The sequence below is a fragment of the Hyperolius riggenbachi genome, chromosome 11 (genome assembly GCF_040937935.1).
Source record: "Hyperolius riggenbachi isolate aHypRig1 chromosome 11, aHypRig1.pri, whole genome shotgun sequence".
In the NCBI taxonomy this organism is placed as follows: domain Eukaryota; kingdom Metazoa; phylum Chordata; class Amphibia; order Anura; family Hyperoliidae; genus Hyperolius; species Hyperolius riggenbachi.
The window spans coordinates 122,444,913-122,733,270 of record NC_090656.1 but is presented as its reverse complement, the minus strand read 5'-3'; the positions used below and the strand labels follow the sequence as shown (position 1 = coordinate 122,733,270).

Below are 288,358 nucleotides of genomic sequence, written 5' to 3'. Positions count from 1 at the left end.
AGGCAGGGACGTGATTGGCTGTCATAGGCTGAAGCTTATGACAGCTAATCACACTGATAGGCTAGCAGGAAGGGGGCTGAGGGAGGGGGATCTAAAAAAAAAATAAAAAAAATAGATAAAAATATTTGAAAATTAACCACTTCACCACTGATGTTTTACCCCTGAAACACCACAGCAATTTTCACCTTTCAGCGCTCTTTCCGTTCATTCATCTATAACTGTATTATTACTTATCGCAATGAAATGAACTATATCTTGGTTTTTTTGCCACCAATTAGGCTTTCTTTAGGTGGGACATTATGCCAAGAATTATTTTATTCTAAATGTGTTTTAATGGGAAAATAAGAAAAATATGGGGAAAAAATTATTATTTTTCAGTTTTCGGCCATTATAGTTTTTAAATAATGCATGCTACTGTAATTGAAACCCATGAAATGTATTTGCCCACTTGTCCCGGTTATAAAACCATTTAAATTATATCACAATGTTTGGCGTCAATATTTTATTTGGAAATAAAGGTGCATTTTTTTCAGTTTTGCATCCATCCCTAATTACAAGCCCATAGTTTATAAAGTAACAGTGTTATACCCTCTTGAAATAAATATTTAAAAAGTTCAGTCCCTAAGGTAACTATTTATGTTTTTTTATTGTATTTTTTTTTTTTAATTACAAAAAAAAAAATGGGGAGTGTGGGAGGAGTTAATTTATTGTGTAAAACTAATGTATTTGTATATGTAAAATGCTTTAGGGTGTAGTTTTACTATTTGGCCACAAGATGGCCACAGTGAGATTGTGTTCTTGCGACCTGTAAGCGTCCAGAAGGACACTTACAGGAAGCACTACGAAAAACAAAAGTTTGCTTTCTTAAAATAGAAAGAATTTGCGATAATTCAGGTTGGAGTGAGCTTGAGATGTCTCCCAGAGCATCACTGCTGAATATATGCAAATTAACCACTGTACCCTTAGAAGCTAAACACACCTCCAGAACCGCTGGAATGCAATGATGTGTCAGCTTGTTAAGCACTACGAGGCTGGGAAAATCACAATGATCGCGCTGTTTCTCATAGAAGCAGCAGATCATTGCTGGGGCTTAGATCAATGAACGGAAATGGATTTTCCCGTTCATTAATCTCCGGGTGAGCGGGTGGCGGCGTGCACGAGCGGCGGTAGTGCGAGAGGTACGGATTTCTCCATCCCTTGGTTTTTTAGGGGGGGGGGGGGGGAGGGATGGAGGAATTCGTACTGCGGGGGTAAAGGGGTTAAACATATCTATATATATATATATATATATATATATATATATATATATATATATATACATACATATACATATACATATACATTAATATATATATATATATATATATATATATATATATATACAGAACTGGGGAGCCATCAAACCCTACCAACAGAAAGCTCTGTTGGTGGGGAAAAAACTTGTGTGCTATGTTGTGCGGCCCTGCAGCTTAGCCTTAAGCTGCAGTGGCCTATTTTACAAAAAATGGCCTGGTCTTACACTTTGGTCCTCAAGAGGTTAAAGCGGACCCAAACCAAACATTTTTATTTATTAAAAATATTTAGTTGCACCACTCTGACACATACAAAGATAAATAAACCCTCCTTCATACCTATGAGCATTTCAGTGCATGCTTTTCACCCTTCTCTTTTCATAACTAGGGTTATACTGGGGGCAGCCATTAGCAATTCCTCCATTGCCGGACACCATCTACTCCACCAGTTTGCCGGATTTTGTCCCGGCAATTTGAAAGGAAGGGAGGGGTTCCTCCAATAAATGTGAAATATTTTATATTTGTCATCATGCAGCTGAAAAAAGGCTGCTATTTATTATTATAATTTAGAAAATAGATTTTATTTCTGAAATCTTGTATTTTTTATTTGGGTCCACTTTAAATTCATTTTTTCCCTCAGAACTCTACAAACAGCACTCCATAATAACAATGTGAACAAAAGTTGACAAATGTATATATAAAAAAAAATAAGAAAACAATTAGCCTCTTGCACACTGCAAGCAAATCAGATTCAGATTCAGATTTTTAATCTGTTTTTACATCCGATTCCGATTCAGATTTTTAATCTTTACTGCATGCTGCGTTTTTTGATCCGTTTTTCTGTTGAATGTATTCAGGGAAAATCGGAAACGGAATCGGAAACGGAATCGGAAACGGAATCGGAATCGGAAAACGGATTTGCAGTGTGCAGGGAGCCTATTACACATGTACAAAAATGTGCCACAGTTGAGAGTTCATATCAGAGCATAATCCAAGCATGGGGGCAAAGGAATTATCTGTAGACCTCTGACATAGGACTGTCTCGAGGCACAAATCTGGGGAAGGTTAAAGTGTTGGGGATCCAGGAGAAGCATGGACGACAGAGGGGTAGACAGTGCTACTGGGCCCGGCCGTAGCAGAGTGTAATTTTAGAGTGGGGAACCAGCAAAGCTGGTGAATGCAAAGACTGAAGGAGGTTGCTAGATAGTGACCCTGGAGATAACCCAGGGTGGGGGTTGGCAGACAAGCGCAGTGCAATGTTTAGCGTGTGATCTTTGTTTCTGTTTATATATGGTGTGTGGAATAGTCTTTGTCTGTTCTGGACATTTGGCTGAAATAAAGAGCTTTAATTTATATTTTAACCCTAAAAGACTTGCTGGCAGGAATGTTGTAAACCTTCTATGGTATGTTTCCTACTATCAATCAAGCTAAATCATCACACGTTCCCTCCACTAGTAATATCTATCTATCTATCTATCTATCTATCTATCTATCTATCTATCTATCTATCTATCTATCTATCTATACATCTATTTATGTATCATTCATAAGTGATGATAGCTTATTTTTATTGCATTAATAAATTATATAGGTACATGGCTGAAATAAGAGCTTTAATTTATATTTTAACCCTAAAAGACTCGCTGGCAGGAATGTTGTAAACCTTCTATGGTATGTTTCCTACGACCAATCAAGCTAAACCATCACACTTTTCCACCAGTAATACAGTATCTATCTATCTATCTATCTATCTATCTATCGATACATCTATCTATACATCTATTTCTGTATCATAAGTGATGATAGCTTATTCTTATTGCAATAATAAATTATATAGGTACATGGCTGAAATACCTAAGTTGCCCCGATTCATGAAGTCTGTTTTTTCCCTTGCAGCACAAGTGTTGAGAGATCATCATGTAGATAATCCTGAGATCCACAATGAGATGTTTGAGCATTCAGGTGACAAGCGCACGTTAAAAAAGGAGAAACAAACCAGTAAGCCTGATTTATTTATAATACATAATGGTTAATTTGTTTTTCAATCTAACGTTTACTGACTCTTTTTTTTCCAGTGGTGTCCACTCAGTGTAACTTATAATAAAAAAAAAATCATGAAAATAAAAAATTATCAAATCATAACTCACGCATTATAATTACTGTGAACTTCAACAGAGACTAGACATAGTCTTTAATACAAATCCTGCATGCAGCAAGTTAGAATAGAGCAATCCATTACTGTGAACAGGCCCATAGAATTGTATGGGCAAATAGTTGACATGTTGAATTATTCTGAAATGCAACTGACCACTGTAAACAGGGCCTCACTGTGTGTGTGCGCGTGCGTGCGTGCGTGCGTGCGTGCGTGCGTGCGTGCCATATGTAATTACTGTATTTTTTTAACCATAAGGCTCACCTAGGTTTAGAGAACAAAAATCAGAAAAAATATACTGGCATGTCCATGGTGCAGGGGCGTTTTGTGGATCTTCTCCCCCCAATTATTCTGTCCCTTTGTACCTCATGTCCTCCTAGTACCTCTTGTGCCTCCCTGTGCTCTCCACTTAGTTACTAAGCATGTTCAGTGATTAGCCCAGTGACAGTGCCGTGGGAATCCTTTGTGTACTGTGTTGTGTGGCCCTGCAGCTTGGCCTTAAAGATGCAGTGACCTATTTTACAAAAAATGGCCTGGTCTTTAGGGGGATCTAACACTGTGGTCCTCAAGAAGTTAAATTATTTTTTTCCCTCAAAAGTTCTAAAGACAACACTCCATAATAACAATGTGAAGAAAAGTTGGCAAACGTATTAAAAAAAGAAAACACATGTACAAAAGTCTCCCTCAGTTCATATCAGAGCATAATCCAAGCACGAGGGCAAGGGAATTATCTGTAGACCTCTGACATAGGACTGTCTCGAGGCACAAATCTGGGAAAGGTTAAAGTGTTCGGGGTTCCAGGAGAAGCGTGGACGACAGAGTGGTAGACAGTGCTACTGGACCCGGCCGTGGCAGAGTGTAATTTCAGAGTGGGGAACCAGCAAAGCTGGTGAATGCATAGACTGAAGGAGGTTGCTAGATAGTGACCCTGGAGATAACCCAGGGTGGGGGGGCAGACAAGCGCAGTGCAATGTTTAGCGTGTGATCATTGTTTCTGTTTATATATGGTGTGAGGAATAGTCTTTGTCTGTTCTGGACATTTGGCTGAAATAAAAGCTTTAATTTATATTTTAACCCTAAAAGACTCGCTGGCAGGAATGTTGTAAACCTTCTATGGTATGTTTAGCGTGTGATTGAAGTTTCTGTTTATATATGTAATACATATGTTTATACCAGTAATACAGTATCAGTAATACAGTATCTATCTATCCATACATTTATCTATCTCTCTATGTATCATAAGTGATGATAGCTTATTTTTAGTGCATTCATAAATTATATAGTTACATGGCTAAAATACCTACATTTATTTCTTTATTGTATTTATAAAGTGCCAACATATTACGCAGCGCTGTAAATTGCCCTGGTCCACGAAGTCTGTTTTTTTCCTGCAGCACAAGTGTTGAGAGATCATCATGTAGATAAGCCTGAGATCCACAATGAGGTTTTTGAGCATTCAGGTGACAAGCACACGTTAAAAAAGGAGAAACAAACCAGTAAGCCTGACTTATTTATATTATAAAATACTATTTATGTTTATAGTTAATTTTTTCAATCTAACTTTTACTGACTTTTTTCCAGTGGTGTCTATTCACTGTAACTTATAATTATATTAAAAAAAATCATGAAAATAAAGATTTAGCAAATCATCACCATAAAAAAAAATGCAAAAAAACTAAATAATGAGGCTAGGTTCACAGTGGTCAGTTACATAACTCACGCATTATAATTACTGTGAACTTCAATGGAGACTGGGCATAGACTTTAAAGAGGAACTTCAGCCTAAACAAACATACTGTCATCAAGTTACATTAGGTATGTTAATTAGAATAGATAGGTAATATAATTTCTTACCCACCCTGTTTTAAAAGAACAAGCAAATGTTTGTGATTTATGGGGGCTGCCATCTTTGTCATGGGGGCAGTCATCTTTTTGGTTGAATGGAGGTGACAAGGAGCAGGAGACACAGTTCCAACTGTCCTGTGTCCTGATTACCCCTCCCAGCTACACACGCTAGGCTTCAAATGTCAAATTCAAAATGTAAAAAAAAAAAAGTTACACCAAAACAGCAGAATGAGAACAGCAAAATCAGAAGTCCCATCATGCTTTGCACAGCATCAGGGAAAAAAGCCTGGGCTGCTTTTTTCTGTGCAGCTAAAAAGTCTATTGCGGTTCGCGAACTTTTCCGCAAATTGAATCTTCCGCGAAGGTTCGCGAACCTAAAATTGGAGGTTCGGCCCATCTCTATGCATGACTAATAGTGGTCCTATGGACAGAGTCTCCCACCTGAGCTGTAGATCTCTGCAGCTCGTCCAGAGTCACCATGGGCCTTGTCTTGGTAGGTTTACAGTTGTGCCATACTCCTTCCATTTCTGAATGATCGCTTGAACAGTGCTCCGTGGGATGTTCAAGGCTTTGGAAATCTTTTTGTAGCCTAAGACTGCTTTAAATTTCTCAATAACTTGATCCCTGACCTGTCTTGTGTGTTCTTTGGACTTCACGGTGTTGTTGCTCTCAATATTCTCTTAGACAACCTCTGAGGCCGTCACAGAGCAACTGTATTTGTACTGACATTAGATTACACACAGGTGCACTCTATGTAGTCATTAGCACTCATCAGGCTATCTCTATAGGCAACTGACTGCACTCAGATCAAAGGGGGCCGAATAATTATGCACACACCACTTTGCAGTTATTTATTTGTAAAAAATGTTTGGAATCATGTATGATTTTCGTTCCACTTCTCATGTGTATACCACTTTGTGTTGGTCTTTCATGTGGAATTCCAATAAAATTGTTTCATGTTTGTGGCAGTAATATGGCAAAATGTGGAAAACTTCAAGGGGGCCGAATACTTTTGCAACTCACTGTACATCTGGGGAGCCATCAGACCCCACCAACAGAAAGCTCTGTTGGTGGGGAAAAAAGGGGGGGAATCACTTGTGTGCTGTGTTGTGCGGCCCTGCAGCTTGGCCTTGAAGCTGCAGTGGCCAGTTTAACAAAAATGGCCTGGTCTTTAGGGGGGTTTAACACTGTGGCCCTCAAGAGGTTAAATTCACTTTTTCCCTCAGAATTCTAAAGACAACACTCCATAATAACAATGTGAACAAAAGTTGACAAATGTATTAAAAAAAGAAAAAAAATAAGAAAACACATGTACAAAAGTGTCACACAGCTGAGAGTTCACATCAGAGCATAATCCAAGCATGAGGGCAAAGAAATTATCTGTAGACCTCTGACATAGGGCTGTCTCGAGGCACAAATCTAGGGAAGGTTAAAGTGTTGGGGATCCAGGAGAAGCGTGGACAACAGAGTGGTAGACAGTGCTACTGGACCCGGCCGTAGCAGAGTGTAATTTCAGAGTGGGGAACCAACAAAGCTGGTGAATGCAAAGACTGAAGGAGGTTGCTAGATAGTGACCCTGGAGATAACCCAGGGTGGGGGTTGGCAGACAAGCGCAGTGCAATGTTTAGCGTGTGATCATTGTTCTGTTTATATATGGTGTGAGGAATAGTCTTTGTCTGTTCTGGACATTTGGCTGAAATAAGAGCTTTAATTTATATTTTAACCCTAAAAGACTCGCTGGCAGGAATGTTGTAAACCTTCTATGGTATGTTTCCTACGACCAATCAAGCGAAACCATCACACGTTCCGACCAGTAATACAGTATCTATCTATCTATCTATCTATCTATCTATCTATCTATCTATCTATCTATCTATCTATCTATCTATCTATTTCTGTATCATAAGTGATGATAGCTTATTCTTATTGCAATAATAAATTATATAGGTACACGGCTGAAATACCTAAATTGCCCCGGTCCATGAAGTCTGTTTTTTTCCTTGCAGCACAAGTGTGGAGAGATCATCATGTAGATAATCCTGAGATCCACAATGAGATGTTTGAGCATTCAGGTGACAAGCACACGTTAAAAAAGGAGAAACAAACCAGTAAGACTGATTTATTTATAATATATAATAATATTTGTTTATGGTTAATTTTTTTTCAATCTAACTTTTTCCAGTGGTGTCTACTCAGTGTAACTTATAATTACATAAAATAAATAAATCATGAAAATAAAAAATTATCAAATCATAACTCACGCATTATAATTACTGTGAACTTCAACAGAAACTAGACATAGTCTTTAATACAAATCCTGCATGCAGCAAGTTAGATAAAGAAATCCATTATGGTGAACAGGCCCATAGAATTGTATGGGCAAATAGTTGACATGTTGAATTATTCTGAAATGCAACTGACCACTGTGAACAGGGCCTCACTTGTGTGTGTGTGTGTGTGTGTGTGTGTGTGTGTGTGTATATATATGTGTGTGTGTGTGTGTGTGTGTGTGCGTGTGCGTGTGCGTGCGCGTGCGTGTTTGTGTGTGTGTGTGTGTGTGTGTGTGTGTGTGTGTGTGTGTGTGTGCGTGTGCGTGTGCGTGCGTGTGCGTGCGTGCGTGTGTGTTTGTGTGTGTGTGTGTGTGTGAATCTTCTCCCCCCAATTATTCTGTCCCTTTGTACCTCATGTCCCCCTAGTACCTCTTGTGTCTCCCTGTGCTCTCCACTTAGTTACTAAGCATGTTCAGTGATTAGCCCAGTGACAGTGCCGTGGGAATCCCTTGTGTGCTGTGTTGTGCGGCCCTGCAGCTTAGCCTTAAAGCTGCAGTGACCTATTTTACAAAAAATGGCCTGGTCTTTAGGGGGATCTAACACTGTGGTCCTCAAGAAGTTAAATTAATTTTTTCCCTCAAAATTTCTAAAGACAACACTCCATAATAACAATGTGAAGAAAAGTTGGCAAATGTATTAAAAAAAGAAAACACATGTACAAAAGTCTCCCTCAGTTCATATCAGAGCATAATCCAAGCATGGGGGCAAAGGAATTATCTGTAGACCTCTGACATAGGACTGTCTCGAGGCACAAATCTGGGGAAGGTTAAAGTGTTCGGGGTTCCAGGAGAAGCGTGGACGACAGAGTGGTAGACAGTGCTACTGGGCCTGGCCGTGGCAGAGTGTAATTTCAGAGTGGGGAACCAGCAAAGCTGGTGAATGCAAAGAATGAAGGAGGTTGCTAGATAGTGACCCTGGAGATAACTCAGGGTGGGGGTTGGCAGACAAGCGCAGTGCATTGTTTAGCGTGTGATCGTTGTTTCTGTTTATATATGGTGTGAGGAACAGTCTTTGTCTGTTCTGGACATTTGGCTGAAATAAAAGCTTTAACCCATTCGCGTTCCGTCGTTTTCACTTGATAAATGTTCACCTCCCATTCATTAGCCTATAACTTTATCACTACTTATCACAATTAACTGATCTATATCTTGTTTTTTCCGCCACCAATTAGGCTTTCTTTGGGGGGTACATTTTGCTAAGAGCCACTTTACTGTAAATGCATTTTAACAGGAAGAATAAGAAAAATACGGAAAAAATCATTATTTCTCAGTTTTCAGCCATTATAGTTTTAAAATAATACATGCCTCCATAATTAAAACTCACGTATTGTATTTGCCCATATGTCCCGGTTATTACACCATTAAAATTATGTCCCTATCACAATGTATGGCGACAATATTTTATTTGGAAATAAAGGTGCATTTTTTCCGTTTTGCATCTATCACTATTTACAAGTTTAAAATAAAAAAAATATAGAAATATATCATCTTTACATTGATATTTAAAAAGTTTAGACCCTTAGGTAAATATTTACATGTTTTTTTTTATTGTAATGTTTTTTTTTATATTAAACATTTTATTTGGGTAGTTTTGGGAGGGTGGGATGTAAACAATAGGTTTATAATGTAAATGTGTGTTAAACTTTTTTTTTTTTCCTTTTAGTTGTAGTATTAGTTTTTGGCCACAAGATGGTGGCCATGAGTTTGTTTACATGACGTCACTCTAAGCGTAACATACGCTTAGAGCGACACATGGGGGAGGTAACAGCCAGAAAAGGCGCAGCGTCCGAGATAAGCTGTCGCTTTTTCAGCGGGGGAGAGGAATCAGTGATCAGGCACCATAGCCCGATTCACTGATTGCCTGGCTAACGAACCGCAGGCCGGGAGCACGCATGGTTCCTGGACGTAGTTTCTACGTCCAGGAACCAAAATAGGTTAATTGATATTTTAACCCTAAAAGACTCGCTGGCAGGAATGTTGTAAACCTTCTATGGTATGTTTAGCGTGTGATTGAAGCTTCTGTTTATATATGTAATACATATGTTTATACCAGTAATACAGTATCTATCTATCTATACATTTATCTATACATCTCTCTATGTATCATAAGTGATAATAGCTTATTTTTAGTGCATTAATAAATTATATAGTTACATGGCTAAAATACCTACATTTATTTCATCATTGTATTTATAAAGCGCCAACATATTACGCAGCGCTGTAAGTTGCCCCGGTCCATGAAGCCTGTTTTTTTCCTTGCAGCACAAGTGTTGAGGGATCATCATGTACATAAGCCTGAGATCCACAATGAGGTTTTTGAGCATTCAGGTGACAAGCACACGTTAAAAAAGGAGAAACAAAACAGTAAGCCTGACTTATTTATATTATAAAATACTATTTATGTTTATAGTTAATCTTTTCAATCTAACTTTTACTGACTTTTTTTCCAGTGGTGTCTATTCACTGTAACTTATAATTATATTAAAAAAAATCATGAAAATACAGAATTATCAAATCATCACCATAAAAAAAATGCAGAAAAACTAAATAAAAAGGCTAGGTTCACAGTGGTCAGTTACATAACTCATGCATTATAATGACTGTGAACTTCAATGGAGACGGGACATAGACTTTAATACAAATCATGCATGCAGGAAGTTAGAATAAAGTGATCCATTACTGTGAACAGGCCCATAGAATTGTATGGACAAAGAGTTGACTTTTTTGGACCATAAGGCTTACCTAGGTTTAGAGGACAAAAATCAGAAAAAAATGTACTGGCGTGTCCATGGTGCAGGGGCATCTTGTGGATCTTCTCCCCCCAATTATTCTGTCCCTTTGTGCCTCATGTCCCCCTAGTACCTCTTGTGTCCCCCTGTGCCCTCCTCTTAGTTACTAAGCAAGCTCAGTGATTAGCCTAAAGACAGTGCCGTCCCGCCCAGGAGACCATTAGTGTCAGCTATGACTGACAGGGCTACACACCTATCACCAGCAACCATGTCAGGAGCCTCTCTTCTCTGGCTCTCTGTGGGATCCTCTTGCTCAAGCCACACCCTGCCTGATGCTGCCCTCAGCCTGGTCAGTTACCAAGTCACAATAGCAGTGACTGGTGGCATAAGACCTCTGCAGGAATGTGGCTTGTACTAGTCTGGGGACCCAGACACAGGAGGAGCAGGTAACCCCAACCACAATGTGGGAGGACAGTGCTGTGAGTTGTTGTATTCGGACCATAAGATGCACTGCCCCCTGTCTTATGGTATAACTTCTTATACTGAATTAATTTAGTAAATAGGTACATAGCTGAAGTAATAAAATTGCTCTAGTCCAAAAGTTTTTTTTTTCTTGTAGCTCAAGTGTCAGAAGATAAACCTAAAGATAAGCCTGAAATCCACAATGAGATTTATTATCACCACTCACTACATAGCACAGCAGCACTTTTCCCATATTTTGTTATGTTACAACCGTATTCCAAAATTGATTAAATTCATTTTTTCCCTCACAATTCTGCAGACAACACTACATAATAACAATGTGAACAAAACTTGACAAATGTATTTAACCTTTTGGGGACCGACGTAGGTGTAATCTACGTCTTGCGGGTGGTGCTGCCACCCTGACTGGATGTTGATTTAACGTCTGCGCTAACGAACCATTCTGACGCAGTCGTGCGCACCGGAGAGGGGAGATTAAGCTGTCATATGACAGCTGACATCTCCCCTCAGTGATCAGCAGCCATCGCGTATGGCTGCTGATCATGTGATCACTACGATCTACAGTGGATTGTAGTGATCAATTTGACAGCTGCAGCAGTAGGGGGGAAAGAAGAGGATCCACTCACCTCCTTGCCGTTCCTACGACGAATGGCGCTCCCTACCGCTCTTGCCAGCATCTCTGCACCTTCTGACGTCAGCGACGGGTCCCGACTTGATGACATCATGAATCCGTGACCCGGAAGGAGGTTACTAGATAGTGACCCTGGAGATAACCCAAAGTGGGGGTTGGCAGACAAGCTCAGTGCAATGTTTAGCGTGTGATCGTTGTTTCGGTTTATATATGGTGTGAGGAATAGACTTTGTCTGTTCTGGACATTTGGCTGAAATAAGAGCTTTAACCACTTCCCGACCGCCGCATGTACAAATGGCGGCCGGGAAGTGGACCCCGCAAGGGGGGCAGAACCAGTCCCCGGCGGAGGATCGCGTCATGAATGACACGATCGCTCCGCCCATGCCCGTACAAGGACCGCCGCCATTTGTACATGCGGCGGTCCTTGTACGGGCATGGGCGGAGCGATCGCGTCATTCGTGACGCGATCCTCCGCCGGGGACTGGCTCCGCCCCCCTCGCGCTGTAACCCCCCGGCCGTTCAGAAGCGCCGGCGGGTTACTAGCACCCAGATCGCCGCATACAAAGTGTATAATACACTTTGTAATGTATACAAAGTGTATTATACAGGCTGCCTCCTGCCCTGGTGGTCCCAGTGTCCGAGGGACCACCAGGGCAGGCTGTAGCCAGCCTAGTCTGCACCCAAACACACTGATTTCCCCCCCCCTGCCCCCTGATCACCCACAGCACCGCTCAGCCCCCCCCCTGCCCACCCCTCAGACCACTGTTTGCACCCAATCATCCCCCTAATCACCCATCAATCACTCCCTGTCACTATCTGTCAACGCTATTTTTTTATGCCCTAAACTGCCCCCTGCTCCCTCCTGATCACCCCCTCACCCCTCAGATACTCCCCAGACCCCCCCCAGAACCCCCCCCCCCCCTGTGTACTGTATGCATCTATCCCCCTGATCACCTGTCAATCACCTGTCAATCACCCATCAATCACCCCCTGTCACTGCCACCCATCAATCAACCCCTGTCACTGCCACCCATCAATCAGCCCCTAACCTGCCCCTTGCGGGCAATCTGATCACACACCCACACCAATAGATCGCCCGCAGATCCGACGTCAGATCACCTCCCAAGTGCAGTGTTTACATCTGTTCTCTACCCTAAACACCCACTAATTACCCATCAATCACCCCCTATCACCACCTGTCACTGTTACCCATCGGATCAGACCCTAATCTGCCCCTTGCAGGCACCCAATCACCCGCCTAAATGCTCAGATTGCCCTCAGACCCCCCCACCTTATCAATTCGCCAGTGCAATATTTACATCTGTTCTTCCCTGTAATAACCCACTGATCACCTGTCAATCACCTGTCAATCACCCATCAATCACCCCCTGTCACTGCCACCCATCAATCACCCCCTGTCACTGCCACCCATCAATAAGCCGCAAACCTGCCCCTTGCGGGCAATCTGATCACCCACCCACACCAATAGATCGCCCGCAGATCCGACGTCAGATCACCTTCCAAGTGCATTGTTTACATCTGTTCTCTACCCTGAACACCCACTAATTACCCATCAATCACCCCCTGTCACTGCTACCTATCAGATTAGACCCCTATCTGCCCCTAGGGCACTCAATCACCCGCCCACACCCTCAGAACGCCCTCAGACCCCAGCCATGATCACCTCGCCAGTGCATTGCTTGCATCTATTCCCCCCTCTAATCACACCTTGAGAAACCCATCAATCACCTCCTGTCACCCCCTAGCACACCTACCCATCAGATCAGGCCCTAATTTGCCCCGTGTGGGCTCCTGATCACTCGGCCAAACCCTCAGATCCTCCTCAGACCCCTTCCGATCACCTCCCCAGTGCATTGATTGCATCTATTTTCCCCTCTAACCACCCCCTGAGACACCCATCAATCACCTCCTGTCACCCCCCTAGCACTCCTATCCATCAGATCAGGCCCAATACAACCTGTCATCTAAAAGGCCACCCTGCTTATGACCGGTTCCACAAAATTCGCCCCCTCATAGACCACCTGTCATCAAAATTTGCAGATGCTTATACCCCTGAACAGTAATTTTGAGACTGTAACGATTGTGGAACTTTCTCCGTGATCAGCGCACAACGCGTGCGCTGACACGGCGGAAATCCTCCACAAGCGTGTAATTGCAGGCACCCAGCAAAAGGTGCTACGCACCTGTGGAGGGAAATTCCTGTCGGCAGATGGCGCTGGGGAGTGCAGAGGAACCAATCCTCTGTACCTCCACAAATGCCAGACAGGAATTGTACGAAGCGCAGAACGCAATCGCAAGAGAGGCGATTGCGAATGAGAACGAGCAAAGGGACAGGTTGTATGTGTGTGCGCCAATCCAGTCGCCACCCCGCGACCGCGCACACACAACAGCAGATATGAAATAGGAACACGATCGCGAGAGGTGCGATCACCAGACGTGACACAAGGCAGATCAGAATAGAATACGAGGGTAGCAAAGGCACAGCAAATAATACAATAAGAAGATGCAGAAAATAACAAACGCTAGCTAACTGCGAACACCGCACTCATTCGCAACAGTGCACGCGGTTATGCGCGGTCTCCACGTGATAAGCACAATAGAGACAAGCACGCCTAACTAACCATCGACAGACAAACATGAAACAGAGGACGCGAACGCTTGCTTAACGGTTACCTCACCGAGCCTCCAGCAAGCGGTCGTAGCAGACAAGACAGACACACAAAAACAGGGACAAGCAAGAGATAGGATCCACAGCACTAGCGAAAAGTGGCTAGCGCGATCCCAGGAGACAGAACAGAAGGATCCACAGTGCTAGCGAAAAGTGGCTAGCGCGATCCCAGGAGACAGAACAGAAGGATCCACAGCGCTAGCGAAAAGTGGCTAGCGCAATCCCAGGAGACAGAACAGAAGGATCCACAGGGCTAGCGAAAAGTGGCTAGCGCGATCCAGAGAGGCAGAACAGAAGAGATAGCTGGTAGCAACCGCTGCACCAGCTATGCTCCAAGAACAGAGATCAGAACGACTTCCTATCGACCACCGCTGGGACAGGACAATCGCAACAGACAAACAAAACAGATAAACAATCCTAACTGCACTAGGGAAATCTGCCTAGCACAGTTTCCAGGAATTACTCTAAGCTGATCTTCAAACAGAGAGTAAGGCTGACACCCCACCAGGAGTGTTACATAGGACGAAATCCTTATGACCAGCGAAGCATTGTGGGAAAGACATAGTACTTATAGTACATACCTCCAATGAATGTGGCCAGGCAATTTGCATGACAACGTATGCAAATTCCTCTGCAAGCACAAGCTGCAAAACTGATAGAAGCTCTTCTTTCCAGAGTCCTGCAGCATGCAAACCTACACAAAGGTCAAAAGGCTGCCTGCCTGCACAGGCAGCTGAGCAAATCATCACAGAGACATTTGGTTTCCAGATTACTCACGGTTTTGGGCCCGTAAAATGCCAGGGTGGTATAGGAACCCCACAAGTGACCCCATTTTAGAAAAAAGACACCCCAAGGTATTCTGTTAGGTGTATGATGAGTTCATAGAAGATTTTATTTTTTGTCAAAACCGTGAGGAGTAGTCTAGAAAACAAATGCCTCAAAATGACCTGTGAATAGGACGTCGGGCCCCTTAGCGCACCTAGGCTGCAAAAAAGTGTCACACATGTGGTACCGCCGTACTCAGGAAAAGTAGTATAATGTGTTTTGGGGTGTATTTTTACACATACCCATGCTGGGTGGGAGAAATCTCTCTGTAAATGGACAATTGTGTGTAAAAAAGCAAACAATTGTCATTTACAGAGATATTTCTCCCACCCAGCATGGGTATGTGTAAAAATACACCCCAAAACACATTAAACTACTTCTCCTGAGTACGTCGGTACCACATGTGTGGCACTTTTTTACACCCTAAGTACGCTAAGGGGCCCAAAGTCCAATGAGTACCTTTAGGATTTCACAGGTCATTTTGCGACATTTGGTTTCAAGACTACTCCTCACGGTTTAGGGCCCCTAAAATGCCAGGGCAGTATAGGAACCCCACAAATGACCCCATTCTAGAAAGAAGACACCCAAAGGTATTCTGTTAGGAGTATGGTGAGTTCATAGAAGATTTTATTTTTTGTCACAAGTTAGCGGAAAATGACACTTTGTGAAAAAAAAACCAATTAAAATCAATTTCCGCTAACTTGTGACAAAAAAATAAAATCTTCTATGAACTCACCATACTCCTAACGGAATACCTTGGGGTATCTTCTTTCTAAAATGGGGTCATTAGTGGGGTTCCTATACTGCCCTGGCATTTTAGGGGCCCTAAACCGTAAGGAGTAGTCTTGAAACAAAAATGACCTGTGAAATCCTAAAGGTACTCATTGGACTTTGGGCCCTTTAGTGCAGTTAGGGTGCTAAAAAGTGCCACACATGTGGTATCGCTGTACTCAGGAGAAGTAGTATAATGTGTTTTGGGGTGTATTTTTACACATACCCATGCTGAGTGGGAGAAATCTCTCTGTAAATGGACAATTGTGTGTAAAAAAGCAAACAATTGTCATTTACAGAGATATTTCTCCCACCCAGCATGGGTATGTGTAAAAATACACCCCAAAACACATTAAACTACTTCTCCTGAGTACGTCGGTACCACATGTGTGGCACTTTTTTACACCCTAAGTACGCTAAGGGGCCCAAAGTCCAATGAGTACCTTTAGGATTTCACAGGTCATTTTGCGACATTTGGTTTCAAGACTACTCCTCACGGTTTAGGGCCCCTAAAATGCCAGGGCAGTATAGGAACCCCACAAATGACCCCATTCTAGAAAGAAGACACCCAAAGGTATTCTGTTAGGAGTATGGTGAGTTCATAGAAGATTTTATTTTTTGTCACAAGTTAGCGGAAAATGACACTTTGTGAAAAAAAAAACAATTAAAATCAATTTCCGCTAACTTGTGACAAAAAAATAAAATCTTCTATGAACTCACCATACTCCTAACGGAATACCTTGGGGTATCTTCTTTCTAAAATGGGGTCATTAGTGGGGTTCCTATACTGCCCTGGCATTTTAGGGGCCCTAAACCGTAAGGAGTAGTCTTGAAACAAAAATGACCTGTGAAATCCTAAAGGTACTCATTGGACTTTGGGCCCTTTAGTGCAGTTAGGGTGCTAAAAAGTGCCACACATGTGGTATCGCTGTACTCAGGAGAAGTAGTATAATGTGTTTTGGGGTGTATTTTTACACATACCCATGCTGAGTGGGAGAAATCTCTCTGTAAATGGACAATTGTGTGTAAAAAAATCAAACAATTGTCATTTACAGAGATATTTCTCCCACCCAGCATGGGTATGTGTAAAAATGCACCCCAAAACACATTATACTGCTTCTCTTGAGTACGGCGGTACCACATGTATGGCACTTTTTTACACCCTAAGTGCACTAAGGGGCCCAAATTCCAATGAGTACCTTTAGGATTTCACAGGTCATTTTGCGACATTTGGTTTCAAGACTCCTCCTCACGGTTTAGGGCCCCTAAAATGCCAGGGCAGTATAGGAACCCCACAAATGACCCCATTCTAGAAAGAAGACACCCAAAGGTATTCTGTTAGGAGTATGGTGAGTTCGTAGAAGATTTTATTTTTTGTCACAAGTTAGCGGAAAATGACACTTTGTGAAAAAAAAAAACAGTTTAAATCAATTTCCGCTAACTTGTGATAAAAAATAAAATCTTCTATGAACTCACCATACTCCTAACGGAATACCTTGGGGTGTCTTCTTTCTAAAATGGGGTCATTAGTGGGGTTCCTATACTGCCCTGGCATTTTAGGGGCCCTAAACCGTGAGGAGTAGTCTTGAAACAAAAATGACCTGTGAAATCCTAAAGGTACTCATTGGACTTTGGGCCCCTTAGCGCAGTTAGGGTGCAAAAAAGTGCCACACATGTGGTATAGCCGTACTCAGGAGAAGTAGTATAATGTGTTTTGGGGTGTATTTTTACACATACCCATGCTGAGTGGGAGAAATATCTCTGTAAATGGACAATTGTGTGTAAAAAAAATCAAACAATTGTCATTTACAGAGATATTTCTCCCACCCAGCATGGGTATGTGTAAAAATACACCCCAAAGCACATTATAATACTTCTCCTGAGTACGGCAATACCACATGTGTGGCACTTTTTTGCAGCCTAACTGCGCTAAGATGCCCAAAGTCCAATGAGCACCTTTAGGCTTTACAGGGGTGCTTACAATTAGGCACCCCCCAAAATGCCAGGACAGTAAACACACCCCACAAATGACCCCATTTTTGGAAAGTAGACACTTCAAGGTATTCAGAGAGGAGCATAGTGAGTCCGTGGCAGATTTCATTTTTTTTTTTGTCGCAAGTTAGCAGAAATGGAAACTTTTTTTTTTCTTTTTTGTCACAAAGTGTCATTTTCCGCTAACTTGTGACAAAAAAATAAAATCGTCTATGAACTCACCATGCCTCTCAGTGAATACTTTGGGATGTCTTCTTTCCAAAATGGGGTAATTTGGGGGGTATTTATACTATCCTGGAATTCTAGCCCCTCATGAAACATGACAGGTGGTCAGAAAAGTCATAGATGCTTCAAAATGGGAAAAATCACTTTTTGCACCATAGATTGTAAACGCTATAACTTTTACCCAAACCAATCAATATAGGCTGAATGGTTTTTTTTTATTAAAAACATGTTTGTCCACATTTTTCGTGCTGCATGTATACAGAAATCTTACTTTATTTAAAAAATGTCAGCACAGAAAGTTAAAAAAATAATTTTTTTGACAAAATTCATGTCTTTTTTGATGAATATAATAAAAAGTAAAAATCGCAGCAGCAATCAAATAGCACCAAAAGAAAGCTTTATTAGTGACAAGAAAAGGAGCCAAAATTCATTTAGGTGGTAGGTTGTATGAGCGAGCAATAAACCGTGAAAGCTGCAGTGGTCTGAATGGAAAAAAAGGGTCTGGTCCTTGAGTGGGGTAAAGCCCACGGTCCTCAAGTGGTTAATTTATATTTTAACCCTAAAAGACTCGCTGGCAAGAATGTTGTAAACCTTCTATGGTATGTTTCCTACGACCAATCAAGCTAAACCATCACACTTTTCCACCAGTAATACAGTATGTATCTATCTATCTATCTATCTATCTATTTTTCTATACATCTATTTCTGTATCATAAGTGATGATAGCTTATTCTTATTGCAATAATAAATTATATAGGTACATGGCTGAAATACCTAAGTTGCCCCGATTCATGAAGTCTGTTTTTTTCCTTGCAGCACAAGTGTTGAGAGATCATCATGTAGATAATCCTGAGATCCACAATGAGATGTTTGAGCATTCAGGTGACAAGCGCACGTTAAAAAAGGAGAAACAAACCAGTAAGCCTGATTTATTTATATTATATAATATTTATGTTTATAGTTAATTTTTTTCAATCTAACTTTTACTGACTTTTTTTCCAGTGGTGTCCACTCAGTGTAACTTATAGTTATTAAAAAAAGTCATCAAAATAAGAAATTATCAAATCATCACCATAAAAAAAGCAAAAAAAAACTAAATAATGAGGCTAGGTTCACAGTGGTCAGTTACATAACTCACGCAGTATAATGACTGTGAACTTTAATGGAGACTGGACATAGACTTTAATACAAATCCTGCATGCAGCAAGTTAGAAGAAAGCAATCCATTACTGTGAACAGGCCCATAGAATTGTATGGGCAAAGAGTTGACATGTTGAATTATTCTAAAAATGCAACTGAACACTGTGAACAGGGCCTCACTGATGGGTGTGTGTGTGTGTGTGTGTGTGTGTGTGTGTGTGTGTGTGTGTGTGTGTGTGTGTGTGTGTGTGTATGTGTGTGTGTGTGCCATAAGTAATTACTGTATTTTTCGGACCATAAGGCTCACCTAGATTTAGAGGACAAAAATCTGAAAATATATACTGGCGTGCCCATGGTGCAGGGGAGTCTTGTGGATTTTCTCCCCCCGGTAACTATGTTCCCTAGTACCTCTTGTGTCCCCCTGTGACCTCCTCTTAGTTACTAAGCAAGTTCAGTGATTAGCCCAAAGACAGTGCTGTGGTCTCGCCCACCAGACCATCGGCGCCAGCCACTTAGTGACAGCCATGACTGACAGGGCTGCACTCCAATCACCAGCAAGTCGCAAAGCAAATTACAACGCAATGCCCCCCAGAAAAATCGCAATGCCACTTAATGCCCCATTATGGTTGCATACAGTAGAGCATACATGCAATAAAAAGTATTTTTCCAAGTCATTACTGAGCATGTGCAAACAGTCTAACTCAGCTAATTACGTGTATAACACACTGCATGCAGTACTTTCACTTAACGTGCAGCTTTACTCACCAACGCAACGTGTGCACTGTGAATGGGGCATAGAGATGGCTCGAACCTATGATTTTCGGTTTGTGAACCTCGAACTTCTGAAAAAGTGTGCGAACCAGCAAACTTTTCAAACCGCAATAGACTTCAATGGGGAGGCGAACTTGAAAATCTACAAACACTGTTTCTGGCCACAAAAGTAATGGAAAAGATGTTTCAAGGGGTCTAACACTTGGAGAGGGGTATGGCGGAGTGGGATACATGCCAAAAATCCCTGGGAACATTTTGGGTTTGATGCAGAGCAGGGTTATAATCCCTAAAGGGCAGAAATCACATTGCATTCCTAAATTGGGGGCCTAAAGTTCTAGAAAACATCTTGTGGATCAGGTAGTGTAAGTAGTATACTGCTTCACACTGACAGACCAAACTCACTGTGTAATGCACCGCAAACAGATGGCCGTGCTGGTGCGCACGTTGGCGAGAGTGCAGATGATTGCGATTTCCTGCCCATATGGCCGGGCAGAGGTAGCTCAATGCCAGAACAACAGTGACTGTCCAGCTGATCGAATTTGGTCTGTCCACAATGAAGCAATGACCTTATTTTCTTGGGTGTTCCCCCAACACACTCATATAGGTCATTGCTTCATTGTGATACGCAAGCCCCTTCACTGCGGCAAGGTAACGATCACAAAGTGGAATTGACACATGTACATGCCTTTTTGTTTTGTTTTGTTGCAGCCGCAGTGCAGCCAGAAAAATTAGGCAGGCATGTACACGCATCAGAAAATTTATTATAGTGGCCGCAGCTAGCAGCGGCCTTAAAAGTTCAGGAATCCACCTGGAGTCCTGGACCCTGTTAGTGGTGGTTGAGAAGGCAGTCAAGCGGCCTGCAGGCAGAGATGCTGTGTGGGGACTGACTTAGTCTTGGCGCAGGAAGCAGCGGCCGGTAGGCAGACAGAGATGCTGTATGGGGACTGACTTAGTCTTGGGGCAGGCAGTCACATGGCGTGCAGGCAGAGATGCTGTGTGTAGGGACTGACTTAGTCTTCGGGCAGGCAGTAGCCATCCTGGATCCATGCCTCATTCATTTTGTTACAGGTGAGATACTGAACACTTTTTTGACCTAGGTGACTTCTCACTGACAATGCCTCCAGCTGCGCTGAAGGTCCTTTCTGACAGGATGCTTGAGGCAGGGCAAGCCAGAAGTTGAATAGTAAATTGTGACAGCTCTGGCCACAGGTCAAGCCTGCGCACCCAGTAGTCCAGGGGTTCATCGCTGCTCAGAGTGTCTACATCCACACTTAAGGCCAGGTAATCAGCTACCTGCCGGTCGAGGCATTGGTGGAAGGTGGATCCGGAAGGGCTAAGGTGAGGCGTTGTACTAAAGAATGTCTGCATGTCCAACATCACCATAAGATTGCTAGAGCGACCTGTCCTTGCCTGCGTGGACATGGGAGGAGGAGGAAGATTACTGGCAGTGGCACCTTTATTCCGTTGTGCTGTGACATCACCCTTAAATGCACTGTAAAGCATACTTGCCAGTTTGTTGTGCAAGTGCTGCATCCTTTCTGCCTTCTGGTAATTTGGTAACATCTCCGCCACTTTGTGCCTATACCGAGGTCATTCCCCTTGAGTTTTTTATACGGGGGTCCCTCAACAGGCTGGACAGCATGAAAGACCCCATCTGCACAAAGTCGGATGCCGACCTACTAGCCATCTCCTCTTGCTCTTCCTCAGTGATGTAAGGTAAGTTCTCCTCCTCCCCCCAGCCACAAACAATACAACGGGAAAGGTGAGCAGCACAAGCCCCCTGCGATGCCTGCTGCAGTTGTTCTTTAGCCTCCTCCTCAAAACCACCTTTCTCCTCTGACTCATCTTCCCCAGATGACTCCTCCTCCTCCCCCCTCCTCTGTTATGCCGCAGGTGTTGATGATGCCGCAGGTGATGTTTCCAACAACTCTTCCTCCTCATCCTGTTCACGCTCCTCTACAGCTTGATCCACCACTCTATGCACAGCACGCTCCAGGAAGAAAGCATATGGGATCAAGTTACTGATGGTGCCTTCACTGCAACTCACCAGGTTTGTCACCTCCTCAAACGGATGCATGAGCCTGTAGGCATTACGCATGAGTGTCCAGTACTTCGGCCAGAAAATGCCCAGCTCCCCAGAGCATGACCTTTCACTGTAGCTGTACAGATACTCGTTGACGGCTTTCTCCTGTTGTAGCAGGCAGTCAAACATAAGGAGCATTGAATTCCAGCAGTCGGGCTATCGCAAATCAAACGCCTCACCGGCAAGTTGTTTCTCCGCTAAATATCGTCTAAGTGCGCCATGGTCGTGTAGGAATGCCTGAAATGCCCACACAACTTCCTGGACTGCTTCAGGACCTCCTGCAAACCTGGGTACTTAGACACAAATCTTTGAATTATAAGGTTGAGCACATGTGCCATGCAGGGTACATGTGTCAACTTTCCAAAACTCAAAGCCGAGAAGAGATTGCTGCCATTGTCACACACCACGTTGCCGTCCGATCTCCAGTTGGTGCAGGGTCAGCCACTGATCCACCTGTTGTTCAGAAAAGCCAGGAGAGCTGCTCCAGTGTGACTCTGAGCTTTGAGGCAAGACATGTCCAAGATGGCGTGACATCGTCATACCTGGCATGCAGCAAAGGCCCTGGGGAGCTGGGGGTGTGTAGTTGGAGAGGAGATCACAGCACCAGTAGAGTGGCATTGCCTCTCAGCCGAGGAGGAGAAGGACAACAGCGAAGTGGAGGTAGCAGGAGGAGTAGGAGGAGGAGGAGGAGAGGAGGTGGCAGCAGGCCGGCCTGCAAGCTGAGGAGGTGTCACAACTAGGTCTGCTGCACAGCCACGTACTCCCTGCTTGCCAGCGGTCACCAGGTTGACCTAATGTGCTGTATAAGTAATGTACCTGCCCTGACCGTGCTTTGCAGACCAGGCATCCATCATCAGATGGACCCTTGACCCAACCGTGTGTGCCAGAAATGACACCACTTGCCTTTTAACATCATGGAACAGTTTTGGTATCGCCTTTTTTCAAAAATAATTGCGGCCTGGTATCTTCCACTGCAGTGTCCCAATCGCCAAAAATGTTTGGAAGGCCTCAGAGTCCACCAGCTGGTATGGTAACAGCTGGCGAGCTAACAGTTCCGCCAAGCCAGCTGTCAGGTGCCGGGAAAGGAGTGACTGCCAGACATTGGCTTCTTCCGCTCAAAGATTTCCTTAATGGATACCTGGCTACTGTGGGCAGAGGGGCAGGAACCACTCAAGGTGAGAGGCGGCATGGAGGAGGGTGGCTGGGAAGGTGCAAGGGATAAAGTGGCTGAAGATGCTGCACCTCAAAGAGGAAGATGAGGTGGAGGGTGGCTTTGTGTTTGTGTGCTGCTTTTCCTCAGGTGGTCATCCCATTGCAGTTTGCGCTTTCTCACCATGTGCCTTCGTATGGCAGTTGTCCCTACATGGGTCTAGGTCTTTCCACCACTCATTTTTGGTGGCAGAGAGAACAGATGGCATTGCTCTCATCTGAGGCAGACACACAAAAAATGTCCACACCGCTGAGCCCTGGGATGATGGCACTTTGGTGGTGGCATCAGCAGCTGGCTGTCCATAGGTGGTGATACATGCCACCAGATACTGCCATGAGCTGTTTCTGACGACGAGCTCCCCCTGCTTCTTTCAGCAACTCGTCTCCTCCTACTCCTCACTGACTCCCCCTTTGAAGTGTCCCCCTGTTCATCTTGTCTATTGGGATCGCACGTGACATTCATGGTAGGATCATCATCATCATCATCATCATCATAATCATCCTCCATCTTCACTTGTATCAGACACCTCTAAAACTGCACCAACAAAAGGTACTTCATCATCCTCACACCTTACATCCATACTGATGCCTAACTCAGACATATGAGGTGGTGGTGTAACATGCTTAGCGCCGTCATCTTGTAACAATAATGGCTGAGAATCAGTTCATTCCCCACCAAATAATTCCTGTGAACTGTCATATGGAGCGGATGCGGTGCTAGTAGTAGCAGTGGTGGTTGCCAGCTGAGAGTTAAGTGAGGTGCCAGAATCAGAGCAGGAGGAGGAAGATATGTCACGGTTCCATGCGGAAGCTAAGGAAGATGAGGTGTTCTGTGTTAAATAGTCAAATACGTCCTGACAATCTTGGGAGTTGATGGCACGTGCCTTCTGAGCACTGTACATTGGTCCAGGGCCACACGAAATCACGTCAGCACGACCTTGAACAGACCTGCTGGGTGGCCTGCCTCTGGCTCTGCCTCTGCCTTTTTTTGTCCATATTGGGGGGGGGGGGGGGGGGTGAAGTGAAAGGTATGCACTTACTTGACTAATACAATATGCAGTCACACAGATGCAGTGAAAGGTATACACTGACTGCTGGTATAATACAATTTGCAGTCACACAGATGCAGTGAAAGGTATGCAGTGACTGGTATAATACAGTGTGCAGTCACACAGGTGCAGTGAAAGATATACACTGACTGCTGGTATAATACAATTTGCAGTCACACAGGTGCAGTGAAAGGTATGCACTGACTGCTGGTATAATACAATGTTCAGTCAGTCACACAGGTGCAGTAAAAGCTATGCAGTGACTGCTGGTATAATACAATGTGCAGTCACACAGGTGCAGTGAAAGGTATGCACTGACTGCTGGTATAATACAATGTGCAGTCACACAGGTGCAGTGAAAGCTATGCAGTGACTGCTGGTATAATACAATGTGCAGTCACACAGGTGCAGTGAAAGGTATGCACTGGCTGCTGGTATAACACAATGTGCAGTACTGAAGCCACACAGGAGCAGTGAAAGGTATGCACTGACTGCTGGTATAATACAATGTGCAGTCACACAGGTGCAGTGAAAGGTATGCAGTGACTGCTGGTGGTATGATACAATGTGACACAGGTGCACTGAAAAGGTATGCAGTGACTGCTAGTGGTATGATACAATGTGCAGTCACACAGGTGCACTGAAAAGATATGCAGTGACTGCTGCTGGCATGATACAATGTGATACAGGTGCAGTGTAAAGGTCTGCAGTGACTGCTGGTGGTATGATACAATGTACAGTCACACAGGTGCACTGAAAAGGTATGCAGTGACTGCTGGTGGTATGATACAATGTGCAGTCACACATGCGGAAGCTAAGGAAGATGAGGTGTTCTGTGTTAAATAGTCAAATACGTCCTGACAATCTTGGGAGTTGATGGCACGTGCCTTCTGAGCACTGTACATTGGTCCAGGGCCACACGAAATCACGTCAGCACGACCTTGAACAGACCTGCTGGGTGGCCTGCCTCTGGCTCTGCCTCTGCCTTTTTTTGTCCATATTGGGGGGGGGGGGGGGGGATGAAGTGAAAGGTATGCACTTTCTTGACTAATACAATATGCAGTGACACAGATGCAGTGAAAGGTATACACTGACTGCTGGTATAATACAATTTGCAGTCACACAGATGCAGTGAAAGGTATGCAGTGACTGGTATAATACAGTGTGCAGTCACACAGGTGCAGTGAAAGGTATACACTGACTGCTGGTATAATACAATTTGCAGTCACACAGGTGCAGTGAAAGGTATGCACTGACTGCTGGTATAATACAATGTTCAGTCAGTCACACAGGTGCAGTAAAAGCTATGCAGTGACTGCTGGTATAATACAATGTGCAGTCACACAGGTGCAGTGAAAGGTATGCACTGACTGCTGGTATAATACAATGTGCAGTCACACAGGTGCAGTGAAAGCTATGCAGTGACTGCTGGTATAATACAATGTGCAGTCACACAGTTGCAGTGAAAGGTATGCACTGGCTGCTGGTATAACACAATGTGCAGTACTGAAGCCACACAGGAGCAGTAAAAGGTATGCACTGACTGCTGGCATAATACAATGTGCAGTCACACAGGTGCAGTGAAAGGTATGCAATGACTGCTGGTGGTATGATACAATGTGACACAGGTGCACTGAAAAGGTATGCAGTGACTGCTAGTGGTATGATACAATGTGCAGTCACACAGGTGCAGTGAAAGGTATACACTGACTGCTGGTATAATACAATTTGCAGTCACACAGGTGCAGTGAAAGGTATGCACTGACTGCTGGTATAATACAATGTTCAGTCAGTCACACAGGTGCAGTAAAAGCTATGCAGTGACTGCTGGTATAATACAATGTGCAGTCACACAGGTGCAGTGAAAGGTATGCACTGACTGCTGGTATAATACAATGTGCAGTCACACAGGTGCAGTGAAAGCTATGCAGTGACTGCTGGTATAATACAATGTGCAGTCACACAGGTGCAGTGAAAGGTATGCACTGTCTGCTGGTATAACACAATGTGCAGTACTGAAGCCACACAGGAGCAGTAAAAGGTATGCACTGACTGCTGGCATAATACAATGTGCAGTCACACAGGTGCAGTGAAAGGTATGCAATGACTGCTGGTGGTATGATACAATGTGACACAGGTGCACTGAAAAGATATGCAGTGACTGCTGCTGGCATGATACAATGTGATATAGGTGCAGTGTAAAGGTCTGCAGTGACTGCTGGTGGTATGATACAATGTACAGTCACACGGGTGCACTGAAAAGGTATGCAGTGACTGCTGGTGGTATGATACAATGTGCAGTCACACAGGTGCACCGAAAAGGTATGCAGTGACTGGGTGTGGTATGATTCAATGTGACACAGGTGCACTGAAAAGGTATGCAGTGACTGCTAGAGGTATGATACAATGTGCAGTCACACAGGTGCACTGAAAAGGTATGCAGTGACTGCTGGTGGTATGATACAATGTGATACAGGTGCAGTGTAAGGGTCTGCAGTGACTGCTGGTGGTATGATACAATGTACAGTCACACAGGTGCACTGAAAAGGTATGCAGTTGTTATGAGGTAGGGATCTGTTGACCTCACCACTGAGATAGAACTACTCCAGCACAGAGTTTAAGTGACCACGGGTCTTCACCAACACCCCCCTAGTGGAGATGCTGGAACACCCCCCTAGTGGGGATGCCGGACTTTGCTGCTTAGTGCTCACCAGGTTGCACTGGAAGTAGCTCCAGAGTGATTTGGAGAACAGGAGGACACTACAGGATGTAGAACTAATAAGGCTGAAGAAGCGTATTCAAGCCAAAGGGCAGGCGGAGATCAAGGATGGTCGGAGTCACAAGCCAAGGGTCAGGGCAGGCGGAGATCAAGGATGGTCAGAGTCACAAGCCAAGGGTCAGGGCAGGTGGACATCAAGGATGGTCGAGGTCACAAACTGGGGTCACAACAGGAGATCAGGTAAAATAAAGATAAGCACACTAGGAACCCTAGCCAAACTGCCAGAACAAGCAGCACTGCAGTGGAGGGCAGTGCTGCTTAAATACTGGCGGTAATAAAATCTGGCACCAGAATCAACGCCCGCGCATGCGCAGTGTGCAATGCTCTGCGCACTCACACATCTGCGCAAGCGCCATGCGTAGTGCTGTACACGCGCACTAACCCACGCATGCACGCGCCGCTCCCAGCGCGCACCGCACAACGCTGTACGCCATGATGCCCTGAGAGGCACTACAAGACTCAGCATTTCCCCGCGTGCACACATAGAGACACCTGCTGGAATGCTGAGAGCCACAGACACGGTGAGTATGACATTGCCCCCTCCCGAAAGGCAACCTCCGGGTGCCCCCAGGTCTTGGTTTTTCTGGAAATCTTTGATGGAATTGCCTAATTAATCTAGGAGCATGAACATTTTGAGCTGGTTCCCAAGAGTTTTCTTCCATACCAAATCCTTTCCATTTAACTAGGTATTGGATAGAACTTCTGACTTTTCTGCTATCCAGGATCTTTTCTACTTTGTATTCCTCAAAACCCTTGACCAGGACTGAAGAAGGAGGACACGAAAAATGTCCAGGAAATTTACTAGGTTCCACTTTCTTAAGACAGGAGATGTGGAAAACTGGATGGACCCGTAAGGATCTTGGCAGAGATAACTTAAAGGCTACAGGATTGATCTGCTTAAGAACCGGAAAAAGCCCGATGAATTTTGGCCCCAGCTTCTTAGATGGGCAATGAAGCTTTAAGTTAATGTAGAGAGCCAAACCTTATCTCCGGGTACAAGACTTGGCCCATCTCTTCTGAGTCTGTCCGCAAATTTCTTCCCCTTCTCCTGGGACTGTTTCAAAATTTCTTGAATCTTATTGAAATTTTCAGTAATTAAAGAAATTCTTTCCTGGACTCTTGGGACAGTGGATTCTGACCTGACCCCAAGTAGAAACGAAGGATGGAATCCATAGTTTATGTAAAATGCAGATTGATTAGTGGAAGCATGGACCGTGTTGTTAAAAGCAAACTCTGCAGTGGCCAAGAGTGAGGACCAGTCATCTTGGGATGCGGAAGTAAAACATCTGAGGTATTGTTCAAGGGTTTGGTTCGTTCTTTCCGTCTGGCCATTGGTCTGAGGATGATAACCAGATGACAATGAAGTATGAATATTAAGACTCTTGCATAATTCTTGCCAGAATTTTGAGGTGAACTGGACTCCCCGATCAGATACAATATCAACTGGTAATTCATAGAGTGTAACCACCTCTTTAAGGAAAATCTCAACAGTCTCTGCAGCCGTAGGCTACTCTTTAAGTGGGAAGAAGTGAGCCATCTTGGAGAATCGGTCCACCACCACCACCAAGATGGTCGTAAAACCCTTAGCGGGCGGTAACTCTACAATAAAGTCCATGACAATGTTCTCCCAGGGCCGACCAGGAATGGCTAAAGGGTTTAAAAGACCCCAAGGTTTAGTTTGGGAACTTTTGGATCGAACACAGGTCACACAAGAGTTCACAAAATGGTTACAATCTTTTGTCAACTCAGGCCACCAAAAGGTTCTCTGTAATAAATCAAGGGTCTGAGCAATTCCAAAATGTCCTGCTAACTTGTCATCATGGCAGGCCTGAAGGACAGGAAGTCAAGACTCGGGAGGAACGAAGATCTTATCTTGGTAATAGTAGAGACCATCTTTGAGGAGCAGATCAGGGGAAGCATTGTGATGTGAGGAAGCTTGCCGGATTGAGGTAAGTAGACTTGACCGAAGGAGAAGAAAGTGTTGAGATGAAAGGATATTTTCCGGGAACGAGTTGGGAACAGCTTCAGAATGGAACATACGTGAAAAGGCATCTGGCTTAGTATTCTTGGAACCAGGACGGTAGGTTAATTGGAAATTGAACCTTGAAAAGAAAAGAGACCATCTGGCCTGTCGGGGTTTTAATCTTTTAGCTGAGCAAAGGTATTCAAGATTCTTGTGGTCTGTGAAGATGAGGATAGGATGTTCGGCTCCTTCTAAAAGTTAGCGCCATTCTTCCAGAGCTGCCTTGATCGCAAGGAGTTCTCGATCAGCCACATTGTAGTTCTTTTCGGTGGTACTAAGTTTCCGGGAGAAGAAGGCGATAGGATGAAGAGTGGCATTAGCATCAAATCGTTGTGACAGGATGGCACCAATGGTGATTTCAGATGCATCTACCTCCGGTATGAAAGGTTTAGAAGGGTCTGCATGTCTCAAAATGGGTGCTGAAGTAAAACAAGTCTTAAGTCTTTCAAAGGCACTTTGGGCTTCAGGAGTCCAGTGAAAAGTTTGTCGAGTACTGGTTAGCTGAGTGATTGGAGCAACAACAAGAGAAAAATTCTTAATAAATCTTCTGTAAAAATTAGCGATCCGATGAACCTTTGTACGACCTTTCTATCAAAAGGTACTGGCCAGTCCAGAATGGCAGAGACTTTCTGTGGATCCATCTCTAGTCCTCCTTGTGATATTTTCAGCCCCAGGAACTGAACAGTCTTCTTTTCAAACTCACACTTTTCGGGTTTGGCGTAGAGTCCGTGAGTTCGAAGATGGGACAGCACTTTTTTGACATTGATTCGAAGTTCATCCAGAGAAGGGGAGAATGCAAGTATGTCGTCCAAGTAAACTACCATGAAATCATTGATGAAGTCACGAAATATATCATTAACGAAGTGCTAGAACGTGGCTGGGGCATTACATAACCCGAAGGGTATTACTAGGTACTCAAAATGCCCGAATCTGGAGCGAAAAGCCGTCTTCCACTCATCTCCCTCTCTAATTCGGACCAGATTGTAGGCTCCACGAAGGTCTAACTTGGAAAATATCTTAGCAGTATGGAGTCTTTGAAACAGGTCTGGCATAAGAGGCAGAGGGTACCGGTTCTTGATCATGATTTTGTTTATTTCTCGATAATCTATGCAGGGATGAAGAGAACCGTTTTTCTTTTCAACAAAAAATATTCCTGCCCCGGCTGGAGAAGTGGATGGCTGGATATAACCCTTCTTAGGGTTCTCATCAATGTAGTCCTTTAGCACTTGGGATTCAGGCTCAGACAGTTGGTAGGTCCTCCCAAAAGGAATGGAGGCACCAGGCTGGAGATCAATAGGACAATCATAAATATGATGAGGAGGTAGAACATCGGCTCCTGTCTTGTCAAATACATCCAGGGCATGCCCAGAATAATCAGGAAAAGAGGAGAAGGGAGCAGATCAAAACAAAGGTATTCATGATGCTCTTCTTGGATAGTTATCAACAGTGGAAGAGTCTCTGACGTGATTGGACCAGAATCAATGGCAGAACCATCAGCCAACTGAATGGTCAATGGTACACGTTTACAACGGGTTGGAAGTTGAAGTTGTAGAGCAAGTTTTATATTGAAGAAACAGGAACAGGCTCCGGAATCGATCATAGCCTTGACTTTAACGATCTCTCCTCTGGGTCCCTGAAATGAGAGGGTAAGAGGAATGTGAGAGTTGTTCAGTAGTTGGGCAGCACTGTCCTTGCAGAATGGAGACTCAGGCTTACCCAAAGGTCTTCACAAGAACCTGATTACTTTAACTAACAACACAATTTTCACCTCTTTGACGGGATATTAAAACGTAACTTTTAATGTATAAACATATAAAATACACCGAAAGCTGTCTGTCTAGTATACAAACTCAAAACTAATGAACTAGGGGTCTATAGTAAGCATCACTGGAAAGATTTCTCCCCCCCCCCCCCTTACAGTTCATATAGTCATTAATGAATTACATAAACCCCCCACCAAAATAACCCAACATGTTTCACTTCCTGATGGAAGCTTTTTCAAGGGAACAAAGTGACGTGCAAAGGTGCATAGGTGCTAAGGTGCAATTTCATTAAAACAAGAAAAATAACATGAGTCAAACCGCGTGTCCGCTCATGACAGCAGCCAGCTTTCGGTGTATTTTATATGTTTATACATTAAAAGTTACGTTTTAATATCCCGTCAAAGAGGTAAAAATTGTGTTGTTACCCAAAGGTCTAACTGGGCAATTCAGACGGAAGTGGCCTGGGACTCCACAATAGAGACAAAGATTGGAAGATCTTCTGCGCTGTCTCTCTTCTTGGGAAATAGCAAGTCGAGCAAGCCCCAGCTGCATAGGCTCGGGAACATCAGAAGCAGTGGAAAAAGCTGGGAAACTCGGGGTAGCAGTGGCTTCAGACATAGAAGGAACCCATATGGAAGTAGCAGGACCCGATCTCTCTAACCGCCTTTCTGTTAGTCGTCGATCAATTTGGAGAAACAAACGTATTAAGTCCTTCAGGGTCTCTGGCTAATTCGTCCTTCAAAAGATCAGATAACCCCTGTCGGAACTGGAACTTGAGAGCTGATTCGTTCCAGGAAGTGTCTCCCAACCAGCGATGGAAATCTGTAACATACTCTCCAACTGGTCTTTTCCCCTGACATGGGGCTTGAAGAGCAGTTTCTGCAGAGGCCCCTCTCCCTGGATGGTCATAGAGCTCAGCCATGGCCTCAAAAAAGGTAGTGACATTGAGGAGAGTTGGATCATTCTGTTCAACAAGCCGGAGGGCCCAGGCTTGTGGTTTGCCCTGCAGAAGAGAGATGATGTCTCCGACCTTGATCTCCTCATTGGAGAAAGTTCTAGGGAGCAGGGAGAAGTGGAGACGACAAGCACTCTGGAATAGTCTAAACTTGGATCGGTCCCCTGAAAACCAATCAGGTAACGGTAACTTGGACTCTGGTACAGCATTAGCAGCTCCTTCCACTGGAATGGGCACAATATTAACTGCAGGAACCTTAACAGCGGCGGGACTGGAGCACGAGCGGAAACAGGAGTAGAAGCAGGAGCCGGAGTAACTGGCTGATTTCTGAGATATTCCAGGATCTCGGAATTTTACTGCTGGATTCTGCAACAGAAAGTCTTAACTGGGAGACCATTTCACATAGTAGATACATCTGCAATCGTCCTCCGTCAGTGTCCATGATGGCTGCTTGTTACTGTTATGAGGTAGGGATCTGTTGACATCACCACTAAGATAGAACCACTCCAGCACAGAGTCTAAGTGATGACGGGTCTTCATCAACACCCCCCTAGTGGAGATGCTGGAACACCCCCCTAGTGGGGATGCCGGACTTTGCTGCCTAGTGCTCACCAGGTTGCGCTGGAAGTAGCTCCACAGTGATTTGGAGAACAGGAGGACACTACAGGATGTAGAACTAATAAGGCTGAAGAAGCGTATTCCAGAAGACAAGCCGAAGGTCAGGGCAGGTGGAGATCAAGGATGGTCGGAGTCACAAGCCAAGGGTCATGGCAGGCAGAGACCAAGGATGGTCAGAGTCACAACCCAAGGGTCAGGGCAGGCGGAGATCAAGGATGGTCGAGGTCACAAGCCGGGGTCACAACAGGAGATCAGGTAATATAAAGATAAGGACACTAGGAGAACACTAGCTAAACTGCCAGAACAAGCAGCAGTGCTGCTTAAATACTGGTGGTAATCAAATCTGGCGCCAGAATCAACATCCACACATGCGCAGTGCGCAACGCTCTGCGCGCTCACACATCTGCACAAGCGTCATGCGTAGCGCCGTACGCGTGCACTAACCCACGCACGCGCGCACCATGCAACACTGTACGCACTGTACGCCCTGAGAGCAACTACAAGACTCAGCGTTCCCCCGCACGCAGAGATACCTGCCCGGGAATGCTGAGAGCCTCAGACACGGTGAGTATGACAGCAGTGACTGCTGGTGGTATGATACAATGTGCAGTCACACAGGTGCACTGAAAAGGTATGCAGTGACCTCGGGTGGTATGATACAATGTGGCACAGGTGCACTGAAAAGATATGCAGTGACTGCTGGCGGTATGATACAATGTGCAGTCACACAGGTTCACTGAAAAGGTATGCAGTGACTGTTGGTGTATGATACAATGTGACACAGATGCAGTAAAAGGTATGCATTGAATGTGGTGGGCCTGGCACAGTATAGCAATTAGGAAGGACCAGCTGTGACAGACAGGGCTGTATATGCCGTTTCAGTGGGCCACAAAAAAAAAAACACATCACAAGAACATTAGCTCTCAAAAGAGCTGGTTTGGTGGTGCTTTTCAGCAACAAATATCAGCAAGGAGCAAGCTAATAAGAGCCTAACTAAGCTTTACCTATCTCTACAGCAACCTCTCTCCCTTCTCTCAGTAATACAGCAGCACACAGAGTGAGAAAATGGCAGACGCTGCTTCCTTATATAAGGGGGGAGGTGCGGTGGCTCCACGAGGGAGGGCAGCCTGATTGGCTGCCATGTGTCTACTGACTGTGATGTAGAGGGTCAAAGTTTAGCCCAATGAAAAACTCGTGTTATTCACGCGAACAAGTTTGCATTCAAACCGTTCGGGCCATCTCTAATGAGGCATTGATTTTTCATTGCAGTGAGTTATTCTGCATTAAATGTTGTTCTAATGTGCGACTTTAACAGTGCACTGTGAAAGATGCCTTAAAGACTCGCTGGCAGGAATGTTGTGAACCTTCTATAGTATGTTTCCTACTACCAATCAAGCTAAACCATCGCACGTTCCCACCAGTAATACAGTATCTATCTATCTATCTATCTATCTATCTATCTATCTATCTATCTATCTATCTATCTATCTATCTATCTATCTATCTATCTATCTATCTATACATTTACAGTATCTATACATCATAAGTGATGATAGCTTATTCGTATTGCAATAATGAATTATATAGGTACATGGCTGAAATACCTAAGTTGCCCGGTCCATGAAGTCTGTTTTTTTCCTTGCAGCACAAGTGTTGAGAGATCATTATGTACATAAGCCTGAGATCCACAATGAGATTTTCGAGCATTCAGGAGACGGGACCATGTTGAAAAAGGAGAAACAAAACAGTAAGCCTGACTTATTTATATTATATAATAATATTTATGTTTATAGTTAATTTTTTTCAATCTAACTTTTACTGACTTTTTTCCAGTGGTGTCTACTCAGTGTAACTTATAATTATATTTAAAAAAATCATGAAAATAAAAAAATATTAAATCATCACCATAGATTCACAGTGGTCAGTTACATAACTCACGCATTATAATGACTGTGAACTTCAATGGAGACTGGACATAGACTTTAATGCAAATCCTGCATGCAGGAAGTTAGAATAACGCAATCCATTACTGTGAACAGGCCCATAGAATAGTATGGACAAAAAGTTGACATGTTGAATTATTCTGAAATGCAACTGGCCACTGTGAACAGGGCCTCACTGATGAGTGTGTTTGTGCGTGCGTGCGTGTGTGTGTGTGCCATAAGAAATTACTGTATTTTTTGGACCATAAGGCTCACCTAGATTTAGAGGACAAAAATCAGAAAAAAAAACCTGGCGTGTCCATGGTGCAGGGGCGTCTTGTGGATCTTCTCCCCCCAATTATTATGTCCCCTTGCACCTCATGTCCCCCTAGTAGGTCTTGTGTCCCCCTGTGCCCTCCTCTTAGTTATAAGCAAGTTCAGTGATTAGCCCAAGGACAGTGCTGTGGTCTCGCCCACGAGACCATCAGGGCTAGTCACTTAGTGGCAGCCATGATTGACAGGGTTTGCACACCAATCACCAGCAACCATGTCAGGAGCCTCTCATCTCTTTTCTTTCTGTGGGATCCTCTTGTTTAAGCCACAGCTTGCCCGATGCTGCCCTCAGCATGGCCAGCTACCAGGACACAATAGCAGTGACTGGTGGCACCAGACCACCACTACAGGAATGTGGCTTGCACTAGTCTGGGGACCCAGACTCAGGAGGAGCAGGTAACCCCAACCATGATGTGGAAGGACAGTGCTGTAAATTGTTGTATTCGGACCATAAAACGCGCTGCCCCCCCCCCCCCCCCCTCCCCTCATCTCATGCTATAACTTATTGTAACGATTGGTGTCAGCACGGAGAGAGAATCTGATTATTGGTGATCTGCAGTATCACCAAGAATGCAGATATATACCTGATTATTGATGATCTGCAGAATCACCGATAATACAGATATATTGCTAACCTCTGGACACCTATATAGTGTGAGTGTTTGGTGCAACAGTAATAACTTTGAGTGAGGACCACCCGAGGAGCAGGTGGTCCTTGGCAGTATGAGAAATACCTCCCTTTGGAAGTGTAGAGATCTTGCAGCAGCCTGAGACATCAAAGGGGACGGAGTCCCAGGCTGAGTAGCCAGAAGACCTGGTGGCTAGTGACCTATGGAAGATGGGCGTCACAAGCAGGTCTGGAGAATAACACAAATGATAATACAGTTCCCTAGTCTTGGGTGCGAGGTCCGTGGTCTCAGCACCCTGGAACTAGTCTGGAGAATAACACAAATGATAATACAGTTCACTAGTCTTGGGTGCGAGGTCCGTGGTCTCAGCACCCTGGAACTAGTCTGGAGTATAACACAAATGATAATACAGTTCCCTAGTCTTGGGTGCGAGGTCCGTGGTCTCAGCACCCTGGAACTAGTCTGGAGTATAACACAAATGATAATACAGTTCCCTAGTCTTGGGTGCGAGGTCCGTGGTCTCAGCACCCTGGAACTAGTCTGGAGTATAACACAAATGATAATACAGTTCCCTAGTCTTGGGTGCGAGGTCCGTGGTCTCAGTACCCTGGAACTAGTCTGGAGTATAACACAAATGATAATACAGTTCCCTAGTCTTGGGTGCGAGGTCCGTGGTCTCAGCACCCTGGAACTAGTCTTGAGTATAACACAAAGATAAACAGAAGTAAACTGGCTCAGTGTGAATTCCCAGGTCCTCCTGGTTCAAACACACTGTAGGATCTGACTATGGTCCGAATGCTTCCACGTAAGTGTTTGCAATGGCAGACAACCAGCAACTGACAAGCAAGCTGTATATATAGTTGCAGGACTCTGCCGCCCCGCACGAGCCACTCAGCCAATCAGGAGTCCAGCAGGAATCAGTTGATCGCCCGGATCAGCTGATACCTCTGCTGCTGGTATAAAGGTCCAGACTTCTGGCGCGCGCGCGCGCGTAGCTCTCCGTCCATCTGTGTGAACTAACAGACCTAGCCACACCAGACACATGGTGCCGCGTGCAAACCACCGCGTTGGACGCGGAAACAGCCGCCTTACTGCCAGTACATGCGGCGGCTTTTCCGCGATCTCTCACAGTACCCCCCCCCCCCCCCCGAGGAGTGGACTCCGGACACCTCTCAACCGGGTTCCCCGAATGTGGGTCTAGAATCTTCTTGGTCCCACATTCCGATTGATCTTTTACCATCACAGGGAGGGAGGGAGGGGAATTCATGTGCACTGCCGGCTTCAATAGAGACACATGGGGTGATTTTACACCTCCCATACTGGCTGAGAGATCGACAGCATAGGTGACAAAATTAACTCTCCTGGTCACTGGGAATGGTCCTATGAATGTAGGACCCAATTTGATTGACAATCGCTTCAGGGCCCCATGCCGAGAGGATACGTACACCATGTCCCCTGGGGAAAACTCCCACTCTACAGACTTTCTCCTACTAGTCTGACCTTTCTGAGTCCGGGGTTTCCCTGGCCCTGGTAAATGTTGCAATGTACCCGGTGAGGTCAGATGAGAAGTTTTACCCTCTAGAATGTCTCGCTGGCAAGGGCCCAGATTAGGTATCCAGTCCTTCACCATCTCCGCAGGTGCCCTGACTACCTTTCGAGGTAGGCCGGTCTCAGGCTCGGAACTAAAGTTTCTGCTTTGACCTGCTCTGCCACCCCTCCCACCTGTATCTTGGTAGCAAAAACTTCAACTCTCTCCAATCAATTCTGATGGCAATAGGCTGACCATTCCAGTAAGTGACCTGAAGCCCAGTCAATCTGTGGGGAGTAGAGTTGCAACCAAGGCATACCAAGAACAATGGTGGAGGTTGTCATGGGCATAACCAGGAACTGTAATCTCTCTTCATGCAACGCCCCTAAACAACATGACAACAAAGGGGTTTGAAGAAGAGATTGACTACTCTGCAACGCAGAGTCATCCACTGCAGTGACCAGAATCTGTCGGTCAAGTGGGGACAAAGGTCTCCCAAATTTTTTAACAAAATCATAATCAATGAGGTTTGCCGCAGAACCGGAGTCCACAATGGCTTCTGCGGAACTAGTCTGACCCTCCCATGTAATAGAACAGGGAAGGAGCAGACGATCATTGTTTAAAGGAAACGACTGCTCGCCTATGGTGTTGACCAACCCCAGACGGCAGCATTCTCCTGGCCCCTTAGCACCATAAAGATTGCGTTTTCTTGGCCCTCTGTGACTCTTTTTCACCTGACTCAACCCTGAATACCCGATTTGCTTCGGTTCGTCTGCGGGTGATGGAGATTGAGAAGAGTCAGTCGTGTAGGACAGACCTTCTAGCATTCCTACCATGAACCTGTCTCTGGTAGCGCAAACGGCGATCTATCTGTATGGCCAACGAAATTGCCTCGTCTACAGATTTGGGCTCAGGATGTCCAATCATCACATCATAAACTGCATCCGACAAACCTGCCAAAAAACAGTCCAACAGTGCAAATGAGCCCCATCTCGCAGAAACTGCCCACTTCCTGAACTCTGCTGCGTAATTTTCAACCGGATCCTTGCCTTGCCGCAACATCTTGAGCTTCCACTCAGCGGTAGAGGCAATGTCCGGATCATCATAAATTATAGCCATGGCTTTAAAAAATGCTTTAACCGAGGCCAAAGCCCCATCTCCTGGCTGGAGATTATATGCCCAGGTCTGGGAATCCCCTGACAACAGAGTCTTAATAAACGTAATTCTCTGTGCCACGGTTCCAGATGAATTAGGCCTCAACTCAAAGTATGATAACACTCTATTCCTAAAGTTCTGAAAGTCAGATCTGTGACCAGAAAACCTTTCGGGTACAGGCATACGTATGTCTGTGCTAGGAGGAGATCGCACTGAGTTTATAGCTGATTGAAGTTCCTGAATAGCCCCAAATAGCTGGCTGATCTGGGTCTGTTGGTTCAAAGTTACCCCGGAAAGATTGTTTACCGCGGTAGTCAGGACTTCAGCATGCCTATACAGTGCGTACATTTGGTTTGGGTCTGCCATTCTGTAACGATTGGTGTCAGCACGGAGAGAGAATCTGATTATTGGTGATCTGCAGTATCACCAAGAATGCAGATATATACCTGATTATTGATGATCTGCAGAATCACCGATAATACAGATATATTGCTAACCTCTGGACACCTATAGGTATGTGAGTGTTTGGTGTAACAGTAGTACTTTGAGTAATGCACCTGCAGAGCAGGTGATCATAGGCAGTAAATGAATACTGCTCTTGAGGGAACAGGAACCTTCCAGCAGCCTGAGACTCTCCAAGGGGGCGGAGTCCCAGGCTGAGTAGCAAGAAAACCCGGTGGTTAGTGACCCCTGGAAGATGGGCGTCACAAGCAGGTCTGGAGAATAACACAAATGATAATACAGTTCACTAGTCTTGGGTGCGAGGTCCGTGGTCTCAGCACCCTGGAACTAGTCTGGAGAATAACACAAATGATAATACAGTTCCCTAGTCTTGGGTGCGAGGTCCGTGGTCTCAGCACCCTGGAACTAGTCTGGAGTATAACACAAATGATAATACAGTTCCCTAGTCTTGGATGCGAGGTCCGTGGTCTCAGCACCCTGGAACTAGTCTGGAGTATAATACAAATGATAATACAGTTCCCTAGTCTTGGATGCGAGGTCCGTGGTCTCAGCACCCTGGAACTAGTCTGGAGTATAACACAAAGATAAACAGAAGTAAACTGGCTCAGTGTGAATTCCCAGGTCCTCCTGGTTCAAACACACTGTAGGATCTGACTATGGTCTGAATGCTTCCACGTAAGTGTTCGCAATGGCAGACAACCAGCAACTGACAAGCAAGCTGTATATATAGTTGCAGGACTCTGCCGCCCCGCCCGAGCCACTCAGCAAATCAGGAGTCCAGCAGGAATCAGCTGATCGTCCGGATCAGCTGATACCTCTGCTGCTGGTATAAAGGTCGTGACTTCTGGTGCGTGCGCGCGTAGCTCTCCATCCATCTGTGTGAACTAACAGACCCAGCCACACCAGACGCATGCTGCCGCGTGCAAACCGCCGCGTTGGACGCAGAAAAAGCCGCCTTACTGCCCGTACATGCGGCGGCTTTTCCGCGATCTCTCACACTTATACTGAATTAATTTAATAAATAGGTACATAGCTGAAATGATTAAATTGCTCTAGTCCGAAATATTCGTTTTTTTCCTTGTAGTTTAAAGGGATACTGTAGGGGGGTCGGGGAAAAATGAGCTGAACTTACCCGGGGCTTCTAATGGTCCCCCGCAGACATCCTGTGTTGGCGCAGCCACTCACCGATGCTCCGGCCCCGCCTCCAGTTCACTTCTGGAATTTCTGACTTTAAAGTCAGAAAACTACTGCGCCTGCACGCCCGTGTCCTCGCTCCTGCTGATGTCACCAGGAGTGTACTGCGCAGACACAGACCATACTGGGCCTGCGCTGTGCGCTCTTGATGACATCAGCGGGATCGAGGACACGGCAACGCAGGCGCAGTGGTTTTCAGACTTTAAAGTCTGAAATTCCAGAAGTGAACCGGAGGCGGGGCCGGAGCATCGGTGAGTGGCTGTGCCAACACAGGATGTCTGCGGGGGACCGTTAGAAGCCCCGGGTAAGTTCAACTCATTTTTCCCTGACCCCCCTACAGTATCCCTTTAAGTGTGAGAGGGAAAACCTAAAGATAAGCCTGAAATCCACAATGAAATTTTTTATCAACACTCACTACATAGTGCAGCATCACTTTTTCCCATATTTTGTTATTTTACAACCTTATTCCAAAATTGATGAAACTCATTTTTCCCTCAGAATTCTACAGACAACACTCCATAATGACAATGTGAATACAAGTTGACAAATGTATTAAAAATGAAATAAAAAAAAATAAGAAAACACATGCACAAAAGTGTCCCACAGTTGAGAGTTCATATCAGAGCATAATCCAAGCATGGGGCAAATAAATTATCTGTAGACTTCTGACATAGGACTGTCGCGAGGCACAAATCTGGGAAAGGTTAAAGTGTTGGGGATCTAGTAGAAGCATGGACGACAGAGGGGTAGACAGTGCTACTGGGCCCGGCCGTGGCAGAGTGTAATTTCAGAGTGGGGAACCAGCAAAGCTGGTGAACGCAAAGACTGAAGGAGGTTGCTAGATAGTGACCCTGGAGATAACCCAGGGTGGGGGGGCAGACAAGCGCGGTGCAATGTATAGCGTGTGATCGTTGTTTCTGTTTATATACAGTGGGATGCAAAAGTTTGGGCAACTTTGTTAATCATCATGATTTTCCTGTATAAATCGTTGGCTGTTACGATAAAAAATGTCAGTTAAATATATCATATAGGGGACACACACAGTGATATTTGAGAAGTGAAATTAAGTTTATTGGATTTACAGAAAGTGTGCAATAATTGTTTAAACAAAATTAGGCACAGGTGCATAAATTTGGGCATTAGAAAAAAAGAGATGAAATCAATATTTAGTAGATTTTCCTTTTGCAGAAATTACAGCCTCTAAACGCTTCCTGTAGGTTCCAATGAGAGTCTGGATTCTGGTTGAAGGTATTTTGGACCATTTCTATTACAAAACATCTCTAGTTCATTCAGGTTTGATGGCTTCCGAGCATGGACAGCTTAACCACTTGCCGACCGCCCACTACCAATTGGCGGTGGCAAGGTGGCACCCCCAGGACCGCGTAACGCAGATTGGCGGCGGCACCTGGGGGAATAATTAGCCGAGGATCGCGCATAGATGCGCACGCATCTGCCGGCATTAGGCTCCGCCCACCCACTACGTCAACCCGCCAGTCAATTAGCAGCGACGACGGGTTGTTAACCCCTGATCTGCCGCATAGAAAGTGTATAATACACTTTGTAATGTATACAAAGTGTATTATACAAGCTACCTTCTCCCCTGGTGGTCCCAGTGATCGAGGGACCACCAGGGGAGGAGGCAGCTGTGTATGTAAACACACACACACTGATCCTGTCCCCCTGCCCCCCTGATCGCCCACAGCACCCCTCAGACCCCCCCCCCCTGATCACCCCCTCAGACCACTGTTTGCACCCAATCACACGCCTAATCACTCATCAATCACCCCCTGTCACTATCTGTCAACGCTATATTTTAGATTAGTTCCTAAACTGCCCCTAGGGGCTCCTGATCACCCCCCCCCCGCACACACACACACACACATCCTCAAATCCTCCCCAGAGCCCCCCAGACCGCCCCTGGGTATTGTATACATCTATTCTCCCCTGTAATCACCCACTGATCACCTGTCAATCACCCATCAATCACCCCCTGTCACCACCTGTCACTGCCACCCATCAGATCAGAACCTAACCTGCCCCTTGCTGGCACCTGATCACCCGCCCACACCCTCAGATCACCCGCAGACCCGCCCTCAGATCACCTCCCAAGTGCATTGTTTACATCTGTTCTCCCCTCTAATCACCCACTGATCACCCATCAATCACCCATCAGTCACCCCCTGTCACCACCTGTCACTTCTACCCATCAGATCAGACCCTAATCTGCCCCTTTCGGGCACCCAATTACCCGCCCACACCCTCAGATCACCCTCAGACCCCCCTGATCACCTGGCCAGTGCATTGCTTGCATCTATTCTCCCCTCTAATCACACCCTGGTCACCTATCAATCACCCCGTCACCCCCTGTCATTACCTGTCACTGCTAACCATCAGATCAGACCTTTATCTGCCCCTTACGGGCACCCAAACACCCGCCCACACCCTCAGATCGCCCTCAGACCCCCCCCCCCCTGATCACCTCCCCAGTGCATTATTTACATCTGTTCTACCCTTTAATCACACACTGATCACCCATCAATCACCCATCAATCACCCCCTGTCACCACCTGTCACTGCTACCCATCATACCCATCAGATCAGACCCTCGTCTGCCCCTTGCGGGCACCCAATCACTCACCCACACCCTCAGATTGCCGTCAGACCCCCCCTGATTACATTGCCAGTGCATTGCTTGCACTTATTCTCCCATCTAAACACACCCTGATCACCTATCAATCACCCCGTCACCCCCCGTCACCACCTGTCACTGCTACCCATCAGATCAGACCCTAATCAGCCCCTTGCGGGCACCCAAACACCCGCCCACACCCTCAGATCACCCTCAGACCCCACTAATCACCTCCCCAGTGCATTGATTGCATCTATTCCCCTCTTTAATCACACCCTGAGACACCAATCAATCACCTCCTGTCACCACCTGTCACCCCCTAGCACTCCTACCCATCAGATCAGGCCCTAATTTGCCCCGTGTGGGCTCCTGATCACTCGGCCAAACCCTCAGATCCCTCTCAGACCCCCTTCCTATCACCTCCCCAGTGCATTGATTGCATCTATTCTCCCCTCTAATCACCCCCTGAGACACCCATTAATCACCTCCTGTCACCACCTGTCACCCCCTAGCACTCCTACCCATCAGATCAGGCCCTAATCTGCCCCCTGTGGGCTTCTGATTACCCAGCCAAACCCTCACATTTTTTTTTCTGATCACTGCAAAAACCACTGTACAATAACTGTGGCGCTGTAAAGATCAGTTTTGATTTTTTTTAAAATCAAAACTCAGTGACCACAGCTTTCTACATCACAAGTACTCCCTTTTGCTAGGTAGGTGCTCTTTTTCCTGGGTAGTCTCAGAGGAATACCCCCTAAATTTAGCAGTCCACCATGGCAAAAAAGGGGTATTCCGCTGAAGAGGCCACGAGATTCTGGCCCAGTGGGGTGAGTGCGATTGGGAAGCCTCATCCGACGAATCATCCGGGTCAGAATACGAGCCGGTGAACAGCAGTGGCTCTCTGACTGATAGCAATGACGAGGTTGAGGTCCCGGCTAGAGCCAGGCGTACCACACCCCATGTCACTGGACCACAGCGTCAGACTCAAGGGCAGCAGAGTGGTGCTAGCGCTGATCCGGGTTTTCTTGGTGAGGCATGCACCAGCAGCGTAGCATCTCCTGGAGCTAGCACCAGTACTACCGTAGACCCTGGTGAAGTGGCGCGCACCAGCATGGTAGTAGAAACTGGTTCGGTGGCACGTGCATTAAGACCCAAGTCGCAGCCACCAGCAAAATGAGCCCGTACTACCCATAGTCTCCCAAAGGTGCTGAAAAATCCCAATTGGCAATCCCCGAGTTCCGCCGCACCCGTAATGCCCCCTTTCACCACCCAGTCTGGAGTCAGGGCCGGCACTACCATAGAGGCAATGGAGGCAGCTGCCACAGGGCCCCAGGGCTTGTAGGGGCCCCCAGTGGCTACAAGAGGAAAATCATTTTTTAAATCGGCCTTATAGTTTTTGAGAAAATCGATTTTAAAGTTTCAAAGGGAAAAAAATACACATTTAAAAACCCGCCGACTTTAATGGTTGATAGCAAATCCACCTTAAATGCTAGAAACCCTAAATTTGCAGGACATGTTTATTAAGGAGATAATTAGGAATAAGAGGAAATAACAATTTTTCAAAAAGACCTTATAGTTTTTGAGAAAATCGATTTTAAAGTTTCGAAGGAAAAAAGTATACTTTTAAATGCGCTAAATGTCACTTTTAGTTGCAAACCTAACGGTAGTGTAATTTTACATGCATCAAACGAAAGCACAATAAATTTCTTGACGGGGTTTCCAGGGGGTCTATACGCAGCTGCAGCGCTTTGGCCAGGGATCGCTATACAGCCGCAATATGGCTGTATGAAGATCCCTGGCATTTTTTCCTATTATCCCAATTTTTTTTTTATGTTTAGAGTGTGGGAATTTTTTTTTTTTAATTATGTGGGGTCCCCCCTCCTGAAACTTTTTAACCCCTTGTCCCCCATGCAGGCTGGGATAGCCAGAATGTGGAGCTCCGACCGATTGGGACTTCACACCCTGACTATACCAGCTGCAAAAAAGGTCCCCAAATGCCAATTTTTGTTCTGGGGTATATGTTGTGGGGGCCCCCCAGGTTTATTTTGCCCTGGGGCCCCATTGTTGCTTAAACCGGCCCTGTCTGGAGTCCAGGTGGAGACAGATAATCTAGGATTGGTTCTAGACTTTTTTCATCTGTTCTGCACCGTGGATCTCTACGACTTAATTGTGGCTGAGACTAACCGTTATGCCACACAATACGCAACCGCCAATCCGAGAAGCTACCATGCCCAGCCTTTTTGGTGGAAACCACTCCAAGTTTCCAAATTTTAAAAATTTTTTGGGCCTTCTTAACATGGGTCAAAAAGAATGTATTGCGGTCTTATTGGTCTACACACTCAATACATCAAATGCCCATGTTCTCTGCTGCCATGTCCAGGTCACGATTTGAGAACATTGTGCGTTTCCCGCACTTCAGTGCCAATACAACCTGTCATCTAAGAGGCCACCCTGCTTATGACCGGTTCCACAAAATTCAGCCCCTCATAGACCACCTGTTATCAAAATTTGCAGATGCTTATACCCCTGAACAGTCATTTTGAGGCATTTGGTTTCCAGACTACTCCTCACGGTTTAGGGCCCCTAAAATGCCAGGGCAGTATAGGAAATCCCACAAGTGACCCCATTTTACAAAGAAGACACCCCAAGGTATTCCATTAGGTATATGATGAGTTCATAGAAGATTTTAATTTTTGTCACAAGTTAGGCCTCTTTTCCACGAACTGTTTCTAGGCAGTGAAATGCCTTTAAAACTCTCACAACTGCTCACTGCTGCCTGGTAGCTGCTTGTCACTGCCTGGTAACTGCTCACTGCTGCCTGGCAACTGCTTGCTGAGCACACAGCTCAACAGTCCGTGGAAAAGAGACACTTTGTGAAAAAAACAATAAAAATCAATTTCCGCTAACTTGTGACAAAAAATAAAATCTTCTATGAACTCACCATACTCCTAATGGAATACCTTGGGGTGTTGTCTTTCTAAAATGGGGTCACTTGTGGGGTTGCCCTGGCATTTTAGGGGCCCTACACCGTGAGGAGTAGTCTGGAAATCAAATGCCTCAAAATAACCTGTGAAATCCTAAAGGTACTCATAGGACTTTGGGCCCCTTTGCACACCTAGGCTGCAAAAAAGTGTCACACATGTGGTATCACCGTACTCAGGAGAAGTAGTATAATTTGTTTTGGGGTCTATTTGTACACATACCCATGCTGGGTGGGAGAAATATCTCTCTAAATGGACAATTGTGTGTAAAAAAAATAAAAACATTCCCATTTACAGAGATTTCTCCCACCCAGCATTGGTATGTGTAAAAATACACCCCAAAAACACATTATACTACTTCTCCTGAGTACGGTGATACCACATGTGTGACACTTTTTTGCAGCCTAGGTGCACTAAGGGGCCCAAAGTCCTATGAGCACCTTTAGGCTTTATAGGGGTGCTTACAATTTAGTACCCTCCAAAATGCCAGGACAGTAAATACACCCCACAAATGACCTCATTTTGGAAAGTATACACCTTAAAGTATTCAGAGAGTGGCATGGTGAGTCTGTGGCAGATTTTATTTTTTTTTGTCACAAGTTAGCAGAAATGGAAACTTTTTTTTTTGTCACAATGTGTCATTTTCCGCTAACTTGTGACAAAAAAATAAAATCTTCTATGAACTCACCATGCCTCTTAGTGAATACTTTTGGATGTTTTCTTTCCAAAATGGGGTCATTTGGGGGGTATTTATATTATCCTGGAATTTTAGCACCTCATGAAACATGACAGGTGTTTAGAAAAGTCAGAGATGCTTCAAACTGGGGAAATTCACATTTTGCACCATAGTTTGTAAACGCTATAACTTTTACCCAAACAAGAAAAAAATCCAATAAGTGTTTATTTATTGATCAAATAAGTGTTTATTTATTGATCAAAGACATGTAGCACAATACATTTAGACAAAAATGTATATAGAAATTTTACTTTATTTGAAAAATGTCAGCACAGGTTAAAAAAAAATAAAAATATTTTTTGATGAATATAATAAAAACTAAAAATCACAGCAGCAATCAAATAGAGCCAAAAGAAAGCTGTATTAGTGACAAGAAAAGGAGGTAAAGTTCATTTAGATAGTCAGTTTTATGACCGAGCAATAAACCGTTAAAGCTGCAGTGGTCTGAATGAAAAAAAAGTGTCTGGTCCTTAAAGTGAATGGGAACCGCTTTTTTTTTAAAATGAAGCAATTACTTGCCTAAGGAGAGGGAAGGCTCTGGGTCATATAGAGCCTTCCGTCTCCTCTCTCAGTGCTCTCTATCCTGTGCTGGCTCCCCCCAGTTTCAATCCCCCACCGAAAGGGTATTTGGAAGTCTTCGGGAGCCGTGTCCTCTCCATACTGCACACACGTGAGCGTGCAAGAAAGCATGCTTGCGCAGGTGCAGTATAGGGCTTCTTCAGGAGCACTCGGGCTCCCTGAAGACTTCTGAAGCCTCCTTCGGCCGGGTAAAGCAGTATTTGACTAAATTAGTCAAATACTGCTACCAGGCAAGCCAGCACTGGAACGAGGGGACCAGGAGAGGAGCGGGAAGGCTCTATAGGACCCAGAGCCTTCCCTCTCCTTGGGTCTGTCTAATTTTTTTAAATGTGGTTCCCATTCACTTTAAGGGGTTTTAAGACTGCAGTCCTTAAGTGGACAGATGTTTAATTACATTCAGGTCTGGGGACTGAGATGGCCATTCCAGAACTTTGTACTTGTTCCTCTGCATGAATGCTTTTGTGAATTTTGAGCAGTGTTTAGGGTTGTTGTCTTGTTGAAAGATCCAGCCCCGGCGCAGCTTCAGCTTTGTCACAGATTGTTGGACATTGGTATCCAGATTCTGCTGATACCGAGTGGAAACCATGCGTCCCTCAACTTTGACAAGATTCCCAGTCCCTGCACTGGCCACACAGCCCCACAGCATGATGGAACCACCACCATATCTTACTGTAGGTAGCAAGTGTTTTTCTTGGAATGCTGTGTTTTTCTTGGAATGCTGTGTTCTTTTTCCTCCATGCATAATGCCCCATATAATGCCCAAATACCTCAATTTTAGTTTCAGCAGTCCACAGCACCTTATTCCAAAATGAAGTTGGCTTGTCCAAATGTGCTTTAGCATACTTCAAGCGGCTCTGTTTGTGCAGTGGGCGGAGAAAAGGCTTCCTCTGCATAGAGCATCTCCCTTGTGTAAAGTGTGCCAAATGGTTCAACAATGCACAGTGGCTCCATCTGCAGCAAGATGATGTTGTAGGTCTTTGGTGCTGGTCTGTGGGTTGACTCTGACTGTTCTCACCATTTGTTGCTTCTGTTTATCCGAGATTTTTCTTGGTCTGCCACTTCGAGCCTTAACTTGAACTGAGCCTGTGGTCTTCCATTTCCTCAATATGTTCCTGTAACGCTGGGGGGGGGGGGGGGGGGGGGGGTCATAGTTTCTGACCAGCCAGCACAACAAGGCTGAGAGCTGAATTATGGAAGAGGCTACACTGGCTGCCCAGAGCAACTGCAGCTCTGGGCTTCTGATAAGACGCAATGACAGCGCAGTGTGATGTTGTGCTGCTCTTGCAATAGAAAACATTCAGACAGATACAAGACAGACTGGAGTGAGGTAGCCAATAGCAACCACAGCAATGGCTACCTGCAAGGACAGGACTAGGAGGACAGAGGCTGACAGAATGAATGCTTGCTAAACTAATCACTATCTCAATGACAGCAAGCATCCACAAAGACAAGAGTGAGGTAGCCAATAGCAACCACAGCAATGGCTACCTCCCAAGGACAAGACAGAATAGTCAGGAAATAGCAGAATCAAAAGGTAGGCAAATGTAATACATAGACAAATATACAATAGATATGATTTCCTAGCGTATTACAATTTACAGCTATCAATGAAACTACAACAACTGACTAACATATGTATATATCGGCGATGAACCAATATATAACATAAGCAAGGAACACTGGCTAGGATCAGGAGCAATACAGCGAACAAGGCTAGGTAATACAAAATCTCTATTCTAGAAGGAGTACGTATATATGTCCCCATGGGAAATATGTAACATAGCTCCACAGGAATAACTGAACTAAGACAAGGAATATATTTTACAATATCAAGGGACCCATCGACTGTTCTGGCTAGGTCTGCTACATGATTAAAGTGTTTTCTGGTCAGGTCGGCCACATAATTGCATGTATTTTCTGGTCAAATCTTCCACATGATTGCATGTATTTTCTGGTCAGGTCTGCCACATGATTGCACGTATTCACGTATTTTCTGATCAAATCTTCTACATGATTACATGTATTTTCAGGTCAAATCTGCCACATGATTGCATGTATTTTCTGGTCAAATTTTCCACGATTGCATGTATTTTCAGGTCAAAATCTGCCGACATAATTGCATGTATTTTCTGGCCAGGTCTGCTACATGATTGCATGTATTTTCTGGGCAAATCTGCCGACATGATTGCATGTATTTTCTGAGCAAATCTGCCGACTTGATTGAACGTGTTTTTTGGTCAAATCTGCCGACGTGATTGAACATGTTTTCTGGTCAAATCTGCCGACATGATTGAACGTAATTTCTGGGCAAATTTGCTCACATTACGTGTATTTTCTTGAGAAAACCTGCACAATTATGTGAATTTTCTGGGGAAAGGGTCACCAAGACTTGGGCCCACTGTCTTAGCATTGCACTTTTAAAGGGAACCCGAGGTGAGAATAATATTGAGGCTGCCATATTTATCTCCTTTTAAGCAATACCAGTTGCCTGGCTGCCGTGCTGGTCCTCTGCCTCTAATTCTTTCAACCATAGACCCTGAACAAGCATGCAGCAGGTCAGAGGTTTCTGACAATATTGTCAGAACTGACAAGATTAGCTGCATGCTTGTTTCTGGTGTAATTCAGTTCACTACTGCAGCCAAATAGATCAGCAGGGCTGCCTATTGTTTAAAAGGAAATAAATATGGCAGCCTCCATATCACTCTCATCCCGGGTTCACTTTAAATTACAGTTAGCTCCGCCCTCATCTGGTCATGGTCACATTCATTTTTCGCCACGGCGCAGCAGGTTATAGCCGCGCCCATTTTTTATCAGCTACCTATACTGAGGCCAATGTGTGTGTGTGTGTGGGGGGGGCTACACAGTCACTTTTTTATGGTGGGGGTGTCTTGTAATACCCAGCACCGGGTGTCAAATGCCCTAGGTACGCCACTAGTTTCCTACTACCAATCAAGCTAAACTATTGCACGTTCCCACCAGTGATACAGTCTCTATCTATCTATCTATCGATTTATCTGTCTATGTCAGGAATATAGCAGCTAGTTATGATGCTGATGATGTGAAGGATAATACAGGAACATATTCTATCATTTTTCTATCTGCTGTGTATTATGTCAGCCAGTCTTGCTTTGACGGTATTGGCAGCTAGCTTCATGGACTGTGAATGTGATTGTGTGTGTGGGTCAATAGACCGACATTAGCATACAATTCCTCTGGACAGCCAGGTAATTAGGTTCCTTTTTGTCTGGCATCCTGCAAATGTGGGGCATTGCTTTGATCTTTTGTATTAATGTAGACGGATGCCTGTTGGTCAAAACAATATCCGACTAAGTGAGTCTGCCAAGTTCAAAGTGGACAGGAATGTTTGACATTTACATATGACAGGCCTGCTGGAATGTTGAGGAAGCCTTAATCAATTGTCACCTGGCGTGGGGGAAGTCCTTTTTGATGATCTGAAAACTGAGACAGGAAAGCTTTGAAGTTGCATATCACAGGGGAGGATAAGACGCGCGTTATGTAGGAAATTGGATTATTCCTGGATATGGACATGTGAGTGGCCTCAGGCCATCCAGCAGACTATATAACCCCAGCCTGGGACTAGAGATGGGCCGAACGGTTCGCCGGCGAACGGTTCCCGGCGAACTTCGGTGGTTCGCGTTCGCCTCCCGCAGGCGAACGTTTCCGGAAGTTCGGTTCGCCCCACAATGCACTATTCGCCCTCTACATCACAGTCAGCAGGCCCAGTGTAGCCAATTAGGCTACACTAGCCCCTGGAGCCCCACCTTCCTTATATAAGGCAGGCAGCGGCGGCCATTACGGCCACTCGTGTGCCTGCATTAGAGAGAGTAGGGCGAGCTGCTGTCTGTCTCTCATAGGGAAACATTAGTTAGGCTTAGCTTTTCCTGGCTGCATACCTGTTCAGTGATCCTGCCACTGCATACCTGTTCTGTGAACCCACCCACCACTGCATACCTGTTCAGTGATCCTGCCACTGCATTCCTGTTCTGTGAACCCACCCACCACTGCATACCTGTTCAGTGATCCTGCCACTGCATACCTGTTCTGTGAACCCACCACTGCATACCTGTTCTGTGATCCTGCCACTGCATACCTGTTCTGTGAACCCACCCACCACTGCATACCTGTTCAGTGATCCTGCCACTGCATTCCTGTTCTGTGAACCCACCCACCACTGCATACGTGTTCAGTGATCCTGCCACTGCATACCTGTTCTGTGAACCCACCACTGCATACCTGTTCTGTGATCCTGCCACTGCATACCTGTTCTGTGAACCCACCCACCACTGCATACCTGTTCAGTGATCCTGCCACTGCATACCTGTTCTGTTAACCCACCACTGCATACCTGTTCTGTGAACCCACCCACCACTGCATACCTGTTCAGTGATCCTGCCACTGCATACCTGTTCTGTGAACCCACCCACCACTGCATACCTGTTCAGTGATCCTGCCACTGCATACCTGTTCTGTGAACCCACCCACCACTGCATACCTGTTCAGTGATCCTGCCACTGCATACCTGTTCTGTGAACCCACCACTGCATACCTGTTCAGTGATCCTGCCACTGCATACCTGTTCTGTGAACCCACCCACCACTTCATACCTGTTCAGTGATCCTGCCACTGCATACCTGTTATGTGAACCCACCCACCACTGCATACCTGTTCAGTGATCCTGCCACTGCATACCTGTTCTGTGAACCCACCACTGCATACCTGTTCTGTGAACCCACCCACCACTGCATACCTGTTCAGTGATCCTGCCACTGCATACCTGTTCTGTGAACCCACCCACCACTGCATACCTGTTCAGTGATCCTGCCACTGCATACCTGTTCTGTGAACCCACCACTGCATACCTGTTCTGTGAACCCACCACTGCATACCTGTTCTGTTCAGTGGACCCGCCACTGCATACCTGTTCTGTTCAGTGGACCCGCCACTGTATACCTGTTTAGTGAACCCGCCACTGCATACCTGTTCTGTTCAGTGAACAGTTTGGTGTGTCAGTGTGAAGCAGTACCTTAATTACACTACCTGATTGATGTATACACATGCAAGATCTTTTAAAGCACTTTAGGCCTGTCATTTAGCATTCAATATGATTTCTGTCCTTAAAACGCTGCTTTGCGTCAAATCCAGATTTTTCCTGGGGACTTTTGGCGTATATCCCACTCCGCCATGCCCCCCTCCAGGTGTTAGACCCCTTGAAACATCTTTTCCACCACTTTTGTGGCCAGCATAATTATTTTTTTTTTCAAAGTTCGCATCCCCATTGAAGTCTATTGCGGTTCGCGAACTTTAACGCGAACCGAACCTTCCGCGGAAGTTCGCGAACCCGGTTCGCGAACCTAAAATCGGAGGTTCGGCCCAACTCTACCTGGGACAGTCACAAATTGTAGTCTTTGGAGATAGCACACCACTAGGACTAACCTGGTTCCTGACCAGAAAGTGCGTTCTCCCGCAAACAACGCCCAGATCGATACGCTGGTACGTTTATTTCCCTGTTACTTTTGCAATTTGTCGTGTGTGTTTCTTTGTAACTTTTATCCTCACAACTTTTATATTGTAATTTTTACGTTGTTTTTGTAAATCTTTAGTATATATTATTTTCTGCATTGTTCCACTTTTTTTTCCTGGAATATTAAATCGTTATTTAATAAGTTTGACTTCTGCTGTACTAAACTAAAACTCATAGCCTAGAAGAGACTGAAGTGTAACTGTGTATAAGTCCATGCCTGATTGTATGACTGAGCAACACTACCGTATAAAATTGTAATTGCATTGTGGGTATGGGGCACTTCTGCGCTCGACAGCCGAGTGGGACGTCTAACAGTATCATTCGGAACGACTGTTAGTGGTTTTGCTTCACTACAGTGTAAGATTGCAACTGTGTGTGTGGGTGTGGGTGGCGTTCCCGTATTCGGCCTAAAGCGCAAAGCTGACCCGAATACGAAAACGCGGATTGCGCGCTGAGCACTCGACAGCCGAGTGGACGTGTCTAGCAACAGCTAGTGGTGGCAGTGAGAAGTGTTCTGAGGGGTCACAACCTTGTTTTAGCTTGACTAAGGCTGCTTCCCCTCTTGATCTGGTCAAACGCGCAGTCGGGAACCATATACGCAGGTGTGCCGCGGACCGGTTCCTGACAGTCTATACCTTTATCTATTCATCTATCTATGTATCATAAGTGATGATAACTTATTTTTATTGCATTAATAAATTATATAGGTACACGGCTGAAATACCTAAGTTGCCCCAGTCCATGAAGTCTTTTATTTCCTTGCAGCACAAGTGTTGAGAGATCATCATGTAGATAAGGCTGAGATCCACAATGAGATTTTTGAGCATTCAGGTGATGGGCCCTCGTTAAAAAAGGAGAAACAAACCAGTAAGCCTGACTTATTTATAGGGATGGGACGAATCCACAATTTCTTCGAATCCGAATCCGGGTCCGAATCTAAAAAGGTTCTCGAATATCTCGAACCTTTCGAATCCCGAATCTAACGAATCCTGCACATAAGAATTGTGTGATCCGTGGTATAGTTGCCCGCAGTATAGGTACCCAGGCATAGGTGCCCGCAGTATAGGTACCCAGGCATAGGTGCCCGCAGTATAGGTAGCTAGGTATGGGTGCCTTCAATATTGGTAGCTTTCAGTATAGGTAGCAAGGTATAGGGGCCTGCAGTATAGGTAGCAAGGTATATGGGCCTTCAGTATAGGTAGCAGGGTATATGGGCCTTCAGTATAGGTAGCAGGGTATATGGGCCTTCAGTATAGGTAGGTAGCTAGGTATAGGGGCCTTCAGTATAGGTAGTAAGGTACATGTGGCTTCAGTATAGGTAGGTAGGTAGGTAGGTAAAGGGACCTTCAGTATAGGTAGCAGGGTATAGTGCCTTAAGTATAGATAGGTATGTAGGTAGGTAGGTAGGTATAGGGGCCTTTAGGTAGGTATAGGGGCCTTTAGGTAGGTAGATAAAGGGACCTTCAGTATAGGTAGCAGGGTATAGGGCCTTAAGTATAGGTAGGTATGTAGGTAGGTATAGGGGCATTTAGGTAGGTAGGTAAAGGGACCTTCAGTATAGGTAGCAGGGTATAGGGCCTTAGGTATAGGTAGGTATGTAGGTAGGTATAGGGGCATTTAGGTAGGTAGGTAAAGGGACCTTCAGTATAGGTAGCAGGGTATAGGGCCTTAAGTATAGGTAGGTATGTAGGTAGGTATGTAGGTAGGTATAGGGGCCTTTAGGTAGGTATAGGGGCCTTTAGGTAGGTAGATAAAGGGACCTTCAGTATAGGTAGCAGGGTATAGGGCCTTAAGTATAGGTAGGTATGTAGGTAGGTATAGGGGCATTTAGGTAGGTAGGTAAAGGGACCTTCAGTATAGGTAGCAGGGTATAGGGCCTTAAGTATAGGTAGGTATGTAGGTAGGTAGGTATAGGGGCCTTTAGGTAGGTAGGTACGTATAGGGGGGCCTTTAGGTAGGTGGGTAGGTAGGTAGAGGGACCTTCAGTATAGGTAGCAGGGTATAGGGCCTTATGTATAGGTAGGTATGTAGGTAGGTAGAGGGGCCTTTAGGTAGGTAGTCTAGTGCCCCCCAGCATAGGTAGGTAGTCTAGTGCCCCCCAGCAGCATAGGTAGGTAGTCTAGTGCCCCCCAGCATAGGTAGGTAGTCTAGTGCCCCCCAGCATAGGTAGGTAATCTAGTGCCCCCCAGCATAGGCAGGTAATCTAATGCCCCCCAGCATAGGTAGGTAATCTAGTGCCCCCCAGCATAGGTAGGTAATCTAGTGCCCCCCAGCATAGGTAGGTAATGTAGTGCCCCCCAGCATAGGTAGGTAATCTAGTGCCCCCCAGGATAGTTAGTTTAGTGCCCCCCCCACCTGCATAGGTAGTTTAGTGCCCCCCAGCAGCATAGGTAGTTTAGTGCCCCCCAGCATAGGTAGTTTAGTGGCGCATAGGTAGTTCAGTGCCCGAGCCCCCCCCTGCCCCCATACTGTACCTGTCTGTTGTTCTCTCTCCCTCAGTCCGTCCGTCCGTCCGTCTTCAGTCTCAGCCAGGTCTTCTACGCGAGAGCGACGTCCACACCGTCCACACCTCGGGCCTTCACTGAACTATAGGCGGAGCGGCGTCAACGTCATCACGCGGCGACGGAACGCGAGGTCTTCAATGGTCGCGATGACGTGGCGGCGCATCACACTGCGATGGAACGCGAGGTCGGCGGAGGTCGCAATGACGTCACAAGCGGCGCAGGTAATGTATACACAGCGATCGCGGCGGCGAAACGCTGCGGCGGATGCGGCGGATTCGTCGGATTCGTATGCCCTAAAATGGCATGGGGATTTGAATCCACGAATCTCGAATCTTTCTTAAGATTCGAGGGATTCGTGGATTCGCCAGATTCGAGGTCCCATCCCTACTTATTTATATTATATAATACTATTTATATTTAATTTTTTTTTTCAATCTAACTTTTACTGACTTTTTTTTCCAGTGGCGTCTACTCATTGTAACTTATAATTATATAAAAAAAATAATGGAAAAAAAAATTATCAAATCATCGCCATTAAAAACAATGCAAAAAAACAAAACAAAACTAAATAATGAGGCTCGGTTGTAATGACTGTCATTGTAATGACTGTGAACTTCAATGAAGACTAGACATAAACAGCAACACAGCCGGCACCACCATAGAAGTAAACGATAAGCTCTTTTATTGCATCACCTCAATGGCTCCAACAATGACAAACGTTGTTTTGGGCATAGCCCTTTCTCAAATTGCAATCGCCATATACAGACAAACAAAGTGCAGTATCTTAAATACCCCACACCCACTAAATGCACCAATCAGTGCCCTACTGGGCGGAATCAAGTGGTGGACCTGATCAGGAACTGACACATCTAATATGCAAAACACATCAATAACCATTTACCTGCCAGATCAAACGTTGTGTGTATGTATCAGGCCACACTGTAGCAAACAGGACAATGCACGCCATTCAAAATGTGCTCCCAGACGCCTGGTACACTTCCTGGACTGGCACTAGCCAATCCAGGTACGCCACGTCATGCCCGAGCCGCCGTCCGTTCAGTCGCCTACCGACGTCCGCACTGAGCAACACGTATGGGGCACTTCTGCGCTCGACAGCCGAGTGGGACGTCTAACAGTATCGTTCGGAACGACTGTTAGTGGTTTTGCTTCACTACAGTGTAAGATTGCAACTGTGTGTGTGGGTGTGCGTGGCGTTCCCGTATTCGGCCTAAAGCGCAAAGCTGACCCGAATACGAAAACGCGGATTGCGCGCTGAGCACTCGACAGCCGAGTGGACTTGTCTAGCAACAGCTAGTGGTGGCAGTGAGAAGTGTTCTGAGGGGTCACAGCCTTGTTTTAGCTTGACTAAGGCTGCTTCCCCTGTCGATCTGGTCAAACGCGCAGTCGGGAACCGTATACGCAGGTGTGCCGAGGGCAGGTTCCTGACAGTCTATACCTTTATCTATTCATCTATCTATGTATCATAAGTGATGATAACTTATTTTTATTGCATTAATAAATTATATAGGTGCATGGCTGAAATACCTAAGTTGCCCCAGTCCATGAAGTCTTTTATTTCCTTGCAGCACAAGTGTTGAGAGATCATCATGTAGATAAGGCTGAGATCCACAATGAGATTTTTGAGCATTCAGGTGATGGGCCCTCGTTAAAAAAGGAGAAACAAACCAGTAAGCCTGACTTATTTATATTATATAATACTATTTATATTTAATTTTTTTTTCAATCTAACTTTTACTGACTTTTTTTTCCAGTGGCTTCTACTCATTGTAACTTATAATTATATAAAAAAATAATGAATATAAAAAATTATCAAATCATCATCAGTAAAAAAAATGCAAAAAAACAAAACAAAACTAAATAATGAGGCTCGGTTGTAATGACTGTTATTGTAATGACTGTGAACTTCAATGAAGACTAGACATAAACAGCAACACAGCCGGCACCACCATAGAAGTAAACGATAAGCTCTTTTATTGCATCACCTCAATGGCTCCAACAATGACAAACGTTGTTTTGGGCATAGCCCTTTCTCAAATTGCAATCGCCATATACAGACAAACAAAGTGCAGTATCTTAAATACCCCACACCCACTAAATGCACCAATCAGTGCCCTACTGGGCGGAATCAAGTGGTGGACCTGATGGGGAACTGACACATCTTAATATGCCCGAGCGGCCGTCCGTTCAGCCGCCTGCCGACGTCCCCACTCAGCCAATCATGATGCGCCACGTCACAACACGAAAGGATGCGTACAATAGTACGCATGCGGACATGTCAAGCGTATCAAAATATTACTACTCTAACGTATTAACATACAGCCGTACGCAAAAAACGCAACAAAACCGCCGCTAACGTCCGCACCAACCAATGATGGCGCATGACGGCATAAAAACATACGCGTCCATTTGCACACATGCAAGTGCCCTATGCGTATATTAACATCAAACAGCATCCGCAACAACTTGACGTTGGGCGTAACGTCCCTCCGCTTAGATACACGTAAATTGCCACGCATGAAGAATACCCCATGCGTACCAACATATCCATATCCATGCATCTGATAAGAATGACATGACAAAAAGCGAACACCAATGTCCCCCATAAATAAAAGCGTATTGCCTTATATCCAATGAGCTATGTCTGCCAAGCTCCAGCAAAAGACAGAGCAATGCAGAAACAGCCTTACACAGAAAAAACATTTCTAACAGGCAAGTGGCTCAATACATCACCCAAACCAGGTCCACCACGTCACGACCCAGGGATATCTAAAAACAAAGCAAAAGATGCAAACATTAATATCATCATATAAATTCCTACAAAATGCTAAAAAATGAAACGTTAGAAAAAGCTACAGGTACACAAAGAAGACCCAATCCCGAGGACAACCTAACTTCCTTGATTGAACACAAAATTCCAAGTCATATTCCCGATTGAGACCCCCCGGTTCCATCGTACCTAACTGTCTTATCCAAAATGCCTCCTTTTTAACCCCCCTGGCGGTATAAAAAATTCCACCAGGAGGGAGCGCATCAGTTTATTTTTAATTTATTTTTTCTTATATCATGTAGCGAGCCCAGGGCTCGCTACATGATAGCCGCTGCTCAGCGGCATCCCCCGCCCACTTCGATCAGGAAATCCCGTTCAAAGAACGGGATTTCCTGGAGGACTTCCCCCGTCGCCATGGCGACGGGGCGGGATGACGTGTCGGGACGTCATTGGGAGTCCTGAACCACCCCTCAGCGCTGCCGGGGTCTGGGGGGGGGCACGCGACACGACGGATAGCGGCGATCGAGCACGGGGCGGCGGCGATCGGTGTGCTGACGCAGCTAGCAAAGTGCTAGCTGCGTCCAGCAAAAAAAAATTTAAACAAATCGGCCCAGCAGGGCTGGAGAAAACCTCCAGCGCGGTTTACCCCGAACTACATTCGGGGTTACCGCCAAGGAGGTTAAGTAATGCTGTATCCCTACTGCCTCCCCTCAAATCTAGAAGCACAGAATCAATCACCATGACCTTTAATTGACTTAACTTGAGTCGCAAATATAAAAACCTTTGAGACGAAACTGGGTGCCCTGTGAGGGGTGTGTGAAGGTGTTCCCTCTCAAAACCATGCCACACATGTGACACCCCAAACAGGGATACATCCCACTTCGTCTCCTCTCCACAGGTATCCTCCTATTAACGGTCAGTTTATCCCGTATCGTAGGGGCCCTTTTAAAAGACATAATCGGAGGAAAGCGAAACTCAGGGACATGTGAAAAACCATCAGACAGAATCCGCCAATGCTTGCGTATTATCCGCGAATTAACATCGCTCCCGGCAGTAAAAGTGGACACGAACGGTATATGAGGGCCAGTCGGCTTCTTCCTACCCCCTGCACGAGGAACTAGTGACTTGGACGGATAACCCCTTTTACGGAATTTATCCGTCATCTCCTTTCTACGTACGCTACGTTGTAACTCGTCACTAACAATCCTATCCGCCCTGTCAAGCTGACTGCAAGGGATGCTATTCTTGGTTGCTAGATAGTGACCCTGGAGATAACCCAGGGTGGAGGTTGGCAGACAAGCGCAGTGCAATGTTTAGCATGTGATCATTGTTTCTGTTTCTATATGGTATGAGGAATAGTCTTTGTCTGTTCTGGACAATTTGGCTGAAATAAAGAGCTTTAAAGAGGAACTGTAACGAAAAAACGGCCCCTGGGGGGTACTCACCTCGGGTGGGGGAAGCCTCAGGATCCTAATGAGGCTTCCCACGCCGTCCTGCGTCCCTCGGGGGTCTCGCTGTAGCCCTCCGTACAGCGGTGACATAATATTTACCTTTGCAGGCTCCTGCGCAGGCGCTCTGGCTGCTTTCGCTCCGAAGGAGGCGGAAATACCCGATCGCCGTCGGGTCCGCTCTACTGCGCAGGCGCAAGTCTCCGGCGCCTGCGCAGTAGAGCGGACCCGACTGAGATCGGGTATTTCCACCTCCTTCGGAGCGAAAGCAGCCACAGCGCCCCTGCTGGAGCCTGCAAAGGTAAATATTGAATTGAACAGTCGGCACAGTCGCCGGCTGTTCGGAGGGCTGCAGCGAGACCTCCGTGGGACAGAGGACGGCGTGGGAAGCCTCATTAGGATCCTGAGGCTTCCCCCACCCGAGGTGAGTACCCCCCAGGGGATCTTTTTGTTGTTACAGAGTCTCTTTAAATTATATTTTAACACAAAAAGACTTGCTGGCAGGAATGTTGTAAACCTTCTATGATATGTTTCCTACGACCAATCAAGCTAAACCATCACACGTTCCCACCAGTAATACAGTGTCTATCTCTCTCTCTCTCTCTCTCTCTCTCTCTCTCTCTCTCTCTCTCTGTCTATCTATATATTTATCTATACACTTATCTATGTGTCATAAGTAATGATAGCTTTTTCTTATTGCAATAACAAATTATATAGGTACATGGCTGAAATACCTATATTGCCCCGGTCCATGAAGTCTGTTTTTTCCCTTGCAGCACAAGTGTGGAGAGATCATCATGTAGATAATCCTGAGACCCACAATGAGATTTTTGAGCATTCGGGTGATGGGCCCACGTTAAAAGAGGAGAAACAAAACAGTAAGCCTGACTTATTTATATTATATAATAATATTTATGTTTATAGTTACATTTTTTCAATCTAAATTTTACCGACTTTTTCTTCCAGTGGTGTCTACTCAGTGTAACTTATAATTATAAAAAAAATCCTGAAAATAAAAAATTATCAAATCTGTAACGATCGGTGTCAGCACGCAGAGAGAATCTGATTATTGGTGATCTGCAGTATCACCAAGAATGCAGATATATACCTGATTATGGATGATCTGCAGAATCACCAATAATACAGATATAATACTAACCTCTGGACACCTTATAGTCTCAAGCTCACTCCAACCTGAATTATCGCAAATTCTTTCTGTTTTAGGAAAGCAAACTTTTGTTTTTCTTAATATCTTAGTAAGGGGGCTTTTAGGACCATTGTAGTCCCTTACACACTCCAATGAGTTCTGGGTCACCAGGAGCTTGCTGGTTAGTCGACACCTTATAGTGTGAGTGTTTGGTGTAACAGTAAGACTATGAGTAACGCACCTGCTGAGCAGGTGATATTAGGCAGTATGGGCAATACTGCTCTTAGAGAGTACAGAAACCTCCCAGCAGCCTGAGACTCTCCAAGGGGTGGAGTCAGGCTGAAGGTAGGAAGGACCAGAGAGTGAGTGACACCTGAAGGTGGATGTCACTGACAGATCTGGAGACTATCTCTTAAGGGGAGAGATAGCTCTCGAGGTCGGGCAAGCCAGGTCGGCAACACACGGACAGACAAAGTACAAAGACAGAAGGCTGATTCGGTATCCAAAGGCAGGCAATGTTTGGCAACAGATAATTAGATATGCGAAGGTACCGAATCAGAAAGCAGAGGGATAGTCAGAAAAGCAGAATGTCATAACAGATATCAAACAATGCCTAGTCTTGGGTGTGAGGACCGTGGTCTCTACACCCTGGAACTAGTCTGGAGTATAATATGATGGTAAACAATGTCCCTAGTCTTGGGTGTGAGGTCCATGGTCTCGACACCCTGGAACTAGTCTGAAGTATAACAGAATGATAATACAAGTTCCCTAGTCTTGGGTGTGAGCTCCGTGGTCTCTACACCCTGGAACTAGTCTGAAGTATAACAGAATGACAATACAAGTTTTTGAACCAGGTGGGAGACCATTCACAAGATTCCCACCTAGAAAGAAGACATATAAATACCCTAACTATAGAGAAAGAATGACTCTCCCAAAAAATTCTGGCCATCCTAACCAGGGTCCAGATGGTCACTCTGGAGTGATGCATGACCCAAGACATAGCTTACCACAACTACCAAGCCTAACCAATCCTAGGATCCCTCTAGAGGTCTCCGGACTGTTACCTAACGAGAACCAGGAACCCAGTGGGGTGTTGGACCTTGGTGGGGGTGGGCTTTCGTCCGGCGGCGCTATAAACTTGGTTGCGCCGGCGGACGATAGCCTTGACACATCATTGGACAACTCCTACGTGGACCTGCCAACTACAGCCCCATGTAGCCCCCTAGTCAGTGTATTACAACTAGCCACTGAAACCCAATTCCAGACTCCGCTGCTGGCAAGTGGCCAAACATTGGATAAAGATAGAAATATGTTAACAACTGAGGCCCAGATACATGCTCCCCTCACCCCTAATGGATTGATACAAACAAGATCCATTAATAGTATATCCAGCCCACCAGCAATAGATACTCCATGTAAGGTTTTTTTAGGGGGAGACAGGACGCCCATTCCACAACGAATAACCAGGAGTCGCATACCCATTCCCACATACCCATGCATCACGGAGTTCTTCAAAAAAGAGGGCCTAAAAAGACCCCGTTCAGAACTAGACCTCACAGAAGAGGCAAACGAGGAAATAAAGGAACCAAAGGAAAAGTGCCAACCGATAATGATGGAACCACTACAATAAGTTCTATTATTCCCATCTTTAATTTGTCCTCTCATAGTCTATCCACTAGTGAAACCTCTGTTCTCAATAAAGGGCTATCCTTTTGCCCTAATAGTAAGGCTAATATATACCAACTCTTGACTGATGTACACTCCTACATTCGCAAATTGTCCTTACAAAGATTTTTTGCATTAAAGAACAACAAAAGAGTTCCTGCTGATGGGGGTGGGACAGATATGGAGGTGGTGGGCACAATTAGACCTACGGACTCCTTGACAGCCTCACCTGACAATCTAATGGAATCGATTCTTATGAAACCCATCGCTACTAGTCTAAAGGGAAAATCCAAGTTTAACCCTACACAGTACAAAGGACCCCAAGTTGAGACGTTTTGTCAATTAGTGACCAACGATCTACTTAAACTCCCTAATAAATCCATACGCCAGCAGAACCTTACTCTGAAAGAAAAAAGAGCACTCAAACTGCTAAAGGATAATGATACTATCGTGATTAGAGAAACGGATAAGGGGGGCGGGGTGGTCATTCAGGATAGGGAGACATATATACAAGAAGCTCTTCGACTCTTGGGGGACACACAATACTACAAAAAACTTATGAGTGACCCCACTGAACCTTTTTTGAGAAAATACCGAGACCTTATAAGCCAGGCCCTATCCAATGGTGTCCTGAACATGGAAGAATATAACTATCTAAATATTGAAGCACCCAAAACTCCCTTCTTCTATCACCTGCCAAAAGTGCATAAGTGCCCAAAAAATCCCCCTGGTAGACCTATAATCGCGGGGATAGACTCGATCACTAGTGGCCTCTCCCACTATATAGACCTACATCTCCAGAAGTTTGTCTGTCAGCTCCCTGCTTATTTGAAAGATACGACACACACATTACAGGTAATAAAAGAGATCAAATGGTCCACCTCCACCTATAGATGGGCCACATTTGATGTAAATGCCCTTTACACGAATATACCCCATGATTTGGGACTTAAAGCCATTGGGTATTACCTAGAAGGGGATCCCTTGATGCCAGATGTACAAAAACAGTTTATATTGGACTCTATAGAGTTCATTTTGAAAACCAACTACTTCACTTTTTTGGACTCATTTTACCTGCAGCTACGGGGAACGGCGATGGGGACGAGGTTCGCTCCGGCCTTCGCTAATCTATACATGGGTTGGCTAGAGGAACAAATCATCTGGTCCCCAGACAATCCCTTTCGTGGGAGCCTCGTGCTCCATCGCCGTTTCATTGATGACATAATATGTGTGTGGGAGGGTACCACAGAGGACTTGTATGGTTATAGGGACTATCTCAACGGGAACAACTTGGGTTTATCCTTTACAATGGAGACAGATAATCTACAGGTACACTTCTTGGATCTAGACATCAAAGTCGATCCCAGAGATGCCAGTATTAGCACTACGAATTACTTCAAGCCCACAGATCGAAATGGCTATCTTGATTATCATAGCGCACACCACAAACCCTGGTTAAAAAATGTACCATTTGGCCAATTCAAGCGGCTTCGCCGAAACTGCACTAATAAGGAGGACTATATAAAACAATCTGAAATATTGAGAACAAGGTTTCAGGAGAAACACTACCCCACTCCCTTGATAGAATCGGCCTTTGAGAGGGCTTCTACTCTCACACAACAAGACTGCCTACTGCCCAAGAAACAGGCTAATAGCGACCAAAATTCCATCAATAAACGTATGCCTATAGTTGTAAATTTTTCAGGACAGGCCAAAGAGTGCAAAAACATCTTTAATAAATATTGGCCAGTCCTGTTGAGCGATCCCATTCTTAAGCAGGCCCTTCCGTCTGTACCCCAGGTAGTTTTTAGAAGGAGCAAGAATATTAGGGGACACATAGCCCCTAGTAGATTGAGCTCCAGGAATCCATCTAGCAAACCTGAGACGCATTTTCTGACACAAGCCAAGCCTGGATCCTATCCATGCAGGTCTAAGCGCTGTCTTTGTTGTAAAACGATTGGCAGGGGTACAACGACCTTTAGGACAGGCACTTCAGTAGAGTACAGTATAAAAAGCCATCTCACATGTCAGAGTACACACGTTATATATATGCTCAGTTGCCCATGTAACCTCTTTTATGTAGGCCGTACTACCCAAGAGTTCCACACTAGACTTAACAAACATAGATCCAATATCATGAAAGGGGAACCCAAACATGGGGTATCGAGCCACTTTAATGCAGTTCATAAGAGAGATTTTAACATGTTGGGGGCCACTATCATAGAACAAGTCTGCCATCCAAATAAATATGAGCGATATAGGGTCCTATGCAGACGGGAGTCCTTTTGGATCCTTAAGCTGGGTACCCTCGAACCTGGTGGTCTTAATAAATGTCTAGAAGAAATGGGCCATCTCCAGCCCATAGTACATTGATCCTTATATACTATTTTCTAATCTGCACCCTTGGACTTTTTCTGTTCCTTCCCCCCCCCCTTGGCTAGTTGTGCGCTATCCGTGACACCTAGGGCTGGGATTAGATAGACGCACATCTTAGTTGTGTAGATGTGGTTAGAGCCATATGAAGTGTTGGGTATGATTGAAATGGATTAATTTTTAGGTAGAAATGTGTGTGTTTTGTATACATGTGTATCTCTTTAAACATGATGTTACGGCTAGTGGGTCTTGTGTGAGGGCATGGAAGGCCCTCTACGTTTCTTGCTCCCCTATTTATCTATATAGGAGGAATATGTCTAATATAATACTGTATTTGTCCAGTGTGTCCCCTTAGGAGATATACTGCATAACCTTATTTCCCCAGACCCTCTATTAGGAAGACTACGTCCTTCCCCACTATTATACACACTAGGGTCCCAATCCCCGCCCCACACAGAACCGATTGGCTGATTCTCTATGAGGTCTCTGTATAAAATGAAACTGTCCTGTTAAACATATAAGACTTGAAAAAGCGGAGGCTGATCCTCCGTGAAACGCGTTGTCTGTTTTAAATAAAAACTTTTAGTCCTAATTACCCTCCGGTGGTGGTTTTCTTGCGCCAGACTACCGCAACTTCCAACCCATAGACGCCGCTCGCAGTAGCACTGTGACGCGAGCGTGCGTCCCCGTATCCATAGCTACCACCAGAAAGTGCGCGGGAGAGTGACGCCATATCCGCCCCATCCGCCCCATCCGACTAGGAGAGCTTGGTCCCCGGCTCGGCAGAGAGGGACAAACGCTGACCGCGGCCTAGTACGCTGTGCTGGCCAAACTGGAACTAGGTGAGACCTGTCCTAGAAGTGTGCTTAACTGTTGTTACTCGAAGGCTTAGAGCGCCCCTCTTTTCTTTCTCTTCAATACAAGTTTCCTGGCTCAGTGTGAATTCCCAGGTCCTCCTGGTTCAAACACACTGTTGGATCTGACTAAGGTCTGAGTGCTTCCACGTAAGTGTTCGCAACGGCAGACAACCTGAGACTGGCAAGCAGCAAGAATATATAGCGAGTGGCTCAGCAGCGCCACCCACCGCTGATCAACCAATCACCGCTCGCACCGATATCAGCTGACCAGCCTGGTCAGCTGATTCTTCCTCATTTGCCATAAAGGTTCTGCCTCTCAGCGCGCGCGTATTTCTCAAACTGTGTGCACTACTAGGCCCAGCCACACCGACCACACGCTGCCGCATGCAAACCGCCGCGCTGGACGCGGAATCCGCCGTTCTGCCGCCAGTCTGCGCGGCGGCTTATCCGTGGTTTCTCACAAAATCATCACCATTTAAAAAAATGCAAAAAAACTAAATAATGAGGCTAGGTTAACAGTGGTCAGTTAAATAACTCACACATTATAATGATTGTAAACTGCAATGGAGACGGGACATAGACTTTAATACAAATCCTGCATGCAACAAGTTAGAATAAAGTGATCCATTGCTGTGAACAGGCCCATAGAATTGTATAGGTAAAGAGTTGACACGCGGAATTATTCTGAAATGCAACTGACCACTGTGAACTTTTTCGGACCATAAGGCTCACCTAGATTTAGAGTACAAAAATCCCCAAAAAATACTGGCATGTCCATGGTGCAGGGGGTGTCTTGTGGATCTTCTCCCCCCAATTATTCTGTCCCTTTGTACCTCATGTCCCCTAGTACCTATTGTGTCCCATGTGCCCTCCTCTTAGTTACTAAGCATGTTCAGTGATTAGCCCAAAGACAGTGCCGTGTTCCCGCCCACGAGGCCATCGGCGCCAGTCACTTAGTGGCAGCCATGACTGACAGGGATGCACACCAATCACCAGCAACCATGTCAGGAGCCTCTCTTCTCTGGCTCTCTGTGGGATCCTCTTGTTTAAGCCACAGCCTGCCTGATGCTGTCCTCAGCCTACCAAGTCACAATAACAGTGACTGGTGGCACAAGACCCAACCACAATGTGGGAGGACAGTGCTGTAAATTGTTGTATTTGGATCATAAGATGCACTGCCTAGACCCCCCCCCCCCCCCCCCCCGGTCTTATGGTATAACTCCTTATACTGAATTAGGTACATGGCTGAAAAAATAAAAATGTTCTAGTCCAAAAGATTTGTTCATTCCTTGTAGCTCAAGTGTGGGAGGATAAACCTCAAGATAAGCCTGAAATCCACAATGAAATGTATTACCAACACTCACTATAAGGCGCAGCATCACTTTTCCCATATTTTGTTAGGCTACAACCTTATTCCAAAATTAATTAAATTCATTTTTCCCTCAGAATGCTACAGACAACACTCCATAATGACAATGTGAATACAAGTTGACAAATGTATTAAAAAAAAAAGAAAAAAAAAAAGAAAACACAGTTGAGAATACATATCAGAGCATAATCCAAGCATGAGGGCAAAGCAATTGTCTGTCTTCTGACATATGACTGTCTTGAGGCACAAATCTGGGGAAGGTTAAAGTGGCTGAAATAAGGTTAACATGGTTGAAATAATAAAATTGCTCTAGTCCAAAAGATTTGTTTTTTCCTTGTAGCTCAAGTGTCAGACGATAAACCTAAAGATAAGCCTGAAATCCACAGTGAGATTTATTATCAACACTCACTACATAGCGCAGCATCACTTTTTCCCATATTTTATTGTTTTACAACCTTATTCCAAAATTGATGAAATTCTTTTTTCCCTCAGAATTCTACAGACAACAATGTGAACAAATGTATAAAAAAAAGAAAAAAAGAAAAGAAAACACATGCACAAAAGTGTCCCACAGTTGAGAATTCATATTAGAGCATAATCCAAGCATGAGGGCAAAGCAATTATCTGTCCTCTGACATAGGACTGTCTCGAGGCACAAATCTGGGGAAGGTTAAAGTGTTTGGGGATCTAGTAGAAGTGTGGAGGACAGAGTGGTAAAGTGTAATTTCAGAGTGGGGATACAGCAAAGCTGGTGAGTGCAAAGACTGAAGGAGGTTGCTAGATAGTGACCCTGGAGATACCCCAAGGTGTGGGTTGGCAGACAAGCGCAGTGCAATGTTTAGCATGTGATCGTTGTTTCTGTTTACATATGGTGTGAGGAATAGTCTTTGACTGTTCTGAATGTTATAATTTAAGTAGGCCTCAGTTATTTGGACTGAGTTTTAGGTAAAAGGCTTGTTCGCAGAGTATACCTTTAAATAGAGGTTTTCGTGATGCAGGCAGAAGCATCTCAGTGTCTGCTTGAAGCACATGATACAAGCAGATACTGAGAACCTGTTAATGAAGGAAGGCCACAGGCCTACACTGCCCCAGACAAAGGGACTACGAGAACAATCAACATAGGCCATATTTACAAAATATCACATTCTTGTATATAAGTGAAAGGCATCATGGAATATTAATTGAGTAGGTGGGTATTATGACATCACAAGGGGTCTAAGCCAATAGTCGGTTCTGGGGGATGGCTAAGATGAGGTCACATTTAACTCTTTCCTAGTCAGTATTAAAGGGCCCGATGGGCCAACGGAGCGCATTCTTATTCCTGCTTTCATGCTCTCTATCTGCTGACTGGAACCCCTAATTATTTCCTTTCTTTATGTAATCTGATATAATGTATGCTGTACATAGTTAGTCTAGATGTAACGTAGGATAGACATAAGAGGACCTGATTATCTTCAGCAGAAAGGTAATCACGCAGCTGTAACGCAAGGCAAGAATCTGCTTGGCTAAGATATGACAAACTGTATCTGTATATCTGTTTCCTGAATAAATAACTTGTACTTTGAAGAAGCCTGAGAACGGTCTATCTCCAATAATGCTTGCTGTGTGAGCGTCAAGTTATCTCACAGTCTGTGAGGTGCAACTCTACGAAGTTGCTGGTGTCGAAGCAAATAGGTGATTTATAACAGTGGTGCCGTTAAACCCTTCACTGTCTAGCGAAACAGGCAGACAGGGGCCAGGGGCCGAAGTTTTCAAGACATTCCACAGCGAAACAAGCGGAGTAGACGCGGACTGGAAAGCTTATCAAGCTGATAAGTGGTGTGCGTGAGCCAGCACACGGGCTGCAGTTCGAGGAAATCAGCGTCGAAACTCTTGGACGTTAAAATTAAGCTGCAAGTGCACATGCAGTTAACAGACTAAACAGGATCGCAGGTGGCTGGAGCGCTCGAGGCCGGCTAGCAACTGCCACGGGAAAAAACGATACACTGAGCGGAGAGGGGGGGGGGGGGGCACGCTCAGGAGCTCCAGGTGTGTCCTATCAGAAGTTTCGTGGGGAAGTTGCTACGACTGATCGATTTGGCAATTGAATAGAAGTCTGGAACAAGGCAAGTATGGTTTACGTTGTTATATTGCATTGTCTTTATTGTATTTGGAGTTGTACAAAGAGTTGATAATGCATTCTGTGTTATGTGCAGCTGCTATGTTAGGTTGGAGGCTGCGTACTTCTTCCCCCTCCCGTGCGTGGTGGGAAGGGGGGGTCGGTTGTAGCTCCGGTGTAAAGCGTACATAGTGCTGTCTTCAGAGTTCAGGTGCTTTAATGTGCGGGTGAGGATTTCTTATGATTTAATGTTCCTGTGTTGCATGTTACGGCTTACATAGTGGTTATATCCACATTTGTCACAGGCATGTTTTCTTTCGCTGGTCAGATTTTGATTGGGTTTTTTTTTTCTTTTTTTTTGTCTCTCTCTCTCTCACTTCACAGAGAAGGTCTGGGAAGTATGCCAGATGTGTGTGAAGTGTCCCCCGCAGCAGAGATAAGTCGGCAGGTGGACAGGAGGGAGTGTAGCGAAGTGTAGCGGTAGTTGTTGAGAGAGAGCCTAGAGAAAAGCAAGTTGGTTCCAGTTAGTGCTAAATGTTAAAATGTTTTTTTTTTAATGTCTGCATAAGTTTATGTTGTTTTCACGGATCGTGGAGCGTGTTGGGCCAGCTACGGCTGATGGATGTCCATCTCAGAATAAGTTTGTAACTGGGATGGTAACAGTTAAGGTGTTGTTTAGAGTTATACAGCATTGGTTTTTGTGTGAGAAGAGGACACAGCACGCTCTAGTAGTTCTGAGTTATGTCTGAGATAAGCGGAATGCTGATTTTCTGCAATGTGTAATTATACTATATGTAACTAGGCATAAAATGTTTGTTCTGTTAGATTTTTTTCTTCCTAATGTGCATAGGATTAAGAGGTTGCTATGGGAAATTGCATAGCAGCCATCTTAGCTGGCAGTCCAGGACTCAAAATGGCGGCATTGGGGAGGGCCCGCCCCCCCCCACGAGTCATGGCCCCCACACGTCATGGCAGGGGGGGAGGAGGGGCTGGGGGATCCACGTCACGTCAGGCTGTGTGCTCACAGCATCGGGCAGAGCAGCTGAGAGGAAGGGATGGTAGAGATAATGAGACACTCTACTGAGTATCTCGGATCCCGGAGTATTTCCCCAGAGCCTGGGTCCAGGGAAAGGAATGCCAGAATATGTGCACCAAGCAGTTGCTGTGAGACTAGCATGGTCACGGATAGGAAGTGTTTCCCAGCTAGGGGCATGGAGACACGTAGAAGTCAGATATTTCCCAGGGAGTGATTTGCAAGCGCAGAGCAGATCAGGGAAGTATCTGTACTGGGTTGCTTATGGGATTATTCCTTTAAGTGAGGCACCTTAACGGGTGGTGCAGCATGAGTTCCCAAGAGAATAAAAGGTGGGGGCAGTGCATCAGGGGGTGCCGGAGTTGGAAAAAAAGGGAGTTGACCAATCCAGGTATCCGTCACCGTGGCTGCAGAGCGGTAACGTTTTTTTCCGGTTTTTGTCGTGGACAGGGCCAGAGCTTGACTAAGAGGTTAATGCTGGGCTGGGGCTGTTTGTGCGTTTTCTCGTCCACTGATTGGTCAAATATTATTTTTCCCAGCTCCTACCAAGTGTAGCACAAAGAACAAGAACTGGCAGCAGTTCATGGGGCAATTATAAAGATGAAGGAATTGCCATTAACAGAGTGACAGTGTATCAGTACAGTGTTTGCCATATGACTACCTACCAAGTGGGCATTCAGGGATCTACATACAGGCATTTGACGCTGGAATGCTTAGTCCTGCACCCTGTGTAGTTTAAGTGCAAAGTGCTCCTTCCTACAGGGAGGCCGACATTTTTTTTGTAGTCTGGGGGTAGTAGCATGGCAAACAATGGTCAGAGGGTACAACACACAGGACTTCTAGTAGAGCTGGTATCGCAATTGTGTTCTAGGTAAGTAAAGGCGAAAATGAGCAAGAGCATTGCAGGCTCACCTGCAAAGCAGCAACAGGGGTGTGGCATCCGTACTCTGTGCATACGACGGCCGCGTATGTACAGAAGGGGGGGATGTGGAGAGAGCTTGCAATGAGGTGAGAGCTTCCAAAGGTGAAGTCAGCGGGAGCATATTTTAAACAGGTAAATACTTAGGATAGTACTTAGGTAGGGGAGAGAAGTTTAAAGGATACCACAACTGAAATGTGACATAATGAGATAGACATGTGTATGTACAGTGCCTAGCACACAGATAACTATGCTGTGTTCCTTTTTTTCTTTCTCTGCCTGAAAGAGTTAAATATCAGGTATGTAAGTGGCTGACTCAGTCCTGACTCAGACAGGAAGTGACTACAGTGTGACCCTCACTGATAAGAAATTCCCCTTTTTTACCTCTTTCTTGCTCTCAGAAGCCATTTTCTACTAGGAAAGTGTTTTATAGTTGGAATTTCTTATCAGTGAGGGTCACACTGTAGTCACTTCCTGTCTGAGACAGGACTGAGTCAGCCACTTACATACCTGATATTTAACTCTTTCAGGCAGAGAAAGAAAAAAAGGAACACAGCATAGTTATCTGTGTGCTAGGCACTGTACATACACATGTCTATCTCATTATGTCACATTTCATTTGTGGTATCCTTTAACTCCAATCTACCAAAAAGAGTTCATGAGAACCATAAAGCAACGAGATCAATTACGGTATATATTGATCAATTTAAAGTATACAGAGTACAAGCCGCAGGGCGAAACACAAATCATTAATAAGAATTGATTTGTTTGTATTTTGATTTCAGGAGTTTGGCAATATGGAAGCAAGAGAGCTGAGGTGCTGGCAGCCGAGACAGAGATGTCAGTCGGATAAGCGAAAGGTTCCAGATGCCAATCCGAGTTTGGAGAACAGCGAGATTCCTGAGATCGGAAAGAGACTAAAAAAACTGACTGAGCAAAGCATAATGCAAATTGCTAATGTTTTTCTTTCCCAAGGAGGTGCTTTTATAATGAAGAGTACCGTGCTGATGGTGATCCTAGGCTGCCATTTCGTCCTAGAACGAAGAGAGGACATTCTCATGAACAATAAGGGGTTAATGAGAACACAAGGCCCAAGCATGTTCATGTTTGGAGACAAAAGTACTGATCCTCTTCCACTTCCTTCTGATTGGCACGTGGGGTCCAAGCAGAGAAGGAGGAATAGATCACAAGTGCCAGGTGCAAACAAATTTCATGGCACAATGTGGGTGAAAGGTCTGAAGGGTCAGGTGTGCTGGAAGTTTGAATTGAATGGCAGTGTAAATCTGCTATTGAATGTCACACTCCCAGAATCAATGCACCAATCCAAAGTTTTGTTAAAAGGTACATTGCAGTACAGTGGGTACATGCAACAGGTGGAGTGTGTGATTCAGGGGTACCTTGTCTTGGTTATCCAGAGTGAGATGGTTCCAGATTGGAGAGGAACGAGCAGGAGGGGTCAGTTCTCCTACAGAAGAGACGCAGGGGACAACATCACACTCTGGGGTTACCAACAGAGGGTGTCTCTGAAACAACTATACACACGTAAAGGCTGGAAAGCCGAGGGTGTGTGGTTCTCGAAACAAGAAGTAAAAATCGAGATCAAGCCACATTTCCAGGTGACAAAGAGGGTGGGGAAAGCAATCCCGAGGGAGGGAAAGCCAACACAGGGAGCCCCATTCACACTACATGGGTCACAACAGGGGACAATATTACACAGTCCATATGAAGCCACTTATCCTCATGCTAGTTGGGTAAGTGAAGAGGTACTCTTAATTGAAAGATTGCAGAGAGTACAGTCTCCCCGACCTCAGGTATGCATTTTGCCTCAGGACATAAAGGGGGAAGAGGTCCAATCAGGACAGTTGGGGACATATTTTGGTCAGGGAGAGGCTAAAAGATCCTGTACAACTGAGATTGGACAAGGAGAGGTTTATCGATTTTTCTGGAGAAGGATCTTTTGCATGGAAGCTTCGAGATGTTTGGGTGAACAAATGGAAAGGGTGCAACACTTCTTTAGGCACCGCCACTTCCTTAGTTCCCACCTAAACACATGTCTTACACCGTGACCTGAGAGGTCAACATTTTTTGGTGCTAGACGGGGAGGTGAAACAAGGAGAGTTGTCCTCATACAGGCAATTCTCACAGAGGTACCTGTGTTTGCCGGCGCAAGTCAAATTTAGTGAAGAAGCCTGCTGGCTCAATAACACAGAATGCGAGGCTACCATTCAAAAGATCCGCTCTGAAGCCAAACCAATAGTTCCGGTGGCTGAAGGAAAGGTTTGTTTTTTTAACATAATGTCTAATTACACATTCAAGGTACATTTTCATAATTGTTCCGATAAGGTGGATCTTTCAAGGGGAACATATTGTGTGAGCGGAGATCCCATATGGATCAAGTCATCCAAGTTTGATGACGTTATTCCTCAAATTGTTAAGAGAACTCTAAAGTTCAAAGTTTTACGGGAAGTTCCCATCCTGAAAGATAACACGACATGGGACAAATGGGAACAGGTTTTGACCCAAGACGACCACACTTTGTTACAACGGTTAAACAAACAGGACACTAAGTTAGAGGTAAGATTTCACCATGATACAGATGATCTTAACGGGGTAGAACACAAATATAAGCAGGTGAGTTCCAGTCTGACCTGGTGGAAAAGGTTTCCGGCAATATTCCAGGGACACTCGGACGAGGCCTCTGCAGTTCAAAATTTCTTCCTACACCCACTGGTCGTTGTGACGGGGATGACAACTTTGGGCATCAATATCCAGGTGAGGTTGGGTGTTAAATTAGGCAAAACAAATGAACCTGGTCAAGAGATTGGTGCCTCATAAACAATCTCATGAATCAATATTTCCAAATTAAGAGATATACAGGGTTACGGGTATAGGTGTAGCAGTACCTATGATGGAGCTGATTGTATAAAGGTGTTCTTTTAGAAGGCACCTGGCACTGCTCCGTCGTGATTATTATTGTTACAGGACTTGTTGAGGCCAAGTCCTCAGTTTTCCACCACAGATGTCTACTGTGGAACTGAACTCGCTCACAGAAGAAACCAACATTAACATCTCTACTTTTTTTGTAACTCTTGGATGATGTACAACGCTTCTTACGTAAAGTTAAAGGACATTGTCAATTTTTTGCAGACGTTAATGAATGTGATTTTCAGGAACTTAAAAATTGAGAGATAAATTAAAAATTGAGAGATATGTTATCAAGTTAGAATTGCATGGTCTATGGCTTATCTTTTGGTGAAGGTCCATCCTTTTGGTGCTTTATTTTCATTTCAATGTCTTGGGTAGCAAGTAATATACACCTTCTTTTCCCACTCTTTCCATGCTATATATGATGCTTGTTGTCTATTGGAGGGGCAAGTATTGTTCACCCTTTTCTATTATATATTTATGCATTTGCATGATGTGAGATGGGCTTTGGGGAAGTAGATTAGCTAGCCCTGCGATATGCATTGTGACCATTAGTGGCGTTGCGGTTCTGGGGGGGTCGGATACATCAGGGATTCACAAACATGTTTTTCCTTAAGAGTTAATTTTTCAGCATGGGCGCATAGGTTCTGCTGTATGTTGCTAGTTTATTATCCATGCGTATGTTTGTATGCATTCATGCATACTTTTTGATGCGTCCCTTGCGTATCTATATTCGGTCCATGTGTACTTTTGTATGCATCACTACACATGATGTAACTTCCGCCCAGCATGCTTTGTGGCTGGATTTCTGGTGGTCTGACCCTCCCTGATCCGGTTTTCCCTTATTTGGTCATATTTTACATTGATTGGCTCTTGAGTTCTTGAGTCAAGCCCCTATGGGTGGAGTTAGGGATATCTGTGTTGTCCATCTTAGTTGCCATTCTCCTCCAGCTCCTGCCATGTGCGGTTCCTGTATTTGAATATTGGATGAGTAAGTAGTTTGTGGTCTTTAATTTATCAATTGCTTAGATAGTGATTGTATTATGATATATCTATGAGACTGTATTGAGCCCGTGATTTTTATAGAGTAGTTTATTCGCTGTGGCCATTATATTTCATCTTATCTATTTTATTTTTGATGCCTGCTCTATCCATTTTTTCAGAGCATTTAATTAACGCCTGCTATTTTCCATAGTTACTGATTGGTCACTTTAAGTGTTTTACTTGCTGGTTTTTTAATTAGCTTAGTGATAGAGTGTATATATACTTATCATTTTATAGGTGGTCATACCTGGCTTCATATTGTCCAGATTTTTTTTTAAGAACAAGTGTTAACTATACAGGTACCCCTTTTTCAGTCTTGAGTTTGCCATTTTTGTTGGTGGCATCTGTTGCTTATTACTTTCTTAAGGGTTCCTAGTATCCTTTTTTCTTTCCTTGTTTCTTTCTTTACTTTAACAACCTTGTCACAACAGCGGTACTGTATATTATTACTCTCTATTTTTGCACATTTTATTTTCTTTGCACCAGCTCATATTATGCTTCACTCTTTGGTTGCATCTTATCACCACATGGTCCTATTGGCTTTATATTTTTTGGTTTTAGATTTATCTTTACATGTGGAGGCCTGATGAAGGGTCTATCCCGAAACAAGTCGACGTTGTCGCCTCAATATTTACATTTGCACTAATCTTGATGTTAATCACTGCTGTATGTTTGCCAACTTTTCCTATAGAAAATGTTCCTTGAAGGATACTTTTTATGAATATTTTTGCACAAGTGTTGTCTTCAATAAAGATTTATTGTATTTTTATATATATATTTTTCAAGTTTCTTCAATGTTCTTGATATACATATGCTTGTATTGGAATAAACTGCTCCGTCGTGTAACAGACAAACAAGTTTCACTTTTCTGTGAGTGATCATGCAAGTTTGTGAGTGATACACAAGTGACGCAAATGCTGAGAATGTGGTGTAGAGGGACTTAGAAGTAGGGCATTCCCAGATAGCCTGGTAACAGGAAGACCAAGAGGGATTATCCCCGGGATAACCGCCTAGAGCAGAGAAGTTGTGTGAGCACGAGCATCGAAAAGTGAAACATACAGAAAAGAAACCAGGTACTGTTGGGTTCAGAAGCTGGGTTCAGAAGCTGGGATCTGCGGATCAAGCCATTTTAGGGAGGATTGTTATAATTTAAGTAGACCTCAGTTATTTGGACTGAGTTTTAGGTAAAAGGCTTGTTCGTAGAGTATACCTTTAAATAGAGGTTTCGTGATGCAGGCAGAAGCATCTCAGTGTCTGCTTGAAGCACATGATACAAGCAGATACTGAGAACCTGTTCCTGAAGGAAGGCCACAGGCCTACACTGCCCCCAGACAAAGGGACTACGAGAACAATCAACATAGGCCATATTTACAAAATATCACATTCTTGTATATAAGTGAAAGAAATCATGGAATATTAATCGAGTAGGTGGGTATTTTGACATCACGAGGGGTCTAAGCCAATAGTCGGTTCTGGGGAATGCTAAGATGAGGTCACATTTAACTCTTTCCTAGTCAGTATTAAAGGGCCGGATGGGCCAACGGAGCGCATTCTTATTTCTACTTTCGCTCTCTCCCTCTGCTGACTGGAACCCCTAATTATTTCCTTTATTTATGTAATCTGATATACTGTATGCTGTACATAGTTAGTCTAGATGTAACCTTCAGCAGGAAGGTAATCACGCAGCTGTAACACAAGGCAAGAATCTGCTTGGCTAAGATATGACGAACTGTATCTGTATATCTGTTTCCTGAATAAATAACTTGTACTTTGAAGAAGCCTGAGAACGGTCTATCTCCAATAATGCTTGCTGTGTGAGAGTCAAGTTATCTTACAGTCTGTGAGGTGCAACTCTACGAAGTTGCTGGTGTCGAAGCAAATAGGTGATTTATAACACTGGACATTTGGCTGAAATAAAGAGCTTTCATTTATATTTTAACACTAAAAGACTTGCTGGCAGGAATGTTGTAAACCTTCTATGGTATGTTTCCTACTATCAATCAAGCTAAACCATCACACGTTCCCACCAGTAATACAGTATCTATCTATCTATCTGTCTATCTATACATTTATCTATACATTTATCTATGTGTCATAAGTAATGATAGCTTATTCGTATTGCAATAATAAATTATATAGGTACATGGCTGAAATACCTAAGTTGCCCGGTCCATGAAGTCTGTTTTTTCCCTTGCAGCACAAGTGTTGAGAGATCATCATGTAGATAAGCCAGAGAACCACAGTGAGATTTTTGAGCATTCGGGTGATGGGCCCACGTTTAAAGAAGAGAAACAAAACAGTAATCCTGACTTATTTATATTATATAATAATATTTATGTTTATAGTTACATTTTTTCAATCTAAATTTTACTGACTTTTTCTTCCAGTGGTGTCTACTCAGTGAAATGTTTATGGTTAAGGGCTCTGCCTCTGACATGGGAGACCAGGGTTCGAATCTCGGCTCTGCCTGTTCAGTAAGCCAGCACCTATTCAGTAGGAGACCTTAGGCAAGTCTCCCTAACACTGCTACTGCCTATATAGCGCGTCCTAGTGGCTGCAGCTCTGGCGCTTTGAGTCCGCAAGGAGAAAAGCGCGATATAAATGTTCTGTGTTTGTTTGTTTGTTTGTTTGAAACTTATAATTATAAAAAAATCCTGAAAATAAAAAATTATCAAATCATCACCATTTAAAAAAATGCAAAAAAACTAAATAATGAGGCTAGGTTAACAGTGGTCAGTTAAATAACTCACGCATTATAATGATTGTAAATTGCAATGGAGACTGGACATAGACTTTAATACAAATCCTGCATGCAACAGGTTAGAATAAAGTGATCCATTGCTGTGAACAGGCCCATAGAATTGTATGGGTAAAGAGTTGACACGCTGAATTATTCTGAAATGCAACTGGATGGCTTTTTCTTTAAATTTTGAAGTTTGATACAAATCATCCATGGCACTATATAGTATCACTGTTTGGCTCAGTTTTGTTTTTTTGATGCAACTGACCACTGTGAACTTTTTCGGACCATAAGGCTCACCTAGATTTAGAGTACAAAAATCCCAAAAATAAACTGGCATGTCCATGGTGCAGGGGCGTCTTGTGGATCTTCTCCCCCCAATTATTCTGTCCCTTTGTACCTCATGTCCCCCTAGTACTTCTTGTGTCCCATGTGCCCTCCTCTTAGTTAGAGGTGGGGAACCAGCAAAGCTGGTGAATGCAAAGACTGAAGGAGGTTGCTAGATAGTGACCCTGGAGATAACCCAGGGTGGGGGTTGGCAGACAAGCGCAGTGCAATGTTTAGCTTGTGAGCGTTGTTTCTGTGTATATATGGTAAGAGGAATATCTGGCTATCTATCTATCTACAGTGGGTTGCAAAAGTATTTGGCCCCCTTGAAGTTTTCCACATTTTGTCACATTACTGCCACAAACATGCATCAATTTTATTGGAATTCCACGTGAAAGACCAATACAAAGTGGTGTACATGTGAGAAGTGGATCGAAAATCATACATCATTCCAAACATTTTTTACAAATAAATAACTGCAAAGTGGGGTGTGCGTAATTATTCGGCCCTTTGAGTCAATACTTTGTAGAACCACCTTTTGCTGCAATTACAGCTGCCAGTCTTTTAGGGTGTGTCTCTACCAGCTTTGCACATCTAGAGACTGAAATCCTTGCCCATTCTTCTTTGCAAAACAGCTCCAGCTCAGTCAGATTACATGGACAGCGTTTGTGAACAGCAGTTTTCAGATCTTGCCACATATTCTCGATTGGATTTAGATCTGGACTTTAACTGGGCCATTCTAACACATAGATATGTTTTGTTTTAAACCATTCCATTGTTGCCCTGGCTTTATGTTTAGGGTCATTGTCCTGCTGGAAGGTGAACATCCGCCTCAGTCTCAAGTCTTTTGCAGTCTCCAAGAGGTTTTCTTCCAAGTTTGTCCTGTATTTGGCTATAATCCATCTTCCCATCAACTCTGACCAGCTTCCCTGTCCCTGCTGAAGAGATGAACCCCCCGAGCATGATACTGCCACCACCATATTTGACAGTGGGGATGGTGTGTTCAGAGTGATGTTCAGTGTTAGTTTTCCGCCACACATAACGTTTTGCATTTTGCCCAAAAAGTTCCATTTTGGTCTCATCTGACCAGAGCACCGTCTTCCACATGGTTGCTGTGTCCCCCACATGGCTTGTGGCAAACTGCAAACGGGACTTCTTATGCTTTCTGTTAACAATGCCTTTCTTCTTGCCACTCTTCCATAGAGGCCAACTTTGTACAGTGCATGACTAATAGTTGTCCTATGGACAGAGTCTCCCACCTGAGCTGAAGATCTCTGCAGCTCGTACAGAGTCACCATGGGACTCTTGACTGCATTTCTGATCAGCGCTCTCCTTGTTTGGCCTGTGAGTTTAGGTGGACGGCCTTGTCTTGGTAGGTTTACAGTTGTGCCATTCTCCTTCCATTTCTGAATGATCGCTTGAACAGTGCTCCGTGGGATGTTCAAGGCTTTTTGTAGCCTAAGCCTGCTTTAAATTTCTCAATAAATTGATCCCTGACCTGTCTTGTGTGTTCTTTGGACTTCACGGTGTTGTTGCACCCAATATTCTCTTAGACAACCTCTGAGGCCCTCACAGAGCAGCATTTGTACTGACATTAGATTACACACAGGTGCACTCTATTTAGTCATTAGCACTCATCAGGCAATGTCTATAAGCAACTGACTGCACTCAGATCAAAGGGGGCCGAATAATTATGCACACACCACTTTGCAGTTATTTAATTTGTAAAAAATGTTTGGAATCATGTATGATTTTCGTTCCACTTCTCATGTGTACACCACTTTGTGTTGGTCTTTCATGCGGAATTCCAATAAAATTGATTCCTGTTTCTGGCAGTAATGTGACAAAATGTGGAAAACTTCAAGGGGGCCGAATAATTTTGCAACCCACTGTATACATTTATCTATACATTTATCTAAGTGTCATAAGTAATGATAGCTTATTCTTATTGCAATTATAAATTATATAGGTATGGCTGAAATACCTAAATTGCCCCGGTCCACGAAGTCTGTTTTTTCCTTGCAGCACAAGTGTTGAGAGATCATCATGTAGATAATCCTGAGATCCACAATGAGATTTTTGAGCATTCAGGTGACGGGACCATGTTAAAAGAGGAGAAACAAAACAGTAAGCCTGACTTATTTATATTATATAATAATGTTTATGTTTATAGTTAATTTTTTTCAATCTACAGTATATTTTACTGGCTTTTTCTTCCAGTGGTGTCTACTCAGTGTAACTTATAATTATAAAAAAAAAAAATCATGAAAAAAAATTATCAAATCATCACCACTTAAAAAAATGCAAAAAACTAAATAATGAGGCTAGGTTAACAGTGATCAGTTAAATAACACATGCATTATAATGATTGTAAACTGCAAGACAGGACAACGGCAGCAATCTCATTTCTGCTTTGAATTTGGGAAAGCTGACACGTACCCTGCATGGCGCATGTGCTGAATCTAGTCATTTAAAGATTTGTGTCAAAGTACTCCGGCTTAGAGGACATCTTGAAGCAGGCCAGGAAGTTGTGTGGGCATTTCAGGCGGTCTTACACAGCCATGGCACCCTTTGCCGAGATTCAGCGGAGAAACAAGTTGCCGGTGAGACGCCTCATTTGCGATAGCACAACTCGCTGGAATTCGACCCTCCTTATGTTCTTTCGCCTGCTAGAACAGGAGAAAGCCGTCACCCAGTACCTCTACAATATCAGTAGAAGGACACAATCTGGGGAGATGGTGATGTTCTGGCCCAACAACTGGACACTCATGCGAAATGCATGCAGGCTCATGTGGCCGTTTGAGGAGGTGACCAACCTGGTGAGTTGCAGTCAAAGGCACCATCAGTGACTTGATCCTATACGCTTACTTCCTGGAGTGTGCCGTGCATAGAGTGGTGGATCAAGCCGTGGAGGAGCGTGAAGAGGAAAAGTTATGGAAGGAACAGTTGTGGGAGCAATTTTCATCAAAACCAGATGGTTCCTCAACACCTGCGGCAGCACAGAAGGGGGAGGAGGAGGAAGAGTTGTGTGGGGCAAAGGAGTCAGATTCGGATGATGAAGAAGGTGTTTCTTTGGAGGAGAAGGAGGAGGCGGTGGCAGAAGAACAACCGCAGCAGGCGTCGCAGGAGGTTTGTGCTGCTCAACGTTCCCATGGTATTGTTCGTGGCTGGGGGGAGGAGAAGGACTTACTTGACGTCACTGAGGAAGAGCAAGAGGAGATGGATAGTACGTCTGCATTCAACTTTGTTGGTGTCTTTCATGGTGTCCAGCCTGTTGAGGGACCCCCGTATATAAAAACTCAAGGGGAATGAGCTGTACTGGGTGACCACGCTACTAGACCCTCGGTTTAGGCACAAAGTGGCGGACACATTACCAACTCACCAGAAGGCAGAAAGGATGCAGCACTTGCAGAACAAGCTGGCAACTATGCTTTACAGTGCGTTTAAGGGTGCTGTCACAGCACAACGGAAGAAAGGTGTACCACTGCCAGTAATCCTTCTCCCATGTCCATGCAGGCAAGGACAGGACGCTTCAGTGATCTCATGGTGATGTCAGACATGCGGACATTCTTTAGTCCAACCTTAGCTGAAGCCTTAGCGCTTTCAGATCCACCCTCCAGCAACGCCTGGACCGGCATGTAGCCGACTACCTGGCCTTAAGTGTGGATGTAGACACTGTGAACAGCGATGAACCCTTGGACTACTGGGTGTGCATGCTTGACCTGTGGCCAGAGCTGTCCCAATTTGCCATCCAACTTCTGTCTTGCCCTGCCTCAAGCGTCCTATCAGAAAGGACCTTCAGCGCAGCTGGAGGCATTGTCACTGAGAAGAGAAGTCGCCTAACTCACAAAAGTGTTCAGTACCTGAGCTTTATCAAAATTAATGAGGCATGGATCCCGGAGGCCTACTGCCCGCCTGAAGACTAAGTCAGTCCCCAGACTCCCCACACACAGCATCTCTGCCTACACACCGTGTGACCGCCTGCCCCAAGACTAAGTCGCTCCCCACACAGCAAAAATTCCAGAATAACCGGTGAACAGGCCCTTTAATATAGCAGAGATCACCTCAAGAAAATATTTCCAGAGGGAAGGCTGGTTGAAAACTACCAACTAGCAAAAATTAAATACAACCGCCACTCAAACGATCTGTATGCAAAAATTCTGTTTATTTGTCGAAAAAAGACGTGACCCCCATCCAACTATAAAACATTATCCCCCTAAAAACAAGATGTGGGCATCAATACCTAGGAGTACTCCTGGAATCACACACACCACCCCAACACCTCATACACACTCAGATTGGTCGGCCGACCTAATGACTGATGTACAGTATATGACTAATGCTATCAGGCACTGTAATGCTACTTCATATAGGACTAACACAGTCTGAATTTATTCAGGCTCTCTATGCAGGAGCTTTCTTGACTGTAGTGATCAAAGTCTCTATGGTTGCAATGCTGTATCACTTTAGTGTGACCAATAGCTGCCAGGCTGAAACTTGATGTAGCAGACCTATCAACAGCAGCAATATACACGGTTTCTTGCGAAGTTCCACATACTTTACCGCCCTGGGATCAGCTTCCCTGTATAACTCGTATCCCTATGGCGGTCTCCGCGGCATCCCGCGGGTAGCAGGTACCTGCTGTGTGGTCTGGCTCGCTCAATGCCTCGGGGCTCACCATGCACGCGTAGGGCGTGAGTCTTGCCTTTACTCCAGGCTAAACCTCCAGCCCATCATCCCCAAGCCTCGCCCACATGTGTTATGCCCACTATCACGTGGGCTTCCTCAGTGTGATGCTGTGATGGTGGCTTGCTGGGACTTTTCAATGCAGTGTCAAGCCTGGTTCTGGTACTTCTTCCTAGTTGTGTGTTCCAGCAGTCTTTCCATGATACCGCTCTGCATATACTTTGCATCTATGTATTTATTCTCCAGCGATCTCATGGTGATGTCGGACATGCGAATATTCTTTAGTCCAATGCCTCGCGTTAGCGATTCCGGATCCACCCTCCACCAACGCCTGGACCAGCAGGTAGCCGACTACCTGGCCTTAAGTGTGGATGTAGACACTGTGAGCAGCGATGAACCCTTGGACTACAGGGTGCGCAGGCTTGACCTGTGGCCAGAGCTGTCCCAATTTGCCATCCAACTGCTGTCTTGCCCTGTCTCAAGCGTCCTGTCAGAAAGGACCTTCAGCGCAGCTGGAGGCATTGCCACTGAGAAGAGAAGTCGCCTAAGTCACAAAAGTGTTCAGTACCTCATCTTTATCAAAATGAATGAGGCATTAATCCCGGAGGGCTACTGCCCGTCCGAAGACTAAGCCAGTCCCCACACACAGCATCTCTGCCTGCATGCCGTGTGACTGCCTGCCCCAAGACTAAGTCGTTCCCCACACAGCACCGCTGCCCGCAGGCCGCTTGACTGCCTTCTCCACCACCACCAACAGGGTCCAGGACTCCAGGTGGATTCCTGAATTCTTAAGGCTGCTATACTAATTTTCTGGTACGTGTATATGCCTGCCTAATTTTTTTGGCTGCACTGAAGCTGCAACAACAAAAAAAACGGCATGTACATGTGCCAATTCCCCTTCGTGATCATTACCTTGCCACGGTGAAGGGGCTTGCTTATCACAATGAAGCAATGACCGCTGGCTATATGAGTGTCTCTTGGGGGGGGGGGGGGTTGGGCACACCCAAGATAATATGGTTGTTGCTTCATTTTGGATAGAACAAATTTGATCAGCTGAACAGTCACTGTTCTGTCATTCAGCTATCTCAGCCCGGTGACCATATGGGCTTGAAAACCGCCTTGGCCTGCACTCTCGCCATGGTGCGCACCAGTCCAGCACGGCTATCACTACACAAAAAGCTGTTTGCGGTGCATTACACAGAGAGTTTGGTGTGTCAGTGTGAAGCAGTACTCTAATTACACTCCCTGATTGAGGTATACATGTGCAAGATGTTTTAACCCTCCTGGCGGTGTTTAAAAAAAAAAATTGTTTCATGTAAAGCTACCAGAGTGGTAGCTACATGACACACCACTAGAGGGTGCATGTGTCCGCCTCCGATCCAGCCCATAGCGCTGCCTGGAACTCATTGGTTCGGGCAGCGCAGGGCTCTGGCGGGGGAGGGCCCTCTTCCGCCGCTGCATGCGGGCAATCGCCGCTGAGCGGCAGCGATCAAGCTGCACGCGCGGCTAGCAAAGTGCTAGATGCGCGTACAGCACTTTAAATGTGGCAAATCGCCCCACCGGGGGCTGAGATATCTTCCTGCGCGGCATAGCCCGAGCTCAGCTCGGGCTTACCGCCAGGAAGGTTGAAGCACTGGGCTTGAAAGCCGGCATGGCCTGCACTCTGGCCATGGTGCGCACCAGTCCAGCACGGCCGTCACTATACAAACAGCTGTTTGTAATGCGTTACACAGTGAGTTTGGTGTGTCAGTGTGAAGCAGTACTCTAATTACACTCCCTGATTGATGTATACACATGTAAGATGTTTTAAAGCACTTTAGGTCTGCAATTTAGCATTCAATGTGATTTTGGCCCTTAAAACACTGCTTTGCATCAAATCCAGGTTTTTCCCCTGGACTTTTGGTGTGTATCTCACTCCGCCATGCCCGCCTCCAGGTGTTAGACCTCTTGAAACATCTTTTCCATCACTTTTGTGGCCAGAATAAATTTTTCTAGTTTTCAAAGTTCACCTCCCCATTGAAGTCTATTGCGGTTTACGAAAGTTAGCATTAACCGAACTTTTGCCGAAAATCGGAGGCTCGGGCCATCTCCGCTGGCCAGCCATCCGCCGAGCGAATCTGTCAAAACCAGCCTTATTAGCCTGCCGACAGACTGTACACACAGGCAAACTGTCGGCAGAACGGCTGCCCCGAGGGCGGGTCTGGCGACCCGTCGTTTGTAGGAATCCGGCATGTGTACGCGCCTTTAAAGGACAACTGAAGTGAGAGGGATAGGGAGGCCCCCATATTTATTTCCTTTTAAGCAATACAGGTTGCCTGGCTTATCCTGCTTATCCTTTGCATCCAATACTCATAGCCATCGACCCTAAACAAGCATGCAGCAGATCAGCGGTTTCTAACATTATTGTCAGATCTGACAAGATTAGCTGTACGTTTGTTTCAGGTGTGATTTAGACACTTCTGCAGCCAAATAGATCAGCAGGGCTGCCAGGCAACTGGTGTTGTTTAAAAATTAATACATATGGCAGCCTCCATATTCTTCTCACTTCAGGTTTAAAGCACACCTGCAGCAAAAAAAAAAAAAAACTTATCATGAATTGTATGTGTAGTAAGGGAAATGATTAAGAACATTAGTAGCACAAAAGTGTCCCACAGTTGAGAATATTTTTATTTTCAGTTACATAGCTTTTTTTTTTCTTTTAATTACATTGTATCATTCTGTCATATTTGCAGTTTAGAAACCACACTCTGGCTCATATGCAATTCACTTTTTCTCCGGAGTTTTCTCCTAGGAGATAATTTATCATCTCCTACTTAGCATAACTTTTCAGCACTCTGCAATTGAAATGGTACCAAAAAAGAAGTGAAAAAATACTGTCGAAATGATTTTGAGTATTGCCTAGGAGAAAGCCCAGGAGAAAAAGTTAATTGCATATGAACCTTTATCTTTTAAGCTATAAAACAAAGCAGAAATAAAGACTGTTTGAACTCTCCTGCAGCAAAACCTTATCTCAAGGTGTCTCTCCTAAGTGCCTCAGAAAACAGAACTGTATTCGACCCAGTGGGTCGAAGAGCCCGAAGCTCTTTTGCATTGATAACTGAAGTTTTTTTTAACTCTTTTTGAACTGGAAATCAACACAAGACTTTTTTTCTTTGTAACTAATGTTCTATTACTTAGCTGTACTACACATACAAGTCATTATCTCAAAAGTTTATTTTCGTTTCAGGTTTGTTTTTAAATACTGTTCTGTTGACACTATTTAAGCCTGGCTGGGTTGATGATAACTTGCAGCATATAATAGAAGCAGGGGTGTTTCTAGGTTCCTGGGAGATCCGGGGCACCCCTGGGCACCAGGAGAGAATGATTGTGCGTCGTGCATAGCAAAAAATGGGCGTGGTGATGCCAGGGAAAGTGGGCATGGTCATAGGTGGGGCCAAGTGTACATGAACATTGCAGTGGCGTAACTTAAATATATTCAATAGGCAGTATTTCACATAAATAAGCCCCTCATCTGGCTTCTGTCTTGTCTTTGGCTGGCTAGCCTGTGTGCTGTACTCAGCTGGCGGTCATGCTGGGCTGTCTGGCTAGCGGTTATGCTATGCTGTGCTGGCCTGGCTGGTGGTGATGCTGTGTTGGCTTTGCTAGCAAGTGATGCTGTGCCGGCCTGGCTGACGGCGATGCTGTGCCAGCTTCGCTGGCAGTGATATTGAGCCAACCTGGCTTTGCTAGGTGATTTTCAGGGGGCTTTACTGGGCTGGGCAATTTGCTGGGGGGCATTTTGGGGGGCTTTGCTGAGCTGGGGGCTTTACGAGGCTTTGCTTGGCTGTACGCTTTGCTGGGCTGTGGGGTTTGCTTTGCTGGGGGCTGTGCTTTGCTGGGCATAGGCCCTGGGGCTTTGCTTGGCTGTAAATAGGTAGGTGCCCCCAGTATAGGTTAGATAGGTAGGTGCCTCCAGTATACATTAGATAGGTATATTCCCCCAGTATAGGTTAGATAGGTAGGTTCCCCAGTATAGGTTAGATAGGCAGTTTCTCCCAGTATAGGTTAGATAGGTAGGTGCCCCCAGTATAGGTTAGATAGGTAGGTGCCCCAGTATAGGTTAGATAGGTAGGTTCCCCCAGTATAGGTTAAATACTGTAGGTAGGTTCCCCCAGGACAGGTTAGATAGGTGGTTCCTCCAGTATAGGTTAGATAGGTAGGTGACTCCAGTGTAAGTTAGATAGATAGATGCCCCCAGTAAAGGTTAGATAGGTAGGTACCCTCTCAGTATAGGTTAGATAGATAGATGTCCCCAGTATAGGTTAGATAGGTAGGTGCACCCTGTATAGGTTAGATAGACAGATAGATAGATGCCCCCTGTATAGGTTAGGTAGGTAGCTTCCCCCAGTGTAGGTTAGATAGATAGATGCCCCTAGTATAGGTTAGATAGGAAGGTTCCCCCTGAGTAAGCAGGCGGGGCGCTGGGCAGAGCGGAGGGGGATTGGGCATGGCGTAGTTAAACTCACCTTCTGATCTCCGCAGGCAGCCTCCATCTCCTTCCGACTTCCTCCCCCGGCGTCCCTCACATTGGTAACAGCACCCCCTGTGATGTCATCACAGGGGGCGCTGTAACTAAGGCGACGGACGCCGGGGGAGGAAGTCGGAAGAAGATGGAAGCTGTGCCTGCCGAGATCGGAAGGTGAGTTTTTAACTACGCTCGGCCCGCTCCCTCTCTGCTCTGCCCAGTGCCTTTCTTCAGCTCAGTGTGATCCGGGGCACCATGGCAACAGGTTCGTGGGCAGTGCCCCGGATCAAAGGCCCTAGCGATGCTGCTGAATAGAACATTGTTTGCTGTAGGCTTAAAATCCACAGGCAGATTTTTTTTTTAACTGCAACTAAAAAAATGCAGTTTGTTTCAGTTTTCTGTTGCATGTTAGACACATATTCATATTATTCTAATTTAAATGAGTGATATTTAAGTATTTTGTGCCAATGGTGCAACCCAGCAACTCACAACATTGTATCAACTTTCATTTCAACTTCACCTGGAAACTAGGAGGATACAGACAGTAAACCATGTCACCTTCCATTTTTTCACCTTCATACTTCAATCCACTTCAGCACATACCAATAAGCAAGAATCAAAATGGGTCTTTGCTCATTCCTTTGCATACCATACTACCCCATCACAACTTTTATTTGTATATCCTCCAGTAACCACAAATATTGATCTGCCAATCCTTTGTGGCATCACATAATGTAAAGGTCATTATTTAATAATAGAAGTATCTTTCAATCTGTTAATAACTAATATCTAACAAGAGCATTTTCCTAATTTTTTTTACAAGCACCTGCAATAGCGGCTGGAATACAGTCACCTGTTAAACTTCCATTGAGCGGTGAGTTTTAATAAATAATAAGCTGCACAATTTTTCAAAAAAATTTTTTTTATAAAATGTTGTAGTACATTCATATTATGCAGAATGTACAGAGCATAATATTATGGCAAATATACTTAACAAACAGGATACATATATACTAAGTTGGACCAAGGGCTTGCAGAACCCAGTACAGGTTAAATTTATATATTCACTGCTGATTCTTTCATGCCACTTTACCCATTGTGATCGCAGGGGAGATAATAGATGGTTTCTCCATTAAAATGAATGACGCATGCAGTACTCGCCAGTAAGTAGGGGCTGCAGTTATTTTGGATAGTTTCTTTGGAGGGCTCAGACTCAATTTTTTTCATAAGTAGACTGTCAGGATCTCTCCTGTAGCATGTTCTGTCGGTTGCAGTGGAACTGCAACCGGGCAGTTCTGACTTATCTGCTTGCATTTGGGTGCGCATTCGCAATAAGTCTCATTGTCATTTGCAATCACTCTGCAGTTCAGAGCAGTTCAGGATGCTGTCCCGATTACTCCTATTGCTTGCTGCAGTTCAACTGCAGCCAGATAGCCCTGGATTTCCTACATGCATATTGTTGCATAATATTGCATGAATTTGTTATGAGAGTCCTTTTTCACAGTCGGCTGGAAGTTTGTGGTCAAGCTAGCTCAGGATTGAGTGATTACCTTTCAGCTGTGTGGGAATTTGCATGCCTGCATCCATTGGCTGATGTCCACATAAAAGTCTGCCCTGCATTTCAGACTCCACCCGACATAGCGTACAGCTCCCTGAGTTGTTTCTGGGTCTATGCTGTGATAGTATTGTGTATTGCCTTGTTTTGTATTTCCATGCCTGCTGGATGTTTGCTGAACCCACAGGGGGTCAGTGAAGTCCACTATCCTGCTAATTGGAGACTGCCTTCACCACGCTGGTGACTGGTAGTTATCCTTCTTGCCTTGTTCCTGAGGACGTAACTAAAGCAGCGGTTGCCATTAGTTACATTTCTACCTGTCTTGTCTATGTCAGTGTGAATGTTTACCGTCACTGGGGCAGCGACTAGATAGGCAAAGCATTCTGTCTGGCTGACTGTTGTTTGTCTTGTTACTCAGCCTGAGGATTAGTGTGGCCGCGGCGTCGCACTAAACAGCCATTGTATATTAATGTGACTTACATTACTCAATTAATGTATTTCAATGCCACTGCCAGACTGACTTAGATACGGCCTTAGCTTTACTGACCATTCTCTCGCCTAGTCCTTTGTACCGCAGCCATCTGATCTAACGTGTATGACCTTACCCTGTTACCGACTCTGATTCTGTCTAGTCCACTGTACCACTGCCATCTGATCTAACGTGTATGACCCTAGCCTGTTACCGACTACATCTGTTGTGTATTGTATCACATAGCATCTAGCATGATAGGTGGTATCGGAAGCCCAGAGCTGCAGTTGCTCTGGGCAATCTTGCTCCCTTGTTCATTACTCCTGTGGCCACCTGTGTAGCTTCTTCCATTACCCAGCTACTTAGTCTTGGGCACACGCGCTGACTTATAAAGTATAGCCCCCAAGCATTACATAGACGTAGTCTACAATACACATTCCCAGGGCCGGTTTAAGGGGCAAGCTTAATCTGTGGGGCCCTCCTACCTTCCCCCATGCCCCCCTTCCCCCAACCACTACAGGAGCCCAGCCAAGTTGTTCCCCCCCACTGCTCACAGGGGCCAGTGCAAATGTAGCTGCAGATGAATCACTCACCTGTCCTAGGGCTGCTCAGTGTCTGGGCTGTCTTCAGCCACCCTCCCTGCCTCTTTTTCATAGGCACGTGTTATGTTAAAACGTGCTGGATGGTTTAGAGTGCCTTATGCTGAACATCCTAACGCTGCTCGTGGTCCTCAGGGTGCCTCTTTTCCTCTAAGTATTCAACAGAATCCTCCAGTCAAATACTTAATCAGGCAGTTACCTCATGCAGTGACGCATGATTAAGAACTGCGGTTCTAAACCAGACGGCGAAAAGTGGGGAGGACTGAGGAGCACGCAGCGACGAAGGCTGGGTGGAGGGGGGTGCGCCGCGGTGAAAATGGGCGTGGCCTTGACATTGTAGGGGCGGAGCTAACGTAATGATGTAACAGCGAGGCATAAGAAAGCAGTGTTTACGCCATGATGTGGACAAACGAGACTTTGCATCATGGGTGTGCAGAAACTGTGTGATGCTAATAGTATACCGTAACCACAAAGCAGCAAACATAGCCATCTATGACCATTAAATAATAAATGCAGTAACAGTTACCCCGGACACCAGAAAATAAGCGCAATTGGCAACATGTCAGCCCAAAATAACCGCAATGCGGGCAACATGTCAGTATAAAATAAATGCAATGCGGGCAAACATGTCAGTATAAAATAAATGCAATGCGGGCAAACATGTCAGTACAAAATAAACGCAATGCGGGCAAACATGTCAGTAAAAAATAAACGCAATACGGGCAACATGTCAGTACAAAATAAACGCAATGCGAGCAAACATGTCAGTACAAAATAAACGCAATGCGGGCAACATGTCAGTACAAAATAAATGCAATGCGGGCAACATGTCAGTACAAAATAAATGCAATGCGGGCAAACATGTCAGTACAAATTAATAAACGCAATGCGGGCAACATGTCAGTACAAAATAAACGCAATGCGGGCAAACATTTCACCAGACAATAAACGCAATGCGGGCAAACATGTCAGTACAAAATAAACGCAATGCGGGCAAACATGTCAGTACAAAATAAATGCAATGCGGGCAACATGTCAGTACAAAATAAACGCAATGCGGCCAAACATTTCACCAGACAATAAACGCAATGCGGGCAAACATTTCACCAGAAAATTAAAGCAATGCAGGCAAACATTTCACCAGAAAAGAAACGCAATGCGGGCAAACATTTCACCAGAAAAGAAACGCAATGCGGGCAAACATTTCACCAGAAAAGAAACGCAATGCGGGCAAACATTTCACCAGAAAAGAAACGCAATGTGGGCAAACATTTCACCAGAAAAGAAACGCAATGCGGGCAAACATTTCACCAGAAAAGAAACGCAATGCGGGCAAACATTTCACCAGAAAAGAAACGCAACGCGGGCAAACATTTCATCAGAAAAGAAACGCAATGCTGGCAAACATTTCACCAGAACAGAAACGCAATGCGTGCAAACATTTCACTAGAAAAGAAACGCAATGCGGGCAAACATTTCACCTGGAAAAGAAACGCAATGCGGGCAAACATTTCACCTGGAAAAGAAACGCAATGCGGGCAAACATTTCACTAGAAAAGAAACGCAATGCGGGCAAACATTTCCCCAGAAAAGAAACGTAATGTGGGCAAACATTTCCCCAGAAAAGAAACGCAATGCGGGCAAACATTTCACCAGAAAAGAAACGTAATGTGGGCAAACATTTCACCAGACAAGAAACGCAATGCGGGCAAAGTTCACCTGGAAAAAAAGCATTTACTCACCTGGCAGAAGTCTCCGGCCTCTGGCGCGCTCCTCCCGGGACCACCTTCCCCCTGCATATCTCCCGCGCTGACAGGGCTACGGCAAGATGGCGCCCGAAGCTCTGTACTGGAGACACAAATAGTCTCCAGTACAGGGCTTCGGCAGCCATCTTGCCGTAGCCCTGCTCACCTGCCGGTGTCGGAACAGACATCGGAAGAGGAGGCTGGAGCGGGGCTGCGGGCAATGAACTGGCACGGCGTCCATAGACGCCGCTGCCAGTTCATGAGGAGAGAGTGGCCAGAGTCCCGAGGCCGGAACGTCCCGCTGCTGAAAGCGGGACGTTTCCCGGGACCTCATGCAGCCTGGGACAGCGGACCCCGAATCCGGGACGCGTCCCGGGCAATCCGGGACGTCTGGTCACTCTACCTTCCCTCCATTTTTGTTATTATTAAAACAGTTTAAGCATTTCTCCCACCTCCCCATTCACCTTTTTAATGCATGCACAGACACAGACAGCACGTCTCTCTTCCTCAGTACACTCTCCCAGGTGATCAGGGGACATCTGCAGGCTGAGCTGGCTGGTAGATAATATGCAGTGCACTGTGAGTTACACAGACTCACTGAGATGTGTCCATGCTCCTGCTGCTTCGTTGCCCCCCTGCTTGCACACATAGACATTGACAACTCACAGATCAGCTGCCGCAGGGACTTCTTACAACTTCACCTGACTGCTTAATGCCTGAGGGTGGGCAGACGAACTTTCTGAAGTATGTGTGTGTAGGTAGGCGGGGCAGCCTGCATACACTCACTGGGCTGGCTTGGGCTTCGTAGTATCTTTAGTTTAAAAAAAAAGAAAGAAACATCAGTGGGAAAAACAACTTTGCAGCACTTGGTTCAGGAGTACTTTAACCTCTCCACTTAACCCTCTGGGCGATACAATTGCATCGCCCAGGAGGGGGCGCAGCACTTTTTTTTAAATTTTTTATTTTTTAAATCATGTAACGAGCCCTGGGCTCGCTACATGATAGCCGCTGTGCAGCGGCATCCCCCCACCCACCCTTCGGCGATCAGAGTAAGCAGGAAATCCCGTTCAGAACGGGATTTCCTGCTGGGCTTCCCCAGTCGCCATGGCGACGGGGCGGGATGATGTCACCGACGTCATGGACGTCGTGACGTCAGAGGGAGTCCCGATCCACCCCTCAGCGCTGCCTGGCACTGATTGGCCAGGCTGCGCAAGGGGTCTGGGGGGGGGGCTGCGCGGCACGGCGGGTAGCGGCAGATCGGCGGCGAGCGGCGGCGATCTGAAGTTACCTGCAGCTAGCAAAGTGCTAGCTGCGTGTAACAAAAAAAAATTATGCAAATCGGCCCACCGGGGCCTGAGAAATCCTCCTGCGCGATATACCCCGAGCTCGGGATTATCGCCAGGAGGTTAACCACACCAGTAACAACATATAAAAACCCCTTAAGAACCAGAGTTGTTCTGGTGTTCCTACTTTGTCTCTATTCAATCAGCAATAACTGTACAACTACTAAAGACTATTAAGTGATAATATATCATTATATTATCACTAATTTTTTTTTATGTATATATATATATATATATATATATATATATATATATATATATATATATATATATATATAAATCTGTATTCGCCACTGTATAAGATGTACTGGAATATAAGACGCATGTAGGTTTAGGCCCGATTCACACTGGCAATTTAGTGGCAAATGGATCCGTAAAAACGGATCTGATTACCGGTGATTGGGTTCCGTTTTCTCTCCATTGCCGTTCAGCTGCTCGCGTTCCGTTTCTTCACATTCCCCCCAGACCCCCATCACCAAAGTGGATTTTGCTGTCTAGAACTAAGTGTGAAGAAACGTTCCATTTTCTCATTGCCTCCAATGCAGTGCTTCAGCTTCCGTTTCCATTCTGCTGGGCTCAGAGGTCTGGAAAAATAGCTTCAGAACCAAATTTGCAGTCTGTTCAGCAGATCATGCAGAACAAAACCATTGTAGCAGACTAATGTGAAGGGATCCATAGGGTCAACATTGGATCCGTTTTCATCCGATAGGATCTGTTCTGTTAGGATCCATTAGCAGACCTTTTTTTTCCACCAGTGTGAACCGGGACTTAGAGGGCAAAATCCAGGGAAAAAAATATATACTAAACTTGGTGTGTCCATATTCCAGGAGCATCTTTTAGATGTTCTTCCCCAATGCTTGTATCCTCCTCTGCCCCTCTTCTGTCTCCAGTGTGTCCCCTTCTGTCCCCAGTGTCCCCCTACTGTCTCCAGTGTGTCCTGTGTGTGTTCCCTTCTGTCTCCAGTGTGCCCCCTTCTGTCCCCAGTTTGCCTCCTTCTGTCCCCCATGTGTCTCCATCTGTCTCCAGTGTGTCCCTTTCCCTTAGTTCTATGATTACCAATTTGTATTATCCCCCTCACCACTCTTTCACTTTCGATCTGCTTTATATGTTTTTTTCCCACACCCCTATCCAAACCCCTCACCACTGTTGAAATCACTGCTATTAACTCCTTTTAAAAGCTACTTTTCGCTTTAAGCACCTAGTGTACAGGCCTCATTGGCTGCATATCTGCCGTAAAGCTAACCTGAACTGAAAATTAAAGTAAAAATAAACCTACACAGGTCATACTCCCCCCCCCCCCCCTCCTTGCCCCATGTAGTCTGCTTATCGATCTCTTTCTCCTCACCAGTGTCCTGTTTGTCCACTGTGATCAATGGTATTCTCCCTCCTCATTTTCAAAATGGACGTTACCCAGTAACAGCTGCCTGGTCAGCACACTGTTACATAGTTATTTGGGTTGAAGAAAGACACACGTCCATCGAGTTCAACCAGAAAACAAAGTACAACACCAGCCTGCTCCCTCATATATCCTGTTGATCCAGAGGAAGGCGAAAAACCCTTACAAGGCATGGTCCAATTGGCCCCGATAGAGAAAAAAAATCCTTCCCGACTCCAGATGGCAGTCAGATAAAATCCCTGGATCAACACCACTGGGCATTACCTAGTAATTATAGCCATATATGTGTTTCAATGCAAGGAAAGGATTTAAGTCCTCTTTAAATGCAGATATAGGATTTGCCACAACTACTTCCTGTGGCAATGCATTCCACACCTTAATCACTCTTACTATAAAGAACCCTTTCCTAAATAAATGGCTAAAATGTTTTTCCTCCATGTGCAGAATATGTCCTTTAGTCCTTTGTGAAGGCCTAGGAACAAAACGCTTATCCGCTAAGCTTTTATATTGCCCTCTGATGTATTTATACATGTTCATTAGATCCCCTCAAAGGCGTCTTATCTCTAGACTAAATAAACCCAGTTTATCTAACCTTTCTTGATAAGTGAGACCTTCCATCCCACGTATCAATTTTGTTCCTCGTCTCTGCACCTGCTCTAAAACTGCAATATCTTTCCTGTAATGTGGTGCCCAGAACTGAATTCCATATTCCAGATGTGGCCTTACTAGAGAGTTAAACAGGGGCAATATTATGCTAGCATCTTGAGTTTTTATTTCCCTTTAAATGCATCCCAAAATGCTATTAGCTTTAGCTGCAGTGGCTTGGCATTGAATACGATTATTTAACTTGTTGTCGATGAGTACTCCTAAGTCCTTCTCCAAGTTTGATGTCCCAATCTGTATCCCGTTTATTTTGTATGGTGCTAGGCCATTGGTACGACCAAAATGTATGACTTTACATTTTTCAACATTGAATTTCATCTGCCATGTATGTGCCCATATAGCCATCCTATCCAGATCCTGTTGCAATATGACACTATCTTCCTGAGAGTTGATGATTCTGCACAATTTTGTATCATTCCTCTGCAAAAATAGCAACATTGCTTACTACTGCATCTACTAGATCATTAATAAATAAATCAAAGAGCACTGGACCCAGTAATGACCCCTGTGAAACCCCACTGCTAACAGACACCTATTTTGAATATGATCCATTGACCACAACTCTTTGTCCATTAGCCAATTCCCTGTCCTTGCACACAGATTCTTCTCCTGTTTGTTAAACTGTGATATTACCCATTTAAAGAAACTTTAAATTCTCTTTTTTTCCCTTTTTTTTTCATACCAGCTTGTTAACCTCCTTGGCGGTAACCCCGTGTGTGACACGGGGTAAGCCGTCAGAGGGTGCCGCTCAGGCCCTGCTGGGCCGATTTACATAATTTTTTTTTTGCTGGACGCAGCTAGCACTTTGCTAGCTGCGCCAGCACACCGATCGCCGCCGCCCCGCTCCCGATCGCCGCTATCCGTTGCGGCGCGCGCCCCCCCCCAGACCCCGTGCGCTGCCTGGCCAATCAGTGCCAGGCAGCGCCGAGGGGTGGATCGGGACTCCCAATGACGTCACGACGGGGGAAGCCCTCCAGGAAATCCCGTTCTTTGAACGGGATTTCCTGATCGGAGATCGCCGAAGGCGATCGAAGCGGGTGGCTATCATGTAGCGAGCCCTGGGCTCGCTACATGATTTAAAAAAAAAAAAAAAAAAAAACTGCTGTGCTGCCTCCTGGCGGAATGTTTCATACCGCCAGGAGGGTTAAGAGTTAATGCCTAAGTGAAATCGCCGCATCCCCTTGGCAGATGACTGATTTATAGCTGAGGATTAGCCCTGCAAGGCTCGCAGGGATTTACTTTCTCAATGAGGCAGAGCTTTAGGCTGTAGCTCTGCCTCCTCCGCAGTCAATCTCTGCAGATTGCCGCCTCTCCCCGCCCCTCTCAGTCTTCTTTCACTGAGAGGGGCGGGAACGAGGTGGAGACCCGCGGAGATTGATTGCGGAGAGGCAGAGCTACAGCTCCAAAGCTAAGCCTCTCCAGGAAGAAAAGCCCTGCAAGCCAGGGCAGCATGATCTGCGACCTGCAAAGCCGTGGAACTTTGCAGGTCGCTTTCTAGGTAATAAATCAACCATCTGCCGCGGGGATGTAGCGATTTTAACTCTAGCATTAACTGGCTGATATGAGAAAATCAGTGAAAAAAAGAAACTTCAGAGTCTCATAGGGAAACATGGACATTAACTTGCTAATCAGTTGGAGCACCACCTTCCCTTATAAAAGGCAGGCAGCATCAGGCATTTCACTCACTCCTGTGCCTGCAGTAATTAGAGAAGGGAGAGGTGCTGCAGAAACATTAGGGAAAGCTTAGTTAGGCTTGTTAGGTTGCTCTTTCTTGCTGTTCCTTATTGCTAAAAAGCACTCCTCCTCATCCTCAACAGCTCTTTTGAGAGCTAATGTTGTTCTTGTGATTTATTTTTTTGTGTGTGTGTGTGTGTCCCACAGACACTTGTGTTGCATATACAGCCCTGTCAGTCAGTCTTAGCTGCTGGACCTTGGCCCCTTGGTAATTCCTACCGTGCCACTGCCAGGCCCAGCACATTCAGTGACTACCTGTGTGTGTGACAGCTGTACATTTGTAATACCCATCACTACATATAACTACCTGTTGTTCAGTGCACCCACCTACCTACGTGAGCGCACGCAGTGTCACTGTACCTGTTCAGTACCTGTGTGTGTGTGATAGGTGCACATTTGTAATACCCATCACTCCATATACCTACCTGTTGTTCACAGTGCACCCACCTACCTACGTGAGCACACACAGTGTCACTGTAACTGATTGGTACCTGTGTGTGTGTGACAGTTGCACATTTGTAATACCCAACACTGCATATACCAACCTGTTGTATATTTTCAGTGCACCCACCTACCTACGTGAGCGCACGCAGTGTCACTGTATCTGTCTAGTTCCTGTGCATGCGTGATAGGTGCACATTTGTAATACCCATCACTGCATATACCTACCTGTTGTTCACAGTGCACCCACCTACTTATGTGAGTGCACGCAGTGCCACTTTACCTGTTCGGTAATGTGTGTGTGTGACAGGTGCACATTTGTAATACCCATCACTGCATATACCTACCTGTTGTTCAGTGCACTCGCCTACCTACATGAGTGCACGCAGTGTCACTGTACCTGTCCAGTACCTGTGTGTGTGTGACAGGTGCACATTTGTAATACCCATCACTGCATTTACCTACCTGTTGTTCAGTGCACCCACCTACCCACGTGAGCGCACACAGTGTCACTGCACCTGTTCACGGTACCTGTGTGTGTGACAGCAGCAAATTTGTAATACCAGTCATTGCATAATTGTTCACAGTACCTGTGTAACCGCACACTGTGTAATATACCAGTCCATGCATACCTAACCTGTGTGACAGCTGCACATTGTATTGTAATACCAGTTACTGCATACTTTTCATTGCACCTGTGTGACTGCACATTGTATTAGTCACGTCAGTGCATATCTTTCACTTCATCCCCCCCGATATGGACAAAACAGGCCCTTAAACGTCAGCTGCTGAGGCCACCATAGTGCCCACACCCCAGGGGGGCTCAGCGGTTTGGAAATGTTTGTGTGTGTCTGCCTTAGATCAGAGCAATGCCATCTGTTCTCTCTGCCACCAAAAATTGAGCCGTGGAAAGGCCAACAGCCACGTAGGGACAACTGCTTTACGAAGGCACATGGAGAAAAGGCACAAACTGCAATGGGAAGACCACCTGAGGAAACGCAGCACACAAAATAAAAGCCACCCTCCTTCTCCTCTTCCTCCTTCAGGTGCATCATCTTCAGTCACTTTCTCCCTTGCACCTTCACAATCACAGCCACCCTCCTCCACTCCGCCTCTCACCTTGAGCGGCTCCTGCTCCTCTGCCCACAGCAGCAGCCAGGTGTCCGTGAGGGAAATCTTTGAGCAGAAGAAGCCAATGTCATGCCATCACGGGAGGGTAGGAGGTGCCCTTGGAGGTACTTTAGGTCTAGCTTCGAACTTAATGGATGTATTTATGCATATACCATTAGCCAATTAATCGGCATAGGTGGAAGTAGATATATACTCCAAATTTGGAGGTGCCGATTTTGTTTAATTATTAATTTAGATATATGGAAAGATCCTACCTTAGTAAGTAGTCACTCTCGTGTAGTTGAGTATAAAACAAGAGTTTATTGTAGCACTTTAAAATGACAACGCGTTTCGTGGTTACAACCGCTTCATCAGGTCGTGTTTCGTGCCTTTAAAATAGAAAAGAAATAGCAGGGCACTGAGACATAGAAACACCTCTTATTTGTACTTAACAAATATATCTAAAAAGATGTTTACATTGCAAACAATAATATATTAGTCATAGAAACATGTTAAAGACCATAGCAATAATTTACATATTGTCGTATTAAAAATAATAATAAAGAACCATATTAGTAGTCCAAGGTTCCTATAATAGGACGCATGCATAGACATATAGAGATAAAACAATAAAACAATAAAACATATTAGTAATAATATAAAATATATATATTCTATATGTTCATTCTATGGCATTACGCAGGTTCCATGTATGAGCCCCATACTGATGCTTAAGGGGCCTTGCATTATAATGGCATGACTATTAATCCACATACAGTGTCTGTCATCTTTGTTGCGTAATACCTAGCGTTATGGGTGGACGGAATGTGAATGGCTACATTATGTGTAGAGTAATGGGAGGGGTAATACGAAAGGACGTATATATTATACAGCCTGACCCAGGTGCTATCCTCACTGTAGGAGACGGCGGGTCTACCTACCCTAGAAGGAAGAAGATGTACACCTATGTGGGGCCGCTTACCTAATCGGAGGGTTCTCCAGTCTCGGGCGCCTCATAAGCGCTGCTTCTGCCGCTGAATGTATTTAAAAAGTGGAGAATCCACGTACTTCCGCATACGTCAGGCGGGAGGGGGCGTGGCAGACGCCGTCACCGCGCCTCCCCCGTAGTGATTGTATATGGGGCAGGGGGTGCGTTAGCCTCATAGCGTGGTGGCGGGGGGCGTGGCTGTTAGCGTCATCTCGCTCCTACGCGTGATGACGCTTGGCTATGGGGGACGTAGGACCAGTGTGAGGATGGGGGCATGGCAGAATGCGTCACCTCGCTACTATGCGTGGTGGCGTTTTGCTGATAAAAGGTTAGCCCCTAAAGCATCTAGTCTCCTAGGAGACGTGGGAGGGGTTGAACATCTCCCATGGCTTTTCAGTGTCGTCGGCCATTTTGTTGTAGTCCGACATAAGTGTATAATGCTTTGCTTTCAAGAAATATTTTCTCATTACGCCAATGCACAAAAATAAATGAATGATACTGGATCATATATGGCAATTTGTCTACAGTGATGTGAGTTGGCAAGGGAAATATCTAGTTACAAAGGCCACACAAATCTTTTTGTGGGTATAGGTGCAAATACATAATTACAGCAATATTGGACACTCGTAGTTACAAAAAATGTCACAATTCTTTGAGGTGTAGAGAAAATGGGAACACCCTCAATGAGAATAGCCTTGGTGACACAACCTCTTCCCTGAAGAGGCGTAGCCTTATGTGTATGTACAGGTTTCTCATAATTTCTCTTACATCCACATTTACACTCGGTTGTATTTTTTATCAGATATACAGAACAAAGGCTAATAAGCAATTATACCATGCATCCAGAATACACTGTGATATGATGAATACACTGTGATATGAGAGGATATTGGAGAAGAGCTGTATCATATATTGTGTATTATATTATATTATGTATTATATAGTATAAATTAAGAGAGCAGATGTATCTGTACCTATAAAAAGAATTGTGACATTTTTTTGTAACTACGAGTGTCCAATATTGCTGTAATTATGTATTTGCACTTATACCCACAAAAAGATTTGTGTGGCCATTGTAACTCGTGTTTATATCATCTATATTAGATATTACCCTTGCCAACTCACATCACTGTAGACAAATTGCCATATATGATCCAGTATCATTCATTTATTTTTGTGTATAGGCGTAATGAGAAAATATTTCTTGAAAGCAAAGCATTATACACTTATGTCGGACTACAACAAAATGGCCGACGACACTGAAAAGCCATGGGAGATGTTCAACCCCTTCCACGTCTCCTAGGAGACTAGATGCTTTAGGGGCTAACCTTTTATCAGCAAAACGCCACCACGCATAGTAGCGAGATGACGCATTCTGCCACGCCCCCATCCTCACACTGGTCCTACGTCCCCCATAGCCAAGCGTCATCACGCGTAGGAGCGAGATGACGCTAACAGCCACGCCCCCCGCCACCACGCTATGAGGCTAACGCGCCCCCTGCCCCATATGCAATCACTACGGGGGAGGCGCGGTGACGGCGTCTGCCACGCCCCCTCCCGCCTGACGTATGTATGCGGAAGTACGTGGATTCTCCACTTTTGAAATACATTCAGCGGCAGAAGCGGCGCTTATGAGGCGCCCGAGACTGGAGAACCCTCCGATTAGGTAAGCGGCCCCACATAGGTGTACATCTTCTTCCTCCTAGGGTAGGTAGACCCGCCGTCTCCTACAGTGAGGATAGCACCTGGGTCAGGCTGTATAATATATACGTCCTTTCGTATTACCCCTCCCATTACTCTACACATAATGTAGCCATTCACATTCCGTCCATCCATAACGCTAGGTATTACGCAACAAAGATGACAGACACTGTATGTGGATTAATAGTCGTGCCATTATAATGCAAGGCCCCTTAAGCATCAGTATGGGGCTCATACATGGAACCTGCTTAATGCCATAGAATGAACATATAGAATATATATATTTTATATTATTACTAATATGTTTTATTGTTTTATTGTTTTATCTCTATATGTCTATGCATGCATCCTATTATAGGAACCTTGGACTACTAATATGGTTCTTTATTATTATTTTTAATACGACAATATGTAAATTATTGCTATGGTCTTTAACATGTTTCTATGACTAATATATTATTGTTTGCAATGTAAACATCTTTTTAGATATATTTGTTAAGTACAAATAAGAGGTGTTTCTATGTCTCAGTGCCCTGCTATTTCTTTTCTATTTTAAAGGCACGAAACACGACCTGATGAAGCGGTTGTAACCGCGAAACGCGTTGTCATTTTAAAGTGCTACAATAAACTCTTGTTTTATACTCAACTACACGAGAGTGACTACTTACTAAGGTAGGATCTTTCCATATATCTAAATTAATAATTAAACAAAATCGGCACCTCCAAATTTGGAGTATATATCTACTTCCACCTATGCCGATTAATTGGCTAATGGTATATGCATAAATACATCCATTAAGTTCGAAGCTAGACCTAAAGTACCTCCAAGGGCGCCTCCTACCCTCCCGTGTTGTCTACTTCCCCTGGGACCAGGGGCCGCCACCTTGGCAGGTGGTATCTTTTTGAAGGAGCTGCGACCAATGACACTTCCTCACAAGGTCGAGTGGGGACGGTACTTCCCCACATGCGTGATACAGTGGTTGCCTCATGTGCAACCTAGTTTTGTGAGTATTTATAATCTTTTACTTACTAACAAAGAAAACCTACTCGTGAGATACTACACCAGATTGGGCTCCCGGTGTCTTCCCGTCCCCTCCTTTTCTCTATTCCCTTCAGCACACAATGTCATGCCATCTTAGACATGTCTTGTCTCAAAGCGGAGAGTCACACTGGAGCAGCTCCCCTGGCTGCTCTTAACAAACAGGTGGATCAGTGACTGACCCCACACTAACTGGAGATCGGCAACGTGGTGTTTGAAAACGGCTGTAATCTCATTTCGGCTTTGAATTTGGGAAAGCTGACACATGTACCCTGCATGGCACATGTGCTGAATCTCATAATTCAGAGATTTGTGTCTAAGTACCCAGGCTTAGTGGACATCCTAAAGCAGTCCAGGAAGGTGTGTGGGCATTTCAGGCAGTCTAACATGGTAACAGTAAAAAAGGGCGCAGGAGGCTAGTGGACAAATCGGGTGCCGCCATTCACTCCTATAATAATTATTGTTTAATGGGCGCCGAACAGGAAAAAAGGGCGCCCGAGAATAATAACGTTTTCCAACGGCGCCCAAAGATTTTTCATGTTTTATAGCTGCTTGTGATGATTTACGTTTCTTATTTCAATAAAACATTATTTTAAATGTTATCCCTTACTGTTTGTAAAACATTATTATTCACAAAACAAAGCGATCAGTACGTAATGTAAATTGTAATATATTTTATCCCTTACTGTTTTTAAAACATTATTCTACACACAATACAGTGAGCACTAAAGAGGGTCTTAGGTTTAGGCACCAACAGGGTGGTCTTAGGTTTAGGCACCAACAGGGTGGTCTTAGGTTTAGGCACCAACAGGGTGGTCTTAGGTTTAGGCACCAACAGGGGGGTCTTAGGTTTAGGCACCAACAGGGGGGTCTTAGGTTTAGGCACCAACAGGGGGTCTTAGGTTTAGGCACCAACAGGGGGGTCTTAGGTTTAGGTACCAACAGGGGGTCTTAGGTTTAGGCACCAACAGGGGGGTCTTAGGTTTAGGCACCAACAGGGGGGGTCTTAGGTTTAGGCACTAACAGGGGGGTCTTAGGTTTAGGCACCAACAGGGGGGTCTTAGGTTTAGGCACTAACAGGGGGGTCTAGGGGTTAGGGGTAGGTACAGGGAGGGTTACTTAGTAATTTTTTTTAAAACATTATTATACGTTTCACTATTTAAACGGAAGATTAACGTTTTACAATTGCCGATTTAATGCACATTATTTAATGATTTATAACTTTATAAAACATTAATTTTAAACGAAATACAGTACAATACATTTTTAAACGTTATCCATGCTTATCGTTTAAAACACCGCGCCCTTTTTTCCCAGCGCCCCTTTTTAACGTACGCGTCTAACATGGCCATGGCACGCTTTGCTGATATTCAGCAGAGAAACAACTTGCCGGGGAGATGCTTAATTTGCTATAGCCCGACTCACTGGAATTCGACCCTCCTGATGTTCGACCGCCTGCTACAACAGGAGAAAGCCATCAAACAGTATCTCTACAACTACAGTCAAAGGACACAGTCTGGGGAGATGGGGATGTTCTGGCCGAAGTACTGGACACTCATGTAAAATTCCTGCAGGCTCATGTGGCCGTTTGAGGAGGTAACAAACCTGGTGAGTCGCAGTGAAGGTGCCATCAGTGACTTGATCCCATATGCTTTCTTCCTGGAGCATGGCGTGCGTAGAGTGGTGGATCAAGCTGTGGAGGAGCGTGAACAGGAACAGGAACAGGAGGAAGAGTTGTGGGATACATTTTTAGCAGAAGCAGATGTTTCCTCACCACCTGCTGCAGTACAGAGGGGGGAGGAGGAGGAGGAAAAGTCGTGTAAGGAAGAGGAATCAGATGATGAAGAAGGTGTTGTTCTGGAGGAGGAGGAGGCGGAAGAACAACCGCAGCAGGTGTCACAAGGGGCTTGTGCTGCTCAACGTTCCCGTGGTATTGTTCGTGGCTGGGGGGAGGAGGAGAACTTAGCTGACGTCACTAAGGAAGAGCAAGAGGAGATGAATAGTACGTCTGCATCCAACTTTGTGCAGATGGTGTCTTTCATGCTGTCCAGCCTGTTGAGGGACCCCCATATAAAAAATCTCAAGGGTAATGAGCTGTACTGGGTGGCCACGCTACTAGACCCTCGGTATAGGCACACAGTGGCGGAGATGTTTCCAAATCACCAGAAGGCAGAAAGGATGCAGCACATGCAAAACAAGCTGGCAACTATGTTTACAATGCATTTAAGGGTAATGTCACAGCACAATGAAATAAAGGTACCACTGCCAGTAATCCTTCTCTCATGTCCACCAAGGCAAGGTTAGGATGCTCTAGCGATCTTATGGTGATGTCGGACATGCGGACATTCTTTAGCCCAACGCCTCGCCTTAGCCCTTCCGGATCCACCCTCCACCAGCGCCTTGACCGGCAGGTAGCCGACTACCTGGCCTTAAAGAGAACCTGTACTGAGTAAAAATATTTAAAATAAACCCATGAGGTAACTTCAAATGAACATTACATTGTTACCTTGCCATCAGTTCCTCTCAGAAGCTCACCATTTTCTTCTGACAATAATCTCTTCCAGTTCTGACAATATTTTGTCAGATCTGAAATATATCAGTTGCTGTCAGTAAAATATCAGTTGCTGTCAGTTATAGCTGAGAGGAAAACTGATGTACCAGGTAATGTCCATGTTTCCCTATGGCTCAAGTGGGCGATGTTACAGTTTAACTGTGTGCTGACCAGAAAGCTGTTATGGGTAATGGCCATTTTCAAAATGGAGGACGGAAAATTCCCTTGATCACAGTGAACAAACAGGACGTGGGACAGGAGAAAGACACCGAGGAGTAGACAACATGGAAGGTAAGTATGACTTGTGTATTCTTATTTTGACTTTTAATTTTCAGTTCAGGTTTTCTTTAAGTGTGGATGTAGACACTGTGAGCAGCGATGAACCCTTGGACTACTGGGTGCGCAAGCTTGACCTGTGGCCAGAGCTGTCACAATTTGCCCTCACCTTTATCAAAATGAATGAGGCATGGATCCCGGAGGGCTACTGCCCGCCCAAAGACTAAGTCAGTCCCCACACACAGCATCTCTGCCTGCACGTCGTGTGACTGCCTGCCCCAAGACTAAGTCGCTCCCCACACAGCATCTCTGCCTGCAGGCCGCTTGACTGCCTTTTCCGCCACCACCAACAGGGTCCAGGGCTCCAGCCAGATTCCTGAATTTTTAAGGCCACTGCTAGCAGCGGCCGCTATAATAATTTGCTGGTGCGTGTACATGCCTGCCTAATTTTTCTGGCTGCATTGCAGCTGCAACAACAAAACAAAAGACATGTACATGTGCCAATTCCCCTTCGTGATCGTTACCTTGCTGCGGTGAAGGGGCTTGCGTATCACAATGAAAGCAATGACCGCTGGCTATATCCGTGTCATGGGGAGGGGCACACCCAAGATAATAAGGTTGTTGTTTCGTTGTGGACAGACCAAATTCGATCAGCTGGACAGTCACTGTTGTTCTGTCATTGAGCTACCTCAGCCCCGCAACCATATGGGCTTGAAAACCGCCATGGCCTGCACTCTCGCCATGGTGCGCACCAGTCCAGCACAGCCGTCACTACACAAACAGCTGTGTGCGGTGCGTTACACAGTGAGTTTGGTCTGTCAGTGTGAAGCAGTACTCTAATTACACTCCCTGATTGATGTATACACATGCAAGATGTTTTAAAGCACTTTAGGCCTCCAATTTAGCATGCAATGTGATCTCTGCCCTTAAAACACTGCTTTGCATCAAATCCAGATTTTTCCCTGGGACTTTTGGCATGTATCCCACTCCGCCATGCAAAAACTCAGATGTTAGGACATCTTGAAACATCTTTTCCATCACTTTTGTGGCCAGCATAAATGTTTCTAATTTTCGAAGTTCGCCTCCCCATTGAAATCTATTGAGGTTTGCAGAAGTTCGCGCAAACCTGACTTTTTGCGGAGGTTTGAGGTTTGCGAACCTCAAATCGGAGGTTCGAGCCATCTCTAAACAGCAACTGATATATTTCAGTTCTAAAATCTTGTTAGAACTGGAAGGAATTGTTGTAAAAAGAAAATGGTGAGCTTCTGAGAGGAACTGACCTCGTGGTAAGTATGTACAGTAATATTCATTCGCAGGTACATCATGTGTTTATTTTAAAGAGAATCTGTATTGTTAAAATCGCACCAAAGTAAACATACCAGTGCGTTAGGGGACATCTCCTATTCCCCTCTGTCACAATTTCGCCGCTCCCCGCCGCATTAAAAGTAGTCAAAAACAGTTTTAAAAAGTGTGTTTATAAACAAACAAAATGGCCACCAAAACAGGAAGTAGGTTGATGTAAGGTATGTCCACACAAAGAAAATACATCCATACACAAGCAGGCTGTATACAGCCTTCCTTTTATATCTCAAGAGATCATTTGTGTGTTTACGTTCTGTCCCCTGCAGCTCTCATGCACTGAATAGTGACAGCCAGGCTGATCGTTTCTTCCTGCAGAAAGCTCTGCCCTGTCTGTAATTCCTCAGTATGTGTCAGCCCAGCTCCTTTCACAGCCTACAGAGGAGGATTTTTATCCAGCTCTCTTTTCACTGATAAGAGAGCAGAGACGCTGCTGGCTTATGTAAATAACACACACACAGGATTGTGCATAGAGCGGTCTGGAGAGGGGTGTGCATAACAGATCAGCACGGAAGAGTTGGCAGCCTTCCAGACACAGGGGGACAAGTCTGACAGGGGAAAGATACATTGATTTATTACAGAGACGGTAATAGTAGAAAGTGCTGCAGTAAGCCAGAGCACATTAGAATAGGTTTAGGAACTTGTAGGATGGTAGAAAAAAGGATGACATTTTTGTTACAGAGTCTCTTTAAATAATTTTACTTGTTTTAGGTTCACTTAAAACAATTTTACTAGTTATTACGTAAAGAGAATTTTAAAGTGTTTTACTTTACTGTAAAAAAAATAATGATACCTTGTTGTGTATACTATTTTAGCTTTAAACCTTAATCACACCAACAGCGTGTGCAGCACCTGGGGTAACTTCCACTTCAAGACTTTTGATGGGGACGTCTTCTACTTCCCTGGTACCTGCAACTACAACTTTTTAACTCACTGCAAGAGCAGCTATGAAGATTTTAACATCCAGATGCAACGCTCTGTTATAAACAATGTTCCAGTCATTGAGAAGATCACCATGAAACTGGATGGCTTAGTTGTGAATATAATTAATAAAACAGTGTCTGTCAATGGTAACAGGTAAGCTGCTGCTGAGCATATCTACCTACACGAAATTAACCACTTTGCATTCCTGGGTTTTTATCCCTTAAGATTCCTGACTATTTTGGCATATCATTTGCGTCACTATTGATACAGCAATAACTTTTTATAATTTATGCCATCAAAGTGAAACATATATTTTTTTTTCAGGACAATCTAGGCTTTCTTTGGGTAATTTCTTTCCAAGTATTGTTTCATTTTATTAGAGAAAATTAGGTGTAAACACCACAATTTCACATGTTTTAGGCTGGTTTCACAGTGGGACGTTACAGGCGCACGTTAGAGCAGCCTGTAACACACCCCCACCGCACAGCAATGAAAAATCAATGGGCTGTTCACAGTGCCCACGTTGCGTTACACAGTAACGCTGCGCCATAAGTCAACGTACTGCATGCAGTACTTTGTAAGCGGCAGAGCCGCGTTAGACTGCTTGCACATGCTCAGTAACATTGGGGAGGAGCGGAGAGCGGCCAGGCACATGGCTAATTAATATTCACTGCACTCAGTGACGTGCAGTATTTACTTCTTGGAACGGCCGCTCTGTGCGGCGATTGGCTGGCGGGACCACGTGATGCCGCATGCGTCCAAGAGTGCGCATCACGGCATCACGGACGCCAGAGTGAGCTGCACAATGCGGCTCACTCTGACGTCCAAAGCAGGGAGCACCAGGCGTTGTGTTAGGGGCACGTTATGCGACCATAATGTCCCCTAAAACTCAACGTCCTGGTGTGAAACCAGCCTTAATGTTTCACCCTTCCTGATTTCCACATGAAAAGTGCCACAGTTTTAAAACACATCCAAATATATTGTTTGGCTTGTTCCGGTTAAAACAACACCATATATGTCATAATTTATTCCTAGCTGGGCTTGTAGCAGACAATTATCGCCAGTCTGTGCATCTGTAATGACTGTATGAAATCGCTGGGACACACAGTTTTGGGACCCAAGTGCTGTACAGATGCATTGCTAGGCTGCAACATAGCAATACATCTATACATCATTGGGTCATCAAGCTGTCACCTTATTGATCACTTTTGAAATCTATGGGCGGCAGGTGTCCATGAATCTTAAAAAGTAACTGTCTCGAAAATCTTAAAATTTAAAGCACATACAAATAAGAAGTACATTTCTTCCAAAGTAAAATCAGCCATACATTACTTTTCCCCCTATGCTGCTGTCATTACAGTAAGTGGTAGAAATCTGACATTACCAACAGGTTTTGGATTAGTCCATCTCTTCATGGGGGATTCTCAGCACGGCCTTTATTCTTTATAAAGACATTCCCTGAAAAAGATTTATACAAAGATGCTGGCACACTTTTTTGGCAGTTAGACAGAGCAACTGCCATTCACTAAGTGCTTTTAAAAATAAAGAAAACCCTAAGAACCCCCCATGAGAAGACGGGCTAATCCAATATCTGTCGGTAATGTCAGATTTCTACCATTTACTGTAAGTGACAGCAACATAGGAAAAAAAGTAATTTATGGCTCATTTTACTCTGGGAAAAAAAACGTACTTCTTATTTGTAAATGTTTACACGCATTTTAAGATTTCAGTAACATAGGTCTTTTAAGGACAAGTAGGGATGAGATGACATAAGGCGTTAGTCTGGTAGAGCTAACACTTCACAAAAGAAGAAAATTTTGCGATGAGTTGGCCAATCCTTGCTTACTACATTTTTTCACAGTATAGCAGTGTATTTCGCTGTAAAATTCTCCTTTCACATTTTTGCATTGGCAGATTTCAGGACAAAATAGTCAATACCACCGACTTTAGTGGTTGATAACAAATACATGCTATAAATACCAATTTTGCTAGGTATGTTTAGGAGTGGGGACAATGGTGACAGTGGGGACAATGGGAAAATTACCTTGAGATTTTGAGAAAATTGATTTTAAAGTTATAACAGACAGAATGGATTTTGATTGAATGTGGTTAACCACCCTGGCGTTCTGATAAGATCGCCAGGGAGGCTGCGGGAGGGTTTTTTTTTAATAAAAAAAAACTATTTCATGCAGCCAACTGAAAGTTGGCTGCATGAAAGCCCACTAGATGGCGCTCCGGAGGCGTTCTTCCGATCGCCTCCGGCGCCCAGAATAAACAAGGAAGGCCGCAATGAGCGGCCTTCCTTGTTTTGCTTAGATCGTCGCCATAGCGACGAGCGGAGTGACGTCATCGACGTCAGCCGACGTCCTGACGTCTGCCGCCTCCGATCCAGCCCTTAGCGCTGGCCGGAACTATTTGTTCTGGCTGCGCAGGGCTCGGGCGGCTGGGGGGACCCTCTTTCGCCGCTGCTCGCGGCGGATCGCCGCAGAGCGGCGGCGATCAGGCAGCACACGCGGCTGGCAAAGTGCCGGCTGCGTGTGCTGCACTTTATTTCATGCAAATCGGCCCAGCAGGGCCTGAGCGGCAGCCTCTGGCGGTGATGGACGAGCTGAGCTCGTCCATACCGCCAGGCTGGTTAAATGACAGATAATGGACCATATGCAATTACAGGAATACTATCGATGTATGCATTTATTTTTAAATGCTGTATGTTGTAGCACACATTAGGGCAAGTACTAGGAGCAATTTGATTCCTCACACAGCTGTTGCTCTCAGCTGTAAAATCCTCCGTCAGTTTTGGCATCAGTGTTGGATACAAATGTATCTAAAAACTGAGGACTCCCAGAGGGCTAAGACCATGTCTGCACAGGGAAGTTGCTCTCAACTCCTCAGTTTATAGTTTAATTATCACCTTGCTGAAAGAATCTTATTGATATGGTGGTAAGGGGTTAAAGATTCTAGCAATGTGTGTTTATTATCTTTGCTTCTCTTTACTGATAAAGATACTAATAATGCTAATTGTAGACAGTGGTCTGCCCCTCTCAGCAGCTTGTAAAGTGGATGCAGCCTGGAGTGAATCACCTCAAGCAGGCAGCCAGTCTGAGTGTAAACACAGGCTATTGTTATAGCTAGTTATATTCCAGCAATATTACAGCTCATTTAGTTACCTGTTACTACCTCAGATCAGCCTATTTCTCCTCATGTCTGCTGCATGCTGTGAATGACACAGTGAAATATATTTGTGAGCTGTGTGACAGAGTAACCAAGCAGCTCAGGGTGACCCAAACTACTATGAGCTGTGTGAGAAATGAATTTTTAAGCAGGGATAGTGAGAGAGAGACCTGGGTGAATAAATAAAGTGCCCCTAGCGCTAGTGGTAATATGTACACTAATATAGAGTATTAAAAAAAAAGTCGTTTCAATCGATAGTATTCCTTTAACTTTCTCTGCTGAGTTTTCTCCTAGGAGATATGTTTTCATCTTCTATCTAGAATAACTTTTCAGCACTTTGCAATTGAAAAAGTACCAAAAAGTAGGTGAAAAAGTACTATCAGAACTATTTAAGTATTTTCTTGCTTGCCAGTGATTTAAAATGCGCTGTATTCAAAAGTTTGAAACAAACACTTGGGAGAAATAGTTAATTGCGTATGGGATAGTTTATCAATCCATTGGTATCGAAAATGTACATATATTCCCAGAAACTGCAGCAAAATGACTGCTGGTGTTTCCTGTTGATCAGTGATGGATCATCAGGTGCACTGGCAGACAGTTCTCTTGTCGTCCACATTTATGCGTAATACGCAAACATTCCTTGCCCAAATGTTTGCGTTTGCGTCCTTTAACATTGAAGTCATTGGTGCTAACTTTAGGAGTTACAGGGAACATGAAGTGGGAAGGGTATGGAGACTGCCATATTTATTTCCTTTTGAACAATACCAGTTGCCTGGCAGCCTTGTCTGGTCTACTTGGCTGCAGTAGTGTCTGAATCACACCAGAAACAAGCAAGCAGGTAATCTTGTCAGAATTGACAGAAACACCTCATCTGTTGCATGCTTGTTAACTGTTCACTTGATGACCCAGCCTTTACCCCCCCTTAAGGACCAGCGCTAATTTTGCTGATCTGTGCTGGGTGGGCTCTACAGCCCCCAGCACAGATCAAACACCAGGCAGAGCGACCAGATGGCCCCCCTTTTTCCCCACTAGGGGGATGATGTGCTGGGGGGGTCTGATCGCTCCTGCCTGCGTGTGGCTGGCGGGGGGCACCTCAAAGCCCCCTTCACCGCAGGATTCCCCCTCTCCCTCTCCTCCCTCCCTTCCCCGGAGATCGGAGGCTGCACAGGAACGGATCTGTCCTGTGCAGCCTCTAACAGGCTCCTGCCTGTCATGTGACAGCGATCCCCGGCCGCTGATTGGCCGGGGATCACTGATCTAGTACAACTCTGCTACTGTTAGCAGCGTTGTACAAATGTAAACAAAGCGGATTATTTCCACGATCGGCGGCCCGCAGGCTATTCACTGAGCCCCCCGCCGTGAATTGACAGGAAGCAACCGCTCACGCGAGCGGCTGTTTCCTGATTAATTAGCCTGCAGCCGGCGACGCAGATGTGCGTCGCTGGTCCTGCAGCTGCCACTTTGCCGACGCACGTTATGAGTGCGCGGTCGGCAAGTGGTTAAAGGTCTATGGCTAAAAGTATTAGAGGCTGAACATCAGCAGGTCTGACATGTAACTGGTATTGCATGTAAGGAAATAAACATTGCACCCTCCATATACCTCTCACTTTAGTTTCCCTTTAATAGCAAAGTTTCCATTCATGCTAGCATCATCCAATTCGCAGGGTATGTTAAAGTAAACGCGAGATGGACATTTATTTTTGTAAAAAAAAAAAAACTGAAAAAAAAAACATGCTCGCTGGATCAGGTAGCGTCAATTATTGCAACCCACAATTGCCAAATTAAAGTAAAAAAGAAAACAAACAAACATGGCCATGACCCCTGGGGTCACGATGCTTCAACTCTGGCTGTGTGGGTCTCAACACAAAGCTCAGAGCAGGGAGGCGGCGGAGAGGCAGAGCTGACCATTCGAGCTGGGGTAGGGGCGTTCCTAACACCCAAGTGGGCATTTTGCAGGAGTTCTTTTCCTGCAAGGGACGCCCCTTCCCCTTGAGATTGCCGACAAGCAGCTAGCCACCTATTTCAGGGGGTCACATTGTGGCACAAGGGAGACTGAGAGCGGCGCATAGGGGACGAAGAGGCATTGCATGGAGCAGGGGATATTCCTCTGTGTCCCATCTGCTCCTCCCCTGCACAGCCTTGGGTATACTTCAAGGACAACAGTGGGAACATGGGGAAAATTTTTTTTCAAAATCTTTCAAAAAGAACTAGTAGTTTTTAAAGAATAGAATTTAAAGTTACGAATAGGAAAAAATGTTTTTTTTCTTTAACCACTTTCCTACAGGGTTGTTTTTTTTACAGATCAGCGCAGCTCTGATTTCTTTTTCAATAACTCAATCACTAATTATCAGAACTAAATTATCTATATATTGTTTTTTCAGGACATTTTAGGCTTTTTGTGGTTTATTGTTTTTAGTAATTACCTTATTTGCTATGTGTTTTAAATAAAATGGAAGAAAAGGAAAATAAGGAAAAATGGAAAAAATACACAATTTATCCACTTTCATACATTATAGCTTTAATGTTAACAGTTCTATTGTACATTTTAGTTGTCTATCTCTTTTGTTTATTTAAATTTAAATTTAAGTTTAAACTGTTCATTTGTTATCCTCATGTATAAGATAGAACACATTCTACACCCTACTCACTCATTGCATCTGTCTTCCCTTGCATTGTTTATTTTACACTTGTTTACTAATTAGTCCTGCCATTGAATACCTTTTTTATCAGCTCAGAGATAAATAAACAGTGTTATCTAGATCTTTGTAGAAAGGAGAGTGCAGTAACTTCTTTTCATGTCCTTGTGATTAAATAATCTATCTATCTATGAAATGTGATTAAATAATCTATCTATCTATCTATCTATCTATCTATCTATCTATCTATCTATCGATCGATCGATCGATCGATCGATCGATCGATCGATCGATCTATCTATCTATCTATCTGTCTATCTATTGTGTAAATTTACATATATCTAGAGAAAAAGCAGTGAATTTCATGCCAGGGTTTCTAGGGGGTCAGTATGCAGTAGAACTGACCACCTAAAAACTCAGTGGACCTGGCAACAATTTGGCCGGGGATCGCTGTAAAGCTTTAATATTGCTGTATAAGGATCCCTGGCAAATATACCTATTGTTTGCACTGTTAAAACTTGTTTGATAAAAAATATGATGTGGGATACTCCTTCCCAAGCCTCTTTAACCACCTAATCACTTATACAGGCTCGTATAGCCAGAATGCAGAGCCCAGATCGTGTGGGGATCTGCTGCCTGAGCTATACCAGACCATGTGGACTATGCTATTGGAGGCTCTGGAAAGCCTCCTCCTCTCTCCCAGAGCCTTTGCCCAATCCATGGACAAGGGGCTCAGGAGAATCATGGGGAGACTACCCCCATGCCTGTGGGTGTAGGCCCTGGGAAATTTCATGGTGGCATCTGGGAGTCCCCTTTAACAAGGGGACCCTCAGATGCCAGCTATTTCCTCCCCAAGTGAAATGAGAATGAGGTACTGATGGACCCCTTATCCATTCCCACAAAGGGTTGAAGGACAACTGAAGTGTGAGGTTTATGGAGGCTGCCATATTTATTTCCTTTTAAACAATACTAGTTGCCTTGCAGCTCTGCTGATCTATTTGGCTGCAGTAGTGTATGAATCACACCAGAAACAAGCATGCTGCTAATCTTGTCAGATCTGACAATATTGTCAGACACACCTGATCTGCATGCTTGTTCAGGTTCCAAGTATTAGAGGCAAAAGATCAGCAGAGTAACCAGGGAACTGGTATTGCTTAAAAGGAAATAAATACGGCAGCCTGTATATACCTCTCGCTTCAGTTGCCCTTTAAAGGTGGAATAAAACCCAACCACTTAAACAGTCTTTTATCATTCTAACTTAACCATAAACACTATGCTATATCCCTGGATCTACCAAGATATTGGCCTTCTTTGTCCACAAATGTGTTCCTAAGTGTGAAAGGCAATCTCTTATGTAAAAGAATAGCGACACCATTTTTTTTATTCTAACAATTACATAAGAACTAAGTTTGGTATTATTTCAGGAAAAAAATGGGATTAGAGAATTTGGAGAAGCGTGTCTCCTGTAACATTATTATATCAGGGGATTTAGATTTGTAGTACTAAATACATTTAGCTCTTTTTATTTGGCTGTTATGCCCCTGCACACTATGGGCTTGATTCACTATGCGGTGCTAACCTACTTAGCACGTCTAAAGTCTTTAGGCGCGCTAACCAGGGTGCTAAGTAGGTTAGCACCGGTTTTCTCAATCAGATCGCGCGCTAAGTGCCGCGTGCAAAACTTTGCTATGCGCGCGCTAAGTTCCATAGGCTTTAATGGGCACTTCGCGCGGAGTGCACTGCGCTCTGTGCAGTGCACGCGTAAAGTTTTACGCGCATAAAGTTTTGCGCGCGAAAAGTTCGTTTAGACGTGCTAAGGGGGTTTTCACAGGCGTGCTAACAGTTAGCACTGCTTTGTGAATCAAGCCCTATGAGATACTACCTTTATGTTGGTAGAATAATATAATTATGAATACAGCGATATAAAGAACCCTAACTCCTAAAATATGCTTTTTTTTGTAAAAGGACATCATCACCATATACAGTATACTTATTATTATGTTGGCTTGGAAAAAGCCAATGTTTTGTTCTTTGAGAAATTAATCTTATTAGATGTTCCCTATTGACTTCAATGGAAAAATTTCAAAAGCAGTCATTTTCACAGTATAAAAGCCAGAAACCCCAAACTTCGTACATCCAGTCACTGGGAGACTGGGGTTAGCGTTTTGAGAAGTAGGCGAAGCCACATACAGCCAATTAGATATCAAGCCACTATTATATGGTTTCTTCAGAAAGGAAAGCATCTAGTTTCCCTTGTGGCTATTGTCTTTGTCAATTTAACGTAATAAGCCAATGCAACTAGAGTATATAACATTTTCAACTATAGCAATAACAGACCACTATCCACAATCCTAAATGACATGTCTCACGCCCTCCTACAATCCTCGGTTCCCTGCCATCGGTCCCGGTCTAATATTCGTCTAACTAGATGAATAGTGCTCACTCTTGCTTGTGTCATCGGGAGCTTACTGCGCAGGTGCAGTACAAAGTCATAGCCGGCCTTTGATATGAGCGACCGGAGCGGTCGCTCAGGGCGCCAGCTTCCAAGGGGGCGCCTATAGCTGGTTGCCTTTACTGAGGGCTCCAACACCTGGCTACCTATACTGGAGGCACCTATGTCTGGCTACCTATGGGGGGATGGAGACCTTCAACTGACTTCCTATACTGGAGGCACCTAAGCTTGGCTACCTATGGGGGGATGGAGACCTTCAACTGACTTCCTATACTGGATGCACCAATGCTTGGCAACCTATATTGAGGGCACCTACACATGAGATCCTATACTGGGGGCACCTATACCTGGCTGCCTATCTATACTGAGCCTGAGGGCGTTTTTTTTTGGGGGGGGGCGCACTGCTGCTATAACGCGTGGTGCAAATTATCAGTGCTGTGCTATCATTCTAAATGGGGGGGAGGTGGCTAACTGTCCCACTGATTGTTTTTATTAATATTCCTGAAAGGTTCTAGCCTTCAATTTTAAGTGTATTCAGAATAATGCACTCTTTCCATCAATTCGTGGTTATTAATAGTATTTTTTCTATTATACATACGTGACGTGTCACAGAGATCTGGGCATTTGGCATGATGTGTCACAACGTCAAAAAGTTTGGGAACCTCTGTCCTAGGAGATATCTCAGGAGAAAAGGGAAATTGCATATGGCCCTGTGTGTGTGTATACATGCGTGCGTGTGTGTATATGCACGTGGGTAGGGGGGGGGCACAAAATCAGGTTTCGCTCAGGGCGCTGTAAAACCTAAGGCCGGCCCTGTACAAAGTTTTCTTGTACTCTGCCTGCGCAGTTAGCTCCTGATGACGTGCACGGGATAGAGTACACGCGCAGCAGTCAGTAGTAAGACGCATATTTAGACTGGGACCGGTAGTGGGGAACGGAGGATCGTAGAAGGAGGGCGTGGGACATGAGCTGCAGGGGGCCGATAGAAGCCCAGGTAAGTGTCGGTTTTTGTTTATTTAACCCCTCCACAGAACCTCTTTAAAAAATATTTTTGCTTTGCATTTTTATGGCGACAGGGGTATGGGGGCTTTGTTATTAACCGCTAAATTTTGTGCAAAATTACCCAAAATTTTACAAATTACGATTTCACATCCTAATTGCAAATAATTTACGATGGGAAATTAGGATTATGCGACATCAGTAGTGATGAGCATGTAATATATATATATGTGCACACAAGAGTCATTGTGCTATCCATAGTATACAGTATGTGCTTTATCGCCCAGAGGAGAAATCACCACTTCTTTTAACCTCATTTTAATGTAGCTCCTGCTGAAGGAGAAGGATGCTGAGCCCGTGGTATTTTGGAGAATTGGAGGGAGTTATTTTCCTGTCTCTAGACTTTTTGTTGCATATTTGTGAGATCTCTGTCCAATCTCTATGCAGCCTTTTGCTCGAGTCCATCTGAAGGGTTCATCTGAAGGTTCTCCTTCTGAGCAGGCAGCCCACTGTCCCTCATGGCTTTCAGCCTTTCTTGTAGTGAATGCACTTGGTACTTTTTGGGCCCAATTGCAAATTGTAGCATGAATGGATCTCCCAACTTATACTGGATAGCTCTTTTCTGGAGAGCCAGGGTGACTGGCTTCAAGGCTCTTCTCTTTGTTAGCTTAACCAGTGATATATCCAGATATATTTGAACTTTAAAGTCACTACCAATTCCATTATGGCCTAAAGCTCTTGCAGCTCTCAAAATGCGTTCCTTGGATTCTATATAATGCATTTTAAGGGTTATATCCCTGGGAGTGTTGGCTCTCCTCGAGGGACCCAGTGATCTCTGTATTCTGTCAAATCTCAACAACTCCTCCTGACAATCTGGAAGCATGGCTTTGAATACAGTTAGTGTAAAGCTCCTTATGTCAGTGACAGACTCTGGAAAAATCACAGCCTCAAATTATCTCTCCTGCTCCTGTTGTCAATGTCCTCCACTTTGGTCTCTAGTGCCAGGATCCTATCCTCCTGTTTTTTATTCTTGCCCTGCACCACATCTATAGCGTCTGCCATACTGTCTTCCCACACCTCCATTCTGTTAGTTCTAGCCCACAGGTCTTCTATTTGTGCCGATAACGAGGAGACTGCAGATCTTATGTCTGTGTGGAGGGCAGGGGCAGCTCCAGTAATTTTTCATTGAGGGTGCTATGCAGGTGCTGGATCCCCTACCGGGGTAGCTGTGAACTTGCAGTGCATGAAGCGTGTCATGGCAAAAAAGGGCGTGTCCATGCACTGGAAAGTGGGTGTGATAATAAGGGGTCATGGGGAAGGCTAAATGTGCATGAACTTAGCAGTGGTGTAAATCACAGACAGTGGACTTCAACAGCTAAACTTTGAGTAATAACTCCTTTCCTAATAAACAAAATAATGCACTTCTTGCCAGGAGCGTATCTAGAAATGACTGGGCCCGTAGTAATTTTTTCTTATGCCCCCCCCCCCCCCCCCACACACACACACACACACTTTAATTAGCTACACACACACACAGACACACACACACAGACACACACACACACAATAATTATGTGAATATTATTGTCGCCAGTTACTTACCTGGGGACTCTTCCTGCACTGCTCGATACCTCCACTGTCCCCCTCTGCCTGCTGCATGCCCAGCCCCGTGTCTTCTTCTCTATCGTGCTGAGTCACCCAGCTTTCAGAGGGGGACAGCGGAGGAATGGAGCAGAGTGGAATGATGGTGAGGGAGCAGGAGGACTTCAGAGCTGAAAGAAGCCCCAGGATAGTAACTGGCCATATTAATGTTCACTTTAAGGAAACCTAAACTAGGCAGGGTTGTTTCTAGCCGTTTTGTCCCTCCAGGCAAGGAACCTGTATCACTGAATCATCCCCCCCCCCCCCCCATACAAATACACATACATACTCCCACATCCTCTATACTAATAGGCAACTGTCCCTGCGTAGCTTTTAGTCCAGGTGGTTAAAGAGAACCCGAGGTGTGTTTAAAGAATGTTATCTGCATACAGAGGCTGGATCTGCCTATACAGCCCAGCCTCTGTTGCTATCCCAAACCCCCCTAAGGTCCCCCTGCACTCTGCAATCCCTCATAAATCACAGCCGTGCTGTGAGGCTGTGTTTACATCTGTAGTGTCAGTCTCAGCTGCTCCCCCGCCTCCTGCATAGCTCCGGTCCCTGCCCCCGTCCCTTCCCTCCAATCAGCAGGGAGGAAAGGGATGCAGGCGGGGACTGGAGTTCTGCAGGAGGCGAGGAGAGCAGCAGACTGACACTATAGAGATAAACACAGCCAGCTCTGACAAGCTGTTTGTCAGCAGCGTGGCTGTGATTTATGAGGGATTGCAGAGTGCAGGGGGACCTTAGGGGGGTTTGGGACAGCAACAGAGGCTGGGCTGTATAGGCAGATCCAGCCTCTGTATGCAGATAATATTCTTCAAACCCACCTCGGGTTCTCTTTAAGGGGTTAAATACTGCTAGGAAGTGGTGGGGGAGGGTTTGTCTCAAACAAAAGACACATTTTTTTTATTTCACATCATTAAAATTAAGCTAATAAAGGCAGAGCTTTAACCACTCTGCACACAAATCCCCAGAATCAGACCTCTAAGTACTGCATGCAGTAGCTGTACAGCAGGGTGCCAGTGATTCACATACTGTGCACTCTCTGATGTCCAGTGCATGGGGTGTGAATCACTGTCATCCTGCTCTACAGCGATTGCTCCTGCCCCCACTGGCTTCCCTGCAGCTCACTTACTTTGATGCCTCCTCTTGCTGCTCAGTGACAGGACACCTTCCAGAACTCCAGGCAGCTCTCTCATCTGGCCTCCAAGCACTCGTGCAGGGGGCAGGGCAGGGGCGGGCAGGGCACAGCTGCACACACACAGATACCATGTGCTCTGAAAATGCTGGCTGTGAGTAAGGCAAGTGTGCATGGAGAGCAGGGAGGGGGGGCTATGGGGGAGGAGCAGAGCAGCTTCTACAGTCTACACATTTTCTACTGTTCGAACAGCCAAACAGGGATGGAGGGGGCAGACCTCTGTACTGTTTTTGGCTAAAATGCCTCTACAGACAGGAGAGCCCCCCCCCCCTTGGTTAGGGCAGCTAAGGGCCCCATAGCAACTGCTGTGGTTGCTATGGTGATCCCTACGCCCCTGCTACTTACTTTACGTACAGCAGAGATTAGATTGTGCATTTCTCTGAGGACAGTCAGAGTGACATGACTATGTACTCTGTAAAGTGCTGCAGAAGATGTCAGTCCTATATAAATCCATAATACCAATATGGTAGGGATATTAGACTATGACAAGTTCACATTCAGACTTAGAACAGAAAAAGCATAGGACTAGCCCCTTCAGTATCAGTCAAAAGAGCTCTGCTGCAGAGGTTGATCGGTAAGGGACAGAGTGAAAACAAAAAGCACCTGTTGTAAAATAGTTATTCCTTCTCACACTTTAAAGGGAACCTAAATTGAGAAGGATATGGATTTTTTTCTTTTAAAATAATTCCAGTTGTCTAACTCTCATGTAGTGTTGGGCGAACAGTGTTCGCCACTGTTCGGGTTCTGCAGAACATCACCCTGTTCGGGTGATGTTCGAGTTCGGCCGAACACCTGATGGTGTTCGGCCAAACCGTTCGGCCGCATGGCCGAACTAAGAGCGCATGGCCGAACGTTCCCCGAACGTTCGGCTAGCGCTGTGATTGTTCGAACAGGTCACGTGGTTCGGACCCGAACGCGCTCTGATTGGCCGAACTGTCATGTGGTTCGGGTAAATAAATACCCGAACCACGTCATATTTCCGCCATTTGTCTGTGGGTTTAGCTTTGGGTAGGCAGGCAGGGTAGTTCGCGCTCCAGCCACGCTAGCCAGGGTCCCCCCAGTCATTGTGTCACTGCTGGGACACACTATATAGCATTCTGTTTACTGCCACTCTGTGTACCTCGCTCAGCCACACTATAAAGCATTCTGTTTACTGTTCTGTGTCTGCTGGGAATAGTAGTACACCGCTCGCTCAGCCACACTATATAGCATTCTGTTTACTGCCACTCTGTGTCTTCTGGGAATAGTGGTACACCGCTCACCCGCCACTGTATAGCATTGTGCTCTGTGTCGCTGCTGGGAATAGTGGTACACCGCTCACCCGCCACTGTATAGCATTGTGCTCTGTGTCGCTGCTGGGAATAGTGGTACACCGCTCACCCGCCACTGTATAGCATTGTGCTCTGTGTCGCTGCTGGGAATAGTGGTACACCGCTCAGCCACACTATATAGCATTCTGTTTACTGTTCTGTGTCTGCTGGGAATAGTAGTACACCGCTCGCTCAGCCACACTATATAGCATTCTGTTTACTGCCACTCTGTGTACCTCGCTCAGCCACACTATATAGCATTCTGTTTACTGCCACTCTGTGTCTTCTGGGAATAGTAGTACACCGCTCACCCGCCACTGTATAGCATTGTGCTCTGTGTCGCTGCTGGGAATAGTGGTACACCGCTCACCCGCCACTGTATAGCATTGTGCTGTGTGTCGCTGCTGGGAATAGTGGTACACCGCTCAGCCACACTATATAGCATTCTGTTTACTGTTCTGTGTCTGCTGGGAATAGTAGTACACCGCTCGCTCAGCCACACTATATAGCATTCTGTTTACTGCCACTCTGTGTACCTCGCTCAGCCACACTATATAGCATTCTGTTTACTGTTCTGTGTCTGCTGGGAATAGTAGTACACCGCTCGCTCAGCCACACTATATAGCATTCTGTTTACTGCCACTCTGTGTCTTCTGGGAATAGTGGTACACCGCTCACCCGCTACTGTATAGCATTGTGCTCTGTGTCGCTGCTGGGAATAGTGGTACACCGCTCACCCGCCACTGTATAGCATTGTGCTCTGTGTCGCTGCTGGGAATAGTGGTACACCGCTCACCCGCCACTGTATAGCATTGTGCTCTGTGTCGCTGCTGGGAATAGTGGTACACCGCTCAGCCACACTATATAGCATTCTGTTTACTGTTCTGTGTCTGCTGGGAATAGTAGTACACCGCTCGCTCAGCCACACTATATAGCATTCTGTTTACTGCCACTCTGTGTACCTCGCTCAGCCACACTATATAGCATTCTGTTTACTGCCACTCTGTGTCTTCTGGGAATAGTAGTACACAGCTCACCCGCCACTGTATAGCATTGTGCTCTGTGTCGCTGCTGGGAATAGTGGTACACCGCTCACCCGCCACTGTATAGCATTGTGCTGTGTGTCTCTGCTGGGAATAGTGGTACACCGCTCAGCCACACTATATAGCATTCTGTTTACTGTTCTGTGTCTGCTGGGAATAGTAGTACACCGCTCGCTCAGCCACACTATATAGCATTCTGTTTACTGCCACTCTGTGTACCTCGCTCAGCCACACTATATAGCATTCTGTTTACTGTTCTGTGTCTGCTGGGAATAGTAGTACACCGCTCGCTCAGCCACACTATATAGCATTCTGTTTACTGCCACTCTGTGTACCTCGCTCAGCCACACTATATAGCATTCTGTTTACTGTTCTGTGTCTGCTGGGAATAGTAGTACACCGCTCGCTCAGCCACACTATATAGCATTCTGTTTACTGCCACTCTGTGTCTTCTGGGAATAGTGGTACACCGCTCACCCGCCACTGTATAGCATTGTGCTCTGTGTCGCTGCTGGGAATAGTGGTACACCACTCACCCGCCACTGTATAGCATTGTGCTCTGTGTCGCTGCTGGGAATAGTGGTACACCGCTCACCCGCCACTGTATAGCATTGTGCTGTGTGTCGCTGCTGGGAATAGTGGTACACCGCTCAGCCACACTATATAGCATTCTGTTTACTGTTCTGTGTCTGCTGGGAATAGTAGTACACCGCTCGCTCAGCCACACTATATAGCATTCTGTTTACTGACACTCTGTGTACCTCGCTCAGCCACACTATATAGCATTCTGTTTACTGCCACTCTGTGTCTTCTGGGAATAGTAGTACACCGCTCACCCGCCACTGTATAGCATTGTGCTCTGTGTCGCTGCTGGGAATAGTGGTACACCGCTCACCCGCCACTGTATAGCATTGTGCTGTGTGTCGCTGCTGGGAATAGTGGTACACCGCTCAGCCACACTATATAGCATTCTGTTTACTGTTCTGTGTCTGCTGGGAATAGTAGTACTCCGCTCGCTCAGCCACACTATATAGCATTCTGTTTACTGCCACTCTGTGTACCTCGCTCAGCCACACTATATAGCATTCTGTTTACTGCCACTCTGTGTCTGCTGGGAATAGTAGTACACCGCTCACCCGCCACTGTATAGCATTGTGCTCTGTGTCGCTGCTGGGAATAGTGGTACTGTATAGCATTTCTGTACTGCCACTGTACTGCTGCCAGTCAGCGTGTACTGTAAGGATAAGTGAAATGAGGAAGAAATCCGGTGAAAGAGGGAGGGGCAAGGGAAGAGGTGTTTCCCCTGACGGTTCACGTACAGGCCACAGGGGAGCACCCAAGAAAACCCACTCAATACCGCCCATGTTGTCCAGGACAACAACCCTCACAAATCCAAAAGAACAGGACCAGATAATTACTTGGATGACCTCTCAAGCGTCCAGCAGTGGGTTAAGCAGCACCAGCACATCACGCACGAGGTCCGAGTCCTCAGCCAGTTACAAGGAGCCAGTGGGCACAAAGCTGACACAACCGGCAGCGACACCACGCACACAACTGCCAGATAACCAGTCCGATGAATTACCTCAGGACACAATGGGGTATTCGCAGGAGCTATTCCCAGCCCAACAAACTTCCACCTTTCAAAGGTCAATGGAGGAACAGCCAGAAATGTTGTGCCCGGATTCACAACCATTAACTGTGGGAAATGCACCGCGCACTGAAATACAAGGCGAGTCCGAGGAGGACTCGGAAACCCAAATCCCAGAGCAAGTTGGGCAGGAGGGGTTGCAATTGCAGGAGGTCGGCCGACAAGATCTGGAAGACGATGTTGGAGTGAGCTGCGCAGAGGTTGTTCTGGGGAGCTCTACTCCACGGCGGCGGCCCCCCACAATGACATATGACGAGTTTGAGGAGATGGAAGAGGAGGGTATGGACAATGTGGACAGAGACCCAGATTTTGTTTGTGAACGAGAACATCGCCGTCGTAGCAGCAGCACAGATGATTCTGTTGAAGAACCCACTGCTGCACGAGTTCGCCTTGTGCCACAAGGTAGGCGGCGCGCAATTTCAGGCACCACAAGAGTGGAAGTTCAAGTGAGAGGCAAAAGAGGAGCAAACAGAAATCGCCAGCAAGGCAGGTGCTCCAAAGTCTGGGCTTTCTTTGAAGACTGCACTGAGGATGTTACCATGGCGATTTGCAAGGTGTGCAAGACCCGCCTGAGCAGGGGGAAAAGTATTAACAACCTCTCCACCACCAGCATGAGCCGCCACATGCTATCCAAACATCCCACTCTGTGGGCAAACGCGGCAGGACAGGGTACCAGCAACACTGCCTCCCTTGGGTTCACCAGACTCACCACCAGACCCGCCTCAGCAGCAGCAGTAGCCCAGCCATTGCGTGGTTCACAACATTCACAAACATCAGACGACGCTGACACTGTCACTTTCCGGAGTGGTGCTCTTGAGGTCTCCCAGTGTTCATCAAACACAACAACCAACAGCCCTTCCGTGTGCAGCGCTACGGTTCAGTTGTCTGTGTCGGAGATGTTTGAGCACAAGAGGAAATTGCCAGCAAATGACCCCCGGGCCGTGGCAGTAACAGCCAGCATAGCCAAGCTTCTGGCCTGCGAAATGCTGCCATATCGAGTGGTGGAGACAAACAGCTTCAAGGGCATGATGTCAGTGGCCATCCCACGTTACGTGGTTCCCAGCCGCTACCACTTTGCGCGCTCTGCAGTGCCTGAGTTGCATGAGCACGTGGTCAGCAAAATAACCCGAAGCTTGAAGAATGCCGTTGCCTGCAAGGTTCACCTCACCACTGACACCTGGACGAGTGCGTTTGGCCAGGGTCGATACATCTCCCTTACCGCGCACTGGGTGAACCTTGTGGAGCCTGGCAGCGATTCCTCACCTGCTACGGCGCGGGTGTTGCCCACGCCGCAAACAGCTGCACCGCCGTCCCTCCCACTGGATAACAACAGCAGCACCTACCTCTCTGACTCCTTCTCCTCCAACGCATCTCAAAGCTGTACCTCATCCGGAAACGCTAACCCAGCAGCAGTAGGATCGTGGAAGCAGTGCAGCACAGCTGTTGGAATGCGTCAGCAAGCGTTGCTGAAGCTGATCTGCCTTGGGGATAAGCAGCACAGGGGAGGATATTTGGAAGGGAATAAAGGAACAGACGGATTTGTGGCTGGCACCGCTGGACCTGAAACCGGGCATGGTTGTGTGTGATAATGGGAGTAATCTCATTCGCGCTTTAAGGTTGGCTAAGCTGACACACATCCCTTGCCTGGCGCACGTGATGAACCTAGTAGTTCAGCGGTTCCTGAGGACATACCCAGGCGTGGCCGATCTTCTGTTGAAGGTGCGTCGAGTGGCCAAACATTGTAGAAATTCCAGTACTGCTTCGGGGGCACTCGCCAAGATGCAGGAGCGCTTCAATCTCCCCCACCCTCGCTTGCTGTGTGATGTCCCTACGCGCTGGAATTCTACGCTGCACATGCTAGCCCGCTTTTGTGAGCAGAAGAGTGCAGTGGTCCAGTACATGACGGTGCAGTACTGAGGCGCATCCGGACAGCTGCCAAGCTTCTGTGGATCCGATTGGGCCAACATGTTGGACCTCTCCCAAGTCCTCCAAAATTTTGAGCAATCCACGTTGCTTGTGAGCAGTGACAACTCTTCAGTCAGCATTACCATACCACTGCTGTGTTTACTGAAGAGGTCATAGTTGAAAATCAAGGAAACAGCTGTCATGATGCAACTGGGGGAATCTGAAGGAGAAAACGATCAGCGTGATGGTACCAACATCAGGCCATCCGCCTCAGGGAACGCTGGCCCCAGCAGCTATGACGAAGAAGAGGAGGAGGAACAGCTGGAGTTGGAGCAGGAATTTCATGCCACCACTGACGAGGGCCAGAGCGGTGCACGTTGGACTTCCACAATTCAGCGCGAATGGTCAGCAGAAGCAGACCAGGAGGAAGGTGACGACTATGATGCATCACAACAACTATCACAACGCTCACAAGAGGATGATGAGGATTCTGGTAGTACTCTGGCACACATGGCTCAATTCATGCTAGACTGCATTGAACGTGACCCACGCATTGTGCGCATTCTGGACAACACCAATTACTGGGTTTATACCCTTCTGGATCCACGGTACAAACACAATGTTCCAAAACTGCTTGAAGAAAGAGTCAGACAGGTCAAAATGGAAGAATACCAGCAGGCCCTTGTAGAGACTTTAGAGAGGAGATTGACATCCTCCCCCTCCTCTAGCCAGTTGTACGCCGACAGACTGACTTCCGCAAACCCAGGACGACCAGGAGGGCAGCAAACAACGCAAGCCGCAGCTAGTGCCCAAAAGGGAATGGTATCGGCAGTGTCCTTGGAGTGGGAACATTTTCTGACACCCATGCAGCAGCAGCCCACTAAACAGCAAGCGTGCAGATCCACCTCCAACACCGATCGCCTGGAGAAGATGGTCAAGGACTACATGTCAGATGACGTAGCTGTGTCGAACAATCCATCTGCACCCTTCAACTATTGGGTATCGAAGCTAGACACCTGGCACGAACTGGCAATGTACGCAATAGAGGTGCTGGCTTGCCCGGCAGCCAGCGTTATGTCGGAACGCTGTTTCAGTGCTGCCGGAGGCATCGTCACAGATCGGCGTATCCGCCTCTCCACAGAAAATGCAGACCGTCTGACTCAAATTAAAATGAATCAATCCTGGATTGGAAATGACTACGCAACACTCCAGGACCCCAACCAAGTAACATGACCAATGAACATCTGGGATGGTGTAGCGTTTCCGGTCCGTGTTTATTGAACCTCTCATCTGTATTACATTTATGACTGCATGGCGGCAAAAAGCATTGCTGCTATATCCGCACGCTTTTTGTCCTCATGCAAGGCCTGGGTTGTTGTGTCTCACAAAGCGTGGCCTTCTCCTCCTGCGCCTCCTCCTGTTCCATCACGTCTGCTGCTGCTGGGTTAGCGTTGCCGCGTGGTCCCTGTTTATTGAACCACTTATCTTTATTACATTTATGACTGCATGGCGGTACAAAGCATGCTATCCACATGCTTCTTGTCCTCATGCAAGGCCTGGGTTGTTGTGTCTCACAAAGCGTGGCCTTCTCCTCCTGCGCCTCCTCCTGTTCCATCACGTCTGCTGCTGCTGGGTTAGCGTTGCCGCGTGGTCCCTGTTTATTGAACCACTTATCTTTATTACATTTATGACTGCATGGCGGTACAAAGCATGCTATCCGCACGCTTCTTGTCCTCATGCAAGGCCTGGGTTGTTGTGTCTCACAAAGCGTGGCCTTCTCCTCCTGCGCCTCCTCCTGTTCCATCACGTCTGCTGCTGCTGGGTTAGCGTTGCCGCGTGGTCCCTGTTTATTGAACCACTTATCTTTATTACATTTATGACTGCATGGCGGTAAAAAGCATGCTATCCGCACGCTTCTTGTCCTCATGCAAGGCCTGGGTTGTTGTGTCTCACAAAGCGTGGCCTTCTCCTCCTGCGCCTCCTCCTGTTCCATCACGTCTGCTGCTGCTGGGTTAGCGTTGCCGCATGGTCCCTGTTTATTGAACCACTTATCTTTATTACATTTATGACTGCATGGCGGTACAAAGCATGCTATCCGCACGCTTCTTGTCCTCATGCAAGGCCTGGGTTGTTGTGTCTCACAAAGCGTGGCCTTCTCCTCCTGCGCCTCCTCCTGTTCCATCACGTCTGCTGCTGCTGGTGCTGGGTTAGCGTTACCGGTCCCTTTTCCTGGAACCTCTTCTCTGTATTACATTTATGACTGCATGGCGAAAAAAAGCATGTTACCTGTGCAAAGAAACATGAAATTTTCCACATTTAAAAGACAGTTTTTCCTTTGAAACTTTACAATCAATTTTCTCAAAAACTATAAGCTCTTTTTCAAATATTTTTTTCCCTCTTGTACCCACTCCCAAGGTGCACATACCCTGCTAATTTGGGGTATGTAGCATGTAAGGAAGCTTTACAAAGCACGAAAGTTCGGGTCCCCATTGACTTCTAGGTGTTCGCCCAACACTACTCTCATGCTGATCCTGTGTCTCTAATACTTTTAGCCTCAGCCCCTGAACAAGCATGCAGATTAGGTGCTCTGACTGAAGTCAGACTTGATTAGCTGCATGCTTGTTTCAGGTCTGAGATTCAGACACCACTTCAGCCAAATAGGTCATCAGAATTGACAAACAACTGGTATAGTTTAAAAGGAAACATCCATATCCCTCTCAGTTTAGGTTCCCTTTAAATTCAATGGTTCAATGCGACAATCAAGCCAAGTTAGTATGTGTTCATATACGCCTGTGGGGTTTCCGCAGCCTCAGCATAGTCAGTTTTTTAAGCCTGGGCCTCAATTTGTGGTTATGGCTGGCATGGTTCTCTGAACGCTTGCCTGGAAGCCTCTTCTGAGGGCTCAGCAGGTGAGGGCAGCTAGGGTAACTGTGGGGGGAGGGTAACTGTGCGGGTGCAGGAGGGAAGAGCAACTTAAAAGGGAGAGTGGGAGCCAGTCCTTGCAGCTGTGAAACTGGATGAAGCTGGTGTGGTGCATGGTCCATGGCCAGCATGTGTAGTTCTGGATCCGCCCGTATTTTAATATTCTTAATTAACAATACATACTTACCTTTAGTTAATGGTACCATGCTAATATCGTTCCGTATTGTCTCATGGCAATGCCACTTATGACGCTCCTCATCACCAGCACTCAATATACTTAAGTATAGCAAGCCCAAGCTTCCATAAAAACATCTTTAAATGTGCCATGGGGGCTCCCCATCTGTACTTTTATGGACCCTGAGGAGGTTTCATATTGGTCAGTTAAGGGACCAATGGGGACCACTGGCAGTACATGTAAAGATGCTTTGCTGCTTGCCCACCATCGGCACCGGCTCCCCCCCTGGGCTGAAGAGCAGCACGCCTGCAACCACCCATAGCACCCTGACACCCACCAACCCCTCCCCCAAACACACACACACTGCAACACCATTCCTCACCTCTCACCACCGACACTCCACCAGTCCACCACTGATCCACTGGGGAACCTCAGCAAGAGCATTTCTGAAGTTGCTGCCAAGGGACAACACATCCCTTCATTTTAAGGGAACTTATTGGGTTACTGTAATAATTAGTGAGATTGCTTACAATGGAGGGACATTTTCTCTTATTTTAGTGCTTAATAAATTCACATTTCACTGATCTCATTCTTCGGGAGAGGTAAGACAAACACTACCTCTCCTTCTTAAACAATTTTTACATTTTTTTATTTTACCAGGCACCTCCGAAATTCTCTTGTAAAGTGACATGGCTATGTACTTGGTAGAGCGCTGCGGAAGATGCCAGCACTAAGTAAATACTAAATAATAATGTGATCAATGGCTTCTGTGATCAACAAAAAGCTTAGCTTTCACTTTGGCTTTACTTGAATACAGCTGATAAATTATCTGGAATGACTAATACTTACATACCTTTACATTATATGCTATTGTTATTACCTGGGTTTGCCTCTAGGTTGCATTAATCCTATTCTACAGGCATGCTGCAGAAGTTGTATCATGAAGAGATGTACTAGGAAGACATGGATCCTGCTCAGTGCAGTAGTAGTGTTGGGTACACAATATCGTACATTTTCCTCATGGCAGCACATCTATTGCATTTCAATGGCACTATTCGCATCAACGGTAACGCATGTGATGCGCTATTGAAACACCTTGCTGGAGTGATTTTGGTGTAAAACTAAGACATACCACCATTCATTGTAGTGAATAGGGAGTGCATTTTATCACACACAGTGGCTGTGCATTGCGATACCACATGAGCATGGGATTGCCCTGGTGATGGAGTCCAAAATGATCCAGTTCTTTACAAATTTTGGATTGTTAAGTTAGGAATTTGTAACAGCTGACGCCCCCTTACAATGATTCATACAAGATATCATATAATATTAGATTGGTCCTAGAAGCAATGATGACATATTTATTTTTACATTTCTCCATTTAGTGTCCAGCTGCCATACAGTGGGTCTGGAGTTCAAATTAAGAATCCTAGAGAATATCTGACTGTGACGTCTAAGCTCGGTCTGGTCTTAACAATGAAAGATGAGGACAGTCTGCTGGTAAGAAAGTAGGACAAGTTCTTTTTGCTGTGTATTTCAAACATAATAGGGGAATAATAGCTGAATGAGTTGTGCGGCCCCCTCCTACACTGCACCCTGAGCAGGGTTGCCAACCCAATTTCTTAATTTTCCTGGACAAAATGTTCAAAAAATCTGGACATCCCAAGGTTTGGACGGACAGGGGACGTAGTCAGTAGCAGGCTTTTTAGAAAACTTCTTGTGAATATCGGAGGAGGGAAACATAGATGAAGCTATGTGGGACATTTCACCAGTAAATACACTAAGGCATCAATTCATAAAGAATTACTGCATGCGATAATGCTGAAAACAGCAGACTTTCCCAACCACTTAGCAATGTGTCAATTCATAAAGGCTGTTACCGCATGAAAAGCTGACATTACCGACCAGGGAGATAAATTACCGACTTGGCTGTAGTTACCTCCAACACATGTCAGTCAATTGTAAGCAAATATCAATTCATAAAGCCTTCAACAAGCGGTAAGCCTCACGACAGTTACCGACACCTCTGGTGAGGTCTTAACAAGTTACCTGCACCTCTGGTGAGGTGTTAACAATGCAAAGTGTAGGGAGCCAAAGTCTGTGTGAGTTATCTGTGCGAGTCATCTGTGCAGGCAGGGAAAGTCTGTGTGAGTCGTCTGTATGAGTCGTCTGTATGAGTCATCTGTGCAGGCAGGGAAAGTCTGTGTGAGTCGTCTGTATGAGTCATCTGTGCAGGACAAAAGAGAGATCTCGCCACACTGCTCTACTCCACCGCTCAATGGGCTGCGGTAATTTACCGACCTTCAACAGCAGCTGGGGAAATCTCTATGAATTAGCACACAGACCGGTAATATACAGAGTGTGGTATTTTCCCCTACATGATTTTTTTTATCGCGCTGCTTTTTATGAATCAAGGCCTTTGTGGGCAGCACATTTCACCAGTAAATACATGTGGGCATGGGCAGCACATTTCACTAGTAAATACATGTGGGCTTGGGCAGCACATTTCACCAGTAATACATGTGGGTATGGACAGCACATTTCACCAGTACTTACACGTGGGCATGGGATGAACATTTCACCAGTAAATGCACTATGTGGGCAGCACATTTCACCAGTAAATGCACTTTGTGGGCAGCACCTGTCACCAGTAAATACATGTGGGCATGGGCAGCACCTGTCACCAGTAAATACATGTGGGCATGGGCAGCACCTGTCACCAGTAAATACATGTGGGCATGGGCAGCACCTGTCACCAGTAAATACGTGTGGGCATGGGCAGCACACTTCACCAGTAAATAAATGTGGGCAGCACATTTTACCAGTAAATACATGTGGGCAGCACATTTTACCAGTAAATACATGCGGGCAGCACTTGTCACCAGTAATGTGGGCATGGGCATCCATACTTGTCACCAGTAATATGGGCATGGGCAGCACCTGTCAACAGTAATACATGTGGGCATGGGCAGCACCTGTCACCAGTAATGTGGGCATGACCAGCTCCTGTCACCAGAAATGTGGGCATGTGCAGCACCTGTCACCAGTAATGTGTGCATGGGCAGCACCTGTCACCAGTAATGTGGGCATGGGCAGCACCTGTCACCAGTAATGTGGGCATGGACAGCACCTGTCACTAATAAATACATGTGGGCAGCACCTGTAAAAAAACAAAAACAAACATTTACTTACCTGCAGGCTGCAGACAACTCCTCTCCTTAGTCCTGGCCTCCCACCAGCGCAGCTCCCCCGGTCTGACTCTTCGCAGCCAGCAGCTGCAAAATTCCCGCGATCAGCCTCAGCCTCTCACTCACAGGCGGAGCAGGGCTACGGGAAGATGGCACCCGAAGCCCAGTACTGGAGAAATAAATAGTCTCCAGTGCAGGGCTTCAGCAGCCATCTTCCCGTAGCCCTGCTCTGCTGCTGGTGAACTGATGCGGCGTCTATTAGACGCCACAGTCAGTTCACGTCCCGCCTGCCAACCCTCCATGGACGGATGCCTTTCCCTAAGTACGGGCAGGTAAGGACACTGCCTTTTTGGGGTTAAAAAGGTGGACCGCTCGTACTTTCATGGATGGTTGGCAACATTGGCCCTGAGGCTGGAGCCTCTCTCGTCTCTGCCTCGGCCCGGCCCTGTGTTGAACTTCAGTCCTGAAGTGCTGTGTTTCTCACACATTTTTGACACAGCTCACTTTATTTGATGGGGCTTCATCAGGAAAGGTGTCATTCATTAAGTAGAACACATTTCTCCATTTCTCAGTTCATCCTAAACACTGGCATGAATCTGGCCCTTGAGGACTGGAGTTTGACACCTGTACACTAAACAACTGTTCAGGACCAAAATCTGAAGCGAAAATAAAGTTATGAGATAATGAATTGTATGAGTAGTATGGATAATACATAGAACATTCATATCAAATAAAAGTCTCATGTTTTTATTTTTTCATTTTTATAGCTTTATTTATAACATTGCATAATTCTGTGACATTTGCAGTTTAGAAACCACACCCTGTATTTTAAGCTATAAAACAGAGCAGAGATAATGACCCCTTGAACTTTCCAGCAGTAAAACCTTATCATAATCTGTCTCACTGTTTCTTGGCTGTTTAAGCTCATTATAAAACAGGATCGAGTTTAACCAAGTTGGTCAAATAGCTCAGAGAAGCTTTTTTTTGCATAGATAACAATAACAAGACTTTTTTGCTACTAATGTCCTAGTTGTTATCCGTACTACACATACAATTCATTATCTCATAAGTTTATTTTAGATTCAACAATCAAAGGACATAGGAAAAGTCTGGCACTATAGTGTTTATTGTGCAAAAAGGTGACACATCAAATGGATTAAAGTGCATCAACAAAACATGATGTGCATTCATTAATCATGCAGTAAAAACATACCAACATGGTGTCTTCATGCTCGACTGGGTATGAATGGGAATGGTTGCACATTTCACCTTTGACAAAGCTTGGCGCAAGCCATGCGAAACGGTCGTTAGGCCGTGCACCTTGTGGCACTCACCACCGCTGCCTCCCATTCGTACCCAGTCGAGCACGAAGACACCATGTTGCTATGTTTTTACTGCATGATTAATGAATGCACATCATGCCTTGTTGATGCACTTTAATCCATTTGATGTGTCACCTTTTTGCACAATAAACACTATAGTGCCAGACTTTTCCTATGTCCTTTGATTGTTGAAGAACTCTCTCCTTTACTAGTCTTGAGCACATAGTGTACTGGCTACCATTTCTGACTTTTGGCTCTATTACCCCGAGTGCCTGCCTGCTCTCCCATACATTTATTTTAGCTTCAGATTTGCTTTAAGGGCCCCTAAGGCAATGATTATGGAGGTCACAACCAACGTAGAGCCAGTACAGTATACAAATCTAAGGGGGCAATGTTTATTTTTGACCAGGACCCCATTTTACCCAAACTATCCATGATTCTGGTATGTTTTGTTGTAAACATAACTCTACTTTTTCCATTTGCTTTCTATAGCTGGAATTAGATTCTAAATATGCCAGCACAACCTGTGGACTGTGTGGTGATTTCAATGGCAAGTCCATCCAGAATGAGTTCATTCTAAATGGTAAGCTTTATTGGCTTGGTAGCAGGAAAAAAGGGTGCAGGATGAGGGTGGACGAAAAGGGCGCCGCCATAGACTTTAATGCAATTATCATTAATACGGAGAAAAAAAGGAGATAAATGGGTGCTATGAAAAATATCGTTAACAACATTAGAACATTATAGTTTTTGAAGTAGTTATCATTTTAGAAGCTTGCACAGTTATAGTTGTTGTCATATTATTTTGTTTATATGTACAGATTTTACGTTATCAAAGATATTATCATTTCTCTGTGTAAAAGGGTGTTTCTGCAGATGGAGTGGTTAGGGTTAGGCACCACCACAGCGGCAGTTAGTTTTAGGCAACACCAGGGGGGGGTGGTTAGGGCTAAGCACCACCAGGGGGTTGGTTAGGGTTAGGCACCACCGGGGGGGTTAAGGTTAGGCACCACCGGGGGGAGGGGCAATTAGGGTTAGATGCCACCAGGGGAGTGGTTAGTTTTAGGCACCACCAGGGGAGGGTTCTGTTAAGCTGTATTGTTGAATTACGTACCGATTTTTAACGTTAATATCTTTATCATTATTATTTCCCCAATTTTTATTGTTTTTTAACAAAAGTAACCCCTCCTTCACTCCCAATCCCTCCCTAGTAGTCTCCCAAAGTCAGGGGCTTAGCCCAACATGCATCAACAATACTTGATTAAATGGAATACGGTTCAAACACGATACAACATGGCAGAATTACAGAGCAATGTGGTAAGTATAAGTACATATCAATTTTAAATGTAGATAAGCAACAGGTCCAAGCTATTGTTAACCAAGTTTGACAACAATATTTATAGTTATCAGATTTTGTTATCCACCCGCGCCATTTCGTTATCAAGCCAAGCCCTTTTTCAATGGCCCTTTTTTCATGCACGCATTGGCTTTCTGTAAAGGTACTGTGGATATAAAAAATTGGAATTACTAGTAATCCTCTGTAAAGCATAAAAGACTGTGTAATAAAAGGCAAGTGCAAAAATTTTTTGATCAAAAGTAGAGCAGTTTTCTAGTACTTATTGGGCTTAGGCTGAAAAATTAAACATGGACTGGAAAACTACATTTTATTTACTCCAGTTTTCTTTACTGCCTTGCTTCAATCATCAATGCTGGTTTAAAAGTCAATACATAAATACCTGAAACCTATTTTTACCATGTTAGAAACTAGTATTAAATGTCAGACAAGGGGTCAAAATTATTTTGCCTCACCACTAGGAATGCATTTTTTTTGCAGGTGTTCAGATGACAGAAACTGAGTTTGGAAACCAGCAGAGATTTAATGGACCGACAGAACAGTGCCCTGATGTACCACCAACTCATGAGAGCAACTGTACAGACCACGTATGTGATAATCATCATATTGAATACGTTATTAATGATTAACAAAAAACAGCAAAAAAGTGAGGACTCTGCATAGAAAGTACAACAACAACAACAAATAACATTTGTAAAGCGCTTTTCTCCCGTAGGACTCAAAGCGCATAAGCATGGCTCAGACCATCGTGGTACAGAGGAAGAGAAAGTAGGATCAATTGAAATGCATACAGGATAAAAACAAGGAAAACAATGGACCACTTTAGGTTATTTCCTTGCAATACCACAGGCTGCTAGGGAGAGACTATGGGTGGCTTTTAGAAGGGAATTACTGGAAATATACAGACAAAAGAGCATAATATTAATATTTCATAGAACTCTTTTGTCTAATGTTGCAGATGCTTTGGGTATTTTTAATTGATTTCACCTTGCAGCATACATTTCTGTTTTTTTTTTCATGTGTTGTGGTTTGCAACATTCATATTTTAGTGTTTAGGCTCCTGTTTGAAGAACTTCTGCGAAACAGCCTGGATTGCACAGTAGCTATTTATTACTATCGTGTTTTATGTAGTGCTGACATCTTCCAACACTTTACTGACAGTGGCGTAACTAAAAAACACTGGCCCCCCCTGTGAAAATTTGGATGCCCTCCCCCCCATAGGTGCCAAATAATCGTAATGGGGCAGTGTTTTACCATACAATAATCATAACACAGCAATGTTTCACTATAAAATAATCATAATGCAGCATTGTTCCACCATAAAATAATTGTAAAGTGGGCAGCATTTCACTAGAAAATAATCATAAAGTGAGCAGCATTTCACCAGAAATAAATCGTAAAGTGGACCGCATAAGCATTTCACCGGAAAATAATCGTAAAGTGGGCAGCATTTCACCAGGAAAAAATTGTTAAAGTGGACAGCATTTCACTAGAAAATAATTTAAAGTGGCCAGCATTTCACCAGAAATTAATTGTAAAGTGAGCAGCATTTCACCAGAAAACAGTTGTAAAGTGGGTAGCATTGCACCAGAAAATAATCATGAAGTGGGCAGCATGTCACCAGAAAAAAATTGTAACGTGGGCAGCATTTAACCAGAAAATAATGTACCTGCAAGAAAAATAATTTACTCACCTTGTCTGAAAAATATGGTAATTAGGACATCTAGCAATACAAATACAGATATTATTAATGAGTGGTTTGAGGCATCACTAATATTGATGCATGTTCATATTATAAATTACATCAGAATCAGAAACAATAGAAGGAGGTCCCTGCCTGTGCAAGCTCACAATCTAGAGGGTAGTGGGTTGCAGACGTTAGGGAAGGTGACACAGGGGTTAGCGGATGAGGCAATAAACTGCCAATGCTACCTATAGCAAATTATAGGCTTGTCTGAAAAGATGTGTTGTGAGAGAACGTTTGAAGGTTTCTTGGCTCATGATGGACAGGCTGTCCTGGATGCAAGAGTGAGAAGAAGTGACAAGAGGGTCTACTAAAAGGAGCAAAGGTTCCTGGTGGGATGGTATTTGCAGATTAGTGAGGAAAAATAAGGAGGTGACAACTTATGTAGAGCTTTATATGATAGATGAGGAGTTTATATTGGATCCTTTAGGTCAGTGTTTCTCAACATTTTATTGGTATGTACCCTTTCTAAAACCCTGTACTCACCAAGTACCCCCTAGCATAGTAAACCGTATCACAAGTACCCCTTAACAAATATATATTTAATCATAGTACATGATAATTGGTTGTAAACAATTTCCAAGCATTTACTGTTGCTTTTAATTAGATGAATTTGTTGCGGTTTGTATAGGATATATAATTTGTCACAACTCTACATTGGTTATTCTTGGTTAAGTTTATCAAGCCTGAGTACCCCCTGGAACCATCAGAAGTACCCCCTGGGGTACGCGTACCGCATGTTGAGAACCTAAGCTTTAGGTAACAGGCAGCCAATGGAGGGATTGGCAGTGAGGGGATGCATCAGATGAGGGGGAGGAGCAATGGATGAGGCAGGCAGCAGAATTAAATAGGGACTGGGGAGATGCTGCAGAGTAGGTTGTTTCAGTAATCAAGATAGGATATAACTAGAGCATGTACAAGCTTGTTAGTAGCCTCCTATGAAAGGAAGGGACAAATTCTGGAAATGTTTTATCTATTTATTTCACAGTTTTAAATGCAAAAATGTGTAAAATAAATGTATTTTCTTATGCCCTATGGATTGCAATGCATTTTAGCGAAAAAGTGTTCTCTCAAATTTGGAAAATGGTTTTCTTGTGCTCTTTATACTTGAATGCATTTATGTGAAAATGTGTTTTCTCATTTGGAAAAAAACAATTCTTATAACTCATAGACTTCAATGCATTTATGTGATAGTTATGCAAAATTACATGAAATCAAAATTGTAATTACAATAAGAATCGTAATTATGAAAATGAAAAAAAAAGGACATTTCTCATTACATTCAACACTACATATGCGTAGGTTCATTTTGACAGTGGGGGACGTCATGTTAATGCTGTTCATTGAGCAGTCACGTGACAAGTGATGCAGGGAGAGAAGAAGTGTATCCAACAGATGCAAGTTAAATTATACAAAAAAGAATACCATGTGATAAAAGTGAGGAACTGATAGAGGGGTTTCATGTTAATGCTGCTGAACAAACAGTTACTAGTGTTCTGCAGTCATGTGACAAGCAGTACAGGGACGGAAGAGGTTAACCTGACAAGCAAGTTAAATTACACCGAAAGCATTCCTTCTGAGGCAGATAAAAGCAAACAGCTGTTACTTTTTGGATGACACTAGTACTAACTCCATGCACACAGTGTACTGACCCAGATTTTGAAACCAGGGACCCTAGTGCTGCAACGTAAGAGTAATATCCACTATGCCACCTTTCTTTTACATTACTGATTATTAATGATATATGCAGTGGTACAGAGGCGCCAGGAGAGTAAAATCAATTCTTAAAACGTTTAAAATTAAGTAGGTCATGGTGGATTAACCCCTTCAATGCAGGCACAAATAGTTGCTGATTTAGACAACAAAATGGTTTATATACATACTCCAAAAGCTGCAATGCGTTTTGTGGGTATATCCCACTTCCTCAGGCTCCCTTGTATTGCCTGAGGAAGTGGGATATACCTACGAAACGCGTTGCACCTTTTGGAGTATGTAAATAAAACATTTTTGTTGTCTTCAGCAACTATTTGTGCCTGCATTGAAGGGGTAAGTCCACCACGACCTACTTCATTTTAAACGTTTTAAGAATTGATTTTACTCTCCTGGTGCCTTTTACCACTGCATTACTATTAATTCCACCCCTAGTGGAGGGGATTTGGAACCTCCTTTCTCCAATCCTACAGAGAGCGACTTCTTAATCCCGAGTGGGGGCAGGTTTAATCTCCCCATCTGCCTACTTAGCGGTTGCCTGAACGGTAATCCTTGTTTGTGAGTATATAAAAATTATACTTACAGTGGGATGCAAAAGTATTTGGCCCGCTTAAAGTTTTCCACATTTTGTCATATTACTGTCACAAACATGAATCAATTTTATTGGAATTCCACATGAAAGACTAACACAAAGTGGTGTACACATAAGAAGTGGAACGAAAATCATACATGATTCCAAACATTTTTTACAAACAAATAACTGCAAAGTGGTGTGTGCATAATTAGGATTTCAAGTCTCTAGATGTGCAAAGCTGGTAGAGACATACCCTAAAAGACTGGCAGTTGTAATTGCAGCAAATGTGGTTCTACAAAGTATTGACTCAGGGGGCCGAATAATTACGCACATCCCACTTTGCAGTTATTTATTTGTAAAAAATGTTTGGAATTATGTATGAGTTTCGTTCCACTTCTCACGTGTACACCACTTTGTATTGGTCTTTCATGTGGAATTCCAATAAAATTGATGCATGTTTGTGGCAGTAATGTGACAAAATGTGGAAAACTTCAAGGGGGCCGAATACTTTTGCAACCCACTGTATTTGTTCATATCCACACTCCAGTACATACTACACTTTATTTGGCTCTCCCCTTATAGCTTTATTAATGATATATGTTCTACATCACCTGCTATTAGTGTTACTGCATTCCTCTGTGCTTTTCAGGAAAACATCTGTGAGTCAGTCCTTTTGGATTCTGCCTTCTCAAGCTGCCATCCCGTGGTTGCTGTAAAACCATTTATTGCAGCTTGCGTTGAAGACTTGTGTCAATGTGCTGGTCAATTTTCCTCTGACTGCATGTGTAAAACATTTGCTGAATACTCAAGGCAGTGCATTCATGCTGGAGGCCACCCACAGAACTGGAGGAAGCAATATCTGTGTCGTAAGTATCTTCATTTATTTTTTCACACTTTTTAAAACAAATCCGTAGTGACATTAAAAAATAAAAGTCAGTACTTACCTAAGAAGAGGTAAGGCTCTGGATCCATTAGAGCCTTCCCTGTCTACAAGGCCGGATTTTAGGCAAGGCCACATAGGCCATGGCCTAGGGCACCACAGGATCAAAGGCAGGTGGGCAGCAAGCTATACTGGGGTGGGGGCAGGAAGCATCACCTGGCTACCTATATTGGAGGGAGAGGGGTCATCAGGTTATCGGGCTTCTTATACTAAAGGGAAGGGGGGAAGGTTCATCAGTCTACCTATACTGGGTGGAGGGGGGGGGGGGAGAGTCAAACTGGCTGCCTATACTAGAGGGATGGGTCAAAGGGCTACCTATACTAGAGGGGGGCTGCTGACAGTGGCCTTCGATGGTGAACAGTACAAATCCGGCCCTGCCTGTCTCTTCTTGGTCCCCTCGTTTCAGCACTGTCCCCCATTTTAATTTGCCACCTCCACGAGCCCTAAGAAGGCATCGGGAGCTTGAGTGTTGCTGAAGATGGGCAGCTCTATACAATATGGAGCTGCCACTTTTAGAGACCACTCCGAAACACAAGCACTCCTGAAGCCTTCCTAGGATCCTTAAAGTAGTTTTGGACCAGTTGGTCAAGAAAGAACGATGGGGGTGACAGAGCTGGAACGCAGGGACCGAGAGGGGACAGGAAAGGCTCTATAGGATCCAGAGCCTTCCTTCTCAATATTTTTTTTTAAATCTCACTTCAGTCAATTTAATGGTGGTGGAAACTAGATGAAGCAACATCATTTACATGTAATCAAAAACGATAGGTACAATATTTAATTACTTTTAGCAGTGAAAAGTTGCCCAGTCAACATGAACTACCAGGAATGTGGATCCCCTTGTCAAGACACTTGCACCAACCATGGGCAGAGTGTCCTCTGCGACAACCACTGCACGGATGGCTGTTTCTGTCCTCCAGGTATGTACTTACTTACATATTTACCGGTAAAGTGCAAACAACAATAAATTCTCCAGTATGATCAGGCAATTCAAATAACTTTAATTTTCTTTACAGGAACTGTATCTGATGACATTGACAACCGTGGCTGTATTCCTCTGTCAAATTGCTCCTGTACCTTCAATGGCATTTCATATGCTTCTGGTGCATCTTATGCTACACCTTGCAGTACTTGGTAAGCGCATAAAACTTTTACCTTTTAAATTGGCCTCGGAATCCTGATATATCTTTTGTGTGCAGGCCAGGGGGGCCTGGGGTGGGGACATTAGGATCTGTTTAGGATCTGTGGCAGGCCTCCTCTCTACCCCCAGAGTGTAGACTAGAAGCAGCAGGCATGCATAGGTAAGTAATTCACCTCTCCGCTCCACAGATGATCTATTCTGTCCAGGTGTCTCTGTCTCCATGACTACAGCGCTCTCTAGACTACCTATGCTGGGGTTGTACCTACACTGGGGAAGGGGGAGGGGGGAGTAGCTGAGTATTTCTAGCTAAATATACTGGGGACCCTGTGGATATCTATAGTGAGGGGGGATACTTCTAGTTAGCTAGAAAGTGGACCCAGTGGCTACCTATTCTGAAGCGGCTACTTATGGCTACTTATATGTGGGTCAACTCTTGCTACCTATACTATGGGGGAAGCACTATTTTTGGCTACCTACACTGGTGACGGAGCCTTTTTTTTTTTACCTATAATGGGGTCAAACGGGGGGGTCGGTCCTCTGGCTATTATAATGAAGGGTGTCCTCTGTCTATTGCTATTGAAGCATTAATGATGGGGGGATCTAGCTCCCTAAAATTGATGTGGAGGGGGTGGGGCACTACTTTTTGGGGGAAGGGCAATGGGCCCCATGATTTCTAGCTACACTGTAAAAGCCAATTAAAAAGCATTTGAAAAAAAAGGACTTTAACCACTAGCCACATCAGCAGCAGTATATCTATGCCCTACTGTTTGCCTCTAACCGCTCCAGGGGCATAGATATTTGTCTTCTTATTCTTATGGGTGGCATGCGGCACCCCTAAACCCCCTTCCGAAACAGTATACTACTACACCTATCAGTGAATGGGAACGCATTTCCCATTCACCAATCCATGTACCGGCATCAATGATTTCCGGCATCAATGAAATGCCTGTGGTCATTGCAATACAGAAATTAACACATCCACACGTTTCTTCCTGTTAAAGTACTTATAGGATGCACAGGAAGTTAACGTGGGGAGACATATTGTGTCCAAAAATGGTCCCTAAAGGGAGCATCAATATTGGTCTGCCAAGGAAACCAAGGGGAGCCCCAGTGGCCCTTTGAAAGACGGTGGAGGTAAGTGCTGGTAGTGACATGCGCGGTTGTTGTTCATCAGGGAACTTTAGTCTAGCAAGCCTCGACTGATTGCCGTACGTACACCCACCCAACAATATGAATTGCACCCAACTTCCCCCCTGGCACCCAGGGCACCAACAGCACCCTGCCCTGACATATCTGGCACCCCCTACATGCTTCACTGTCACCCCCAACACTCTGCCTCTGAATTAATGGGGAGCTCGGGAAAAAGCATCTTTAACCACTGCACCCCCAAGTACTCTAACGGACCAGAGCAATTTTCACCTGTCAGTGCTCTTCCCTTTCATTTACCAATAACTTTATTACTACTTATCAAAAATGCTTTTTTTTTGCCACCAATTAGGCTTTCTTTGGATAGTACATTTTGCTAAGAATTATTTTGTTCTAAATGTATTTTAATTGGAATTATTTGCAAAAAAAATGAAAACAAAAGCATTATTTCTCAGTTTTCAGCCATTATAGTTTTGAAATAAAACATGCTGCCATAATTAAAACCAACATATTTTATTTGCCCATTTGTCCTGGTTATTACACCATTTAAATTTTATCCCAGTCACAATGTATGGCAACAATTTATTATTTGGAAATATAGATGTAATGCTTTTGGTTTTGTTTTTTTGTGTCCAGTCTATAATAACAAGCCCTTATGTAGTAAAATAACAGTAATATACCCTCATAAAATACTTATAAAAAAAAGAAAAAAGAAAAACTCAATGCAACTATTTATGTATTTTATTTTATTTTTTTTACTTTTTTTTAAAGTGTGTGTGTGTGTGTGTGTGTGTGTGTGTGTGGGGGGGGGGGGGGGGTGGAAGTGAAAGGGATTCCATTTTTTTATTTTTAATTATAAATGTATGGTGTGTATGTGCAATTTTACTATCCTGGTTTACTAAGAAGTGTTCACTTTTTTTTACATTTTACAATCCTCTTACTACTTTTTTATTATGAATGGACATGGCCCCTGATTGGGGTCATGTCCATTCATTCCAGGCATTGCGATTGGTTAGGGGAAAACTTGTTTTCCTTTACTAATCACGGATCTCCATGTCCCAATGGGTACGAGCAGCTCTTGCGCGCGTGCATGCACGGTAGTGGCAGGGCGAGTGACGCATTAAAACTTCCAGGAGCAATTAAAAGGCTACAGGATGTTTTAATGTGGCGACTTGCCGCTAAGAGGTTATTGCCACCTTTCATTTTAAGGGATCTCATTGGTTAGTGTAAAAAACAATGAAAAACTCTGGTGGCAAATTCCCAGGGTTCCCCATTAGTTCAGTGTAAAGAGTCATGGGTGAGCATATGTGTCGGCGCTTATGCCTCATTGAATCGGAGTGTAGCCTAGCCTTTTAAAAGGGATTTGGTCCTGAGAGCTATACCAGAGAATGAATAACATATTTAACTAACTGTTTTAAGGGCATGTATAAAGCACTGTTGCCTGGAAGCCATGATGACCAATTCCAGATATACTGCATCCACCAGGTACATAGAATCTAAAGTTGCAGACACATGCAATCGGATCTGGATTTGACTCCTCTGAGAAAGAGTGTGGAAAGTATAGCTGTGCTCAAGATGAGACAGAAACAACATTTGGAATAGAAAAAAAAATGTACATCTGTTGTCTTTGTTAACCAGTTCGGCCTATCTGGACGAACTTACTCGTCCAGATAGTCTCTGCTGCTGCCACCACGTGGTGCGCGCGATCGGGCGGGCTCCTGCACACGATCCTGCCGCCCGCAGCTAGCCCCCGATCAGTGAATGGGAATATGATTCCCATTCACCGATCTAACTTCCCTGCAGAAAAAACGACGCTTTCTATTGAGAGAGCGCAGTATTTCTGCCCCCAGGAAACTTCTCCGTCTTCTTTTAGTTCCTGGATGCGAAATCGTTCGCATCCAGGACTTTTTTTGACAAATAGTAAACTGCACCCACATACATTTTTCATTAAACAATTATCTTATTTTACATTTAAAATTAGCAGTTTCCCTCCCACACCAAAAATTACCCACATACATTTTTTATTAAGACAAAAAAATACAATAAAAAAAACCCAAAACAACATAAATAGTTACCCAAGGGTCTGAACTTTTTAAATATGCATGTCAAGAGAGTATGTTATTATAATATTTTAAATTATAAGCTTATAAGTAGTGATGGACGCAAATTGAAAAAATGCACCTTTACTTCTAAATAAAATATTGGCGCCATAAATTATGATAGGGACATCATGTAAACAGTGTAATAACCGGGACAGATGGGCAAATAAAATACATGCTTTTTCATTACGGTAGCGTATATTAATTTCAAACTACAATGGTCAAAAACTGAGAAATAATTAATTTTTTTCATTTCTTTCTTAATCTTCCTGTTAAAATGGATTCAGAAAAAAATAATCCTTAGCAAAATGTACTACCCAAAAAAAGCCTAATTAGTGGCGGAAAAAACAAGATGTAGATCAATTAATTGTGATTAGTAGCAATAAAGTTATTGGCGAATGAATGGGAGGTGAACGTTGCTCGGATGCATGAGGTTTTCGACACTGCAGTGCTGAACCGGTTAAGTGTCTAATTGTTTGTTTGTTTGAATAATGGCTCAACTGTTACCTGTTACCAGATCCGAACCTTCATAATTCTGACACCAGTAAGGTATCTGGAAATTCCAAACTGTCCTTTATTTCTATATTATGTTTTAGAGCACATAGCTGCAGATCTCTGTCTTATATTAGCTGTGATTTCTCACAAGTAACCGACTTTGTTGTACATATCACTTACTGTAAAGCAGAAGTATATCGGCATGCAATTCAAGTCAGCTGGTGTTGTCAATTTTGATTGCATAATGTTTACTTTAGACTTTTGATTGTGAACAAATTATTTAGACATTTGATTGTGAATAGATTATTCATTGTGTAATTGACTGGCTGGCTTATTTTTTTTCACAGCACATGCACAGGAGGAAAGTGGGATTGTAAGAACACACCTTGTCCAGCAACTTGTTCTGTTGAAGGAGGATCTCACATTACTACTTACGATCAAACTCATTACAGATTTCATGGCAATTGCTACTATGTTCTGTCCAAGGTAAGTCTTTGATTAGGTTTGCATATCATTTTATTTTTTTATCAACTTTTTTTTTAATCTGTTTTTGGAAAGAGTAAGACACAATCGCCAATATGCATTTACTTTTTCAGCTGAGTTTTCTCCTAGGTGAAATTTTCAAACTTATCAATAAAATGCATTTTAAACCACCAACAATCATACAAATACTCAAAATAATCTTTTTAGTACTTTTTCACCTACTTTTTGGTACTTTTTCCATTGCAAAATCCTAAAAACTTGTTATAAATTGAAGATGAAAAATGATCTCCTAGGAGAAAACTCAGGGGAAAAAGTGAATTGCATATGGCCCAATGAGTTGAATATCAGTTCTATAAATGCATAATACAAACTATCACAGTAGGAAACAACTTATTTTTATTATTTGTTTCCAATATAAGTGTAAATTATATGAGTACCTCATAAAAAATGTGTAGCTTAAATGGTGATGGTGCTTCTGATGTAGACCTCATTTCCACCAAGACTGGAAAAAGTGTGGAGTCCTCTGTTTTTGTGTTGTATTGAGGATGTTTCACTAGTTCTAAATAACCACTTGAGGACCGCAGTGTTAAACCCCCTAAAGACCAGGGCATTTTTCCTGAAATTGGCCACTGCAGCTTTAAGGCCAAGCTACAGGGCCGCACAACTCAGCGCACAAGTGATTTCTCCCCCCCCCCCCTTTTCTCCCCACCAACAGAGCTCTCTGTTGGTGGGGTCTGATCCCCTCCACAGTGTTTATTTTTTTAACAAATATTTACATTCTTTTCTTATTGATATATTTTGCTTTTTTCCTTTTTTTTTCTAAAACCCCTCCCTTGTCATAGGCTTCTTGTTCCCCAGGGGGACAGCCGTGTCACATGGCTGTCCCCAGTACAGCGCAGCTGCAGATTGCAGTGCTGTACTTAGTCAGTCTCCTGAGCGGCGATCGGAGACTGAAGGCGGGGCGGAGCTCCGCCCACCAAGCAGAAAATGCACACGCAGCCTGTGCGTGATCTCCTGCAGTAGCTGGCACCAGGACTTGACACCAATTGGCGTTAGGCGGTCCTGGGGCTGCCACCGCGGTCACGCCCTTTGGCATGACACAGTCGTTAGGTAGTTAAATGGTACAATACAATACTGATTCCCATTTACTGTGTATGACATTATTCAAGTTAATCAAATAAATCAGCAGAATTAATATTCAATATTTATACATTTAACTTTTTTTCTCCCTACAGTTCTCCTTGATGGAGACCAACACAGTGGTAAAGATACAGTAGATCTTTCCACTGAAGTGTCAGATTTTGGCTCCAGAGGCTCTAGGGAATTTTGAGCGCTGTCATACGTGCCCATGTTAAAAGATGCAATTAACAGCAACAGTAGGAAATGTGGGTGCCAGAGATACTTGAAAAAATAGTGGGCACCAAATAAGTACTATTACAAATAGCTTCCATATACCCACTGTAAAAAATAGAAGGAACACTTAGGTGATATAAAAAAATAAAAACAAGGATACAATGCTGGATTGAAGTAACAAGGATGCCTGAAAAAAAAATACTATACAAATTGCCACTAGCCGGCTGGGAGCAGTAGTGCACTGGAGGTTGGCTACAATGTAGCTGAACTCTGGGCTTTTTAATGGCCCATCTGGCTTGGACGGTTAAATTGTTGGTTTAGTGATAGGGGTAGATAGGGGGAGGTTAGTGTTAGTAGTCATATATAGTGGAGAGTTAGTGTGAAAATTAGGGTACAAAGGGTAAGTAGTATATGGGTATTTTTTACTACTGGGGATTGTAGGATATTGATATGATTACCGATATTCTACTGACAAGGATAGTAGAATATTGGTACAATTACCGATATTCTACTACCGGTACTACCATGCCCATTTTTCTGAGCGCCTTTTTTGCATGTATGCCTTTCCACTGGGGTACATGTCATCTTGACCCACCAGGCAGTTTGGTGCAGGCGAGCTCTCCTTGCTGCCACTCAACTCCTTGTCAGCATTAAATACTATTCCCCCTCTGAGTTATAGCAGCTCAGAGGGAGATGTAATTCAGATTCTGGCGATCTGCTGCTATAACGGCGCCCATATGAAATGCTTCATTTCCACTGCCCTATATATAAAAAGTCTTTTACAGCTTCCTGTGTAACAACTGAATGGACCTCTCTTCAATTCTTCTTCTAAAAACAACATCTGAATAGAAATCTCACCAATTGTTAACTGTGACAAGAGAAATACAATGTGATACAAATACTATAAACATTATAATGGATATAAACTCCCTTTTAGTATTTACTGTTATAGTTTGCCATGGCAACACTGCGTTACCGATACTGTAAATTCTCAAGTTAAGTCACTGCTCTTTTGCATCCTCATCTGTGTTACTCAGTGTGGGCCTGATGCCCTTATTTTTACTGTGTGTTGACAGTTCATGTAAGGATTACAGGAGAAACTCATTATAGTAAACCTTTGGATATAGTAAACTCAGTCCTCAGGTCCCAGCAACTACGTCTGTATAAATATACAATGTATGACCAATTCTGACATAGTAAACTTCTGATATACAGTAGTGAACTACTTTTCCTGATCCATTGAAGTTTACTGTAAAGGGATAGTAGTGGGTGTCATGCAAAGTGTGTAAGCCACATTACACAAATAGCGTAACTCATGTAATGCACAGCGCTGCGTAAGATGTTGGCGCTTTATAAATACCATAAATAAATAATGCACACAACGCATACATTGCAGGTGTAACATGCATTACTGGCTGCTATTGTATATTGGCATTATCTGTATTTTTTAGACTAATGAACAATTGTACACTTATGTATCACATATGAATTAGTAGGTAACAGTAGTGGACATTGTTTCCTTTGATATAGGCATGTGATGGTGATTCCTTCACCGTGCTGGCGGAGCTGCGCAAATGTGGCAAGACGGAAAGTGAAACTTGCCTAAAGAGCACTACTGTCATCCTAAATGGTGGAAAAACTGTAAGTGACAATTCGTGCAAAAGTAAATATAAACCCATGTTAAAATATTCCAAATTGTGCATCACAAACATATATAAGCTGGGGCTGCAAAGAAACATTTAACTGTTCTTTTTTTTGTACAGTATTTTTATGATCTTCTTCATGTTATCGTATTATTGATGTTTATTTTTAGAAATCAGTAAGAAAGCATTACTATAGCATGCATAAAGATACATATCAAATCTGTTATTGCCCACCTGCCATCTATGTTTTTAAACAGATCATTGTGGTTAAGACGGATTTCAGCGTACATGTGAACAGCATGCACGTTCAATTGCCTTATTCTGTAGGTAAGATATAACAATGATGTTTTATTCTTGGACAAGTACCATGTGAGTCGGTGATGCTCATTAACTGCAATGTTTTCTATCATAGCCAATGTCACCATCTTCAGGCCATCTTCTTTCTACACCATTATCCAGACTAGTTTGGGAGTACAGATAGTCACACAGCTGACTCCAGTCATGCAGGTTTTCATTGTCATAGATCCTTCATATAAAAGCTTGACATGCGGTAAGTCAGGCGGTAAGTCAGGCACGATTTTTTTGGGAAACTGATGCTATTGGTAGATCACTTTTAACTTGGCAATCATTTTAGGTCTTTGTGGGAACTTCAATGGAGTGCAGTCGGATGACTTCACAACCAACAGTGGAGTTACTGAAGGCACTGCAGCCTCTTTTGCCAACACTTGGAAGACCCAGGGAGACTGTTATAATGTTCAGAACATTTATGAAGACCCGTGCTCTCTAAGTGTAGAAAATGGTAAGGTCTGTTTGAACTGTGAGTATTCCTTTGCCTTATTTATAATTTTCTCTAGAATAGTTTTTCAGTTTTCATCTCTGAATGACTTCGAGACTTTAACCGTCTCAGCCTTTGTCTCCATTACCTCCTTTTCAGTAGGCTCACATTATTTTGTGTTTTGATAGATAAGATGTTAGACACAATACAAGCATGAAACCTAAGTGAAATCTATTAGAACAAGGCTCTTTGAAGCAATATTTGATCATTTTGTGTGTGTGCGTGGGTGGGGGGATAGGGGAGTAGTAAAACTCCATAGCTTTGGATAGCAGGGAGCTTGTACCTGTGGTTGAAAGAGGGATAGATCTCTAGGTAGATGCCATACCATATCTACTATATATGCCCAGCCTTTGCCCACACAGGACTATTTCAACAACATATTGTACTTAGAGAGAAGTCGTCTAACACTGACACTACAGTTCCTAACAAGAGGCGAACGCTCTTTAACCACTTGAGGACCTAGGGCTTTCTACCCCTTAAGGACCGGCCACTTTTTTTCCATTCAGACCACTGCAGCTTTCACGGTTTATTGCTCGCTCATACAACCTACCACCTAAATGAATTTTGGCTCCTTTTCTTGTCACTAATAAAGCTTTCTTTTGGTGCTATTTGATTGCTCCTGCGATTTTTACTTTTTATTATATTCATCAAAAAAGACATGAATTTTGGCAAAAAAATGATTTTTTTAACTTTCTGTGCTGACATTTTTCAAATAAAGTAAAATTTCTGTATACATGCAGCGCGAAAAATGTGGACAAACATGTTTTTGATTAAAAAAAACCCATTCAGTGTATATTTATTGGTTTGGGTAAAAGTTATAGCGTTTACAAACTATGGTGCAAAAAGTGAATTTTCTCATTTTCAAGCATCTATGACTTTTCTGACCCCCTGTCATGTTTCATGAGGGGCTAGAATTCCAGGATAGTATAAATACCCCCCAAATTACCCCATTTTGGAAAGAAGACATCCCAAAGTATTCACTGAGAGGCATAGTGAGTTCATAGAAGATATTATTTTTTGTCACAAGTAAGCGGAAAATGACACTTTGTGAGAAAAAAAAAAAAAAAAAAAGTTTCCATTTCTTCTAACTTGCGACAAAAAAAAAATGAAATCTGCCACGGACTCACCATGCCCCTCTATGAATACCTTGAAGGGTCTACTTTCCAAAATGGGGTCATTTGTGGGGTGTGTTTACTGTTCTGACATTTTGGGGGGTGCTAAATTGTAAGCACCCCTGTAAAGCCTAAAGGGGCTCATTGGACTTTGGACCCCTTAGCACAGTTAGGCTGCAAAAAAGTGCCACACATGTGGTATTGCCGTACTCAGGAGAAGTAGTATAATGTGTTTTGGGGTGTATTTTTACACATACCCATGCTGGGTGGGAGAAATATCTCTGTAAATGACAATTTGTTAATTTTTTTTACACACAATTGTCCATTTACAGAGATCTTTCTCCCACTCAGCATGGGTATGTGTAAGAATACACCACAAAACACATTATACTACTTCTCCTGAGTACGGCAATACCACATGTGTGGCACTTTTTTGCACCCTAACTGCGCTAAAGGGCCCAAAGTCCAATGAGTACCTTTAGGATTTCACAGGTCATTTTGAGAAATTTCGTTTCAAGACTACTCCTCACGGTTTAGGGCCCCTAAAATGCCAGGGCAGTATAGGAACCCCACAAATGACCCCATTTTAGAAAGAAGACACCCCAAGGTATTCCGTTAGGAGTATGGTGAGTTCATAGAAGATTTTATTTTTTGTCAAAAGTTAGCGGAAAATGACACTTTGTGAAAAAACACAATTAAAATCAATTTCCGCTAACTTGTGACAAAAAATAAAATCTTCTATGAACTCGCCATACTACTAACGAAATACCTTGGGGTGTCTTCTTTCTAAAATGGGGTCATTTGTGGGGTTCCTATACTGCCCTGGCATTTTAGGGGCCCTAAACCGTGAGGAGTAGTCTTGAAACGAAATTTCTCAAAATGACCTGTGAAATCCTAAAGGTACTCATTGGACTTTGGGCCCTTTAGCGCAGTTAGGGTGCAAAAAAGTGCCACACATGTGGTATCGCCATACTCGGGAGAAGTAGTACAATGTGTTTTGGGGTGTATTTTTACACATACCCATGCTGGGGGGGAGAAATACCTCTGTAAATGGACAATTGTGTGTAAAAAAATCAAAAGATTGTCATTTACAGAAGTATTTCTCCCACCCAGCATGGGTATGTGTAAAAATACACCCCAAAACACATTATACTACTTCTCCCGAGTACGGCGATACCACATGTGTGGCACTTTTTTGCACCCTAACTGCACTAAGGGGCCCAAAGTCCAATGAGTACCTTTAGGATTTCACAGGTCATTTTTGTTTCAAGACTACTCCTCACGGTTTAGGGCCCCTAAAATGCCAGGGCAGTATAGGAACCCCACAAATGACCCCATTTTAGAAAGAAGACACCCCAAGGTATTCCGTTAGGAGTATGGTGAGTTCATAGAAGTTTTTATTTTTTTGTCACAAGTTAGCGGAAATTGATTTTAATTGTTTTTTTTTCACAAAGTGTCATTTTCCGCTAACTTGTGACAAAAAATAAAATCTTCTATGAACTCACCATACTCCGTACGGAATACCTTTGGGTGTCTTCTTTCTAGAATGGGGTCATTTGTGGGGTTCCTATACTGCCCTGGCATTTTAGGGGCCCTAAACCGTGAGGAGTAGTCTTGAAACCAAATGTCGCAAAATGACCTGCGAAATCCTAAAGGTACTCATTGGACTTTGGGCCCCTTAGCGTACTTAGGGTGTAAAAAAAAGTGCCACACATGTGGTACCGCCGTACTCAGGAGAAGTAGTATAATGCGTTTTGGGGTGTATTTTTACACATACCCATGCTAAGTGGGAGAAATATCTCTGTAAATGACAATTGTTTGATTTTTTTACACACAATTGTCCATTTACATAGAAATTTCTCCCACCCAGCATGGGTATGTGTAAAAATACACCCCAAAACACATTATACTACTTTTCCTGAGTACGGCGGTACCACATGTGTGACACTTTTTTGCAGCCTAGGTGCGCTAAGGGGCCCAACGTCCTATTCACAGGTCATTTTGAGGCATTTGTTTTCTAGACTACTCCTCGTGGTTTAGGGCCCCTAAAATGCAAGGGCAGTATAGGAACCCCACAAGTGACCCCATTTTAGAAAGAAGACACCCCAAGGTATTCCGTTAGGTGTATGGCGAGTTCATAGAAGATTTTATTTTTTGTCACAAGTTAGTGAAAAATGACACTTTGTGAAAAAAAACCAATAAAAATCAATTTCCGCTAACTTTTGACAAAAAATAAAATCTTCTATGAACTCGTCATACACCTAACAGAATACCTTGGGGTGTCTTTTTTTCTAAAATGGGGTCACTTGTGGGGTTCCTATACCGCCCTGGCATTTTACAGGCCCAAAACCGTGAGTAGTCTGGAAACCAAATGTCTCAAAATGACTGTTCAGGGGTATAAGCATCTGCAAATTTTGATGACAGGTGGTCTATGAGGGGGCGAATTTTGTGGAACCGGTCATAAGCAGGGTGGCCTTTTAGATAACAGGTTGTATTGGGCCTGATCTGATGGATAGGAGTGCTAGGGGGGTGACAGGAGGTGATTGATGGGTGTCTCAGGGGGTGGTTAGAGGGGAAATTAGATGCAATCAATGCACTGGGGAGGTGATCGGAAGGGGGTCTGAGGGGGATCTGAGGGTTTGGCCGAGTGATCAGGAGCCCACACGGGGCAAATTGGGGCCTGATCTGATGGGTAGGTGTGCTAGGGGGTGACAGGAGGTGATTGATGGGTGTCTCAAGGTGTGATTAGAGGGGGGAATAGATGCAAGCAATGCACTGGCGAGGTGATCAGGGCTGGGGTCTGAGGGCATTCTGAGGGTGTGGGCGGGTGATTGAGTGCCCTAGGGGCAGATAGGGGTCTAATCTGATAGGTAGCAGTGACAGGGGGTGATTGATGGGTAATTAGTGGGTGTTTAGGGTAGAGAACAGATGTAAACACTGCACTTGGGAGGTGATCGGACGTCGGATCTGCGGGCGATCTATTGGTGTGGGTGGGTGATCAGATTGCCCACAAGGGGCAGGTTAGGGGCTTATTGATGGGTGGCAGTGACAGCGGGTGATTGATGGGCGGCAGTGACAGGGGGTGATTGATGGGTGGCAGTGACAGGGGGTGATTGATGGGTGATTGATAGGTGATTGACAGGTAATCAGTGGGTTATTACAGGGGAGAACAGATGTAAATATTGCACTGGCGAATTGATAAGGGGGGGTCTGAGGGCAATCTGAGCGTGTAGGCGGGCGATTGGGTGCCCGCAAGGGGCAGATTAGGGTCTGATCTGATGGGTAACAGTGACAGGTGGTGATAGGGGGTGATTGATGGGTGATTGATGGGTGATTGATGGGTAATTAGTGGGTGTTTAGAGGAGAGAATAGATGGAAACACTGCGCTTGGGTGGTGATCTGATGTCGGATCTGCGGGCGATCTATTGGTGTGGGTGGGTGATCAGTTTGCCCGCAAGGGGCAGGTTAGGGGCTGATTGTTGGGTGGCAGTGACAGGGTGTGATTGATGGGTGATAGGTGATTGGCAGGTGATTGACAGGTGATCAGTGGGTTATTACAGGGAAGGCCAGATGTAATTAATGCACTGGCGAATTTATAAGGGGGGGGGGGGGGTCTGAGGGCAATCTGAGCGTGTGGGCGGGTGATTGGGTGCCCGCAAGGGGCAGATTAGGGTCTGATCTGATAGGTAACAGTGACGGTTGGTGATAGGGGGTGATTGATGGGTAATTAGTGGGTGTTTAGAGAAGATAACAGATGTAAACAATACATTTGGGAGGTAATCTGACGGCGGGTTTGCGGGCAATCTAATGGTGTGGGTGGGTGATCAGATTGCCCGCAAGGGGCAGGTTAGGGGCTGATTGATGGGTGGCAGTGACAGGGGGTGACAGGTGGTGATTGATGGGTGATAGGTGATTGGCAGGTGATTGACAGGTGATCAGTGGGTTATTACAGGGAAGAACAGATGTAATTAATGCACTGGTGAATTGATAAGGGGGGGGGTCAGAGGGCAATCTGAGCGTGTGGGCGGGTGATTGGGTGCCCGCAAGGGGCAGATTAGGGTCTGATCTGATAGGTAAAAGTGACAGGTGGTGATAGGGGGTGATTGATGGGTGATTGATGGGTAATTAGTGGGTGTTTAGAGGAGAGAATAGATGTAAACAATGGATTTTGGAGGTGATCTGATGTCGGATCTGCGGGCGATCTATTGGTGTGGGGGGGTGATCAGATTGCCCGCAAGGGGCAGGTTAGGGGCTGATTGATGGGTGGCAGTGACAGGGGGTGATTGACGGGTGATTGACGGGTGATTGACAGGTGATGGACAGGTGATTGACAGGTGATTGACAGGTGATCAGGGGGGATAGATGCATACAGTACATGGGGGGGGTCTGGGGAGAATCTGAGGGGTGGGGGGTGATCAGGAGGGAGCGGGGGGCAGGGGGGGATACAAAAAAAAAATAGCATTGACAGATAGTGACAGGGAGTGATTGATGGGTGATTAGGGGGGTGATAGGGTGCAAACAGGGGTCTGGGGGGTGGGCAGGGGGGGGTCTGATGGGTGCTGTGGGCGATCTGGGGCAGGGGGGGGGGGGAAATCAGTGTGCTTGGTGCAGACTAGGGTGGCTGCAGCCTGCCCTGGTGGTCCCTCGGACATTGGGACCACCAGGGCAGGAGGCAGCCTGTATAATACACTTTGTAAACATTACAAAGTGTATTATACACTTTGTATGCGGCGATCGTCGGGTTAACATCCCGCCGGCGCTTCCGTATGGCCGGCGGGATGTTGCGGCGGGTGAGCGGCGCCAGGCGGAGGCGGAGGATCGCGTCACTGATGACGCGATCGCTCCGCCCATGCCCCTACAAGGACCGCCGCCAATTGTCAATACGGCGGTCCTTGCGGGGTGCACTTCCCGGCCGCCAATTGTACATACGGCGGTCGGGAAGTGGTTAAAATACCAAAAACCAGTATATCTTTGAATTCTCAGTAACAGGGCCGGGCCGAGGTATAGGCTGGAGAGGCACACAATTCATTCAGCTGTCATTCCTAATTGTGTTTGAAGCAGAAAGAAATAAGAAAAGGGGATACATAGCAGTGACTGCAAGCCAGATAACTAGATATTAAGGTGTTGGGTAGGTTGTGGGCCCTGTGGCACCTCTTAGTCTAATAGCAATCAGTTTGTGACGGCTGGGGTGGCAGGGATGGAGGGGCGCACTTTGGTGTCTCAGCCTTGGGTGCTGGAGGACCTTGTCCCGCCTCTGCTCAGTAACACACTGTAAGGTCAAAGAAACATATTTGCATATTACCAGTTATGTCCATGTGCCATCATCCTCATTACACCTGCAGAACTTATTTATTTTAAAAACTCATGTGAATCATACACTTTACTGCTCTTGGATGACAGCCCTCTTGGCTTTGATGTGAGCTGTGTCCACATATTGCTGATCAGTATTTACTAGAAACAATCTTATCTATTAATAAAGGAGCTAATAAATCCACTATGAAATCTCCAAATTCACTTTACTAGGAAACATGCAGGTATATATAAAAAATATATTTGTATTTGCTTTGTTTATTACAGAAAGGTATGCCGAACATTGGTGTGGTCTTCTTTCTGATCCAAATGGGCCATTTGCTGCTTGCCATTCTGCAGTTAATCCTGATATTTACAAACAAGTAAGAAGGCAAAAACATTATCAAAATACTTTTCGGTTCATATTGTTTTGGTATATTTTTTATTCAACAAGTATTTGAAAGTTGAGGATATACTTTAATTATTTACTCTTTTTTATTTTGTAATTGATATTACAACCTATCTTACAATTAAAAATATCTATCCTAATTCTGATCAAAAACAGTCACCCCCCCCCCCCCCTTTGGGAAAGCTTGGGGCTGTCGGAGCTCCAAAATCTACAGTGTGCTAGCCTGTGGATTACCAAAGGTGTACTGTTTCTATACATGAAAATTGAAACAGGCTCAATAAAATAGTTTGAGCTTGGTAGCTGAGAATGCTCTTCCTCTGCATCTGTCTTCATTCGCCTGCTATGCCTCCCGTTGTCCTTGGAGTGGTCGGCAACCTTTGCCCTGGACATACTGTGCTGCGCATGCGCAGTATGTCCTCTTGGGGCAGCTTGTGATCCAGCTCGCTGGGAACTCAGTGTGCTGCACACATGCATGCCAGTGCGATTATGTACCTGGCACACACAAGCCGCCCCAAGAGGACATACTGCGCATGTGCAGCACAGTATGTCTGGGGCAAAGGTTGCCGACCACTTAGAGAACAATGGGAGGCATAGTGGGTGAACGGAGACAGACGCCGGGTGATGGGAGGTGCAGTAAACCTATGTGCACCTACCCACACACAGACACACAGGGCATCATTTTTAGATTTTAATAAGGACTAAGGTATCCTTTAACACAGAGGTCAAGAACCTTTTTGGCTGAGCGAGCCATAAACGCCACATATTTTAAAATGTAATTCTGTGAGAGCCATATAATATGTTTCAAACTGGCACAGTGCGCATGCGCAGCAGAGAGCAATGTTGCCATGGTGATGTGTATACAGTTGACCTGCTGGGCAGCGGAAGTGTCAGACATGTCTTCAGTTTCTCTTGGGTTTCAGCAACATCAGCAATATCCCAGAGAGTCAGACAGGTGAAATACTGACTAACAGCTTGTATAATTAGCTAGCTGATTGGGGGTTGATTCACTTTGTAGAACAAGATCCCCACACTTTGGCCCAATAGGCTGCCTGTCAAGTGACAGGTAGCCTATTGGGCCATTCAAAGTGTGGCGATGTCATCCTACAAAGTCACTGGACCTGACAGGGTTCAGAGTGGGACAATTGGAGCGGCTGTTAGTTTTGAGGAAGCACGAGTAAGTTAGTAGTGCATGCTACAGCAGTCGCGTGCCATTTGAAAATGTTATTTGCGCTGCCACACTAAGCTGCGCTGCTTGAGCTTGAGTGAATCAAGTGATTTGACCCCTACTGATTTGTCTGTTCGCCAGATGCAGCCATCAAAAGAGCCACATCTGTCTTCCGAGCCATAGGTTCCCTACTCCTGCTTTAACACATGCCCTGAAATCCTAGCTCCCAATACTACCTCCTGAGATTTTGGACATTCTCAGTATCTTTACTGGTACTTCCCCTTTTCTGTTTTTTCTGTATTATACTCCATAGAGCCTACTTTACGCCTGTAGTATTGGCCAAATATAGACACGGTTACTTTGACTTTTGTCCCAAATGTGGATTGGAGAGGGGCACTTTTCACATGATGTGGTTGTGTCCTGAAACCAATACCTACTGCACCAATATAATCCATTTTTTTACATGACTGAATGGGATGCCCAGTTACAGTAGATCCTAAATTATGTCTTCTAAATATCCCCCCCCCCCCCCCCGGACGATATTACCAGTAAATCAACTTAAGTGTTTCTCCTTGTGTGCCTGAACCGTGCTCGCAAGCTATATACTACATTTTTTATTCAACCTATAGTCCCAACTGCGGAAGACTGGGTTAGGCTCAACACACACCATACAATCTTGGTTGTTCAATCTTACCACTTTCATGTAGTATAAGAGCTTATCCAATTAATCATTCAAGTTATTTTCAATCTGTTGGCTCTTATACTACATAGATTTGGTAAATCTGTACAACCAAGATTGTATGGTGTGTGTTGAGCTTTAGATTGGTAAATAATACCCTCCCATATCACAAGGCAATATATCAATCGAGAGGTGCCCAAAATAGGTTTGATAAGAACAGGTCAGAATGGAAGCATTCTTCGCATACTGAAATTTAGATTGTATACTCTTTTTTAGTATTTCCCATTGCTTAGGCACTCACTGTCCTGATTACCATAGGTACTGTTCTGGAGACTTAATAGTTATGTCGGGGTGTTAGTTATGCACTTACCCTTGTTATTCCTCCTTTTGTTTAATAATGTTTTGATTAGTAAGCTAACATGTCAGATTTGATTTGCGCAGTTAAAAGACTACTGGACTTTTCTGCGTACTTGGTGAAGACTTTGCATTGCTCTATGCTACTTATTATTATTATTATTATTATTTATTAGATTTATATAGCGCCAACATATTACGCAGCGCTGTACAATAAATAAGGTTACAGACAATGATAACAGGGGTGACAGAACAATACAGGTAATAGACAATAGATACAACAATACAGGTAATAGCAAAAAGATACACAACACAATGCAGACAGTAGTACAATGTAGTGTTGGGCGAACATCTAGATGTTCGGGTTCGGGCCGAACAGGCCGAACATGTCCGCGATGTTCGGGTGTTCGACCCGAACTCCGAACATAATGGAAGTCAATGGGGACCCGAACTTTTGTGCTTTGTAAAGCCTCCTTACATGCTACATACCCCAAATTTACAGGGTATGTGCACCTTGGGAGTGGGTACAAGAGGAAAAAAAAATTTAGCAAAAAGAGCTTATAGTTTTTGAGAAAATCGATTTTAAAGTTTCAAAGGGAAAACTGTCTTTTAAATGCGGGAAATGTCTGTTTTCTTTGCACAGGTAACATGCTTTTTGTCGGCATGCAGTCATAAATGTAATACATATAAGAGGTTCCAGGAAAAGGGACCGGTAATGCTAACCCAGCAGCAGCACACGTGATGGAACAGGAGGAGGGTGGCGCAGGAGGAGAAGGCCACGCTTTGAGACACAACAACCCAGGCCTTGCATGAGGACAAGAAGCGTGCGGATAGCATGCTTTGTACCACCATGCAGTCATAAATGTAATAAAGATAAGTGGTTCAATAAACAGGGACCACGCGGCAACGCTAACCCAGCAGCAGCACACGTGATGGAACAGGAGGAGGCGCAGGAGGAGAAGGCCACGCTTTGTGAGACACAACAACCCAGGCCTTGCATGAGGACAAAAAGCGTGCGGAGAGCATGCTTTGTACCGCCATGTAGTCATAAATGTAATAAAGATAAGAGGTTCAATAAACAGGGACCACGCGGCAACGCTAACCCAGCAGCAGCAGCAGCAGCAGCAGCACACGTGATGGAACAGGAGGAGGCGCAGGAGGAGAAGGCCACGCTTTGTGAGACACAACAACCCAGGCCTTGCATGAGGACAAAAAGCGTGCGGATAGCATGCTTTGTACCGCCATGTAGTCATAAATGTAATAAAGATAAGAGGTTCCATAAACAGGGACCACGCGGCAACGGTAACCCAGCAGCAGCAGCAGCAGCAGCAGCACACGTGATGGAACAGGAGGAGGCGCAGGAGGAGAAGGCCACGCTTTGTGAGACACAACAACCCAGGCCTTGCATGAGGACAAAAAGCGTGCGGATAGCATGCTTTGTACCGCCATGTAGTCATAAATGTAATAAAGATAAGAGGTTCCATAAACAGGGACCACGCGGCAACGGTAACCCAGCAGCAGCAGCAGCAGCAGCAGCACACGTGATGGAACAGGAGGAGGCGCAGGAGGAGAAGGCCACGCTTTGTGAGACACAACAACCCAGGCCTTGCATGAGGACAAAAAGCGTGCGGATATAGCAGCAATGCTTTTTGCCGCCATGCAGTCATAAATGTAATACAGATGAGAGGTTCAATAAACAGGGACCGGAAACGCTAAACCATCCCAGATGTTCATCGGTCATGTTACTTGGTTGGGGTCCAGGAGTGTTGCGTAGTCGTTTCCAATCCAGGATTGATTCATTTTAATTTGAGTCAGACGGTCTGCATTTTCTGTGGAGAGGCGGATACGCCGATCTGTGATGATGCCTCCGGCAGCACTGAAACAGCGTTCCGACATAACGCTGGCTGCCGGGCAAGCCAGCACCTCTATTGCGTACATTGCCAGTTCGTGCCAGGTGTCTAGCTTCATGCCCGGTTTCAGGTCCAGCGGTGCCAGCCACAAATCCGTCTGTTCCTTTATTCCCCTCCAAATTTCCTCCCCTGTGTGCTGCTTATCCCCAAGGCAGATCAGCTTCAGCAACGCTTGCTGACGCATGCCAACAGCTGTGCTGCACTGCTTCCACGATCCTACTGCTGCTGGTGCTGGGTTAGCATTTCCGGATGAGGTACAGCTTTGAGATGCGTTGGAGGAGAAGGAGTCAGAGAGGTAGGTGCTGCTGTTGTTATCCAGCTGTTTGCGGCGTGGGCAACACCCGCGCCGTAGCAGGTGAGGAATCGCTGCCAGGCTCCACAAGGTTCACCCAGTGCGCGGTAAGGGAGATGTATCGACCCTGGCCGAACGCACTCGTCCAGGTGTCAGTGGTGAGGTGAACCTTGCAGGCAACGGCATTCTTCAAGCTTCGGGTTATTTAGCTGACCACGTGCTCATGCAACTCAGGCACTGCAGAGCGCGCAAAGTGGTAGCGGCTGGGAACAACGTAACGTGGGATGGCCACTGACATCATGCCCTTGAAGCTGTTTGTCTCCACCACTCGATATGGCAGCATTTCGCAGGCCAGAAGCTTGGCTATGCTGGCTGGCTGTTACTGCCACGGCCCGGGGGTCATTTGCTGGCAATTTCCTCTTGTGCTCAAACATCTCAGAGACAGACAACTCAACCGTAGCGCTGCACACCGAAGGGCTGTTGGTTGTTGTGTTTGATGAACACTGGGAGACCTCAAGAGCACTAGTCCGGAAAGTGACAGTGTCAGCATCGTCTGATGTTTGTGAATGTTGTGAACCACGCAATGGCTGGGCTACTGCTGCTGCTGAGGCGGGTCTGGTGGTGAGTCTGGTGAACCCAAGGGAGGCAGTGTTGCTGGTGGTACCCTGTCCTGCCGCGTTTGCCCACAGAGTGGGATGTTTGGATAGAATGTGGCGGCTCATGCTGGTGGTGGAGAGGTTGTTAATACTTTTCCCCCTGCTCAGGCGGGTCTTGCACACCTTGCAAATCGCCATGGTAACATCCTCAGTGCAGTCTTCAAAGAAAGCCCAGACTTTAACTGGCTGAGGACTCGGACCTCGTGCGTGATGTGCTGGTGCTGCTTAACCCACTGCTGGACGCTTGAGAGGTCATCCAAGTAATTATCTGGTCCTGTTCTTTTGGATCTGTGAGGGTTGTTGTCCTGGACAACATGGGCAGTATTGAGTGGGTTTTCTTGGGTGCTCCCCTGTGGCCTGTACGTGAACCGTCAGGGGAAACACCTCTTCCCTTGCCCCTCCCTCTTTCACCGGATTTCTTCCTCATTTCACTTATCCTTAAAGTACACGCTGACTGGCAGCAGTACAGTGGCAGTACAGAAATGCTATACAGTGGTGGGTGAGCGGTGTACCACTATTGTCAGCAGTGACACAGAGCACAATGCTATACAGTGGCGGGTGAGCGGTGTACTACTGTTCCCAGCAGACACAGAGTGGAAGTAAACACAATGCTATATAGTGTGGCTGAGCCGTGTACACAGAGTGGCATTAAACACAATGCTATATAGTCTGCTATATAGTCACCCCGAACAGGGTGATGTTCTGCAGAACCCGAACAGTGGCAAACACTGTTCGCCCAACACTACTGGGAGGGAACGCAGATTTTAGTACCTAAACACACGATACAACATGTTTTCCGGGGTCGGACTCTGAGGCACATACAGATGGTCCCGATCATCATCCTCATCATACAACTCTTCTCCTGAGTCTGACCCACCCACCACCTCTGCCACCCCAACATCCCCAGACACAGACCCCTCATCGTCCTCAACATTAACTTGGGATGCTGGCCTGAGCCAGACCTCCTCCTCCACATCAGGCCCCATCATCTCCTCAATGGCAGCCCTCATTAATCGCTCTGGCGACGGACTGATGGACACAACGTTCTCCTCCGGGGAGGGCTGCTGCTGACCACTGGCTGCTGGGGTGGATGTTATAGCTTGCGTGGGGCGTTGGCTGTTGCTGTTGTTGGGAGTGCTGCTCACAGCGGAGGTCTCTGGGGAACTCATGTTGAGCTCATATAGTGGTTGACGGTGAGTGGAGTATTACTGATCCCAGCAATATACACACTGACTGGCAGAGTACGCAATGCTATATAGTGTGGCTGAGCGGTGTACACAGAGTGGCAGTAAACACAATGCTATATAGTCTGGCTGAGCGAGCGGTGTACTACTGTTCCCAGCAGAATCAGAGTGGCAGTAAACAATGGTATATAGTCTGGCTGAGCGGTGTACACAGAGTGTCAGTAAACAATGGTATATAGTCTGGCTGAGCGAGCGGTGTACTACTGTTCCCAGCAGAATCAGAGTGGCAGTAAACAATGGTATATAGTCTGGCTGAGCGGTGTACACAGAGTGTCAGTAAACAATGGTATATAGTCTGGCTGAGCGAGCGGTGTACTACTGTTCCCAGCAGAATCAGAGTGGCAGTAAACAATGGTATATAGTCTGGCTGAGCGGTGTACACAGAGTGTCAGTAAACAATGGTATATAGTCTGGCTGAGCGGTGTACACACAATGCTATATAGTCTGCTATATAGTGTCAGTAAACAATGGTATATAGTCTGGCTGAGCGAGCGGTGTACTACTGTTCCCAGCAGAATCAGAGTGGCAGTAAACAATGGTATATAGTCTGGCTGAGCGGTGTACACAGAGTGTCAGTAAACAATGGTATATAGTCTGGCTGAGCGAGCGGTGTACTACTGTTCCCAGCAGAATCAGAGTGGCAGTAAACAATGGTATATAGTCTGGCTGAGCGGTGTACACAGAGTGTCAGTAAACAATGGTATATAGTCTGGCTGAGCGGTGTACACACAATGCTATATAGTCTGCTATATAGTGTCAGTAAACAATGGTATATAGTCTGGCTGAGCGAGCGGTGTACTACTGTTCCCAGCAGAATCAGAGTGGCAGTAAACAATGGTATATAGTCTGGCTGAGCGGTGTACACAGAGTTTCAGTAAACAATGGTATATAGTCTGGCTGAGCGGTGTACACAGAGTGTCAGTAAACAATGGTATATAGTCTGGCTGAGCGGTGTACACAGAGTGGCAGTAAACACAATGCTATATAGTCTGGCTGAGCGAGCGGTGTACTACTGTTCCCAGCAGAATCAGAGTGGCAGTAAACAATGGTATATAGTCTGGCTGAGCGGTGTACACAGAGTGTCAGTAAACAATGGTATATAGTCTGGCTGAGCGGTGTACACAGAGTGTCAGTAAACAATGGTATATAGTCTGGCTGAGCGGTGTACACAGAGTGGCAGTAAACACAATGCTATATACTCTGGCTGAGCGAGCGGTGTACTACTGTTCCCAGCAGACACAGAACAGTGAACAGAATGCTATATAGTGTGGCTGAGCGAGCGGTGTACCACTATTCCCAGCAGACACAGAACAGTGAACAGAATGCTATATAGTGTGGCTGAGCGGGCGGTGTACCACTATTCCCAGCAGACACAGAACAGTGAACAGAATGCTATATAGTGTGGATGAGCGAGCGGTGTACCACTATTCCCAGCAGACACAGAACAGTAAACAGAATGCTATATAGTGTGGCTGAGCGAGCGGTGTACCACTATTCCCAGCAGACACAGAACAGTGAACAGAATGCTATATAGTGTGGCTGAGCGAGCGGTGTACCACTATTCCCAGCAGACACAGAACAGTGCACAGAATGCTATATAGTGTGGCTGAGCGAGCGGTGTACCACTATTCCCAGCAGACACAGAACAGTAAACAGAATGCTATATAGTGTGGCTGAGCGAGCGGTGTACCACTATTCCCAGCAGACACAGAACAGTAAACAGAATGCTATATAGTGTGGCTGAGCGAGCGGTGTACCACTATTCCAAGCAGACACAGAACAGTGAACAGAATGCTATATAGTGTGGCTGAGCGAGCGGTGTACCACTATTCCCAGCAGACACAGAGTGGCAGTAAACAGAATGCTATATAGTGTGGCTGAGCGAGGTACACAGAGTGGCAGTAAACAGAATGCTATATAGTGTGGCTGAGCAAGCGGTGTACTACTATTCCCAGCAGACACAGAGTGGCAGTAAACAGAATGCTATATAGTGTGGCTGAGCGAGGTACACAGAGTGGCAGTAAACAGAATGCTATATAGTGTGGCTGAGCAAGCGGTGTACTACTGTTCCCAGCAGTGACACAATGACAGGGGGGACCCTGGCTAGCGTGGCTGGAGCGCGAACTACCCTGCCTGCCTACCCAAAGCTAAACCCACAGACAAATGGCGGAGATATGACGTGGTTCGGGTATTTATTTACCCGAACCACGTGACCGTTCGGCCAATCAGAGCGCGTTCGGGTCCGAACCACGTGACCCGTTCGGCCAATCACAGCGCTAGCCGAACGTTCGGGGAACGTTCGGCCATGCGCTCTTAGTTCGGCCATATGGCCGAACGGTTTGGCCGAGCACCGTCAGGTGTTCGGCCGAACTCGAACATCACCCGAACAGGGTGATGTTCTGCAGAACCCGAACAGTGGCGAACACTGTTCGCCCAACACTAGTACAATGCCAGATCATAAACTGGAGTGGTAGTAGTAACAAGTTCCAAATTCTGGGTAAAGTGCACACAGTCAAGTATGATACACAAGGGGAGAGGGCCCTGCCAAAGGCTTACAATCTTGTTACAATGTTATTACATCTACAATCTTATCACTTATTGTACTATCAGTCTGCGTTTCCTATGCGCTGTGTTATAATAATATGTCCATTTTACTCTTTTCTCAATAAACTTGATGTGTTAAGCAAAAAAAAACAAAAAACCACAAAACAAAATTGAGTGATAAATGAATAGTATATAGCCAGATTAACACCATCTCATAATTTTACTTCTAAAGAGTGTAACATTTAAAACCAGTGCTCACATTCCACTTCATGCTTTTTAAATGTGCCCATATTTTTAAAAAAGTCACTTAACTTTGAACCTTTGCCAGTCTTTTATTTAGACTTGCCCTGATAACATCTTGTCATTTTCCTGGCATGCAGAATTACATTAAAATACATGTGTTGTGTCCACAGAACTGCATGTTTGACACCTGTAATTGTGCGAACAGTGAGGACTGCATGTGCGCCTCCCTGTCATCCTATGTTCGTGCTTGTGCTACAAAAGGAATCGTACTAACTGGATGGAGAAACACTACTTGCTGTGAGTGCATCATTTTTTTCTGCTCTTTGAGATAATCAGCCTGTAAGCTTTTCAACTAATCTTTCGTAGTCTTAATGTTTCAATACATCTTGACTATACAGGGGCGTACGTTAAAAAAGGGCGCCGGGAAAAAAGGGCGCACGGGTTTAAACGATAAGCATGAATAACGTTTTTTAAAAAATGGTGCTATATTTCGTTTAAAAATAATGTTTTATAAAGTTTTAAATCATTAAATAATGTGTATGAAATCGGCAATTGTATAAACGTTAATCTTCCCTGTTTAAAAAGTGAAATGTATAATAGCGTTTTATAAAACATTAATAAGAATGTTACTAAAGCTATACCTAACCCTACTCTCACACAGAACCCTCCCTGTACCTATCCTTAACCCCTAGATTCCCCTGGTGGTGCCTAAACCTAAGACCCCCCTGGTAGTGCCTAAAACTAAGACCCCCCTGGTGGTGCCTAAACCTAAGTCCCCCTGGTGGTGCCTAAACCTAAGACCCCCTGGTAGTGCCTAAACCTAAGACCCCCCTGGTGGTGCCTAAACCTAAGACCCCCTGGTGGTGCCTAAACCTAAGACCCCCTTGGTGGTGCCTAAACCTAAGACCCCCCTGGTGGTGCCTAAACCTAAGACCCCCCTGGTAGTGCCTAAACCTAAGTCCCCCTGGTGGTGCCTAAACCTAAGACCCCCCTGGTGGTGCCTAAACCTAAGACCCCCCTGGTGGTGCCTAAACCTAAGACCCCCCTGGTGGTGCCTAAACCTAAGACCCCCCTGTGATAAGCATTAATAACGTTTTAAAAAATATTGTGCGGTTTTTCGTTTAAAAATAATGTTTTAAAAAAAAATTGTACAATTTTTCATTTAAAAATAATGTTTTAAAAAAGATTGTACTGTTTTTCGTTTAAAAATAATGTATAAAAAATTATAAATCATTAAATAATGTGTAATCATGAGAAGCAGTTATAAAACATTAAAAGTCTCCGGGCGCCGCTTTTAAAACGTTATTTTTCTCCTGCGCCCTTTTTTCCTGTTGGGCGCCGATTAAACGATATTTATTATGGGAGTGAATGGCGGCGCCCTTTTTGTCCACCTGCCACATGCGCCCAAATTTCCTGCTTCCATACAGGGTAGGTTTGAATTTCTTTTTTGATCTATTTTCTGTACAGCTAAGTATATGAATGATTGCCCCGGTACACTGGAGTACTCCTACTCTATCAAAACCTGCCAGCCAACCTGCCGTTCCCTCAGTGAGCCTGATGCCACCTGCAGCATCAAATTTGTCCCTGTGGATGGCTGCACCTGTGCCAAAGGCTTCTACATGGGTGACAGTGGAAAATGTGTGCCTGAAGCAGCATGCCCATGTTATTACAGAGGATCAGTTGTGACTTCTGGAGAAGTAGTTAACGATAATGGAATTACATGGTCAGTGTAATAATAAGTCATATATTATACAAATGCCATTATATACCTTATTTTCTGCTGTATAAGACACATTTGTTCTCCTCCAAAAATGGAGAGAAAAGGTCCCTGCGTCTTATTCGGCGAATGCAGGGAATCCCCAACTTACGAACGCCCACTGATATGAACCCTCGACCCGCTGCAACATTGGGAATTCTCTGCATGTGTCTGCTGCCCAGGGGCGTCTCTAGCCATTTTGTCTCTCCAGGCGAGAAATCCTGTGGCACCCCCCACCCCCCCGTGATTGCCCCCAGTCCCATACCCCGCACCCCTCATGGTGAACACCACTCCTGTGGTGAACCCCACCCCCAAGACCCCCGAAAATCATAATGCAGCAGCGTTTCACCAGAAAATGTACTTATTGCGGCATGGGTTCACCAGAAAATAGTTGTTATGCAGCAGAGCGTTTCACCATAAAATATACTTATTGCGGCATGCACTCACACACACCACACACAGTACACACACACACACTATACACACACACACACAGTGTACACACACACACACACAGTACACACACTGCACACAACATACACACTATACACAGTACACACACACACACACACACACACACACACACACACACACACACTAGACATGCACAGCACAGTACACACACTATACACACACACACACACACACACAGTACACACACTGCACACAACATACACACACACACACACACACAGTACACACACTGCACACAACATACACACTATACACAGTACACACACACACACACACACACACACACACACTAGACATGCACAGCACAGTACACACACTATACACACACACACACACACACACACACACACACACAGTACACACACTGCACACAACATACACACACACACAGTACACACACTGCACACAACATACACACTATACACAGTACACACACACACACACACACACACACACTTTAGACACGCACAGCACAGTACACACACACACACACAGTACACACACTGCACACAACATACACACACACACAGTACACACACTGCACACAACACACACACACACACACACACACACACAGAGCACACTGTACACAGCACACAGTAGACATACACTATACACATACAGAGATAGGAGGAGTGGAGTGAGACTGAGAATAGCCTGAGATGGAGCAGTTTATCTGTTTTGCAGTCCCACATTACACAGAGACTAGTTGCTGGTAATAGGACTGCTGTCCCTGCCAATCTCTTACACAAGTCAGCAAGCAGCCCTCCTGGAGTCTAGGGACTGTCAAAACTTTTCAACCTGTTTAAGACCTTATCTGCACATGCAGTCATTATAACAATGGAGAGAGACCAGACAGATTTTTTCCCACTGACCCTCCAGAGGAGTTCTACATCATGCTGTGTATATTTACCAGCTAGCCTGCCCTCTAATTGCACTTTTATCAGCTAGCCTAGTATTTTACATTGCCTTACATCAACAAACCTGAATACAGCAGACACAGGACCAACCCTAAATCATTGAATGAAAGGCGGCCTGGGGGGAAGTCAATGCCTGGCTGCTACACAGTCTCTACATCCACGCAGTTAGCAGTAGCAGAGAGAGAGGGACTGAATTCTCAGGAGTCGGACTCAGGAGCTGATGATGCTGTACTCCTCGGATCCCTGACTAGGATGAGTGCCTTCTCTCACTGACTCATTCATTACTGTGGTTCTTTGAATCATTGAGCTGAAGTCCAGTCAGCCCCGCTGCTGCTGTGTAAACTGACACCTGAGTCAGCTGAGAGGCATTTCTTCTCTCACTACTCAGTGCAGAAGCGCCCTTGCATCTTCCTGTCGCCTTAGGCGAAAATTTATAGCTGCCTAATGGCTCGGACGCCTGTGCTGCTGCCCCTGTGCAGGCCGCTCCCCCGCCTTGTGTATCCGCTCTCCCCTGGTGTATTTCGTATTGTAGCGGCATGTCTTAACTAATCCAGTGGCTCCTGCGGGGAGTGCAGACCTGTCTTCACTTTTGCACTTTAATCTAGCAATGGCTTCTGCTGATCGCATCATCAGCAGAAGCCATCATTAGGAGGAGTCGCGCGTAAGCAAAGATGTCTGCAATGCCAGCAGTAGCTGCTGGATGAGGTAAGACATGCACTACACTGCTAATTGCACCAGAGGGGAGCGGATATACAAGGCAAGGGAAGCAGAACACATAGGGGGAGCAGACACACACAGGGGAACACTCGGGGCAAAATGGGGATACACTGGGGACAGCAGAGGACAAACTGGGTACAGTAGGGGACACACTGGGAACAGAAGGGGACGTATGGGAGACAGAAGGGGACACATGGGGGACATAGGAAGACACCAATTGGGGGAGAGCATCTACAAGACACTCCAGGAATATGAAAGCACCAGGTTTAGTGTGTATATATATATATATATATATATATATATATATATATATTTATTTTTTTCCCCTAGTTTTTGTCCTCTAAACGGTGGGAAATGTGGTAATTGAAAATAGCTAGTTATTTTCATCACTTTTTGCAGTATTACTTTGCTAAGGGCCTGAGCCCACTGACGCAATTGTGTCCGCTTGTGTCTGCTTTGCAGCATCTGTAACATTGATGTGTAAATGAAAAGTGGACACAACTGCGTGAGTGGGCTCAAGCCCTAAGCCCTGCACTTCAACCTATCAACTACACACAATTTTCATGGAAATGTCGTAAATTTCTGTTAGCCACTCCCACTAATATGTACTAAAAAAAAGAACAAGAAAACATCTCAAGCAAAATCAAGGATTCAAAAAATGTATATGCCACAAGGTAATTTCAAAATACAACTTTATTTGATGGCTACAAACAATGAAACCACTTAAAAATCAGGTGTGGTCATCATGTCTCCATATCTCAAATAAGAGGTGATCAATACACATACAGACATTATTTGTGATCAACATAGCAATGTGGGGAATCTGACATGTGTAGTGCTGGCCCAAATGAGATGGATCATACCACAACACAAGGGGACAACCTAATCCAAAATAATACAATGGACATAACAGGCATGCATATGATAATTTGCATATGAAATATCACTAAGCCAGAGAAAGGTGATTAGCAAAAGGAGGGTGGCTTGGAGGCAAATTTCCTCCGTAAAACATTTGTTATATTAATGTTAATTATTTTTTTTACTTTTCTGATTCCAGCACTTGTACCCAGGGAAAACTGGATTGCATTGGAACTACTAAACCTGGTAAGATTTATATATTTTGAATCATACTAATGTCAAGGTATGTATTTCTGTTGTCAACTCTTAGAACCATGTCAAAGTAGAAGTCTTCCCTCTACTATTATCTTCTCTCCCTAGACAAGACACAGAACATTCATATCCAGCTTTTTTCCTGGTGGACTCAAAGTTCCAGAGCTGCAATCACAAGTACACGCTCTATAGGCAGTAGCAGTGTTAGTGAATCTTGCCCAAGGTCTCCTACTGAATAGGTGATGGCTTACTGAGCAGCCAAGATTCAAACCCTGGTCACCTGTGTCAAAGTCAGAGACAGAGCCCTTAACCAGTACACTATCCAGCCACTAGACCTGCCTATTTGACACCGCATTCTGCGCTGATCTTCATACAATCCGTCACTCTGGTCCCTATGCTGAAAGAGCTGGACAACCTCTAACCTTCCATACTTTATTCTGTAAACCTATTCCTTCTCTACACTTTTCTTTTGCAACACTACAGGTAGTCCCGGGTTAGCAAAGGAAATAGGAATTATAGGTTTGTTCTTAAAGGACAACTGAAGTGGGAGGTATATATGAGGCTGCAATATTTATTTCCCTTTAACCACTTAACGACCAACGTCTGCCGATAGGCAGACGCAGGTCACAGTGGTGTTTCCATGGGTTCCATGTCAGTTCACGGAGGGTGTCTCCGTGAACAGCCTGCGAGCCTCCGATCGCGGCTCGCAGGCTAAATGTAAACACGCAGGGAAGAAATCCCCTGGGTTTACATCGTACACCGCGTACAGCGCAGCAGCGCTGTAAAGGAGATCGGCGATCCCCGGCCTCTGATTGGCTGGCATCTGATAGGCTGAAGCCTATCAGAGGTGGCGCAGGACGGATCGCCGTCCTGTGCCGCCCACAGCAAGGAGGGGAGGATGGGAAGGAGAGGGAGGGCAGAGTAGTGCTATAGAGGGGGGGGGGGGTTTAAGGAGCCCCCCACGCTTGGCCACACAGCGTGGCGGCGATCAGACCCCCCAGCAGGACATCCCCCTAGTGGGGAAAAAAGGGGGGGAAGTCTGGTCGCCCTGCGTGAAATCTGATCTGTGCTGGGGGCTGAAGAGCCCACGCAGCACAGATCTGTGCAAAATGCTGCGGTCCTTATGTGGTTAAAGAGAGCGCGAGGTGCGTTCTAAGAATGCTAACAGCACACAGAGGCTTGGTCTGCATATACTGCCCAGCCTCTGTTGCTATCCAATTCCCCACTAAGTTCCCCCTTCGCTCTGCTGTGCCCCATAAATCATCAGCCGAGCTGTCAACACACAGCATGTCGCAGCCAGCTGTTTGCCTCTGTAAGTGTCAGTCTCAGCTGCTCCCCCGCCTCCCCCATACCTTCGGTCCCCGCCTGCGTCCCTTCCCTCCAAGCAGCGGGGAGGGAAGGGATGCAGGCAGGGACCAGAGCTATGGAGGAGGTGGGGGTGCAGCGAGACTGACACTTACAGAGGTAAACAGCCGGTGCTGTGACACGGTGCGTGTTGACAGCTCGGCTGATGATTTATGGGGCATAGCAGAGCGAAGGGGGAACTTAGGGGGGATTGGGATAGCAACAGAGGCTGGGCAGTATATGCAGACCCAGCCTCTATGTGTGATAGCATTGTTAGAACTCACCTCGGGTTCTCTTTAAGCAATACCAGCTACCTGGCTATCCTGCTGATCCTCTGCCACTAATAGTGTTAGCGTAATGCTGGGAATATACGGGTCGATTTTGCTGCTCGATTTTGCGCCCAATCGTTTTCCGCGCTCGATTATGCAGGCGATTCTCTTATCTTCCATTCATTTTTCTTATCTTTTCCCATTGTTTCCTATGCACAATCGAGCGCGGAATCGATCGGGCGGGAGATCGGACATGTCGGAAATGATCAATCGAGTCATCTAAATGTCTCAAAATCGAGCCCAGCATTAGACCCTGAACAAGCATGCAGCAGATCAGGCGTTTCTGAAATTTTTGGCAAATCTGACAAGATTAGCTGCATGATTGTGTCTGGTGTGATTCAGACAGTACTGCATATAAACCTTTAGTTGTCCTTTGAGTTGAATTTGTATGTAAGTCAGAACAATGTGCTCTCCTGTGCCACCAGTGTCCCCCTTTGTCCAAACTTGCCCTGGCTTCCACCTGTGCCTCCAATCTCCCCCCCCTCCCCTCCCCCTCACACACACACCTACCTTTCCTGTGCTGTTTATTTACAGCTGAAAATGTTCCATGCAGGTCTGACAAGCTCCCTTTCTTCTTCTCCTTCAATGTTGAAGTGATATCATTTTGCTTTTTTACATTTATTTTTTGGTCTTTAGTACCATATACTGTAATCACTTTGTCTCCTCAGCTTGCATTGCTCCCATGGTTTACTTTGACTGTTCTCATGCCGCTGAAAGAACTGCAGGTTCAAAGTGTCAGAAAAGCTGTCAGACCTTGCATACGGCTTGTGTGAGTTTTAAAGACCTGCTCTGTAAAATGTAGTGCAAAGTTACTCTCAGACCTTCTTGATAACGTTTGAAATGCATTTTATCTTTTTTTGATCTTCTATCTTACAGTACAGTGGTGGATGTATCTCTGGATGCATGTGTCCTGATGGCCTGGTCTTAGATGGAAATGGGGGTTGCATTAATCAATCAGACTGTCCATGTACTTATAATGATGCTTCTTACAAAGCAGGGGAACAGATTCAAGTGAAATGCAACAAATGGTATGAGTTTTAATTGCTAGAAAGTAAAATAAAGAAAACATAAAAAATAACAAAAGTAATATTAAAAATGGTCAAAGATAATGTATTAATTACATTGCTATTTATGTCACAGTACCTGCAGGAACACAACCTGGGATTGCACTGAAAATCCATGCCTGGAAACCTGTGCAGTGTATGGCGATGGACATTATATTACCTTTGATGGCAAACGCTACAGTTTTAGTGGAAGCTGTGAATATACACTTGCTCAGGTACAATGATCTCCAAGATATTAATATCATTCATGCTTATCATTAAAAGTGCACCCGAGGCAGCATGTGACATGATGAGATAAACATGTATATGTACAGGGCAAAACATACTAATAACCAGGCTGTTGTTGTTGTACTTTTATGTTGCTGCCTGAAAGTTAATTTTTGGGCATGGAAGTGACAGCTTCTGCCTTGTCGGGAATATAGTGAACCTCACTGATAAGCAGATTACAGCTATTAACATTTTCATGGCAGATTTCAACTCAGGGACACTTAATAGGCTGTCACTGAGCAGAGACAGCAAAATATTCAATCTACTTTGTAAATGTTTAAATACAAAATAAATCCATGGGATATCTAAAAAAAAAATCAAAAAATCAATTTTTAGTTATACATACAATTGTTTCTCATCTGTTTATTTTCACCTCAGGTTCACTTTAAAGTGAACAAGGAGTACAAAGTAAATGAAAAATAAGGGGGGGGGTTGATTGAAAATCTGCTGATGCTGGCTGTTCATTTTTATTTTAATCACATAAATGGTAAAAATGACTAACTAAACATCTTATCTATTCAGTTCTACGAGGAATGTTCGCAAAGTCACACATAAGATTTGTTTGGCCTCTAATTCATTATCCAGTAGAGTTGTGTGGCAATCATACTTTATGTGACTGCTCAGAGATTGTAACTCTTGCAGTGATGAAAAAGTAAAAGGGAGTACAGCTCCTCTAACAGTGTTGGTATATGTTCATCTCATCATACTACTTGTCACGTCAGATAAACTTTAAAGGGCAATTTATTAGGCAACTTAATACATAAAAATGATGACCATGTCTTTCAAAGTATGTAGGATTATTGACTGTTGACCACATGTTTTAAATTCATTCAAGGGTGCCTCAATGTTGAGCACAATGTACTGAAAATGCAGCACTCTGAACACTTGAGAACACATTTTTTAATTCACAATTCTACTCCTGTTCTACCTAAGATATCTGATGCTTGCTTACATCAACCAACCACAACATAAAACTAGTACTGCTAGGTGAAATGAAAAACATTGATTATCATACTACAAATGCACCTGTCATGAAGCGGGGATACATTAAGTAGCATGTGAACCAGGGCTGGTATTCTGCAAAGGCCACAAAGGCCCAGGTCTTGGGTGGCAACTGGACAAGGGGCGGCTGGGCATTGAAGAGGGATTGCCGCTTATGAAGGAAGAGGTTGCAAATAGGAAGTGGAGATTGCAAATAAGGAGAAACATATAGAAATAGGGAGCTGCTGCCTGCTGCCCAAGGGATCTGTATATAACTAACAGGGGCTACTATACTTGAATGTTAGACATGGAAAAGAGGGCTGAACAAGGAATAGGAGGGGGGTGCATACATGGATGGAGATCCACTAGAATGTTGGCCTATAGGTGGTAAAAGTAGAAATCTGGCCTTGATGTGGGCAGTCATGCTAGAAGCAAGAAAAAGGAGCAAGTACAAAGTTCTGAATGACTTTGACAAAGGCCACATTGTAATGGCTAGATGTCTAGGTCAGAGCGTATCCAAAAATAGGTAAAAAGGGTGCTGAAAACAAAGTGCCCGCTATTTATGACTGCAATTTGCATAATGGGTAGCCCCGGCCCCCAATATTTTAACCTCAAATGGACATTAATAGCCACCAATTGTGGCTTGTAACATTGCTGCCTATGAAAGCAGGCTGTGTTTGGAGGCAAGGAGTCTTTAGCGTTGGGGGAATCCTAAGGGGTTAAGGTTAGGCCCCACCAGGGGAGGGTTAAGGTTAGGCACCACTGAAGAACGGGGGGTTTACTATCGGAATTAGTCATAGAATATCAATTTTACTGATATTCTACTGGCAACTATCTCTACTCTACTCTACTAGGCAACATCATCTCAAGTACACCTTGACACATATATATATTTTGGGTGTACACCATAATTGTGCATAAATCCTTATCAGACATTGATTGCTTCTATTTAACTACGGATACTTACATGAGTTTGTTTATATGTTTTCTGTCCTTTTAATTCTAAAATTAACAGTAATTTATTGACTACAACAAGTTGAGGTACCCCCTGGGCCCTACTGAATTACCAGGTAGTCCCCAACTTACGAACGCCTGACTTACGAATAACCGCAAAAGCGATTCGCACAAATTTTGGTGGTTCGCGTTCGTGGTGAACCGCGAACTATATGCGAGTTCGACCAGCCCCCTATACTACATCATTAGGCTCAACTTTGACCCTCTACATCACAGTCAGCAGACACATGGTAGCCAATAAGGCTACACCCCCTCCTGGAGCCCCCCCCCCTTTAAAGACAGGCAGCGTCGGCCATTTCCCTCACTCGTGTGGCTGCAGTAATTAGAGAAGGGAGAGTTGCTGCAGAGACATAGGGCCAGCTTAGTTAGGCTCTTGTTAGGCTTGTTAGCTTGCTCTTGCTGATACTTATTGCTAAATAGCACCCCTCTACAGCTCTTTTGAGAGCTAATGTTGTTCTTGTAATCTATTTTTTTTTGTGTGTGTCCCACTGACACTTACATATACAGCCCTGTCAGTCAGTCACAGCTGGCCCTTGCTAATTCCTACTGTGCCACTGCCAGGCCCAGCACATTCAGTGCCTACCTTTTCACTGCACATGTGTGACAGACAGCTTCATATTTACTGCACCTGCGTGACAGAAGCATGCAGTGTTATATACCAGTCACTGCACCTGTTCACGGTACCTGTGTGTGTGACAGCTGCACATTTGTAATACCAATCACTGCATACCTATTCTGTCACACAGGTGCAGTAAACATGAAGCACTCAGTGTTATATACCAGTCACTGCACCTGTTCACGGTACCTGTGTGTGCGTGACAGCCGCACATTTTAATACCAATCAATGCATACCTGTTCATATTTACTGCACCTGCGTGATAGAAGCACGCAGTGTTATATACCAGTCACTGCACCTGTTCACGGTACCTATGTGTGTGACAGCTGCACATTTTGATACCAGTCACTGCATACCTGTTCAGTGCACCTACGTGACTGCACGCAGTGTTATATTATATACCAGTCACTGCACCTGTTCATGGCACCTGTGTGTGCAACAGCTGCACATTTGTAATACCAATCACTGCATACCTGTTCATGTTTACTGCACCTGCATGACAGAAGCACGAAGTGTTATATACCAGTCATTGCACCTGTGTTATATAACAGTCATTGCACCTGTGTGACAGCTGCACATTGTATTGATACCAGTCACTGCATACCTGTTCAGTGCACCTACGTGACCGCATGCAGTGTTATATTATATACCAGTCACTGCATACCTGTTCACACTACCTGTGTGTGTGACAGCTGCACATTTGTAATACTAGTCACTGCATACCTGTTCAGGGTACCTGTGTGTGTGTGACAGCTGCACATTTGTAATACCAGTCCGTGCATACCCGTTCACTGCACCTGTGTGACCACACGCTGTTTTATATACCAGTCCATGCATACCTGTTAACTGCACCTGTGTGACAGCTGCACATTGTATTGTAATAGCAGTCACTGCATACCTTTCACTGCACCCGTGTGACTGCACATTGTATTAGTCAAGTCAATGCATACCTTTCACTTCACCCACCCCCCCTCTAATATGGACAAAACAACAGGCAGAGGCAGAGCCAGAGGCAGAGCCAGAGGCAGGCCACCTGGCAGGTCTGTTCGAGGTCATGCTGATGTGATTTTGTGCGGCCTTGAACCAAAGTACAGTGCTCAGAAGAAGGCACGTCCCATCAACTCCCAAGATTGTCAGGACGTGGTTGACTATTTAACACAGAACACCTCATCTTCCGCAGCCACCAGCGCTACTCCAAGCACCACATCCGCTACATTTGACACTTCGCAGGAGATATTTGGTGGGGAATTCACTGATTCACAGCCATTATTGTTACAAGATGGAGGCGCTTAGCAAGTTACACCACCTCATATGTCTGAGTTAGGCGACACTATGGACGTAAGGTGTGAGGAGGAGAATGTTGAAGTACCTGCTGTTGGTGCAGTTTTGGAGGTGTTTGATACAAGCGAAGCTGGGGAGGATTATTATGATGATGATGATGATTATGATGATATGGATGTCACGTGGGTTCCCAATAAAGGAGATGAACAGGGGGACAGTTTAGAGGGGGGGGGGTCAGAGAGGAGTAGGAGGAGACGAGTTCCTGGAAGAAGCAGGGGGAGCTCATTGTCAGAAACAGCAGGTGGCAGTGTCCGGCACTATGTATCGCCACCTATGTACAGCCAGCCAACATGCCCTTCAACGTCAGCTGCTGATGCCACCATAGTGCCATCACCCCAGGGCTCTGTGGTGTGGAATTTTTTGTGTGTGTCTGCCTCAGATGAGAGCAATGCCATCTGTTCTCTCTGCCACTAAAAATTGAGCTGTGAAAAGGCCAACACCAGCATAGGGACAACTGCCTTACGAAGGCACATGGAGAAAAAGAACAAACTGCAATGGGAAGACCACCTGAGGAAAAGCAGCATACAAAAGCAAAGCCACCCACCTTCTCCTCTTGGCGGAACTGTTAGCTCACCAGCTGTTACCATACCAGCTGGTGGACTCTGAGGCCTTCTGAAAATTTGTGGCCATTGTGACACCGCAGTGGAAGATACCAGGCTGCAATTATTTCTCTAAAAAGGCGATACCCAAACTGTACCGTGAAGTTGAAAGGCAAGTGGTGTCATCTCTGGCACACAGTGTTGGGTCAAGGGTCCATCTGACCACGGATGCCTGGTCTGCCAAGCACGGTCAGGGCAGGTAAATTACTTACACAGCCCATTGGGTCAACCTGGTGACCGCTGGCAGGCAGGGAGTACATGGCTGTGCAGCGGACCTAGTTGTAACACCTCCACGGCTTGCAGGCAGGCCTCCTGCCACCTCCTCTCCACCTTCTCCTGATGCATCCTCTTTGCTGTCGTCGTCCTCTGTCACAGGAGCCCTAGTGGTCAGACCGCAAATTGCCTTCCAATTGGTTTCAGCACACAGACCATGCAAGCTTTGGTCGCAATCTTTGAGCAGAAACCGACAGAAATTTGGGCAGCAGCCCGACCAGAAGGGAGCCTGTCGGGTTACGGAAATACAACTTACACACTATTTCAGGGTATAAATGCCACCACCTCTGTTTTCTGAGACAGAGGAACTCACTAACTGGCTATTTCTCGACCTGCAAATAAAACGGCTAAAACACGCTGTATCCTGTCTAGATAACAACAATACAATAGTAGCGTCTCTTCAGAGACCTGAGTTCAGTTTCTGTGTATGCTGAATAATAGGGTAGCTGGAACAACAAATGACGATAGCGTCGGTTTATTGAAAGCAATATAAATAATTAATATATACAGAAAATTATTAAAATCTACAATTATTGAGACATGAGATAACACAGTATGAAAATAAAGAGGAGAAAAAAATACTTAGTTCCTGGAAAGATGTCCTTTTGTGGGAAAACTTGTAAAGTTCTTGGTTTCAATCAAAGTTCAGAGTTCAGACCAGGTGGATGCCAGCATATCCTCAAGCTGGCACAGATGAAATCAGGATGATGTTTCAGGGTGGAGGACACTGAGTTTGCCTGCTCTGCCATTCTTATGCCCCTGATCCAGTAGGAGGGAGTGTGGGCGGGAGCCGCACACCCCCTTAGAATATGAGATGAGTCTTCCCCTTGTCCTGGGGACCAGAAATCATATCTAACCCTATATGGGCTCTATCTCACAGAACCATACAGGTCAGGGCAGATTTACTAACATTTTCAGGTCTGTCTCGATTTACCCAGCAGCCTGATACCAAACATGAGGGGTGGGACCCCTGTGGTATCATCAGGGCACTTTGGAACTGCCTAACTGACAGTGTTTACCTCAGAATGTTCTGAAATTTCCTCAGAACCAGCGCCAGCCAGGGCCCATCATGCTCTGTTAGTTTGGAGGGTCTGCCAGCCTGGCAACACAGAAAATATTACATATATAGCAGTTTATGGAATATGATATACCTCTGGGATTTGCAGCAGGTCATTCCTAGGTGACTGTTCTTTCAAGCTTGTGGCAGCAAGCTACGTGTCAGCTCCCCTGCTGAGAGGGAGCCAGAATGTCTGACTTTTCCGCAACTAAATTGCTTCTGCCATCGTGCTTATCAACGATACCTGATGGATGGGCCATCAGCACAGCTTGAAGCCAGGGACACTCTGCAGCAGGCTTGTGCCTTTTGGTGGAAGGAGGGAAAGGACTGTCTTTATTTAAAAAAAGAAAAACCAGGGATGCCGGTTTCTGATTACTGCAATGGCTGCACAAATTTAGCCAGAGAGCGATCAGAAATTGGACTGTGCGGATCCTTCCAATTCGCCTGCATTTCTCACGGCTGTTCCGTGACATCCTCCTCCTCCTCCTTGGCTGAGTGGCAGTACAACTCTACTGGTCCTGTGATCTCCTCTCCAGCTACACAGCCCCAGCTCCCCAGGGCCTATGCTGCATGCCAGGTATGATGGTGTCACTCCATCTTAGACATGTCTTGCCTCAAAGTCGAGAGTCCCACTGGAGCAGCTCTCCTGGCTGCTGTTAGCAAACAGGTGGATCAGTGGCTGACCCCGCACCAACTGGAGATCAGCAACGTGGTGTGTGACAATGGCAGCAATCTCATTTCAGCTTTGAATTTGAGAAAGTTGACACATGTACCCTGCATGGCACATGTGCTGAATCTAATAATTCAGAGATTTGTGTGTAAGTACCAAGGCTTACAGTACATCCCGAAGCAGTCTAGGGAGGTGTGTGGGCATTTCAGGCGGTCTTACACGGCCATGGCACGCTTGGTTGATATTCAGCGGGGAAATAACTTGCCAGTGAGGCGCTTGATTTGCGATAGCCCAACTTACTGGAATTCAACGCTCCTGATGTTGAACCACCTGCTACAACAGGAAAAAGCTGTCAACCATTATCTCTACAGCTACAGTGAAAGGACATGCTCTAGGGAGATGGGGATGTTCTGGCCAAAGTACTGGACACTCATGCAAAATGCCTGCAGGCTCATGTGGCCGTTTGAGGAGGTGACAAACATGGTGAGTCGCAGTAAAGGCGCCATCAGCGACTTGATCCCATATGCTTTCTTCCTGGAGCGTGCCGTGCGTAGAGTGGTGGATCAAGCTGTGGAGGAGCGTGAACAGGAACAGTTACAGGAACAGGAGGAAGAGTTGTGGGATCAATTCTCAGCAGAACCAGATATTTCCTCAACACCTGCGGCAGCATAAACTGGGAGGAGGAGGAGGAAGAGTCATGTTTGGAAGAGGAGTCAGATGATAAGGACAGTGTTTTTTTTTAGGAGGAGGCGTAAGAACAACCACAGCAGGCATCACAGGGGGCTTGTGCTGCTTAACGTTCCCGTGGTATTATTTGTGGCTGGGGGGAGGAGGAGAACATACCTGACCTCACTGAGGAAGAGCAAGAGGAGATGGATAGTACGTCTGCATCCAAATTTGTGTAGATGGCATCTTTCATGCTGTACAGCCTGTTGAGGGACCCCCGTATAAAAAAAAAACTCAAGGGGAATGACCTGTACTGGGTGGCCACCCTACTAGACCCTCGGTATAAGCACAAAATGGCGGAGATTTTACCAACTCACCTGAAGGCAGAAAGGATGCAGCACTTGCAGAACAAGCTGGCAACTATGCTTTACAGTGCGTTTAAGGGTGATGTCAAAGCACAACAGAATAAAGGTACCACTGCCAGTAATCCTTCTCCCATGTCCACACAGGCAAGGACAGGACGCTCCAGCGATCTCATGGTGATGTCGGACATGCAGACATTCTTTAGTCCAACTCCTCGCGTTAGCCCTTCCGGATCCACCCTCCACTAACGCCTCAACCGGCAGGTAGACGACTACATAGCCTTAAGTCTGGATGTAGACACTATGAGCAGCGATGAACCCCTGGACTACTGGGTGCGCAGGCTTGACCTGTGGCCAGAGCTGTCACAATTTGCCATCCAACTTCTGTCTTGCCCTGCCTCAAGTGTCCTGTCAGAAAGCACCTTCAGCGCAGCTGAAGGCATTGTCACTGAGAAGAGAAGTCACCTAGGTCACAAAAATGTTCAGTACCTCACCTTTGTCAAAATAAATGAGGCATGGATCCCGGAGGGCTACTGCCCACTCGAAGACTAAGTCAGTCCCCACACACAGCATCTCTGCCTGCACGCCGTGTGACTGTCTGCCCCAAGACTAAGTCGCTCCCCACACAGCATCTCTGCCTGCAGGCCGCTTGACTGCCTTCGTGTAAATGCGTGTACATGCCTGCCTAATTTTTCTGGCTGCACTGCAGCTGCAACAACAAAACAAAAGGCATGTACATGTGTCAATTCCCCTTCGTGATCGTTACCTTGCCGCGGTGTACCTTGCGTATCACAATGAAGCAATGACCGCTGGCTATATGAGTGTCTTGGGGGGGGGGGGGGGGCACACCCAAGATAAAAAGGTTGCTGCTTCATTGTGGACAGACCAAATTTGATCAGCTGAACAGTCACTGTTGTTCTATCATTGAGCTACCTCAGCCCGGTGACCATATGGGCTTGGAAAATGCTATCGCCTGCACTCTGGCCATGGTGCGCACCAGTCCAGCACGGCCGTCACTACACAAACAGCTGCTTGCGGTGCGTTACACAGTGAGTTTGTCTGTCAGTGTGAAGCAGTACACTAATTACACTACCTAATGTATACACATGCAAGATGTTTTAAACCACTTTAGGCCTCCAATTTGGAATGCAATGTGATTTCTGCACTTAAAACGCTGCTGTGTGTCAAATCCTGATTTTCCCACGGAACTTTTGGCGTGTATCCCACTCCGCCATGCCCCCCTCCAGGTGTTAGACCCCTTGAAACATCTTTTCCATCACTTTTGTGGCCAGCATAAACGTTTCTAGTTTTCAAAGTTTGCCTCCCCTTTGAAGTCTATTGCTTTTCGCAAAAATTTGCGCGAACCAAACTTTTGCGGAAGTTCGCGTTCGAGGTTCGCAAACCTAAAATCAGAGGTTCGAGCCATCTCTACAGAGGGGGTACAGGGGACAGAGATGGCACAGTGTTCTGACTTAAGAACAGATTCAGGTTAAGAACGAACCTACAGTCCCTATCTCATTCGTTAACCGGGGACTACCTGTACCCTATGGGGTACATGTACCATGTGTTAAGAACCTAGCACCCACATAATATCAGGCATGTGATTTAATATTTTAGCTGATAGGTTAGGTTTATATGCTAAAATTATTGGTTGCTTCTCTGATGTTTTATTTACCTGCTGTCCTTTAGGATCATTGTGGCCAGGCTGGAAACAACAGCACCTTTGCAATAATCACTGAGAACATTCCATGTGGCAATACTGGAGCTACTTGTTCTAAGACTATTAAAGTCTTCCTTGGGGTAAAATTCATATACTCAATCAGTTGTGACGATATTATATGTTGTGTTATTTTTGTCTGACACTTTTATCTTTCTAAAGAGCTATGAAATTATTCTGATGGAGGAACATATTAAAGAAGTGCATAAAGATATTCGAGGAGTTGCCCCTTACAAGTTGAGGTACATGGGAATTTACCTTGTTATTGAGGTTGACAATGGACTTATCTTAATGTGGGACAGGAAGACCAGCATCTTTATCAAGCTCAGCAAAGATTTTGAGGTAAAACTAAAATTCCAGCAGTGGCATATCAATATTTTTTGGCTAGTAATTAATTATTTAATTAATCAATCAATCTATTGTGGAATTATCTAATTTAGATGTAAGAATGGTCAATAAGATTCCACAGATGTCTGTTAAATGTATAAAAATGTATTAGGCTTAAAAATTGACCAATCAAATAAATCAAACACCGGAGAATAAAATGATAGAACGTTAAATTTGTATTAGTAGGGAGGAGCTTGCTTTCATACGTTCTTGATGGTATATTATGATTACTTTGGTGCTGACAATCCCTTCATTTTCAGGGTAAAGTCTGTGGATTGTGTGGTAATTATGATGGAAAAGAAAAAAATGACTTTACAACCAGGAGTCAGTCTGTCGTTGAAAATGTTGCTGAATTTGGCAATAGCTGGAAGATTTATCAATCATGTCCAGACGCCAGTCCAGCTACAGACACATGCACCTCCAATCCGTATAGGAAAGCCTGGGCACAGAAGCAATGCAGCATTATCAATAGTGACGTCTTCTCTGCCTGCCATTCTCAGGTGTGTATTAGTGATACAAAATTCAAATGGAAAATATTTACCACCCATTGGCCTCTATTCAATTAACTTTTTTCGTGAGTTTTCTCCCAGGAGATCATTTTTTATCTTATCTACAAAAAATCTTTAACACTTCAGCCTAAACAAACATACTGTTATTAAGTTACATTAGTTACGTTAATTAAAACAGATAGCTAATATAATCTCTTACCCACCCTTTTTTAAAAGAACAAGCAAATGTTTGATTTCATAAGGGCAGCTATCTTTTTGGTTGAAAGGAGGTGGCAGGGAGCATGAGACACAGTTCCAACTGTCCTGTGTGCTGATCACCCCTCCCAGTTACTAGGCAACGTGAATAACAACATAGGAAATCCCATCATGCTTTGCACAGCATTAGGGAAAAAACGCCCAGGCAGGTCTCTTTGATGGGTGGAGCTTACCTAAAAATGCAGCTAAAATGATGCTTTGGTAAGAAAAACAAAGTTTTGATGCTGTGAAACTGTTAAAGAAACACCAAGCCTTTTCAGTTCTGCTGAGTAGATTTTTAGTCCGGAGGTTCACTTTAAGAATGAAAAAAAAAATATTAAAACGTGTTTAAAAAATAAAGACAAGTAAGTGTTTTCTTACTTGTTGAAAGCTTACAGGAAATCTGTTACAAAAGCAACAGCCCGTCAGCCCGGCGCTACCATAGAGGCAAAGGAGGCAGCTGCCCCAGAGCTTGTAGGGGCCCCCAGTGGCTACAAGAGGAAAAAACATTTCAAATCGGCCTTATAGTTTTTGAGAAAATCGATTTTAAAGTTTTAAAGGAAAAAAATACACATTTAAAAACCTGCCGACTTTAATGGTTGATAGCAAATCCACCTTAAATGCTAGAAACACTAAATTTGCAGGAAATGTTAGGGAGATCATTAGGAATGAGAGGAAAAAACAATTTTTCAAAAAGATATTATAGTTTTTGAGAAAATCGATTTTAAAATTTCGAAGGAAAAAAGTATACTTTTAAATGCGGTAAATGTCACTTTTAGTAGCAAACCTAACGGTAGTGTAATTTTACATGCATCAAACGAAAGCGCAATAAATTTCGTGACGGGGTTTCCAGGGGGTCTATACGCAGCCGCAGCGCTTTGGCCAGGGATCGCTATACAGCCGCAATATGGCTGTATGAAGATCCCTGGCATTTTTTCCTATTTTCCCAATTTTTTTTATGTTTAGAGTGTGGGAATTTAAAAAAAAAAAAAAATTATGTGGGGTCCCCCCTCCTGAAACTTTTTAACCCCTTGTCCCCATGCAGGCTGGGATAGCCAGAATGTGGAGCTCCGACTGATTGGGACTTCACACCCTGACTATGCCAGCTGCAAAAAAGGTCCCCTAATGCAGATTTTTGTTCCGGGGTATATGTTGGGGGGCCCCCCAGGTTTATTTTGCCCTGGGGACCCATTGTTGCTTAAACCAGCCCTGCAGCCCGTGGGGGTACTTACCGTGGGAGGGGGAAGCTTCTGGATCCTAATGAGGCTTCCCCTATTATCCTAAGCCCCAGGGATCCAGCGCTGTCTCCCCTGATCCCCATACAGCCAACAAGGATGTCAGCTGTGGGCAGGTGCTGTAGTGCCTGCAATATTTACCTATTGTGATCCTGTGCAGGCACAGTAGCAGCTTTCCCATTGGGCTCAGGCGGAAATAGCCAAACCCGAACGTGTCCTCTCTACAGCATAGGTGCCAGTCGCCTGCACAGTAGAGTGGCCCCGATCGGGCACGGCTTTTATCTGCTAAATCCGATTGGAAAGCTGCTACTTCAGTACTGCACCTGCGCAGGATTGCACTAGGTTAATATTTACCTCTCTGGAGGACAGGGTAAGCCTCATTAGGGTCCAGAGGGTTCCATTAATAAGGTGTGAAAACCTCTCCTGTGAGAAAGCTTAGGTGAAAAAGTAAGGACCAGTGTGTCCCACAAGGGCCTCAATTCACTAAGCTTTGTCAAACACATTATCAAACGTTTGATAATTTACCTCATGGGTAAAATCTAATTTTAAATTCACTAAGGTGTTTAGATTTATTGAACATTTTAGCGATAAAACATTCGATAAATATATAACATCTTAGTGAATTTAAAATTAGATTTAACCCATGAGGTAAATTATCAAACGTTTGATAATGTGTTTGATAAAGCTTAGTGAATTGAGGCCATGATCAGCTCACAGCAGCTATGCAAATTTAGTCTCCACCTGCGACTGCTGTTGGTTTCTGTATTTGAGAAGACACTAGCAGCTTATGATGAGGCAGAACTTGGTTTACTTGGCTGGATTAAGTTGCGCATTTCAGTAAACTGTAACAGCAGACATCTCTGTTGCGAAGAGAGACAGGAAAAGATAAAGAAAACAATTTCTCAGACAGCCACACAACTGGCAACCTTAGTATTTGCAGCAGTGCCATCTACTGGTCTAGTGGTGTCAATACTCAGTACAATATGAAGCACATGCAGTTCTATCTCCAACAACTGCGACGTCCAAACCAACAGCACAGTTCACAAAATAAATCAACTGCAGACATTCATTGTTCTCTTAATCTCTTAGTCAGAAAAATGTCATGCATCACAACGATCGTTCTATTTGGGACCATACCAAGAGCAATTAAAATGGATAATTGATATGATGGTATAATGCATGATGTGGAAACATGTGATTCTCTGGACATGCTCATAAGCCTTTTTTTCCAGGTACATTGAGTGAAGCAGTAAGCTTGAGGAGATTTGGACACTGCCAGAGGCATCATGTTAATTTAAACAAACACTGGCTATAGCTAGAAATTTTCATGCAATGGGCACCCAAAAAAATATCGGGCTCCAGTTGCACTTGCGCAAAATAGTAATGGCAGAGTTCCGCTATTGTGTAAAGGAACTCTGCAGTAAAGCGTATGATAGCGGGTAGCTGTATAACCGCTCGGCTGGGAGCAGAAGTGCCCTGGAGTTTGGCTCTACTGTAGCCAAACTGTGGCCTTTTTCTTTCCGGGCTTCTGCTGTGGTAGGTTAAGCGACTGTATTGCCACCTGCTGGTAGCAGTAGTGCACTGGAGTTTGGCTACATTGTAGCAGGATCCTGTTCTTTTTGATTTGTGTACTGGCCTGGTTGGTTAATTAGTTGGTTTAGTTTAAGGTGTACGTGGGGGTTGGTTAGTGTTAGGAGTAGTTGGGGGGGGTGGTTTTTATTTGGCATAGATAGGGTAGGGTTAGTGTAAGAATTGGGATACAGACAATCATTACAATATTGATATAATTTTCCAATATTCTATAATCGGGAATAGTAGAATATCAGTAAAATTACCAGCACAGCTTCCTGGCTACGGGGCACAGCAAGGGCAAACAACTGTGCAGACTGCACCCAAAGTAGGTGACCTATGGATAAATTATCGAATCACTTCACAGAATCTTGTTTATTTGCAAGTCACAATAAATAGAAACAACTCCTGGAACAGGTTTTGGCCCAGTAGCCTTTATCAGGGGATTTGACATTGCAGACTGAATGTCATTTGAGCACTGATCTTGCTGGAGACACTTACCTTTTACCTTTCCAGGTTCATATTAATGGTGCCAAGTCTTGTCATAGACATTTTTGGTTCTAATTAGCGCTGAGATTAATCCACCATTGTTTACATGCATGTACAGTCACCTAAAGGATTATTAGGAACACCTGTTCAATTTCTCATTAATGCAGTTATCTAATCAACCAATCACATGGCAATTGCTTCAATGCATTTAGGGGTGTGGTCCTGGCAGAGGCGGCCTTAGAGTATGCGGGGCCTGGGGCGAGTGTCACATGCGGGGCCTAGAGCCATAAGTGTAGGCCATATACCGTATTGCCACGTTCATGGGCTTGTCCGCCTTTAATGCAGTATTCCTTATTATTATTGTTTGAAAGCAATTACGTTCGGTAAAGGCCACTAAGCCAACCAATATAAAAACATTAAAATATGTAATGTAGTCAAACAGCCATACTGCAAATTAAAGAGCACCTTAACTGAAAATTAAAAGTCAAAATAAACATGTCATACTTATCTCTGTGTAGTCTACGCATCAATCTCTTTCTCCTCTTCTGTGATCAATGGAATTCTCTGTCCTCCATTTTGAAAATGGCCTTTACCCCATAACAGCTTCCTAGTCAGCACAGTGTTAAACTGTAATATCACCAACTTAAGCCATAGGTAAACATGGACATTACCTTGCACATTCAGTTGTAACTGACAGCATCCGATATATAACTGACAGCAACTGGTATATTTCTGTTCTGATAAAATATTGTCAGAACTGGAAGGGCTCACTGTAAGAAGAAAATGGGGAGCTTCTGAGAGGAACTGACGGTGAGGTTAGTATGTAATATTTATTTTCAGCTACATCATGTGTTTATTTTAAATAATTTTTCTCAGTTCAGGTTCCATTTAAAGTAACAATGTTGTTAAACATCTAACAACCTGGAAATTGTAAAGTTCATGTTTCACAAAATTTACATTGTTGTAGTAACTTTTGACTTGCAATGATTTTTGCTTCTCGTGATACTTATATCTGTGAAGTATCACAGATTTAAAGGAATCATCAGGCAAATTGCTTAAAACAGGGGTCCCCAACCTTTTCCGGCCCAGAGACCACAGGGGGCGGGGTGATTTGGGTCGGTGCGCGCGACCTAGTGGACAGTGTCATGCGCAGCAGGTTACGGGGGGGGGGGGGGGGGGCGCTGGGGTGCGGCGGCATTGCTAGCATAGTTGCCCCAGTATAGGGAGTTTAGTTACCTTAGTATAGCTAGTATAGTGCCCCAGTATAGCTAGTATAGTGCTCAGTATATAGCTAATACAGTTCCCAGTATATACAGTGGTGTGAAAAACTATTTGCCCCCTTCCTGATTTCTTATTCTTTTGCATGTTTGTCACACTTAAATGTTTCTGCTTATCAAAAACCATTAACTATTAGTCAAAGATAACATAATTGAACACAAAATGCAGTTTTAAATGATGGTTTGTTTTATTTAGTGAGAAAAAAAAACACCAAATCTACATGGCCCTGTGTGAAAAAGTAATTGCCCCCTTGTTAAAAAATAACTTAACTGTGGTTTATCACACCTGAGTTCAATTTCTGTAGTCACCCCAGGCCTGATTACTGCCACACATGTTTCAATCAAGAAATCACTTAAATAGGAGCTATCTGACACAGAGAAGTAGACCAAAAGCACCTAAAAAGCTAGACATCATGCCAAGATCCCAAGAAATTCAGGAACAAATGATAACAAAAGTACTGTAATTGAGATCTATTAGTCTGATAAAGGTTATAAAGCCATTTCTAAAGCTTTGGGACTCCGGCGAACCACAGTGAGAGCCATTATCCACAAATGGTAAAAACATGAAACAGTGATGAACCTTCCCAGGAGTGGCCGGCCGACCAATATTACCCCAAGAGCGCAGAGAAAACTCATTCGAGAGGCCACAAAAGACCCCAGGACAACATCTAAAGAACTGCAGGCCTCACTTGCCTCAATTAAGGTCAGTGTTCACGACTCCACCGCAAGAAAGAGACTGGGCAAAAATGGCCTGCATGGTAGATATCCAAGGCGCAAACCACTTTTAAGCAAAAAGAACATTAAGGCTTGTCTCAATTTTGCTAAAAAACATCTCAATGATTGCCAAGACTTTTGGGGAAATACCTTGTGTACCGACGAGACAAAAGTTGAACTTTTTGGAAGGTGCGTGTCCTGTTACATCTAGCATAGCAGTAACACAGCATTTCAGCAAAAGAACATCACACCAACAGTAAAATATGGTGGTGGTAGTGTGATGGTCTGGGGTTGTTTTGCTGCTTCAGGACCTGAAAGGCTTGCTGTGATAGATGGAACCATGAATTCTACTGTCTACCAAAAAATCCTGAAGGAGAATGTCCGGCCATCTGTTCGTCAACTCAAGCTGAAGCGATCTTGGGTGCTGCAGCAGGACAATGACCCAAAACACACCAGCAAATCCACCTCTGAATGGCTGAAGAAAAACAAAATGAAGACTTTGGAGTGGCCTAGTCAAGGTCCTGACCTGAATCCTATTGAGATGTTGTGGCATGACCTTAAAAAGGCGGTTCATGCTAGAAAACCCTCAAATAAAGCTGAATTACAATAATTCTGCAAAGATGAGTGGGCCAAAATTCATCCAGAACGCTGTAAAAGATGCGTTGCAAGTTATCGCAAACGCTTGATTGCAGTTATTGCTGCTAAGGGTGGCCCAACCAGTTATTAGGTTCAGGGGGCAATTTCTTTTTCACACAGCTCCATGTAGGTTTTGAGTTTTTTTTCTCACTAAATAATAAAAACCATCATTTAAAACTGCATTTTATGTTCAATTATGTTATCTTTGACTAATAGTTAATGGTTTTTGATGAGCAGAAACATTTAAGTGTGGAAAACATGCAAAAGAATAAGAAATCAGGAAGGGGGCAAATAGTTTTTCACACCACTGTAGCTAGTATAGTATGGTGTAGAGCTAGTATAGTGCCACTATATAGCCAGTATAGTGCCCAGTATACAGCTACTATAGTGCCCAGTATAGAGCTACTATAGTGCCCAGCATAGAGCTACTATAGTGCCCAATATAGCGCTACTATAGTGCCCAGTATATAGCTAGCATAGTGCCCAGTATATAGCTAGCATAGTGCCCAGTATATAGCTAGCATAGTGCCCAGTATATAGCTAGTGCCCAGTATATAGCTAGTATAGTGCCCACTGCCCAGTATATAGCTAGTGCCCAGTATATAGCTAGCATAGTGCCCAGTATATAGCTAGCATAGTGCCAAGTATATAGCTAGTATAGTGCCCACTGCCCAGTATATAACTAGTATAGTGCCCAGTATATAGCTAGTATAGTGCCCAGTATATAGCTATCATAGTGCCCTGTATATAGCTAGTATAGTACCCACTGCCCAGTATATAGCTAGTATAGTGCCCAGTATATAGCCAGTATAGTGCCCAGTATACAGCTACTATAGTGCCCAGTATAGAGCTACTATAGTGCCCAGTATAGAGCTACTATAGTGCCCAGTATAGAGCTACTATAGTCCCCAGTATATAGCTAGCATAGTGCCCAGTATATAGCTAGCATAGTGCCCAGTATATAGCTAGCATAGTGCCCAGTATATAGCTAGCATAGTGCCCAGTATATAGCTAGTATAGTGCCCACTGCCCAGTATATAGCTAGTGCCCAGTATATAGCTAGCATAGTGCCAAGTATATAGCTAGTATAGTGCCCACTGCCCAGTATATAGCTAGTGCCCAGTATATAGCTAGTATAGTGCCCAGTATATAGCTATCATAGTGCCCCGTATATAGCTAGTATAGTACCCACTGCCCAGTATATAGCTAGTATAGTGCCCAGTATATAGCTAGTGCCCAGTATATAGCTAGCACAGTCCCAGTATATAGCTAGCATAGTGCCCACCCAGTATATAGCTAGCATAGCGCCCAGTATATAGCTAGTATAGTGCCCAGTATATAGCTAGTGCCCAGTATATAGCTAGCACAGTGCCCAGTATATAACTAGCATAGTGCCCACTGCCCAGTATATATAGCTAGTGCCCAGTATATAGCTAGTATAGTGCCCAGTATATAGCTAGTGCCCAGTATATAGCTAGTATAGTGCCCAGTATATAGCTAGCATAGTGCCCAGACAGTATATAGCTAGTATAGTAGTGCCCAGTATATAGCTAGCATAGTGCCCAGACAGTATATAGCTAGACTAGTAGTATAAAATAATTATGCTCCCCCAGTACCCCGCCCAAATTTACTAATTAGCGGCGCTGCGGCGGCCCCACAAATAATCCTCCTCCTACCTACCAGTACCAGACCGGTATCTGCGCTCCGCCTCAGTGCCCTGGCCTATACGTCCGGGTCCGCCGGCGCCTCGCTCAGTCTCAGAGTCCTGGTGGTCGGCTATCCAGGTCGGGCTGCCGCTGGCAGCACTCTCTCTGCGCATGCATGTGACGTCACTCGCAGAGCGCACCCAGCAGCCGGGCAGAGGAGGGGAAGGATGCCGATGCGCTCCACACATGCAGGAAGCGCACGGCATCAGGTTAGTGAGCGATCGGCGGCGGCGGTGGCCGCCCGCAGCGCAGCAGCAGGCATTAGGCCGGCTCTGAGTGGCGGACGGTGCGCGGGGCCCCTTCAAGCGCGGGGCCTGGGGCGATTGCCCCACTTGCCCCCCCCCCCAAAGGCTGGCTCTGGGTCCTGGTCAAGACAATCTTCTGAACTCCAAACTGATTGTCAGAATGGGAAAGAAAGGTGATTTAAAGTGACTCTGTAACAAAAATTACAACGTTTTTTCTACCATCCTACAAGTTCCTAAACCTATTCTAATGTGATCTGGCTTGCTGCAGCTCTTTCTACTATAACCATCTCTGTAATAAATCAATGTATCTTTCCCCTGTCAGACTTGTCGGCCTGTGTCTGGAAGGCTGCCAAGTTCTTCAGTGTTGAACTGTTCCTCTATGCACACTCCAGTATGTGTTTTATTTACATAAGCCAGCAGCTTCTCTGCTATCTTATCAGTGATAGAAGAGAGCTGGATAAAAATCCTCCTCTGGAGGCTGTGAAAGGAGCTGGTCTGTCACATACTAAGGAATTAACGACATAGGCAGAGCTGTCTGCAGGAAGCCTGTAATGTTCAGTGCATGAGAGAAGCTGGGGACAGAAGGTAAACACACACAAGTGATCTCTTGAGATTCAGAAGTAAGGCTGTATACAGCCTGCTTGTGTATGGATGTATTTTCTATGTGTGGACATGCTGTACATCAACCTACTTCCTGTTTTGGTGGCCATTTTGTTTGTTTATAAACAAACTCTTTAAAACAGTTTTTGACTACTTTTAATGCGGCAGGGAGCGGTGAAATTGTGACAGAGGGTAATAGGAGATGTCCCCTAACGCACTGGTATGTTTACTTTTGTGCGATTTTAACAATACAGATTCTCTTTAAGCAATTTAGAGCGTGGCATGGTTGTTGGTGCCAGAGGGGTCAGTCTGAGTATTACACAATCTGCTCACTTACTGGGATTTTCACGCACAACCATTTCTAGGGTTTACAAAGAATGGTGTGAAAAGGGAAAAACATCCAGTATGCGGCAGTCCTGTGGGAAAATTCCTTGTTGTTGCTATAGGTCAGAGGAGAATGGGCTGACTGATTCAAGCTGATAGAAGAGCAACGTTTGACTGAAATAACAACTCGTTTAAACCGAGGTATGCAGCTAAGCATTTGTGAAGCCACAACATGCACAACCTTGCAGAAGCAGGCAGAAGACCCCACCGGGTACCACTCATCTCCACTACAAATAGGAAAAAGAGGCTACAGTTTGCACAAGCTCACCAAAATTGGACAGTTGAAGACTGGAAAAATTTTGCCTGGTCTGATGAGTCTCGAAAGAGTCAGAATTTGGCGTAAATAGAATGAGAACATGGATCCATCATGCCTTGTTACCACTGTGCAGGCTGAAGGTGGTGGTGTAATGGTGTGGGGGATGTTTTCTTGGCACACTTTAGGCCCCTTAGTGCCAATTGGGCATCCTTTAAATTCCACTGGCTACCTGAGCATTGTTTCTGACCATGTCCATCCCTCCATGACCACCATGTACCCATCCTCTGATGGCTACTTCCAGCAGTATAATGCACCATATCACAAAGCTTGAATCATTTCAAATTAGTTTCTTGAACATGACAATGAGTTCACTGTACTAAAATGGCCCCCACAGTCACCAGATCTCAACCCAATAGAGCATCTTTGGGATGTGATGGAACAGGAACTTCGTGCCCTGGATGTGCATCCCACAAATCTCCATCAATTGCAAGATGCTATCCTATCAATATGGGCCAACATTTCTAAAGAATGCTTTCAGCACCTTGTTGAATCAATGCCACATAGAATTAAGGCAGTTCTGAAGGCGAAAGGGGGTCAAACATCATATTTGTATGGTGTTCCTAATAATCCTTTAGGTGAGTGTAAATGCTGTGTGTTACTTGGCCAGAGGTAGGACACATACTAACAAGGGGAACCTCTATGCAGTGGGTAATGATGAGCACAAATTTCACATAATCGTAATTTCACATCATAATTTGCAATTATGATGCAAAATTGTAACTCAGAATTTTGAGGAAAAATCGTAATTAACTTCGCTTGCAAACATAATCAGGAGCCGTTATTTTGCAGTTTCACTTAATTTTTGCATCATTGTGTGCTGACTTTAGAGGTTAATTGCAAAGCCCCCATACAAGCCATTGTCACAAAAGTTTCTACATATGTTAACCACTTAAGGACCAAGAGCTTAAACCCCCCCCCCCCCTCCCCTAAAGGCCAGGCTATTGTTTACAAAATAGGCCACTGTAGCGTTAAGGCCTTGCTGCAGGGCTGCAGAACTCAGCACACAAGTGATTCCCCCCTTTTCCGCCTACCAACAGAGCTTTCTGTTTGAAACAGACTCAGCAGCACTGAAAAGGCTTGGTGTTTCTTTAACAGTTTCACAGCATCAGAACTTTGTTTCTCTTATCCAAGCCTCATTTTTAGCTGCACAGAAGAAAACTGCCTGGGCTTTTTTCCCCTGATGCTGTGCAAAGCATGATGGGATTTCTGATGTTGTTGCTCTCATTCTGCTGTTTTGGTGCACATTTTTTTTTTTTTACATTTTGAGTTTGACATTTGAAGCCTAGCGTGTGCAGCTGGGAGGGGTTATCAGGGCACAGGACAGTTAGAATGGTGTCTCCTACTCCTTGTCACCTCCTTTCAACCAAAAAGATGGCTGCCCCATGACAAAGATGGCAGCCCCCATGAATCACAAACATTTGCCTGTTCTTTTAAAACAGTGTGGGTAAGAGATTATATTACCTATTTATTCTAATTAACATAACTAATGTAACTTAATGACAGTATGTTTGTTTAGGCTGAAGTTCCCCTTTAAGGAGAAGAGCAGGAACAAGTCAAAAGACGTTTTTCAAAAAGTCGCTGTAGTTTTTGAAAAAAATAATTTTAAATAAGCAAAGGAAAAATGTTTTTAAACTCAGAAAAATTACATTTTGAAAAACATTTTTCCTTTGCATTTCTAAAATCAAGTTTTGACTTGTTCCTACTTTTCTCCTGTGCTAAAATCGGCATGAAATTAAGCAAAAAGTATGCAAAATTATTAATGTATTACAAGAAATCAATTGAATGCCTAAATTGTAATTTCGTATAGCCATAGCTGAAAATTTACGTGAAATTTCACGAAATTGTAATTAACAGATTACGATCATCACTACGTGACTACGCAAGAGACTTTATTTTTGTAATGAAGACCCTGACTTTTAACTTAGCTGTAGGGATGGCATTGGTTTTTACATGATTGACCTGCATGATTGAATTTGCATGAGAATATACATGCGATTGTGCTGAGGGCTTACTATTTTTGCTCCTCATGACACTGTCTTCTTCAAACTGCTCCCCTCATCTTTATGACGCACCCCAGTCTTTCTGAAGCTGCTGTACTACCGTAAGTACACAGTCTCTGGCTGCCAGGACTATGTGGTAACTGTCAGGTAATGCAGCCACATAGGATACCAATCCATGGATGCATTAACCGATGCAGAGGACCGGGAGGGAAGTCACAGAAACCTAAGGAGGTTGTTGTGGTGCACCAGGGAGGCACCGTGGGCCGTGGCACCCATTTTTAGAACTGTAGCATTAAAGCCAGACCAAAGCTGCTGCAATCCTACATTGCACTAAGTTTAAAACACAATATTTCCCACAGAAATTCTGAAATCAATTTTCACAAAAGATTCAAGATTTTTAACCACTTTCCGACCTCGTCAAGCCGACGGGCGTGGCTGCAGCGGCAGCCCCAGGACCGTCTAACGCCGATTGGCATAAAGTCCTGGGGCTCTGTTTTGCAGGAGATTGCGTGCATCTCCTGCTTGGGGGGCGGAGCTCCGCCCTGCCTTCAGTCCTCGAGCGGCTATTGCCGCTCGGGAGACTGTTAGACGGCGTGATCGCCGTCTATTTACTCTGTGTGACACGGCTGTCCCCCTGGGGGACAAGAGAGCGATCGGCTCTCACAGGCAGAAGCCTATGACAGCCGATCGGCGTAATTGGCCGGCTGTGGGGAGGGAGGAAGGGAGGGAGGGAAGGGATTAAAAAGTACAATTTTTTTTTTAAAGCTGCAACAATAATATTTATTAAAAAAAAATAAACATGGGGGAGCGATCAGACCCTACCAACAGAGAGCTCTGTTGGTGGGGAGAAAAGGGAGGGGGGGGGGAATCACTTGTGAGCTGTGTTGTGCGGCTCTGCAGCTTGGCCTTAAAGCTGCAGTGGCCAATTTCACTAACAATGGCCTGGTCACTAGAAGGGTTTAGCCCTGCAGTCCTCAAGAGGTTAAAAAAAAAATGTTGACATGACATGTTCCAACTACTGATTCTGGCATACATAGCAAATTTAGTGACCAGAGAAAAAAAAAAAAAATAGTGACCAGAGATGGCAAGGTGAACGCAAAATTCAATTTTGCCTGCCATAAAATTGATGTTGCCACCTATGACCTATGCATTTTGACTGTGAAGATGAAAATTGTATTTGTTAAATCTATACAACATTCTCTAGGTTGATCGATCTAAATACTATGAGGCTTGTGTTACTGATGCGTGTGCCTGTGACTCTGGTGGAGACTGTGAATGTTTCTGTACAGCTGTAGCGGCCTATGCCCAGGCTTGTGGAGAAGCTAACATCTGTGTTTCTTGGAGAACCCCAAGCATCTGTCGTGAGTATCAAATTTCATTACATTAGCCTATTGTTTGCATTGTTCTGTTTAAACATATACTGCTGATGACCTACTCAGTGTGAAATTATTATACAGTGGGATGCGAAAGTTTGGGCAACCTTGTTAATCATCATGATTTTCCTGATTAAACCATTTGTTGTTACAATAAAATAAGTCAGTTAAATATATCATATAGAAGACAGACACAGTGATATTTAAAAAGTGAAATTAAGTTATTCACAGAAAGTGTGCAATAATTGTTAAACTGCTTGCCGACCGCGTCACGCAGATGGACATGGCCGCAGTGGCAGCCGATTGGCGTAAAGTCCTTAGGCAGCAGTTTGCAGGAGATTGCGTGCAGGCTGTGCGTGCATCTCCTGTTGGTAGGCGGAGTGTAGCTCCGCCTTCAGTCTTCGAGCGGCGATCACCACTCGGGAGACTGTAAGACGGCGAAACCGCTGTCTAATTACATAGTACAGCGCTGTGACATGGCTGTCCCCCTGGGAGACCTGAAGGTGATCGGCTGTCATAGGCTGAAGGCTATGACCAGTGGTGCTCATCCGAATTCCGGATATCCGAGTAACCTGGATATTCAACCTTTTTTCAGCTATCCGATTCGGATTCAGATACCGGATTTCTGTGGAAATCCGGAAAGCTATCTGCGGATAGTTGGCTGGCAATGCGGATATTCGCGGATATCCGACTATTGAGCTACTGTAACTAAGGGCTCCCAGCAGAAGCCCTAGCAACCAATCACAGAGGGGAACCCTGGCCAGCCCCACCTGACCTCATTGAGCCAATCAGAGGGCTCCCAGCCTAAGACCTGGCACACAATCACAGAAAGTAACCTTGGCCAGCCCCCCCCCCCCCATATAATAAGGAGGGCTGCCATGATGAGAAATCTCGTCCTTGCTTATGAGTGCTCACTGAGAGACATGCTCCAGTGCTTTTGGCCTAGCAAGTGCTGTACACAGTGATAAACCTAAAGTTGTTCAATGATTAACACCTTCACTATCACTACACTATTGTTATATTGTTAATTAGCTTGATTTCATTGTGTGACAGTCAGAGTGTGTGCTGCAGGGCTGCTGCAGCAGCTATGTGACTGTGTGTGTGCTGTGCACAGACCAGGCCAGCTGCTGCCTGCTGGCCAGCTATTAGCCTTAGCTAGCTACAATATAGGTTAGGTTAGGGATTAGGGAATAGGATGACTGTGTTACTGTGTAGTTAGTACTGTAGTACTGCAGTCAGTGATAGTAGTTGTTAGAATAGTAGTACTACTGTGTTAGCTTACTACAGAACTGCTGTGCTGCTGAGCAGTGCCAGTGTGACAGTTAGTGTCTTCTCCTCTGCTGTCTGACTGTCACTCAGCATGTGGCCCTTGGCACGTGGCCCTTGGCATGTGTAACATGGCACTTGGCATGTGTATTGTGGCACATGGCACTTTGCACTTGGTATGTGGCACTTTGCACATGGCACTTTGCACTTGGCACGTGACACTTTGCATGTGGCAGGTGACACGTGACACGTGCAAAGTGCCACGTGCAAAGTGCCACGTGTAAAGTGCAAAGTGCCATGTGCCAAGTGCCAAGTGCCACGTTGGTATACGGATCCAAATCCAATCTGAATTTTGAAAAGGGGTATCCGAGCACCCCTGCCTATGACAGCTGATCATAGTGATTGGCTGGCAGGGGGAGGGAGGGAGGGTCTAGGGTAAAAATAATAAAAAAAAATAGTAAAATTTATTTAAAAAATAACAAAAATATTTACGTAAAATAAAATAAACTCACTGGGAGCGACAAGACCCTACCAACAGAGAGCTCTGTTGGTGGGGAGAAAAGGGGGGGGAATCACCTGTGTGCTGTGTTGTGCGGCCCTGTAGCTTGGCCTTAAAGCTACAGTGGCCCATTTTACATATAATGGCCTGGTCTTAAAGGGGGTTTAACTCTGCAGTCCTCAAGAGGTTAAACAAAATTAGGTAGATGCATACATTTGGGCACCACAAAAATGAAATTAGATCATAATTTTGTAGATCGTCCCTTTGCAGAAATTACAGCCTCTAAACACTTCCTGTAGGTTCCAATGAGAGTCTGGATTCTGGTTGAAGGTATTTTGGTCCATTCCTTTTTACAAAACATCTCTAGTTCATTCAGGTTTGATGGCATCCGAGCATGGACAGCTCTCTTTAACTCACATCACAGATTTTAAATTATATCCAGGTCTGGGGACTGAGATGGCCATTCCAGAATGTTTTACTTGTTCCTCTGCATAATTGCCTTAGTGGATTCTGAGCAGTGTTTAGGGTCGTTGCCTTGTTGAAAGATCCGTCGCCGGTGCAGCTTGAGCTTTGTCACTGATTCTTGGACATTGGTCTCTAGAATCTGCTGATACTGAGTGGAATCCATGCGTCGCTCAAGTTTGACAAGATTTGCAGTCCCTGCACTGACCACACAGCCCCACAGCATGATGGAACCACCACCATATTTTACTTTAAGTAGCAGGTGTTTTTCTTGGAATGCTGTGTTCTTTTTAGTCCAGGCATAACGCCCCTTGCCACTTTGAGCCTTAACTTAAACTGAGCCTGTGGTCTTCCATTTCCTCAATATGTTCCTAACTGTGAAAACAGACAGCTGAAATCTCTGATACAGCTTTCTATATCCTTCCCCTAAACCATGGTGGTGAACAATCTTTGTCTTCAGGTCATTTTAGAGTTGTTTTGAGAGCCCATGTTGCTCTTCAGAGAAAATTAAAAGAGGAGGGACACTTACAATTTACCACCTTAAATACTCTTTCTCATAATTGGATTCACCTGTGTATGTAGGTCAGGGGTCACTGAGCTTACCATGCCAATTTGAGTTGCAATAATTAGTTCTAAAGGTTTTGGAATCAATAAAATGGCAACAGTGCCCAAATTTATGCACCTGCCTAATTTTATTTATTTATTGATCACTTTCTGTAAATCCATAAAACTTAATTTCACTTCTCAAAGTGAAATTAAGTGTGTGTCTCCTATATGATATATTTAATTGGCATTTTTATCATAACAACCAATGATTTATACAGGGAAATCATGAAGATTAACAAGGTTGCCCAAACTTTCGCATCCCACTGTACATGAAAAAATATTTGTTTACTTTTCTCACCAGATTGTCCTTACAGAACATAATCTATTCTTTTCGCCTAGCTCTGTTCTGTGACTATTACAACCCTAAAGGAGAGTGTGAGTGGCACTACAAACCCTGTGGAGTTCCTTGCCTGAAGACCTGTAGGAACCCAACTGGGAAATGCATGCATGAGCTTTCAGGTTTGGAAGGTAAGAAAAACCTGACTACTATGTTACCAACTTTTGTTATCTTATTATTATAGCTTCTTTGGAAAAGCAAATAATTTAGACAGTAAAACTTCCATTCAAGTTATGAAAATACACCAAGCTAATATAATGTAAATCTGTTCAAATTCTTATGCAATTGTGAAATTACCCTTGAAAATGTAGAGGGTTTATATTAAGTAGATAATTAACTTCTATATTTCTTTGCTGCCCACAATGTATTAAACTTCCGAATTACTTTTTTTTTTTTTTTTTAAATCCTACTTAGGATGTTACCCTAACTGTCCAGAATCAAAGCCTTTCTTTGATGAAGATAAAATGGAATGTGTAGCTCAATGTGTTTGCTATACTGACAAAGGAGACATTGTTGGAGAAAAGGGACGTGTAAAATCTTCTAAAAACTGTCAGAAATGGTGAGTTTTCAGTGGGATATTAATTGAAAAGAGTTCACTTACTGTATAACTTAAAACACACCCAGACCTTTACAGGACAACCCAACATAGTTGAAATTAACTAGGCCCCACCTCTCTCTTATTGCTACTCCCTGACCCCAATGGAAAATTAGCACTGGAAGTACTTTGCATAGTTTACACTTGCCATTTGATCGCTGCTTACATTCTCCGAGTCCTCAGTCTTTCTACAATCAAATTTCTACTGGCCATATGATGCATGTTATGTGACTCTATGACATGACCCACTCACATCGTAACCATTGTTAGCAGATCACATCCCCCAGCTGTGTACAATTCAGGCAGACATTGAGAGGAAATTATATCCTTTGAAGTGTGGACCTGTGGCTGCCTATAGGGAGTTGGGTGTCTGACAGCTACATATAGAGATGAATAACTGGACAATAGCTAGCTAGTGTCGAGGGGGCTTGACAATTAACTTGGACTGCATAGCATAGATTTCAATGCAAAATACCCAGGCACACAAAACTCAGTGTTGAAGTATACCTGACTTAAGACAAAACTACCTAAGGTTAGCACAGAGGTATGTTCATGCTGGATCCACATACCGCCGAGCAATGTCCATTCCTCTTCACATCTCATCTGGTCCCCATAATCACTCCTTGAAAAATGTGACTTTTTTCTAAAGTCCAATTTTTAGACCTGAAAAAACAAGCTTGCTGCATGTGTTCCCTCCCATCACCTTCCCACTGCCTCCTTTTCCCCCATGCTATTCAAGCTAATGATTGGGGGGGGGGAGGCAATATTTACTACTACAAATGCAAGCCTGCACTAGACATTTAAAGCACAGCACTCAATGAAAACTCATTATTTAATCCTCTGCTCTATGTTCTGTGCTTGTTTAGCCAGATTAAAGTTATTGCCAGTGGCTGTGAATAGATTACCAGGGCTCTATCAGGACTCTTTGCTCACATGTAAGCACTGAGGCTCAACCCTCTCTCTGCTCCCTGGAAAGTCAATCTAAGTTAAAACTTCAGTTTATTTAGATTTCAATACAAACATTTTAATGAAGAATTTTTTTCCATAAAGCTTATCATGCTTTGGCTAAAATTTTAGAGCAGAAAGAAAGTGCTGAGTTTAGTTCCATTGTAAGGTGCTAAATCTGCTTTGCTTACAATCTTTCTGAAATGTAATGCCAACCCTGTGTGTACACAACTGTAGTCTGCTGTAAGAATTAGAGCCTTGTAGACTTGTGGTGTATTGCTAACTGTGGTATTTTCTTTCCACAGCGTGTGCACTCCATCTGGTGTGGAATGTAATTACTCAAAGGAAGGTAAATAAAATACATTTGTTCTGATTAGTCACCATATCATTGTGTCTAAAATCTAAGAAAAAATAGCTAATATTTTCATAACATGATTAGAGACAGAGAGGGGAAAATAACATAATCAGATGTTCAAGAAAATCTCTTCTTAAAAAATAGCTATGAAACACTGCTATTTTCTAATACAGTGCAGTTAACAATGTTAAAGAGGCACTATGGTGAATTAGTGTTTATATAAAGTGACAGACAGACAGACAGAAGCCCCCAGGTTTTCATAAGCGTCCTGTCTGCTGTCATAATTCACCTACCTCGTTAGCAATAAAGTTCTGTGAACTTTCCATTATGTCCAGTGCCCAAGTTCCCCAAGAGTCCAGTGCGCAATTCACCTTCCTCAAAGTCTAAGCAGTAGAGTTCTGTGGGCTTGCTGTTATCCTCTATAGCCATGACTAAACACTTAAAATGCTATATTGATAACTGTTTGGCAGCTCCAAATCATTATGTTTGAAATGGCAATTCATGATATGGACAAAGACTCTCTGTAGAAAAATACAGATGGATGAAGTAGTACAAAATAACACAAATTTCATTTAACGGCTATATCCTGCACTATTTTCTTCTCACGCCCTTTTTACATGTACACCTCAAGCTATCGCAAATCAATGCTGATGCTGAAGCCAGGCAGGCGAGATAGTTTGGGGTGCAGAAGAATTTATAGCATTATATAACATTGCTAGTTTATATAAGTACTAACATAGATCACTAGGAGACTGCTATCATTCAAAGGACAGCAGCAGTCTCCCTTGAAGTGCAGCCATTTTGGTCATTGCTTGATTGGAAGCCATGGAACCTTTTATTGTAAATATAACTACTATTATTGCTGCCGTGTGCATTTTTTGTACTCATAAATTTATTTTATACTTCACAGCATGTTTATGTGAATATGAGGGCAATATTTACAATTACAATGAAGTAATTTACAACACTACAGACAGTATTGGAGGCTGCATCGTTACTGGTATCTGCAAAGAGGATGGCATAATTCACCAAGATACGTACAGTTGTTCTACATCTACAACAACTTCAACAACTTCTATAACTTCAACTATGCCTTTTATTAATAGACAAGGTATGCAAGCTATAAAAACAGTGTACAAACACCATACATAACTGATATATATGTAAGGAGAACTCAAATGCAATCTATTTAGTATACTAAAATACTGAGAATCCCCCATGAGGAGATGGACAAGTCTAAAAACTGTCAAACTTTCATTATCTACTTTTAGTGGCCATTACATGTGAAAGAAGAAATGGGTATCTTTGTAGGTGTTTACAAGTATTTTTTTTTTTTTTGTGATCATGGTCCTTTAACATAAAAAATATGAAAGACCTTTCTCATTTGTTATGCCCCATTGTTTATTTCAGCACTGTAATAAAAAAAAATTTAAACAAAAAGAAGTTTATTGAACAGAATTTTGCATTTTACAAGGCATATGTATATGTACATAGATCTTAAAAATACATGCATGGCTGTATTACAGGTATAGGGTGAATAATACATGAAAAAATTGCAATTGACTGTATGTAAGAGAGCAGTGGGAGACATAATCTTTATAAGGGATAACAAGCCAGGATTTGCAAATAAAAGTCAACAAGTATTTTAGAGTAAACAGAGATTTAACCCGTGTCCCTGATTACAAGCCTTATTATTGAGAGTACATGCATTACCGATTCTTCCACCTGTCCCAAACCAGGTGAAATTTCTTGCTTGAACCTCTGTGCAAATACACAAGCTTTTTGTATGGAATGGCGTTGTTTACTCTTTTGACCCAGTTTTCGAAAGAGGGTGCTATTGGGGATAACCATCTGAGTGCCACTTCCTATCTAGCCATGAAGGGGACTTCAGATAAAAAGGTTTTTAGCGAGTTATCAAGGGCCTCATCTTGTATTACACCAAGGAGACAGAGAATAGGGTCAGAGTTCAAGGGGCAGCCCATCTTATCATGTAGAAACTTAGTAATTTGAGCCCAGAAGGGCAGAATGGATGGGCATTCCCATATCAAGTGGAAAAAAGTAGGTGAGGTGGCTTGGCATTTGGGACATAGGTCAGATTGTTGTGGGTTGTATTTAGTTATTTGCTTGGGAATCAAGTAGGTTTGATGTAGTATATAAATTTGCGAAGTGCGTTCACGGATACAAGGAGAGACCCTTTTAGGAACAGAGAGTGCCTCATCCCAGTCATCGTCTTGAATGTCTAAACCACAAGCTTCCCATTTATTCCGTGAGGGTGTAGTAAGATCCTCTGCGCCGTATTCTAGGAGTGTCTTATATATTTCACCAACCATGTGTCTGATGGGCCCATTTTTAATCATCTCTATAATAGGGGAGTTGTATATCTGAACTGGGGTTGTGCGGAATTGTTTCTGGAAGGCGTGCCTAATTTGCCAATATCTGAATTCTTGATTTAGGGGGATGGAATAGGCAGCTGCAATAGCGGAGAAAGGAAGGATCTGTCCTTTTGAGGCAATATGCCCAAGGAAAATCACTCCCTTGTTTATCCAAAAGGAGGGGTCAGGAACTGGTCTAAATTCTAGCAGGTGAGGGTTGTTCCAGAGGGGGGTATGATAACCAGTGCCTTTGTCACTATATATTTTATTAACATATTTCCATACTTGTGCGGCCTGTAACAGAATAGTATTGTGTTTTTTCTCGCTAGGAATAAAACACCTGAGAGTATCTAAAGCTGGGCTTTCAATTGTAGGATCAGATGCATAACCCAGGGACTCAACGTTTGTGGAGGGAGGGACCAGGAACCAGGCTGAGATGTGCTGTAGTTGTGCCGCCAAATAATATTTCTGGAACACGGGGAAAGCAATGCCACCTAAGTTGGTCGGGTTTTGTAGAATTGAGTGTTTCAGCTTAGCCCTGCCTTTACCCCAGAGAAAGCTTAGAAGTGCTGACTTCAATTTAATAAAAAAAGGGGCATGGAATATATATCGGGGAATGGTGAATGATGTATAAAATTTTGGGGAGGAGTATCATTTTAATTAGACTATTCCTGCCGATTATCGTTAGGGGTAGCTTTGCCCAAGCATTGCACCGTGAGTGTGCTAAAGAGAGTAGGGGATATACTTCCTGTATTAAGTATTGAGAGGGATCGACCTGTATCAGGACTCCAAGATATTTGAAGGCATTGACAATTTCTAGCGGAGGGGGATTATCAACTGATGTAGTGGGCAGGGGGTCTAAAGGGAGAAGAACTGACTTGGATCGATTTACTTGCAGTCCAGAATAGAAGCCGGATTCTTCTATAATTTCAAGGGCACGAGACAGGGATGGGCCAGAATCTGCAAGATATAAGATCGTGTCGTCTGCATAGAGACTGATTTTATCTTCAGATGATTTAGTTTTAAATCCTATAATTTCAGGTGAGCTACGAATACGGGAGGCCAGGGGTTCTGCAACTAAGGCATATAGCAATGGAGACAGTGGGCATCCCTGTCTCGTGCCCCTACCCAAAGGAAAGGAGGGAGAAATCCATGAGTTGGTACTAACCCTGGCCGTAGGCTGGGAGTATAATATGCGTACCCATCTTTGAAAGTTTTCTCCTATACCGAACCTGGAAAGGAGGGCCATTCAACCGTATCAAAGGCCTTAGCCATGTCCAGTGATGCAATAGCACGGGATCCACAGTTTAAATGAGGGGCCTGAATATTAGTAAATAGCCTCCTGATATTTATTTCCGTGTTTTTCCCAGGCATAAATCCTGTCTGGTCCGAATGAATTAGGGTTAGAATGACTTCATTTAGATGCATTGCCAGGACTTTAGCTAGAATTTTGATGTCGGTGAGTAGAAGGGAGATTGGTCTGTAAGAGTCACAGAGTAACGGGTCCTTTCCAGGTTTGGGGATTACAACTACCAAGGCCTCGTTCATAGAGGAAGGAAGCTTTTTCTTTTCAAAGGCATCAAGGAGTACGTCAAGTAGGGGCTCTGCAAGTTGTTCAGAGAATTTTCTGTACACGTCTAATGGTATACCGTCTAGACCAGGGGCTTTCTTATTTGGGAAACTAGCAATTGCCTTTTTTTATTTCATCAAGGGTGATGGGTTTATCTAGTTGTGAGTGTTGGTTATCTGATAGTCTAGGTAGATTTAATTCTGCTAGAAATATCTCAGAGTCCGTTTGGGAGGCATGAGTTTGACTAGTGTATAGTTGCCTATAATATTTTGCAAATGTATCATTAATTTCTTGCGGGGCATAAACAGTGTGGCCTGAAGGGGAGTTTATTTGCGAGATAACAGGAGGGGATGAATAAGTTTTAGCCATCCTTGCGAGTAAAGTACCCGCCTTTTCCCCCTGCTCGTATACCGATTGCTTATTAAAAAATAGTTTACTAAGTTTAATCTCTTCAACTAATTCACGATGGGCTGCCTGCGCAGATTTCCATGCTTGCTTAGTTGTGGGTGATTGGTTTGAGTGGTAAAGTGCTTCTGCCTGTGTCACTCGTTTAGCAAGTGTTTCAAGGCGGGCCTTAGTGTCACCTTTACATCTAGCCACTGCTTGGTTTAGGATACCCCTCAAGTAGGCATTAAATGTATCCCACACTAAAGCTTTATCGTCATCATCTCTATGAAAAAAAAAAAAATCGGTGATTTGCTTAGAGAGGCTATCATCAGCGCGAAGTAGACTTAGCCAGAAAGGGTTGAATTTCCAAAATTTAAATGGAGGCTTAATACCTAAGTGCAAAGTAAGGCTGAGGGGAGAGTGGTCCGAAACCAAGCGTGGCAGGATGGCAATATTTGACACCAATGAGGTAAGGTATCTGGAGAGGAGAAACATATCTAATCGAGAGAAGGTTTTGTATGTGGAGGATTCGCATGTATAACCCGGGGAGCTTGGGTGACGAACTCTCCAAACATCAGTTAGGTCTATTTCAGTTAGCAACTGGGAGAATGCTGTTTGTTTGTTGGTTTGGGGCGGGGATCTATCCAATGCTGGATTGCATACATTGTTAAAATCTCCCGCCCATACTGCAGGTACTCCCGGATATTTAAGTGAAAATTTCAGACCTTCCTTAAGTATCAAGGAGGAGTATGGGGGAGGGATGTAGACTGCCAATAGGAGGAGCTGTTCACTGACATATCTACCAAGGGGATCCACCACCACCTCTAGGGCTTTAAAAGGTATGCTCCTGCTAATGAGAATGGAGACGCCTCGGGAATATTGCGAGTAGGAGGCATGGTATGACCATCCTATCCAGCCACGTCTTAGAGAGAGCAGTTTAGTGCCAGTGAGATGAGTTTCAGTAAGGATTACAATATCTGGCTTGTGGCCCTTTAAATATTGCAAAACCAAACTCCTTTTAATTTTGTCATTAAGTCCCCGAACGTTCCATGCAACAAAATTAAGTGACTGCATCATTTTGAGATAAGATAAGAGGTGGTGTCGGATCTCCGCACAGTTTAGTAAAAATGAAAACAGGGATGCTTAGTACATATAACTGAAATACGCCTTGCAAAAAATAGTATAAATTTAACATAACCCATCCCAAACCCACCCTGCTCAGACTCTTAACTGAACTGAGCTTGAACCCAAAAACCCAACAAATCAAAACAGATGTTTTCATCAGGTGCAAAATTACTACTGTAGGCACCTGCTGGGGAACCGGGCGATGTGTGACATCTGCAGCTCCGCTCTGTGCTAAACTTTGCATAGAGATATAAATGGAGAGTACAGATGACACTTATCTACCAACACAGGACAGCGGGGAGAAGGGAAGGGAGAGTGTTTATAGGATAAAAGGGAGGGGGGAGGAGGTATTGGATAAGAAGGAAAAATACCTGCATACTTAGATACTCAGAGCTACAGACACGAAGGGATGGAGGAATGAGGGGCCCAGTGACGGCAAGAGTATCAAAAATTACTCTGCGGTGTAGGCAATTGGAAGGGGAAACTGGGGAGACAAGGGGAACAATACAGAGGGAAGTAGGAAGTGCAGTCTATAACATATTTGACTGTATAATGAGCATATGATTACCAGCTTAGATAACAAAGAGTGTGACATATACAATAGTTCAGGGGTATTGTATATGAAGCACATAAAGCATATAAACCCATCAACGTCGTACGGTCTCGTGAGAAGAACATATTAGTGCATTGCTACCGAGGGTTGTTGAATGTCCGTGGAGAACTACATGCATTGCTCTATGGGATACAACCCGTGCAGATTTAGTGCTTTACTAGGTTCCCAAGTTCACCGAGTGCACAAATATTCGAGCATAGATGAGTCTCTGGGGTTTAATAATGGTTCACTTGTCAGGTGCATTAAATTGGCAATAGGGGTAGCGTCTTTCGGAGAAGAAGTCAAATCAGTGGTGTTCTTGTGCGGAACCATGAGTACCTCGCACTGTCTATAGGTATGGATGGAAGAGAAGAAGGCCGAGTTCTAGGCGAACATGACATGAGTTACTCAAAGGGACAGTAAGGTCAAAAAAATAGACGTAGAAGCTATAGGTGTGTGCAGATGGGGACAACTCACAGTTAGATGGGCTTGTTCAACCATCAGCTTGATCCGAGGGGGAGCGTCGAGATTTAGGGTGGGTTTCTAGCCAGGTCAGGGCCTCTTTAGGGTTTTCAAAGAAGTGAGTTTTCCCATCCGCTACCACGCAGAGTTTGGCGGGAAAAAGCATGGCGTATGGATAAGAGGCTTCTCTGTGCGGTTTCTTCATGGCGGTGAACTGTGCCCGTTGCTTCTGTACAGATGCTGAGTAATCCGGGTAGAAGGAGATCCGGGCATTTTGATAGGAGATGTCACCTTTTTCCCGGGCAGCTTTTAGGATTGCATCACAATCACGATAATTAAGGACTTTAAAGATAAAGGTCCGTGGAGGTAAGCCCAGAGCAGGCATTCTTGGTGATATCCGATGTGCCCTTTCTATGATGAAGACCGCGGAGAATGCGTCACGGCCGAAGATATCAATCAGGAGTTTTTCGGCGAAGTCTTCAGGGGCTGTGCCTTCTATTTTTTCTGGAAGCCCAACGATGCGAATATTAGACCTGCGATTGCGGTTTTCAGTATCTTCCTGTCTGTTATTTACAGATTTTACTTCACGTTCCAGTACAAGTACTTTAGGTGGGATAGGCCTGAACTCGTCCTCCATTGTGCTGATGCGACTTTCAGTTTCAGTTACATGAGAACGGAGATTGTTCATGTCCTGGCATAGGAGGGATACATCTGTTTTCACTTCTCCAAGAGTGGTAGTAATTACTGTGAGACTGGCTTGACAGCATGAGATCGCTTCCATTATCTGCTGCAGCGATAGCGCGGGCTGTTCTTCATCAGAGGTTTCTTCTTCCTCTTGGTCACCTCTCCTGAACTTTTGCAGCTTAGAGGCCGCTTCTGTGTTCCTAATCCGAGACAACTGGGTATCGGAATGTTCAGAAGAAGATAAGGGGTAAGCTGGTGCAGGTTTTGTCCAGAAAGAAGGATAATTACAGTAGTTTAAACAGGATTTTGTGTGTCCTGTGCGGGAGCTCTCCGGAGAAGCTTCTTCACATACCGACTTCCGGTCATGCCCCCCACTGTAATAAAATTTAGTTAAGAAAAGTAATATTACAGCTACATTGGCCACAAACTGGGTACTCTTAGTGAAAATCAGGTAAAAATGGCACAGGACGAGCGCCACTAAAAAAGGCACCGTCATTGGAGGCAATAGTAAAATCTGTGATTTGCAGCAATAAACAGTAGTTCTTTAACCCAATAAAAAGCATGGCAGTGGGGTAGTTTAGTGGGTTAAGGTTAGGCAGTGGGTATTTAAGTTTAGGCAGGGATGGTATTTAAGATTAGGCACCAGGGGGTAGTTAAAGTTATCCAGCACCAACTGGTATTAAGGTTAGGCATAGGTGGAGGGAGGGTTCAGTGTGAGAGTACGGTTTGGTTAGGTGATAGTAAAATATCAGTAAAGATTATCAATCTTTTACTATAGGAATTCATGCTGAATGGAGGCAGAGAGAGTGTTGATCTTCTGATATTTATGGCATGTTTTTATTAACCTATTTTAGTTCCTGGACGTAGAAACTACGTCCAGGAACCATGCACGCTCCCGCAGCCGATCGTGCGCGTGCACGCGTGCTCCCGGCCGCAGTTCGTTAGCCAGGCAATCAGTGAATCGGGCTATGGTGCCCGATCACTGATTCCTCTCTCCCGCGGAAGCTTCACTTTTTGTGGCTGTAGCGTCCCCCATGCGTCTCTCTAAGCGTATGTTACGCTTAGAGTGACGTCATGTAGACAAACTCATGGCCGCCATCTTGTGGCCAAAAAGTAAAACTACAACTAAAAGTAAAAAAAAGTAAAACTCAAACACACATTAACATTATAAATCTATTGTTTACATCCTACCCTCCCAAAACTACCCAAATAAAATGTTTAACATAAAAAAAACAAAAAACATTACAATAAAAAAAGAAAACATGTAAATATTTACCTAAGGGTCTAAACTTTTTAAATATCAATGTAAAGATGAAATATTTCTATATTTTTTTTTATCTTAAACTTGTAAATAGTGATAGATGCAAAACGGAAAAAAATGCACCTTTATTTCCAAATAAAATATTGTCGGCATACATTGTGATAGGGACATAATTTTAATGGTGTAATAACCGGGACATATGGTCAAATACAATACGTGAGTTTTAATTATGGAGGCATGTATTATTTTAAAGCTATAATGGCTGAAAACTGAGAAATAATGAATTTTTTCCGTTTTTTCTCTTATTCTTCCTGTTAAAATGCATTTACAGTAAAGTGGCTCTTAGCAACATGTACCCCCCAAAGAAAGCCTAATTGGTGGCGGAAAAAACAAGATATAGATCAGTTCATTGTGATAAGTAGTGATAAAGTTATAGGCTAATGAATGGGAGGTGAACATTGTTCAAGTGAAAACGACGGAACTCGAATGGGTTAAACAATATTGTGATAAATACAGTATAATGTTTTTTTTCTAAAGAAATCATGTTTATGATTCATTGGAACGTGTCACCCACTGTTTTCATATTCCTTCCTAGTTGGTCCTCTAATTATTTAGTAAAATATCTGTAATTTTACTTATATTCTACTAGTCTCCTTATTTTTTGAAATGTGGTGAAAGGTAGGCAATTTGAAATAAAGCTTAAGGTTAATTTAGACATACATCTGGTCCAAAATTGGGTAATTCATGAAAAAGGTTTTGTGAATCAACTCTTTTGTCTACATTTAGGTAGAAAGATACTTAAAATCATTTTGATAGTACTTTTTCACCAACTTTTTGTTACTTTTTCAGTTGCAAAGTGCTGAAAATTTATTTTAATTAGATTAGGAAAAATGATTACCTAGGAGAAAAGTGAACTGCATATGGGCCCATATCTCAGATCAGATTGTTGTATTGATTTATCCTGCTGTGATTGAACAACTGTACCCAGAGCATAAACATATTTCTAATAAATCAAGGACAAAGCCTAAATTTCTAGTAAAAGAGTTATCACTGTGCAGGTGTGCATGCAACTATGATTGTTAAACTTATAATTAGTGAACAATTCAGCATACTTCATATGACCCAGGCAAAGGTTGTAAACCTTTACCACCTACAAATACATGTTAACCCTTGAGGGACTGTAGAGGAACTGTAACCAAGGATTGAACTTCATCTCAGTCAGTAGCTGATATCCATTTTCCCACGAGCAATCTTTACCTTCTCTCAAGTGTGGTGTGTGGTGAAGCCCCTCCCAGAAAAATGGTGTTAGGACCTAGGTCCTGACAGTTTCCAGTCTATAAACAGTGGTGCATTGTGGGAAGTAATGGCTGTTTCCAGCTGCCAAGCAACCAGTATCTCCCTCTGTGCATACATATGTCTATACAAAAATCTATTGCATTGTTGGGGGTGGGATTATTGATACAGTTAGTGCTGTCTGTCTGTTGTTGTTTTTTTTCATATCTGCCAGTAGTAATGATAACTACGTGTAGGCTGATTGTGGATCAAACAACATAAACAAATTACATGGTGAATATCAATCATTTCTTGATCTTTCTTCTATTTTTTTACTTCTCACTTTGCAATGTATTGATTTTTTTTTCTTTTTAACCACTTCAGGATCACAGGTTTTTCCCCTTAAAAACCAAAACAACTTTCACATTTCAGCGCTCCTCCCATTCATTCAGCGATAACTTTATTGTTACTTATCACACTGAAATGATCTATATATTGTTTTTTCGCCACAAATTATGCTTTCTTTGGGTGGTAGTTTTTGCTCTGAATTATTTTATTTTATATGCATTGTAAAGGGAATAATAAGGAAAAAAAAGAAAAAAAATGATTATTTCTCAGTTTTCAGCCATTATAGTTTTAAAATAAAATGTGCTTTGGTACATAAAACCCACACATCTTATTTGCCCATTTGTCTGGTTTATTACAACGTTTAAATTGTGTCCCTAGTACAATGTATGGTGATAATATTTTAACTGGAAATGAAGGAGCATTTTTCCATTTAGGGATTTTTAATACTTTTTCACTTATTACAAGAACTTTACAAGAACTTTTTTTGAAAAAATATACTCATGACATCCGTATTACAAAAGTCCCTAAGGTAACTATTTATGTAAAAAAAATTAAATGATGTAATTTATTTATTTATTTTTTTAACAAGTGTTTTATTTCTCTAACTGTGGGGCAGGGATGGAAGGGGTTAAAAGTAATAAAATAAATTAAAAAATAATAATAAACTTGCTATGGAAAACAGTATAGTGTAGGTGTATTTTACTTTTTGGCCACAAGATGGTGCTATTGAGACCGTGTTTCTATTAATAGAACACAGTCGAACACAAAAGTGTGGGGTCTCAGAGCTTATGCGACGTTAACAAGCTCTGCGAAGATTCAGAATCAAAAGATTCTCACATCCTGATCACAGATGGAGGGGGCTGCGACGGTGGATCGGCGGAAAACAGCGCGGGGATCGTGAATGCGACGGTACGCATATCTACGCCCCTGATCCACACGTGAAGTTTAAAGGGGCGTGGATATGCGTACCAAGGATCCTAAAGTGGTTAAAGAACCACTGTCACGAAAATCTTAAAATATATGTAAACATAAACAAATAAAAAGAATGGTTCTTCCAAAATAAATGTACTCTGTAAGTACATTACTTTTCTCTCATGTTGCTGTCACTTACAGTAAGTAATAGAAATCTGACAGAACCAACAGGTTTTGGACTAGCCCATCTCCTCATGGGGGTTCTCAGGGTTTTTATTTATTTTCAAAAGCACTTAGTGAATAGTAGTTGCTCCGTCCAGCTGCCAAAAAAAAGTGTATAATGAGCATGCAGGCTCTCCAGCATCTTTCTATAAATTATTTTAAGGGAGTGTCTTTATAAATAATAAAGGCCATGCTGAGAATCCCCTATGGAGAGATGGACTAGCCCAAAACCTGTCGGTAATGTCCGATTTCTACTACTTACTGTAAATGACAGCAACATAGGAGAAAGGTGATTTATGGCTCATTTTACTCTGGAAGAAACTTTCTTCTTATTTGTATGTGTTTGATTTTTTGAGTAGCACCTCCCCTCTAACAACAACCCCCCCCCCTCAACCCAGTGGCTAAACAGTAAACAATAAACATTTTACTGTCTCTCTCACACACACACACACACACACCTACACACACACCTACACACACACACACACACACAAAAATACATTTAGCGGACATCCTACTTGTAGACTAAAATATCTAATTGAGTTTTGCTAAGAAATTCAGGTTCCCTGGTGTTCTCAAGCCCAAGAGTGTTCCTGACTTAACCAAGCCAACATCGAGAGTTGTGATTTTGAGAGTAGATTAAAGTAATTAAGGGGAGTGCATACCTTGTATAGCCCAGGAACTGAATTACAAAATAGCAACATGGATTTACATTAGATAGAGATGCTTAACATTTTACCGCTCTCTTTAGCTACAGGTTTTCTAACAGATGATTGATGTACAATGTCTGATTTCTTTGTTTGTTTGTTTTTAATTAGATATACAAAGTTCTCAAACTACAGCTCAATTCACGACAGGATCAGCAACTGCTTCTCACTTTTCACCTATCACTGTTCACACATCTATTTCAACTGAAGAAAATGCATTTCCTACAACTGAAAAACGTAAATCTACCACTTCAGAAGTAACCCCCACAATAACCACCTCAGCTACAGGTACCAGCATACTAGAATACAACACACCTATCGACTGTGATAAAGAAGTTTGTTAGTGGTCTCATCAAGAGTTGTGATTTTGAGAGTAGATAAAGTAATTAAGGAAAGTACATACCTGCAATCTAGCCTTGTATAGCCCAGGGAGTCCAGGGGCATAACTAGACTTAATAGAGTCCCCCTGCAAAATGATAGCATGGGGTCCCGTTGGTTCCCGAACCTCATGTGGATCACGTTATTGGGAGCCCTCGAATGGCAGCAGAGAGTGTTCTGCTGTAAAGCATAGTAGTAGCTGTAGGGTATTGTACCGTGTTAGCGATCAGTAAAAGCAAGAAGTTTTCAATTAGGATGATACCATTTATTGGCTAACTTAAAAGAATAAGAGTAAGCAAGCTCTCAGCTGTATAGCCTTTGTCGGGCTTCCATCCTGTTTGCTCACAAGATGTTGGAACAGACATCTATATACATGCAAGGGGATACATGGATTTTTTTTACAAGCATAAAAACCGTATTTTTCGGACTTAGAGGACAAAACTATGGGAAAAAAATTATATTAAACCAAGTGCATGCATGGTGCAGGGGCGTCTTATGGGCCTTTCCTCACCCAATTATTGTCTCCCTTGTGCCTTTCTTGTAACTCTTATGTTGCCCCTTTTTTGTAACTCTTGTGTCCCTGTGTCCTCTGTCTAGTCAGGTGGTGCTTAGTGAGCCTGGTACGTAGTGCATATATGCATTTAAAATATATGCATTTATAGCTAGGGGGTTGCAGCTGGAGACCTAGGAGAGTCTGCTAGACCCGGCTGACCTGTGTTGGTGTGAATCCTGGCCTGCTGGTTGAAGATGCTGTGTCCTGCAGCTGGAGAGCTGTTGTACTGGCTGGCAGGGAGGAGTGGGGATGTAGGTTGCTTTGTAGAGGCAGCCGCAATGTCCAGCGGCTGGATGGATGGCCTGACTGGTATCCTCTGGGGACGCGCTGGAGTGGGTCCAAAATGCCTGGCAGTAGTCTGGTGGCTGCCATGATGTGAGTCACCACCAATTTAGCTCCCGGCTTGAGGTCTAGCTGGACGGAAGACCTGGAGGTGGGGCTTGGATGTGCGATATTAAGGTGGCAGGCCTGTATCGGTTAGTGTCTGCATCATAAATTCCGAGTCCACAAGTTTATCTACAATCAAAGTGGATGCAATATAGGAACTTCATCCCATTTTACACAAGTATTACAGACTGAAAAATATATTCCCTAAACCTCCCCTCCTCTCATATCGGCTACCACCCAATTTAAAACAGATGATTGTCAGGAGTTCTTTGAATAGGCCACAACAGAACAGAACACACCCTGCCAACAAAAAAAGGTGTGGTACCTGCAGACACATTTACACCACTGAAAGGTTATCAATACCAGCTTCATAACAGGATTACAGAGTACAAGGCACATTTTCATGTGAATCCACCAATCTGGTATATCTGATCATGTGTGCTAAATGCCTCAAAGGTATGTGTGTGGGAGAAACTGGACAAAATCTGCACAAACGTATGAACGGACACAGGCACACTATTAACAATCTAGAATATCAACTCCCAGTTGCTACACACTTTCGTTCCAATGGACACAGCATGAATGATCTTTGTGTCACTGCCCTGAAGGGTGGCTTCAAATTGTCAAAAGATTAATAGCAGAATCAAAATTCATAAATTGGTTCATAGCTGTGGACAAAGGCTTGAATAAGGACAAAAACTTTTTACATTGGTATGAGGCTGATGATATTTAATGCCATAACTCTTTCTCAGCCTATATTGCATCCACTCTGCTTGTAGCTAAACTTGTAAACTCTGAATTTACGATGTCTCTGTGACAGTCTGAGTCCCAATTCTGTGAGTATTGTGTAAACAAGGAGTCTTATCTCAGCTTGCAACCTCTCTGTTTCACTTAAGGCATCTTAATGACATGTATTTATGTTTGAAAACAATCTATGTATCCCCTTTTGATGTTGCATGTATATAGATGTGTGTTCCAACATCTTGTGAGCAAACAGGATAGAAGCCTGATTAAGTCCATATTGCTGTGAAGCAGTCTCTGTAAACAGGAAAAAAATACACATGCTCCCTCTACTCTCTATTCTGCATGGCGGGAGGAGGTGATGGGACAGTTTTGTGAGCCCCCCAGGCCCCACCAAAGCCCCTTGGCCCCCCTGCGATTGCAGGGGTCGCAGGGGTGATTGTTACATCCATGCCTGGAACTGAATTACAAAATAGCAACAAGGCTTTACTTTAGATTGATATGCTTAAAATTTCACCACTCTCTTCAGCTACAGGTTTTTTAAAAGATGATTAACGTACAATGTCTCATTTCTGTGTTTGTTTGTTTTTAATTAGTTATAAAAAGTTCTCAAACTACAGCTCAATTCACAACAGGATCAGTAACTGCGTCTCAATTTTCACCTATCGCTGTTCACACAACTCTTTCAACTGAAGAAAATGCATTTCCTACAACTGAAAAACTTAAATCTACCACTTCAGAAGTAACCCCCACAACAACCACCTCAGCTACAGGTACCAGCATACTAGAAAACAATACACCTATCGACTGTGATAAAGAAGTTTGTCAGTGGTCTCAACATTTTTTGGAAATAAAAGCATTTTGAATATACAGGGGACTAGTTACAAGCTCAATAGTTATATAGTTACATAGTTACATAGTTATTTGGGTTGAAAAAAGACATATGTCCATCAAGTTAAACCAGAGAACAAAGTACAACACCAGCCTGCTCCCTCATATATCCCTGTTGATCCAGAGGAAGACGAAAAACCCTTAAAAGGCATGGTCCAATTAGCCTCAAAAGGGAAAAAAATCCTTCCCGACTGCAGATGGCAATCAGATAAAATCCCTGGATCAACATCACTGGGCATTACCTAGTAATAGTAGCCATGGATGTCTTTTAACGCAAGGAATGCATCTAAGCCCCTTTAAATGCAGGTATAGAATTTGCCATAACTACTTCCTGTGGCAATGCATTCCACATCTTAATCACTCTTACTTTAAAGAACCCTTTCCTAAATAAATGGCTAAAACATTTTTCCTCCATGCGCAGATCATGTCCTCTAGTCCTTTGAGAAGGCCTAGGGACAAAAAGGTCATCTGCCAATTTTTATATTGCCCTCTGATGTATTTATACATGTTAATTAGATCCCCTCTAAGGCGTATTTTCTCAAGACTAAATAAACCCAGTTTATCTAACCTTTCTTGGTAAGTGAGACCTTCCATCCCACGTATCAATTTTGTTGCTCGTCTCTGCACCTGCTCAAAAACTGCAACATCTTTCCTGTAAGGTGGTGCCCAGAACTGAATTCTATATCCCAGATGTGGGCTTACTAGAGAGGTAAACAGGGGCAATATTATGCTAGCATCTCGAGTTTTTATTTCCCTTTTAATACATCCCAAAATTGTATTAGCTTTAGCTGCAGCGGGTTGGCATTGAATACGATTATTTAATTTGTTGTCGATGAGTACTTCTAAGTCCTTCTCCAAGTTTGATGTCCCCAACTGTATCCCATTTATTTTGTATGGTGCTAGACCATTGGTATGACCAAAATGCATGACTTTACATTTTTCAACATTGAATTTCATCTGCTATTTATGTGCCCATAACTCCTGAGAGTTGATGATTCTGCACAATTTTGTATCATCTGCAAAAACAGCAAATTGCTTTCTACTGCTTCTACTAGGTCATTAATAAATAAATTGAAGAGCACTGGACCCAGTACAGACCCCTGTGGGACCCCACTTCTAACAGTCACCCATTTTGAAGTATAATCCATTGACCACATCTCTCCATCTCTTCATTAGCCAGTTCCCTATCCATGCACACAGACTTTTCCCCAGTCCTTGCATCCTCAACTTTTGCACCAGACTTTTGTGGGGAACAGTGTCGAAGGCCTTGGCAAAGTCCAAGTATATCACATCTACAGCATTCCTAATATCCACATTAGCATTCACTACCTCATAAAAGCTGAGCATGTTAGTCAAACAGGACCTGTCTTTAGTAAACCCATGCTGATACTGAGAAATAAGATTATTTTCTACAATGAAGTCATGTATAGGATCTCTTAGCAACCCCTCAAATAGTTGCATACAACTGATGTTAAGCTTACAGGTCTATAATTTCCTGGATCTGATTTTTTGCCCTTCTTAAATAATGGGAAAACGTGGGCTGTACGCCAATCCACTGGGACTCTGCTAGTTGCAAGAGAGTCACAAAAGATAAGATAAAAGGGTTTATCTGTAACGGAACTTAATTCCTTTAGGCCATCCATGTAGTAGTTCTGACTTAAAGTAACAGCAACCAAGCCAACATCAAGAGTTGTGATTTTGAGATAAAGTAATTAAGGAAAGTACATACCTGCAATCTAGTCAGGCTAGACAGGAACTGAATTACAAAATATAAACATGGATTTACATTAGATAGAGATGCTTAACATTTTACCACTCTGATTGAAGAGCCTAAAAGATGATTGACGTACAATGTCTAATTTCTTTGTTTGTTTTTAATCAGATATAAAAAGTTCTCAAACTACAGCTCAATTCACAACAGGATCAGTAACTGCTTCTCACTTTTCACCTATCACTGTTCACACAACTATTTCATCTGAAGAAAATGTATTTCCTACAACTGAAAAACTTAAATCGACCACTTCAGAAGTAACCCCCACACCAACCACCTCAGCTACAGGTACCAGCATACTAGAAAACAATACACCTATAAACTGTGATAAAGAAGTTTGTCAGTGGTCTCAACAACTTTTTGAAATAAAACCATTTTGAATATATAGTGGACTACAAGCTCAATAGTAATTCTGACTTAAAGTAACAGCAACCATGCTAACATCAAGAGTTGTGATTTTCAGAGTAGATAAAGTAATTTAGGAAAGTACATACCTGCAATCTAGCCTTGTATAGCCCAGACAGGAACTGAATTACAAAATAGCAACAAGACTTCACATTAGATAGGTATGCTTAACATTTTACCGCTCTCTTTAGCTACAGGTTTTCTAAAAGATGATTGACGTACAATGTCTCATTTCTTTGTTTGTTTTTTTTTTTTAATCAGATATAAAAAGTTCTCAAACTACAGCTGAATTCACAACAGAATCAGTAACTGCTTCTCTCTTTTCACCTATCACTGTTCACACAACTATTTCAACTGAAGAAAATAAATTTTCTACAACTCAAAAATTTAAATTTATCACTTCAGAAGTAACCCCCACAACCACCACCTCAGCTACAGGTACCAGCACGCTAGAAAACAATGCACCTATCGACTGTGATAAAGAAGTTTGTCAGTGGTCTCAGTGGTTTGATGCCAGTTACCCTGAAGATTCAGCAGATGGAGAATTTGAAACATATGAGAACATAAAAGCTAAAAACCAATTTATCTGTAACCATCCTCAAGACATTGCATGCAGAGCTAAAATGTACCCTGATGAACCACTTTCACAGCTCGGTCAGAATGTACAGTGCAATAAATCCTTTGGACTAGTATGCTTGAACAAGGATCAGTGGCCATTTAAATGCCTTAACTATGAAATCCAAGTGAAATGTTGTAACCTTGTACCATGTTCTTCTAAAACAACAATACCTACTTTCACTTCAACAACCGAGGCTGTTGATGGGTGTCCACCCAAAAAGGTAAATAACTTTAGCTTTTTCTTTAAGAAGCCTCCATAAACAATAAAGTAAAAACGTCTCTAGGATTGAGCGGGTATATTTCACAAAATGTATTCCAACAGAATAGGTTATGTGCTTCAGCTGCAGCAAAAGAAATGGTAGAATTTTGTTTATTTAATTTCACCATTAAGGGCCCTTTTCCACTAGCAATCGCAATCACAAATCACAAATGCCAGCGATTGCGATTTTTCATTAATTCTGTTATGCGATTGCGATTTGCAATGCATTATCATTGTAAAAATCGCTCCAGCAAGCGATTGCGATTTGCGATTAGCGATTTCCAAATCGAATCACTGCAGTGGAAAATACTTCTCATGCTTTCTATGATAAAGTAACAACCCTAGCGATTTAAAAATCACTAGCGATTTGCAATTTTGCGATTCAGCAATCACAATCTCTCTAGTGGAAAAGGGCCCTAAGTCCGTTATGTCACTGCCACTTTAGGTTTTGTGAGTCTAAACACCCCGTAAAATATTCCTAGGTATTATTATTATTATTATTTATTGTATTTATAAAGCGCCAACATATTACGCACATTCATTTAGGTTACAGACAATATTTAGGGGCGACATACAGCAATACTTCTGAAGGTATGATGTGTTATTTTTGACATCATACACAAACAGCCTCAGCATTCAATGATGAATTGGCCATCTTCCGCCTTATGTTAGATATAGGAAGGCAGGCATACAGCTTTGCCTGAGCTACTCTTGTTTTATGCACTTAGTGAGTGAAGCTATGAGAAATAAAGTGTGGGCATTACAGGACCACTACAGTGAAAAATTTCAAAATTAAAAAAATGTAAACGCATACAAATAAGAAGTACACTTCTTCCATAGTAAAATGAGTTATAAATTGCTGTTGGCCTATGTTGCTGTCACTTACAGAGGATATTATAAATCTGATGGAACTGACAGGTTTTGGACTAGACCATCTCTTTATGGGGCAATTTCAGTGTTAACTGAGGTTTAACTCTTACAAAAGCACTCCTTGGAAATAATCTATACAAAGATACAGACTGCCCTCCCCTACCAGGGCGGACTGGCCCGGGGGAATGGGAGGAGATTTCTCCCTGGGTCACTTCCTGCCCGTGTTTCAGGCTGCCGGCCGGATGTTTGGCAGAAGAGAAAGGGGGACGACTTATTTCCTCCCTCTCTAAACCCCCCACCCCGGGCCATGTGTATACCATCCTCTCTCTCTCTACGGCTCTTCCCCTCCATGGTAATCTCTGGCAGTGGCTTCTCCTTAGACTCCGTCCCACAATCACTCCTTGCTAGTGCAGGCAGAGCTGTGGCAGCAGTGAGGAGACAGCGTGGCATTGCCAGGGTGATGGGCTGTGAGTTGGGCAGCCAGGAGCAGAGAACGGCAGCAGCGGACATGAGCAGCGGCGGAGACTGACCAGCCGCTTTCTGCAATTAGATATATTGAAACAAAACAAAACTAACCAAAAAAATGAAATAAAACATGATGTCTGTTAAATGCAGTTATTTCAGATCTGACCTCCCCATTGAAATTTCTGTTTTCTTATTAGCAATCTATCGTATGCAACTCACTCCTGGTAAAAAAAAAGTGTTTGATTGTCTTAAAAATATTCAATATTAAAATGTAACACCTTTTTCCAATGAACAGACTGGTGAGACATGGATAAATGACCAATGCGAAGAAGTTACATGCCTTGGAAATAACGTTACATCTCATAAGCCACTGATATGCCCAGAACCAACACCTCTGACTTGTGCTAATGGCTTCCCACCAATTAAGAAGAAGAGAGCAGATGGCTGCTGTGACTACTATGAATGCCAGTGTAAGTTTTATAAATGGCAGTAATTTAAAACAGGATCAAAGTCCAATCAGTAAAGTGGGCAGCATACATTAATATATTAGTAATTTTACTGAAAGCTGTACTTTTTCAAAAAATACCATTTTGAATATACAGGAGAGGGACGAGTTATAAGAAATGCAATTCCTAAACTGTACAGCAAAGGCAATAATCAGTAGAAGGAGCCATCTTATATAAGAGTTAAACTTTTTAAAAGGAGGTAAGTGTTGAGTCACTTTGAAGAATGATGCACACTGGAAGTGAGCTGGAACTCCAAGAGAAGAGACCCAGCACCGTCTTCAAGTGTATTATAAGCTCTTTTATTTATTTAAAGCATCAAAAAGACAAAAAGGGCAAGTCTGTGCGACGTTTTGAGAGGCGACTCCTCTCTTTCTCAAGCTGACAAGCCCTCTGAATACATGAAATACAATCAGCCTTAAATAGTCCTTGCTCCACTAGGGAGCCAATCAAAATGGTCTTTACGCCCTGTCATCAACCAATTAGGTTAAGTTCCTGCTTGCAGGCCCTCCCATCTGGTGGAGGACCTGATGGGGAACTACATCTATTTATACACTCCAATCATTTTAAAATGGCCGCTAGAGGGCCGACCAATGAGGGTAGAGCATGTTCTGAATGGAAAAAACGTCATTCAACCGTCACGCGGAAATCCGCATTGAAAATCCGCATATGGTTGCGTTCAATGCGTATGCGTAAAAACGTACGCGTAAAAACCCTATTCCAATACTATGACCACGCGGAAATCCGCATTGGATATCCGCATATGGTTAAAATTAATGCGTATGCGTAAAAACGTATGCGTAAATACCCGGAAGCAAAAAATCGTCTAAACCATAGACGTTTCAATCCAATCGCCTATACCGGTTACGCATAAAATTGATCTTTACAGATTGAAAAATGTACATGCTCCTAACCCTAATAGGAATGAGTGTCAACAATATATAATAAGAGAAATTTGAAAAAAAGAAAAAGGAAAAAATGACAAAACTCCCGCTAGGTGTCTGGCGGCCACCCACAGCGGCGGCCAGACACCGAACGTCACAACAAAACTGTACCACATCTCACCCTCCCAGACTGGCGTCCGCCTTAATAGCGGCGGCCAGTCTAGGCTGGCGAGAACAAAATTACCAATTCTGTCCCGACTGGCGTCCATCCCTGGCGGCCAGTCGGGAAAGAAACAGGCAAAAAATCAAAAAATATATGCTCTGAAGGCCAGCCCGGACTGGCGGCCACATATCAGCGGCGGCCAGTCCAGGGGGCCAACAAATCAACATAATCAATAAATAAATATTTTTTTCCAAACAAATAATAATACATTTTGCTATAAGCTCCTTTCCCCCGCGACCGACGGCCACCAATTGTGGCCGCAGGTCGGGAAGGATTGGGGAAAAAAAAGAAATCAGAACCAACCCAAAAAGAAGACTCCAGGCGTCCAGACCAAACAATAAACAACAAGACATCTATCTATAAACACATGGACCCAACTCGCTCTCCCGGTTAAGACCCCCTGGACCAAGGGCATCCAGCTTCCTAATCCAAAACCACTCCCGTCTCAATAATAATTTGACCCTATCACTTCCCCTGCGTGACGGGGGGACAGAGTCAATCACCTGGACCCTCAACTGGCTAACATTATGGCGACAGGCAGAAAAATGGCTAACAACCGCTTGTTCAGATGTGCCCGAGCGGATAGCTGACTTATGCGCAGAGATGCGCATTTTAACCTTCCTGGCGGTAAGCCCGAGCTGAGCTTGGGCTATGCCGCCGGAAGGCACCGCTCAGGCCCCGCTGGGTCGATTTGCATAATTTTTTTTTTTGCTGCACGCAGCTAGCACTTTGCTAGCTGCGTGCAGTGCCCGATCGCCGCTGCTACCCGCCGATCCGCCGCTATCCGTCGCGCCGCAGCCGCCCCCCCCCCCAGACCCCGTGCGCTGCCTGGCCAATCAGTGCCAGGCAGCCCTATGGGGTGGATAGGAATCCCCTTGGACGTCACGACGTCGATGACGTTGGTGACGTCATCCCGCCCCGTCGCCATGGCGATGGGGGAAGCCCTCCAGGAGATCCCGTTCTTTGAACGGGATCTCCTGATCGCCGATCGCCGGCGGCGATCGGAGGGGCTGGGGGGATGCCGCTGAGCAGCGGCTATCATGTAGCAAGACTTTGTCTCGCTACATGAAAAAAAATAAATTAAAAAAAAAAGATTTGCTGCCCCCTGGTGATTTTTTAGCAAACCGCCAGGAGGGTTAAGTATCTGTGTGGTCATCCCCACATAAATCAACCCGCAAGGGCAACGAAGAAGATATACAACATATGCAGAGTCACATGTGTAATAACCATTAATTGAAAAACGTTTCCCTGTAGTAGGGTGTGTAAAAGTATCTCCTTTAACAATGGAATTACACATATGACACGACAAACAGGGAAAAGTCCCTTTTCTTGTAGTAGTTAAATTGGCAGTTCGAGAGCCAATATCTGCCCTCACCAAAGTGTCACCAACTGTAGGAGCCCGTCTATATGACATAAGTGGATATTCCTGAAATTCCCTAACCTGTGGAAAACCTGGTTTTAATAAAGGCCAATGTTTCCTAACAATTTTCTCAATCTGTTTGGAATTGGTTGAAAAGGTAGTGACCAGAGGAATCCGATCGATCTGTCTGGAGCGTGATCTTTTAGCTGAGGAGGATCGGCTAAAGGGATTTCACAAATCTAGAGGATAATCTCTTTGAATAAATCTATTGGCCATTTTCTTCAGACGTGTATCTCTCAATGTAGCATCAGACACTATTCTATTTACACGTTCAAATTGATGTTGTGGAATGTTATTGGCAATGTGGGAAGGGTGGAAACTTCTATAATGGAGTAACGCATTTCTATCAGTAGATTTCCTAAATATATCGGTGGTCAATTTTCCACCAACTTTCGTGACCACCGTATCCAAGTAGGATACAGAATGAGTGCTACAAGTATACGTGAGGGAAATGTATGGACAGCATGCATGTAGATCTTTAATAAAGCATTCGAGGGTCGAACGTGGCCCCGCCCAAATAAAAAAAACATCATCAATGTATCTCCACCACCCCTTGGAGTGGCGGAGAAACAATTGGTTCATATACACAAATGAATCTTCGTAAAGACCCATGTATAAATTAGCATAAGTCGGGGCCACGTTCGACCCCATAGCTGTACCTCTACATTGTTCATAAAATGTGTCCTCAAATAAGAAGTAATTCCTCCTCAAAATCACCTCCAACAGATCGATAAGAAAACGTCTCTGATCATCAAAAACATCTGAACAGGTTTGCAAATAATGAGATACCGCCTCCACACCTCCATCATGAGGGATGGAGGTGTAGAGTGACTCTATATCAATTGTAACCAATAAGTCATCATCATCTAAATTTTCAAATTTATCAATCACCTCCAGGAACACTTGAGTGTCCCTAAGGTAAGACGGTAAAGCTACTACCATAGGTCTAATAATACAATCTAAATATTTAGCAATTGGAGAAAATAATGAATTTACACCTGCAACGATTGGCCGACCAGGTGGATCGACCAATCGTTTGTGTATTTTTGGAAGGACATACATAACAGGAGTTACAGGATTGTCCTGAACTAGGAAAGTAGCTAGATCCCTGTCTATGATGTTTTTGTCCAGAGCATTCTTTAACAAACGATCAATCAACTTTCTCAGATCCCAAATTGGGTCTCGATCTAAAATTCTATAGACACTTCTATCCCCCAACTGGCGTAAAATCTCTGCACGATAATTAATAGTGTCCATTACGACAACTGAGCCCCCCTTATCGGCGGGCTTAATTGTTAGGGCCTTATTGGCCTTAAGACATTTAAGAGCTTCTTGTTCTTGTTTATTTTTTTTTTAAAGAGAATTTTTATTGAGTTTCATACATACAATTAGACAAGACAGAACAATAAGACATTAGCAAAAAAAAACAAAAAAAACCATCAGCAGCCATCCAGATGATGGTCAGAAGTCAGTATTCGTACAGAATAGATCAATAGGGAGATCATTGAGTGCTACAACATAGTTGACAGAGTCATATATAATAGCGAGGGGTCAGGGTAATAAGCCATACATTTCTTTGATTCGGTATATAGAAATCTTATTTCTACTTATTGGTAATCTTGAACAGAAGCAGTTATGTCCAAGTTGGGGATCGTGGTATCTAAGGCATCAGTCCATTTGCTCCAAATTTTATCAAATTTTTTGAATTGGTTACGTGCTTGATATGTTAATTTAAAAAGTGGCAATACCTGGTTAATTACTGTTTTCCATTCTGTAATTGTTGGAGGAGAAGAGCGTTTCCATCCTAGCACAATTACTTTTCTGGCGTAGAATATCAAAATCCTAATTAGGAGCAATTGGTTTTTGGAGCATGCCAGTTTATCCACCATCCCCAACATGCATAATTTAAGATCTAATGCAACTGGCAGAGACAGTTTGTCCTTAATAAAATGATTTACTGATTTCCAAAATCTCTGTACCAGTGGACACATCCACACACAATGTATAAAATCTGCACTTAAGGCCTTACATTTAAAGCATCTACCGTCGTGTGTGGGGCCCATTTTGGCTAATCTAGCTGGTGACAGATAGGCTTGATGTAGCCATTTAACATTAATAAGCCTATCATTAGCTGCTATTACCGTCCTAGGAAAGGTTTCTGTCAGTTCGTCCCAATTTTCTTTAGTCAGAGAGGGGTCAGTTTGTTGCCATTTTTGTCTGATTTTTTGTATTTTCGAGTCACTGCCCTGCATCATTAGGAAGGTATACATGGTAGTTATCTGTTTGACTTTGATCTGGTTCAATAGTTGTGTCTCTAGTTGTGAGGGAGTCAGGGAGACAGCAGTGGTCCCTAATTGTGCTCTGACGGCATGTCTCAGTTGAAAGTATCTAAACAAGGCATGCCTTGGTAGGCCAAATTCAGATCTCAAGTATTGGAAGTCTTTAAATGTGCCATTTAGAAAAAGTTGGGATAGGTATTTCACCCCATGCATGTGCCAGAAGTGTGCATCCGGGATGTATTGTAATTCCGAGAGGTTTGGGTTCCCCCATAAGGGTGAGTTCTGGGAGACGTATTGTATTGGTTCTCCTAATAGTTTTCGGGGTTTTTTTTATAAATATTAATGGTATTATGAGTAATTTTGGTATTTATCAAGGGGTTAGATACTCTGTATCTATATATAGCTCCGCATAGAGATTCATAGGAACCAGCGATATCAGCTTCTGCTGCCAAGCTGGAGTCCTGCCTATCTCCGCTCAGCCAGCTTCGTATAGGTATTAGCTGTGAGGCCAAAAAAAATGTGGGACCGCTAAGCCACCGGAACTTACAGGAAGTTGTAGTGTAGAGAGCGCAATACGTGGAATTGAACCCGACCATATAAATGAAATCAGCATTGAGTCGATACGTTTAAAAATAGACTGAGGGATCCATTCTGGGGACATCTGTAGTATATACAGCAATTTTGGGGCAACGATCATTTTTATGATGCACACTCTGCCACAAACATTGAGAGGAAGGGACATCCATTTTTTAAGTTTTAATTCTATTGCTTCAATAATTGGAAGGACATTACTGTCTATAAAGGATGTCGTGGGTTGAGTTATTTTTACCCCTAAATATTTAAAGTTGTCCACAACCTGCAATTTGGATTGTCGTGTTATAATTTGATGATCAAAAGAATCCAAAGGTAGGAGAACCGACTTGGACCAATTTATGGACAATCCCGATACTTTATAAAAAGTGTCATAGATCTCCAGAACTCTAGCTAGTGAAGGGCCTGGATCTGCCAGAAAGATCAGCATGTCATCTGCGTACAATGATATACGCTCTTCTATATTGTTTATTTTAAGCCCCTGTATCTGTGAGTCTGATCGGATGGCCTGAGCTAGTGGTTCAATCGCTATGGCAAACAGCAGGGGTGAAAGTGGACACCCCTGTCGTGTACCCCTCGAAATTGTGAACATGGCTGAGACTATAGAATTGACCCTGAGCTTTGCTCTGGGCTTGTCATATAAAATTTGGAACCAGCGTTGAAAGGAGTCCCCAAAGCCAAAATATTTCAAAACTGTTGCTACATAAGGCCATTCAATCGAATCAAATGCTTTGTTCGCATCTAGGGATAATATAATTCTTGAGCCGACATTTTTATGTAGGTAATGTAGATTTAAGTATAGTCTGCGGACATTGAGTCTAGTGGATCGCCCAGGTATGAAGCCTGTCTGATCAGGATGTATTATGGATGTGATGTGGTCATTTAGTCTGGTAGCCAGAATTTTTGTAAGTATCTTGGCATCTGTATTAATAAGAGATATGGGACGATATGAGTCACAGGAGGATGGATCTTTATTTGGTTTCAGTATAAGGGTTATAAGGGCTTCATACATGGAATCAGGAAGCGTTTTTGTTTCGAATATATGATTAAAAAGGGTCAACAAGTGGGGAACTATCAGTGATTTATTTTTAACGTACCACTCCATGGGAATCCCATCAGGGCCTGGGGCTTTGTTGCGTTTAAAAGTGTTTATCGCATTAATTATTTCAGTTGAAGTAATAGGGGCGTCTAACTCAGTGACCGCTTCGGGTGATAATACCGGCAGATCCAGGTCCTTAAGGAAATCCATAATTCCCTCGTCCGTTGGGCCTGTTCTAGTGGCATATAACTCAGAGTAGAATTCTGTAAAAGCTAATGCTATTTCAGATGAGGTATGACAAGTGATACCGGATGGCGACACAATGCGTGGGATAGCAGAGGACCCGTCAGAAGAATTTAGCAAATAGGTAAGTAGTTTGCTACATTTATTGCCGAATTCAAAGAATCTTTGGGACTGGATAATATCTTTCCTTTTTGTCCTTTCCAGGATTTTAAGCTCTAATTTACGGCGTGCTGATTGCCATATGGCATACTTCTCGTTTGAGGGGGATAGGAGTAGTTGGGCCTGTGCCTCAGTAGTTTCTTTTTCGAGGTATTTTTGTGAAGCTGCCTCATTTTGCCTAATAATAGAAATGGCTGCTCTAAATGAGCCCCTTGCAACTGCTTTCCCTGCGTCCCAACACATGTGTCGCCCCACAGTACCCTCATTGATGGACCAATATTCTGCCACTTCCTTCTGAAATTGCCTGAGGACCATTTCATCCTCCAGCCAACATGGATTCATGCGCCATACAGCTGTCGGGCTACCTCCCCAGGACTTCAATTGACACACCAGCGGGGCGTGATCAGAGATTCCGTGGGATAGATATTCAATTGACTCTATTAGGGGTAATAAGTTCACTGAGCCAAGGCACAGATCTATTCTGGACATCGTCTGATGAGTATCAGAAAAACATGAGAACATCTTTGTGGTAGGAAACTTCCACCTCCATATGTCATGTAGGGCATATGTTTCTTTCCACCCAATAAAGGCGGGTGAGGTTCTGCCCCCCCCCCCCCCCCTTTAAGTCTATCTAGTGTTGGGTCAAGGGTGGCATTGAAGTCGCCCATTAATATAAGAGGCCCATCTAATAGTGGATGTATTTTTTTCATAAGGGCCGTCAGTGTATTCACTTTAAAGGGGGGCGGGATGTAAACTGATGCGATTATTAGAGGATTCCCTTCAATCATACATCGCAGTATAACATAATTTCCTTTATTGTCTATTCTAACATCCGTAATTGTACCCTTGAATGATTTAGTAATTAGGATTGCTGTCCCTCTGGAGTATGAGGAATAGTGAGCAAGATAATAATTCGCAACCCAAGGTTTCTTTAAGGTTAGCCCTCTGGCTCCCAATAAGTGGGTTTCTTGCAGGCATATAATTTGTGGTGACAGCTTGCGTATGTGTTCAAATACTAGTTTACGTTTGATCGCATTATTCATCCCCCGGACGTTCCAGGACAAGAACTTTAGTATAACCATTTTAGAGCTGATGTTATATTGCTATATACCCCGACCTGCTCACCATTCCTCCACTCAATACTCACGTTAGTATGACCCTCTCTCTGCACATCCTGCTGAAAAATAAAAAGACAAAAACAACAGCAACACACATAACACATAAAAACTTCCCCCCTAACCTTTCCCACCCAACTCCCTGTTTTTTTAAAAAACTTACAGAGAGTCTTACTTCCCAAAACTTTAAAGCTTAACCAGTAAAGGGGACTAACTTCGGTCACCATGTCCGACCTAATATATTATTCAACCCACGGGTGTAATGTGGTTATCCATAATGAAGGGGAAACCAACAGTGTCTCCCGGCATATTTGAACAGCTTGTGTGGCAAAATAGAGGCCTCTCAGCTACAGGGCCTTTGTGTTTTTAAACATATAGATTTGCTGGATAAACTATAATAGATGGATACGTGCGGCATCAACCTGCAATAAACATGTTGACTGTTATAATTATTCAATCCGATATCTCATGACTAACACCTTCAATGATGCAATGTAATGATATATCATTCTAATCTGATACTGATGTTCCAGAAGTCCACTAGGTGGCAGTATAGGCCTATGTAAAGGAAAGTTAGTTCTAGTTGCTTTGCAACTTTTCAGGCCTATGTGTTTTTCCTATGCATTCTATTACACATTAAGATATTGTGCTTATGTACTTAGAAAGTTCCAGTTCGTAGGCGTCCAAGATCAAGCATTGTGGCATCTATTTATTTTCAAATAAATGATGACAGGAGATATCTTGGAAGGGTTCAAGCATGTAAGTAATCTTATAAAATGCGTTCATAAGAAAAGGGGTCACCGGCGTTCACTGTATAGCCATCAGTGCCTGCAGTATTAACTAGGAGAGCCCTTCTTTCTTCTATCTGCTAGTACAGGGATGTTAATTCCTTGTTGTTCCATCCAGGTGGTAGCCTCATCCGGCGTTGAAAAGAACATAGTCTCATCTTGGTATTGTACACGGAGTTTGGCTGGGAACAGCATGGTGTAAAGAATCTGCTTGGCTCTCAGGCCGGCTTTAACTGCCATAAACGATGCACGTTGTTTTTGCACTTCGGAGGAGAAGTCCTGATAGAGGGATATTTTAGTGCCATTAAATTCAAGTGATATGTCCCTGGCTTTCCGCAGGATTTCCACCTTGTCTCTGTAATTTAGCAGCTTAGCTATCATGGGTCTGGGTGGTCTCCCTGGTTTTGGTGGGCCCCCTGGGATGCGATGTGCGCGTTCTATAGAGAAAGTATGTGATAGATCCATGCTTGGAATAGTTTGCTTCAACCATGTTTCTAGAAAGGACTCAGGGGAATTGCTTTCAGATTTTTCTGGGAAACCCACAAACCTTATATTGGATCGTCTAGATCGATTCTCCAGATCGTCAACCTTCAGGGTGTTTTGCTCGGCAGCTTTTTGGGTTGTTTTTTGAGTTTTTTGCATGGGCTTGATTATATCTTCCAGATCCCCAATACGCCTGTCAGATTCTGCTGCCCTGTCACGTAGTTTCTTTAGGTCTGCTTTGACCAGAGAAAGATCTGACTGCACAGTGTCCAGCCTTGAAGTTAAGCTATTTTGTAGTGCTTTAATTGCATCTAATAGATCTGCCCGGGTGGGCTCCCCCTCCTCTGAGTCAGTGTCCTCTGTGGTAGCCATTTGGGCCTGTGCCTGCTTGGATTTCCCCTGTCTGTGCTGTGATCTGCCCCTCCGCATCTTAGGACCAGAGTCCTTACTCACTGTGTGCCCTTTCCTGGTGCGGGAGCTGACGGATTCCGCATCTGTGTCAGTGTCTGGAGCCGGTGAGCTGGGTCTACACTGTTCGGCTGTGATCTCGTGGTGCTGGGGCGGAGCGGCGCCATCTTGCCCAGCTCCATGCGCATACTTCGCCAGCTTCCCCACGGCTTCTGCGGCCTTGTCTGCCCCGCTCCTCTGTGATTTTTGCATGGTCTGGCGGGGATGATGTCTGGCAACAGTTTGGTGTGGTCTGGCAGCGGTATTTTCACCCGAGGGGTGCAGGATGCCTCAGGATTCCGGTAAGGTCGGCGGAGCGAGGTTGAGCTGCGTCCTCACTCTCTCATGGCTAGCCACGCCCCCCTGTTCTTGTTTATTAAGATTCTTCATTGCTTGAGAACCAGATCTTTGTAGCTCCTGAATGTCCCTTTGCACATTCCCTAAGAATGTATCAATTACTTGGTTGGACGGGGGGCAGAAAGAGCTCTTATTTCGTAATGGAGTGTCCTTAAGTCTCAAAGGCCCCATGGTTGGTAAAGGAACCTGAGTAGGTTTCGGAAGATTGCTAAAAAAACATTTCAACTTCAAAGTCCTTGCAAAAGACCAAAGATCATATTCCAATTGGAGTGAGTCCCCATCGTTGTTAATACTGAATGAGAGACCTCGATTGAGTACTCTAATCTGGATATCATCCAAGACATATGAAGAGATATTGATGACTAAGGATTCTTGCGTTCTCTGAGTGTCATTGGAGAGCCAGAGGGTTCGGCGCGTTTCTTTGTGCTTTTTGGCAAGCTGATATTTTCTCCCACCTCTCCTAATCCGTCTGGAGGGATATTGGCCGAACTGTCCGAGGGCAAAAAATCGGATTCTGATTGCTCTTCCTCTGTAGTTGTTAAAGGATCATGAATGGGTCGAGGTTGTACAGGCCGTGGACCCTTAGGTGGAGCTGAGAGCTCCTCTGGGACGGGGTCTAGGTTTACCCGGCCCATGAGGCAAGTTAGAGGAGGGTTGTTTCTGCCATATGTATACATAACCACTCTCATAATCAAGTGAGTCCCATTGGAACTTCTGACGTTTAACACCTTCAAGTTCTTTACGATATTTGTCCAAGTTTCTGGATAAAAGTTCCTCATAAGCTGAGATATCATCTGTAGACAACAAAGTTCCCAAGGTATCTTTTAGTAAGACAATCTTACTGTCCAGCTTAGGTAGTTCAACTTGGATTCTCTCAATGGTCAGTATCATGGAGTCGAAGGAAGCTTTGTTCCAGATTTTCTCCCATTTCAGGCGGAACTCCCCATCACGAGAAAACATAATTGGCGCCACATGTGAACGTATACCTCTGGGTATTTTCCGTTTCTTATAATATTCACCCAGGGTAGCGGCATGTAAGTCAAAAGAAATTCGATGTTTAGAAATCCTTTCAATATCTCGTTTGATAATTTTCACATTAGGAGTAGAGAGAAAGTCCGTCTCCGAATCAATGGCAGCAATGATCCTGGAGATCTCAACATCCGAGTACATGAAGGTATCCACAGAGACAGATGTCATTTCAGTAGTTTCCATGGTGGTGCAATTGCCCAGAGACAGCTGCAGTAGTGGTGGACAAGTGGTTACAGGCAGCACCCAACCATCTAGATGCGACGTGCTATTGGTCATTGTCCCTCTGTCTCCAGGAACAGCAAGCAGGAACTCCAAGAGAAGAGACCCAGCACCGTCTTCAAGTGTATTATAAGCTCTTTTATTTATTTAAAGCATCAAAAAGACAAAAAGGGCAAGTCTGTGCGACGTTTCGAGAGGCGACTCCTCTCTTTCTCAAGCTGACAAGGACTCTGAATACATGAAATACAATCAGCCTTAAATAGTCCTTGCTCCACTAGGGAGCCAATCAAAATGGTCTGGACGCCCTGTCATCAACCAATTAGGTTAAGTTCCTGCTTGCAGGCCCTCCCATCTGGTGGAGGACCTGATGGGGAACTACATCTATTTATACACTCCAATCATTTTAAAATGGCCGCTAGAGGGCCGACCAATGAGGGTAGACCATGTTCTGAATGGAAAAAACGTCATTCAACCGTCACGAGGAAATCCGCATTGAAAATCCGCATATGGTTGCGTTCAATGCGTATGCGTAAAAACGTACGCGTAAAAACCATATTCCAATACTATGACCACGCGGAAATCCGCATACGCATTGAACGCAACCACATGCGGATTTTCAATGCGGATTTCCGCGTGACGGTTGAATGACGTTTTTTCCATTCAGAACATGTTCTACCCTCATTGGTCGGCCCTCTAGCGGTCATTTTAAAATGATTGGAGTGTATAAATAGATGTAGTTCCCCATCAGGTCCTCCACCAGATGGGAGGGCCTGCAAGCAGGAACTTAACCTAATTGGTTGATGACAGGGCGTCCAGACCATTTTGATTGGCTCCCTAGTGGAGCAAGGACTATTTAAGGCTGATTGTATTTCATGTATTCAGAGTCCTTGTCAGCTTGAGAAAGAGAGGAGTCGCCTCTCGAAACGTCGCACAGACTTGCCCTTTTTGTCTTTTTGATGCTTTAAATAAATAAAAGAGCTTATAATACACTTGAAGACGGTGCTGGGTCTCTTCTCTTGGAGTTCCTGCTTGCTGTTCCTGGAGACAGAGGGACAACGACCAATAGCACGTCGCATCTAGATGGTTGGGTGCTGCCTGTAACCACTTGTCCACCACTGGAAGTGAGCTGCAAATTTTGTTAGCATAGTAAAAGAATGTAAAATGCATTTTGCGGGCAATGTCCCTCTTCCTCAGGTACAATATCTTGCCACCTTAATGTCTAAATGAAGCTCTGAGCACCTATGTACAACTGCCAAAGTGCCAGGCTGTATATTTTTGTAGAATAGCTTAGCCACTCTTTATAAAGGCTAGCACACACACCTTTAACCTCCTCAGCATTCAATTTTTTCTGGATTTCTGTGCAAAAAGACTTTCAGTTAATTTTCATGACCTTTTTTTCCTGTAACTTACCAAAATGCGTCAAGCAAGAGTCTAGTATACATTTTGAGTATAATAAAAGCTTGAAACATAAAATTAAATCAAAACTATTTGAAAATGACGCCCCAAAATAAATCTCTGATTATTTACACTTCAGAGCTGCAGCTGCTCAACCTGTTATAAAACAAATGTAAAGATGGCCATACATCTAGCGATGATGGGCAGATTGGACCAAGAGACAAATCTTTCTCTGATCGAATTTCATTAGAGAAAGATCTATTGGCTGCCCATAAACCGCGGGCCAATTGCAGAATGCAGATGGATTTCAGCATGAAATCTCTTGGGAATCGGCGCAGCCCGCCTCCTCACCACTGCTCCAGTGTCTAAATATACCCCCCATGTGTGCATATTATATATTACCTGTTCTGTGTCACCCACCGTGCGGTTCTCATCCGTCTTCAAAATCCTCCGCAGGTTACTGTATTGAATTCAATACAAAAATAAATAAATTAGTTTGCCACGTGACCCTGGCTTCATCAACACTAATCGCTGGGAAACATGTCACTATCAGGTAAATTTAGATGGTAGGAGGCGCCCAATTAAAAAAAATATATAGAATTATAATTCTGTAAAACAGTTTTCTTAAAAAAAATACCGTATATACTCGCAAGCAAGCCGACCCGCATATAAGCCAACCCCCCAACTTTTACCTGAAAAAGAAAAAAAGTAAAAAATGATTGACCCCCATATAAGCCGAGGGTAGGAAATGCTGTCCGTGTGATCCCCCCAGTGTGTCCCGGTATAGCTAGTATAGTGCCCAGTATGGGTAGGTAGTGCCCCAATATAGCTAGTATAGTGCCCGGTATAGCTAGTATAGTGCGCAGTATAGCTAGTATCGTGCCCAGTATAGCTAGTATAGTGCCCAGTATGGGTAGGTAGTGCCCAGTATAGCTAGTATAGTGACCAGTATAGCTAGTAAAGTGCCCAGTATAGCTAGTATAGTTCCCAGTATAGCTAGTATCATGCCCAGTATAGCTAGTAAAGTGCCCAGTATGGGTAGGTAGTGCCCCAGTATAGCTAGTATAGTGCCCAGTATAGCTAGTATAGTGCCCAGTATGGGTAGGCAGTGCCCCAATATAGCTAGTATAGTGCCTAGTATAGCTAGTATAGTGCCCAGTATGGGTAGGTAGTGCCCCAGTATAGCTAGTACAGTGCCCAGTACAGCTAGTATAGTGCCCAGTATGGGTAGGTAGTGCCCCAGTATAGCTAGTATAGTGCCCAGTATAGCTAGTATAGTGCCCAGTATAGCTAGTATTGTGCCCAGTATAGCTAGTATAGTGCCCAGTATGGGTAGGTAGTGCCCCAGTATAGCTAGTATAGTGCCCAGTATAGCTAGTATAGTGCGCAGTATGGGTAGGTAGTGCCCCAATATAGCTAGTATAGTTCCCAGTATAGCTAGTATAGTGCCCAGTATGGGTAGGTAGTGCCCCAGTATAGCTAGTATAGTGCCCAGTACAGCTAGTATAGTGCCCAGGATGGGTAGGTAGTGCCTCAGTATAGCTAGCATAGTGCCCAGTATAGCTAGTATAGTGCCCAATATAGGTAGGTAGTGCACCCCCCGCTCCCCCCACGGCCGGCCGCCGCTTAGCTCGGCGCCGCTTCTATTCCCCTGTCCTGCTCCTCGTAGTAACTAATTCACAGCAGCGTGCCCCATGGCGGCTCCTGTGATGAGGGAGCCGTAGAGAGAGCATGGTTTCCATAGTAACAGCGATACACATCACCGCTACAGTAAGCCTCTCTCTTTACGGCTTCCTCCCTCATCACAGCAGCCGCCGTGGGGCATGCTGCTGTGAATTAGTTACTACGAGGAGAAGGACAGGGGAATAGAAGCGGCGCCGAGCTAAGGTAATAGCAGCGGCGGCCGTGGGGGGAGCGGGGGGGGGGGGGGATTTCTATATATTGACTCGCAAGCAAGCCGACCCCCTCAAAAATTCAGCTTGCTTGCGAGTATATACGGTAAATGATATTTTGGTAAAGGATTAAATATAATTTCATTTATTAATTGCGAACAGCACAGTGACAACGCGTTTCTCGGCATAAGCCGCTTCCTCAGGTCAAATGTGTGCCTTAAAACAAGACAAGGAATGACGCTCAGAATACAAAAGGTACAACCAAATATACATACAAACGTTATGCAATAACAAAAGGAATACAGAGGCGCCAACAGAGTAAAAATCATACCAATTTAAAACCAAATTAAAACATGGGTGGCAATGGTGGACTTGCCTCCCTACAAAAAGCACAACCACTTTGTACGGTATAAAATATTAAATGTAATCAACTTAGTACTCCAGATAAGAACAACCAATGCAATAAGATCATAGATGATGAAATAATAAAAAAACATACAAAGTACCATATTTTGGACATACAAACTGCACCTGCCCTAAGCCCTATAGATAATCGATTCCTCCAAATACACAACCAACTAGAGTGTTCGCTATCACAAGTCCAAAAAGGTCACATATAAATTGATGAATGACAGCGCTCCTCTTCTATGATTCTTTAAATCTGCAAGATGTAAACATATTGCACATAGTCCATTACTGCAGTTTAAACAAGTAACCACACTTCCCCAGTGACAAAAGTGATGCACACTTGAACTGAAAACAGTGTATGAAAACACTCCCGGTTCTCAAGCAATACTGTCTGCTCACCGGATTCTAGCCACCTCATATCCAGGTGGATCTAGCGTTTGTTGTCACCCAATGACTGTACAGGATTCGTTTCCATCAAGTAGTAAAAATTTATTGCAGACCATGTAAAAACAAACAAATAAAATTCCTCATAGCGCAACTTGTTATTTTCAATAATATTTATCCTGCGCTTATCCAGCGCACTTACGTAGTTCCAATAAATATGGTGCTTATCGGGCTGATGAGCCCAGCGGTGATCACCCCCTCTGGTGGCGTCGGCATCCAGTTCCTCCACCGCACCTGTAGACGTCATTGGAGCGCGGTTCCCCGCCCATCTCTCACACAGTGTACTATGGAATAAAGTTGGTTGAGAGATGGGCAGGGAACCGCGCTCCAATGATGTCTACAGGCGTCCTTATTGCGTTCCACCGCAAGGAGGAACGTGGAGCTATTTAAGACGTCGGCCGTACCTGTGATGTCAGCCCCTGATGAGTCCATAGGACGAAATTCGTAGGGAGGAGTCAGGTGCGACTGACGTCACCAGTTTGCGGAACTGTTCGCCGGCCGGGACTTGGAAGCGCAATAGCGGAAACGCCATGGTGGAGAAATGGGACGCCGATGCCACCAGAGGGGGTGATTACCGCTGGGCTCATCAGCCCGATAAGCGCCATATTAATTGGAACTACGTAAGTGCACTGGATAAGCGCAGGCTGAATATTATTGAAAATAACAAGTTGCGCTATGAGGAATTTTATTTGTTTGTTTTTACATGGTCTGCAATAAATTTATGCAAAGTACCATAGTGGCACTGAATGTAATGACGCCATAATGGCTCTAAGTACAAACAATCTACAATCTTATAATACTAAAATCATAAAAACAATTGACATCATAATGGCAAAATGAACGTCACAGAACATTACTGGCTTATGGTTCCTGTGTTTTTGAACCGGGAGATATAGTTAATGTGGCTGTGTAGTATGAATTAATGTGGGATATTCTGACTGGTTATTCACTTAACTATGGAGCAGCGATGGTCGTAGTCAGCCAACTTCGCTACGCTGGAAATACGCGTAGTTTTACGCAATTACGCTTTGCCAAACTACGGCTTCGATAACAAATATTCACTTGCATTTCGTAGAATACGTGTTAAAATACGCAATTATGCGTAGTGCGAAGCGTAGCGTATGCGGATACTTATGCCCGTATGCAGAAAATTGTACGCATTAATTTCTGTATAAATGCATATACTGGGAACCCTTCTATGCGTACATTCCCCTTTCCAATGCGTAAATTTGTATGCATACAATCGTATGAGGAAAATTAGACGCGAGTAACGCATTCGTAGTTCACTACGCAATACACATGTTAACTACGCATAGTGGGCGTAAGCTACGCGTAGCTGTACTTCGCTACGCGTAAATTCGTAAGCTTAGGTTTGAAACTTCGCCTATGAATTACAAAGCGTAGATGCGAACTACGATGCGTAAATTCGCACTGGCGTAGTTTCTGCTCATCCCTGCTATGGTGTGCTAGTAAAACACCTCTAAGGTGTACGGCGGACATAAAATAGACCTGTGGTAAGGTATTAAAATTTGCCCTAGGTGGTAGGAGCTGAGGTCAAGGCTGTTAAAATAACATGTAGAGGCCCACGGTAGTGTGGAATAAAAGAACTGTATAAAAGGACGGGGTCTGCCTATAGGGATAAGAGGCAAGTGTTGGGTGGGAAGGGGGATTTGGGTGTGGGATGTGGAGCACTTACTGGCTAAGCCGTAGGGCGTATCCAGATGCTCCTGTAAGAGTGGACTGCGCTATCCGAGAAAGTATTTGAAGACGCTGGACGGGCAGAGGCAGTGGGCAGAGCGGAGGTGACGTGACACTTGGCAAGTGCCACGTGACATGTGCCAAGTGCCATGTGGCACGTGCCAAGTGCCATGTGACACTTGAAAAGTGGCAAGTGCCACGTGCCACTTAGCAAGTGCCACGTGCCATGTCCAGCATGCTCCTGGCACACGTTACACCTGCTGCTGCTGCATTGCCCTGCTCCTGCTGCCTGTGCAGCTTCCACCACCACCAGGCCAGGGTGCCACAGGCCACTGATACCACCTATATTTAACCGAAAACACAATTGCTGCATAATTTTTTGGAGGTGTCTTGGCTGAAAACTGTCATGTCCCAGTTGTGCGGTTGGACTTTGGACACAATGTGGGCTGCACGACGCTGTCTGGAACCTAGGCCTAATGACAAGGCATTTTACATGCAGGGGGGGCGCGTTTAGTGGGGTCAGGTAGCCGAATCCCTACTGTGGGTATGTAGGTATGGTCCCCCCTGGGTGGCCAGGTGTCCCCTGTATTGCTGGCAGCCTTTACTCCCCTCCCAGGCTCCAGCGATGAGCAGCTGTAAACTCTCGCTGGCTTTCCGGCTCGTACTGACAGGTCGCAGTTTGGTGACGGGACCTGGCACTTAGTGTCAATACAGCATGGATGCCGGCCAGAGCGGAGGGGAGAGCGGATCATCGGGGGAATGGCAGGAAGGTGAGTGGATCCTCTTCTCCCCCCCCCTACCGCTGCAGCTCTGTAAGTGATCACTATGATCCACCGGCAATCATAGTGATCACGTGATCAGCAGCCATACTGAGCGGAGATGTCAGCTGTCATATAAAAGCTTAATCTCCCCTCTCTGGTGCGCACGATCGCATTGAGATGGTTCGTTAGCGCGGACGTTGAATCAACGTCCAGTCAGGGAAGCAGCATTACTTGGTAGACGTAGATTCAAACTACGTCGGTCCCCAAAAGGTTAAATAGTTGTTTGCTTGTTTGTTTTTGCTTTTTTTACACATTATTCTACTAATAGTGATGATCAGTCTGTTATAGAAGAGATCCTATTATAAGGTAAAACAAGCAGCTGATGTATCATGTTTATAACTGCCAGTAGATAATCACTGATGTATACCTACAGCTGTGCAGAGAGGCCTCTTCACAACCATGCATGCAAATCTCTGATTGGCTGGTTATAATCATGTGTGTCTTAACCACTTCCATACCAGCAGTCTTTGCCCCCTTAAGGACCAGAGACTGCTAGTACAATTAAACGCCGCCTCCCGCTGAATCTGCCACACATACCCGCCGATCATGCCGGTCATGACACTGCCCCATCGCCGCAGGCTCCTTTCTCTGCCGTCTCTATGACGGCAGAATGCTGACAGCAGGTTAGGAGCCGCTTTTATTGGCTCCTGGCGTTGTCTATCAATGGGAGCTAATGTCATTGGCTCTCCGTGATCACGTGGTCAGGAGCCAATGATAACAGCTCCTGACCTTACAGAGCTCTGCCATCTTATAGACAGCATAGCAAGCAAATTGCAGCTGGTTCAGAGTGGCGAGATCGGCGGTATTGGCGGTAACAGCGGGGACGCGCAATTCAACAGAATGTTGAATCTACATCCAGTCAGAGCGGCAGCACCACCTGCATAGATTCATACTGCGTAGGTCCGGAACCAGTTTAACTTGGTAATGAGTAAGGAAAAAAGAAGATTATTTCTATCAGGAAACAACACAGGAAATACTGAATTATCTTGCTTTTTAACAGGTGTCTGCAGTGGATGGGGTGATCCGCATTACATAACCTTTGATGGAGTTTACTATACCTTCCTGGACAACTGTACATATGTTCTTGTGCAGGAAATCACTCCAAAGTATGACAACTTCCGAGTCCTTGTTGACAACTATTTCTGTAATGCTCACGATGGCCTGTCCTGTCCACAGTCTATATTGATCTATTATAAATCTGATGAGATTGTGTTGACACGCACTTTATATGAAGGAAGAATGCAAAACAGGGTAAGAGATTTACTTTTGTTTACATGTAACATAGTCTCCTACTCAGGGATGCTCATCCGGATTCTGGATATCCGGGTAACCCCGATATCTGACCATTTTTACGCTATCTGGATAAGATTCAAGATTCCGGATTTCTATAGAAATCCAGATAGCAATCTGCGGATATTTGGCCAACTTATCCCGCGGATATCCGGATCCGAAATACTGTAACTAAAGTGATGACATCCTGGAGCCAATCAGAGGGCTCCCATCAGAAGCCCTAGCAACCAATCACAGAGGGGAACCCTGATCGGCCCCACCTGACCTCATTGAGCCAATCAGAGGCCTCCCAGCCTAAGCCCTGGCACCCAATTACAGAAAGGAACACTGGCCAGCACACCTTGTATAATAAGGAGGGCTGCCATGATGAGACAGATCGTCCTGGCTTGATGAATGCTTCCTGAGAGACATGCTCCAGTGCTGGTGGCCTAGCAAGGGCTGCCTGTACACAGTTATAAACCTAAAGCTGTTTATTGATTAACCCCATTCACTACTCTATAGTAATCGTTAATTAGCTTGATTGATTTCTCATAGTGTGACAGTTAGTGTGTGCTGCACAGCTGCAGTAGTGCTGGGCCTAGGGCTTTACACAGTGATAAGCTCAGTGATTAACCCCTTCACTATCACTACACTATTGTTAAAGCATTAATGTGTTAGTGTGCACTAGTGTCTTCTCCTCTTCTGTCTGAATGTCACTCGGCACTTGCCAGTGCCACGTGTCACATGGCACTTGTCATGTGGCACTTGCCAAGTGTCGTGTGGCACTTGGCACGTGGCACTTGCCAAGTGGCACGTGGCACTTTGCAAGTGTCGCGTGGCACTTGGCATGTGCCCTTGCCAAGTGTCACGTGGCACTTGCCAAGGGTCACATGGCACTTGGCACATGTCACGTAGCACTTGCCATGTGACAAGTAACAAGTGCCACGTGACACTTGGCAAGTGCCACATGACACTTGGCATGTGCCACGTGACACTTGGCAAGTGCCACATGACACTTGGCATGTGCCACGTGACATGTGGCACTGGCAAGTGTCGCATGACACTTGGCAAGTGCCACATGACACGTGACACTTGGCAAGTGCCACGTGACACTTGGCAAGTGCCCCGTGACACGTGCCAAGTGCCCCGTGACACGTGCCAAGTGCCACTTGACACTTGGCAAGTGTCACATGACACTTAGCATGTGCCACATGCCAAGTGCCACGTGACACTTGGATATAAGATATCTGCGTGAACGCGGATATCCGGACGCATTATCCGTGGATATCCGACCTATTCGGAAATCTGGATAGAAAAAACGGAAGTGCCCTTTAAATAGCTTTAACCACCCTGGCGTTCTATTAAGATCGCCAGGGCGGCTGCGGGAGTTTTTTTTTTAAATAAAAAAAAAACTATTTCATGCAGCCAACTTTCAATTGGCTGCATGAAAGCCCACTAGAGGGCGCTCCGGAGGCGTTCTTCCGATCGCCTCCGGCGCCCAGAATAAACAAGGAAGGCCGCAATGAGCGGCCTTCCTTGTTTTGCTTACATCGTCGCCATAGCGACGAGCGGAGTGACATCATGGACGTCAGCCGACGTCCTGACATCAGCCGCCTCCGATCCAGCCCTTAGCGCTGGCCGGAACTTTTTGTTCCGGCTACGCTGGGCTTAGGCGGCTGGGGGGACCCTCTTTCGCCGCTGCTCGCGGCGGATCGCCGCAGATCGGCGGCGATCAGGCAGCACACGCGGCTGGCAAAGTGCCGGCTGCGTGTGCTGCTCTTTATTTGATGAAAATCGGCCCAGCAGGGCCTGAGCGGCAGCCTCCGGCGGTGATGGACGAGCTGAGCTCGTCCATACCGCCCGGCTGGTTAAAAGGCATTTTTAGGATAAATGAAGCATGTAGCATCAATATTTTGCAAAGGGGAACACTAATTGATGATGAATTCAAAGGGAAAAAACAAGGCTCCAGGAGCAGCTCACCATAGCCATAAAACACTTAACTTTTAATGAGATCCATTTAAAAATGCTGACATGCAATCATTACAGTAATAATTATATTACTTATCAGACACATGCGAAATATGAGGTGCGGAGAAGAGTGGGGACTTCATATCCCCCCCCCCCCAAAAAAAAAAATGGCTGCCAATTAACATTAGGCCTAGGTTCCAGACAGCGGTCATGCAGCCCACATTGTGTCCAAAGTCCAATCGCACAACTGGGACATGACAGTTTTTAGCCTAGACACCTCCAAAAAATTATGCAACAATTGTGTTTTGGGTTACATATAGGTAGTATCAGTGGCCTGTGGCACCTTGGCATGGCGGTGGGAGCTGCACAGGCAGCAGGAGCAGGGCAATGCAGCAGCAGCAGGTGTAACGTGTGCCAGGAGCATGCCGGACGTGGCACGTGGCACTTGCCAAGTGTCACGTGGCACTTGCCACTTGTCACGTGGCACTTGCCAAGTGCCACGTGACAAGTGGTAAGTGCCACGTGACAAGTGCCATGTGACACTTGGCAAGTGCCACGTGCCACCCACGTCCGGCATGCTCTTGGCACACGTTACACCTGCTGCTGCTGCATTGCCCTGCTCCTGCTGCCTGTGCAGCTCCCACCGCCAGGCCAGGGTGCCACAGGCCACTGATACCACCTATATGTAACCCAAAACACAATTGCTGCATAATTTTTTAATTTTTTGGAGGTGTCTTGGCTAAAAACTGTCATGTCCCAGTTGTGCGATTGGACTTTGGACACAATGTGGGCTGCACGACCGCTGTCTGGAATCTAGGCCTAATGTTAATTGGCAGCCATTTTTTTTTGGGGGGGGGGGGGGGGTTAGGAAGTCCCCACTCTCCTCCGCACCTCATACTTCGCATGTGTCTGATAAGTATTATAATTATTACTGTAATGATTGCATGTCAGCATTTTTAAATGGATCTCATTAAAAGTTAGGTGTTTTATGGCTATGGTGAGCTGCTCCTGGAGCCTTGTTTTTTCCTTTTGAATTCATCATAAATTAGTGCTCCCCTTTGCAAAATAATGATGCTACATGCTTCATGTATCCTAAAAACGTCTTTTAAAGCTATTTAAAGGGCACTTCCGGTTTTTCTATAGAGATTTCCGAATAGGTCGGATATCCACGGATAATTCGTCCGGATATCCACGGATAATGCGTCCAGATATCCGCATTCACGCAGATATCTTAATGGCCGAATTTGGATATCTAAACCGGATCTGGCTATCTGGGTACCCAGATCCGGATCAATTCGGATTTTAAAAAGTACTATCCGAGTACTATTACAAACAACTAGAGTTACATTTCAGAGATACAAACAAAGTTGTCTTTGTGTGAAAACACATACAATACTGTTTTTTATTACATATTTTTGTTGCTATAGGTTATAACATTGTATAAACTGTTATACATGGTTTAAAACACACAGAACATTGAAAACAACCCAAACTAAAGCAAAAAAAAACATGGTTTATGCTATATTTCTTAGTCCAGAATTCTCAGAAAGCAGATGTTTCACCATGTCTAACACAGGGATCAACTTACAAACAAATTAAACTTACAAACGATCTCCCATAAACCTGTGTGTAAGTAGGGTACCACCTGTACTAATGTACTGGGTGGGTAGTGTTATTCCATACAGTGGCTTGCAAAAGTATTCGGCCCCCTTGAAGTTTTCCACATTTTGTCACATTACTGCCACAAACATGAATCAATTTTATTGGAATTCCACGTGAAAGACCAATACAAAGTGGTGTACACGTGAGAAGTAGAACGAAAATCATACAAGATTCCAAATTGTTTTACAAATCAATAACTGCAAAGTGGGGTGTGCGTAATTATTCAGCCCCCTTTGGTCTGAGTGTAGTCAGTTGCCCATAGACATTGCCTGATGAGTGCTAATGACTAAATAGAGTGCACCTGTGTATAATCTAATGTCAGCACAAATACAGCTGCTCTGTGATGGCCTCAGAGGTTGTCTAAGAGAATCTTGGGAGCAACAACACCATGAAGTCCAAAGAACACACCAGACTGGCCAGGGATAAAGTTATTGGGACATTTAAAGCAAGCTTAGGCTACAAAAAGATTACCAAAGCCTTCAAAATCCCACGGAGCACTGTTCAAGCGATCATTCAGAAATGGAAGGAGTATGGCACAACTGTAAACCTACCAAGACAAGGCCCTCCACATAAAATCACAGGCCGAACAAGGAGAGCGCTTATCAGAAATGCAGTCAAGAGGCCCATGGTGACTCTGGACAAGCAGCAGAGATCTACAACTCAGGTGGGGGAATCTGTTCATAGGATAACTATTAGTCGTGCACTGCACAAAGTTGGCCTTTATGGAAGAGTAAGAAGAAAGCCACTGTTAACAGAAAAGCATAAGAAGTCCCGTTTGCAGTTTGCCACAAGCCATGTGGGGGACACAGTAAACATGTGGAAGAAGGTGCTCTGGTCAGATGAGACCAAAATGCAACTTTTTGGCCAAAATGCAAAACGCTATGTGAGGCAGTAAACTAACACTGCACATCACTCTGAACACACTATTCCCCACTGTCAAATATGGTGGTGGCAGCATCATGCTATGAGGGTGCTTCTCTTCAGCAGGGACAGGGAAGCTGGTCAGAGTTGATGGGAAGATGGATGGAGCCAAATACGGGGCAATCTTGGAAGAAAACTTCTTGGAGTCTGCAAAAGACTTGAGACTGGGGCGGAGGTTCACCTTACAGCAGGACAATGACCCTAAACAGAAAGCCAGGGCAACAATGGAATGGTTTAAAACAAAACATATCCATGTGTTAGAATGGCCCAGTCAAAGTCCAGATCTAAATCCAATCGAGAATCTGTGGCAAGATCTGAAAACTGCTGTTCACCAACTCTGTCTATCTAATCTGACTGAGCTGGAGCTGTTTTGCAAAGAAGAATGGGCAAGGATTTCAGTCTCTAGATGTGCAAAGCTGGTAGAGACCTACCCTAAAAGACTGGCAGCTGTAATTGCAGCAAAAAATGGTTCTACAAAGTATTGACTCAGGGGGCTGATTAATTAAACACACCCCACTTTGCAGTTATTGATTTGTAAAAAATGTTTGGAATCATGTATGATTTCCGTTCCACTTCTCACATGTACACCACTTTGTATTGGTCTTTCACGTGGAATTCCAATAAAATTGATTCATGTTTGTGGCAGTAATGTGACAAAATGTGGAAAACTTCAAGGGGGGAATAATTTTGCAAGCCACTGTATGTTGGCTTGGGAAAATTGATGATATCCTTTTTTTGCAGTAATTTTATTTTTTGTAAAAATAATGTTAAATTTGACTTTTGAGTGAAAATGCCATCAAAAATCATGTTGTAATTTTCCTAATTTTTTGCAAATGTATGCGCTAAAATAAAAAAAAATTCTGTTTTTGGGCAAAAATATTTGATTTTTCACACTTTTGTGAAATACAATGTATTTTCGGAGAAGAAAAATGGTGAATTCGAAAATGCCATTTTCTATGTAAAAATGACTTGGCGAAAATGTGCAAGCAACTCATGGGAAGGTTTTATTTCTTTGTAACATTATGTTAGTGCTTGTTACTGTATATTAATTCACTTTTCTGTTGAAATAGTAACTAACCCCTTTGTTTTATATTTTCTGTGGTGAAGCTATAGAGATGAATATGTACTTTCCTTTTTAATTTAGATTAAGTTCAACAATGCCTGGATCACTCCTGGTTTTACCCAGAATGGCATTAGAATCACTAGTACCGGCATAACCATGATTGTTGACATTCCAGAAATAGAAGCTTTTATTTCATTTAGTGGAATGATGTTTGCAATTAAGCTGCCATTTAGTAAATTTGCAAACAACACAGAAGGACAGTGTGGTAAGTAGCTGACGTGCCTTTGGTGGTCTTTTGTGCTTTCTTTTTTAATGTTTTTTTGTCATTTGGGAAGTAAAATGCCTCTTGTGTGTTTTCCAACTAAGGTACTTGTTCCAATGACAGAACAGACGACTGCCGAATGCCAGGTGGAAGAATTGTGAAAGAATGCTCATCTATGGCTTCTACATGGAAAGTCAAAAGTCCAGGCTGCAGTATGGAAACAACAACTACAACTCCACGAGCAGGTCCACCACCAGGTCCACCATCAAATCAATCTGTGTGTGGTGTCATCTTGAGCAAGTAAGTAACTCTTCTTCATTTTAAGACTTTTTAATTTCACATTTAAAGTCCAAGTCCAAACAAAAACAGAATTGAGCACAATAAAAGTATATTTGCTGTTGTCATAAATATTATTGTTATAACTTATGTTATATGCTTTTTGTGTTTAAAATAATAATGTTATCAATGTTCCCCTAAAGTCTAGTATTACTTGAGCCAGACCTCTAACTACTTGTACCAGTAATTCATGGTTGCTAAATTTATTGCAGTAGGTACCGTAATATGCTCAAATACAAGTCGACCTTGTGCATAAGTTGACCCCAATATTTGACCCTCTGAAGTTGGAAATTGTTATTGACTCAAGTATAAGTCTACCCAGCAAAGTTAATGGCTGCACTTGGGGATTAGGAAGAATTAACACCTGCACTTGGGGCCCAGGAGGAGTTAATGACTGCACTGAATACAGTATTGCAGCCCATAACCCCTCCTGTCCCTTAAGTTCAGCCAATAACCCTCCAGGCCCCCAAGTGCAGCAATAATTCACTCCCCTTCCTGCAGCCCAGTATTCCCCCCCACCCCTTTCCATGTTAATTGTTGACCAAGACTTTCAGACCTGTGCTTTCTTGGCATTCCCTTTATCAAGAAAGTGTCAATTGTTGCAAATGGGAATGCCCCTAATAGTACACACATTGCTCAGTGTTGCCCATGGCTCATGAATAAGTCGACCCCTATACTTTGCTTTAGTGAGTCAGACAAAAATTTCTAGACTTATACTAGACTATATACAGTACTGTTTTATAAATGGTGATGAATGGTGGAATTTCAGGATTTTGGGTGTAGTTTCCACAACAAAACATGAAGTATGTGAATCTTCCCTATAGTAGCACAGAGAGTTATTAAAAACATTTTTAATATTGTTCAGAAGAATATGACTTAAGGTGGCCATACATCAGGTGACTTGGTGACCGATCGACCATCCAATTTGATTAACCTCCTTGCCGGTTATCCCGAGCTCAGCTCGGGGTAACCTGCGCAGGAGGATTTCTCAGGCCCCGTTGGGCCGATTTGCATAATTTTTTTTCCTACACGCAGCTAGCACTTTGCTAGCCGTGTGTAGTACGCGATCGCCGCCGCTACCCGCTGATTTGCCGCTACCCGCCGCACCGAGCCGCCCCCCCCCCCCGCCCCAGACCCCTGCGCAGCCTGGCCAATCAGTGCCAGGCAGCGCTGAGGGGCGGATCGGGATTCCCTGTGACGTCATCCCGCCCCATCGCCATGGCGACCGGGGAAGCCCTGCAGGAAATCCCGTTCTGAACGGGATTTCCTGCTTACTCTGATCGCCGAAGGCGATCGGAGTGGGTGGGCGGATGCCGCCGTTCAGCGGCTATCATGTTGCGAGCCCTGGGCTCGCTACATGATTAAAAAAAAAAATTTAAAAAAAGTTCTGCGCTGCCTCCTTGCCGGCGTTAATTAGACCGGCAAGGAGGTTAATATAATCATAATCGGATGAAAATTGGTTTTGCCAAGTTCATGCTTAACCAACAATACAACCAATTTCAGCCTGCATTAGTCGATCGGACAAGCTGCAAGATGTAGGGCCGACTTGCTTGATCAGGTGCACAGCAGTAATGGTTAGTCGATCGGACATGCTGCAAGATGTAGGGCCGACTTGCTTGATCAGGTGCACAGCAGTAATGGTTAGTCGATCGAACATGCTGCAAGATGTAGGGCTGACTTGGTTGATCGGTGCACGGCAGTAACGGCGATATTAGGACAAGCAACGAAATCCCCAGCGATGCCCCCCCTGTGCCCAGTGCAAGCTATACATTACCTGTCCACAGCCTCTGCTTGTCACCCACTGGCCCTGGGCACACTCCTTGCTCCATATACGTGCCCCACATGGTTGCTGAGTAACGGGGGCCTTTGCGTGACATCACATATGCACAAATCTTAGAGAGAGATTTGTCTCTTGGTCGAATCTGCCCATCATCGCTAGATGTATTGCTACCTTTAAAGGACTACTGTAATGAGAGGAATATGGAGGCTACCATATTTATTTCCTTTTAAACAATACCAGTTGCCTGTCTATCCTACTGATCCCCTGCCTCTAATACTTTAAGCTATAGATCCTGAACAAGCATATCAGGTGTTTCTGACATTGTTGTCAAATCTGAGAAGATTATCTGCATGCTTGTTTCTGGTGTGACTCAGACACTACTGCAGCCAAATAAACCAGCAGGGCTGCCAGGAAACTAGTATTGTTAAAGAGGAAATAAATAAGGCAGCCTCCATATACGGCATTTTTTGCACCATAAGATGCTCCTGACCATAAGACGCACCAGCAGTGTGATCTGCGTGAAAAAAGGGGGCCCCTGGTGGTGGTAGAGAGATCCCGAACTGCAGGGTGGGGTGGCCTCCCATACTTTGATCTACTTCTGACACTTGTCCCACTCTCCTGCTAAGTCTCCATGACCCCGGAAACTAAGTGGCTCCCCCACTAAGCCTCCCATGACCCGGACACCTAAGCTGCTCCCCACTAAGTTTTATGTGACCCGGACACCTAAACTGCTCCCAGCGTGACCACCAACTCCTTGCATCCCGGGTGGCGTCCTCTCTCAACCTGACCACATGATAGGTCACAAGATGGGTCACATGATGGGTCACACAGAGAGAGGATGCCAGCGGGAATGCGTGCAGCCGGGATTGCCAGCGCTTGAGAGAATGCAAGCAGGAGCGGACTGAAGACCAAGGAACAGCCGGATCAGATAAGAGTTTCCTCCGAGAGCTGCCGGGGGTGACGGTAAACTTAGTGGGGGTGGACGCTCAGTTGTTGCGGGTGCCGGGAGACTTGGCGGAGAACAATTTAGGTGTCGGGGTCACATAAAACTTAGCGGGGAGCTGCTTAGGTGTCGCCGTCACATAAAACTTAGCGGGGAGCTGCTTAGGTGTCGGCATCACATAAAACTTAGCGGGGGAACCACTTAGCTGCCGGGGGCATGGAGGCTTAGCGTGAGAGCGGGACAAGTGCAAGTAGATCAAAGTATGGGAGGCCAACCCACCTCCCCCTGCAGTTTGGTATCTCTCTGCTGCCACCTTTTTTCACACAGTTTACACTGCCGGGGCTGCAGGAGGCTTAGCGGCAAAACTGCAAACATTCTCAGTGTGGAGGGGGGCGACACCAAAACGTACAATTCGGACCATAAGACGCACTGAGTTTTTCCCCCTACATTTGGGGGAGAAAAAGTGCGTCTTATGGTCCGAAAAATACGGTACCTCTCATTACCTAGAGACATAAATAAATAAGATCTTGTGATAACCAGAACAAATAGGCAGAAAAAATGTGTGGGTTTTCTGCACAGTAGCAGTATTTATATTAAAACTATAGGGGATGAAATTGGAGAAATAGTGTCTTTTTTTCATGTTTTACTTGTTTTTCCCTTTAAAATGCATACAAAATAAACTAATTACTGAAAACAAATATTAACCCAAAAAAGCCCAATTGGTGGTGAAAAAAAAAGATATAGATCATTTAATTGTGATTAGTAGTGATTAAGCTATTGGCAAATGAAAGGGATGAGCATCCTGTGTCTTGTCTGTTAAAGTTGTGCTCACAAGTTTACATAGCATGGCAGAATGTACAATTTCTTAAAGTAAAGATGGGCTCAGTAAAAGATTTTATACTCACCCGGGGCTTCCTCCAGCCCCATGAGCACTGATGCATCCCTCTCCGTTGTCCCGAATGCCTCACTTCAGCCACAATTAGCCCCAGTAATCCTACTCAATCGTGCCAGTCGGCTCTTCTGCACATGCGCGCACCCTCCAGATCCGACTGGCATGACTGAGCCAGATAACTGGGCTGCTTGTGGCCAAGGAGTAAATGACTGTGTTTACTCTTTTTAAAATCATAATCACTACATAAACCACCCATTTGACCCTGATCAAAAGTTTGCGTACCCTGATGATTTGGTTAGATAACATGTAAACAACTTGACACTAATTCGCTACCTTGAGAAAGCCCCGTGGGCGGGGCGAAATGCGTCGGTAGGCGTGGCTACCACCGGAGTGCTCGCGCTGGCCCACCACGTGTAAACGCCGGCACGCTGAGCGATACTCCGCGATGTGGGATCCCCTTCCGCTTTGAAACACTGCTCCAGAGTCCCAAGTATTTGAACCACAGAGGTGCGGATAGGAAATGCCTTTCCGGAAAGCCGTATGAACAAAAATGACCCAGTGCACTGCAGGTCTGCAAAACAGAGTAGCCATAAAGACACGCAAGTACTCTAAGCCACAATAGTGACGTTACCAAGTCTGAATATAATATAGCTAGTTGCTGTGTACCATGCGGGGCAGATAAGTCATACGTCAGCTGCCATTCATCTCCAAGTTACTGTGAGGACTTTCATCTGCGGGCAAGCGCTAGGAGGAACATAACAACGCGCGGGTATCGAACGCACTGTGTGCCTGGTGTAATGGTGGTGGGTGAGGACCTAGTTGACCCTTATGGTGCAGCGTTTTCTGCGTAGGCTAAGGCTGGGCGATTGCGCTGCACTGAATTACGGGTCTGGTCCCTTATAACTAAGATAAGTGAGTGCTCCTGGCCAGGTAGTGGTTTTAATATGTATGTTTTTAATGTGTTTGTGACCTATTCAGTCATGTAGCCAAGGCAAATAATAAAATTTATATTGTGCATGAGACGGCGATTGAAATAAATTTTTGGAAGCAACTTGACACTAACTGGTTTTAATGGCTATTAAAGGTAACTATTCTTCAATTGCTCTGAGATACTAGTTGGCGATTGCAGCTCTCTAGGTACGGTTCTTGAAAAGACTGTATTGCCTAACCCGTTAATGTTCTTACTTGGTGATAAACCGAGGGGGTGGAAATACCGGGTGCATGTCATATCGGCGTTGCTCAGTTTGGCGCGAGGAGAGCCGAATGACGGCTCTCCCTGCTGCCGCTAAACTTCGAGGCGGCGTTAAATACTATTCCCCCTCCGAGTTGTCGCAACTCGGAGGGAGATGTAACCGCTACGCGGGGTGCGCATCATAGCATTGCTGCTATGACGGTGCCCAGTTTCGGCACTTGGCTCTCAGAGCCGCGCGCCGAAATCAGTTGATTCGGGAAATACCCCCAACAAAGGCTGACACGACATATAGACAGTGCTGTCACGCTCCATATTTCTAGACAATGGCAAACGACTCTTGGCTGAGTTGACCAAAATTATAATTTCTAATATCCTTATTTTAGAAAGGCTGATTACCATAGCAAACAATACCATGGATATCTTCACGAAGACCTGACAGCCCTGGCTTAGATTTTCAGACAACCAGGGTCTTTGACCACTGTTTGTAACCCTCTAGGCATTGCTTTTGTGCTCTGTAATGACGTCCCAAACCTGACCATGCTCAACATGCAAATTTAATGTGAACATTGTGTATGAAAACATGTCTCCTCTGAATCCTGTGATCACTGTTTGTTGATTGTGTTATTCTTTTGTTCTATTTGTGATTGTACGTTTACAATGTTTGTAAAATTTCACTACCTGTCCGTAAAACTTTTTTAAAACTAAAGGTAACTACCTTCACCTGTGATGTGTTTGCTTGTAATTAGTGGGTGTGTATAAAAGATTAATACGTTTCTGGGAGGGAGCCCTGCCCTTCAAGCTTACTATCTGCATAGAAGATAATACAGGAAGACAGGAACTATCTCTGCCTGTTCCCCATCGTTTACACAGTGTATGCATTGCAAATGTATTCTCTCTTGATTTCTTTTCATGAAGTGTCTTTGCTGAGTGCCACAAAGTCATACCTCCCAAGTATTACTATGAAGGTTGTCTGTTTGATGCATCCCGCATTGGTAATGATTCGATGCAGTGCTCAAGCTTAAAGATCTATGCCTCCTTCTGCAATGCCAATGGAATCAGTGTTGACTGGCGAAGGGAAACTAAAGGCCATTGCGGTAAGGTTATTTATAGCTTAATAAGTAGTTTTCATTTCCTCCACTGACTTTAACATATTATGACTTTGGAAACCTTGAAATTTCATTTTGTAGAAAACGTTTTCATGCTCTGAAAAGTCAGATGTAATGATGGGTATCCATAAAGTACCAAAGGTGGTGGTGGTGAGGGGAAGGTTTAAGGCCATGTTTAGCAACACTTAATAAGTAATTTTCATACACCCAGCTGATTTTAATATGTCATGATTTTGGGAAACTTTTTGTTTCACTGAATCTCTTTTTAATGTTCTCAAAATCTTATGCAAAAAACAAAACTGGGCATTTCACCCAAGGATGGTGGAATAAAGAAGGGACTGTTTGATAGTAAGAAATGTTTATAGTACTATTGTTTTCTCTTTTTACATAATGTAGAATTTACTTGTCCTCCGGGAAAGGTGTATGATCCTTCTGGACCAGTGCATGTTGAAACTTGCGACAGCAAGTAAGAAATCTTTATTTTCTTTCTTTGTAAAATAATATTATACATTATTGTCTTTCATTCCTATTGATCTTTTTTTGTATTTGTTGCTTGCAGAAACACAGATATTGCCAGTAGTGGTAACATTGAAGGCTGCTTCTGCCCAGCAGGAACTACTCTATTCAATCATTTCTCTGACACCTGTGTCCAGAGCTGTGGTAAGGGAATAAAAGCAGCAGCATCGCTGACAACTGTTTTCTTTTCGCAAGTAAAAAATGGTGAAGGATGTTAACCTTAAAAGTAAAATTAGTTCCTACGGTCACCCATTCTTCTATTTAGCCACTCATGTGTTGTTGTTTTCTTTTTTTTGTTTCACTTGTTTTTTTTTTTTTTTTACTCAGAAATATAATTTTGAAACTGAAACATAATCTTCACTCTTTTTCCACAGGTTGTGTTGGACCTGATGGAATGCCCAAAAGGGTGAGTTAGCTTTAGTTATTTATAGATCTTGTGATGATGCATTACACTGCCTTAGAGCAAGATATGTTGGTGTTTGAAGAACTGTGATCAGTGCAGCTTGAAGAAAATCAGTAATGACTGTTGCTAGAGTTGAAACAATGAGTAATTTTCAGAGCACAATGAAAGTTTTACTAACCTGCTTTCCACAATACACAGCTACATACATCCCAACTTTTTTGAGATGAGAAAGAGGGGCACTTAAGCCACGCCCCTGATCACACCCCGTCACACCCCTAGTCACACATACCATAAACATTTCATAAGAAAAATATGTTATTTTTTATTCAAACCATACTGGTCCTTTCTATCATGGTTAATCTCCTTCATATTAACATTTTAAAATTAGTAATATATCAATTAAAGGATGGGAATAAAGTTTAGAGTCAATCAAACACATTTTTTTTAGTAGAGAAATATGTATATTTATATAGAAAGAAGGACAACATCTTGAGAAAGGGACACATGAGGAGGAAAGAGGGACAGAGGGACAGGGTTCCCAAAGAGGGACTGTCCCTCCAAAAGAGGGACAGTTGGGAGCTATGCAGCTAGTGTAAATAAAGGTAACAGTTAGGGCAATAACATACACTCCAGTGATTTGGGGAATTCCAGCTTTGCAGAGAAACTGCTCAGGTCCTCATATAAATTTGAAAACTTAATTCTGTAAATCCATCCATTTGATAACTGAAGACTGGCAGATAAGTCTTTTCATGAAAAAATTATAGAGGACTATAGATTTTAGCAACATTCAAAGTGACACTGAAGCAAAAAAAAAATAAAAATGATATAATTAAGTGTATGTGCAGTACGGATAATTAGTGAAACATTAGCAGCAAAGAAAAGAGTCTCATATTTTTATTTTCAGGTATATACTGTAGCATGACCTAGGGATTTCAATGTTAACAACTGCTGGAAAAATGCGGAAATCCGCATACAGGAAAACTTATGCGGAATGCAACATGCTAGTGGAAATAGGCCCTTAGGGTTCTCTTGTCCATCTTGTCTTATGACAATCATTTGATCAGAAACGATCGTTCGAGCCTACTAATGGAAGGATAGCTGTTATCCAATTGGATCAGAGTAATGGAATCGATCCAAAAAACGAATTGATGCGATCAATCGTATCGTTAATGGACACCCTTTACACAGGGGTTAAAGAGAATCTGTATTGTTAAAATCGCACAAAAGTAAACATACCAGTGCGTTAGGGGACATCTCCTATTACCCTCTGACACAATTTCGCCGTTCCTCGCCGCATTAAAAGTGGTTAAAAACAGTTTTACAAAGTTTGTTTATAAACAAACAAAATGGCCACCAAAACAGGAAGTAGGTTGATGTACAGTATGTCCACACATAGAAAATACATCCATACATAAGCAGGCTGTATACAGCCTTCCTTTTGAATTTCAAGAGATCATTTGTGTGTTTCTTTCCCTCTGTTCTCATGGCCTGAAATTTCAGGCTGCTCGTTTCTTCCTGCAAACAGCTTTGCCCTTGTCTGTAATTCTTCAGTATGTGAAAGCCCAGCCAGCTCAGAGGACGATTTATCCAGCTTGTAAAAGATAAGAGAGAAGCTGCCCTAATCTAAATAATACACAGGCAGTGTGCATAGAGGGGCCTGGAAGGGGGAGTTCATAGCAGAACCACAACACTGAAGAACTTGGCAGCCTTCCAGACACAGGCCGACAAGTCTGACAGGGGAAAGATACATTGATTTATTACAGAGACTGTGATAGTAGAAAGTGCTGCAGTAACACACATTAGAATAGCTTTTGGAACTTGTAGGATGATAAAAAACAGGATGCAATTTTTGTTACGGAGTCTCTTTAAGTACCATCCATGATTGGAGGTTCGGGGAAAATCCCCGAGCTGCAGTTGTAAATCTCAGTAAATATTTTCTGCCCACAGACGAGCCCTGCCATTACAGAGGGTAGAATGGCTGCAGAAGTGCTGCTGTTTTTTTTTACAACTGGTTCTTTCAGAAAAAAAGAAAGCTAATGACGCAAACCCTGTTTCCACAGCATTGAGTATTTCCAAAGAAAAACTGACTAAGGGAATACAGGCAAATATTTTTCAAAGCAAAATGCCTTATTTGATTGTGACAAATGGGGTAACAGTATACAGTAATAATAAAAAATAACATTGTTATATGTCCGATAATGCTATATTGCTATCACATAAAAGTTCATTCTTGTTTGTTTTTTTTGCTGGTTGAAGAGACTCTGACGTCACATTTTTTTCAGTTTTTTTAATTTAATCTTGTTAAGCAAGCATTATATCCTAAGTGGAATCGCCACAATCCGGCCGCAAAACTAGTGTTTTTTAATAGAAAAAAACACCTGCAAAGTTCCACGACTTTACAGGTCGCAGATTGTACTGCCCTGGAGAGGCAGAACTTTGCGCTGTAGCTCTGCCTCTCCGCAATCAATCTCCACCGATCTCCGCCTCCTCCCCGCCCCTCTCAATGAAAGAAGACTGAGAGGGGCGGGAGGAGGCAGCAATCGGCAGAGATTGACAGCGGAGGAGGCAGATCTACAGCTCAAAGCTCTGCCTCTTCAAGGAAGTAATGCCCTGCGAGCTCAGGAACTTTGCTGGGCCTTTACTCTATTAAAAAACACTCGTTTTTGCGGTGGGGTTGCGACAATTCTACTTAGGATATAATGCCTAACAAGATTAAATTAAAAAAATGGGAAAAATTTGACTCCAGAGTCTCTTTAAATTAATGCGAAAGCCACAATTTGAGAACTGAAAAATCTTTATTTTTACTAGAGTTGAGCTGAAATTTTCGTAATTTCGCATTACTATAATTACGCATGCGAAATTTGCGATTACGATGCGAAATTAGCGTAGCGAAATTGCCATTAAAATCACAATTGAAAATACCGTAAGCGTAATTTTCAACGCGAAATTTCGCGTTTCGTTCATGCCGTAATTTCGCATTAAACGCTACCGTAATTTCGCGTTAAAAACCGTAACGCTCCGTATAATATAAAAAAGCCGCCGACTTTAAGGGTTAATAGCAAAGCCCCCTTAAATGCTAAGAGCCTCAAATTTGGAGAATATATTAAGGAGATCAGGATTCAGGAGGAATAAGAGGAAAAATTTTTTTTTCAAAAAGACCTTATAGTTTTTGAGAAAATCGATGTTAAAGTTTCAAAGTAAAAATGTATACATTTAAAAACCCGCCGACTTTAACGGTTAATAGCAAAGCCTGCTTAAAGTTTAGGAACACCAAATTCCTAGGGTATATTAAGGGGATCAGTGGGAATAAGAGGAAAACATTTTTTTTCAAAAACACCTTATACTTTTTGAGAAAATCGATTTTTAAGTTTCAAGGGCAAAAATGTCTTTTAAATGCGGAAAATGTCAGTTTTTTTTGCACAGGTAACAATAGTGTATTATTTTCATAGATTCCCCCAAGTGGGAAGAGTTTTACTTACTTCATTCTGAGTGTGGGAAATATAAAAAAAAAAATGACGTGGGGTCCCCCCTCCCAGACCTCTTTAACCCCTTGTCCCCCATGCAGGCTGGGATAGCCAGAATGCGGAGCACCGGCCGCGTGGGGCTCCGCACCCTGACTATACCAGCCCGCATGGTCCATGGATTGGGGGGTCTCGGAAGGGGAGCGGCAGCCAAGCTTTCCCCTCCCCCTCCGAGCCCTTGTCCAATCCAAGGACAAGGGGCTCTTCTCCACCTCCGATGGGCGGTGGAGGTGGAGGCCGCGATTTCCTGGGTGGGGGGTTCATGGTGGAATCTGGGAGTCCTCTTTAAAAAGGGGTCCCCCAGATGCCCACCCCCCTCCCAGGAGAAATGAGTATAGAGGTACTTGTAGTACCCCTTACCCATTTCCTTTAAGAGTTAAAAGTAAATAAACACACAAACACATAGAAAAAGTATTTTAATTGAACAAAAAACATAACCACGAAAAAAGTCCTTTAATATTCTTAATTAACCATTAATACTTACCTGTCCCTTTAAATAAATGATCCCACGCAATATCCTCGGAAATGTTCTATCAGTTACAATGTAACAAAGTTATTACAATATAACAACTTTGTTACATTGTAACTACGCCGCACCCGACGTCACTCGCCGCCGCCGCCGCGTCTGCGCTGCAGGACCCGACAGAGCTCTGAGCTATAGCTCAGAGCTCTCGAAAGCATCTTTGTATTTGGGCTCCAAGGAGCCCCATTGGTCCTTAGCAGACCAATGGGGTTCCTTCTGATTTGAAGGAACCCCATTGGTCTGCTAAGGACCAATGGGGCTCCTTGGAGCCCAAATACAAAGATGCTTCTCAGAGCTCTGAGCTATATAGCTCAGAGCTCTGTCGGGTCCGTGCAGGACGCTAAGTCCCCGCCGGCTCCGCTGCCCTCCCCGCCTCTCCCACATGTCACCCACATGTCACCCACATGTGGGTGACATGTGGGTGACAGATGTGGGCGGGGTGGACAGCGGGAGCTGCGGGGACTTAGCGTCCTGCACGGACGCGTATGCGGCGGCTGAGCGGCGAGTGGCGTCGGGTGCGGCGTAGTTACAATGTAACAAAGTTGTTACATAATAACTTTGTTACATTGTAACTGATAGAACATTTCCGAGGATATTGCGTGGGATCATTTATTTAAAGGGACAGGTAAGTATTAATGGTTAATTAAGAATATTAAAGGACTTTTTTCGCGGTTATGTTTTTTGTTCAATTAAAATACTTTTTCTATGTGTTTGTGTGTTTATTTACTTTTAACTCTTAAAGGAAATGGGTAAGGGGTACTACAAGTACCTCTATACTCATTTCTCCTGGGAGGGGGGTGGGCATCTGGGGGACCCCTTTTTAAAGGGGACTCCCAGATTCCACCATGAACCCCCCACCCAGGAAATCGCGGCCTCCACCTCCACCGCCCATCGGAGGTGGAGAAGAGCCCCTTGTCCTTGGATTGGACAAGGGCTCGGAGGGGGAGGGGAAAGCTTGGCTGCCCCTCCCCTTCCGAGACCCCCCAATCCATGGACCATGCGGGCTGGTATAGTCAGGGTGCGGAGCCCCACGCGGCCGGTGCTCCGCATTCTGGCTATCCCAGCCTGCATGGGGGACAAGGGGTTAAAGAGGTCTGGGAGGGGGGACCCACGTCGTTTTTTTTTTATATTTCCCACACTCAGAACGAAGTAAGTAAAACTCTTCCCACTTGGGGGAATCTATGAAAATAATACACTATTGTTACCTGTGCAAAAAAACCTGACATTTTCCGCATTTAAAAGACATTTTCGCCCTTGAAACTTAAAAATCGATTTTCTCAAAAACTATAAGGTCTTTTTGAAAAAAAATTTTTTCCTCTTATTCCCACTGATCCCCTTAATATACCCTGGGAATTTGGTGTTCCTAAACTTTAAGCAGGCTTTGCTATTAACCGTTAAAGTCGGCAGGTTTTTAAATGTTTACATTTTTCCTTTGAAACTTTAACATCGATTTTCTCAAAAACTATAAGGTCTTTTTGAAAAAAAAAATTTTCCTCTTATTCCTCCTGATCTCCTTAATATATTCTCCAAATTTGAGGCTCTTAGCATTTAAGGGGTCTTTGCTATTAACCCTTAAAGTCGGCAGCTTTTTTATATTATACGGAGCGTTACGGTTTAACGCGAAATTACGGTAGCGTTTAATGCAAAATTACGGCATGATACGACTGTAATGCGAAAATTACGCGAAAATGACGCTTACGCGAAATTTCGCGAAATCCTTCTTCATTACGATTATGTACTTACGGCCATAATCGTAATTACACTAATTACGCGAAATTTCGCAAAATCGTAATTAGGTCATTACGCTCATCTCTAATTTTTACATGGAAAATGTGAAATATTGTTTATTTTAGTGTGAGCAAGAGGTTTTTAATCAGGATAATACCATTTATTGGCTAACTTAAAAGAATAAGAGTAAGCTTTTGGCAGTGCAACCTGTAATGATATAGCAACTATTTTTGTATCTTGTGGAATCCATGTTGTGCATATTCTGTCTGCTGTGTACGATCGCATATTTGTATGTCTGTTAGAGACAGCATGGCTGCTGGCTTTGAAATAATTGTCCCCTGGAAATGGTAAATTTGCATCTTTCTGTGAAGGGCTGTAAATCTCATTTGAATAGACCATCTAAGTTCAATAGCCCACCGACACCTAGACATTGTGGGAAGTAGGAATTATTTTGCCAGCCTTCAGCAAGGAAACGGTTAATTAGATAATTACCCAACCATTTGTCATGAATAATCAGATGTGCTTGGAGGATGTTTGCATTGCTTTGAAGTCTTGAGTACCAGGACAGCTAGCCATTGTTGCAATACACACTGTGGACTGTCTGAGTCTGGTCTGAGTCTTGTTGGTAGGGTTGAAAGCAATAAAAATGGCCCTGAGTGGGCCCCCCCACAGGTGCAGTGGCTGCAGCCCCTATTGTTACGCCCCTGCCCACGACTAGGTCCCAGTGTACAATTTCGGCCCACTTTGTATTTGAGTTTGACACCCCTGATCTAAATGGTGCCTAGAGAGGATGTTAGCTGATTTTTGACTATTAGATAAGACCCCTTGTTTACTTAATCCTCACACAATTGGGACTCAGACTGTCACAGAGGCATCTTAAATTTCAAGTTCACAAGTTTTAGCTACAAGCGGAGTGGATGTAATATTTGTCTAGACTGAGAAAGAGTCATGGCATTAAATATCATCAACCTCATACCAATATCATTTTTTTTGTCCTTATTCAACCCTTTGTCCACAGCTTTGAACCAATTTATACATTTGAAGCCATTTTCAGGGCAGTACGATTATTTAAGCTGTGTCTGATGGAACAAAAGTGTTAAAACATTAAGCAAACAGTTGTGTGAAAAATGTCATTTCTGCTAATTAAAAAACAAAAATCTCTGTCACTCCCATTCTTAGATCATCCTCTGTGACCCCCAGTTGCTTGTTTAATTCCAGTGAGTCTGAAACAGTTCCCCTTTCCTCACATGATCTTGCAAAAGGGAAAGTAATTGCTCTGTCATCCAAAGCCCCGCCTCATTTTTAACTGCCAGCCTTTGTCAGCATAATTCCTTTGAAATAATGTTCTAGTGCAGTGGTCTTCAAACTACGGCCCGTGGGCCAAAAGTGGCCCCCCAAGGCTTTTTTACTGGCCACCAAATGTATAGCTTATAGAGGTTGCCCACTACACCTTTAGATATCGGCAGCCCACACATACTTTAGAAGCCAGGGAGCAGTCATTTTCTGGCTTCCAATCCAATTCTGCATCAGGTGACACTGCTATTCAACTGGATGATGATTTGTCACCTGGGCATGCTTCACTGTCTGGTGCACAAAGATGTTCCCCGGGCGCTGCATGACAGAATGGCTGCTGCTGGGAGTTCTCCTTTTCAACATCATTTTATGTATGTTTCGGCCCCTCAGCAGTCTGATGTATGTTGACCCGGCCCTTGACCAAAAAAGTTTGGGGACCCATGTTCTAGTGAATTCATATACAGCTGTGTCTGAAGGTGATGAGTTACAAGAGCCAGATTCAAAAACATACAATCCAGATCATTGTAAATTTCACTTGTGAAGGGTGTGGTTGACATATAATGAGACACTTTACTAATGTGTCCTTGATTGCATCTGCCTTGAATGCTAAACGTTCCAGCAATATCATTAAACTGATTTTGATTCATATATCCACAGCCTGCAGAGAAATGGACCAGCAACTGCAAGACCTGTGTCTGTGAACCAAATTCCCTGACTGTACAGTGCAAGGAGGATCCATGTCCTATTATCCCCTCTATCAGCTGTGAAAAAGAGGGATTCAGGCCTGTGACTTCGCCAATCCCAGGGAAGCCATGCTGCTTGCAAACTGAGTGCCGTAAGTATTCAAGGGAACAGCCCTGCTTTCGGCTGGGAACTCCAGCTTTTCAGCCAGATTCCTTCCTCTCTGAATGAGATCCCTCAATGCTTAATCCCCCAATTTCCCCCAATGCATAGTTGATGGGGAGCAGTGGTGCGAACGTGTATGTAAAGGTAACTCTCTGATGCTGTTGGGCTTAGTTCTACACTTATATTGCTGTCTTGTACTTGACTTTGACCAGCTTATCATATGACTGTTGTGTCACATGACACAGTGACTGGATCAGATTGGAGAGCAAAATGACATTGTAACCTAAGGACAGCACATACTCTCAGAGAGATGTAATCATTAAATATAATACAATGCTTCCTTATAAAGAAGAGTTCTAAATGGAGGAATTATAATGATAAAGTCACTAATAGGAACATTATAATCATAGGTGGCTTCATAATAAAGAACAAAATAAATGGGGACACTATATTGAAGCAACAATCCCAATGGATGACAGTTATTGTATGTGTGTATGCATACTTAGGGCACTAAAATAAAGGACATGCTAATGGTGGACACTATAATGAAGAGAGCACATCATGGGGCATTAAGGTGAAGACGGCATGAATGGTGAATTTTGTAATGAAGAGGGCATGAATTATGGCACTATAATGAAGGATGGGGGGGGGGGGGGGGGTGTTACATATTGATTAGGGCTCTTGTGGGGTTATGGACATAATTGTGACACTAAAATGCGGATGACACTATAGAGACGGAAACATTACAATGTACAGTGGAAATTACAATAAAGAGCAGAGAAATATAACAGACAGTGGTGTAGCAATAGGGGGTGCAGAGGTAGCGGCCGCATTGGCTCTGTATTGGTCTGTGCTGATAATAATCACTTCTATAGATGCGTTGAATAGCGGTAATCATTAACAAACTGTCCCCCATCTCCTTCTTGCACCTCTGACACTGTGGTTGTCAATGGCAGGTTTTGGTGCGCCGTATCAATTGTTATGCATAGAGTGCTTGGGGAGGGGGATGTAAAACTTGCATCGGGGCCCATAGCTCCTTAGCTACGCCACTGATAACAGGGCCACTATGCTCGAGGGAAGAAGACAAGAAAAGGCAAATAACATTTGTATTGTGCTTTTCTCCTGGCGGACTCAAAGTGCCAGAGCTGCAGCCACTAGGATATGCTCTATACTGTAGTGGTAGCAGTGTTAGGGAGTCTTGCCCAAGGTCTCCTACTGAATAAGTGCTGGCTTACTGAACAGGAAGAGCCAAGATTCGAACCCTGGTCTCCTGTATCAGAGGCAGAGCCCATAACAAGTACACTGTAATGTAAGGAAGGGCACTAAAATTAGAAGAAACTAGGAATTGTGGGAAGGGGGATTATGATAGCAGGAACATTGTAAAGCAGCATTAGAAAACTGCAGTGCCATGAACCAATAAGTGGCCATGACCTTGCTTGCTTGACTATACCCCTTCCTCTTAATTCCCTCCCCAACTTATCAGGTTCTGCCCTGTCTGAATGTTCCTAGGTATGGTCCCAAGTAAACAAATCACATTTGTTTCATTAGAACAGCAGGGTCAATGTTCTAAATATAGTAGGCCTCAACTGTGGTGTAATGATTTCTCGTTACTTACCTTGCTTCGCTCCTGCGCTGGCTCTCTTGCAATGGTGGCGGAGTGTAATGAATAATCGTTACACTCCTGCTGCCGAGTCCCACTGACCTCCGCTCTGTCTACCCCACGTGGTGGAGGACCCGACGTGCTTCTGGGTTCAGCGCCCTTTGTCGTTAGGCGTGTGTGCGCACCTCTGCTGCCCTTTTGTTGCAATAGAGGGTGGTCCACTGTGTCAAATGCTGTTGAAAGGTCAAGAAGGTCGAGAATGGAGTATTTGCCTTCCACCTAAGCTAAGGCAAGGTCAATGACCACTCTGGTGAGAGCTGTTTTGGTTGAGTGGGCAGGCCAAAATACAGATCACAGTGAGTCCAATGGCCTGCTTGAAGTCTGAGGGGAAGGTGCCTGTTGATAGGGAGAGGTTAAACAGGGATATAAGGACTGGGGCCAAAACTAGTGAGGACGAAGTAAGTTAGACGGGATAGGGTCAAGGGGGGACTCTTCAGAGGCCCCGGGAGAAACCGATAAGATGGGGGAACCCCTACAGGCTCTGGGGCCCTGGGGCGATTGCCCCCTTTCCCTCTATGGTAGTGCCGGCCCTGCTCAGTGTTATTCCATTCATTATATTAAATGGGATTGCAATCATATTACAGACAATTGCAGTGCCTTGCATTGTGATGCCAATCTGTTTTGCACGCAGGCGCAACGTTAAAATGGGGAGGCCTGTGGGTTAGTATGGTAGATTCTGGAGGGAACTAGGTGGGATACAACATTACTAGACAATTTATAACTTCTTCCCTGCAGCATTGATAATGACATTCTTTCTGCTCATCCACAGACTGTAACATTAGCCTCTGTCAGAGCAAAAACAAAGAATGTCCTATTGGATTCGACTCTGTCCCAGCAACTGAGGATGGCATTTGCTGCCCATCATATTACTGCAGTAAGTAACCAAAATTACATGTAGTAGAATGAAATACATTTTCCAGGATATACAATTGTATGTTAATAATTCTGGTTTTAGCACCAGAAAACCTTTTTACAACTATGTTGTGATGTATTAGTATGTAATCTCACTCTCCCAGTGATGCTTGGGCTAGACCAGGGGTCAGGAACCTTTTTGGCTGAGAGAGCCATACTGTTGAGCCGAAATTTTCGTAATTTCATGTTTCCTTAATTACGGACACGAATTTTACTGCTAAGACACAAATTCGTAATTTTGGAATTGCCATACAAACCGTAATTTGGAATTCCGTAAGCGAAATTTAGGTTTCGTAATTTTGCATTTTGTCACAAATTCGTGTTTAACACGACATTTTGTAATTTCATGTTTTCTATAGAAAAAAAGTTATTTTAGTTACAAAAATGAACGTAATTTCGTTTCTAATAGTAATTATGCACATTTAGGTAATGACTGAACTCAGGAAAGTCACTCATTGATTGCAATTACTGATAATGCAAAGGCCTCTGCACATGCTGTCGCTTTAAATGTATAAGAAGGCTCTATCTGCAGCCACTTCTAAGACAGGTGCTCTTTGTCAAGGTGCACTTAGCGGTCATGCATGCTGAGACACTTGGTTTTGGGCCTTGCAATATCTGATAATGCAAAGGTACCTGCATGTGCTGTCGCTTAAATGTATCAGGAGGCTCTATTTGCAACCTCTTCTAAGACAGGTGCTCTTTGCCAAGGTGCACTTAGTGGTCATGCAATATCTGATAATGCAAAGGTACCTGCAAGTGCTGTCACTTTAAATGTATCAGTAGCCTCTGGACTGGAACACAATTTTGAGAAAGGTGAAATTTATGTGTTAAACATGACATTCTGATTTGTTTGTGTTACGTAAACGATCATAATTATGAAAAAGATCGTAATTACGAAATTACCCATAAACACGAAATGTTGCGTAATTTCGTGAAATTCGATTACGGCCATAATAGTAATTTTGTGAATTACGCGAAATAATCATAATGTGGTCATTACGCTCGAGCCATAAATGCCACATATTTTAAAATGTATTTCCATGAGAGCCATACAATATGTTTCAAACTGGGATAGTGTGCATGCGCAGTAGAGGGTTCACGTCCCTGTTGCCATGGTGATATGCATATAGTTGATCCTCCGGGCAGCGGAAGTGATAGACACGTCTTCACCTTCTCTTGGGTTTCAGCAACATCAGCAATTTCCCCACGAGCCAGACAGGAGAAATACCGACGAGATCCCCACACTTTGGCCCAATAGGCTGCCTGTCACGTGACAGGCAGCCTATTGGGCCAATCAAAGTGCAGGGATCTCATCCTGCAAAATCACTGGACCTGACATGGTCCAGAGTGGGACAATTGGAGAAACCGTTAGTTTTGGGGTAAGTTATGTAGTGCATGCTACAGCAATAGTGTGCTTCTTTGAAAATTGTATTTGCGCTGCCACACTAAGCTGCGCTGCTTGAGCAGTATAGCTTAGTGAAACAACCCCTATTGATGTAGCCGAGCGATGTCACAAAGCCTTCTGTCCTAGAGCACTCTGGAAAATCAGGTGGTGTTTATGCTCACTTTGGAACACACGACAAACAAACATTCCATAGTGATGCACCTTGGCAGCAGTAAAGACGTCGCCACCTGTGATACCTTTAACACTGTTAATCAGGGTAAAGAAGGATTGTACAGTTGGAAAACACTGAATAAATAATTTATAAAGTAATATTGTAAAAAAAAAAAGGACATTTATAAACATCCTAATTATGCACTAATTAGTGCAAATAGGACGTTTAATGAATATCCATTGTACCCAAATGCACACGTGCACCTGCCTATGGGAGTACGCTCATTTTAACTTCTCATTCTCAATGGAGGGGTGTTAAGTGGTTAAAGATGGTCTCTCAACATCTTTCTAAATAACAGTCAGCATTTTTTTTCATTAAAAAAGGAAATCAACATTTTGCAGATTCCACATTTTTTAGAAATACAATTTCCCATTCTCACTTTCTGTATTGCTGACAATGGGACAAAAAGTGAGGGCTAATCTTCCCAATGTGGGGAAAACAAATCTGAAAGCTATTGTAATCTTTTAACCCATTATCGGCTTCAATAGAGTTACCTCGTTTGAGATAAGTGCATTGCTTTTGACTTCACTTGGCAGAACTCGAGCTGTAAATTCTTGGAATGCTCTGATCTCTTTCTCTAGCAGAAAATATAGACGTTGAAAGCAGAAGTCCTCTGTTATTGTCTCACACTGCCCCCTAGTGACAAGTGGCCATACAGACACAATACAACAGTACTAGTTAGGAGCAAAAAAAAAAACTGTAACCAATAAAGAAATACAAAAAAGAGCTAAAATAAATTGGACTGGAGCAGTTGTTAGTCTCTAAATACATTGGTTGCTAAAAAATTAAAAAGGAGGAAGAAAATGAAAAAAGATCTAAATTTTTTTTTCAAAAAGTTCTGCAGATAAGAATGTCATACTATGTTTAAAGTTGTCTCAAATAACATTCACTCAAATTGAATGACACAATGCATTTTTAATCCTTTCTAACAGTCCCAATTGGTGTCTGTGTTGATCATGAGACAATGTATAAGGTAAGTAAGTTTTATATAAAACTGTTAGAATAACATTTGTCTAGAAAAAAATAAAAAAAATGAAACAAGGCAGAAGGCTTTATAAATGGATGTATAGCATACAAATGCTGAAAATCCTGTGCAGAAAAGGCTAGATTATGCTTGTTCTAGCGTCTTTCTGTTTATGGTAATTTTGCCCTTTCCTCAGAGGCTAGAGTTTTACTGCCAAACACTGAACTGGTATGAAAGCACCCTTTTCTATGATAAGTAAATACTTCCGATTATAGAGTAAAATCAATGTGCAAAGAGAACTAAAGAAAGCACAGGATTTCTCCAAAGATGGAGCGTAGCGCTGACACAGTGAGCTATTACCATAGCTGCACTCAAATGTCTGATGGAGCAGTAACTGGGGTTTATTGATTATGTACTAATGCTGGAATATGGTGGAAACACAAATATAAATGACTCCGCATTCCAGGAAGATCTGTTATTAGGTGGCAAAAGTTTTCAACCTTCCCATTAGTTTAATCAGAACAAGTTTGCTGAAAGGTTAGTTAATTGGTGGTTGATAATTGATACGGTGCACCAAAACCTGCCAAAGATAACCTGAGTCCCAGAGGTGCAAGAAGGAGATAGGGAACAGTTTGTTAATGATTACTACTAGGGATGATCGGAAAGAGCAAATTCCGTTCCACCGGAATTCACGGATTCCGCCAGCGCTTAATTCCGCTGCTATGAAATTTTTGCGGAATTCCAACGCAAAAATTACTTCCTCCCTCCAAAAGACACACATACATCCCCATAAAATCATTCAACAGCAACTGCGTGCACAGTCTTTGTGGTACACAGTCTCTGTGGCACAATCGGTTAGTGCGTTTGGCTGTTAACCGAAAGGTTGGTGGTTCAAGCCCAGGCATGGCCTTGCCTTTTGTGTTCAACAATTGTCCAAAGAGAACCCCAGATAGCCACGCAGATTCATCTCTCTCTCTCTCTAGTAGGGATGGTCACCGCTTTCCGTGGAATTGTATTTTCCGCAATTTTGGGTAGAAATTGGTCATTCCGTTCCGTTTGGTCGGAACAGAATTGCTTTTTCAATCCGTCAGAATTCCGAAATTGCCTGTGAAATTCTTCCGGTATCCGTTGATGGTTTTAAGCTGAGAATTCAGTTCAATGGCATCAAGTCCTAGAGAGAGAGAGAGAGAGAGAGAGAGAGAGAGAGAGAGAGAGAGAGAGCTCATTTTTCTCTTGGGTATATTGCAATGGTACATGCTAGGTTGACTTCAGCATGTAGCATTGCAGTGTGTTGTGTTGGTGGTATAATGGTTAGGATAGCAGCCTACCAAGCGGTAGGCCTGGGTTTTATTCCTGGCCAATGTATGTGAGTGGGTTTTGACATTCTGCAAATCCCTAAGCAAGCTCATTTTCCTCTTGGATATATCACAATGGTACATGCTAGGCTGGCTCCAGCATGTAGCATTGTAGTGTGTTGTGTTGGTGGTATAATGGTTAGGATAGCAGCCTACCAATCGGTAGGCCTGGGTTTGATTCCTGGCCAATGTATGTGAGTTGGCTTTTGACATCCTACAAATCCCTAAGCAAGCTTATTTTTCTCTTGGATATATCACAATGGTACATGCTAGGCTGGCTTCAGCATGTAGTGTTGGTGGTGGTATAGTGGTGAGGAGAGTTGCCTACCAAGCACTAGACCTGGGTTCAATTCCCGGCCAATGTATGTGAGCTGGCTTTTGAAATCCTACAATTCCCTGGAAGACCAGACCCTCCTCCGAAGGAGGGAGGAGGGAAAGAAATAAGGAAGCCTGTCGAGCAGAAATTGTTATTTTTAGGCAGAAATGAGTTTGGTGGGAAAAAAATTGCATTCCGTAGAATTCCACGGAATTTCAAATTTTTCCGCGGAAATTCCGCCATTGCAACGGAACAGAATCACCAAATTCCGTCCGGAATCGCGAAAATCTCAATTGAGTTGTGAACGCAAGGATTTCTGGGCACGTCCTCATCCAACTAAAACCAAATAGTTTCTACCACCAGGTGTAAGGATGTCACCTAGCTTGTTAATCTGGTATGGCTGGTAAGGGCTGTGCTACTGTAACTGCAGGTGGACTAGCTATAACAACCCCCCATTGGAGTCTGTGGCTCGGCTAAAAACTCACCTCTTTTCCCTAGCCTTCGAGACTGCATAATGCAGGGTCACAGCGCTTTGAGTCCCCAGGGAGAAAAGCACTATAAAAATAATATTGTTATTGTTATTGTAACAGGTTCCTTCCCCCCAGCTGCTAAGGGCAGGAACTATTGATGTATAACACAGAGAAGGGGTCTACATACCTGTGACATCCAGATAAAGACAGTTTTTGAGCAAATCAGGATAGTTTTCAAAAGTCAATGCTGTCAGTTCTGTATAGGAGATCCAGGAGGGGTACAGAGATGGTGCAGCATAACATGCAGTCAGCAGGTAGAACTTGGGACAATGCAGCAAAAGCTTCCCTGGGTGGAACGCCAGGCTGGTGGAGTGCCCTTTTACAGACCCAGATCCATGTGTGATGAGAGTACCAGGACAACGTGGCATCCCATGTGGGTGTTGTTGCTCCCTGCTGATTCTCTGCCTGTAATACTTTCAGCTATAGACCCTGTACAAGCATGCACACCAGGTGTTCCTGCCTGAAGTCTGACTGAATTAGACCCATGCTTGTTTTAGCTGCGTGATCCAGATACTACTGCAGCCAAAGAGACCAGCAGGATGCAAGGGAAATGGTATTGGTTTAAAGGAAATAAATATGGCAGCCTCATTATCCCTCTCAGTTCAGGTGTCCTTTAAAGCCTGGCCTACATAGCTTCTAGAAGCATTCAAACTTACAAAATAACTGTGCCTATCCTACACACAAGGGTGTAGCAATAGCCATAGCAGCCATAGCAGCTGTTATGGTGCTCTGGGGCAGAAGGGGCAGAAGGGGACCAGGTGGTACTTGATGTAGTCACCATTAACTTTCTTGTAACAAAAGAAGAGAGACAATCGAGAGCCCCCAATAGTGTATTACTGTTGTACAATTGGCATAGGTCGTAGGACAATACAAATTATACTCACAAGTAGGGCAACCACTTCTATCGCAGATGAGGAGGTTAGACCTGTCCTCGCTCAGGTTAAAAAGTCGCTCTCCGTAGAAAGAAAAAAAGGGTGTCCGCACCCATCCACCAGGTGGATCAAATTGTGCTATAGTATAAAGAGGCACCAATAGAATAAAAAGTAGTACCAAATTAAAATCAATAAAATGTGGGTGGTAAGGGTGGGCTCACCTACCCAACAAAGGAACACAAGCACTGATTCAAGTATAGTATAACTAACATTACATTTATTTAGTACTTCAAATAAAAATCAGTATAAAAATCATACAAATAAATGATTTTTATTTGGAGTACTAATTAAATGTAATGTTAGTTATACTATACTTGAATCAGTGCTTGTGTTCCTTTTTTGGGTAGGTGAGCCCACCCTTACCACCCACATTTTATTGATTTTAATTTGGTACTACTTTTTATTCTATTGGTGCCTTTGTATACTATAGCATTAACTTTCTTGTGTTCCTCCACCTTATGAATTTGTCTAGGTGCCCATGGACTAGATGCATTGTAGATTGTATGAGAATTTTAATTGTTTAGTTGACTCATATCCATAAAGTAGGGGCATGAGGAATTGCTCAAGATTGCCTACATCTTATGGCCCTATGAAAGTTTGGCTATGGGCCCCATAATCTCTAGCTACACCGCTGCCTACACAGACCATGAATAGGGAAAGTGGTGCAAAGGGATGTAGCTAAATCAGATGCAAATGTTTGAATACAGTAAATGAAGCATTTTACAGTTACTTACAGTATCTAATCCCATGTTTAATTCTTGTTGACGCATAGCCTGGACAACAAATTCCTCAAAACCCAGATTCATGTCAGACATGTGAATGTACAGAAGATATTGATGATGAGACTAAACTGAATCAAGTGAAATGCACACCAACAAGTTGCAATGAAGACTGTACTCAGGTTAGGCTTCAACCACTTCCACACTAAAAAAGGGATAATCTAATTTTGTTATTTACAACTACTGCTAATTTTCTCTTTTAGGGCTTCGTGTACAAGAAAATGCATGATAAATGTTGTGGTGGATGTGTACAGTCTGAATGTGTAATGAAGATAAGTGATGATAAAATGATCACCATCAAGGTAAGGCTCTTTCTGTTTTTAATAGTATAGCTGCACTACAAAGCTTTTAATAATGAAACTGAAGTAAATACTCTAGCAATATGAGAATTGCAAAAATAATTTTTCTAATTGTAACTGAATGCCTTTTATTAGAGGCCTGTGCGGGTCCAATTTTTCATACCCACACCCGCAGCCCCGCTACCCGCACACGACCTGCAACCCGCTTTCAGGTGAATTTGATACCCGCACCCGAAGCCACACTACCCGCACGCAACCCACACTTGTAGCCCTGCTACTTGACCCACAACCTGTACACATTTAAAGCAACATTGGGGAGTTGTAAAGTAAATAAAACCTTTTTTTTTATACACAAACCAAAGCCAAAGAAGTGTTTATGACCTGGAACCCACTGCAAAACGCTATCGCTAATCGCAATCGCTAGTGTTTTGTATGAGCGGTTTGCAAGTGATTTCATGAGCATTTTCAGTAGCGATTTTAAAAAGTGTATTCGATTTGCCAGCGGTTGTGTAGCGATTAGCGTTTTTAATTCTGATTGGTCCTTTCAATTATTTTTAATTTTGTTACAGTGTGCAGTAACTTCAAAACGCTAGCAAAATTGCTCTGTGCAGGTTTTGATAAGCAATTATACCAGTGTTTATATACTTTACATTGCAGAAACGCTAATCGCTAACGTTAAACGCGAAAAATGCTGCATGTCCTGTGTTTTGCGATTTGCTAATTGCAATTGCTCCAGTGGAATTTAGCCCATGCATTAACATCAGCTGAGCGTTTAGGGAAATTGCTAGCGGTTTAAATTGCTCCCTAAACTGTCAGAAAATCGCTCTAGTGGGTTTGAGCCCTTAAAGATTTTTTTTTTAAATCAATTTAAATCAATTTTATTTAAATCAATAAAAACCGAGAAGTAACAGTCCTGCTCAAACAACAAATAGCAACTCAGAGCACCCACATCCCTGTCCCTAAATGCTGTAGGCTGCTCCCCATCTACACTACATCTAGTGGAAATGCCCCCCCCCCCTCTCCCCGGCTACTGCAATGCACACTGGGAGACGTAGTACATTAATGTAATCACAGGAGATGTAGGCACATTAATGTACTACATCTCCCAGCATGCGTTGTGGTGGCCAGGGTGACACTTCCACCGTTGCAGCTATGAGTTGCAAGGTTTAGACACTGCGTCCAGGCTCATAAAAATAATTTTCAGATTTAAAGGTGCATATACATACACAATCTTGATCCTGCATGTAGTATGAGGTCCAATCAAAATTGTGTGTATGCAACCAAAGAGCAATTAGTTCTGTTAGAACTTTTCTTTGTTAATGATGAGCTTGTAACGAGTACAGCCGTGGCGGACTGCACCGCCGCCGCGGCTGCCTCCGTGCCCCTGCCCGTCCCTCCGGCGTCTAGGACGCCGGGGATGGGACTGTCTTGTTCCCATAAGGTCGCTGTGTTCTGCGGGCGCGCGCACAGACAGGACCTTTATGCTAGGAGGAGGCTCGTCAGCTGACCTGCTGGTCAGCTGACGTCAGAGGAGCCTCACAGCACCCCGGATTGGCTGACTGCAGGGGACGCGCCAGTGAGGTCTCCTCTGCTTCTTAAGCCTCCGGGCTACAGTCTGGCGCTGTCTGTTGTCGTGAATACATTATGTGTTAGCGCTCAGACCTTAGACTAGATTCCATGTGTTGAAAGCAAGGACTTCACACCTAGACTAGGATTCTGTTATATTGTAATTGTTATTGATATCTGTGTATGACTGTGGCTATACTCTGACTCTGATCTCGCGTACTGATTCTGTACTTCCGCCTATCTGCCTTAAAGTTGCTGAATCTTTGCCTGATTATCGATTACTCTTCCGCCTTACGATTTCTGTACTGATACTCACCTCTCTGTTACCAAACTTTGCCTGTCTGACCACTCTGTCCTCACCAGGGGGCTTAGCCTCTGGTGAGGGATTCTTAGTATAGAATCACCTGCTCCTCAGGTGTTCACTAGCCTGCAGTATTGTCTTAATCTTCATAAAACATAGAACATATTGGTCTAAGCACTACTCATTATAGCAATAATGGATGAAAAAAGGATTTATTACACATATAGGACTCACAAACTTGCTCTTTGATAGGAGCCAAACACAGTATTATATTAAAATAATTTCCTGCGCAGAAAGTATTTAAAAACCACGGGGGGCCATCAATTTCTTGATGTTTTGTCAGGTCTCATCTGCTTACGGGGACGGCGGCCATGCTGACTCAAAACGTCCCCGCAGTCAGACGTTTACCTCCTACTACTGCAATCATACAACGACAATCCTGCTTTCCACCGATGCATATAACCCAGGAGCAAGAGACTGCACCCGCTGATGAGGAAATGTTTGCCCATCATTGGAGGAAAGATCTGGGAGGAACGGCACTTCTCTAACACAGGAAGCTGCAAGTATATCACAAACTACCTAGTGATCCATATTGCATGGTAATACCAGCTGGTGCGTGCCGCTTTGCTGAGCCTCTAGGCCTGACAAATGCTGATGAAAAATGCAAAAGTTTGAATGCTGCAAGCTGCTAGTATACCGCTTCATTAACGACTGCTTTTGTGCTGCTTACTTTATTGAGTTGCTTTCCTGTCATGCTGCCATGCTGTGCTTAGAAAGAAGCTTATGCCACACTGAATATAGCTGAATAGCTGAACAGATGAAGTGTCAGTATTTGCCCTTGCCGGCTAATTGTGCATATATGCAATAGCTATATGGACTTTGTCCCTGCTAGCAGGGAGGCAGCTGCTGTGTGAAAGCAGGATTGTCGTTGTATGATTGCAGTAGTAGGAGGTAAACGTCTGACTGCGGGGACGTTTTGAGTCAGCATGGCCGCCGTCCCCGTAAGCAGATGAGACCTGACAAAACATCAAGAAATTGATGGCCCCCCGTGGTTTTTAAATACTTTCTGCGCAGGAAATTATTTTAATATAATACTGTGTTTGGCTCCTATCAAAGAGCAAGTTTGTGAGTCCTATATGTGTAATAAATCCTTTTTTCATCCATTATTGCTATAATGAGTAGTGCTTAGACCAATATGTTCTATGTTTTATGAAGTCTATTTACACGGTTGCACTAAGTCAGGTAATTTATGGAAAAAAATATCTTTCAATGAAGGGACACATCGGTTATATAGCAGATGACAAGCTGATGGTTAAGTTAGTTAGTATTGTCTTAATCGCCTGCTCCTCAGGTGATCATTAGTTACAGCATTGTTTGTAACACCTTCTCCTCAGGTGTCCTCTAGGCTGCAGTACACTCTTAATCACCTGCTCCTCAGGTGATCACTAGGCTGCAGTGCACTATTAGTCACCTGCTCCTTAGGTGATCACTAGGCTGCAGTACACTCTTGATCACCTGCTCCTCAGGTGATCACTAGGCTGCAGTGCACTCTTAATCACCTGCTCCTCAGGTGATCACTAGGTTGCAGTACAGTCTGAATCACCCGCTCCTCGGGAGATTCTATCTCCACAGTATCAGCATCTCCAGCTTGCTGGGGCTTGTACTCTTGTACGTACTGATAGGACCTCACCAGCCCCTCTGGTGAGGTCTCGCCAAACTATTAGTTACTGTTCCCTATTATAGTTTCTGTAACTGATAGCACCTTGCCACCTTCTCTGGGAAGATCTAGACAAGATATACAGTTACCGTATCTGATAGTACGTAGCTATTCCCTCTGGAAGGTTTGGCCGTACTTATCAGTGCTCTTTCATCTAGTGCCAGCCAGCACCTCTGAAGGGGCCTAGCCTTTATTAGTTTCAGCTAGTGCCAGCCAGCATCTCTGAAGGGGCCTAGCCTGATTGGTTTCTGAGGCTCATCAGCTCCACTGATGAGCAGCACTCGTTATTTATTCATTATTCTCATCAGCTCCAATGGTGAGGTGTTGCGTAGTGACTGATAGCACCTTCCCAGCTCCTCTGGAAGGTTTAGCCAAACTATCCGAGTCACTTGTATTACCTTTTCAGCTCCACTGGAAAGGTCTAGCGTAGCTTTTCTGGCTACCTGATTACTATTCCTTACCAGCTCCTCTGGGAAGGACTAGTCAGTCTATCTCTGTATTCTCTCTGTTGGTACCTTCTCCAGTCCTCTGGGAAGGTCTGTTCATAGTTGTACAGTCGGTGTACTGTTAGTGCCTTACCAGCCCCTCTGGTAAGGCCTTGCTAACTATTACAGTTACGGTTGCACCAAGCACAACACTCATATCATCCTTGAAGCTATACTGGTATTATTGGTGATTCTGCAGATCACACATAATCAGGTATAGCGTCTGCATTATTGGTGATTCTGCAGATCACCAAATAATCAGACGTCTGAGTTGCGGCACCCAACCGTTACAGAGCTACTGCGGAATGAAGGTGCTTGGCAGATCTTCCTGTGCAAAAACGTGTAGGCTTGAGAAGAAATATTGTTATGTGCCAAAATGAACTCATCTTGTAATGGCGTGGGTACGAGTGTGTGCGATTAGGTGTACTAAGCTTAGTGACATGCGGCTACAACGACTATGAGCAAATTGAATATGTAATCTCTCATACTACATGGGAAATGTAAAATCGGGAGATAATTGGCCAATCCAAATTGGATTTGTATATGCACTCTAAATTATCTTTTCTTCATTACAGTAGCTCAACAGCAAAATAAACTCATAAATAAACTCAACTCAATAAATAATAATAATAATAATAAATAATAATAAATAATAAATAACTCAAAATAAATTCATTAAGAAAATCAGGATTGCATAAGAGTACAACAAGGCTTTTAAGCAGGGAGAACACATATACTGTACATGCACACCTACTCAGGACTTACCAATCATAAAGCAGAAAGTTAATTGGAGCAGATTTATCACAACCAAAAGAAAATAAAAAAGCAGCACACACATCAATTGTTTCAGTTTTGCAATAGATTTCCCTCCATTTTGCATGCACTTGTGTTGATAAACATGCCCCATTGTCTTGTACCTGTCTGATAATAAAAGCCTGTATTTAATTATTCTGTGGTTGCAATTACACTGTCAGCAGATCTTGTCACATGTGGCATGTGCTTCTCTATCTGCCATGTGCTTCTCTGCATCCTCCATCCAGCTTTAGAGAATATGCCAGAACATTCTCTAGTTCTTGTCCTATCATATCCCCAGTCACTAATAGAGATGTCGCGAACCTCCGATTTTCGGTACGCGAACCCTGTTCGCGAACCTCCGCTGAAGGTTCGGTTCGCGAAAAAGTTCACGAACCGCAATAGACTTCAATGGGGAGGCGAACTTAAAAATGTAGAAAAATTTCTACCGCCTGGAAAAATTATAGAAAACATGTTTCAAGGGATCTAATACCTGGAGGAAGACATGATTGAGTGAAATACACATCAAAAGTCCAAAGCAAAAATCTAGATTTCACATAAACCCCTATTTTATTGTCACAAATCTTATTCAATGTTCAATTACAGGCCTACACTGCTTTACAACATCAGGCAGTGTATCCCTCACTCCCTCCTCCCTCTTTCCTCCTCCCTCACTCCCTCCTCCCAGAGGGAAGAGGGTCTCATCTTCCAGGGAATTGTAGAATTTCAAAAGCCAGCTTACATACCTTGGCTGGGAATTGAACCCAGGTATGAGTGCTTGGTAGCAGGGATGCTCAGCAGAGCTCGAATATTCGAGTAGCTCGAATATTCGAGCTCTTTTTCAGCTATTCGAGGTCGAATACCGAGCTCGAATAGCTGCAGCTATTCGAATGTGCTATTCGAGTAAACTCGAATAGCCCACTCACTATTCGAGCTATTCGAGCTCGAATAGCGTCATAGCCCAAATTGATGTCCTTAGAGCCAATCAGAGGGCTCCTAGGCCCTCTGACGGCAGCCAATCACAGAGGGGGACCCTGGCCAGCCCCTACCCTATAAATAGCGGCCGCCATGTTCGGTTTTTCCGTCCTTGCCTGAGACTTGTACAGAGAGAGATCTGCTCCTTTGTGCTTTGGCTTAGCAAGTGCTCTATAGTGGTCAATTACCTAGCGTTTTTGCTCACATACACCTGCTATATACACCTATATTGTTGTTAGCTAGATAGAGATTGTATTTTAGTTAGTAGCTTGTGTGTTACATAGAGACAGCTGCTGCTGCAGGCAAGCTTACACAGCTTTAGGCCTCAGGGCCTTGCCTGTGTGGGCAGCTGTCCTCCTGTCCTCTGTTAGTTTATTTCTCATCTATACCAGTGTTTCTGCTGTTTATTCTACCCTGTCTTGTCCTTTACTTACTGATTGATTATTGTATTTTGTATACTGTACTAGGGACAATCACTGTTACTGTTAATAGCACCTGCGTGTGTGTGTGCGTGCACTGTCTGTAGTGTACACAGTACATAGTATTCCCTTCTACTGAATCATCTGATTATTAAATCTGATTATTGTATTTTCTAGTTGCTTGTACTTACTGTACTCGGAACACTCAGTCACTGTTCATAGGCTAGCTCCTGCGTGTGTGTGTGCGTGCACTGTCTGTAGTGTACACACACACTCTATTTCCTTTTACTGAATCTGATTACTACTGATTATTGTATTTTCTAGTTAGTGTACTAGGGGACACACTCACTGTTCACTGTTCACACTTACTGATTACTGAATTATTGTATTTTGTATTTGTACTGTACTAGTAATCACTTAGCGATCTAATCACTTAGTGATTAGTGTCACCTCACCCACTAACCCACTCCATTAAAGTACCCCACTTTTTCACCCGCCCTTTTAAAAAACTTTTTTGTTTACGCCCAAAACATCTAAGATGTCTGGAAGTGGCAGCCAGCGCGGTTTGGGCAAGGGGAAGGGCAGCAAGGGAATCAGGAGGAGAGGGAGCAGCATTGTGGCAAGCCGCGGCCGCGCCACCATGCACAGTTCCGCAGCAGCAGCAGCTGTGTCAGTGGCTAACATTCCTCCTATAGCCACTGGCCATGGACGCCTTGGGCGCCGCCCAGCAGGAGCATCTGCAACTCACGCTGCAGAGACACAGCAGCAGCAGCAGCGTGTAGTACCTGCTCCTATTTTCCTCCAGCCGGGTCGGAAACGTCCCATTGAGGAAAAGGATGCAGCCACTGTGGTGCAACCGATGACGGAGGATGAGCAGCCCGCCATCAGCTCTGCATCCGAAGCCTCCACCCTCACCACCACCACCACCCCTGTTCGCAGCAGCCGCCCAGCAGGGCCTGGGGAGGAGGCCAGTTCACCGTCACTTGGCGATCTGTCATTCAGCAGTCTTTTGACCCCAGGCATCATGAGTAAATTGTCTGCTGTTGTTGGCGATTTTGAGGAGGAGATGCTGATGGGCACTTTGGGGGAGGAGGGATTGGACAGCAAGACTGTGGCGACAGTCAAGCAGCCCATCCATGCATCAGGAGAGGAGTTTGGGGGGTCATCATCCCAGCAGGACATGTTTCAGGAGGGGGAGGATGATGATGATGATGATGATGATGACGTGGTGACAGACAAAGACTGAGTGCCGCCACCACCAGCACCTGGGGATGTCATCATCAGCAGCTCTGAGGAGGAGGATGCGCTTGTGGGCCTTGCAAGGAGGTGCATCATTGCAAGCATTGGCAGCAGTAGGCAGGTCCCACAGCCTGCTGGTGTCTCAGGCTCAGCAGCAGCAGCAGCAGCATCTGCCAGTACCACCACCACCAGCCGCACCCAAGCCCCCCCCCCCCCCCCCCCAACAACCACAGGGAGACAGACAGCAGCGGCTCCAGGCCGTAGGGGGGTTTTCTTGTCACCAATATGGCAATTTTTCACCATGCCCACAGTTTACAGCAAGTACGCCACTTGCAACCACTGTCAGCGGAAGTTGAGCAGAGGTGCAGACCCCTTAAAGTTCAGCACCAGCTCTCTGATCAACCATCTTGCTGCTAAACATTACCACCAGCATGAGGAGTTCCAGAGGCTGAAGGCATCTGGTGCTGGCAGTGGCACCACTGCACAGCCTTCAGCAGCAGCAGCAGCAACAGCAGCCACCCGCACTCCTGCTCCTCCAGCACCACTTGCAGGAGTGCGGAAACGCACTGCTCCTCCTCCCTCTGCAACTCCTGCCGCCGACACTGAGGCCTGTTCTGGCAGCCAGTCCTCAGTGGCCTCCTCTGCTGTCTCCACTGATTCCCGTGCTAGCAAAAGGCAACGCCAGAGCCTTTTGAGCGAGTCCTTCCAGGGGGTGGTTAGGGCTCTGCCTCCCAGCAGCAGTCGCGTGCGTCAGCTGAACGGCTTGCTGGCACGGGCCATGTGCTCCCAACTCCTGCCGTACACCCTCGTGCAGGAGGGGAGCGACATGCGTGCGCTGCTTGTTTGTGCAGCCCCAGACTGGCAGCTCCCCAGCAGACACTTCTTTGCCCGCCAGGTCATGCCTGCACTGCACCACTTTGTCATGGCCAATGTGGAGCGAGGGCTGGAGCACGCGGTTGGTGAAAGGGTCCACGTCACCATGGACTCCTGGAGCAGCCGCTTCGGGACAGGCCGCTACCTGTCCTTCACTGTCCACTGGGTCAGCTTGGTGGAAGGGGTTGAGGATGGGAGAGCAGCAGCAGGCACAGCAGCAGCAGCAACACAGTGGGTGGTGCCACCCCACAGGGTCAGGGGAACTGCAGCAGGTTCCTCCGATCCTCTGCCATCCTCCGGTACACCTGGCCAAACCCCCCGCCTCAGCAGCAGCGTGAAGCTACGCCACTGCCAAGCGCTGCTGCAGTTGGTCAGCCTTGGGAAGACCAAACTGACGGCAACCCATGTGTTGGCCAAACTCCAGGAGCAGGAGAGGATTTGGCTGACCCCCAGAGGCCTCAGAGTCAGAGAGGTGCTGGCCGACAATGGGGCCAATCTGGTTGCCGCAATCGACAGGGGAAACCTGACCCACATCCCCTGTCTTGCTCACGTGCTGAACCTGGTGGTCCAGAAGTTCTTGCGCACCTACCAGGGGATGGGCGAACTGCTGGAAACGGCAAGGAATGTTGTGTGTCACTTCCGGCGCTCGGCTGCAGCCTCTGCGAGCCTGGAAGACGTGCAAAAGGAGCTGGAGCTGCCACGCCAACGGCTGATCCTTGACGTTCCAACTTGCTGGAACTCCACCCTGGCGATGTTGGAGCATCTGGTTGAACAGAAGCACGCTGTCAACCAGTACCTTGCCCTGGCCACTGTGTCCGCCGCTCAGAAAAGGGACAAGACCAGCAACATCCCGTCCATCGTCCCCGATGACGACTGGGGGCACATGCAGCAGGTGTGCTTAGTGCTGGCTCCCTTTCTGCAGGCCACCAACATGGTTAGCAGGGACCATGCTATGGTGTGCGTGTGGGTGCCCCTGGTTTGTCTGCTGAACAGGGCCCTCAATGCTTTGCTGGAACAAGGAGTGGCAGCCTTGGCCCAGCAGGAGCGGCATGCAGCTGCACAGTACACCTCTGAGGGGGAGGAGGAGGAGGACTTGGTGGAGGTCCCTGACCTTGCTGCTGATGAGGGGGATCAGCACAGTGCAGCTGAGTTGGTGCGGGGGTGGAGAGAGGATGAGGCGGCAGAGGAGGAGGATGAGGACAGCACTGCCATCGATGTGCCAGCACACGTGGGCCCGCCTCTTCCCAATGGCAGCGCACATGCTGACGTGCCTGCGCAAGGACCCCAGGGTGATCCAGATGAAGCAGAGGGAGGACATCTGGATCAGCATGATGTTGGACCCGCGCCTCAAGGGGAAGTTGAGCCAGTTCCTGCCTCCTGCAGGAGGAGACCCAGCGCAACAAATAAGGAGCTTGCAGCAGGCCCTTGTTGAGCGCTTGGAGGAAGCCTTCTCCCAGCCTTCCACCCCTACTGTCCAGCCAGCACAGAGGCAGCAGCAGGTGCCTGCATCCAGCAGCAAGCGCCCCACAGACCTGCTGTCTCTCAGCAACAAGCTCTACAGGACTGTAGAGGCTCCAGCAGTGACTAGAGAGGAGGTGCATGCAGCAGCATCCTCCTCCGGTCACAGCCAGCGCCTGACCCGCATGGTGGCTGACTAGATGGGGTCCTACAGCGGGCTTGACAGCGATGCCCCTGTTGTTCCAATGGAGTATTGGGTCAAGCGCCTGGAGATCTGGAGCGAGCTGGCGCAGTATGCCCTGGAAGTGCTGTCCTGTCCCCCTTCCAGCGTGCTGTCCGAGCGCTGCTTCAGTGCAGCTGGTGGCGTGGTCACCGAGAAACGCTCACGTCTGTCTCACGAGTCTGTGGACAGACTGACGTTTCTCAAGATGAACCAGGCGTGGGTGGAAGGCGAGTTCCTGGCCCCTGTTGTCGGCGAGAGGGGGACATGAACTGGCTGCCGGAATCATCGTTACTATGCCTTACCACCCTTTACCACCTCTTAGTTCCTGCTCACTACTAAGCCAGCCTGGTTCAGTTTGACTATTACGTCGCCTGTAGCCACACATTTTACACCTACAGTGGGCTGCTGTGTACTGCCCTTCTGCTGTCTGTCTGTGTTTCCCACTGCCAGGGTACACAGATTTACCTTCTGCTGCCACTCTGCCACCAGCTATTACGTCCAACAATAGCTATATCTGTGTAATTTGCTGTAATAAATAAATAAATAAATAAACCATTAAAAAAAAAAAAAGGTTTAATTTTTCTGAGGTGCCCGGGTTGAAAACTGTGTTGTCCCAGTTGTGTATTGGACACGATGTGGGCTGCATGACCGCTGTCTGGGACCTCCTGTTGTGTTTTTTTTTACAGCCCTGGTATCACCGCTAGGTACCAGGGCTATTATGTCACGCTGCCTACCTACCTGCTGCCACACTCACATTACTCCTCCATTCCTCCTGCTGCTGCTGCTGCTGTCTGTCTGTCTGTGTTTCCCACTGCCAGGGTACACAGATTTACCTTCTGCTGCCACTCTGCCACCAGCTATTACGTCCAACAATAGCTATATCTGTGTAATTTGCTGTAAAAAATAAATAAATAAACCATTAAAAAAAAAAGGTTTAATTTTTCTGAGGTGTCCGGGTTGAAAACTGTGTTGTCCCAGTTGTGTATTGGACACGATGTGGGCTTCACGACCGCTGTCTGGAACCTCATGCTGTGTATTTACGGCCTGGTACCACCGCTAGGTACCACAGCCTATTATGTCTCGCTGCCTGGCCTGCCTCATTGACTGCCTGCTGCCACACAATCATCCTCCTCCTGCTGCTGCTGAATTTACCTCATGCTGTTTCCACTGCCAGGGAGCACATACAATGGCGCTTCCACCATGCGCCACCAGCTATTTATTACGCTCAAAAATAGCTGCATTTCTTTAAAAAAAAAAAAATATAAGAGAAATAAGTGAAGAAGAAGAAGACGATATAGAAGAAGAAGAAGATATAGAAAAAGAAGAAGAGGAAGAAGGAGAAGAAGATATAGAAAAAGAAGAAGAAGAAGACATAGAAAAATAGTAAAAAGAAGAAGATATAGAAAAAGAAGATATAGAAAAAGAAGATATAGAAGAAGAAGAAGAAGATGAAGATGAAGATGAAGAAGAAGAAAATATACAGGATCTTCTCAAAAAATTAGCATATTGTGATAAAGTTCATTATTTTCTGTAATGTACTGATAAACATTAGACTTTTATATATTTTAGATTCAAATACACACAACTGAAGTAGTTCAAGCCTTTTATTGTTTTAATATTGATGATTTTGGCATACAGCTCATGAAAACCCCAAATTCCTATCTCAAAAAATTAGCATATTTCATCCGACCAATAAAAGAAAAGTGTTTTTAAAACAAAAAAAGTCAACCTTCAAATAGGTCAGGAGAGTTGGCAGGCCAATTGAGCACAGTAATACCATGGTCAGTAAACCATTTACCAGTGGTTTTGGCACTGTGAGCAGGTGCCAGGTCGTGCTGAAAAATGAAATTTTAATCTCCACAAAGCTTTTCAGCAGATGGAAGCATGAAGTGCTCCAAAATCTCCTAATAGCTAGCTGAATTGACCCTGCCCTTGATAAAACACAGTGGACCAACACCAGCAGCTGACATGGCACCCCAGACCATCACTGACTGTGGGTACTTGACACTGGACTTCAGGCATTTTGGCATTTCACTCTCCCCAGTCTTCCTCCAGACTCTGGCACCTTGATTTCCGAATGACATGTAAAAGTTGCTTTCATTCGAAAAAAGTACTTTGGACCACTGAGCAACAGTCCAGTGCTGCTTCTCTGTAGCCCAGGTCAGGCGCTTCTGCTGCTGTTTGTGGTTCAAAAGTGGGTTCATCTTTCCATCTGCTGAAAAGCTTTATGGAGATGAAGATTTCATTTTTCAGCATGACCTGGCACCTGCTCACAGTGCCAAAACCACTGGTAAATTGTTTACTGACCATGGTATTACTGTGCTCAATTGGCATGCCAACTCTCCTGACCTGAACCCCATAGAAAATCTGTGGGATATTGTGAAGATAAAGTTGAGAGACGCAAGACCCAACACTCTGGATGAGCTTAAGGCCGCTACCGAAGCATCCTGGGCCTCCATAACACCTGAGCAGTGCCACAGGCTGATTGCCTCCATGCCACGCAGCATTGAAGCAGTCATTTCTGCAAAAAGATTCACGACCAAGTATTGAGTGCATAACTGAACATAATTATTTGAAGGTTGACGTTTTTTGTTTTAAAAACACTTTTCTTTTATTGGTCGGATGAAATATGCTAATTTTTTGAAATAGGAAATTTGGGTTTTCATGAGCTATATGCCAAAATCATCAATATTAAAACAATAAAAGGCTTGAACTACTTCAGTTGTGTGTATTTGAATCTAAAATATATAAAAGTCTAATGTTTATCAGTACATTACAGAAAATAATGAACTTTATCACAATATGCTAATTTTTTGAGAAGATCCTGTAGAAGAAGAAGAAGAAGATATAGAAGAAGAAGATATAGAAGAAGTAGAAGAAGATATAGGAGAAGAAGATATAGAAGAAGAAGAAGAAGATATAGATGATAAAGAAGAAGAAGAAGAAGAAGAAGTATACAGTACTGAACAGAATTTTGGACACAACTTCTCTTTCCACCTTTTTTTTTTTTAAAGGAACATCCCCACATAATCACTTGCTGTTGTTACTTGGAAAAAAAAGATGTTTCTTGCATCATTCACCCCCAAAACAAGTGTTGGAAGCTATTTAAGGCCAATTCGAATAGTCAGCTCGAATAATGAGCTCGAATACCGACTCGAATAGTGAGCTCGAATTTCAAGGTCGAATCGAATAGTAAAAAATATTCGACTCGAATATTCGACCGACCTCGAATAATTTACTATTCGAATTCGACCTAACTCGAATAATAAAAAGGGGTATCCGAGCATCACTGCTTGGTAGTCAGCTCTCTTAACCGCTATACCACCACCAACACTACATGCTAAAGGCAGCCTAGCATGTACCATTATGATATATCCTAGAGAAAAATGAGCTTGCTTAAAGATTTGTAGGCTTTTAAAAGCCAGCTTACATACCTTGGCCGGGAATTGAACCCAGGTCTTGGCCGGGAATTGAACCCAGGTCTGAGTGCTTGGTAGTCAGCTCTCTTAACCGCTATACCACCACCAACACTACATGCTGAAGGCAGCCTAGCATGTACCATTATGATATATCCTAGAGAAAAATGAGCTTGCTTAAAGATTTGTAGGCTTTTAAAAGCCAGCTTACATACCTTGGCCGGGAATTGAACCCAGGTCTTGGCCGGGAATTGAACTCAGGTCTGAGTGCATGGTAGATAGCTTTCTTAACCACTATACCACCACCAACACTACATGCTGAAGGCAGCCTAGCATGTACCATTGTGATATATCCTAGAGAAAAATGAGCTTGCTTAAAGATTTGTAGGCTTTTAAAAGCCAGCTTACATACCTTGGCCGGGAATTGAACCCAGGTCTGAGTGCTTGGTAGTCAGCTCTCTTAACCGCTATACCACCACCAACGCTACATGCTGAAGGCAGCCTAGCATGTACCGTTGTGAAATACCCAAGAGAAAAATGAGCTTGCTCTCTCTCTCTCTCTCTCTCTCTCTAGGACTTGATGGTTTTAACCTGAAAATTCACTTCAATGGCATCAACGGATACCAGCAGAATTTCACAAGCAATTTTGGAATTCTGCCGGATTGAAAAAGCAATTCCGTTCCGACCAAACGGAATGGAATGACCAATTTTCGCCCAAAATTGCGGAAAATACAATTCCGCGGAAAGCGGTGACCATCCCTACTAGAGAGAGAGAGAGAGATTAATCTACATGGCTATCTGGGGTTCTCTTCAGACAACTGTTGAACACAAAAGGCAAGGCCATGCCTGGGTGGGGTTGAACCACCAACCTTTTAGTTAACAGCCAAACACGCTAACCACTTGTGCCACCGAGACTGTGTTCTATTCCTGGCCAATGTGAGTTGGCTTTTGACATATGACACATCCTTAAGCAAGCTCATTTTTCTCTAGGATATATCATAATGGTACATGCTAGGCTGGTTTCAGAATGTAGTGTTGGTGATGGTATAGCGGTTAAGAGAGCTATCTACCATGCACCCAGACCTGGGTTCAATTCCCGGCCAAGGTATGTAAGCTGGCTTTTAAAAGCCTACAAATCTTTAAGCAAGCTCATTTTTCTCTAGGATATATCATAATGGTACATGCTAGGCTGCCTTCAGCATGTAGTGTTGGTGGTGGTATAGCGGTTAAGAGAGCTAACTACCAAGCACTCAGACCTGGGTTCAACTCCCGGCCAAGACCTGGGTTCAATTTCTGGCCAAGGTATATAAGCTGGCTTTTAAAATCCTACAAATCTTTAAGCAAGCTCATTTTTCTCTAGGATATATCATAATGGTACATGCTACGCTGCCTTCAGCATGTAGTGTTGGTGGTGGTATAGCGGTTAAGAGAGCTGACTACCAAGCACTCAGACCTGGGTTCAATTCCCGGCCAAGACCTGGGTTCAATTCCCGGCCAAGGTATATAAGCTGGCTTTTGAAATTCTTCCATTCCCTGGAAGATGAGACCCTCCTCCCTCCGGGAAGAGGGAGGGAGTGAGGAAGGAAAGTAATAACAATTAGCTAGGAACAAGCCTATAAGAGCCTAACTAAACTCTCCCTAGCAGAGTCTATCAGCAGCTGTCCCTTAACTAATAAGTGCAGGCAGACTAGTGAGTAAAACGGCACAAGGACCTTGCCTTTTATAAGGGGGGGGGGCTCCAGGAGTGAGTGCAGTCTGATTGTGATGTAGAGGGTCAAAGTTCTGCTCAATAGAGCATTATGGGGTGAATCGAACTTACGGGAAAGTTCGCCTTCGCATGCTAACGTGAACCACCCGAAGTTCGCCTGGAACCGTTTGCCGGCGAACCATTTGGGACATCTCTAGTCACTAACAGACAGAGCTTTCCTTTCACACCTTTTCCTCTAACACAGTGATAGGCATACTTGGCTCTCCAGCTGTTAAATAACTACAAGTCCCACAATGCATTTCAGGAGTCTGACAGCCACAGTCATGATTTATAAATGCAAATGCCTTGTGGGACTTGTAGTTCTTTAACAGCTAGAGAGCCAACAGAGCATGCTCAATTGATTTATGTCCTTCTATGAAAAACACACCTTCAATCTCACACTGGCATCTTCCCTGTTATATGCACTAGTATGTGGGGAGGTCTCAGATTGAGAGCAGGAAGGGGTCTGCTCACATTAAAGATGAGAAGCAGCAAACAAGTCAGCAATAAAAGTACTCTGGTGCCAGTATTCATCACAGATTTTAGGAAGGCAAAAGATATAGAATTATCTTATACTTGTTTTGACTACACACGACCTGACCCGCACCCGGACCTCGATAGTCGCTACCTACGACGCACACCTGCAACTCGCTACCCGTGACCTGACCCGCACCTCGAATCAATTCGGGTACCCGCACTTGACCTGCATTTCAGGTAACCCATGGGTACCCAACCCACTGCAGGCCTCTACCTTGGATAATATTCTTTCGTTGGAACATCATACTTTGAAAAATGTAATGCTAACCCTGCATTTTTCTGTCTTAAAAATCTAAAATGACACTAGCAAAAAAAAAAAAAACAACCTTACGACATAATGAATTGTATGTGTAGTACAGCAAACAAGAAAATAGTTTCATATTTTTTTAAGGCATGGGAAGAAATTTCAGTTGACATCTCTGCAAACGAGCTTATCTGACCTTGTCCTGTTTTCTGAAGCACTTGTACATTAAATAAACAGTAAGAGACAGCTTCATATAAGGTTTTACTGCAGGGAAGTTAAAAGGGTCATTAGTTCTGGTTTGTTTTCTCGTTTAAAATAGTGTGGTTTTTAAACTCAAAATTTGACAGAATGATGCAACTTTATAAAAAAAAAAAGGCTATATAACAGAAAAAAAATATATGAGACTCTTTTTTTTTTTGCGCTTTAGTGTCACTTTAATCATCTTTTCATAAAATGTACTGTTTTCCAAGTACCAACTGGTATTGGTCACATTATTTTTAGTAGACTCTGACTCGTCAGCAAACAGGTATGATTTATTTCAAACAACTTATCAGGCTCCATCCGCATTAAATTATGAGTAGAATACTTATAAGGTCCCACATTCCATAATAAGAACATACGCAAACTAGACCACTTTCCATATCCAATGATCCTATTGGGTTAAACCGTATTTTGAAAATCTATGATCTGTTTCATAATGTGATCAGCACAAAGTCTTCTTAGGTAAATTTTCCTAGTGTCTTTCCTTTTTGATGCTCCTTTCATATTACGGAAATTCCTGCTGCACAGAAAAGATGCAGACGCTAATATCAACACTGCTGGACCACATGCACATTTAACAACAAACTCGTCTCTCTTTTTTTATGAGGTATCCTTCTCAAATGCATCTTTGAATTTATGTGGGGGATTATAGATCACATTAGGAGACCCTTTTACGTTACAAAATACTCTTGGTCACTCTCACAGTTCCAGACGCCACCCTTTGGCCCCATGGTAGCGCTAGCCCTGCACGGGACGCAAGGCGGAAAAGAGATTAGTAACTCGAAAAACAGTTCTTTCTGATCAGGAAGTTTGCACTGGTATGAGATTCAAATTATTACTTGTTCTCAATGATCAAAGTTACAGGGAAATAACATTAGAGTCCTAGGAACCCATATGCCATTGAGGGATGTCACCATTAGCTCCTAATGTTTGGGCCCATTCACAATTATGTTGGTTCATCCAAGGAGAAAAGAAAAAAAAACCTCCTACTCTATTAAACGTAGGTGACAAGGATAATTTCCACCACAGTTCTCAGTCATTTTACTAGGCAACCACAGTCTCTTGGAAATAATATCAGAAATATAGGCTAATGGTTGGCTATAAAGATGTTGCACATTATTTATGTTGTACTGTTCATTATTGATCTCAGAAACCACACCCCACTTGTTACAGTTCTGTTACACTTTGCTGCAAAACAAATCTGAATCTGAATAGATGAAGTTGTCTGGAGAGAAAAAAAAAACATGGACTCCAATGGCTTTTTTCACAAGCTGTGATAGCTTCAAGTCATATGAAATTTCAAAGCCCTTATTATACTTACTCAAAATACTCAGAATAATTGTGACATGACTTTGTTACCACTTTTTGGTACTCTTTTTAAACAAAAGATGAAAAATTATATCAAAGGAGAAAACTTAGGAGAAAAAGTTAATTGAATAAGGGCCCACATTTCATGTCTGTTTTAAAACATTAAATACAATGTAAAATTAGTAAAAGAAAAAACTGGTCCAGAGTCCCTGGAGGGGTTTGTAGCTTAAAGTTCCACTCTAAAATGAATTGATAATATTGTAAGCTGCCGTTGCCTTCCCCTTGGTACAGCATGAGCTGCTCTGCTTTCTTTGCTCTGCAAATACTTCATTACAAGATAATCTGATCATTTGTCCAGCACAGCCATGTAATCAATAAGCTTCAGAGAAATTGAGTTATTAACCCTTCCAGTGCCTTTTGCCAGTTTACTATTAGTTGTATGCTGTGTTTAGTGTTTTAATGCAGAAAAGAATGTTGAGATTCACAACAGTTTCATGTGTCTTTATTCACTGCCAGGCATTACACTGCCTGACTGCCAAGTAAAAACAGAGCAGTCTGAGAGGACAATGGCTTTCTCTTCACTGGACCAGTCCTCCCCTGGAATCTGCATTCATCTGCTTAGTAAATGTGCCAGAAAAGCAAGTGGACTGAATAAAACTAAAAATGGTAAATATATTAATATTTTGTATTTTGCTTTCTAGCCTGGTGACTCCTGGTACCCACCTGACAATTGTACTTACTATCAGTGCAATCAGACAGAGGAATATTTTACCACTCTCCACATAACCAAGGAATGTGCCGTTACTAGTGACAACAACTGCCCATTGGTAAAATTAACATACTGCTCCATAAATGTACTTTTCTGTAAGTTTCTGTTGATTTAAATATGAAGCACTAATTCTTCTTGCTCAGGGCACTGCATATGAAATTGCTGAAGGGGAGTGCTGTGGCTCGTGTAAACCAGTGGCGTGTGTATTGAACCTGAAGGAGAACAACACAGTAAAGGTTCTGAAGGTATGAATTTGTCTTGTGTCATTGTTCACAGGCCTTTTGGATAGATTATACCAAACCCTGGTCACACTTAAAGGACCACTACCGCGAAAGATTTCATTTTTTAACACCCCCACAGTAGTTACACCAAGCATATAGTTACACTGTGACATTTATTTCAATATCTAATATGGCCCTTTAAGTATCCACATGTCACTGTATCCTCTATGCCTCAGTTCCTGCACTAGCGCTGACGGACTTCTGTAACTGTAATCCCATCATAGGGGAACCCTTGGCAAGAGTTGTAAATAACAAATGGTATAGCCCTTTTTTTTTTCTTGGCCCCAACTGCCATAACCCGATTGAAACTCACTGTACCCGGCTGTTCTTCTAACCCGCACTTTCTACATGCCAGCCAACCAGGGGAGCAGCTCTCAGCAGCACCGCTTCACACTGCATCACGCTGGAGCCGCTCTCCCAGTCCATCCAATTACCGCTGCTCTTGCCTGCTTGCAAAGACTCAAAAGCGTTGAGGAGAGCGGGGAGATGTGATTCATATGATTAATATGAATCAACAAAGTGCAGAGCAGCTTTGAGGAGAGAGGCGAGATATGATTCATATGATTCATATGAATCAACAAAGCGCAGAGCAGCTTTGAGGAGTGCGGCGAGATATGATTCATATGAATCATATCTCGCCACTCTCCTCAAAGCTGCTCTGCGCTTTGTTCATTCATATGAATCATATCTAGCCTCTCTTCTCCTAGCTGCTCTGCGCTTTGTTGATTCATATGAATCATATGAATCATATCTCGCCGTTCTCCTCAAAGCTCCTCTGCGCTTGTGAGTCTTTGAAAGCAGGCAAGAGCAGCGGTGATCGGATGGACTGGGAGAGGAGCTCCAGCGTGATTGGACAGTGGGAAGGTGCTGCTGAGATCTGCTCCCCTGGTTGGCTGACATGTAGAAAGTGCGGGCCAGAAGAACAGCTGGGTACAGTGAGTTTAAATCGGGTTATGGCCGTTGGTGCCAAGAAAAAACAAGGACTATACCATTTTTTATTTACAATGCTTGTCAATGGTTCCCCTATGATGGGATTACAGTTACAGAAGTCCGTCAGTGTTAGTGCAGGAACTGAGG

The 288,358-nt window shown here is 44.2% G+C and overlaps 1 protein-coding gene across 1 annotated transcript; it reads left to right on the top strand.

Annotated features, from left to right (window-relative positions):
* The first annotated feature begins 62,582 nt into the window (after nucleotides 1-62,582).
* LOC137537872 (mucin-2-like) lies at nucleotides 62,583-261,849 on the top strand. Its single transcript, XM_068259819.1, has 41 exons — nucleotides 62,583-63,313; nucleotides 80,172-80,409; nucleotides 80,797-80,914; nucleotides 86,488-86,644; nucleotides 106,280-106,516; nucleotides 128,846-128,960; nucleotides 132,463-132,553; nucleotides 133,802-133,908; nucleotides 137,999-138,215; nucleotides 139,081-139,206; nucleotides 139,303-139,413; nucleotides 139,588-139,591; nucleotides 143,515-143,653; nucleotides 146,534-146,644; nucleotides 146,904-146,973; nucleotides 147,059-147,196; nucleotides 147,281-147,445; nucleotides 154,171-154,265; nucleotides 163,549-163,675; nucleotides 164,846-165,101; nucleotides 168,303-168,349; nucleotides 170,697-170,797; nucleotides 170,905-171,056; nucleotides 171,169-171,307; nucleotides 180,628-180,738; nucleotides 180,818-180,997; nucleotides 181,303-181,542; nucleotides 194,161-194,317; nucleotides 197,502-197,630; nucleotides 197,914-198,058; nucleotides 199,345-199,388; nucleotides 218,988-219,116; nucleotides 238,084-238,334; nucleotides 244,048-244,231; nucleotides 244,333-244,528; nucleotides 250,287-250,465; nucleotides 250,874-250,943; nucleotides 251,037-251,137; nucleotides 251,368-251,399; nucleotides 259,119-259,296; nucleotides 261,737-261,849. The coding sequence occupies exons 1-41, from the start codon at nucleotides 62,583-62,585 to the stop codon at nucleotides 261,847-261,849; spliced, it is 6,231 nt and encodes a 2,076-aa protein (XP_068115920.1).
* The last annotated feature ends 26,509 nt before the right edge of the window (nucleotides 261,850-288,358 follow it).

Excerpts from the sequence above, each read along its gene's own strand:
- LOC137537872 (XM_068259819.1), top strand. The coding sequence starts at position 62,583 with ATGCCAGATGTACAAAAACAGTTTATATTGGACTCTATAGAGTTCATT. Across the intron at positions 86,645-106,279 it reads GTGCCTGCCGAGATCGGAAG|CGTGTGCAGCACCTGGGGTA; the intron begins GTGAGTTTTTAA and ends TCACACCAACAG. Across the intron at positions 138,216-139,080 it reads GAGGAAGCAATATCTGTGTC|TGAAAAGTTGCCCAGTCAAC; the intron begins GTAAGTATCTTC and ends TACTTTTAGCAG.